This window comes from Castor canadensis, chromosome 6 (genome assembly GCF_047511655.1).
Source record: "Castor canadensis chromosome 6, mCasCan1.hap1v2, whole genome shotgun sequence".
Lineage (NCBI taxonomy): Eukaryota > Metazoa > Chordata > Mammalia > Rodentia > Castoridae > Castor > Castor canadensis.
In genome coordinates, this window is record NC_133391.1 from 96,723,337 (window position 1) to 97,011,694 (window position 288,358).

Here is a 288,358-nt window from a genome sequence, read left to right on the forward strand (position 1 = left end):
TGCCTCATTTGCACTGTGAATAAATACAATTCATCATGCAAACCATGGCTGGGGAAAAGTGGGCTTCACTGGGTCACTTGATCCTATCTGTCCTTTGTATCAAAGAGGTTGTTTCATTTCTCCCAGTTCTTGACATTTGTCCATCGGTACACACTTCTAACTAGAGATAAGTACACAAGGCATTAGTACTGACTTTTAGAATGATTTTTTAAACTCCGTAGTACACATATTATTAATATGTGAATTAATTATACTCTGTGTTGGTCTCTCATAACCAGATTTCCTCCTAACGCATTTCTACTATATCTAGATCCTATTCTCCCTCACTTCCTGCCCACAAGTTGTTCCAAACTAGAGCAGAGAGCAAGCAAATAGCCTCTTTCTAAGATTTGACAGCCACAGTCCTTGTCAAAGAACACCAGTCAGTCCTTTCTTCCTCAGTGGACTGCCAAAACTTAAGACTGATTTGCTCTTGTTTCCACAGAGCCTCTGGCTTTTATCCTTTATCTGTCTAACTTTGTAGCTGTTGACTTAATGAATAAGTACAAACAATACAGTCCAGTCTCCCTATCTCGCCCCTTGAATGAATCAAAGAGCATAGTTTTTAGCCAGTCAGGGGGAAATGTTTCAATAAAATTTCTCTAGAAAAATCAAATTTAAAGACATCTACAGTCTACTGTATATCATTCTACCTCATTGTAGGTAGAGCACATTCATATTTTTTTACAATGGATGAGTCACAAGTTAAGATAATTTAAAACAGTTTAGCCAAGAAAGTTCTTGTAGCACATGCAGAAGTAAGATTAAATTTAAGGCAATAAGAATTCCCTGTCAGGAGAAAATGAATATACTCATCAAAGTATTTCATTTGAAGAGTAACTGAATTATCATTTCTATTCTTGTTACCATCTACACATTGTAATCCTAAATTAAAAACTATGGGATTGTAAGATAGATTTTTCAAGACTATTTTGTCAGACTAACTTCATATGGAAACTAAGTTGTTCTTTCAAAAGTAGAGAAGCATTAAGTTTATGAAAATATAATACTATTCTCATTGTAGTTAAATAGGGGTATCATATCCTGTCCTTAATTTTAGTGAGAGAATCCTGAAAATGGTAGTTTTCTTTAACATTTCTACCTTTAGAAATTCAGGAAATTTTCAGTCAAAGTAGGGTTTTATTAAACAGTTGTAGGCCTCTCTCTTTCCCACAGTGCTTATGTACTATCCAGAAGTAGTGAGTTGGTTTTATGCTGCACACATCATGGGAGAGGTGAGGCAGGATCTGGTCCACAGTCAAAATTCACCCTTGCTGGCATCTCTTCTTAAAAAACAATATTAGTCATCCATATTGTCCCTGCCATATTTCAAGTTCCTGATCATAGAGTTCCAGAGAATTGTGGTGACTGTGCTTGTTGCAGCAGATCTGGGTATCTAACTGCCTTGGTCTATTGTAGTAGAAGTGAAGTGACAGGTCCTGTCTAGGGGTTGATACCAGTGGAAGAGGGGAGAACATAAAGAAAGGGTGCAAGAGGGAGAATATGGTGGAAATATTGTGTACCCATGTATGTAAATGGAAAAATGAGAGCTGCTGAAGCTATTCCAGGAATGAGAGAAGGGGGGTGGGGAATGATGGAAGGGAATGAATTCAACTATGATATATTATAAGAACTTTTGCAAATGTTACAATGTACTCCTAGTATAATAATAATATGATAATTTTTAAAAGTCAAAAAAAAAGGGGGAGTGAATTAGGGTGAGACTTCCCCCACAGACAGAATGAGTGAATGCCTCCATTGCTACAGTTTTAAGGTCCACTATCCACATAAGAGACCTGTTCTAAGCTTATTTGTCCCTTGTTCTCTCTTCCTCCACTGTCAGAATACCTGCTGTGTGCTTTCCACACCACCATGTGTAATCCATGCTGCCCTTGCCATCAGTCTCCTTTACTCTTCCAGTCTTTTTTCTTGTTTCATGTTTCTTGAGGCTCTTGTCCCTTTTCCTATGTGTCTCAGCTTTGCTCTATTTCCATTTCCAGCTAGATTTATCATATCCTCATACTGTCCCAGTATACAGTACAGAATTGTGTTCTTTGGATCCTTTCAATTGTGCATCTGTTATTCTAATACTAGAGTGACCTGCTGTGGTAATTTCTCCAGTTCCACATCTCAAGAAGCAGATTGCAAGAAAATAGAAATCCTCACCATCCTGTATTGAACATATAACACAAAATCAATGTTTGTGTGCAGGTTTGCTACACTATGCCTGTAGGTTGTTTGGACACAATTCCATCTGACCCAGGTTGGGAAAAGAAAGAAAACAAAGGAAAGCAGCTTCAGAAGATGTTTGACAGAATGAATTAGTCAAGCAGTCTGGTTTAAATATAGAAGTAAACCATGTGGAATACTGATTTGTTTCCCAAGTTTTCAGAGGGCTCTAGATTTTTATTTCCCTCAGAGCTAATGTTATAGTTAATTTGAAAACTCTGATGTCCCTGCTTATTCTTCCTCAGTGAAAGGAGATCCAGGATGTAAAGTATGGTGCAGCTCAAGGAACCCACTTTTCAAACTAATGTTTCAACAGGAAAGGATTATTTCATAGAAAATAGCTTTTAGGTAATCAACTATCAAATGCATGCTTTCAATTAGAAGAAAAGTTCCTATAATTACTATAAGGCACTAATTAAATGTAGACTATAGTTTAATTATCCTTGGATTTCAATTAACTGAAACTATTTCTTATCAGAAACAATTTGCATGGATGCTATTTATATGCAAGAATAGATATTTTGGGGGGAGCAGAAAGTAGAGTGAAAAAAATTGAGCAAACTGAAATGTTCTTGACTCTCCCAACCTCTACTTTTAGGTCTATGACTCTAGAGCAGCATTTTACAAGTGTGCCCTGAGATGTTAAGGAATGGAGAGGTGGCAAGGAGAATATAAGGGACTCTGTAGAATAACAGATTGTGAAAGCAGCAGCCTAGACAGGGTTGAGAAGTTTAATTTTTATTTTTTGCAAGTCACTTTAATAATAGAGTCTTTAGAGCCAACAAGAAGTAAATATCTCCAAGAGAAAGGAATGTATGCAATATTTCCTCATGTTATTTGAACAAAATGGTAGAAGACCTCACTGACCTAGATAATAATAAGAGTTATTATCTGGACACAGTTCAAAAAAGAAGGCTAAAACTTGCTAACAGAGTGACACAAAACATAAGGAGCTGCATTGATCAATTATACTTTGTACACTTCACTAGAATTCACTTACACCTCTATCAGTCTTGTCAGTGTTTTTATGTGCTAAACTAAATATACAAAGCACATTTAGCAGAAAATTAAATGAGCTTTTTAAAATAAGAAACATTTATTGGAACTCAATCTTGTAAAGTTTTTTATTGTTAGATCAAGTAAACGCTTGATTAAACAGATTGAGGGAACATCTATCTCAATGTTACAATATGCTATATGTTGAATATGGCTTATCTCCACCAAAACTCATGTTGAGGCTTAATTTCTCAAAGTTGAGAGGTAAAGCCTGGTAGGAGATGTTGGATATTGGTGACAGAGCCCTCAAGATTGCTCTTAATGTTGTCTTACAGGAGTGAGTTCTCCCTCACAGGTACTAAATTCTTCCATGACAGTAGGTTCTTACAAAGCAAGCTCAGTTTCCTGAGCTTCCTTTTGCTTCCTGTCTCACATGTGATTCCTCTGCAGGAGCTACCTGGCCCTCTGCCAAGAATCCTTCACCATTAGCCCAGTAAATGCTGCACCATGCTCTAATGCTTCCTAGTTTCCAGAACCCTGAGCCAAGATAAACCTTGCTTCTTTTATAAATTCTCTCAGATATTCTGTTACAACAAATGGACTAGGACCCAATTGATCATAGGTACAAAATTAAAGAGTTCAGAGGGCTCTTTTCCCAAAATATGAGTTAATTATAGTAGGATAGCATCATTCAGTAAAAGTTCTCATAATCAGTAGGTTAGCATTTGCTTGTTTCCTTCAACTCTTCTTATGTACAAACATTGGCTGTCAGGGTATCCTTTGTTCAGCACAAATTTCTAAAACTCTATTTGTCTCATTCAGACTTAACTTCTACATGGCATTTTTTGGATTCGTTATACTGTACCAATGGCCAATTAATTACAATATCCAAATAGAATCTTCAGTTCATCATTTGTTCCAGCTTTAAATTTCTTTATATTATCAGTAACACTCTTAAAATTAATTACTCGTTTGTTAACCATGGAGTATCTCTCTCTCTCTCTCTCTCTCTCTCTCTCTCTCTCTCTCTCTCTCTCTCTCTGAGTTTTTTTTTTTATTTACCTCTTGGGTGGATGGATGGGCAAAAAATGTTGGGACTTTGGAAAAGTAACAAGATATAAAGTTGTCTCATAACTGAGTACTCTTGCTCATTCCCAGCCCAGCAGCAACAACACCTCCTGGGAGCTTATTAGAAATCCAGAATCTCTTGCCCCTGTCCCAGCCCTGCTAATCAGAATGTACATATCAGTGAGATCCCTAAGAAATGCGTGGGCACATTAAAGCTTAAGAAGCACTGTGAAGGATGCCAGTTTCTAATTGTGGTGACATGAGAGAACCACCTCAGGAGTTATAAAAAGGACTGAGTCTGGCTTCTCATCCCAGAGATTCCAATTAAATTGCTATGGAGTATGGTGTAGGCATCTGTATTTTAAAAAGCTTTCTAGGAGACTCTAATGTGCATAAAACTTTAAGAACCACTAACCAAGGAGAGTGAAAGAATGAATAGATTAAAATGGCGATTTGCAAATTCTGCTATGGATCACTGCCAAATAAAGTAATGTGAGGCTGTTGAGTAAGAGAGGTCCTGGACCTCTGAATGTACCAAGCTCTTCAGTTGATTCTGAAACCACAACATTTAAGGATCACTGGGCTAGGGAAATGTAGACACTGAGAAGCTTTCAGAACTTAGGAGTTCCTGAAGACCACTCATGGGTTCTGCTTTTATGCTTGAGTTAGGACACTGATACAAGTTTCAGGGTCTTCCCTTCTATTTCTTTCTTATTTTATTCTCTAGTATGTGTCAAAAACTGATTTTTGTAAGGATTAAATTATGCCCTGTTTATATGATAGACTAGTACTAGTAAGAATAGTTTTTCTATAGGTGACATTCAATGAAAAAAGCACTTCAAGATTTTAATTCATATATTTGTATATATACCCCTCTCTTTTCTCAGAATATACATGAAAATTTGCACATACAAGTAGTTTAGACTTACAGAACTGTTCAAACTTGAATAGATGTTAGAGAATCTAATTTAACTATCCTTTTCAGTTGAGGAAAAGGAGAACCAGAAGGGATGAGTGAGTGCTCTGCACTCACACAGGGAATGGCAGAAAATGAGCCATAGTTCTGGTTATTTTTACTTTCATTATTTCATTCATTTTCTTCACCCTTTTCTAATTATACACTGACAAATTACAGTTGTTTATATTTATGGGACACAAAGTGATGCTATGATTTATGAATAAAATGTGAAATAATTAAATCAAGCTAATTAACATACCTATCTTTTCAAATACTTAATTTTTTTGTGGTGAGAACAATTGAAACTTAATCTCTTAGCAATTTTGAAATGTAAAATAAAACATGCTGCATAGTAGATTTCAAAAACAAAACATGATTCATTCCTCCTACCTGAGGTTCTGAACCCTCTGACTATCATCTCTCCCTCTTCCCAGTCCCCAGCCTCTGCTCATCACAATTCTACCTCTCTGTTCTGTGTGTTTGATTATTTTAGATCCCACATATAATGAGAACAGGCAGTACTTGTCTTTCTTTTCATGGCTTATTCCACTTAGCAGAATGTTGTCTAATCTACCCATTTTTGTCAGAAATGACAGAATTTCCTTCTTAAAGCAGAATACTATTTTATTATATATATGCACCACATTTTCTTTATCCATTCATCTGTTGATGGATACTTAGGTTGCTCCCATAATTTGGCTATTGTGAACAGTGCTGTAATGCATGTGGGAGTGCAGACAGCTCTTCAGTATACTAATTTTTGTTATATACCCAGAAAATGGGATTGCTGAGTCATATGGTAATTTTATTTTTAATTTTTAGAGGAACCTTCATAAAGCTTTCTACAGTGGCTCTAATATTTACTTTCCCACCACCAGTGTCTTGGATTCCCTGTTGCGACTTTTCTTCTCAACTTTCTTTGAAAGCTTGAGGGGCCAAACATCAGCCTGAACAATGCAGGATAAGTACTTTTATAGTATTTGATAAGTTAGTCAAATGAAAAAGCCAAGCTTATAGGCAATACATTGAGTAATATGCAGATAATTAACAAGTTGCAACATAATTGAGCCCAAATAGTGAGGAGTTCAAATAAATGATTGCAACTGGTGTTTCTTTTATACTAATGCTTGTATTTTTTAAAATCAATCATTCTATTCCCAGTCTCACTATTGTAATTAGCACTAAAACTTTATTTCTCTCCATTAACAAACATAGTTTGTCATACTACATATACACATCATTCTGCATATGATTTTGTAAACTTTAAGAAATATAATGCTTTATCTGGAAAAGTGGATCAGACATGAACTTTCTTACCCCATTTCTTACCCCTGACTCTTCTACTTCTCTTCCATACTCCTCAGTGCTTCAATCTCTCCCTTTCTTTAAAGAAAGTGCTTGAAAATAAACATAGCTTCCATAGTGTTTGGATCAGTAGCTCTTTTGAAAAGTTTAAGCAATTCTCTCCAAAGGAGTTAGAGATGTCAGAAACCATGCTGTGCTGAAGGCTGAAAATAAGATTTATTCTTGTCATTCTCTTGTTCACTGAAGGCCCCTCTCTCTCAGTATCTCCTTACTAGTCACACTGCCTCAATCTATCATCCAGTTGCTCAGGAATCCCACAATGGAACACTTCTATCAGCCCTTCTTTCTATCTTGTTGAGGGGCAGGGTGTGAGTGCCAGGGCACCAACCTAGTACATTGTGCATGCTAAGAACGTGCAATACCACTGAACTGTATACCCAGCCCTAAAATTTTTTCTTACTTCTCTCAAGGACTTACTAGGTTATTTGTTTGAGCAAATGATAAACCTACTCAAACTAAAGTTGATCATATTCTTAGATTATAGCTTAATATTTATGAAGGACAATGGCTGTTTGTGGGGACCTGTCCAGGGAATTTCAGAAAGGTGTACTACTTAGCTCTGGGGAAATGCAGTAAACAGGGCAAGAAGTATTCTTGAATTTTATGTGAAGAAGGCTGACACCAAGGTGGCTCAGCTCCTTTTAGGTACTAGAGCTGGCTCATGGAAACTTGGAGGAACTGACTCTTAAGTGCTTGAGAGTTTTGCAAAATAAATGGTATCACATTAGTGGCTTAAAGTTGGACATGATTTATTCATACTAAGGAAACTGGCAAATAATACAAAAAGCATCACCACCATACTATTGTTTTCAGAGTTTTAGGGCAAGATCCCCAGCTCCAATAGTCCCAATAGCTAGGTTCAGCCACCCATCCCAACACGATAATTAGATAGTAGTGGTAAAAGGCAGAGAAGGGAGATTTATTTGAATACAGTCATCTTGAGAAAAACAGGTAAAGAAAGGGATTCAGTGCCCCCCAAGTTCATCTTTAGGGTACTGACATGAACTTCCAGATTATATAACAAAAGTATGTGGTAGGGGGCAAGAAGCATCCACAGCTAATCAGTTTTGGGGAAACTGTGGTCTGGTTGATAATTATCTCAGGATTGGTCAGGCAATGTTTTGTCACAATAAGAAAGTCATTGCTGAGGGGGTGGAGGAGGGTAGATTTGACTCTTATCATGAAGATTTTTATTGATTAGTTTGTCATTCCTGGAATCCAAGGTGACTGCAGGAGAGACTCAGGAGGAAAAAATTGAAGAGGCAAAAACAGACCCCAGAAAGTGACAAAATAGAGTTAGGCCAGTGTCTAGTGCCCTCCTTCAAATCCACATGATGAAGTCATCATTCTATTTCGGGGGGAGGGGAGATTAGAGGCCAAATGTCATCTTTTTTATTAACTACTTCCTGACAATAGGGGCATCACATGAATCTTGGAATGGTCTTGTGAACATTTTTTCCTGGTCTGGAGCCATAGTCCTCTGGATTTACACCTTTCGAGTAGCTAGGATTGCTGGCTTGAGTCACCATGCTCAGACCTAGAATTAGTGATTTTTAAATCAACTAAGAGCAAGTGATGTGATTTTGCCCTGGCAGATCATTTGCATCTTCCATTGATTTGGGGGTCAGAAAACTTTGTTTCCTATGCCTTCATCTTGAAGTAGAATGAGGTAGGTTAGATAACACTGGTTTCAGACAGATCCTCCTTGAGTGATTAACATGCCTATGTGTAGAATTAAGCACATGTCTGACTCAAAGTTTTAAGCCAAAGGAAACAGATGCAAAATGAAGGTAGGGAATGCCAGGCCTTTATGCTACTTTTAGTTGCCTTGTGAGCCCAAGTAAGGAGTCAGTGCTTTGTAGCAAAAGCAGTTTCTAAGTTCCTGCTATGCTATCTCTCATCTACAACTTTGTGGTAAACATCAAATTCTAAAGAGAGATTATCTGAAAGACTCATTTCTGGCGTCCACTTCAATGTTGGCTATGTGTGCAAGCAAGACAGTTATACTGTAGAGACATAACCAACCCAGGATATTAGAAGGGTCCTCAGGGAAGGGGATTTGCATGATCTGGGAAACCACCCAAAAGCGTTCTGCTCAGTCACTAGTCTATTTCAGATAAAATACTTGGATCTTAAACAGGGCTATACAATTAGGAAGTTAGGAGAATAGTATGTGCTCTTGCTGGGAATGAATTTATATGTCCCCCATGACTGATTAATGCTTCAGCTACTCTGGTGGGTCAGAATATTCTGATTACCTAGGATCTTTAAAAAAGAAACCAATTCCTGGGTCTTATCAGACAGAGATTCCACTACAATAGAGCTCAGTACATTTTTAAAAGCACCGTCAGGTAATTCTAATATGTGACTAGGATTGAGAACAACAGAAATTATAGATTGATCTGATATTTTTACATCTTTGTCACCTGTTGTCAAGCTTTGAGAAACATAATGTCTTCGTAGCTCAGCTTATGTGGGAGGTGGGATCAGACATAATTTTCCTTACCTGATAGTTCTTGGAACTATTACCTATATTCTTTTAGACTACCACTTATTACAGAGTTATGTTATGGACACTAAATTGAAAATTGATTTATGGGGGAAAAGGGATAAAATAAAGCAATTGACATGTCTCCAGGGTCAGGGACAAACTCACTCTTTAGGGAGCATAACTTGGGGATTGCTAACTTGTACTAATGTGTCGGGCACCCTTTAGGAGTTAATAAGTCACATAGTTCCTATTTATAAATCTTTAAAACTTGAGGGTAGATGTGACATCATGCCACATGTCTGTACCTAGCACTTAAGAGGCAGAGGAAGAGGATCATGGCTTCCAGACGAGCCTGAGCTACATATCAAAACCCTGCTTCATAAAAACAAAGAAGAAAAATGTTTTGAGACAGATAGTACAAATCCAGGAAATTTTTACTATTAGAAAGATGAGGGTTTTATGAAGGCTTAAACAGTATTTACTTATTGATTCCATTCTTTCTTTCATCCAACAATTATTTATTAAGAAAGTGTTAATGCAAAGCATTGTGCTAGGCTCTGGTAATATAGTACCTGATTTTATTGAATCTACATTCTGTCAGAGGAGACAAGCAAAAAGACTTCATTATAAATTTAATCATTTAATTACCAATATAAATTGTGCTATGAAGTACAAATTTTGTGAGACTAGTCAACTGGAAGACTTGAGACCTAAGACCTACTCTAGGAGGTCAGATGAGGCTGAAAGACTTTTGGAAGTAATGTGTAATATGTGAGCTAAGATATGAATATTTATATGATTTATTAAGAAAAGTTGAAGGTAGAGATTGCTTTGTGAATAAAATGTCATATGAAAAGGGCCATTTGAAAGGAAGGAGGGTAATATCTTTGAGGAACTGAAAGAAGTCCACAGTATCTGTTGGGAAAGGAGTGAAGGGGGAAATCAGATTGGTAAAGAAGTTGTAAAAATGATCCCGATGGGCCAAGTAGAAATGTTGCTATATATCCTAAGGGTGATGAGACACAATGAAGACATTTTGAAGACAGTATTGTATAATAAATAATTTGCTTGATCTTTCTTCCTGTTTCCTGGGAAGTAACCTCTGAATCCTTGAACTTTCCTGAGCAATAGGAGTATCTTAGTTGTTCATGGTGGGACCTTTGGGCCACACTTGACTTTATGCTAGTAAGATAACTCCAGAGGCAGCTGGTCAAACCAGAAAGATCAACCAATCATGTGATTAGAGATTTCAGTCATTGAGCCCACATAATATCAGCCTGACCTCTGGGGCCATGATTCAACCAAAAACTCTTAAATAATGAAGCTCCAGGAAAACTGTAGATGCCTCAAGCTCAGGAGAACTCTCTGGTTGGTGACATGTGATGATGTATCCCTAGTTGATATGTGCTCAGGACACAGAAGGTTACTGCTTTGATCCGCTCAGAATTTTTGTTCTCTGCATCTCTTCATTGGACTGTTTCTGAGTTTGTATTCTTCTGGTGTCTAAAGTGAGGGCAATCATGTAGGAGCCTTAACCTGCAAAGGCTACGCTAATTCCAGCTATAGCATCTGAATTGCACTGCAAAGTGGAGTGTGTATATGTGTGTCTTGTAGTGAGTGATTTACTCAGTTCTTCCATGTTGTACTTCAGGGCTCAAACTTAGCTCTGTAACTTCCTCTGCAACTTATGTGGCTGCTTACGTGACTTTATGCTCTTGTCATATCTGGACTTTAGGAGGAAATCTATGGAAAGAAGTAATAAAACTGGACAAAATTATCTTAGTTATTGTTAAGATTATCTTAATTTTTATTAAGAATTAAAGTTGCCAGATGAGTACTCTTTTTTTACAGTAATACTGGGGTTTGAATTCAGGGCTTCATGCCTTCTAGGCAGGTGCTGTTACCATTTGAACCACTCTATCAGCCCTCTTTTTGTGTGTGTGCGATGGGTTTTTTTCGAGATAGGGTATCACAAAACTTATTTACCCAGGGCTGTCTTCGAACCTTGATCCTCCTATCGCTGCCTCCTGAGTAGCTAGGATTATAGGCATGAGCCACTGGTGCCCAGCTAGATGAGTACTATTCTATTACTAATACACAGAAATATAGATAGATGGATAGATAGATAGATAGATAGATAGATAGATAGATAGATGATAGATAAATCCACACCATGTTTTCAGAAAACCTAGCTCAAAATGTACTTCTCAAATCAGTTCTTGGACTACTGGGACCAGAATTCCCCTGAGAGCTGCTCTGATCCCTCTCAGGAATCAAGTTTGTCTCAGAGCTTCTCTGTTGAAAGCGCTGGCTGGACTAAGTCCTAGATATCAGCCGTCTTGATAACCCTTTTAAAAGCCCAGCCATTTGCAGATAATGTAACTGCTGACCTACCAGTATAGGTCTGTTTGTGGCTGTGCTCTTAAAATAATTTTGAAAAATTATGTACCCTCCCACCCAACACTTAAAAATTTTAATTATAAATCTAGATTTCACATATCTAAAATTTTATAATTGTAATAGTTGTAAATGATATAATTTCTGGAATATTGTAACTATCAACACTTAAAACTCTTATAATGCATTTTAAAACATGACCAGTGAAATGTATCATAAAGATTCAATATCTACCTTTCTATACTAAAAAGAACATCTTTTTTTAACAGTAAGAGATTAATTCCTCCTCCCCACTTAATTTTTTCCCCAGAATTTTGACCTAATATATTTTATGACTGAACATCTATGCCATCATGATTTTCTGAAACAAAATTATGCATATAAATCAAAATATAAATGAAATTTGACCTTCTGTGAGTACAAAGCATAACTATTTTAAAGGTCTTCTGTTTTGTATTATCATTAAAATTATTATCGGTACCAATTGATCAAAACAGGATAAATACATTATAAATCTTGAGAATTAAATTATCTAACATTATGCATCTTTTAAGGAGATGAATGAGTCTTGCTTTTCAATTAACATAGCTGTGTGTGATAACTGCTACAATGCATTAGGATTCAGCATCAATTTTATTCATACTCTAAGTGCTGAGGAATTTTGTTCACATGAGTTAGTATTTGGAACTATAATGAGTTTTGTTCTAGCAATGTCATTCAGTTTTTGTATATGCCAAAAATTACATGGTGACCTATCATTGAAAAGTACTTTAAATGATCTAGTAGTTAGGTCTTCCTTTAATTTTATTGAAAGCAAAGATTTGGAAACCACCTGAAATGTAAAAGGACTTGTTATTTAATCATCACTACCAACAACAGCACTTTGCCTTTCTCTTTATTGGAATCATGAGGTTTCTCATCCCAGAAATAATGTCATAGTAACAGTAACCATGGAGCAAGATTGACCTTTCTTTGTCACGTAAAAGCAAAGGAGGAGAAGAGAGCTCTATGACATTTAAATCACAGGAGTGTTTCCAGATCACATTCAGATATGGTACACATGAAGCTGAGTTTCTGGAGACCAATCTCCTGTCACATGCACCTGTCTGCTTGTGTGTCTCTTAGGAAATCTCTGTGGGATCCCAGAGTTCTGATTGCTCCTCTTGAAGACCTTGACCAAACATGAGATTTGTGGTAACTAATAAGTAGGATAGGCTTCCTGACTTGTGAGCCCTGGTACCTCTGGATTTTTGAAGGATTCATTCAGGTTTTCATACCCATGAATTTAATTTTCACAGTGCTATATAAAGCATGATTAGATAGGGCTGGAGGTATGACTCAAGCGGGATAGGGCTTACCTAGCAAGGCTCTGAGTTCATACCCCAATATTGCCAAAACTGCAAAAAAAAAAAATGGTTAGGGAAAAAGCAAACTATCAACTTTATTTTTTGCCTCTTTCAATGGGTAATGTCAAAATTTTACTTCAAGTCATATACAATGTCATGAGATTATATTTTTGACTCTTATCAAAGCAAACTTCTCAACTGTAATATTCTTTGAATAGCTCCTTAGTATTCCTTAAGGTCAGGGAGAGTTCAGAACACAGATATTACTAGCAGCCCTTATCTTGGTGCTTCTAAGCTGGCTGCATAAGATTCATGTGGGTGCTTTTTAAAAATGCAATCAGATCTTGAGTCAGTACTTTTGAAAAATTGCCTATTAGTAGGTAAGTATCATCTAGTGTTTCTTTGTGTTGTCAGCATTTATATCTTACAACAACAACAAAAAAGAGACAAGCCTCATTAGATGATTTATACAGTCTGTGTAAAGCACAATGCAGCAATGATTTAGTAATAACAGTGAAATAGAAAAGTTATTCCTTCACATACCATCAAATACTTCCCACGATCACATTCTCAGGTCTTTTCTTTATTTCTTTATTGAGGAAAAATCAGCAAATTACAGCTACCATTGATTTGGATTGATTTTATTTTGAATACATTTCTATGTCTGTGCATTCTTCTTTAGGAGGTTCATTTTTGTGTGAATGAATTCAAATGCAAGTTTTTGTCTCAGTGTAACTTTACATACATAAAACCCAGGACTCCACTTACACCAAAATTTGGCAACTAATTAAAAATTCCTCAGATTGAACATGGTCTAACAACTGCTGAAATCATGCAAACAACCAACATTTATGATAGTTTTTGTATAAGCATCATATTCTTTATGGTTAGGGTTATTATTTCCATACTAAAAATTAGGAAATTGGGGCTAGAAAGCTTGATGAACTCTCACAGATAGAAAGTGGCAGAGCTAGAGGAGGAACATCCTCTGTTGAATTCAGACTTGAGTTAAGAATGTTGATGATGGCCAGGCACGGTGCCTCAAGCCTGCAATCTTAGTTACATCAGGAAGATTGTGGTTTGAGGCCAACTGAGGCAAACAGTTCACAAGACTCCCCCATTTCAACCAGTGGATGAGCATAGTGGCACATGCCTTTCACCCCAGCTACATGGGGAAGCAAAAATAGGAGAATTGCAGTACAGGCCATCCTAGGCATAAAATGAGACTTGATCTCAAAAATAACCAACACGAAAAGGGCTGGCAGAGTGGTTCAAGTGATAACCACCTATGTAGCAGGGCCGAGGCCCTGAGTTCAATCTCCAGTACCACAAAAAAAAGTTAACATATATTTATGTTAAGAAAAATTAATATATATATGTCATATATGTATCTTCGAAGTTTTACATATATATATATATATATATATATATATCTTGAAAAAAATTAATTCATTCTACTTTTTGTGGAATTTGTCCTCCTGTGTAAGGAAGTTTACTCTCCCTGCACCCCACTCCAACTGTTCAGCGTATTCAGACCCTCTCAGTGGAGGCAGCTCTTTCCCACATTTTGGATAAAATCACAGGCAGGCTCCAAAGTTTCTTCTAATTATTTACATGACAAAGGCTTACTTCTTTTCCAAAACACTGTCACTTCAGTAGTTAATATGTCCAGTTTACTATAATAATAAAAAGTGTGCCTCAGTTGAAGTTAAAGTTCACCTCAAGCCCTGCTTGCTCTCATTCTAGGAAGGAAGTTGCAGGGCAAAAAGGAGGTGAGCATGGGTTAGCTTCTTCTCTACCTCCCCATGTTTCACATCCACCTCTGTAAGTTGGGTTCTGGAGGAAGCGATAGTGACATATCTCTGGCCATATGAATGTTACTCTAAGAACTGATGGTAGATTAGTTATATCTAATCAAAGTGATTTAAGAGAGGCTATATATACATTTCCACTTTGGGATGGGACTCTAGAGGACTGAATGTAGTTGAAATCTGGAGGGAAGGAAGCCCTTGCACAAACTGCAAACTTGTGATCAATAAAAGGAACATATTGTTTACCTTTCCAAAGTGAATTGGTGTGCCTAGGATATAATTCAGGGGATCAAAGAATGGTTGTCTCTAGAGAGAACAGGACAAATATGGTTAAAATTCCCTAGCTGTAGTTTAGTGGTAAAGTACTTGCCTAGCATGCACAAGGTTCTGGGTTCAATCTGATCCTGAGCCCTACAAAGAAAAAACAAAACAAAAACTTACTGTATGTACTTCCCTCCCCTCCAGAGTCAACCAGGACCCTGAATTTTCTATTTGGTGTTCCCTTGCTTTTAACTTTGACTACACATGTATATATTTCTAAACAACAAATTTTTCTTTTGCTTTTTTGGAATTCTGTGTTAAGGGCATCACACTACAATGATCTTCTGCTACATGTATCTTTGTGTGCTGAAATTATATTTGTAAAATTTATCCATATTGTTACATACAGAAATAGTCCATTCATTTTTACTGTTCTGTCATGTTCAATTTTGTATTACATCTTGTTGATGAAAATTTGGGTTGTTTCCAGCAATCATTATATTATAATGACTAACTTTGTGCATGTCTTCAACCTTGTTAGAGACAGTTTAGGCCTAGGGTGATGTTATTTTCTTCCAGAGAAGATTTTTCATCCCATTCTAAGATGTGCCTGGAGGCAGCAGCCATCAAGAACTGTCATCCAATTTCTGGAACTCCTGGAGGATCTCAGGCTGGTCTGTAAGCTACTTTCCTTCTAGGATTATCCTTACTCCAGAGACGTACTGAGATGGGCTTTACCAGGGTCCCTGCCTTGGGCAGACCTGGACTCCAACTCTTCTGAAATTTCTTTGAAAGTAATTCCAATTGTCTTCCTTTGACATCTTATTAGCTATTTGATGCATTTGATATGATTACTTAAATTCTTTCAAGCTTTTTCTCATTGTTGTCAGTGAGAAAATTGGTTCAGTTTACCTAGTCAATCATTACCAGAAGTGGAACTTCCACACTTTCAACCTTAATAGCTAATATCAGTTTGTTGTGTATGCCTGCCAGCTGTGAGTAGCATTTCCTATAATGAAAGATATTTACTTTCCTGTGCATATCCTTTTGTGCACTTGGCCTTTTGTGTTCTGGGCATTAATATTATGTATTTTAAAATGCATCCAAAAATCATTAAAAATAAAAAATTACTTATAATTAATTTGAGGGCAGTTTGCCCTCAAGAAACAACATCATATGTTGTAATTGCTTTAGTCTGCTTCCTTATGCTCTCTCTCATTCAATATTGAGCTGATGGTTATGTCAGTTTAGCAATGTTTTTATTAATGATGATGTCTGTATTTGCAGATTCTGAAATGGTTAGCGTCATCGGATTAGAAGGATCAAAGATGACAGCAGAGGGGAAGAATTCAATCAGGAAGTTGTAATGTAGATTATGGAAATTATTAGTTCATGTGTTGCTGTAGGGAAATGATGTTTTCAATTTCTTCCCCACTAAGGGCATTCTTGATTTAGAAAGGTTTAGGTCAGGCCAGCATGCCAGTAGTACTAATGTTGTTTGGATGCAATCTTATAAATAATTTTATATTGAATTTTGGAAATCCATTGAATATTATTTAGCATATGAAAAAAACAAGGAATGTCTTGTTAGGTCAATATTGCCTGTATGCATGTGTAAGTCATTTCTACGGACCTTAGGAGACTGCAGTTTATTTAGTAATGAAAAATAAAAATTAAAGTATCACAAAGAAGAATACTGCTCATTTGATTTTGATTGCTGGTAAGTAATTTGTTGAAATCTAGATTTTTTTTTCTAAAGCTTATTGGCCTTGCCTAGTACCCACCTCACAAATGTCTAGGATTGTTGAAATGTACCACATTCAAAACAGATTCTCATTCATTCAGGATGGTGTCAGTATTGCAGTCCTCTCATGTAGAAAGACGACCCTGAACTTGCTCTTTACCCTGGTGGTTCTGAAATTATGATCCAAGTGTCTCCTTTCCAAAAGGTGGGAGTGCCACTGAATTGGATGTGGCACAACAGATTTATTGATGTATCTGTTCTAAAAAATGAAATACATTTTAAAAGATTAATTGATGTCATCAATTCTCATTATTTGTTTTATTTTTCCCCTTAACACGTATTAAACAAGTAATATTTATAGTCAAGAATTAACTATTTGAAAGGTAGACACCTAATAAATGCCTAATTAGAGTTATTATAGTAATCCCTCCTTATCTATAAGGGATATGTTCCAAGATTCCATCCCTACCTCGTGGATGCCTAAAAGCATGGTTATACTGAAATCTTATATACGATATGCTTTTTCTATACATACGTGCCTATGATAGCTTAATTTATAAATTAAGCACAGTAGTAGATTACCAACAATAACTACTAATAAAATAGAAAATTGTAACACTCTACTGTAATAAAAGTTAGATAAAAGTAGTCTCTTAAAGTATTGTTACTTTCAAAAAAACTGCTACTTCTTTCACCTTCACACTTAAAGGAAGCACTTTGTCATTTCTCTTTGGCATCACTGTGATGCTTTGGTCAGCACCACTATGATGACTGCCAGCATCACTACTCTTGTGCTTTGGGGCATGTTAAATAAAATGAGAGTTTCTTGTCTGCAAGCATCACAATACTGCTGCAGTTGATCTGATACCTAGATGGCTATAAGTGAAGAAGGTGTGGACAATGTATAAGAGTGGGTACACTAGGCAGAAAGATTGCATTCCAGGTGGGACAAAGCAAGACAAAGATTTTATCACACTACTCAGAATGGCAATTAATATAAATTTATGAATTATTTATTTCTGGAATTTTGCATTTAATATTTTCAGATGATGACTGACTATAACTGAAACCATGGAAAGCAAAGCCAAAGATAAAGGGAGAGGGTCAACTGAATTATCACTTTTACTCATATCTATTTACATTGAGTGTGGAGCCTTCTATATTCTTAGTAACAATTTACATCCTACAGTTGGGTTACAAACTTTTCAAAATATCTCAGTCTTTGTTTTGCAGGCATAATTAAAATGTAATGACCCTTAAAAGACATATGAATTAAAGGCTTGCTCTTGTAATAGAAGATAAGAAGGCATTTGGAATGAGAGAACACAAAATCTGCAGAGATGGCATCTATGTTTTCAGTGATTCTGTTCTTTGTTCACTTATTAGAAAATTTTTAACTTTCAGGTAAGTGCTAGGAGAATTTCCAACTAAAAATTTAAAAATTTACAAGACAAGAGTGGTTCTTTTCTAACAGGCCTAGTTCACCACAGTAGCCTTTAATAGTTTATTCTGTGAATTAGAAGTCTTAGACAACAATAACGAAACCGAATAACTTTGACTTTAAATTGACCCAGTAAAAACACACAATGGTGAATGTTTCTAAATTCATTTATCTTCTATTACCCACATGAAGTGTGAACTAACATAGAGGTCTCAGTGTTCTTCAGATAAGAATTAGGAAACTTTAATTTCTTCCTCAGACAGGTGGATAGTATGTGAGGAGAGAAGGCAGGGGAAAAGGTGAGACAGAGGAGAAAAGTGAAATGGAAACTACTAAAATATTCAAAGGAGCTCTTTCCAGAAAATATTTCTATATTTTAATTTTAAACAGAAGGGAGTATTTAAGTTATCTTTAACTTTTTAATTACTTGTCTACTTTCTCCTGACTTTAAAAAAGTAGACAAGAACATCTGTCCCTGTGAGTTGAAGGAACTGTTAAACCTGTCTGTCTTTGCTATCTCACCTAACACTGACTCTCCTTTGCCTTTGCTTTACTAAAATTAAAATAAAAACACAGGCAAGATCTGTTTGGACAGATGTGTGTTAGATTAGAGGTGTCTCAGATTTCAAAATTCTTGATACGATTTTAAATGTTAATGTTGTGACTTTTAAAAAATTCTGTTTGCCTTTTCCAATACTGTCTCAAAAATGCCACAAATATTTGATCCTGTGGGAATAGAGACAAATTATTTTTTATAGCTATTCTTCGCACCAGTAAATATATCTAATAAACATTTCTATAACTAGTTTATTTCAACTTTATTGTATGGTTTCCCCTCCAGCTAGAGAAAATGATACATTTCTAATGGCCAATTAATTTCAAAATGAGAGTAACAAAATTAAGGAAACATGGTGAGTTTGAGTTTCTCCTAGAGAGGAACAGTTAAAACATTCAAGAACAGGGCTCACAAATTCAAATGCTTTGAAGGGTCTAGCAGGTAAGTGGGAATATATGAATCTTCCGGTTAGAGAATGATGTTCTGGCTGACAGGAGAATATTTGGACAGTTCACACATTGAAAACAATGACATGCTAGCTGCTGCTGCTAAATTCACTCACCATGACACTACTTGGGATCCCTCTTTCAAAGAGTCCTATAGCAAAATGATAAGATGAGATAGGGCTTATTTGACTGAGATTAAGATCTCTAAGAGTTTCACTTTCCTCTTTTTTCTAAAATTAGACCCCTAAGGAGCTGGGGATGTAGCTCAGTGGTAAAGTGCTTGCCTAGAATGAACAATGCCTTAGGTCTGATCCCAAGCAACACACACACACACACACACACACACACACACAAAACATAAAATAATAAAGCTTAGGGAAATCCCCATGCAATGAACAGGCAGTTGTAATTAATAATTTATTTGAAGATTCCCAAATTTCTCTCTGCCGAAATTCTCTTCTTCTGGTTTGCCACACCACCAAAACCTACAATGAAAAAGTCAGTAAGATCAATGCAATTGCATTGAGAGGATGAGAACATTGTGGGGGATTGATCAATTTATCATAAGGGCTTCAAGAGTACACACATGAATCTGGCAGATTATTTGGGCTGTATCTGACAGTTTATGACAAGGTTATGAGAAAAAGTGAAAAAGAATCAGATTTTCAAGGAGCAAAAGCATTTCAAAAGAAATTAAAATCTCTGGCCTGTCAGGAACACCAAAAGCATTAGAGTAAGGTGAGAGGTGTCAGGGCTGGGGATCAAGGAAAGTCACAGGACTTGTGTTGAAGAATGAGCAACAACTCAAATAACTAAACTAAACCAACATTATTGAGCATCCATGCTGCATGCTATGCTGTACTTGATGCTAGAGATTACAAGATAAATAGGCCTAGATCTCTACAGCAGGTAAGACAAATTACAGTTCCTCACAACAATACTTAATCAGCTCTCTCTCTCTTTCTCTCGTCTCTCTTTCTCTCTTGTCTTTCTCTTCTCTTCTTTCTTCTCCTCTTCTTGTTTCTCTCTCTCTCTCTCTCTCTCTGTCTCCTCTTCTTTTTTCTCTCTCTTCCTCTCACACATGCTGGAGATTGAACTCAGACCTTAAGTATGCTAGTCAAGTGCTCCACCACTAAACTACATCCCCACCCCTCAAGTTTTTTCTTATGTAAATATCTTTGAAATTGATAGCATGCCATGATTTTATTTAAAGTATTTCTTTTTCCTTGTATATGGGTTTGTAAAATAATTGTATGTATTACACCAAAAGAAATACAGAAAAGATATTGTGAAATATTACTGACAAGCAGGAGGAACAGCAGTTAAAATGTATTGTAGTGAACTACTGAGAGAAAGCTTTTATTTGGAGAATAACAAATGATATTTCTGTATCCATTCCTCTCTCTTGTTTGCTCTCCCTCCTTTTATTCAATAAATAATTATGGAGCACATTCTATAGGCCAAATTCTGATTAGATCCTGGAAATGCAAGAGGTGAAAAAGAAAGACATAATCATCAATCAACTAGATTTAATTGACATTTATAGAATACTTCATCCAAGAACAAAAGAAAACATATTCTTTTCTAGTTCACTTACAACATCTGCCAAGATAGACCATATTCTGGGCCATAAAACACATCTTGTCAAATTAAAAAAATATATAGCTCTTATACAAAGTACGATCACAGACCAGTTAAACCAGAAATAATAAGAGAATAGTAGCTGGGAAATATTAAAATATTTGAAGACTAAACAACACACTTTCTAAATAACATGTGGTTCAAATAAGATGTTTCAAGAAATAAAAAATTATTTTGAACTAAGTGAAAATGAAAATGCAATCTAACCAATTTGTGGAATTCAGAGAAAGTAGTTATTTGGGAAAAGAGAGACGCAGGTTCTTGCCTTATGGAATATATAAAGGAATAAAATATATGATTAGAACTGTATAAAATAATCAAGGCATGTGATCACTTTTTGATAAAATGGCCAAGGGAGGTGACATTTAGGCTGAAATCTGATTGTTTGCAGGAAGGAAATTTGTCCAGGCTGAGAAAACAGCATGTGTGAGGCAGAAATCTGTTTACTATGCTTGTGGAATTGAAAGAAGGTTAGTATACTAGGGACAGGAAAGAGAAGAAAGATACAGGATGTTTGAAAGGGTAGACATGAGTAGATCACATTAGACATTATAAACCTCAGAAACAGTCAACAGAAGCCATTTAGGGGGTCTTAATCAGGATGACAAGATCCATTTTATGTATGGAGACAAAAATTTGGGGCCAGCTGGAGAGATATTTGAATTCTGATTAGGCTTTACCAAGAACTCCAATAGGGACAGGATCCTGAACTCCCAAGACAGGAGGCCAGTGGATTGGCTGAGAAATTTAGTTTTTGAATTAATTTGTGAATATAGTAAGTTAATTTTTAAATGTAACTCGGGAGGCTAGAAAGACTATCTGCAGTTACATAGCCATGGCAGACACTGGTATAGGGGACACTAGCTGATCAAATTTCCTTATTTAGAACTCTCAGCAAGTTTGAACAATAGCAAAGTTTGGTGCCACACTAACAAGCTCTACCTGACTGAACTCAACACCCTTCAACTGCTAAAGCTTGTCAAGGTATGGAAGGAGAAAGACATGATGTTTGCCCCATCACGCAAAAGGATCCAGTCAAGATGTGTCAATTTTAATAATTTCAGCCATGGGTCTGTTTCTTTAGATAGAAAAAGACTTACAACAGCAATACTGACTGCTGTTGTGCTAGATTTTAGATTTCAAGGTGGAAGGTAGAAGCACCCTTCTGTGAGTCACCAGAGAACTGGATACCAAGGAGAGGACTTTTCAGAATACACTAAATAGGTTTATTAATCTCCTGTTGGAGCAAAAGTGATCAACTAAGGTCAACAGGATATTAGAGTCACAAGAGTAGAAATAGAATTGCTCAAAGTCAAGGACAAAACAAATCCAAGCTAACCAATAAAGGAAGTGCCAAGAAACAGTGAAAAATACAAGATAACCATGAAGAGGATTGTCAAGGAATTGTGGGAAATCCAAAACAGCCAATGAGAAGAGTGCAAAGAAATTGTGAGAAAGGTGGACATTTTATTATAGACTATATTACATTGAAAAAAAATCATCAATTAAATGCTGGCTCAAAGGTATATTACATATTTTTCAAATATTTCATGGTAATGTTTCTTCTATGAAAAGTGGAACCTTCTCCTAATAATGGAAAATTACTAAAGGATACTTTAGTTAGGGATTGATCTCAAAAAATCACTGAGTATCAGAAAGTAGAGCTACTCTGGTTTCTCAGAGTGCTAGCCTCAGTTGCTAGACTATAACCCCTCTTGCTGTCAGAGAGATAAATCAAGGACATTTGAGTTGAGACTTAGATGAACAGGATAAGTTAAGGAAAGTAGGGACTGGGAAGGATTGAAGCAGCTAGATTTGACTGTAATAAGGTTGTGGAGCCAGAAGAGTCATGGAGCAATTGAAAAATTAAGATGCCAGTGGGACTGTCAGGCACAGAGGATGGTAAAAAATGAGATTCTTGAAGTATGAAGGGTGGGAACAGATCATAGTAAGTCTTTTCTAGTAGGACAGAAAAAGAAGCAGAAGAGATTTACAATTTATATAGCAACCACTCTCCCGCTTTATTCCTTAATGTGAGCTACCTACTAATTTGTGTGTGTGTGTGTGTGTGTGTGTGTGTGTGTGTGTGTGTGTGTGTGTGTAGTATCGAGGACAAGAGAGTTTAGACATTGGTGAAAATTAAGGTTGGAAGATGAGCCCATATTTGTAGCCTCATTGGGGAAAGGCAAGATTCATTTGAGGCTTACTGGATTTAAGAGTTGCTGTGTCATGCCAGATGCCTTGGAGCCAATGCAAGATAGAATCTCTTCAAGAGGAAAGTTTTTAAGAAGAGGGTGGGTAGATGGAGAAGTTTACCTAGTACTTATACTCTCCTGCCAGGCCCTGGGGAGTTCAGGAAAAGAAGTACCCCACATCCAGGTATTGCTTTATATATGGAGTTCATGCCCACAGCAAGCCACTTCTAAGAAGTTAGGAAAGGGGGGAAGTTATGGTACAAGAGATAGAATCTTTTAGCATGGAAAAATTGGGACTTTAGCTCACAAGCAGAAGGAAACATGCACTAGTCAAAGAAGTGACAAGTTTGCTCACTGAACAAAGGAAGAGGCAAAGATTTTATTGATTTGTTTGGTTAGGTTAACCTGGCAACTTTCCATAGGTCATGGGCATGGTTTCAAAAGATGTTTTCCTTCTTGTGCATAAACATTCTGACCTTGAGGTTTGCAGGCTAATGGGCAGTTGACTTAAGCCAGGAACGGCTGAATTCCTACTGTTGTTGGCACCATCAACTTGTATAAATGTCCTGGCCTTATGGTTTGGTCGGGGCCTTATGATTAAGCTGAAGGAATTTCAGTACTCAGGCTGTTGAAGAGGCACAAGGGTAGGGTACAGAAACACACACCAGCTCCAAAGGGCACCGTGTTTACCCTGTAGTATAGTCTTGAACAAGACATTTTCATGATCACCATGTATACATTCAGAGCTGAGTAGATTCACTCTCAAAGGTTGAGGCAAAAAAGGGGAAAAACAACATGAAAACATTTTAGTCATCCATCAGATATCTGCAGGCCAAAGAGAAGGGTCAGTGACTTCAGCAAAAGTGGCCCTCAAGTTTCTGCAAGGTAACCTAGGCAACTGTTATAACCCACGTGTCAGAGGTATTATCGATAGCGAACTTAGTGAGAAATGAATAATGTATTGCCTAGCTATGTGATCTCCAGAATTAGTGATTTCTTTTCAGTATTAGGGGTTGAACTCAGGGCCTAGGGCTTGCAAGGCACGCACACTCTACCCCTTGAGCCACCCCACATCCCTTATGCATTGGTTATTTTTGAGACAGGTTTTGCTTTATGCCTGGGCTGACCTGGATCTCAATCCTCCTATTTGTGCTTTCCCACATAGCCAAGATGACAGGTATATACCACTGCACCCAGCCAATTGGTTGAGATAGGATCTTGCAAATGTTTTTTCCTGGCCCAGAACCATGATCTTCTTGATATCTGCCTCTGGAGTAGCTAGGATTACAGGCTTGAGCCACTGTTTCTTGACCTAGAATTAGTGATTTTTTAAATCAACTAAGAGCAAGCGATATGATTTTTCCCTGACAGATCATTTGAAATCTCTGTTGATTTGGGGGTCATACTGAGGACATTTTGTGGGACAAGATTTTTTTCCTTGGTAACAATTTCCCCTTTGTCTTTGTTTACTAGTCCATCTTGAGGGATTTAGGATCTATGAGAGGTAATTTTTGTAGGCATTTCAAACCATACAAGGTTTAGATGGTCTAGTCATAAGGGACATCTAGTCCATAAACATTCTGGCCTCGTGGCCTAAACTAGTGTTTTCTGATGAAATATTAGTCTATTAGGATGCTGTGCTGAGTGTACAGGGTATGTGGAAAGGTATGCAGCAAACCTGAGAACCCGCTCTACTGTGGCTGTTTTGTATGTTACCAGATGCTGAACTGATCTGGAACATTAGTGTTTGAAGAAAAACCTAGGAAAAAAATTTGTCTTTTCAAATTAAGCTTAGAAGAAGCCTCAAGGCAAGTAAAAGAAATACACCTGGGTGTCATTGGTAGAAAAAGTTTTAAAAAAATAAATGGTGACCTGAAAATAGAAGAGGGACAAATAGGGAAGGGGAAAGTGATCCAGGAGAGGGAAAGAGAGAGTTTGTAGGGGGAGTGGATTTGAACAAAACACAATATATGTATGTATGGAGATGTCAAATAGAAACTCAGTAATTATACAATTAATATGAGTCAACAATTATAATTTTATGTCTTGTTTCTTCTCTCTCTGTATCTCTCTCTCTCTCTCTTTCTCTTTCTCTCTCTCTTTAGCCTGCCCTATGGAGCTACAAGCTCTCCTCCTTTCCTTTCTCACTGTAAGTTTTCATTGATTTTTCCCTACTACCAGTGCAATATGTGGGCTCACCAGATTTCACAGGTGATGATTATTTGTGGAGTGAAAATATGCTGATTATGCTGCAGCTCTTGCCAGAGTCTTTTAAAAATTGATTACTTTGTGAACACTTATCTAAAAGTATTATAAAAATAAGTTAAATCGAAATGAGTGATTAAAGCATAGTTAAAACAAAAACCAACAAATGGTGGTGAGGATCCAAGGAAAAGGAACCCTTATACATGGTTGATAGGAATATAAATTAGTCCCGCCACTATGGAAATCAATAGGATTTTCCTCAAAAAACTAAAAATGCAAATCACATGATCCAGCTAAACCATTCTTGAGTATACATGCAAGGGAATTGAATCTCACTATAGAGAGACCTGCATACCTATGTTTGTTGCAGCACTACTCACAATAGCCAAGTTATGGAATCAGCTTCAGTTCCAATCAACAGAATGTTAAAGAAAATGTGAGATATATGCCTGATGGAGCATTATTCAGCCACGAAGAAGAAAACCATGTAGCTTATAGGAAAATAGATGGAGTGGAAATCATCAAGTTAAATGAAATAAGCCAGATTCACAAAGACAAATATTGCCTGTTTTCTCTCATATGTGGAATCTAAAAAAGACAGGAAAGTAGAAGAGAAGGTGGAAGAGCAGAAAGGAAGTGGTGGTCCAAAGTTGGTAATGGAGGAGTGAACATGACAAGTACACATTACATACATGCATAAAAACATAATGAAACCCATTATTTTGTGCACCTTATGTATGCTAATAAGAATTTTAAAAATCAGTTCAAGTTTAGGCTTTCAGGTTAGCCTCAAACAATGCATGAGAAAAAAATGGAAAAAATAAATTTAACTTTTCCCATGGGATACAAAAGGACACCCTCTTCCTTCAAGTGTATAGTGAAGTAGTAAGTTACAAAATTAAAGCTCCAATTTGTCATGACTTTTAAAATTGAATTCTACTGATCTTCAACTCAATCAGACTATCTTAATCCAAAATGGAGTATTAGAGGGATGCTAGATGGCTCACAGAATTTAAGAAATAGATGGAGGAAGGTAGTAGCTCCAGGCATTAAGGGTGAATTCAGAAAATCTGCAAAGGAAATTGTAAGGAGTCTCTCAAGTGTCCTCGCTTCATTCTTCTTTGGTGTTCTCTTCCTTTTGGCCATTGCTCCTAGTGGGAAATTGGCCATTAAATCTGTGGCTATATTTTTCCAGTATTTGGGCCATAAAGGAAAAAAATGGTACTTTCCTATTGGCTTTAGCCAGAACAGTCTTGGCAAAGACTCTGATTGGCTTGGCTTTGGTCATGTGTCACACTTGGTCCAATTACTGTGGCCAACCTCTTGCAGAATTCCTCCCAGCACTGCACTGTTGAGTCTGTAATGCAAGCACTTTATATTCTAGCCTCTTTGCTCCTAGGTTCTAGATGTGCTTTTGACTCTGTTAAACAGAAGCAGTGGTAGGTGACTTGAATTTGGGACTGGCCTCACTGGGGAGAAAGACAGGACTTGAGGTGTTCGTTTTGCTGTGGTATATTGCAGTACATGTGATGTGGTTCTGGAGTCATAGATTTTAGTAGCAGCTGCCCAATTTAGTAGATGGCTTCTGGATCATGGTAAAAGACACAACTTCATTAGTGGCCAAATTCTACATTGTAGCTTTGGAATTTGATTCTGTAAACTCAGTCTAATATGTTTTTTAAGTCTTCCCAGTTATTACATAAGTCATGTAATAGCCTGTCATAAATCTTTTTCTGATTGAATAGCCTGAATGGATTACATTCTCTGCAGTTGAACCCTGACTAATACAAACTAGGAATTGATTTTTAACATATCATTGGCTTTTGCAATTTTTAAAATTTGCTCCCTTCTTTGTAATTGCACAGACACAGAATGTAAAGTGGAACTGGCAGTTTGTTGCCTTCAATGAGCAGGTGAATTAGGAAGCTATCACAATTCTTTACTGATATGTGGTCAGTCAGGTTCATAAAACACCTGCTGTTGCTCAGTCCTCCTGGGCTGGGGTTTTCCTTTTGCCTTCCAGATCCATTCTCTACCCTTCTTTCTCCTGCTCAGTGGCCTGGAAATGAGCAGTAGTAATGACCTTCCTTGCTCTTAGGTTAGCCTATTTTATTGATCAAGTGTTTGGTCAACTGATTACTTCAACTTCAAATTATTTTACACACTCAGTTTTTCAATGATGTCTTGAAAGGTGACAACTTCACTTAAAAATTTTAGAATACTGTGGGGAGACCTGATTTATGCAGGTTGTCTGTACCTCCATTGCCCCATTAGGTTGGCATTCACTTTCTCTTTCAAAAGTATTAACAGTTGATGCATTATTCCTGTCTTGTGTCTTCTTATCAAAGTTGTTACTTTCTAAACAGTTAACCCTTATGAATTCCTTTTTGTACCATATAGCTCCTCACTTTTATTACCTGAAAATTTAAGATCAATAGTCACAAATGGGATGACCCCTCTGGTGCATTCTCAGCACTATGTACCCATGTTTTAATATCCAAGCTTACAATTATCAGCTCTGACTTGGCTAATGAAGAAAACATAGGGGAACAACCAAAATTGTTGTCAACAACCTGAGCCCACTTCAGAATTTGTCTGCTTCCCTTCTCTCCTCTTCTGCATCACTCCAGTAGTTCTTTTAGGATTCAGATGTGAGCTCATGCTGCCCAATTTTGAGGACTGACCCTTAGAGTTCATTACTTCTCTTATGTTTCCTGCCTAAACTGTGGAAAACCTTTTTTGCCCTTAGTGTAGTGGTGTAAAATGAAGATTCTTTTTAAAGAAGCTTATATGTGCCCTGAAGTTTATCATCTATCTATCTACCTATCTGTCTATCTATCTACCTATCCATCTCCATATCTACATGTGTATATACCTCAAGACCTATAGCATCAGACATCTGCAAATAAGTTATTGATTACAAATTTTTAAACAAAGAAGAAAATTTTGAGTATTCCATGTAGCAGTGCATTTGAGAGATGAAATGCATATAAATTTTTGCTTTATTGTGATTTTGCTATTTTCATCCTTTAGAACTGCTAAACTAACACAGATTCTATAAAATTTAGCAATTTACCAAGGAGGAAAACAGATATAATGCAATACTGAAGAAGCAGAAAACCCCAGAATTCTCTCTAATTTAACTGAAATTTAAGTGTGACATCTTTACTGATTCAGCATCTAAGTCTTGGTCTCTTTTCCTCCTGGATTGGGAAATGGATAGTGGATATGAACCAAAGATTCTCACATTTCTACCCTTAGATAGACTTGGGTTGGTCTTGCTTCCAGAACTTGTCAGTACTTTGTGTCTCTATACAATCTCTGGTGTTAGACCCTGATGACTTACAGTGAGCAGCTGCCCTGGCCTTCACTGACCCCCAGACTTAAGGACTCCTGTTCCTTTGTCTCACTTCTGAAATTATCTTTGACTTTGGGCTTCAGGTGGGCCCATATTATGATCTCTATCCTGTGAGGGATCTTTTCTATTTTTAATCATTTTCTTTACCAAGTGTCTAAATCCTGTTGTTATGCCCTGGTCTCTTTAGTGGACATGATATCAGACACCATGTTCCTCATGGGTGTGGCATCAGTTCTTCTGTAGACCAGAAGCTAGCTAATTTTTCATAAGTAAAAGTTTTCAGCTAGCACTAATTGCTCATACATCTCATTTAGGAGACATTCCCATTTTAAATTCAATTAAGTAATTGTATCTTTCTAGTTTCTAAAGTCTATCTCCTTCTCTCTTGTTTTTTTTGCCACTTCTGTAATTTCTTCCCAAATATTCATCCACCAGTTATTTTACTTATAAATGTCTCCTTCTCCATCTCAAAGAGACAGGTTATCCAAACCCTACAATTTTATTTTACCTAGGTAGTTTATTGAGGTACACTCAAATCTGTTCGGGAGGAAGCAAAGGTGAATGGATTTGAAGTAGGCTAAAAGTATTTGCTACTGTAGTCATCTAGTTAAATGAAGTCTCTGCTTGGAAAAACATAATTTATAGACAAACTCTTGGATCTTTCAGCCTAGGATTAACTACTTCAGATATTTTTCTAACCCTCTTGAATTATTATTAGTTTTGAGTATCTTGTTTCTTCTCATTTTTATTCCTAAGTAATTTCCCTTCTCTCCAGCTTTATAGTTCAGTACATTTTTTGGACAGATTTATCTGATTTATTTATCCTTTGAACATCTTTGTAAGTAAATAAAAAGTAAAGGGTCCCTCCTACAGTCTAGATAGTTGCTTGGGGACAGAGAAGGCCAAAATTCCTGACCACCAGGATAGTCAGGGGAATTACTGCAGTTCAAGGCTAGCCTGAGCAAATGTTGGTAAGACTCTATCTCAAAAAGAAGTTGGGAGTAATGGTGTACACCTGTGGTTCCAGCTACTAAGGAGGTGGAGGTAAAAGGATTGAGGTCTGAGTCTAGCCCCAACAAAATTAGCATGTGACCTAACTGAAAAATAAAGCTAAAAAACAAGAAGACTGAGATGTAGCTCATGTACAGCAAATACGTGAGGCCCTGAGTTCAATCCCTACAAAATAAGTAAATAAATAAAGAAATATGTAAATAAAATTTTAAAAGACAAATTGACATGATTCATTTAGAACATTTATGGGTTTCCTTTGAAACAGCAGGGCCTATGATATTTCCTATTTTTAATAAAATTCATTGCTCTTTTCTGTGTGTTAAAGTTAATTTTTATATCACCTAATACCAATTGTCCCATAGATAAATGGGCACAAAAATAAAATTCTCAAAAGAAGAAACAAAAAGCAAATGCATCTAATCAACATATATTCAGTTTCACTAGCGATGAAAGAAATGCAAATTTAGAAAACATGTACAATGGTGATTTACCTCCTTGCTGAAATGAGCAAAAGGAAAACATAGCAAGAATACAAAACGCTGGCTAGAGAGAAGGACTTGAAGGTAGATTCCCTGTGTTCTGCAAGGCTATATATAAGAAGACACATCCAGGTAACCTTACTAGCAGGAGTTTATGGAATAAGTGCATGAGGAGGTAGGGAAAATGGCAAACATAATCAGATCTCATAGCACCTAGAATGTTTTTCAGGATGCAGCAGCTCTGAAAGTCCAACAGCAGTTTTGGTGCTTTAATGAGAACTGTAGTGATTTCTGACAGACATTCATTGCTCTCTCCTGTGGTGCTCTGTCTAGATGACTCAGGGATGGCTCCAACTGGTTGAATCAAAAAAGGAATGTATTCTGTCTTGGCTGGAAAGTCCAAAGGTAGAACCTACTCAGGACAGCTGGATCTGAATGTGTGTAGTCAGAATTTTCATCCCTGTGACAAAATACCCAAGGAAATAATTTAAGGGAGAAAGGATTTATTTTGCTTGGTTTCAGAGGATTTATTCCATCATGGTGGGGAGAGTATGGCAGAGTAGAGCAGCTCACATCATGACAGCCAGGAAGCAAAGAGAGAGAAAAGTCTGCACTCTCCCTCTCTCTCCTTTTCCCCTCTTAATCAATCTAGGCTTTCACCCTACACAATGGTGTTGCCCATTTTCAGGGCAGGACTCCCCCTTAGCTAATCCTCCCTATGAATACCTTCACAGACATACCCAGGGATCTGTCTTACTAATCTCCTAGGCTTGTCTCAGTACAATTAAGTTGACAGTCAAGATAAACCACCACAGAGGGTCTCAAAGAGTTTATTTGCTCTGATATCCCTGCTTTCTTTGAATTGACTTCATTTGAAAGCAAGTTCTCTCACATGATCGTCCCTGGTAGGTCCCCTTCCATCTCAAACCCTCAGTTTCTCATGCTAGAAATACATAGCTTGAAACTACCTGCACAAGTACATGGTGAAGGTTCAGTGATCTACACCACTTGTGAGTGCTTTCAAACTGCAGCTTATCAGAGGATTTTACTAGTTGTTAGGAGCTCAGTGGCCTGAGCTCATAATTAAAGACTTTGGAATAGTCTTTAATTTGGCATCTTCTTCTTTATTTCTGGTTATAAATAAAATGTTACAGATTTTCTTTAGCAGGCCTGCCCTACAATTTTGCTCATAACGATGAAAGTGTCATCCTCTCCATCAAAGGATATCAAGACTGGAGGACATTGCTATTTCCTCCTAAATTAATTCTTAAAAAATTGAATTCTGGGTCGTAGCAGTGTGTGGAGGTGTCTCAGGGACCACAGTGTGTGCGTGTGTGTGTGTGTGTGTGTGTACAGCAAGCAGCAGCAGGCAAGGGCTGAATGGTGGAGCGGTCCCTTTTAACCAGAGAAGCTCTGCTTTTGCCTTTTACGTTGAAAAGGGTAGTAACAGTTTGTTTAAAATAGCAGCAACTTTGGTAACCAAACACAAGAAATGAGCCAAACATTGACATTCATTGACTAGAGCTAATGCAGAAGTGACTCAATCAATTAGAGTGAAATTAACTAGCACTTGATAATACTTAGAATCCAGTATTTTTTAAAAAATCGATCAGTCATAGCCCAGTATGTTCTGACAGCTTAAACCTGAGGAGGACCTTCCTCCTTCCCCTAGCTCACACCTGGGACTAAGGCTATTCTGACAACTGAAATGGATGAGCTCATATGGCCTTCTTACATTCTCTGGTAGACAGTGTTTATCAACCCCTCTTTGTTCTGGCCAAAGGAATTTAAGGGGGAGTGGTGTGTGTCATTCAGCGCTGAGATGGTAAAAAACCTGATGCGTGATTCTTTGACTTTGTTTCCTGCCACAAGGATCCAGAAGGTCAGAGCTTCAGATGGTGCACAAAGATGAGGAGCCTGTGGCCCCAAGTGCTGGGTGGCTGTGTACAGTGAATGAGAAACAATGTTTTGTGTGCTTGAACTATGAATATTTTACAGTTAGCTTTTACAACAGCAAAATCTAACACCATCACCACTGAATGGAAGTCCAGAGACGCTAGAAAGAGTTTCAGGATGAGCAATTCATAGGGACTAGTTGGAGAAGAAAAGCTAGAAGCACTGAAGTGAGGAGGAGGAGGAGGGAGTAAATAACAACTAGTTGAGGAAACTATGCGATTTGGTGGAAAAAATATGGCCCAAATAGGTTTCACACTATTTTTTTTTTTGTATGTAACCAAAAAACCTTGGTGCCTTTTCTGTTCTCTTCCCTCTAACCATTTCTAAACTTAGTAGTTTGCTAAGTTTTGACTTCACAGAACCTACCATTGGATTCCTTAACATTTAAAGTCCTTACTCCAAGGCCGGCATCTTCTATTTGTAGTGCACATGGACTGAAGAGGAAATCATGGCTAGTGTAACTGGGTCTAAAGTCTGAGCCAGAGCGAGCCTGTGGGGTACAGTCAAAGGGGGTAACACTGTCTGCCCTCTCCTTACCTTCAGGCCTTTCTGCCCAGGATCCAGTAGAGGCACTGACCTCTTCCTGCCTTCTCAGCTGTCTTTTATGTCAGCCTCTAGTCTGTTTGGTTCATTCACTCCTGTCCTCCTGACCTTCATGAAATATTTTTAGAATTGGCTAGGGATATAATTACATAGTAGAACAATTTCTTAGCACACACAAGCCTGGGGTCTATCACAGCACTGCAAATATATATATACATATATATAATATATTGATATATTTGTTTGCATATTAAACAAAAAGGGAAACTATCACATTAAAAATTTATAAATATAAAAGCAAAGATATACATAGATTCTGGACAAGAAGTTCTAATCCGGAGTAACTGGGAGCACACAGGTGTTTGGAGACCTCAGAGGCTAGAGCTATGGATTGATACCTTCTGCCATTTTCTAACCAAGCAGAAGTAGCCAGATCCCAAAGTCCCATTTCTTGTTGAATTTGAATGGAAATTTTCCCTTCATCCCTCTCTGTGTTAATTGGAACAATGTTAACTTTTATGTTACAAATGTCCCTAGTTGGAAAGAGTAGGCAGAATTAAATATAATTTTCAAAAGGAGGCACAAGCTTTTAAAAAATGTTGAGAAATACCGTTCCAGTGACTTGGAATCCCAAAGGGAAGGAGGGTACGAAGGAGCTGGAGAGGAAAGTTTGAGAATAGTATGACAAGGATTGTGCCTCCACGGGGCCAGAATCCACCCTCCTATTTGTGACCTTTAGTGAGTTGGATGTTTATATTTTCCTGGCTTGTTACCTCGTTTATCCCCAACTGTTAGAGATGGGCTTTTTGGACATTTTACCCAGTCTCGGTGTCTTTAAGAGGACTGAAGAAAATGTCATGTGCTTTGAAAAAAGAGGGAATCTTATAATGGGGAAACAGCCAATCCTTGGGAATAGTGTCCCTTGTTAGTGGCGAGGAAGTTCTGGAGATCATCTACTTGTGTACCCACACCACACGCAAACCCCAGTGGGCTCAGAGTTCTTTAATAACAAAATACTTGCAGGTTCTTGTTTCTTTCAGAGGCGGGCCAAGAGCTCTCAGCCCATTTGCGGAGGCGAGATGATCGACATCCTCTGAGTCCAATAGGCGTCAAGCCCATCCAAACCTAGGGATTTCAGAGACTTTAGTCCTTATTGGGACACCGGCCTTCGGCACACCGAGTGCCCACTCCAGTAATGGGTGACCAGTGAAACAAACAACCTCAAAAGACACACACACAAAAGAACCGGAGTTCAGAAAGGGTGCTCCTCCTCACCCGATGCCTGCTGCCAACTCCGCAGCACGCATTCACAAGTGTGGGCCCTGGGGGCCGTGGTCTCCCTGCAGACCCCACTCCCGAGGTCCCCGAACTCAGCTCCCTTCCCAGCCAGGGGATCCCCGCGCCTGCCGGTGGGTCCCGGGCGACGCGCCCTCCACGCCTGCCCGCGCTCCCCGGGTTCCACTTTCACTTTCGGTCCCGGGCCGGCGAGGCAGGCGGCCGCGGCGAGAAGGGGAGCCGGGCCTCGGACCCCCAGGTACGGCACGCGGGGCCCACGTCAGCCCGCAGGGAGGGCGCGAGGCCGGAGGAGGGTGCGGCCGGACTTCCCGCACCGCCTGGAGGCTGGAGGCCTGGGCGCCGGGAGGCGGCTGCGAGGCAGGGAGAGAGGTGCGGCAGGCTGGGCTGGGCCGGGGTCTGCAGGGATCGCTGGGTCCGGCCCGCCCCGCCCCGCCCCCGTCCTTTGCCACTGGCGGAGGTCGGGGGCGCACGGCCCACGCGCCAGCTCCGCGCGCTCCCCTGCCGCGCGGGCCCCACTCGCACGGCGCGCACCGCCCTGCTGCTGGAGCCCTGCCAGCCGCACTGGCCACCTACAGAGGGGACAGAGCAGGGACTGGAGGACCTCCGGGTTAGTTAGGCCAAGGAGGGCAGCTTGAGGGGGTTGCCCGAGAACCTAACGTGACTTTGCGCTAACTACAAGGGAGGGGATGGGTGTTGTGAGATCTGCGGGCCATGTGTTCCGTAGAAGCCTGTCCTCCCTGCCCTCCTGTTCTTCTTGTAGCAGTTCTCTCTCCCCACTTCTCTTTGATTCCACCCGGGTTTTATTCATGTAAAGCGCTCCAATTTGAGCAAATTTAAGTTTCTTGTCTGGGCGCCTCACTCATAAGGTAAGCCGCTCAGGTTAATTTCAGGAGAGGAAGGGCAAAGCGCACACTTCCTCCTGGACTGAGGCTCTTCGCGTGGATCCCGTTCAGGAAGAAATGCTGTGTTTTCTGTTACATACCCAGAGTATTACTCTCAGCTCAAGAGGTGGTTAACAGTTGCAAAAAACAAACAAAAAAACTTAAAAATAGTTGTTCAGAGTTGGTACCCTCCTTCCTCCCATCCCCCAATTTGGAAATGTATCGAGAAGTGGCACATTTTTCAAGTAGGCCTAAAGAGAAGTTCCAGTATGTTTTTAAAAATGCAGATTAATTCAACGTTTAAATAATTTGCTGATAGTGGCAAACTATTTTCAGTGCTTGTTAACGTCTTTGTTCAGAAAATTTTGGAAAACAGTACATTGCTACTTTATGGTCTATTTTTTCATTCTGTAATGTCTCATTAAAAAGAAGCAGGAAATAACTGGACCAGTTGCTCCTGACTTCCTTGGTGAGTGGGCAAATTAGAATCACCAAAGGAAGACCAGATAAGATTCCTAAAATATCAGACTTCCTGGCTTGAAGTAAAGATAGGTGACAGAGCCTGCTGTCCTGTCCTTTTATGGAGGATGTTGACTATGAAGGATGTCTTAGTTTCATCAGATGCCAAAGGAAAACACTTTGGCACTTTAATACAGTGAAGTACAGGAGAGTCCTTTGAAACTCTATCTCTGGGTTCAATTTGCCTGCTTGAAATTTGCTCTTGTGTATCTCATAGACCTCATCAATTAACATCTTGAAAAAAATCAACCCAAGATTCCTTCTCAAATTTGTTCTGCTTCCAATTTTCTTTGTCTCAATAAAAGGCACCCATGGCTACCAGGGGTCATTCTACAAACACAGCAACCATCTAGGACAACTGTTCTCTCTTTCACCCCCCACTTCTAGTCCAACCTAAATTTAGATGATGAAATCATGGCTCTCCCTTTGGAATAAGTCTCTTGGCCTTCACTCTTGCTACTTTGTACTTTCCATACAGCACCATATAGACCACGGGGATTGTATTAACATGTGAATTGGATCCCCAAACCACCTACTTCTAATCTCTTCCAGTGGCTTCTCATTGTACTTAGGACACATCTCTATCCTTAACATGTCTGTAGGACTGTGCCATGGTCTGGCCTTTGCCCACCTCTCCAGGGACATCTGCCCCTACTGTGTCCTGTGTTTCAAGTTTGCTGACCTTCCTAACCCATGCTTTCTACAGCCTCCCTGTAAATATGCTTGCTGGTTCCTCTGTCTGGAATACTTTCCTTCTCTCTCTTTTCTTAGTTTGTATTTGTCCTATAAATCTCAGCTAAAATGTTTTCAAAGTACCCCCTCCACAATGTGAATTAGCCTACTGTTATTGCTTTTAAATGTATATGTGTGTGTATACATGTATTCCTTTATAGACCTAATAATGGTTAGTAACCACACACACACACACACACACACACACACACACACACACACACACACACACACATTTGTGTAAGCTTATTAACCCCCTCCCACTGTGCACTTTTTTTAGGTCAGGGACCATATTGTCTAGTATCACTAGTACTCAGCAAAAGTAACAAAATAGGCTATCAATAAATATTTGTGGAATGAATGAAAAAAAATCTTAGCTTATTTAATCTTTACAACAATTCTATGAGGAAGTATTGTTGCTATCTGTGAGATAGCATATATACATAAAGAAAATGAAACCAGGATAAAAAAAAAACCTGTCCAAGGTCACATAGTAGGTGCTGGGGCAAGAATGCAAAGCCAGATTTTCACTCTTGGTTGTAATATAATTATATGCATGTAATTATATATGTATGTACATATGCACCTGTGTCTGTGTATCAACATTTATAGAAAAAAACCCAAAATACTGTTTGAAGTTCTTGTATAAAACAATGTGTACTGTAAGTCTTGATAATATTCAAAGGAAGAATTCTTCTAGTATCACGTGGGAAATCAGAAAGTAAAAGCACAAAGGTGTAGAGAACTGGATGAAGTTCGAAAAGCAGTTTATAATTATAGACTTGGATTGCATTCCAACCAGTGTGAACGTGGCTGTTATATGAATGTTTCTTTGCTCCACTTTCCCCACCTCAAAATGGGAATTATAGGCTCTTAGGAGAGGCAACATGTGTAAATTGCATGATACTTTGTCTGAGGTCAGTAAATGTTAATTCTTTTTCTCCTTGGCTTTCTTATCTCCTTTTAACCATTAGTGCAATTTAATTTAACTTCAAGAATTATACTTTTTTTGTGGCAAGAGACTGCATATATTGAATGGACTCCAATTTTTGAGAGCTTTTTTTTAATCTGTGTTTGAGAATTGTTAATAAAACCTGACTCCGGGAGATAAGCCAGCACTATGGAATGCTGTGTTTCAAACTGAATACTTACTATCAGAAGTGAAGCCAGACAAGAAGAGTTAGTTTTTCAAGGAAAGATCTGAACACACTGGAACATGACCATAGGTTGTTAGGGATCAGCAAGAGAATTTCGTTAGTGAAATACCTTATTCACTGCACAGAGGTTTTTATTTGTTTGTTTTGTCAAGCTCCTTTCCTGCAAGATGCAGTTCTTGGTGCTATTGGAAACACATTGTTGTTTTCAAGTGGTTTACAGTGTGGTAGGGAAGAAACTACAAGTGCATCCAGTAGTGGAATTATGAGGCAGGGTGTAGTAAGATGGCATGAGATAACACAGAAAGAATTTTTAAATGAGTTTCAGAGGAAGGAGAAGTCATTTTTGTCTGATATATTCAAGGAAGGGTTCTTGGGGGCTGCCCCATTTGAGTTGGACCTTGAAACATGGGAGAAAGTTGTTGAGGTGGAGGGAATCCTTGAGTAGAGAGATATGTAGAGAAAACTACTGAGTACATTTTGGGAACAACCAAAGTTCATAGTGGATTCCAGGATATATAGGGTTATTTTAATGAAAGGCTTGCAACTTGGTTCCCAGACTGTTGGACGTAGTAGGTCTGGTTGCCTGGCTAAGCAGTCTAAGAGGGGGGAGATGCCTTTGAAGAGCTAAGTTGTAGGGAAATTACTCAGTCTGGTGCCTTAGGAGAGGAGATTGCATCTCAAACATTCAGTGAATCCCTGTGATGTACCAGTCAATAAGACATGATCTCTGTCTTGGGGATCTTATAATTTAGTAAAGAGAAACAGACATGTAAAAAACTGAGTTCACTAAAATGTTACAGATTCTAAGAGAGAATTTTGCCCTGCCTCAACAGAACATAAAATGTAGTGGCTTTTAATGATTATGGCTAATTGTAAACTTCCTAGTTCAATCAAGAACACAAGGTAGGTGATCTTCCTTTTAGGAAAGACCTAGTACTTATGAAGGTTTGCATTATTTCTCCATGGACTGCCAGTGAGTAAATGGTGACATTTGTGCTGTCTGTGTTACATCCCATTTTGGTTTTCTGGCCTTGAAACCTTCTAGTCATGTTCTTTTTGGCCCCACTGTGGACTTGACCGCATAAAGCCTTTCATGAGAGATCCTACTGCCAACCCTTCAGTAGCCCAGGAGCCTTTCCATCAACTTAGAGCCAGCTAGGATATTGAAAGTCCTCTGTGGACTTTCAGAGTGTTTGCGTGCTTGAACTTGTGGGCACTGTTACCCCCTTCTGAGAGAAAATGTCCACCTTTTAAAGGGAATTCAGGGGTTCAGCTTGACTGTGTGACCAGATACATGTTTTTCATGGCTGCTGGCCTTGATCTCCAGGTGTTGGGCACCACTTCTCTGAAGCTGTTTGTCTTGGCTGGCAGGTTTACTGCTCTGGTGGTCAGTAAGAGAAAAGTGGTGGAGAGCTGCTTGGCCTAATTGGAGAGCAAAGGAAGTTAATCTTCATTATGGGGTTTTCTAGCATTTAAAAGAAGAGGGAAAGAAAGTTAATCAACAGAGTCAACTGGTCAGTAGGCAAGCTGGCTATACAAAGTTTTTTTTTTCTTTTGTGGTCGCTCTTATAATACCATTCTATTCTTCCCAACACTATCTTTTATTATTGTTCTTAAAACACTCCTACTTTCTATAGTGCACTTTATTATTTGTGCCTGGGTGTTTTCTGTCCTTCCAGATTTTTAAGTCCTTGAGGGTGGAGGTCTATGTCTGTGTTTTATTATATTCCACACAATACTTAACGCATAGACTCATGTGTAGCAGATTTTCAGTACACATTTGTTTGATGATTGTAAGAGAGAATCCTGGTGATTGATACGTGTCTCACAAATTATTGTGAAAGTCATCATGAATTCTTTAACTGATTCGTGACTAAATGTTAAATTAACTTTTCGCATGACAATTTGACCAAGCTACCCATGTGGTTAAAGGCCACTGTTATGGATACTTGAAATCCCCTTCACTGCTCAACATTTAAGTCTCCTGCTTAAGCTTCCTCTGTTTTAGGAACTCTCTGCCTGTGATCCTTGCTGGGGAGCAAGGCCTGCCTCCCATTTCAGAAGCTAAGCAGTCTAGATTCTTGCCTTTTCTGCTCTCATGCTTGGCAATGTGGACACCTCATCTCAGTTCAGACAATTGGACTTCAAAGCTAAGACTTTGAAGCTGAAACAAGTAACCAAGGTTGCAGGGGCAGCAGGAACCTCATTCTGGTGGTAGCTACAGCAGCACCAGCTTCTGACTTCCAGGATGGTAGATCAATTTCTTGTGATGGTCAGTGTTGGCAAGGAGATGTACCTTGATCAGCTGCTTCTCTGTTGGTTCTGGATGTCCATATTTACCTGTTTTAGGAGTCTAGATTCCCAAATATCCTACAATACTGGGACCCATCTACTGAGCTACTTGGGATCCTCTGATAATTGCTTTTCTGCCTACATCAGCCAGAGCTTGTTCTATTGCTTTCAACCATAGATTTAAGTTTTGAAAGCCAAATGATGCTTTCTGGTAGGTATTAAGATAGCTACTAACCATGAATTTCTGTCTTCTGTGAATCAGTAACAAAGCAAAGGTAATTTTACTTTAGGAAAATACCTAATACTTTTGGAAGTTTCTATCTGTTAATGCTGAGTAGATGAATTCTGTTATTATGCTGTGTTGATAACATTTTAATGATGTTTTATTTTGCTTTCATACATTTATGCCTGTACAGAATTTGAACAAGAAGATGGTGCCTCTGCCCCTCAGATGGCCACTTGCAAGCATGTCGTTTCTACTTTTCTCACTACTGATTCTCTTAGCTGTATCAACCCCTTCATGGTGTCAGGGCACTGAAGCTACATCTCCAAAAGCTAGTAATGGGGCACCATTTCCTTGGAATAAATTGAGACTTCCTGAGCATGTCATCCCAGTTCACTATGACCTCACGATCCATGCAAACCTCAGCACACTGACTTTGTGGGGAAACACAGAAATAGAAGTCACCACCAGCCAGCCTACTAGTACCATCATCTTGCATAGTCACCTCCTACAAATATCTAGGGCCACCCTCAGGAAAGGAGCTGGAGAGAAGCTGACAGAAGAACCACTGAGGGTCCTGGAATATCCCCCCCATGAACAAGTCGCACTTCTGGCTCCGGAGCCACTTCTTGTTGGGGTCCCATACACAGTTGTCATCAACTACGCTGGCAATCTCTCTGAGCACTTCCACGGATTTTATAAAAGCACCTACAGAACCAAAGAAGGAGAAGTGAGGTAATTTAAAATGTATTAAGCTTCAAATGTTGCCCACACTAAGTTTATTATTTCTGATTGATTGTCTTTTAAAACTCCTTTTATTGTTGCACTCTCTTCAGTTTTGTTGTTGCTTCTTCTTTATAGTGTTAAAAATGGCTGTTTTTTCTTTTTTTTTTAATCTCATTTTTCTCAATTTTAACCAATTTTCCTCCAGCTCTAGCAGAGTTAACATCTGTTGTTTATTTAATTAGATTTCTGAGACATAATACACGTTTTAATTCTTCCGACTATGTATTAGTTTCCTTGTGCTATCATTGAAACGTACTAGACTAGTGCCTTCAAAAATCGACATTTACTTCTCAGTTTTGGAGGCTAAAAGTGTGAAATTGAGGTGTCAGCAGGCCTATGGTCTCTCTGACTCAGATACTGTTCTTCCTTGTCTCTTCCTAGCATCTGGTGGTGGCAGTGGTCATTGATTCTTGGCATTCCTTTCCTTAAAGATTCATCGTTGTTCTATTGTCCATTCCCCCTGTGTCCCTATGTCCAAGCTTCCATCATCTAATCAAAATACCAGTCATATTAGATTAGGGAGCAGCCCTGTAGCCTCACCTTAACTTTATTACATTTGCAAAGCCCTTATTTCCAAATAAGGTCACATTCACAGATACTGGGGGTAGAGCTTAGAATTTCAACATGTTGTTTAAAGGAACACAATTCAACCAATAGCAGCCCATTGTAGGAAAATTTTTGTAGAGATCTTAATGACTTGCTTTGGTGCTGTTTTTAAGGAAAAGATTTATTTGGGATCTTATGCTAAATTTTAAAATCAAATTTTCTTTATTAGTAGATTATACTGTTTCTATATTATTTTATCAATGTAAAAATACAGGTGCTGGGCACCCTCTCATAGGACCCCCCCCAACTCTGGGGGCTCCTCTTTTCCACTTTGTACTTTTCTATCCCTTTTTTTTTAAAGACGCTACCAAAAATATTTTGTTAAAGTAAAATTTATCCCAAACATAGCTCCCCAGAAAAAACTTCTTGAAATAGACTTTGAGACTTCTCTTTTGATATGCGCATATATTATGTTATGTAAGTGAAATTTTATTTTATATTTTACAATTTTAATATGGTTGAAAATGTTTTATATCAATGACTATCACTGTGGATCATTTTAATAACTTTATTAAAATATGTATATTAATTTATTTATCTCCCATATATGAAGATTAAATGATTTTTCAACTTATCAGTGCCAGAAACACTTTGATGTACATTTTATAAATCATTTCTTTAGAACAGATGCCTGAAAATAAAATTTGTCAAATATTCTGCAAACTTCTGATGTCCCTTGCTATCTTTCCTCACAATATTGGGCATTAGCAATCCTTTTAATGAACAAAAGGCCAGGAAATGTTATCTCCTTTAACTTACATTATTCTAATTGTTGAAAGATTTTTTAGTGATTTGTAGGCTCTTCTTTTCTGAATTTCCTGTTTATGATCTTTGCCTGAGATTCTATCTGGTCATTGGAAATTTTCTTACCACTTTTTAAGGGTTCACTATCTTTTAAGCTATTAACTCTTCCTCAGATATTTCCCCAGCTTTTTAAAACCTGTCTTTGGGTTTATAAAAGCATTTATCATGTGAAGTGTTTTCCTTTTCTTTTTTTTAAATATTCATTTAGTAGTGAAATCCATGGATCCTAAGTTAACTTAATTAACAAAGAAGCAAACAAAGAGCTGTTTTGGAGGGCCTGATGTGTCATGTTCAATTTCACTTCACTTGCTGTGATTTTAGGGTACTTGCATCAACACAGTTTGAACCGACTGCAGCTCGAATGGCTTTTCCCTGCTTTGATGAACCTGCTTTGAAAGCGAGTTTCTCAGTTAAAATCAGAAGGGAGCCAAGGCACCTGGCCATCTCCAACATGCCGTTGGTGAGTCTGAATGGTGTTTTCGCTCTCTGGAAAGTGGCCGATTCTCTGTGACTGCACTACCCCAGTACCAGTCAACATCTGACGCACTGATTCCCCTTTATTTCCTGACAGTTGCTAACTTTTCTTGTTCATTTCCAAACTCTGCTTTGGTCTTAAACCACAGTTTATTTGTAGTCAGACATAATTGACCCCTCAAAAAATTTAAGTGTTCAGTAAGAATGACATTCCAGGTTATGAATGCAATAGGAGGGGAACTGTAAGGAATTTAACTGAGATTTAAATGATAGGATGCTTCACAAAGCACTTTCACTCTCATTTTCTCATCTTTGAGATCATGTGAGAAATGCTTTGTCACATAAGGCCATATTTATAGGATTTTAAAAATAATTTCCATTTACTCTATAATAATATTAACTCCACAATTTATAATAATTTATAATTTTTTTTTTGCAAAATCAGGTGGGCAGGAAAACAGAAGAAAATTAGTATTTTCAGAATACTGTGGTGCTGAAGGTGGATAATAATAGATAGACTAACTCCCTTAACAGAAGCCATTGTCCTCCACTTTCAAAGCAGACAGCATTCCCTCTTTTAAAAGTGGTGAGAAGTGGTGACCATGCCAAGGGAATAATCCTACCCATTAAATGTCATTTTTTGACAACTTACACAAGTATCCGCTGGGCTGTCCTGCAGTTGGCATATACCAGTATAGTTTTTTTTTACTCAGAAACATTATGATGGATGAGACTCAGGGTAGAATAGGCTTTGTCCAGAGTCCTAAAGTGTGTCAGCTTCATCCCTACAATGGCCAGTGAAGCATGAAGGGACACTTAGCACCACAAACCAACTTCTCAATCTTAAAACTATACACCTGTGTTTGAGTATCTTAAGGATCCCTTCCTCGGGCAAAATTCTGCCCACCCTAAAGTGCTGTTCTCTATAAAAAGTACTTTCTGCAAACCCTTACCAGACAACTTTTTCCCTGCTTCCACCATTGTATATGAAAAAGCAAGAAACAATTATGTCACTTTCCTAATATAAATTTGAGATAAGGAATATGTTTCTTTCAAATTCTAATTTTCTCCCAAATGCAATATTATAGCATTGTTCCCAGGCACAAGAGTGCTTTCTCTACTTAGAGTATTACAGCTCTAGGAGAATAAAGGTACAGGAATGGGATGGCTGAGACCTGCTAGACCCCAAAGAACCAAGCAGAATTAGTAGAGAAATCCATAGACTTGCAGAGAGAAGACTCAGTGCTCTGGAGACTCCATTGAAGATACTGGAACCTAAGTCATGGATAACCAGGACCAACTTGCCCAGGACGGGAAAGTCTCTAATGCAATCTTGCCCCATGGACAGAAAAGCCTTCCACTGGCAAATTCTAATAGGAGTGGCCTGACCTCTGACTGTAGTTGTGGGGCCCAGGGGAAGGACAATGGGATATTTTTGGAGGCTGGAAAGTCAAATAGGGCACAGAAATGGGGCTTTGGAATTATAGGAAACCTGTCTGTTTACATGATTTTCCCTAGCTACTGGTTCATTCTCCAAGATCTCACCTCAGTGCCTGCTTTTGCTGAGGTATTAGAATTTCTCTCTTGAGAGAAGACCTCTTAGACTGCACCCTTACCAACCCCACCCACATCTGCAAGACTCCTCTCTGATTCCACCTAAAAGCTGACTCCAATGAGCAAAGCTGAGTTTGGAAGAGGCTTTGCATATCAAGCACAGACATAGGGTACTTTCAGTTGTACAGAAAAACAGATGCTGGTAGAACATTGTTATGTATTTGCCCAGTGTAGAGTATACTAAACATTGCATTTCCAGATAATTCTAAAACATGCATTTAAGGAAAAACCAAGCAAAGTCACTTTTGCTTTGTCTTATCCATGTTATCAATCTACCTGTTCCAAATGTAAGTCAGTTTGCAATCTTCAGGATTATTAAAAGAAATTAAGTGTTGATGGTTGCACAAAAATACTCTAACCCTCACTAGATTGTGTACTGCAAATAGGTGAATTTTCTGGTGTGTGAATTATATCTCAATAAACAAAGAACTGAGTCAAATGGTCTGATGTTAATATCTAAATTAAATTAGATATTAAAATTAGGTATTAGAGAACTAAGTAATTATAAAAACATCATGACAGACTTTCAATATTCTGTCTGGTACTTAGGGAGAATGCTCTTTATCATGTGCAATGTATTGAATAATTGGCTTACTTGGTAATTTGAGTTATTCTGATTTTAGGTGAAATCTGTCACTATTGCTGAAGGACTCATTGAAGACCATTTTGATGTCACTGTGAAGATGAGCACCTATTTGGTGGCCTTCATTATTTCAGATTTTAAGTCTGTCAGCAAGCTGACCAAGAGTGGAGTCAAGGTGAACGTGATTGACTTACAGGGTGATCAACTTGTCCTGGTCATCCTGGTTTTAAAACTGGAAGCCCTACATTCTGGGACCTCCTCAAACTTAAGCAAAACAGGATAGCAGGTGGCCCTTATTATCAAAGATACTAATTTTTACAGTAAGATTCTAATAACAAAAATATGGGGAGAGCTTGGCCTAACCTGGTCATGATTCACCTGGCTCTACTACTAACTGGCTCTCTGACCTTAGCCCTATTCCCTCTCAAACTTAGGCTTCTATAAAATGTGTAAGTAGGACTCCATCCTGCAGTGGTCTCTAAGCTTGCATCTCGTTATAACTTTCTGCATTTTGGAAGGAAATGTTACTGAACGTGGGAAGAAAGTAAAATAAAGCCGCTGGCTTGGAGTAACGCGGCTTTGGGGAGAGCATTTGGGCTGTGGAATACTGGAGGAAAAGCTCTTGCTTCAAGGATCACTTGCCTCTCTCTGTTTAGTACCGCTGTGTACTGGGCAACCTGTCTACCTGTATGTCATGTCCCAGAATGGAAACAGGTGTTCTTGAGCGGAGGAAAGGACTTCTTACGTAAAAATACTTCATATAATTGTGCTGGTTTTCACCAAGTTATGAGTAGCTGGAGCTTCTCTGTTAAATTACCTTTACTCCTCTAGTGCTGTGGCTTCTTGTCCTTGTGGAGTTATTACTACTTACCTGGCAGTTTGAAAGAGGGATTTGAGGCTTAGGTGAAGGGAACACTGTAAAGGTAACAGCGCAATTATCCGCAAAAATAGCAGCTTGTTACTTTGCCTGCTTTTCTGAATCTTTTAGAAATGATTGTTTTTATAGTGTCTAATCCATACTCATATTTTTTATTTATTCTTTTGTTTCTTAAACCATATTGAACACACATATTTTATGTCTTGGGTTTGGTAACTGTCGCATCTGAAGTTCTTATGTATTTGGTTGTGTGGTTGCTTGTTTCTACTGATTTTTGTTTATGGTATCTTGTTTCTCTGTACATATTGTGAGTTACATCTCTGAGGTTATGCTGCCTGAGTCAAAAGTGAATTCTTCCAGATGATTTCTGTTTGCCCTTGCTTGGTGACTTGCAGTACCTACCATTCCAAGGGACACTTCAAGTGAGATTATTGGCTTCAGTACTTTGGGTTGCCTCGTTATTTTGAGTCTAGCTATGAAACTCCACTTTTAGCTACAAATTCTCTAAGGGGATTTCCCTGTTGTCCTCTGTATAGTACCAAATTTTGAATAAAATTTTTTTAACTTGTGGTTTTCTTGTAAGAAGGGTGGTTATTCTAGCCTACCTTTACACAAAGGTCATGACCTATGGATTTGTTGCAGGGCTTGTATATTTTCTGTTAGTCTTCCTGCCTTGGCCAGCCTGTGGATGTCCCTTCTTGTCTCCTCAGTCCTTCAATGCCATGAGAACCAATGTTTCACCTATTTTGGGCTGTCCCCCACAGGGCAAAAGCTGACAGCAGTGCTCTGCTGACTTTGGCGGGCCTGTTGCTCCACTTTGGGCCTGAAGTCTTCCTTTCTTTACTACCACCTTATGAAAACATTTAGGAAGACATTTAAAAAGTATATTTGCAGCTGTTTTCAGAAATGAGGTTGGTTAGGAACAGTCAGTATTAACATAGGACATGGAATTCCTATTTGTCTTATGTAATATTGACAGCTGTATCCCACAACTTGAAGCTATTGTCAGTCTTCTCTCTAGTTGTGCAGAGAAACCACTATGCAATTTGAATATCCTTCTATGCCTTCGTTTTTAGGTTTCTGTGTATGCTGTGCCAGACAAGATATATCAAGCAGATTATGCCCTGGATGCCGCAGTAACCCTTCTGGAATTTTATGAGGATTATTTCAGCATTCCATACCCTTTACCCAAGCAAGGTAAAACATTTTTGCAAGTGTTACAAAGTGGCGTTTGATGACCCCAGTGATATATTTTTCTCCTTATAATTGGTGAAACCCCAAGGTTCTCTGAGAAGCCCCTCATGTCATAAGAACCACAGCAAGTGTCAAATGTCAGGTTGATCCTTCTCCTTCTCCTCACTGCTCATCTACAGTGAGCTTCTAATGATGTCAAAGACAGATCTTGATACACATAACATGGAGGGTTATTTTGCCTTCTGGTACAGTTAATGGGAAGACAGCGGAGGGTAGAGCTGCATTTTATTCATTATGGGCACATGCTGGTTAGGGACCACAGAGGTTGCTCAATAAAAATTTTTTGAATGAATAAATGTATACAGTATAAGAAAATCTGCATTTTGTTTCTTACATGAACCCTTAAAATTATTGTATGTTTGAGTTTTTAGGTGTATGTGGGTTTTGGGCATCTAAAATAGAGTGGATTGTTGAGGTAATTGTTCAGATTATTCAGTTCCCAACACATGGTTAAAGAGTTAGAAATTTAGCTAAAAGGCCCAAAATACAAGTCTGGCATGGTTACATTAGTTCCAGAATGACTAAGTCACTGAGCCCCTTTTTCTTTATGAGGAAAGCTTCTTCCCCTCTGGAGCTCCATAATTCTGCAGGACAGAATGTGTGGTCCTAGCGCCACCTGTTTTGATGTTTAGAGTGTTTAGGGAAATGTGTAGCTTTGAGATTGGCAGTCTGCTGTCTTGCTTCCTTCCCAAGATCTTGCTGCAATTCCTGACTTTCAGTCGGAAGCTATGGAAAACTGGGGCCTGACCACATACAGGGAATCCTCTCTGTTGTTTGATGCAGAAAAGTCTTCAGCATCCAGCAAACTTGGCATCACAATGACTGTGTCCCACGAACTTGCACACCAGGTATGCAAATTCAGTCATACTTTTAAAAACATGGCTAGTGGAACACATCTGTAATGCCAGCACTCAAGGAGGCTGAGGCAGGAGGGTCATGATTTCCAGACCAGCCTCGGCTACATAGCCAGACCTTACCTCAAAAAACAAAACACAAAATCAGAACAAAAAGTATGCTTAAACTTTCATATTGATTTTGTAGGATATATGGGGCTATTCATATATTTATCGTTTTTTATTTTTCTTCTCATAGGAAAATTATTTCTTTAAAGTATTAAGTGTCATGTTTTGCAATACATATTAAAAACTTTTCATTTTTACTTAGACAAAATATTCATTGTATAAATATATGTTTACATTCTTATACTGATGAGAGGCATTTTGCATGTTTCTTTGGCTGCCATTACAGGTGATACATTATTTAATCTCTCTAGCAATGCGTCAATAAACAGTCATGTTTTCCTTTCAGTGGTTCGGGAACCTTGTCACTATGGAATGGTGGAATGACCTTTGGCTTAATGAGGGATTTGCCAAGTTTATGGAGTTTGTGTCTGTCAGTGTGACCCATCCGGAACTGAAAGTTGTAAGTTGTTGTTTATGTTTTTACATTTTAGGTTAAACTATTTTTTTGTTCAGTGTTGCTGGAAAATATTTACTCATTTTTAACTGTAGAATTGATAGAATTAGTTCACTGATAACTTCATTGGGAGCTTAGAGATGATTTGTGTTTCAAAGATGCTAGCAAACTTTCAAGATATATCACAAAGACTTATTTCCAGAATTAAGTATGAATCTATGAAATTTAACTTACATTGTATCTTCTCTTAATATCAAAGAATAGCAATCATGATGGCCTATATGTTCTGTCTCATTTCCCAGGGCTGCTCATTGCAGAAGTGTTAGGTACAGATTGCTATTATCTCAATAAAACCCAACTTGACAAACCACATGAATCATGCTTGAAGTTACTGCACGTTACGTTGTGCATCAGCTTACACTCATGGTTCATAGTGTTTTAGAACTCATATATATTTATTTACAAATCATGTGTTGACCATCAGAAAATCCCATACAGTGAAATTTAAAATAAACTTATGCTAAAGAAACACCCATCCTTTTACTCTATTATGGCAATTCTTTTCCACTTAAGCATAATTATTTTCCATTTTCACCTGCCTGTACTCACAATTTATTTATACATATAGTTATAATTATAAAATACTTATAGGACTGGAGGTGTGGCTCAAGCACTAGAGTGCCTGCCTAGCAGGCAGGAAGCCCTGAGTTCAAATCCCAGTATCACCAAAAAAAAAAAGCATATATATAGCCTTATTATACAATGAATAATAAATGTTTTCCTGTTTCTACATAATCTTTAATAATAAAAATGACTATGGATACATATTATTGAAATAATATAACCAAATAAATAACCAAATAGAGAAAGTTAAGTCTGGAATTTGTTCTTCATTTTTTCCCTTTTATTACATGGTTTCAGAGTTAAATATCTCTACTTTGAACCTGTATATTTTAGTGTCCTGTTCTGTTGCTGTATGGGTATAGGCATAACGGTTTTGTTTTTAGGTTAATATGAAATTTTCTTTATTCTAAAATGATAAGTATTCAAGATGAATCAAATCCAAAATGCTTACCTAAATTCATTGTTTCTTGGATGCTCTTTAAAAGCATAGCAATTCTGCTTTATGTCATAAATATTAGAATATGGAAGAGGTTGGTACAGAAATTGAAAGTATAGATCTATTACTCCAGATCAGATCTTCCTCTGTTCGTGTTTTTATTTATTGATTGATGGATTGATTGTGCATCATGGGTGATGTTTTCTTGTTTCTTTTCTTGTCTCAATAGGAAGATTATTTCCTTGGCAAGTGTTTTAATGCGATGGAGGTTGATGCATTAAATTCCTCACACCCTGTGTCCACACCTGTGGAGAATCCTGCTCAGATTCGAGAGATGTTTGATGATGTTTCTTATGAAAAGGTAAAAGTGGATTGTAAGGGTACAGTTAGGCACTACATGTATCAATACTGGGACAGAGAAGTAATAAGAGGGCAACCCAGATTGAATGTCTTCTATCCTGACTGTGCTGGTTGCTGTAAACTCCTTTAGGTTGAATGTGTAATTTGGTTCATATCCTAAAGATTATTTTATGGTCAATTCTTTATGCTCTCTTTGGTTGAAAATTTTTAAAAAATTTAAATGCATCTGCAGTAAAAAAATCATTGCAAAATAAAAGGTGTGACTTAAGTAGAGATAACAATGATTTCTATTGACTTTTCAGGGAGCTTGTATTCTGCATATGTTAAGAGATTATCTGACTGCTGATACATTTAAAAGTGGAATTGTGCACTATCTCCATAAGTATAGCTATAAAAACACAAAAAATGAGGACCTCTGGAATAGTATGGCAACTGTGAGTATCTTCTTGTGATCTCTACATTTGGGATTGACAGGCTTATTTTCTACTTTTGTCTTGTTTTTCCTATATCATTTAATTCCCTCTGAGAAGAATCATTGCTATTTTCTGTAGAAATGAGAATGATGTGCTTATTTTTGATTTTTAGATTTGTCCCACAGATAGTACACAAGGGACGGATGGCTTTTGCTCTAGAAGTCAACACTTGTCTTCAACCTCAGTAAGTCTCGCCATCTGTTCTTTATTTGCTATCCTTGTTTTTTTTGTTTTTTTGCAATACTGGAGTTTGAACTTAGGGTCTTCACCTTGAGCCACTCCACCAGCCCTTTTTGTGAAAGGTTTTTCGAGATAGGTTCTTAAGAACTATTTGCTTGGGCTGGCTTTGAACCACAATTCTCCTGATCTCCACTTTCTGAGTAGCTAGGATTATAGGTGTGAGCCACCAGTGCTCAGCCTTGATATCCTTTGAAGAGTAACTTTGTGCCAAGCTTTTTGAGGTCCCAGGTGATCTCACTCCCATTTCAGATAAGAGTGCAAACTATACCTTTTTGAATTTTTCTTTAAAAGAGTCTATACAAGAGGGTGCACAGCCTTCTGTGGTAATACTTCTCACTGATGATTCCTTCCACTTCACTCTCTCTACAGTAGTGGACTTATGATATGTTTCTCTAGTAGATTAGGGTGGCATTGTGTCAGTCAGGAAGATATGTCGATCATTTCCAGAGCCCTGCATTTGTGAAAAAGCAAATGATGGTGACAAGCATTCTTAAACACTCACTACCTATCACACATGTGCTAAGCACTTATGTGTATTTTCTTTTTTACTCTTCACAACAAACCTGTGAGCCAGGGACTGTTCCCTCCTGGAATTTATACATGGGGATATGAAATCCAAAGGTCAGTGAGTGGATGTGAGGGTGATCTGGCTGCGACATCTGTCACCCCATTGATCGCCAGGGTTGATTCGGCTGATCTGGCTGGCTAGGCGGGTGTCCCCTTCCTCCCTCACCGCTCCATGTGCGTCCCTCCCGAAGCTGCGCGCTCGGTCAAAGAGGACGACCATCCCCGATAGAGGAGGACCGTTCTTCGGTCAAGGGTATACGAGTAGCTGCGCTCCCCTGCTAGAACCTCCAAACAAGCTCTCAAAGGTCAGTGAGTTGCAGAGCAGCAATTTGCACTTAGATCCAATCCATGTATTTAACTGCTAAGTGGCACAGTATTCATAACATCTGATTGCTAAATCGTCTGATTCTCTGTTTATCTGACCTGTAGGATATTTTCATAGACAGCTATGGGTGAACCTGGAAAATCAGCAGAATTTTATCTACCATGTTTTTATTTTCATGCACACTGCTTTATCAAGAGTTTCTAGATCTATTCTGTAGCAAATTTTATCTTTTTATTAGCTTTTAAGTCTTTTCTTAAAATCTTCTGTAGTATCAGTGAATGTAACCCCTTTTAAGTACAGGCCTTTAAGTATAGGCCATCTCTGTGTTACCACTTTAGAAGCACATGCTCTTGATCAAATTTTTTTTTCTCACTCTGCTTGTCTGAGAGCCAGTATAGCTACAGAGGTATTGAAAGCCCAGTCACTTTCTCTCCCCTCATTCCACATGCACATGCCTGCTAGGTGCCCAGTGCTATGTCAACCCCAGGGTGTGCCCAGCACATCTTGTCTACCAGCTAGAACACATGTGTAGCCAAGATTGAAATAAAATCAGAGACCAGGAGGGTAGAATTAGTCCTGTCTGGGGCAGGGGTGGAAGGGTGGTGGGGAAAGGGGGTAAGAGAGTAAATATGGTGCACAAAAATGTGTACACATGTATGTAAATGCAAAAATGATACCTTTTGAAACTACTCCAGGAATGGAAGGAGAGGGGGTGGAGGGGGTGAATTCATGCATGGTATATTTGATACATTGTAAGAACCTGTGTAAATGCCACAATGTATTCCCACCCTGCAGACAATAAAGAAAAAAAAAGGAAGGTGAACAGTTGATGCTCTAATGAGATTTAATGCCAGGGAACAGCACAGGAAGGGAGCTAGGACCGGAGGAGACTGGAGAGCAAGAGATGGGATCAGGATGCTCTGCACAGGAGACTGTCAACTGGCAGTGGCCCTTTGAGCACAGGCAGACTTCTCTCTTGGAGCTGGGTGTAAGTGGGTGATGCATCTGCCTTTTTATGTATAAACCAGCACTGGCATCAGGAAGGTGTGGATGTGAAAACCATGATGAACACCTGGACGCTGCAGAAGGGCTTTCCCCTGATCACCATCACAGTAAGAGGGAGGAACGTACACATGAAGCAAGAACACTACATGAAAGGGTCTGACAACGCCCCAGAAACTGGGTAATGGTCAAAGTCAAAGTTACTTTATTGCCTAGTAACATCTACCTGATAGGATAAAATCTTAGCGACCTCACCTCGATCACAAGAATATTTTAATTGAATCTGTATGTTCTATGAAGTTTACTCATACCCTCTATCTTCCCAAAGAGGCTTTGTATCATGGATAATCTTGGGAAAGCTGATGACACAGAACTATTAACATTCCCATGTTTTTGTAGTTTAATAGGAATGTAATTTCTAGTGACTGGCTTAAAATTAGCTCTGCTCTAAGCAACTGCCAGTAAATTACAGTAATGTCTGGCATTTAGGTTGGAGCTGACAAAAGAATTCAGGTGATTTCTAGGAATTATGAGAGGCTCAGTTCTCTTTGGAATGCTGAGTTAGACCCTGGAAACTGTTAGCTTGAGACCACCGAAGGATATTATCAGAAATAGGATTCTGCATCTTGATTGACCCTGTTGGGACATTTTGTAAAACTGTTTGTTTTACCTTGAAATAGTTTCAGACTTTTGAAGAAGTTGCAAGAATAGTATAAGAATTTCTATATAGGACTGGCTGAGTGTCTCAAGTGGTAGAGTGGCTTGCCTAGCAAGTGTGAGGCCCTGAGTTCAAACCCCAGTACTGCCAAAAAAAAAAAAAAAGGATTTCCAAATATACTTTACCCAGATATGTGTTAACTCTATATCTCTATACACTTGCTTTATCTCTTTCTCTCTAAATATAGAATGTACATAATATGCACAAGTATATACATATTACATATGAGAGGGAGGGAGAAAGAGAGAGAGAGAGAGAGATTGGGGACATGATGCCCCTTTGTCACTAAATACTTGTGTGGCATTTCCTAAAAAAAAAGAACACTTACTTACATAATCACAGTTGATTATCAAAATTAGTAAATTATCAAAATTGACACAATACCATTATTTAATCTATAAACTCCATTCAACTTCTCCAGTTGTCTTAAAAATATCTTTATATCGAAAGTGAAAAAAGAAGCTGCTTCAGTATTCAGTTCAGCATAACATCATGTTTAGTTTACATATCATTTTGTTCTCTTTTTTTTCTGATGTAATCCTTAGTTTTTCTTTGTTTCCTAACATTTTTGAAGAGTTTAGGCAAGTTATTTTTTGGAGCATCCTTCAATTTGTGTTTTCTCCTGCTGTTTGTGATCAGATTAAGATTGTGCATCACAGGAGGAAGTCCATAGAAGTGACATATCCTCCTCAGTACATGATTTAGGAGGCACGTGATGTCCATCTGTGCCATTACTAGTGGTCACTGTTTGGAATTAGGTCTGTGATCCCTAATCACCAGTCAGTTGAGCCCAAATTCCTAGCTCTACTCAAATTGTCCAGGAAGGCTAAATAATGCTGCATAAGTTTTGAGATCTTGGTTATACACAGTTTGATACCATCCAGTTCTAAATTAGCCAGTGTGTGGCACATGATAGGTATTGTGGTAGCTGGTTATTGAATGAATAAAAAAAAAAGAACAATCCGTCTTTCCTTTCTTTTAGGCACCTATGGCATGTTCCATTGACATTCATTACCAGCAAATCAGACTCTGTCCAGAGATTTTTGCTGAAGACAAAGACAGGTAATTTGTTGTGGAAATAACGAGTTTGACTCAAGCAGGAAGTATGAAATGTGTAGGTGTTAAATACTGAACTTTCTTTGCTATGTATCTTGGTTAAATCAAAAGAGACTAGATGGAAAATATTGCTTAGTTTTTTGAAAAAAATGGCCAATATAATGCCAGATAGAAATTAAAACATTTGAGTTATATAATGCTAAAAAATAAAAGGGGTGGGGGGTGATTACCAATGAAAATTCCCATTACTTTGTTAACATTGCTAGGGAATGCTGTATGTATGGCCAGAAATGTGGTTGCACTCTTTTCATAGATTTATAAACCTCACGAAACTGGCATCTAAAGCTAGTGTTGCCTTTTGCCCATTGGGTTGCTGTTGTTTCGTTTCTAAAAGAAACAAGTGGTTTCAATTTGTTGAGTGTTAAAGTCTTCCCTAGCTTTCTTGTCCAGTCTCTGATCAGAAAAGCTTTTGTCAGCCAAGAGAGTTAATGGATCTGTAATTTATTTTATTTACTCTAGATGTGCTCATCCTTCCTGAAGCAGTGGAATGGATCAAATTTAATGTGGGAATGAATGGCTATTACATCGTGCATTATGAGGATGATGGATGGGATTCTTTGACTGGCCTTTTGAAAGGAACACATACAGCAATCAGCAGTAATGATCGGGCGAGTCTCATTAACAATGCATTTCAGCTTGTCAGGTAATGCAAGCTGTGCAAAGTGTGGTTTATTTCTGAAAGCAGCTGTTATCGTTCAAATGCTTGATTTCTAAAGATGAAAGTGATTGACTGGTTGCTAATGAGAAGTTGAAAGGCGTTTCCCTTAGTTCTTCTAACGAAGCAAGGTTGCTTTTAAGCCTTGTGATTAGCTTCCTGTCTTTGACTGCTAGGTAACTTAAGTATGGAATCTGTATTTTAATTTTTCTCATGAGCAACTCAGATCACACTGAGGCAAATGTGTAGAAAACCAGGAAGCTTTCTTCTACCCCTGCTACAGCAGATTTTCCCATGCTTGGTTTTTAATCATCTTGAAGCCTTCCTAGAAGACTAATTCTTCGCATTACATCTTTATGTTAAAGAGAGATTGTGGGGGGAGGGGAGAGAACAAACAGATATCTGAACTTGACAGCATCTTTATGGAGTACAGCCTATGAAATCTGGCCCAACCGAATGATCTTTGAGTGGCTGAGGATACAGTCAACACTTTTCATGTTTTTCTTCCATTACAATGGTTTTTAAGATATAATTCCTAAGGCTAAAACTTAAATTTCAATATTTAGGCAGAACTGAAGTCCTAAGAGAACTATCCAGGTGGGAAGGGGTAGATATCCTAGTATCCCATGTCCTTCTACCATGAATGTTGAATTCTGGTTCTTCTACCACCACACTGGAACTTCCAAGGTGAAAGAAAACAAAACAAAAAAAACAATGGGAGAGGGAAAAGTTTCCCTTTGTGGCCTACTGTTGTTTGAATCTTAAAAGGTTTTGTGTTTACTTATGTAAGTACAAACCTACCACTGAGCCTTTTAACAATGCTCTATCATAAAGGATCCCCCCCATCCCCACTCCCATCTCCCCGCGGTACTGGGGCTTGAACTCAGAGCCTTCATCTCCTGGGCTGGCTTCAAATTGTGATCCTCCTGATCTCTGCCTCCTGAGTACCTAGGATTACAGGTGTGAGCCACCAGCACCTGGCTGTAAAGGGTTTCTTGGTATATTCAGGGTCTTTTTGAAACAGAGAAAACATGCTTACTTCAGGGACTCATATTTCTGCTGAATGGAAGTCTCTCAACCGGGCTTCCTCAAGGATCTTTAATGAAAATCCTTTTCTTACTCTGGAAGTTCTGCACACAGTCCAGTGTATCCTAGAGAACCGACAGTGACATGCTCCATTTCATCTTGACCACAAACTAGCCCTCACTGTTACTTCAGAAAGTTCTTCCCCAGTGTAATCTTGGCAGATGTTGTGTAACAGAAGAGATACTAATGTAAAGGTTATTATTTAGGGGATACTTTAACTGTTTTGTTGGAAAATTGTTACAATATATGTTGAAGACAAAAGTTGATTTCCTGGATTTTCCTTTAAACCTTGAACCATGGTGTCTCTTCCTCAGCATTGGAAAGCTATCAATTGAAAAAGCCTTGGATTTAATCCTGTACTTGAAACAGGAAACTGAAATTATGCCTGTGTTTCAAGGACTGAATGAGCTGATACCTATGTATAAATTAATGGAGAAGAGAGAGATGAATGAAGTAGAAACTCAATTCAAGGTAAAAGCCTAAGATAAATAGAACAGTTACATAATTATGGTTTGCTTCTCCTGTGTGTGAAAAACAGTGCTTACCATTATGTATATATGTCTTCATATATATTAAGGAAAAGCAAATAAAAATTCAATGTTTGGATTAGCAAAGACTTTGGTTTTATTTGGCATTAAAATAGGAATGGCAATGTTAGATTCTGCACTTAATTTTCATGGATTTGTTATTTCCTTCCTTTCATAAGTCTTTTTTTTGTCTTATTTGACTTCTCTATTATGTTGGCTAATATTAATATTTTCAAGTACTTTTATTGGGACTTGATGAAGAGATGCAAAATTGTTATTCTTGACAAAATGTCAGGAAGTTTTGTTGCACAATTTGCTCACAAAATTCAGTCATATAAACTGTCTCTTATAATTTAGGATAGTTAGAAAAGATTGTGTAAATAAGAAAATCATTATTTCTTGGTTTTGACCCTTTTTGTAATTAAGCACAAAGCCACGAGGCTTAGAAAGAGTTAGATTAAGCTTCAAAAAAATCAGTCCCCATCACCTGAAAGAGTACTGGATAATATAAACATAGTGATCTGTGATGACAATACTCATGACACATGTCACTGTTTCCTGTCCTATACTCCCAGGCCTTCCTCCTCAGGCTGCTGAGGGACCTCATTGATAAGCAGACATGGGCGGACCAAGGCTCAGTCTCAGAGAGAGTGCTGCGGAGCCAGCTCCTCCTTCTTGCCTGTGTGCGCAAGTATCAGCCCTGTGTGCAGAAGGCAGAAGACTATTTCAAAAAGTGGAAGGAATCCAATGGAAATATGAGGTCAGTCCCTCAAGAGCATCATCTCTGTTTCTCATTATTGGTGCTAACCACTGGGAAAAGCAAGAAGTAAAACAAGCCAACCCTGCTGCACTTTTTGGAAAATGAATTGGTTTTTAATATTTACCTATGTATTTCTCGGCCTTCTATTTTAAGAAATGCTAGGAGATAACTTCTATGCTTAAAAGTCAAATATCTGGGGAGTCTGGGATTACATTGATTCCTATTTTGTATAGCCAATACAAAAGGTTATTGGGCTGTGATGACCACATCAAACTGAAGCCCAGGCAGTGCACTTTACGGTAGCTTCGTTAGTAATGGCTGACACTGTAAAGCAAGGCGGGAGCTGGAAATCTCTATTCCTGCTATACTTCTGTCCTTTTGTATTTGAAGCTTAATTGCCCTCCGAGAAGCATTTATGCTAATAACCTAGATGCTTCCATTTAAGAAATGCTTACAAATCATGATTGTTTTGAATTCCTGACTTATGTTCATGGAGTAAATTCTAAGCCTCATTTGACTTGGCTTTTTGGTTTGACATATAGTTATTCAACATTATTAAAATACATTAGATATGTAGGTATTTATAAGAATGACACCATTATGTTTTTGAGCAGGCTCCTTAAAGCCTAATTTTAGATATTTCCTCTTATTCTTCATAAAATGTAACTAAGGGAGAGCAGTAATTATTATTTTCAGGCATGCTTCTCTGTGGACGGGGCCAGTTTATAATTGGCCACTATTATACATATCAGTGTACTTTCTCCATTGTACTTGCTCATGGATATATTTTTTCCCACAGCCTGCCTGTTGATGTGACCTTGGCAGTATTTTCTGTGGGGGCCCAGAACACTGAAGGCTGGGATTTTCTTTATAGTAAATATCAGTCTTCTTTGTCCAGTACCGAGAAAAGCCAAATTGAATTTGCCCTCTGTACGAGCCAAAATAAGGAAAAGCTTCAATGGTGAGTCATTTATTCAAGCTCATGTGGCCAAGGAAAACTGAATTACACCAGACTGTTTTGGCACCTGTTTTTGTCTCTTGGCCAGAAATTGTCTATTTTGCTGGGAACATTTGTTCAGTGGGCACACATCTAATGAAAATGACAAATAATTAGGGAGGACCAGGTGTTAGGAAAAGTATATTGTGAATCTTTAAAGCAACAACATATTTTAAGTATTTACTAGAGATACACTTCTTAACTGTTCTTTTGAGCAAATGAGAGAATACATGAGAATAGTTATTATAAATACTATATGAATGTTAGTTTTTATTATTGTGCAGCTATAGTGGGTTTATCTGGACTCTGGCTACCAGTTTGCCTTTTTGGCCTTTGTTATTAGTAAACTGTTTTTTTTATCTTATACTGCAGGTTTTTATAACTTTCATTGCTAACATTTCTTCTCTTAATCATTACAGGCTACTAGATCAAAGTTTTAAGGGAGATATAATAAAAACTCAAGAGTTTCCATATATTCTTACACTCATTGGCAAAAACCCAGTGGGATATCCTTTGGCCTGGCAGTTTCTGAAGGAAAATTGGAATAAACTTGTACAAAAGTAAGTAAGGTCAAAACTGCTGGTACCACACAGGTTCTTAACCTGGCTGTGTTTTAGCTTTTCTCTTTGTAAAAGAATAGTAACAATCTAAAGACAGTCTAAAGGGATTTTTACATTGAAGTTAGGAAGCAGAGGTATTTAAAATAGCCTTATAAAATACTGAGCCCTAATTCAGCACTAACTAATGAGTCTAGATAGTAAGGTTTTCTGTTCCCTCTGGAATGACCCCTTTCCACATCCCCTTGCTGGTTTGAGGTCTTCACATCTTCCCAGGCTGGCCCAACTCATTCTCTTGCTATTGGCTCTGCCTTTGTCAAACTCTTGTAGCAATGCCTGCTGCTATCATTTCTTTCGAATTCTTAATCTTCTATTCAGCTGTTGGATGGATTACATGTTATAACTAGATATTAACCCTAATAATAGAATGAGATCGTATTTTATAAGTATAAAGTATGAGAAAGATTTTTCATGCCTAATCAGTTTTAAATGCTGTTACATATATAAGGCACTCAAAATATATGTTAGATGAACATTTCACAATGCATTTTGACAATTTCCATTTCTAGATTTGAACTTGGCTCAGCTACCATAGCCCACATGGTAACGGGAACAACAAATCAATTCTCCACCCAAACACGTCTTGAAGAGGTAAAAGAAAAAGACATTTTCTTTTAAGCTTAAGTGACAATTAGCTACTAAATATGGGGCAGACAAAATATTTTAAACGTGTGATGAGTTAGAAATGGATTTTGTCATTTAGAAGCTATTTCTGGATTCTGAGATTGATGTAAACCAAAATCAGTTGCAAATAAACTAGAGGAAACTGTCTCTTCTCAAACATGTTAAGAAGTTTTGCTCTGTCAGAAACTTTAGGACTTAAAAATTACTTGGGACAATTAGTCCTTGCTAAGCATGTTGAAAGTGAGCCCTGGAGATACAAATGATTGGTGTGATCATTCAGCTGTTGTGAAAGAGGCAGGGCTGGAGTCTCGGTTCTTCCCTACCCAAATTCATGGTTTTCCTATTCTCTACTTACAGAATTAGGCATCTTATAAAATCTGTCTATAATAAAAGGCTGCCTAGTAGACAGGAGGTAACTATATGAGGGACTTACACTGAAGATACTCAGTGCAATAGTATCCTAAATTATCTCAGAACTTCCTAGCAGTCAAGAAAAAGGATGGAACATGAAACATATTCTACAAAAGTAGACTTTCCTCCAATCCTAAGCTACTTATTAAACAGGAAATGTTCTCAGAGAGGCAGGTTTGGATCAAATACTCAGTTGAGATGCTGCATTTCTGAGGCAGATGAGGACAGAAAAAACAGTTTGGGGGTCAAGAAAAGAGTTTACAGCTGGCTTTGCTAAAGCTTGGGTAGAGATCTGTTTTCTAGTGGTACTATAAAGATGAACTCCTTCAGGATTGATTAATTAAGTATTTTGACCAATTAGTGAAAGTGTTGATGTGGTTCAACTGTTTGAGTGTGCAAGATGATTTTTAATTGACAGGGAATTGATTTCGGACTCTGGAGTATAAGCAGTAGGATGAGCACAAGATGGGTTGGAGGCAGAGGAAAGAAGAGGTGTTTTCTAGATTGATCCAGCAGGAGGCCATGCATTCAGCTCATTGAGAAGTTATACTAAGATGTAATTTAAAAAAAAAAAAAACTCTGCATCACTTCAACTTGCAATTTGATCTTCTAAAGACTATTCTTAATCCCACCCTACTCCCAAACTCATAATAGAATATTTGAACATTGACTCTTAAGGAATTAGCTTCTGGAATTCATGCTGAATCAACAATGCATCTTGGCCTGTACTTGCTTCCTGACTACATTATAAAAATTGATGGATTAATGCTGTGAAAATCTATGGGAAAAGGCTAAAAACTCTTTAAGGTGAAACAAAATAGCAAAGTGTTCAGTGCTATAACAACACTAGCATATCCTTCATGGGAGCTTAAGAGGTTCTGATACCTGAAGATGAAACAAGAACAAAGATATCTCTGAGAGATAGCCAAGAGTTTCTTTTCTCTTTAAAACCATGGGGAACTTTCTGTAGATTTTATCTGGAGGGAACAATACATGAATTGTGGATTAGGAATAAAAAAAACTGGCAAGGGTTGGGGTTTCACCACTGTAACTTGCTAAGAACCCCATTCCCTACAGTGTTTCTATAATAACATACAAGGCCAGGCCTGTGGAGAAAGACTGCATTAATGTGGTTGAAACTGTTTTGCTTGGCAAAGAATATACTCTGTACATTCTGCTGCTTAGATATCATGTTTAAAAAATTAAGATTTCATCTGTGTATATAGAAGAAAATACACATTAAGTAGACACACTCAATTAAACCTTAATTATAAAATGGTAAACAGTGAAGCCTTTTAAAGTCTGGCAACTGTAAATAAATAAAAGAGTTACAGAGAAAAAACATAAGACCTGACATCATGAGGCATGAGCTCATTTTATATAGCTTAAGCTTAAGTGTACATAATCATATCCAGATACCCGGGGCTGCCTTCTATAAAGAAATTTGACAAATGCTGGAATTTTGACTTCGGTTTCCTTTTAACTAGCCTGAAGTTCCTTTTGCTCAATGTAACAAAATTAAAATTTAAAAATCTGTTTTTTCCTCACAAGGTAAAAGGATTCTTCAGCTCTTTGAAAGAAAATGGTTCTCAGCTCCGCTGTGTTCAACAAACAATTGAAACCATTGAAGAAAACATACGTTGGATGGATAAGAATTTTGATAAAATCAGACTGTGGCTGCAAAGTGAAAAGCTTGCACTGCTGTAATAATTTGTTTCTTGCCAAGTTCCTATGATCTATAACATCCAGAATTTTGTTCAATGTGAATATTTCCAAACCAGAGATAGTTGTTTTGGCTCTAGCTGGAGATACTTCCATTTATTCATTTGACCATATCTGAATGATTTAGAAATTTCTAAGTTTTTTTTTTTTCTTGCTGGAGATTGAACCCATGGCCCATACAAAGCAGACACTTCACCACTCTGAGCTACATCCCTAGCCCTTTCATTTGACCATTTATGTGAAAGGTTGGCTATTAGTTTTTGCATAAATGGCTATTGCTGCCATGTATTTCATTGGCAGCATTGCCCTGCAATGTGAATTCAAGTAGTGGGTTCCCTGTTACAGAGAAGTATCTTATTCTTCTCAAACCCCTGTGCTACTTGTGTCATTCATAAACTGCTTCATCAATATCTCTGTAAGACTCTCAGTAGTGAATAATATTGAACAATGAACACTGGAACAATAACTAAGATGGAAAGTGGCTCCCTCTGATGTCTCCAGAGCTGCATCCATCCTCTCTTTCTGGCTTCATGTCTAGGTGCTGATTTACAGGGTCCATCATCAAGCTTCCTTTATGGGCTGGTGGAGTGGTGCAAGCAGTTGAGTACCTGCTTAGTAAGTGTGAGGCCCTGAGTTCAAACCCCAGTGCCACAAAAAAAAAACAAAAAAACAAAAAAAAACCTTGACTATCAAGCTTCCTTTATGTCTGGATTTTGGTTCAGAGACAGAGGAGTTTGGAACTGGGGTTGGAGGAGGAAGTAGGAAGTATTTATTTCCTTGTTCCCTTGCAGGTTGCCTCACACTCGTCTCTACCAAAGTTCTTAGCTCCTGAGAGGAGGCCCTTTTTCTCACATAGTCTTTTCCATCTCTGGGCTGGGTTAACTGCTTCCTCCTCTCATTCCTTCAGGACTAAGCCACAGTGGGAGCCTAGGGGAACTAGTCCTGACGGCACTCGTGATCTTCATATGCCTTGCCTGCACCTTTGTAAAAAAATTCTTGCATAGTGCCTTCCTTCGATAAATGTGTCACATTTCCTCAGGGGCCCTGACTGACAGAGTCCCTTCTGAAAAGCATCAGCTGTTCAGGTTTATATAGTAAAAACCTTTCATCTAAAGTTGTATTGGAGAGGTATTGATCTTTAAGTTAGGCAGGTGATGTTTTCTTTCTTGGCTCCTCATTCGGCCTAATTTTTAGTTAGTAACTCATTATTGGCACTCATTGGCAATCAATCATTGCAGAGTCACTAATAAATGGTATTATGAAATGTTATAATTTATTATCCTTGTATTATGCTAAGTGATACTTTGTTTTCAATTGAAGTCTTATATATGAATTGTTGAATATTTGGCATAACTTTCAAGATAAAGGAAAATGATTAATATGGAAAATGTCAAAATGTATTGCTTTAATTCTGTACAGAATAGTCTCACTTTTTGGACATAAATGTTGTGCTAGTAAGCCTTTCATTGCTGTGACAAAATACTTGAGAAAACTGAGTTAAAGAGGAAATACTTATTTTGGCTCAAGGTTTCATAAGTTTCAGTCTCAGGTGGGCTGGCTCCATTGTTATGGGCTTGTGGTGAGGCAGAACATCATGACTGTGGGAGCACATGACAGAGGAGGCAGCCCAACTCATGGTGGATGGGAAGCAGAGAGAGAGAAAGAGATTAAAGTCACACCCCCAATGATCCACTTTCTCTAAGACCTACCCCATCAGTTACGAACTCATCAGTGGATCAGTCCATCAAGGCTAGTGCTCACGATTCAATCGCCTCTCCATGCCTCCGCCAACTGCAAACGGAGCCTTCAACACACGAGCCTTTGGGGCACGTCATATCCAAGCCATGACAAATGCTTCTACAGTTCTGGTTTTATTCCTGTTACATGGCTGATGGTTTGATAATGAAAACCAATTACTGGTAATTTCTTCCCCAGGATACTTTACTTCTTTAAAAAAAGCACACACAGAGCCAAGATTTTAATGGAAAATATTTTGCTTTAATTGTATCTTATATCTTGATTAATGAAATACAGAAACATTGATTTTCAGTTTTGGTCACCTATCTTCATTACTTTTGGAAAAGCCCATGTTCTAGACACATACAATATTATAATGTGCATAACTCTTTGGTAATAAAAATTGTCTTTACTTTTAAGCAGATATTTGTGTTATTTTCTCCTGACTAGTTTTTTTTTTAAAGGACTCTAGATCCTGTAGCTTACTCAAGTCATTTTGAGTTACTTGCAAACATCCAAGTCTTGAAGATATTTCTAATAAGAGGCATATTCCAAGTACCTTAAATGAATGAGGCATTCTTAAATCTCTCAGTTTTTAAGAGTACTTCTCTGTATGCATGGAACTTAGAACTGCAGCTACACCCTTGCAAATACATCTGTCAGCATCAAAGGTATCAGTACTGTTACAAACAAAACAAAAAGGGCAAATCCCCATCCTGCCCAAATAGGAAGATGAAATATATAACTAAAATCCCTCAGGAAACGTGGTTTTTCTTTTCTTGTTAGTGCCTTAAAGATAGAATAATGATTGTCTCCTTGATGGGACAGAGACTTAGTATTTTAAGGTAGAATTTGAAACCTAGTAAGTATGTGCCTGACTTGTAGACAGCATTTTAGGGATGATTAACAAAATTTGATGCCTACCATAAGCAGTATTATTATTTTTGCTTGCCTTTACCACATGCCTGGCCTTACACAGTACTGGTGCTACTACTCATGTTTAGTGAAATTAGTTATGTCCTAACAAAAGCTCTAAACTGATGCAAGGGAAGGCTGTGCTCTCTGGAAACAAGAAATTTCAAATCTCTTTTATGCTATGTACCTGACATCTTTTCCCACATATACTGCCTGGAAATACAGATGAAATTAATTATTTATCAAAATTTCATCAATGATACCAGTTCAATGCTCATAAACTATTTATTCAGAAAGATCTAAGAAACCACTCAAAGTTAGAGGACCATCAGAACCCAGTTCTTAAATTGCTGTGGGGGAAAAGTAGACTTTAAATTTTTATATATATATACATGTATATATATGAGTATATACACACACATATATACATATGTGCATATATATATATATATATGCACACACAGATATATATTATTTTTAAAGCAAAAGCATTTTTGTATTTTGTAAACTTAACTTCCATAAAGCCAGATGCTATACAGTGCAAAGATGAGCGTGGCAAATGGCTCGATGCAACAATTGCTATCCAGGTTTTGTGTACTGAGAATGGAAACCACAGTCCTATAATGTGGTAAGCCAACAGAGTTCAAGCCATATGGATATGCGAAGAATTAAATGTTTTACTCTTGAGATTTGCTATCCAGTGACTTCTCTAGACTGCCTGCGGCTCTTCTGCTGACTTAACTCAAGTCTCGTTGTGTTCTGTCTGATATAAGGTGCAGAAGTCCTAACCCCTGGCAAAGAAGAGCTCAAGCTAAAAAGGAGCTTCCTGGTTTTTCCAGGTTATCTATTATTAATTTATTATTAGCAGCTCAAGAGGAGATGTGTGGCTAATGTATAATATTTTATGTTTGACTTATGAGCATTAACCAAAGTAACATCAAATACAGTTTAAAAGCTCAAAAGGAAAGGGGGTAATAAAAAATCAGACACAAATGTTTAAAGCATTATTTTCCAAATGCTTAAAAAAATGTAAGTGCAAACTGAAAATACTAATGAGATTTACAGGCACTGTGTGTAGAAAGTGCAAAGGTTTGCAGAGTTTTTCCTTTCTATTTTTGGTGTTGCTTTAAGAAACTTTATCAAATATATTTCTTACGAATATAAAGCTTTCTCTCCCAACTGAAGGAAAAATTTAAAAATTCAAAGTTTATCAATACACAATAACACAGGTGAAACAGACAGATTCATTTTCTTTCTGGAAAAGAATAACAAACCATATTTAAGATGTCAAAAGACAATACCACCGACAAGAAGCCACCCAGAAAAATTGTCTGTTGCCAAAGTCTTTTGTTCTTCAAAAGTCACCATCCACCAGGTGAAGATTTTATATGCAGACACCTTAAAAATTTCAAATAAAAAAATCTAGTGAACCATTTGATATATAGTTTTCATGTTACAAGTATAGAAAATATTCTACTTAGCAAAAGGCACTATATAATAGACAAGGAGGAATTTCTTATAAGGAGATATGAGAGTGGGTTATTAGTACAGATTTTTCACTAAATTTTGAGGAAAATCTTAGAGCATTTCTAATCAGGTATGTCCCCCTCTTTAAAATAAAACCCCATCATGGTGAGAGAGCTGAACCTGATTTAACACACATTTTGATTGCTTTTAGGCTTTGATCAGTAAATAGTTTAATGCTTTTATGGCTGAGAGTAAAACCTTCTGTCTCTGAAGATTTCAATAAGGAGCATCTCTCAAGATGGATCCCAGAGACTCCTTCACTTACTGGATTTCTTCAGTCACCATGAATTAGAGTCAAATAGTACTTTTATTTTCCAAAATTGAGACAAATAAAGGTGGTAAATCTTTACCTTTGTCTTTGTTCCAACACCCTGTAATTTCTACCAGACTCTAAAGGGTACTTCTTTCTACACTGCCATGCATTGGCATTTTGGGTAAATATTAAGGACACTTCACTATAAATTGTAATAAGCTGATTTTGCTTTACCACCATCATCTGTAGCCATGAGTATGTGCACTTCAAAAATTCAACTAGGTTCAGATTGACATTTTCTTTTAGAGTTTGGCCTAATATTTTAAAGCGCTCTTAGTCATAAAATTAATGTTTTTAAGCATTCTAGTAGCACAACCATCCCACTTAGTGCTTTGCAGAAATGATTCTGGATTTCACAATGTACATTTTATAACAACAATATTTAAAAAAAAAAAACATGAAATTCTTAAGAGGTGGACTTCGATTTCCTCCCATAGCAAGGTTGGTAAAAGGTGTGGTAGTCTTTATTTACAATGAACGCTCAACTTACTGAATAGGGTAGACTTTAACTTGTATTTCTTTCATCATCTTTTGGCTTGGAGGCTTCCTCCATTTTCTACAAGGGAAAGCAAAGACATCAGTAATGGCTTTTCTGGATTAAGTGTCAGAGGTTTATGAGGAAATAATCTCCTCGTGACTAAAGGGATAGAAGATGCCAGTTAGTGGGGGAAAATAAGATGATCCTTTCTAAGTTCCTCTTCCTCCCTTGACCCAAACACTGTGTGCTCCTCTCCCTCAAGTTCATAAGCTAAAAATAATCTTAAGTAACTCTAAACTTCTCACTCATAGCTTACTTTTTTAAGAGATCCCCTGCAGATAAACTTTTAAAAATGCACAAGTGTCCTTGTGCATTTCTACAACGATCCATCCTTTTCCTGTATTTGGGGGCATGGCGGGCCAGCCAATGTACTCACCACATAGGGTTATTGTGTTTTCTATTTTTTGTTAAGGGGTTGATCAAGTACTTTATATAATTAAAATTAAATAACAAGAAAGTAAGAATTTAATCTATTTGAGACATAATGGCACAAATAACTGTCAATTATTAACCCTTTTCCCGTGTCCTCTACTGAACTCAATTATCAGAAAATTCCATTATTTTGTTCTTATGAGTTATGATGCAACTATAGTGTTTAAGGCAGTACCAACAGCCTCTAATTATAGTCTGAAGATGCCATGCCATTTGAGCCACATGTTCTTGGAACTGGAAGGGACCCAGAAATTGTCTAGTCTAATGTCCATTCCTGACCACAGCTGGATAATTTTCATAACAGGAAGCTCCATTAATGGCCAACTCTGAGACTTAAACTTGACCCTATAACTTCCATTCCTTTGTTTCCATTCTGTTTTGTAAAGCAACATAAAAATCATGTACTGCTATAGTGTGGATGTCGAATGTTCCCCCAAGGTGTAAAAACCTTGGTCCCCAGGGTGGCACTGTTGGGTGGCCCTGTTGGGGGATGCTATGGAGGTGGAGCCTTATGGGAGGCCCTTAAGCCACTTGGGGTGTGCCCTTAAAGGGACTTGTGGCACCCCATCTTTTCTTATTTCTCCTTGTTTCCTGGCTCACGAGGTAAGCAGTTTAGTCACACACTCCCATTGTGATGTGCTGCCTGAGCAGAGGACCAAAGCAATGGGGCCAATCAGTCACGGGCTAGAGCTTCCAAAGCTATGACTCAAGATAAACCTTTCCTCTTTGTAAGTTAACAGCCTCAATGATTTCACTATAATAACAGAAAGCTAATAATACATGAATTAATAGTCCCATTATTTACTAATCTCCCTTTCAGTGCTGTCTAATGTTGTATCACAGAAACTCTATTGTCTTTTCCTGATTTTATATACTACCTTCAGTGTTCTAATAAATCACATATTCAAGTGGTACTATAATAAGGACAGGAATAGGCAACTTGAATTGTATTAAGAATATTCATTTGGATTTTTAAAGGACCTGCTACTTAGAAAAAAATACACACACATATGCATATGCGTCTTTAAAATTTCATTTTTAGTAAATCATGTGAGGGGATTGATAGTGCTTAAAATCTTTTAGTCTAAATAGCATACAATAAGAAAATAAATTACTAATAGGACAAATCCCACTTTCATGTAATTGCTAGACTAATTTCAGTATATTACTGTCTCATGGTTACCTTTGTTGGATCCTTTGCTTTATCTTCATTCTTGGGTGCTTTGGAACTGGAAGCAGTCTTGCTGTTATCCTAAATCAAGAAGATGTAATGAGGCCATTGCTATTGTCAGCCCATCTAGCAATTAACTTACTGGCTATAATCAAATTAATCCAGACTACTTTTTCTAGTAGCCTGTAGATCTCCAATTTAATTAAATAATAATGGGTGTGATTTTTTTTGACAAGGGTGAATGTACTCAAAAGTATTTAAGACAGGAGGCAAAAAGAATAAAAATCGGAAGGGGAATGTGGATCACACTGGTGCCCTGCTAACTTCCATGGTACATGTCTGACCCAAATTTTGTTCTTTGTACCAGAAAGTAGCTTGTCTGTCACCCTAAAGACAAGAGATAACAAGCAATGGTCACTGTGGAGAAAAGAAATCCTAGTGTACAGCTGGTGGGAATGTAAATTGGTACATCTATTATGGACACATTATGTAAGTTCCTAAAGAAACTGAAAATAAAACCATATAACCCAGCAGTCCCTCTTCTGGGTATATACACAAAGGAAATGAAACCAATACCTCATTAAAGATACCCACATTCATCTGATCATTGCAGTATTTTTCAAAATAGCCAAGATATGGAAACAAACTAAATAAACTTATATGAATGAATGGATAAAGAAAATGGAATACTATTCAGCGTTATAAAAGAAGACATTGCTATTTGCCACAACATGGATGCACCTGGAAGACATCATGCTAAGTGAACTACACCAGACAGAAGAAAAATACTGCATTATTCCACTTACAAACAAAATAAAGAGCTCAAACATGCAGAGTCAGAGAATAAAAATGGTTACCATGGGCAGAGAGGAGCTGGGCAGGGTGAGGAAATGGGAGATGTAAGCCAAAATATACAAAATAAGTAAGTAGGATGAACAAGTCTAGATAGATATTGCATATTATGAAGATCAAAGTTAATAAAACTATATTGTATCAGAGATTTTTATTAAATAAGTATATTTCAGCTGTTCTTGTCACAAGAAAGTATGAGATGACAAATACATTACTCTGCTGTACTGTATTAACTACTTTACTATCTATGTGTATCTCACTACTTCATGTTGTAAATTTTAAATATACAAAAATTGCTTTTAAAATCAAGTGTTTAAAAAAAACAAACAAATCAGAGCTGTCTCTATGGGGATTGACTTTTATGTGCCAATAAAGTAAAACCAAGCCACTGTTTTCTGTTTTCAGCTTTTGTGGTGGAGAAATGTAACAATGGAAAGAAATGCAGAGAGCTGGAGTAGGTTACATGCAAAAATAAAGTCCATCTACCAAAAACAGGTCTTCTTTAGGAATTTCCAGGAGTGAGAAGTAGGACACTATGTGCCCAGTGAGTTGCCCAGTGTGAAGGGTTCAGTAATTGGGAGCTTTGCTTAAAAACAGCCAAAACAATGGCAAACTGAGATCTGCCCAGTTTATTCTGAAAATGACAAGGGTATTCATTCACATTTCTTTCTGTTTTCTTTATGAGAGGATGCAGCTTATAGGAAAATGCCCCATGCTTGTTGAATTACACATTAGTTTTTCATTCATCTTTAATCATATGTTTAGAGCATCTTCTAAGTACCAAGTATTTGGCTATTGCTAGGCATAAAGGTCAAAGACCCATCACTACTGTATAAAGCATTCAGCTCAGTGGTGCGATATACATGCCAGACAGGTAACCAGAGTGCAGGGAGAGTGGGGGTGAGAGGCTGTCAAGTGTGCCCTGGGAAGGGAGGAAGATGTGGATGCAAGATGTACTCTGGAGGAGCCAATGCTTGGACTGAGCCCTGCGGGGTGAGGAAGAGTCAACCAGCTGGGCACAGAGGGAGGAAACTCCAGCAGGATAGGGCCTCGGAACTTAGGGACTTTGTCATTGCAAATGAACACAGACACAGCATTACTGTCACACCACAACACAGTGAGGCAATCAGAAATGATAGCTTTGGGAAAAGCAACATGGAAAACACTGATGGAATGATAGTGAGCAATGTAATTTAAATGGAGACAAATATAACTTTGTAAAAGATGTGTATAGAAAAAGACAAAGCAAATATGCCAAATAATAGTGCTTGTGGGGTTGTGGAATTATTATTTCTTTTCTTTATTTTCAGGTTCTCTCTAGCATCACCAAATTCATTCTACAGTTTACAGATTACACGTATGTACACATGTGGACATATGCATATATAAATCTATATGACTATATAGATTTATATTTCAAAGGAAGTCCATATGAAAAGGCACAGTACCTTTTCTGTGTTCTGTGAGGCTTTTGGAGTTGAGGGACAGTTGTCCAAATCTCCTGAGAGAGCATCAATGGGGTCTTGGTCATCATCAGGGGTCTGTGACATTAACAGGAACAGCCATCAACAAAAAAGCACAGGGCGAATGCTGTGTGTGGCATTTTCTCACATCAGTTAAAGATAGAAAAGTTAACTACAAATAAACTTGCTGACACTCATTTCCTAGCAATGACATATTGTACAGAAGATGGTAAAACATAAAAATCTTGATACTCTATTTTGTTTTCTCACCTGAAAACAGTACTATCTTTAAAAAAGAGTTTCTGTGAGGAATAAGTAAGAGATAAACCACATATACTTATATATATACCTTGGCATAGGACAAAGCCCAGGAAAGGCATTCAATTAATTTTAGTTTGTTTTTAAATCAAAATAAAGCTATAACTAGAATTAAAAAATCAATGGAAACATAACTACTATGGTATTTACCTTTAATTCCTTCGATTTCTTTGGAGGTGGCTTCACTGGCTTGTCCTCAAAAACAAGGAAGATTTCTGGTTAAACACAGATCTTCATAATGGTTTACTTAGGTATAGTCAGCATTTATACATTTACATTGAATTACAAATTCAATTTATACATTTACATTGAATTACATTGAATTTGTAATTCAATGACTTGATTTGGGTAAAATGCAGTATAGATTTGTAGTAACTGGTAAACTAGGGTCCCAACTGTTTATCTACCAACTTTTCTTTACATTTGTAATCATGTCAGTGGCCTTGGGAGAAATGTAAGAGTCTGGTCCTAAAAGTGACACAAATACTATGTAGGAACTTTATGCCATCAAGTGTTAAAATTCTATGATTGTTAAAATGTTACAAAAGATGGTTTGTGTTTTTATGTCATACTAAAGCCTACTGTTCTTTGAATGGATTTGAAGATTATCTTCACACAGGATTACAAATACAACTAAAGTAATAGGGATTTTCTCCATCTTCAAAGGCAAGGGTATTAAGTAATACACTTCCTAAAGATTTCAAGCAGGGTGATGTGGCAATATCAATCTGGGGAGGAGTCTAGCAAAATGCAGAATTTCTATCTCTATGAATACTCAGCACAAGCAAGGAGAATTGTTTCCACCAAGTGAATCAGTATAGAAAGAGAAGGATAGAACTCAGTCTTCCTTGTTTTTAACTGATTGGCAGGCCTGGAAAGGGTTATATATCCTCGGACTCTAAAGTAGGAGCCAAATAGGAAAGTAGGGGTATGAGCGGAACAGGTCAATGTAAGAAAAACTGGCTTCTAGTTACAAAAAAAAGGCCGGCACTTCTTGACAGCAAAACAGGACTTGTGATTGTGAAGTGGTTTTGCATGTCCTTGTACTCACCCGTGCTCGTGGTGGTATAGAAGAAAGGGAGACCAAGTCTTGGAGTTGGGAGATGTCTTATTTATTTCTCCTCTAGGCAGGTGTCTACCACTTAAGCAATATCCCACTCAGTGCTGCTAACTGAGCCACACCTCCAGCCATTCATTATTCTAACACTAGCTTCTTCTGAAATCCCATTGCTCTAGTCACTTTTATAGTCTTTTCCTGACAAAATTCTTCTTTGTATGTTTCTTGGAGTTCTTGTTAAGCATCAGTAAGTGAATATTATTTAACTCCTTATACCACAGGGCCCAAAATATGAATATCTAATGATGTTGGTTCAAATAAATATTAACAGAATTCTAGACAACCTGCTTGTTACCTCTGGAGGCACATTAAAATCATTTAGTCACAATATATTTTTATGCTATTACAAAAGTACAGCTTCTCTTCATTTCAAGAGAGGTTTTAATTTAAAAGGCCGTGGAATATAAATTCAATGTAGCTATTTGCCTCAGTTTACCTGCCCATCATTGTCCAGGAGATGTCTATACTCAGGTGGGATGGTGTCATCTCTTTCTCCCAGCTTGTTTCTATGTTCTGCTTTAGCTTTTTCCTATAAACATTGAACAGATATAATGACTATCCATTTTCTCCTTCACTTAGAAAATACATTCTAAAACACAGCACACAGCACTTACTGTACTTTTCTGAGGCAAAACATATGGTCTGTTTTTATTTCTTAAGCTATAGAACAATAAACATATGACAACAGACAGCTGGTGAAAAAATGTAAACCTACATGTGTCTGTACGTCAGCTCATATCTGTGAATTTTCTATCTGCATTTTAAATTGAAATAAAAGATTAAATAATTACCCTCAGAAACCACACTTAGGGATAAAAAATTCAAGGTATAAAATACGTTTATTTTTGTTTGAATTTCACTTTTCAAATTAAAAATCATATCACCAGACCTTGGCATATAGGGAGGTAATATTTACAACTTTGACTATTTTTAAGCAGCCCTGAGACAGGAAAGGAGCAAATCCAAATGGAAATGCTGACCCTTGCGATGCAGCTGAGGAAACACCAGCCGGTGAGCAGGCTGTACCTGCCCTGGCATCACCAGGCTCCGCTGATCTCTATCACAGAGTCTGTGACCCTCCTCCCAGTGGAGTACAGATTAAGTTTTTATGCATCACTACAATTTTATTTTTAAAATATAGGTTCAATTCAATCAATATTCCTTTGATAATGACATAATGACAATGACATTGTCTTTGGGACATTATTTTGGCTGGCCAGTTACTTACTTCTTGGTTCTAAGCTATGATCATGACAGTGAAATGGACTGTAAGTATTGCATATTGTATAAAATGTGCAGCATTAACTAGTTGATCCTTCTGGACACACCTCTGCATAGTGCTGACCTCCTAGCCCAAGACTCTCTCAGCTAGCGTTTGAACTCAGACTTAAGTATGCCAGCAAAAAAGATTGCTGGTGTCATCTCTATCTAACGTGACCTCTGTCACCACAAGCACAGAATATGTCCACTTTAAAAATGCACATGTATGGGTATAACATGTATGGTGTCCTTATTCCAAGAAAAAAAACAGGAGAAGAATAAAATGAACCAAACGTAACTGTGTAGTTGCACCAAAACAAAGTCTGGTCTCACGAAAAGGGCATTTGCCTATAAAGGAATCTACCTGAGCGTAATTCCTTGGTGAGGAATAAAGAGGTGCAACACAGACCATGGAGCAGAGGAAAATGAGACAAGTTATCCAACTATGCTGACCACACATAATGTCAGAAGCTTGACATTTCACAAATGTGTGACTCTTTTACCTTTACTTTATCTTCCATTGGTTTGTCGTCCTCTGGGTCAGGTTGCCTTTGCCCAAGACTGTCAGAAAGTTTATCCAAGGCATCATCAAGTTCTTTATCATTTTGCTAAAAAGTAATAAATCTGAATTAGTCACGGGGTTGTCCAAACTGTATCAGAGAAGCCAGCCCAGGAACCCCATATTTTCAGGAGTGAACCTCTTTTCTTGAAGACAAAGATGTTCAGTGGTGGAGCAAGGGAGAAAAAGCAACAACATCTGTCAACCTAAGATTGGCGGATTAATACCATCTGCCCACCCTGCGAAAATCCTACCAGCCTAAGGAAGTCTTAGGGCACTTATCAGGGGCCACACCAAACCAGGTAACCTAGAAGTCACCTAGACAATTAAAAACCATACGAATCTATCACTTCGCTTGCATTTAGAAATGAAACATGATTTTTAAAAAAACTGGATATGACAACCACTGATGTCAGATGATTAGCAAGCAGGACTTTGAACTCAGGATGAGGGACTCTTTGGTTTTGTGGGTACACTTGAAGATCAGATCCAGAAGAGTACATTTTTTTTTCACAAAGTAGAGCAGGACCAAAGGCAGGTTGTGGGAAGCTGTAGAATCCAGCACTGCCACCTGATTCTTCCTAGAGTACAAAACCCCATAGACAATCTGGTGTCTGTCACAAGAGTGAGGAGGGCTTCTGTGCCTCATTTGGGGTGAGAGACATAAAGGAATCTCTCTTTACCTTCAGGAAGCCCCTGAAAATTAAATTGCAGAAATGAGTTGGAGCTGGTGTTGTAGGAGGGTGGAAATTATGGCCAGAAGAACAATAGAAAATTAACTAAAATAATTTATTTCTTTTAACGTTTGTTTATTGTATGATTCAAGCACGGGATCTGACCTCTCTGAACCTCAATTTTCTCAGCTTTGAAATGCAAATAATAAGAACATCTATACTCCTAAGTTGCTGAGAAGATTCTACAATGGCCCACAATAACACATTATTATTAATAATATTATATAGTGAAACACTAAGTTTTTTTTCAGCACAGTGTATTCAAAGTGTTAAACATGCATGTCTAGATGAATTCACTTTGTATGTACATAAAGTCAATTTCAAATGCACTTCATATCTAGCAGCACATATCTGCTAGGCTTTGTCCTACACTAAGCAGAACTTTCATTGCTTCCAAAGTGTTTCATGTGCTTTGCCCAGTTTTAGCTGATGGCCTATCAGGGTAGAGCAGCAGGATTTTTTGGAGGAAGAAGGCAAACTCAGGGAAGCTAAGTCAACTGCCTGTAGACATACTGCTAACCAGGGAAAGAAACCCAGGTTTTGGGGCTGATAACATATAGAGCTTTCCTTTGTTTTGCTCAGTCATATCCAGGATCTTCCATGTCCTTCTGAAGAAAATTTTCCTGCTGGGGTGATTTTATTATACAGCTCATTGACAGACACCTCAAGACATTTTATGTGTATGTAACTTCTGGTGAAGAGTCTAATATCCTCGGCAAAGAAAATTCACATGAATTATGATGGTTTAGTTGACTCTTTTTACCTAGCTTTAGTGTCATCCTCAAATAAGATGTTGACTAAAACTAGTCTCTTTAACGGGAAAGGTGCATCTTTGAAATGTCATTGTGAAAGGTGGAGGCTTGTGTTTGCTAAGGCTTTCTAGCAGCCTCAGTCAGGGTGAGACCTCTGGTTTGAATGTGTGATTAAGAACTGAATGCAGACTGCAGCCTGGATTACTACTTATTCTTTCTGCTGCACTGGGACTTTCATCATTGGGTGTGTAACAATCTCTCTCCCACACACACACATGGCATTTCCTGGTTTTAAGTGCTTCATTAGAGCCCAGGATTATAGCTGGTAATGGTGGAGCTACCCATGGTTGGGTTCTGTCATCTATGCCTCTGGATATTTTCATATGATCTTGAACTGACCCAACAGGATGCAAATCCAACAGAATCTGATCGTACCACACTAATTAAGCTTTCCTGCTACATCAAAAGGAAAGGAAGCATAGCTGACTTCACTAAAGAAACTGCATCTAGTAAATGAAGTACTGTTCTCAACAACAGAAAATGAGGATCAACCATAGAAAATAGGGCAACCCCTTTATCTTTTGATGTGCCATGGATAATATATAGTTTGGCACTGCACAGATAATTAAGGAAGTCTGGAAAAGCTTTGGTCCCACAATCTTGCCTCAAAATATGTAAATAATTAAAACAATATTGATGCCAAGGTTTTTCTATTGCTAGCATGAAAATGACAAATTTTTACTAGTGTGAATGGGAGGAAAACAATGCTATTCCATGATATGTCTGTAAGAAAGTTTTTGAAGAAGCTCAAACACTGAGCAATTCCATAAAATAAACTTGAGGTTAAACACTGGGTGGTAAATGTGTCAGGGAAAATACAAAGGAAAAAATCAATTATCAGGAAAGCTGAATTTTTCAAATATAGTAATTAAAATGTACATACACTCCACCTCACTGCATTTATAATTCTGATGATAAAGTGACAATAATTTCCTTGACTGTGAGTAAAATATTATTTCACTTAATCATTTTACAGGTATTCTCTGCCTTCTTGCTAAATCATCAATCCTAAAGCTCTTCTGAAATGAAAGGTGCCTGATCTTGCTAAGAATTTTGTCTATTTTCATTTGCTCCAAAGCAGGTATTCTACTTTCTTTATATTGCTACTGCTAGAATGATTATATATCTCCCAAATAAGACATGTTGCTTACCGCAGTGTTGGGGGGCAGGGCTGCAGCACTGGTGGTAGAAGCAGGGGTTTGGGAAACCACTTCAGAGATAGCAGCAGAAAGTTTAGCATCTTCGAATTTCTTTGATTAAAAATAACAGTTTCATCATTAACATGTTGAATATAAAATTATACCCACAATGTCATCACTTTAAATACAGCTTTTAAGTACTTTATGACTACTTATTTTCTTGATTCAAATACATGTGCAGTAACACAATCTTAAAAGCAATTTTCCTACTTTCATTTCAATAGTATGATTTTATATGATTTCCTATTTCTAGTTTATGTTTATTATTTTAAATTTGTTCAGTAATCTAATGGTTTCCAGTTCTTTGTTTTGTTTACACATTCAGCTTGTTTAAAGTTTTTCAAGTATTTTGTAATCAATTGCTCTACATAAATTCTACATGTAGGTCTTTTTTTTTTCTTTTTTTACAGTGTTGGCTGTATTCTGCCAGACTGCCCTCTCAGAAGTAGCTAGGAGTTCATACTGCTAAAAATATGAATGGGTACACCTGTTTTCCTGTGGCCTTGCTTGCCAGAATTAAATTTTTCTCACATATTTTTATTTCTGATGATATAAAAGGTGCAAAATGATGTACTATTTTTGCTTAAATACTGTGGTATATGGTGTGAGATTTTATTTGTATTATTTTTCTCAATGTTGTATAATAAATTATTCCAGAAACTTTCTGACATAATGATTTATTCTCACTCTTTTCAAAAACACACTAAATCTATTGCTTACATCTACTTCTCAATTTTCCAGTGGCCTACATTACAAGTTTACTCTCTGAATTCGGACTGTTGTGCTTATTTATATTATTATATGATATATATTGATGTTTAGTTGGGCCAGTATTTCCTAAAAACACTTTTGTTTTTCATATTTATACACTTACTTCTCAAGTGTATTTTAGAATAATTTTATTGAGTTATATAAGGTACCATATTGCTAGTTTAATAACAAAATTAATAAGCTTATAAAATGACTTGAGGAAATCATCATTCTTTTAGGACAGTTAAGCTGTCTTATTACAGTTTTCTATCTCTGCATGTCTTTACTTCTTTATTCATTTCTTCTTTTGTAGCATTCTTTACATAAATATGACATCTCACATTAATTATATTTACTAATCTGCCAATAACATATGTAGCATACATAATGTCATATACAAATGTGTAATCCACAAATAATCATATCTATAAGTATATATGCAAGTATTCCTTTTCAATGTTTGCCATTTCCTTTCCATATAACATCAAGCAGAAATGACAATAAGGTCAACTTTTCAGTTTTTGTTTTTAAGGAAAATGTTTTTAGTTTGATATTAAATATTTGACTCTTGAAATTAATACTCTTTTTTTTTTATTATTCATATATGCATAAAAGGCTTGGGCCATTTCTCCCCCCTGCCCCCACCCCCCTCCCTTACCACCCACTCCACCCCCTCCCTCTCCCCCCCACCCCCTCAATACCCAGCAGAAACTATTTTGCCCTTATTTCTAATTTTGTTGTAGAGAAAGTATAAGCTATAATAGGAAGGAACAAGGGTTTTTGCTGGTTGAGATAAGGATAGCTACACAGGGAGTTGACTCACATTAATTTCCTGTGTGTGTGTGTTACCTTCTAGGTTAATTCTTTTTGATCTAACCTTTTCTCTAGTTCCTGGTCCCCTTTTCTTATTGGCCTCAGTTGCTTTTAAGGTATCTGCTTTAGTTTCTCTGCATTAAGGGCAACAAATGCTAGCTAATTTTTTAGGTGTCTTACCTATCCTCACCCCTCCCTTGTGTGCTAAAGCTTTTATCATGTGCTCAAAGTCCAATCCCATTGTTGTGTTTGCCCTTGATCTAATGTCCACATATGAGGGAGAACATACGATTTTTGGTCTTTTGGGCCAGGCTAACCTCACTCAGAATGATGTTCTCCAATTCCATCCATTTACCAGCGAATGATAACATTTCGTTCTTCTTCATGGCTGCATAAAATTCCATTGTGTATAGATACCACATTTTCTTAATCCATTCATCAGTGGTGGGACATCTTGGCTGTTTCCATAACTTGGCTATTGTGAATAGTGCCGCAATAAACATGGGTGTGCAGGTGCCTCTGGAATAACCTGTGTCACAGTCTTTTGGGTATATCCCCAAGAGTGGTATTGCTGGATCAAATGGTAGATCAATGTCTAGCTTTTTAAGTAGCCTCCAAATTTTTTTCCAGAGTGGTTGTACTAGTTTACATTCCCACCAACAGTGTAAGAGGGTTCCTTTTTCCCGGCATCCTCGCCAACACCTGTTGTTGATGGTGTTGCTAATGATGGCTATTCTAACAGGGGTGAGGTGGAATCTTAGCATGGTTTTAATTTGCATTTCCTTTATTGCTAGGGATGGTGAGCATTTTTTCATGTGTTTTTTGGCCATTTGAATGAAATTAATACTCTTTATCACATCAAAGGGTTAACTACCCTTCCAAGGTTTTTACTTAAAACACGAATATAGGTAAAAGAACAAATATATATCATATAGGACTAATTAACATAATTGTTACTTAATTATTTACTAATTAACTTAATTATTCACATTTGGTGAATGTTTATGATACTGAGAAGCAACTACTGAAATACCTTCTTATAGTCTATTTCAGCATTTTTTTTACAACTATAGATTTAAGTGACTTTGTTGATATTGCTACATTCAGCAAGATTTTAATATTTACACCATAATTATTTGTAATGAGCAACTATGTAGAACACTATCTTTTTCATAACATATTTATGTTACACAGAAACTGAGTGTTAAAAATTTAAAATAATTATTTAGTCAGTCATGTAGTATATTCCTATAATTCCAGTATATGGGAGGCTGAAGAAGGAGGATCATGAGTTCAAGGCCAACCTGGGTTACTCAGGAAGTTTGAGGTGAGCCTGGGCAACTTAGCTGTCCCAAAAAAAAAAAAAAAAAGAATTATGTTTAAAATTATGATGGAAGGAAAGTTTGAGGACAGTTCCAACTTCTTCTTCAGTTTTCCTTTGTTTAGATTTTACAAATTGTACTGTTTTGCATTTTTGCTTAAAATTTCATAGAAAATTATTGGACAGTGTTTCCTAATAATTTATCTATTGTACTTCCTGCTATATCTTTTTATTTTTACATTAAAAATTTTACTTTATTTATAAGATGGTTTCTTTTTATATCTGCCAGTGCTTTATAAAATGTTATACATTCATAAACATCACTGATTGGTTTTGAAGTATCAGTAATTATGTTGATGTCTTGTACTAATTGTGCTCTCATTTTAAAATTTTATCTTATTTGTAAGATTTTTTTTTCCCTCTTACATTTGCCAGTATTTTACAAAGTGTTGGTTTTTTTCATAAGAAACAACTGTTGGGTGCCATTTTCTTCTCTTGGTATGCTTAGGGCTATGCTTCATATGGTCCTAGGCTGCTCTTCTTTTGGGTGGTTACTTTACTACAGCTTTTAGAAAACTGAAGATTCAATAAACACTTGGTTTATCAAGTTTTGCTTTCTATTACTGATAAAGGCATATGATAAATACATCTGATGAGTATTGCTTTAGCTGCTTCTCAAAGATTTTAATTTGTAATGTTTTCTTGATTTTAAAAATAGTTTATTCTGAATTTATTTATTGACTTCAGTATTAGGGAGATATTTTAAATTTCTATTTCAATAGAATATTTGTTCTATTTTATTATGATTAAAGACCATGGTATACAGTTGTCACTCTGGCACATTTGAATATTATGAGCCAATATATGATACTTTCTCCCCAAAGTTCTTGGGATTATTCTCCAATTATTTTCTAGTTGGTCTATTTGATTTTTATCACATTCAGTTATTTCTAGTTTACTCCTTATACTGTTGACACTAGTGATTTTTTTCATTTGCTATATTGTTAATTTTTCAGTGTAGGATTTTTTAAAAGTAGTTTATTTACTTTAAGTCATTTCTCTGCTTACACACCATCTTGGGTAGTGGCCAATATAGATTCAATGTTACAATTTCCAAATCTTTAAATTTCTAAAATAGAAAGAACTCTGACTATGGTAATAATAAACATGGCAATCAGGATGAGAAGGAATTAGGCCTTGTTTCCCCACAATTGGCTCATATGTTCTACATTATTGTAATAAGATGATTTTATGTTCCTGGAACACTACCCATGTTGTATCTTTCCCTGTATCTTATGATTTATGACTGTTTCCCTTTCTGTGATATGTTCTGCGTGTGTGGAGGAGGACGAGAGGAATGTCATAGGATAGGGTCACTTTGTGGTACAGTGTTTTTAAAGGGGTGCAGTGAGGAGCATGCACAGATTAAGTTACCCCTTCTTAGAGGGCTAGTGCTTTAGCAAGAGAAACACTTGAGACAACACCAAGGAATCATTATTTCTTCTCATTCTATTTCCCAAATGATATATTTTCCATGTCACAACTGCCATCAAAACATTCATTCAGTGGCTTAGACACTGGATTCTCTGTAAATAGATTACCCATATACCTTAGTATATAAGTTTGGGAACTCCAATAAATATGTGCTTGTGTATAAGAAGCCATGAATGGTCTACAGTAGAGAAACCCACATGTTCCAACATTTTCAAAACTTTCCAGCAACAGAATTCCCTTTGAGAGATTATCTATTCAAAGAGGAGCTAAGTTTCCTTAGAGGCAATTTGGGAAGTAATTTTGGATAAAGTCAAATTTAAATTCTCTTTTCATAAAGGTACTTGATAAAGTTCTTGGTCTTATCAGTTAGACTATTGGAAGTAGCTGCTATTCTGGAACAATATTTCACTGTATAGCATATTTTTAGCAGCTACCATTAATTTTGTGATTTTTCCCCCTCAGCTTACAGGTTATAGTCTAAGTTACAAGTTTTCATTTATTTCTACTAAAAACAAACCAGAAGTTTCAGACTTACAAGAACAGAAGCATCTGAGGTGCTGGAGAAGTCCTCAGACAATGCATCAAGAAGGAAGTCATCACTCATGGGCTGCAAGGAGTGGGAAGTCTGTCAACAAAACATCACTGATATGTCCCCTCTTCAAAATGCTGTTGCTATTACATGCTGATTAACTCACTAAAAGTAAAGCTATCCCCTCCCAAATTATCAATCAGGGCCAAAAGGAGACAGACACACTGAAAGAAAATTGGTTTGCTTACTAGAAGCTGTTCCTTGGGCACTTTTGGTAGGAGTGGTTTACCATCTTTATCCTATTTGGGAGAAAAACATGGCAATGAATCATTTTACACTTTATTCTAATGTGTCCACATTACAAAGACTCAATAGGCTAAACCTCCTATTATACATTTCAAAGTAGATTCAGCATATCATGAAACAAATTCTCGTAGCAGAGAATACACTTTCATTAGTTCAGGTCAACAGTCATTTCACACGCACCAGTCCTTCCGAAAACAAGAGGCCTGCATACTAGATTACCTTTGGCTTGTGACTCCAGAAACCCAGACACTAGCCCAGGGGGAAAAAAATGTGAACAATCACTGTAATGTGGTACATGGTGTCGTGACAGAGATTTGCAGGACAGTGTAGGACCAGCCCCTCACCTTCCTGGCACTGGGTTTCTCAGAGGTTGCCTAGGAAATGCTGGTTAACATTGTAAATCATTCATCCAACTCACATGGATTGATTATGTATCAAGCCCTGATCTAAAGATTAGAAATACAATTAAAAAAAAGAAAACAGCATGTCTTGTGAGTGGGATGCTCTGAAACCAAAGGCTCAGACTGTGCTGTTTTAAATGACTCTAAGAGCCCCATGTGAGTAACAGGACAAAACTAATTAAGCATTGGGGCTCTTTAGTAAAAGAAGATCTATACATTAATGGTAAATTCCATTTATCTACACACACAAAATAAGTAGGATATATATGAAGATTTCTCCTGAGAAATTATTCAAGGTAGGGTTTTCTTTGTTTTGTGTATTTAATATATGAGATGCAGTGATTTAGAGATATAACCTGCTTCTCTTGCGAATAACAAATTCCTTTACCCCTTTCCATGTTCTCTGAGTTCATGTGCATTTTCTGATCCATTTTCCATCAGGAAAGAAAGAAGAACCTGAGCTTGTTCTCCACTATCCCTTAGTTGCAGAGGCAGTTAATGTCCAAGTGATGAATGGGACTCTGGGGCTCTTTTACTGCACACTGAAATTGAAATACATCTTCGGTCACCTCACCATAACGTCTGGAAGGGGAAGCTTGAGGTCTGCTCTCAGGGAGCTGACTCTCACTGACCTCAGAGGCCTTATATGAGCATAGCTGCTGAGTAACAATATGGCATTTAAACAAGACATCAAGCCAATGCCCGGAAATGCCAGAAAGCAAATGTTACAGGCAAATAATCGTGTGTGAGATAAGTTTAGAAGAGAAAGAAACTATCATTGAACGAATGAGTCAAGGAAAGCTAATCTCTGAAATACTGTTACTAAAATTCAGTCAAGGTAGAGTTAACTGCAACTTCTACTGAACAGGGTTCAGTGGAGACAGGTATGGAGCCCTGAAGACACTCTCTAAGAATCTGCAAAGCAATACAAAAATAAGCCTAAATTAATAGAAATTCCATGGTTTTGAGTTGCATTGGGAAATGCTGAAAGGAAGTTGAATAAAGGTGTCAAGATAGTAAGTTTTTAATCAGGAGTAATTCAGTAAAGTTCTGAGTTGCCAAATAAATGGACTAGTGCATATGGGTGAGTTAGGACTACAAATGTGAATTTCTTGTAATTGCTAATAAGATTTAACTAGTGACATGCATTGAAGATGATTGAAATTTGTTCACTTGTCCATACATCTGCCCCTTTAAATAACTGTACTTAAAATTATGAGATTTGTAATGGACTGTTTCCCTAGGTCACTTGTTCTGTACAACCAGCACTTTCAACACTGAGGAAATGGGTCAACTTCTTACTGTACTAAATCTGAAGCAGGCTCTCATTTTTTTAAACTTATACCTAATAGCTGCAAAGTTTTCCTCACAGGAAATAATTGTTCCTCATTTTGGTTTTCCTATCTGTCTAAGGCATTCTCATGTTTCTGTTAGTGTAACAACAAACCATGTTTTGAAGAGAAAACATCAGGTATAAGGATGGAAAGGCCACTTAGAAATATTGTTACCTTCATACCTGGTACTCTAACAAGATATTTGTGAACAGATACTATTTAATGTATGAAACATTAAGCAACAAGAGCTTCATATTCTAGGTCTGTTCCCCCATCCCTTCTTTATATATATGAAATTCAGTGCGAATTAAAACAAAACATGAAAATAGTCTGTTTACCTTGGCCCCTTCTAATCTGTAATCAGGAGGAATCGTTTCCTCTTTTTCACCAAGCTTTTCTCTGTCTTCTTCTTTGGACTTCTCCTGAATAAAAGTCATATCATTTTCATTATCAGTACATCTTTTTCCTATAAAATGAATTCTGAGTGTGTAAGTTCAAGGTAACCTTGAACACACATATGGCTACATTTTTAACACTGTTTCCAAGTTTTGTAGGCTCAGATACTATGTAGCAGATGAGACTAAAAAGACTGAAAGAGCAGTAGTATCTGCCACTTCTCTCAACGTCCTCAGCAATGGAACACTGGTGGACAAAGGTAAGATTCAGAGAACTTAGACATGTGCCTTCTAGATAGCACCCACTGTGATGGTTAAACACTGGGGCTTCTTCAGCTTTAGCTATTAAATATGACATGCACAGAAACAGAGAAAATCAGGTGATGCTTTTTGGAGAATATTAAAACAGAAAAAACCAAATGATTAACTTATTGGAAGGAAGGGGATGATCAATGATAGTCATTTTCTGGAAGTCCCTGAGCTGCCATTACCTTGACTTTATCCACTGCAGGTTTTCCATCTTCTGGATCTGCTTCCCGTTTCCCCAGGCTACCAGCCAAGGCTTCTACAGCATCATCTGGCATCTTGCCCTTCTGAAAGGATACATGCTGATATGCTAAGTAGGTGCTTACTCCCTCCTTTAGAATAGTCCGTATCAATTCAGAAATGCATGTACTTAAGAAGCATACGTTATCATTTAATAATTTGGGTTATCAATTGAATTAGAATTGATGTTTAGAAAACTTTAAATGTCAAAAATTAAAACAAGTTTCTTGTAATAAACATTAAGTATGTGAAATTTCTATATTCATGCTAAAAAACTTAACAAGATCTTGTCAGAGTTTGGGTCCAGAAACAAGGAAGATAAGGAAAGAAAGCAAAGCTAAAAACAGAAACAAGACAGAAAAGTGGTCTTTATGGAGGTTGTTTCACAAACAATACAGGAAAGATTTTCAGAAAGTCCAGGAGAGAACCTGCATTCCTATTTTCTATCAGGCCGCCTGGCCAGTCTCAGGGGAGAGGCATGCTTTTTTTCTCTGGGGCTTCTCTTGGTCATAGTGAATCACATATAGTTCAGGTGACCTTGCCTGTGACCAACTACCCTAAGGGTGCAATGAGCACCATCTACCTGGTCCAGTTGTTCAAAGTGAAATGAACTCTTATGATAGGAGCTCTGGCCACACTGGTATTCAAAATAAACAGATGAGCACAGAGCGTAAATGATGGGAAAGGAAAATAAAGAAGGACCCATGTTCAGACTAAAAGATGGGATGAGCTCTGGTTTTTCCAAACTGGGTTATGATCCATACGTTAGTGGCTTAGAAAAATCAATTGAATGGTTCATGGCTAGGACCGGTTCTGAAATGAGTCAGACGGAAGTGTAATGCAGATGTTACATTGCATTACATGGTTAAGCACCATTCATTAAACTGCATTCTCTGTTATGTGGGCACTGAGTTTCAATATACAGACTTTTCTACTATTGATCTTGGTCAAACAAAAGCATAAAAGTCCAAGTCTCATCATGAAAATTTCTGACCTCATATTGAAGATTTACTGGAATTTTACCAAAAAAGTTTCTTTCTGATTTATATATTTTAGCCATCATCATTCCAAGTAAGAACAACGCTTTTTCTGGTAAAATGTGCTTACAAAAGCAAGAATAACCAGAGGAAAGTAATTTGCTGCCACCTAGTGGCTGGAAACTGCACAGATTTTTTTATTACCAGAATCAACAACAAAAATCCCTGCTCTCGGTAAATGGATGGAACTAGAGAACATCATTCTGAGTGAGGTCAGCCAAGCTCAGAAGACCAAAAATCGTATGTTCTCCCTCATATGTAGACTTTAGATCTAGGGCAAATGCAGCAATGTGGTTGGACTTGGATCACAAGATAAGGGGAAAGCGTATTTCAGTGATATAGAAATAGATAGAAAACCCAAAACATGAAAGCGTTTGATGTCCCCACTCCAGAGGAACTAACACAGAAACCTTAAAGCAACGGAGGTTATCATGAGAAGGGGATCAGTAACCAGGGTAAAGATCAATTAGAGATGAATCAACATGGGTCATAACATGTGTACATGAAAGCAATGCTAGGAATATTTCTGTATAGCTACCCTCAACTCAACTAGCAAAACCACTTTGTCTTCCTTATTAGGCTTGCCTCTTTTCTTCAACAAAACTAGTGATAAAGGCAGAACAGGACCTGCCTGGAACTGAGGGGGGAGGGGGAGACGGTGGGGGAGGGGAACAAGGGGGAGAAATGACCAAAATAATGTATGCACATGTGAATAATAATTTAAAAAAATACCTGCTCTCTAACTGTTTTGGGAATTGTATCTAACTTGCAAGAGTTGCACTGATACCCAAGTCTCATCCAGGCACTCTGAGTTTCTACCTTCTCCAAGACACTCTCCCAATTTCTGGAACCTTTGGAAACCATTGCTTTCCAAACCTTTTGCCAACCTCTGGTTTAAGAAATTACAGAAGGAATTAAAGAAAAAAAAGAAGAGCTAGGAGAAGCAGTATTCAGAACTAAGGAACCTAGAGAAAGATTATAGCCTACAAATTTCATTTCTGTATTGTTTCATCTTGTCAAACTCAGAAGTAGAACTCAGGCTTCTGCTATACACACAAGAACCACCCTGGGCGCGCATTGTCTCCTTCCTCTTGTCAGTTTCCCTTTACTCACTAATACTCATGCTTTCTTGAGGCTGCCAATCTTTATCAGACTCTACCACTTTTCTTTCTGGCTCCCAAGGATGTCACAATTCCCCCAAAATGCCAATTGCCTCAGTGACAGTAACCTTGGCAACTGTGGCCTGAGTTGGTGGGGCAGAGGCCCAGGAAAGGCAGCCAAGAAGGAAGGGGAAAACAAGTGCTCTTTTTTTTGTCCGCTAAAACTCAAATGCTCACTTCTCTACAGCAGGGTAAGGGAACTAACTGAGTCCTCTAAGGCCTTCCGTGGCACTTATACTTGGCATAAGAGGTAGATGGCACAAGGTTTAGTCCAGAGTCCAGAGCTCTGTCCTGGAAAACTGGCTAGTGTATTCTATTGTAATCAATTTATTTAGTTACTTATTTTTTGACAATACTGGGGTTTGAGCTCAGGGCTTTGCAGTTGTGAGATGGTATGCTACTACTTGAGTCATGCCTCCAGTCATTTTTTGCTCTGGTTTTTTTGGAGCTAGGAACTCGATTTTTGCCCTGGCAAGCCTAGACCTTGATCCTACTATTTTAAGCTTCCCACCATCACCGGGATGACAGGTGCCCACCTGTCTCACAAACTGTTTTGCCTGGGCTGGCCTGGAATCACAATCCTTCTGATCTCAGCTTCCAGCACAGCTTGGGATAACAAGCATGTGCTACTATTCCAAGCAAGTGCTTGAGATGCCTAACCTGGTCTCCAACCAGAAGCCTCCTGATCTCAGCCTTCCAGGTAGCTACGATTAGAGGCGTGAGCCACCTGCTGGCTATTGTCTTTTTGATTACAGTGCTATCTTTGCTTCCATAGCTGGTTACTGAACTTTCCTAGATCCCTCCTTCTGAAGGAGGTCTGTGGCCTGACTTTCACAATGTAAAAGTTTCTAGAAACGTCAAAAAAAAAGTCCTAAACCAGATATGGTGTGCACATCTGTAATCCCAGCACTTGGGAGGCTGAGACAAGAAGACCACAGTTGAGAGAGCCAGAGATACACAGTTAGACCAGTCTTAAAAAAAAAAAAAAAAACCCATGTTTATGGAAAGAGGTAGCTCTTGGAGTCAAGATTTGCAGTTAGCAGGAAGCATTTTTCTGGCAGGAGGCAGCCACTTCACAACACTCAAGACACTTGTACTCAATCTTCCCAGGCCCCCGTTTTCTCAAACACCTTTCCAAGCACATGAAGTGCTTTGCATTTCTGTGCTGGTCTGATCTGCCTCATCCATTTCTCTGGAAAATGGTGCTATTCCCATTTGTCAATGCGATCCTGTCCTCTGTAAAGGCCTGGAGAGTGGGGTTCCTTCACCCACTCTCTCTGCTTGTTTTTCACATAGAAATGTTAGAAGGTTGCTAAGATTAGGGGCCATATTTCTCATCACAACTGAGGCTCTGAAATGTTAGGTGGGTTGTTTGAGGTCAATAATTTTCCTTATTCTCTCATAGTTAGATGATTAGAACAACCTTGTAAAAATTGAATGCAAAGATATCGCAACATCATTGTGGTGATGAAAGTTAGCTATTCAGAGTAGATTTACTGAGTGTGTAGTAATGATTCTCTGTGTCACATTATATCATCAGATAAAGGAAACAAAACCCACTGAAAAAGGGAACAAGAGTTGTTCCAAATAACTGAATATCATACTTTATACAAAAGAAATAAAGAAGGAGGTGCTTAGCCTTTCTAAGACCCTTCCCACACAGGAGGCTTTTCTTCTCTTTTCCTTTTTGCTTAATAAACCTCTGTTCTTCACTAGAAAAAAGAAAGGAAGGAAGGAAGAAAGGAAAGATGGAAAGAAAGCAGGCAAGAATGAAGGAAAGGAGAAGGAACTGAGTCAATCTGTATTTTGGAAAGTGGGGAGGAGTTCTCTTGATTTTGGTATAAATAATTCTATCAGGAGAGTCAGTAAGAAAAGTAGCATTGGGCTACATGTTAAAGTCCAAATAGGTCTGAAAGATGCAAGAAAGAGAAAATGCAGGTTTATTGACAATAGCTGAGGAACTAGAAAGAATTTCAAAAGATGAAATAAAAACACATCTTGTAGCAATTTAGTTAGAAATTTAAGTGTAGCCTAAGTTTCTAGCATATACATGCCTCTGAAGCCCAAATAACAATAATATAACTATATCAGATTTTTTTATTTTCTCAGAATAAAATAATATGATGGCAATACACAACAGGAAGTAAAGGGAGGAAGAAGAGAACTTTTTCAACACTTGCCAATGCCCAAGGAGTCACTCACCAGGGAAGTTGGCTTGGGTGGTGCTGACTGTATACTACACATGGAGGTCTGAGACACAACCTCTGCTACAGGAGCTGGGACAGTGGCCTTAGATTTCTGGGAAAAGAAATAAGTACTATGAATAACTTTAGAAATGTCTGGTTAATAAAAATGAACAATGATGGACAAACAAAACACTCTGAGATACAGGTTGTAAGCATGATTATTTTGAATGCTTAAAGACTGTTGAGTAGTGTATATGTCAAGGCATGTTAAAATTCTTCAGTGACCATTATTTCCACTTAATGATTCAGTCTCCCCATCTGTGAAAGGAGAACAGTGGTAGTATCTACATTTTAAGGGTTGATAGGAGCGTAAATGAGATAACACGAGAAGTGCTGTGCACAGTACCCAAGAATACATTAAACTCAATAAACTTGAGAAACTACTGCTGTTATTATTATTATTTATTGTAATAATAATTATATATAATATAATATATTAAATATATTATAATATAAATATTATTTATTGCCATATAATATTTAAGTATAAAATATACCTATGATATAATAGGACATAATAAAATGATGTATTTATATAAGTCTAAGAGCATACTGCAAATTATAAATAGCTATGTTCAAGTGCAAGTGAGTGACACTGGACCACTCAAGTAACCTGCCCCACCAGGGACCCTTTTGGGAATGCAGATTCTTGGGTCCTCACCCAAATGTATTGACTCAGTAATTCTGTGGGTGGAGCCCAGTAATCTGTGTTTTAAAAAAATGTTCCTGGTGATTCTAATGTACACTAATGTTTTAGAACCACTGAATTACCTTATCACAAGAATAAAATTTCCAATTGTTTTTAATCCAGACATTTACCAAAGCCCTTCCTATACGAAAGGTACTCAGTAGAAGATCATAAATAGAGCATGCTCACTTCTTTCAGGGAACTTACTACTTGTTTAAAACTACATACACATGAGTTGAAGAAGAACAAAGACAGCTACAAATGTGCTTGTTATAAATGCTTTAAAAGGGACATAGAAAAAAAAAGAACTATAGACTCTCTGCTGTGTGTTTTCCTCTTAATAAAGTTGGAAGAGTAGTATGGTTAAGGGAGGGAAAGTCAGGAGATAAAGAGGGCTGCATGTTAGCAGAGCCTTCAAAGGATGAATGAGACTTTATGTTCTAGAATTAGAAGGAAAGACTGTCCAGGCAGAAATGTCTGAATGAGAAAAGCCATTGGACAGACCTTTGCAGGAAAGGAAGCTGGGGCTAGAATACACTAGTTGTAACTTTTCTTTTTTAGGGAATAGGAAGCTCCTGCACTGGAGCAGGGGACTTATGCAACTATAAACATACTTCAGAAAGAACAGTTCTGGTGGAAATAAAAGATAGGTGGGCAGGAGACTGAAGAAAAGCCATTGAGATCAGAGGTGACAGGTGATGGCAACTTAACTCCATCAGTTACAAAAGCAGGAACAGAAAGGAAAGCATGGATTTGAGAGCTTTCCTGAAGGAATGATCACAGGACTTAAGTTGTGAGAGTATCAGGGTTAGCTTGGGGAAAGAAAAAACATCTAGGGGAAGGCAAGACAAAAACTACTTGTTAAAAAGGTAAAATAATGGACATTAAAAAAAATCAACTCCTTCATGCTAAAATAGTTTTGATTTCACATATTTTAATATTAAAAAAACATAAAAACTCTTCAAATGCAGAGATTTATATTTGCAGAAACATACTTCTGTTTTTTCAGTTGGCTTGGAATGTTTTTCTTTACATTCAGACTGATTGAAATCTTTCGAAAGTTCATCAATGAGCTCTGATTCACTCAGGGGCTGTAACATAAGAAACACTGTGTATTATGAAATAACTACTTGAAATATACAGAAGTTTTCATAGGGCAATGTTTTTCTTTTCTTGGTTAACACATATTAGGACATATTTTAGAATCTAAAACCAAAAGCTAACATACAGGAGATTTTTACATTTATCAGTGTAAGATAAAAACAAGGAATTATAAATGTCTCAGTATTACAAAAGTATTGAGCCTTTCATTTAATCAAGAGCCTTCTGATACTTCAATTTCAGAAGACTTTTATCCAAAGAGAGAAAAGTGATTATGGTTTTTCTATTTCAGATATCTTCCTTTAGAAAACACAAATCATACATTCCTATGTCTATAGGAAAGAAAAAAGGGTTTCTGAAAGGAAAGTTCTGTATCCCCAGTTCTTTCAGGGGAGGTGGTGTTACTAGGTTAGGGCATGTAGATATTTTCATTAATAAAAATAATCTATGATGGACAGGCACATAATTTACAAGCTGGGCCCCAGCAGTGATAGCCTGAGTTCTGGGTGCTAGACTTGCTATTTTCTAGCTGTGTGATATTGAATTATTTATATTAGCTCTCTGTATCTCAGCTTCCTCACTGTAAAATGGGAATACCATAATACCGCCTTTCTCATTCAGTGAGGACTCAGATAAGTAGGAAAAGCATTTGATGCAGTGTTGAGCACCCAGTAATTGATTAATTAATGTTACTGATAGGCAACCAATGTTTTTATCAACTTAAGAAACACAGAATTTTTAGAGTATTTCTAGTATGTCCTGACTAGATCAAACTCTAAATTAAATGCTAACATAATCTAATTTAAAAGCCCTCTTGGCATCAGCTACTAATGTTCAGTGAATGTGTCTTAGAAATTTAGTATTTAGTAGTAATAATCACTAAAATATAGGAAAAAGAGTCACGTATCAGCCAACAGCTAACCATTAGAAGTCCCCCCTCCTTAATACCAAGTTGGCACATAAGTCTACACACTGAAATTTGGCCTTCTAAAATTATTTAAGTTTATACTTGATATTTTTGATGTTTTTTAAGTATCGGGGAAAAAAAGCTTATTTTCCAACCTTGGATTTTTCTTCAGGCTCTGGGAACAGTGGTTTTCCATCTTTATCCTATAAATGAAGTTGAAAATTCATCTTAAAAAAAAGTTTGCTTTCATGTCCCATTACATTTGTTTTGGGAGATTCCACGATATTTTTTCTAATATGAATGAATTTGTGTTTTAAATTTATTTTTTATTAAAAAGTATCAGAACAAGGAGTTGGTCTACAGAACAAATATTTCTAAGTATGATATACATTTACTTTTCATTAAAAATTACTGAAAAATTTTTTTACTACCTGTTAGGGCAATAGAATAAGGAAAAAAAAAGGTCTTTGGCAAAAAAGGTGAAACTATGTCAATGAAAGATTTTTTTTTTTAAAGTCCTAATTCTCTAGCCTAGGATAAAGAGGTAGATATCACTCTTGCAATAATAGGAATCACAGAGATTTTCTATAATTTGTATGGATGATTTCCAAAAATAAATTACAAATATAATTATAGGATCCATCATCCTCACCATAAATCAAATGCAACTACCTTAATATTGAAATACTGCTAAAGAGTTTAACATTTATATCAACCATCTAGAAGATGTATGATAATTTAATCCATAGAGAAAAAATTATTTCCAAATTGCTCCTTCTGCTTTAAGGTTAAGAATCTATGTCAAGCATTGTTAGTAGTTAAAACATCTATCTAGGTAGGATTTTTCATTAGCATATATTATTGTACAAACTAGTGAGTCTACTATGACATTTTCAAACATATATATAATGCACTGTGACCCTACTCCTGGTCCTCTTCCTCTCTCCAAATACTCTTAATTGGTAAGATTTTTTTTTTTCCAAGTTCTACGGACTGAACTCAGGGCTGAGCTATGCCTCCAGTCCTTTTGGTTTTGATTTGTTTTTCAGGTAGCATCTTGTGCTAACTTTGCCCAGTTGGCCTGGAACCATGGTCCTCCTCTCTCTGCTTCCCAAGTAGCTATGATCACTGGCATATGCCACCATATGCAGTCCTAGATTGGTGGGAATTCTAATGACCACCTAGTCACTACTTTGGTAGGCAAGGACAAACCCCCTATTAAGGGGTCTTCACTGCAGAAAGCAGAGGAGGAAGGGTCCAGTTTTCAAAGTTAATATCTGAAGTTGGGCAGATGCGTCCTTAGTGTCAAGGGCACTGACACAACAAAAATGATGTGACGGCAAGATGAGGGTACTGCTGTAGCTCTGCAGCAAAAAAAATGTACCGTGACTGGTTTTAGTCTGTACTCCGATGGAATTGTTTCTTCATCCTCACCACACTTCTCTAGATTTTCTTCTTTAGCTTTTGGCTGATGAAAACAGAGAGAGAGAGAGAAGCAGCTGGATAATGCATATAAAATGAAATGATACCACTTTCTGTACATACTTCATGAGAACATCGAGTCAGATAAAAGTCACAGGAAGAGCTCTATAAACTATGAAGCATGAGACCATGGTGAGGGAAATCACAGCTAGCGTCTTGGGGTGCCTTGCTCTGCTCTCAGGTTCCTCTGAGCTTAGGAAGCCACCCAGCCTTTCTTTGTTTTGCTTTCTTCAGCTGTAAAATGTAAGCCCATAATAATCCTTACTTAGCTCACTGACTTGTAAGGCTCACCAAAGAAAAGTAAATAAAAGGTCCTGAAAGGATGAAAAGCACAATTCAGAAGTTAGTTGCAATTATTTTAATAGCTTTCATCTGTCTCAGCCAATGAGCCAGTTATCTGAGGAGAGAAGAGGGAACACAACCAATTTTCTTACCCAGTTCAGAAATGGGAGAAGCATCTGATCACAAATGCTGGCTTATCCAAGGATAACTGGTTTTAACTTTTTGAAAAAGGACTCCCTTCGATAACACCAGGACTTCACTGAACTATGAACAACTAATTGTGTTAGAAATAAGGTGTAGTTGTATTGTAGGCCATTAGTTCCCAGTATATAACATTTGTAATCTAATGTACTGGTAAATAGTATGAGTATAATTTATAATCTACTAGTAAGTAGTTACAAAAGTAGGGGAAAAACGTTCTTTGGCCAGAATTTTAGTTTACTGTTGCTCAAAGGTTTTCTAGAGGAAATTGAATACATTCACATAAGTCCCCATGCTAGTTACTCACACTGCTTTTCAAGTTATTTCTACGTCATTTTTTTTTTTGCCTCTACTTAGCTGATTGTACTCACTCTAATACTCTTTTTGTTCTAGGTTTGTATCCTATTTATAACTTCTCTTCCCACATTTATTGTCTTCACTCTAGTTATCTGTAAAAAACCTGAGGCAAAAGTGAAATTCACTCCTGGCCAAGCAGTCCTCAGGTAGAAACTCAACGTGGTCTCCTGATGGCCCCCAGGCTTTGGCTAAGAACAACCTCTCCTTGCCATAGCATGGCTCCTGACTGGCTGCTCCAAGAAATGTACGTCTCAGATAGCACTGTAATCAAAGTTCCCTTCCTTCCCAGTACATTACTTGGTCATGGGCGACAGGGAGTCTTTCTCCTGATCCTTTGTGTTCATCATCAAAAAACTTGTCATGCAAAATTGTGGTTGGTGAGCCCTCCAAGAAAGTTGAAGATAAAAATTGGCCCATCTTGGACCTGGGCCAACTCAGACTAAGAGTTCCCGGAAGTCAAGGAGATTCCTTTTTGTTGACAACTCAGAACAGGAAGTGACAACAGAGACAGGGGCATTGTGACAGGAACCTTGCCAACTCCCCTTCCCTGAGCTGATAGGGTACCCTCCCCGCCCTTAGGATTCCAGGCATGGTTGTCTTGCGGAGACCAAGTCACTCTCTTCTTTCTCTTCCCCAGATAACCAAATTGAAAACGTCTATAAAAATTATGATACCACATGACAAGGGGAGAGAGGACATACGGGAGATACAGGAATAGGTAGCAAACTCAAAACATGAAAGCGTTTGATGTACCCACCAGAGAGGAGCTAATACAAAAACCTTAAAGTGACAGAGGTTATCATGAGAAGGGGATCAGTAACCAGGGTAAAGATCAGTTAGAGAGGAATTAACATGGGTCATAACACCTGTGTACACGAAAGCAATGCTAGGAATATTTCTGTATAGCTATCCTCAACTAGCAAAAACACTTTGTCTTCCTTACTATGCTTGTGTCTTTTCTTCAACAAGATTAATGATAAAGGCAGAACAGGACCTGCCTGGAACTGGAGGAGGAAGGGGGTAGAGGGTGGGAGAGGGGGGCAGGGGGAAGAAATGACCCAAACAATGTATGTACATGTGAATAAATGAATAATAAAAAAAATTATGATTTAACATAATGAAACCCACAATTCTATAAAATTAATAACAAAGAAGAAGAAAAGGAGGGAGAAGAAAGATAAAACCAAGTTGTTTGTTATCCAATCATAAAACAATTATTTGATGATAGAGCTCTGATTTTAATATAATAAAGATTAAAGTGGGATTGTTACTGAAAAACTACATTCCCATTTATTTATATAACCAGATATTCTCAGTGTTGAAATGTGAAAATAGCATAGGAATAGATATGATTCCCTGACTTATTCTAGTAACATTAATTTAAAAAGTTCTTCTATACCAGGTAAAAGCTTTCTTTGGCTCAGAAGGCTTATTAAGTCCTGGAGGTTGATGAGCTGAATACTCATCAGCACCATGCTCTAAATGTTCATGAGCTCCAGATACCCAGTAATTGTTGTTCCCTTTCATTCAAGCTTGATACAAATTTTTCAACCTCTTTCCCCATAGTTTAAGAAAGATCCTTCCATCTTCCGTGGCCCTCCACAAGAGCAAACAAAGCTTACTCTTTCTCACCAGCCCACTGTCACCTGTTATCTTGTTTAGTCAAGTGCCATATAAGCTTTGGCAAAGGAGATTAGTGTTAATTTTGAATATTAAAATTATAGGTTTTTTACAAGAACACTCAAATATCCCTCTTGGTTGCTAACTGCCCAGCAACAAATAACTACATTAACCAGACTCTGAAAATAAGGAACAATGACGAATAGTTCAATCTCCAATAAAGTAAAAGCTAGGCAAGAATTCTAAATGTGGCAGGCATTCTGCTTGTCAAGCTGCAGACTAACACGCTTTGTATATGAACTCCAAGGTCAGTACCTCATCGGCTTCCTTAATGGAGCTGAGGTCGATCTCAGGGTCTGATTTCCGGGTACCCAGTGAAGCTGACAAAGCCTCAAGTGCTTGATCACTCATGGCATCCTGTTAAAAAAGAAAAATTCTGTGCACGAAAAAGCAGAGCAACTTCAGAGCTCAGAGAATCCATTTGCTTCTTTGTAAAATACATGTTTTAAATATATAAGATGAATTGTCGATTAAGGGAGTACTTTAGGTAGGCAATTCTATTTGAAAACTAAGTAAAGGAGAAAAAGGAAAAAGGACTTACCAGTCAATGAAAATTTGAGCTAAGACACGTTCCTATAGTAACAGCACTCTCTGGGGCACAGTTCACCCCCTTATTTTGCAAGTGAAAAGTGTAACTACAATAATTATTATAAAATACTCTTATGAAAATAACAGCCACAAGAAAGTAAATTTTTACCACCCTGACTTTCTTTTTCTAAAACTATGTCTCCAAAAATGGAGGCTAACAGCCCTATCCTTCAGCAAAACAGTAAATTCAGGAAGCCCAGAAACTTGAAGCAGCCTCGCTGCCTTTTCTGAAGGCACAAAGGCTCATGGTTGTGGAACTCCTACTCTTAGGGTGTGGTGCTCACCACTGTTCTCTCAGGCTGGCAGATAAAAATAAACTGTCCATTCCAGCAGGGGAGAGGCAGAAGCTGCTCTGATAGAAACTATCCTCAGCATTATCTAGACTATTTGCTCATGGCACATGTTCTCTCACCCAGCCCAGCACTGCAGGATCGCCTTTCAGAATTTACGAGAATTAGATCATAAATGATTGTGGTTAAGAGAGGTAAACAGAAACAACTACAATGACATCCCTCTACTGATCCACAAGGCTCAAACTCCTTTAGGATATCAACTTAAGATTTTTATATTCCTCTGGTTTCTGCCCTCTGTGTGTGATGGTGAGATGCTCTTAGAAGACTGTGCTAAAAGCACATAATTCATAAGGATGCTTGCCTGGAGATGATCAATATAGCCTTCAATGGCTTCAGGAAAGCGACTGCCTTCCTGATTATTTTCAAAGGAGTCATTATTGGTACCTCTTCCACCTTTCTTTTCTTCTCCTGGGGTGGAGCAGTACTTCTGATTACCCTAGCTGACTCAGCTTTTAAGACTTCTGAAGATTTCTGAAAAATAAAATATAAAGGTAATATTTACAGATGATCGAAATTTAATTGTAATAACTAGATTTATAAAGTTGCTGTTCTTCTCAGGGTCAAGATAGTTTCTAACAAGTTATCCTTAATAGCATTAAAAGCAATACCTCTTTCTCAGTTTTCTTTCCACCAGTGGTAGGAGAACTACAGGTAAAGTCAGATGACAAGGCATCGATGGCATCGTCTGGCCCCATGGATTTCTAAAGAAACAAGCACAAAGATGATAACACAAGGGAGCCATACGAGTGAAAGAAAGGATTACAAACTCCGTAGAGGAAGAACAGATTTTTGCATTCCTTTGCTACCAAATGAGATACATTAATGAAATAATTCAGATGAAAGCCTGTGTTTGAAAGGGGGTAAGTTCTCAGTAAGAATTATATTTCTCCTGTTTTCTAAAGGAGTTAGTCATGTGGTAAGATGTGCTCACATTATTGTTATTAACATTTATTTCATCCTTATATGTTCTTGGTTCCATTGTCTTTCCCCTCAAAAAATACACATGAGACCAAGAAGCAATGAGACAACCTCATACCCATCATTTTTCTTTGAATAGATAAAACTATGAAGACTTATGATTCCCCAAAAAAGAACTGTTAGTCATATTCCCCCAACCAGAAGTTGATTTACATCTTAGAAAACATTTATGCAAACTCACCGAAGAGTCTGGAGGAGGCCCTGTGGTTCCTTCCTTTTTCTGAAACAAATATTAATTTGATGAGGTTGAGAAGGCAAAATTAATTTCCTGATTAGCAAAAAGTATTCTCAGTGTATAATGAATTGAAATGTGTCCTCCTCTAAATTCATTTGCTGAATTCCTAACCTTTAGTACTTCATAATGAGACCTTAGCTGGACATAGGGTCTTTTGGGAAATAATCAAGTAAAACTGAGCTCATTAGGATTGGTCTGAATCCAATGTAACTTAGTGTCCTTCTGGAAAGGGCAAATTTGGACCCAGAGAAATGCATAGAGGGGAGATGATGTGAACAGACACAAGAGGAAGACAGTCACCTTATAAGCCAAGCACAAAGGCCTAGAAGAGAGCTCTCCTTCATAGCCCTCAGAAGGAACCAACCCTGGTGACACCTCAATTGTAGACCTCCAGTCTCCAGAACCATGAGACTATAGTAAATTTCTGTAACCAGCAGTTACAGAACAATGGTACCAAAAATTGTTACCACCAGCCTGGGGTACTTTGTTAGGGCAGCCCTAGCAAATATAAACAGTGAATTTCTTAGAAATGACAATTTCATATGTGCATTATATTTCCTGAATTTTAAAAATTATGAAGGTATTGATATAAAATTATGTTCCAAGAAGGAAACAATGAAATAAAAGTGAACAGTTACTTACAGCCAATAGTTCTCTATATTTTGGAGGAATTGTGACTTCTCTTTTGCCCAATTCCTCAATGTAGGTAGAACTCATTGGATCCTGGAAGAAAATCACAGACAAGGATATTATGTAACTAATCAGCTGAAATGTAATGTGAAAACAAAGTAATATTCCTTTATTAATTTATGGAACCACTGACATGCAATATAAATCATCAAGAAGCTAAAACTTTATAAAACTATGAAGTTCTAAGTTTACACAAACACCCATATTTAATTGACTGAACTCACATGTAATGCTAGAAAATATTCAAAATATTATGCTAAAATGTATTTTCTATTAAAAATACATTCCGTCTTCAATATCTAACGTTTCTAACATATACAAAAATAAGTTAGTGACATAGCAGATTTCCATACGACCCAATACACAAGTTTATCAGATTTATAGTTATTTCTAATGTAATACCTAGAAAACAAATAGGCAGTATCCCAGTGTCAGTCTTAGCACAGACAATCAAATATTTGCTGATCCAACATAACTGTACAGCTATCATAGAACAAACCCATTTCATCCTAACACCAGCTTTTACTTGCTGTTTTAGATACTGATACCATCCTGCTTCTATCAAGCAACAGAACTTCTTGTACTTCATGGTCTTATGGCTTCACTACTCATTGACCATAAATTTCGACAGAGGGCAGGTCACATACCGAAACCACTGGTCCCGTATACGTTGTATTCTCTTCATTAGTTTCTTCAGGTCCTCCTAAAGTGTCTATCAAGTCATCCAAAGCAGAATCCATGCCTGACTGGAAATGAAAGAGCAGGTATAAATGTTATTTGTTAAACATATTTCACTTTTAATTTTGTAAATACCAGGAAAACCAAACATTATACATTTTCCAAATTTGTAAATAGGTAATTGTGTCTAACTTTATTATTGAAGCTTCAGAATACACAATCTGGTGGGGAAGATAAAAAGCCATATTTGGGTAAGAATCTCAATTTCAACAAGTCCAGAGTCATCAATTACGTGAATGAGTATGTGAGTTCATTAAAGTTGCCAATTGGATGTCCTGCCAGTTAAAGAGGAAAAAGAAAAAGAAATACAAAGAATTATTACCTTGTTGCTACAGCAATGTAGTAATTGATACACATTGCTTTTCATAGTTTTCCAGAGTTCTGTGCAAAGAACCCCATCACAATTTCTAGACAACACCTGTTGCAAAAAGAATCTATTTCTAAAACGTATTTCCTTGAACACTTTCATTCATTTGTTAGGGGCTTTTTTTGTTGCTGTTGTTGTTCACTTGCTTGCCCAATTATGTCTATAAAACAGAAATTACCTGGGATTGATGTTTAAGTTATAGGAATTGACAATTTATTCTGTCCATGTGAGCTTAAGTCAGCATAATGAACGGGAGAGTGCTGCCACCTTATCTTTGAGGTTAATTAAGAATGACTAATTGTGAACAAAATCTGTAATTGAAGGGGAATCCACAATCTAGGGAAAGACCCTTCACTATTTAACTCAGATTATAAAGGATTGCTTACAATGTTTGCCCTTTTTTTACACAACTACCACATTCCCACTACTTTAGGACTCAATCACAGATAAGTGTCAAGGAATTTCAGAATGCAGAAGTACCTTATACTCTTTAGTAACACATCTGGTTTAAGAAAGTATAACTGCAGGAGAGAAATTCGAATGTAAACTCCATGAGATGAAGATGGAGTTTTCAAAACAGACAGTTACAAAATGTTACAAACATTTTATACATGTGAATGTCACAGTTTCAACCCAGTCATATCTTCTTAAAATAATGATTCATTAAAATGATGTTTTAATGAATCTCATATTGTTTGCCAAAAGATGTCAGACAGACAGAAATACAGAGCAGAGAACACTATCTTATGCAGGAGAGCACTGAGACTTTCATACCTTCCCAGATGGTTTGTCCGGTTTGGCTGCAACGGGCACAGCTGGAGTTAACGATTTCTTTTCTTTTTTCTGGTGGGGAGTTTAGAAAGACATAAAAACTCCTTTCACATACCTTTATGAAACTCAACACCATCGTGTATTTTAAGATAAATTCACTGTAATTTTAGTAGCATTGATCATTACTGAACATCTGCTCTGCATATGTTGTATGTGTCGCATCCTTTGTCAAAATTGCTAAGTAATATTAATTCCATTAGCACTGGGGAAAACAAATCTTGGGGAAATTAAGTAACTTGTCTCAGGCTGCACAGTACAGAACAAGATTTGAATCTGGAGCTTTCTGCCTTGTGTTCACCATGCTTCTCCGCAGCCCACTACCACTGCTCGCACACAAATGAATTCTCTCTGTAGGCTGCAACTTCCAGCTGCTGCTGCCTGGGTCTCTGCCCTTATATATCAAGACTGCCATATCCCTTGCTTTGGTTTCTCATTACTCACTTTCCTAATTCCCCTAAAAAGAGTTTCTCTTCCTCTCGCCATTGCAGTCATTCCTCTATCAAAGATTGCTAGTATTTGGGCATGATGACTCAGGCCTATAATCCCAGCTCCTCAGGAGGTGGAGATTGGGAGATTTGAGGTCAGTCCAGGCAAAATGCTAGTGAGACCCCATCTCAACAAATCAATTGGGTGTGATGGCACATACTTACAGTCTCAACTACATGGGAGGCTGTAGGTAGGAGGATCTGGGCATAAAAAATATGAGACTCTACCTGAAAAGTAATTAAATTTAAAAAATGGGGGGCTGGGGGTGGGGCTCATGTGGTAGAGTGTCTACCTAGCAGGTGTGAAGCCCTGAGTTCAAACCCCAATACCATTTTAAAAAAGATTGCTAGTAACTTTCAGTCTGCAAACTCCATGCCTTTATTCAGACACAGTCTCTGAAGTTTGACCCTTGGGGAGCAGCCTGTTTCTTGCAGGGGCCTCAGCCCAGCACCATCTTGATTTTACTCTGATGTTTGTGCCTTTACTCTCTGTCACTTCTGGCATCTCTTCTGCATTTGTTCTGCAAGGTCCTGCTCTGTGCTGACAGTCCTATCCAAAATCATTCTCCAGGGCCAGGGGCCACTGTCAGGTAGGAACGGAATGGGAAATGTTTTTGAGTGTAAGATAATAGGTGATCATGTCTCATTTGAATGTTTTCAAATCTGGTCAGCAGCACACACCCTGAAAGCCTGAGTTTGCACACGAGTGGTGACATGCATGACTGCTTGAGACTTGGCAGGGCACTTCTCCTTGCGCACCTTGGTTTCATAGTGTGTGAAGTGGGGTAACCTATGGGGGTTATGAGGCTTAGAGAAATCAATGTACATAAGTATGAAAACCAGTGTTTGGCACTTGATAAGGATTGTGCAGGTACTTGTTATATAATTAAGGGCTAAATAGATGATTGGTGTGGTTGTGAAACTGATACCACACCAGGACATGTAGCTGAGTGTGGGCAACTGACACCACTTCCAGGATTCGATTCAACTAATACCCTAACACATATGCATGTGTCACTCCTACTCTCCCCACAATCCTACTTATTCTTCTCTCTCTCTCTCTCTCCCTCTCTCTTCCTCCTCTTCTTTCCTCCCATCTCTTCTACTGTTTTGTGCCCCCCAAAATAATATTTTAATTGCCTTGCTACATATCTTTCTTTGGATCCATCAAACAGGTCCAAAGAAACCTGTCCAAAATCAGAGACATCAGTTTTCCTCCTTCAAACAATTCCTCTTCTGACTTCAATCCACCTTTCAAAGGTAACTGGAAGGTCAGGGATAGGACTGCAAGGTGCCCACTCCCGGTTAACGAGGTACTCATTCTCAGGTGCTGAACTTTGCACTTGTACAAGTCTGACAGTGTCTTTAAATTTTGTGTCCTGGGCACTTCTCTTGCCTTACCTTAGAGTTACCAACCTACTTCAACCAGATTCCAGAGCCCCAGGCTGTCTTCAATTTTTTCTTCCCTTTGCTCACTTTGGTCAATCCTTTCTGAAAACCTGAAGATTTGACCTCTATAATGCCCTCACGTAACTTCCCACTGTCTTATTCTATCACAGCTCTAATTGTGGCTTCATTATGACTTACCAGGATGACTGAGACGGCCCAGCCCAACCTACCTCCTTCCTACCTCTACCTACAACCTCACCTTAGCACTCTCCACAGCAGCCTTAACCTGTCTGTCTGGTCTAAAAGCCCACAGGAATGCACTCTGTGATCAGAACACATCTGAAACTTTCGAACACCTTGAAGTGTTTCCAAGCTTGCAATCCTAGATCTCCTTCCGTGCCTAACTCAAATTAGAACTACTCTCTCAAAGCCCTTGCCAGAGTCCCTGAGTCAAATGTTTTCTCACCAAACACCTCCCTGTAGAGAACCAGCTCTATCTAGATGGGCCAGCCTGTAGTGTGTCCTGCAGAGTTGACCATAGTGCTTTAAACTCACAACATTCTAAAATAAGAAGGCAGGAGGAAATCTGATCAATCCTATTTACTGTGAAAAGTTCCAGCAAAAGCCAATGCACAACAGAATTCCACAGAAACCTCTCCGATCATGCAGTTTTCACTGATCAGTCTGGCTAATTTATAGCTAGCATAAAACTTCAAATGTTGACTGCCTTTTTTGGGGGGAGGCAGTGGTACTGGGAGTCGAACTCAGGGCCTTATACTTGCTTGGAAGGCACTCTTCTACTCGAGTCACTGCCAACCCTCGTTGTGCTGGCTATTTTTGAGCTAGGACCTAGCTTTATGACCAGGCACCATGACCCTTCTGTTTGTGCCTCGCTGCATAGCTGGGATGACAGGTGGCTGAGATGGGGTTTCTTGAACTTTGCCATGGCTGGCTTCAAATTGCAACCTTCCCAATCTCTGCCTCCTAAGTATCGAGGATTACAGGATTACTGGTAATTGCCTGGCCAATTGCATTTTAAAGTTTACCTTAACATATCGAGTCCTCTGCCCTATATCTATTGATTTTTACATCATTTCATTTAGCTACCCCTCATTAGCCCAGGACAGTAACATGTATCTCTGGGGTGAGTGTGAGGGTCTGAAGGACGTGTAACAGTGATCTATCACAAAGGAAAAGTATTTAAGCTGAGAATTTTTATTCAGAAGTGTTTGCAAATTTTGCCTTTATTCCACAGAAGAACTGCATGAGTTTGAATAAAAACAATGGGCCCTGTCTCCTAAAATCTGAGAAAGGATACATTTCAGGGTGATGTGCCATACTTTTCTCCAATGAATTTCCTTACTGTCTAGCTGACATCTTTTCCATTTTCAAAAGTAGGAATGTAAAATATCCAAACAACTTGTTTCTGTTTTCACCTACCTCTTCTCATTGCTGCTTCAATTTCTTACTTATGGCTTCAAACTGACTACATGTCCTCCAAATGGTCAGCTAACTCTGTGCTGCTATGGGTAGAAAAGGGAGACCACTTCTCTTCTCACATCTGAGGCTCTTCCAAGGCTCCAAGGAAGACTTGCTGGGGACTAGGCAGCACAACACATATACTTGCTCTTGAGGGGACTGATGAGGTCTCCTTTAGAAACCTCCCACATCAACTCAGGCTGATGTGAATGTGTGTGATTTACTAGCATCAAGATAGCTGGTGGGAACATTCAAAGCCAAGAGTAATGCTTGCTTAAATGCTCATAGAAATTTCATGTACTTTATTTCATACCTATAAATCTGGAAGGCAGGTCTGAGTCAACTCACATTTTAATTTCCTTTGTGTTGATACCAGGCCCTATAGATGGCAGATGCTTACATATTCATTGAATATGTGAATTTAAACATCATTTTTAGCAATCTTTATATCCTTTCAATATAGGTTCTCCACAAAATTTCACAAGTAAAAGCATTCAGTTTTACCAAGTGATAAGTTATTTGAGCATATATTTCTTATAATAGAAACCTGATAAGAATGAAGGCTCCTTCTTCTACATGTGCTCACCTTGCCATCTGGTTTGTCAGATATTGCAGCTACACCAGCAATGACACTTTCTCCACTGGCAGAAGTAGTGTCTTGTGATTTAGTCTGAGAGTGGGATAAAAGATTGACAGAACTAAGTATCTTTGACCACTACCAAGATCATGGGTTTCAAACGTAGCTTCCATCTGCCAGTTTGTCCACATGGACATCATGGCACAGGAAGGTTTATTAGCTTTTACTGCACATGCTGCAATGCTGGGTATGGTATAAACCTGGACTTAATAGCCTACAGAGTCGTTCAGTCACACAAATAGGCAGACAGCATCACACCTGGTTTACGTGCTTCAGTGCACTGTGGTAAACTGGAGCCCATTGGACCAGGTGTTATGGCTCTAGTCAACTGTTGCCCTATGAGCCCATTTTTGCCAGATAGTCTGATTTTTTAAGAGAAGTTAGAAATTAGTATTTTATATGAAATGTCCTGACTTTGTTTGCTGGCAACTAATTAAAAATAATTTTAAACAACACTATAAAACAAATAAATATCCATGTGGTTGCATTTAACTGGGGAGTCACAAATTTGTGATCACTGATACATACTATATTGTGAAGCAGGCCTAGTTGTCACCGTCCAAGTACACTCAATCAAAAAGTTCTTCTTAGAGATTTATTTTATATGCGTCATTTTCTGATATTGGGCTGTATAAGTTCAACCCCTCTACAACAAGACTGTAAAAATGCTTCAAGCCTTTCATTTAAAAAAGCTGATAATGTTGAGCATGGTACTGCATATCTGTAAGACTCCATGAGAGGGAAGGAGAGGGGAGGGAAGGGGAAGGAAGGAGAGGGGAAAGAAGAGAAGAGAATGGGAAGGCAGGGAGGAGAAGAGGGCTTCAATTAAAAATTTTCCAATTGGGAGATACCCAAACCTGTTGCCTTGTAGTCATGCTGGTCACTTCTGGATGGTAGGAGATGGCTGAACAGAACATTTCCCTAAACTTTTCTGATGCCTTTGCTTTCTCAGATCTCCCATGAGCCCAAGTCCCTACAATGCTTTTGTAAAACCAATGAAATAATAGCACCAAATCATTACAATACAAAATATGTTCAGCATAGTCCTATCAACTCAACTACACACCCCGATGTGATCTGGGGAACCATGGCTTATTAGCTAGTTGATGTTAGTGCTTTCATGTCTATCAACCTGCTTTGTTTACCTTTGGCTCTGTTGTTTTCTCTGATGTCAGCTGCTCATTTGATCTGGAAACTGCTTTTTCATTTTGAGCATGTTTGCTTCTTGTATCTGGTGCATGCCTGGGGAGCCTCTTTGACTGAAAGCACACATGTACATGCACACACACAAACAAAAACATTGTTAGCACAATGGTGGTTTTAAACAACATTTTGACACTTTTCTTCATAGAATAAAAGCCATTCATAACAGTTGTGCTATTTCAAGGTTTGAATTATGTGAGTCTGAATTAGTATGATGCAAATATGGTAAAATTTCACTTCAGGTACAAAATTTGAAATAGGGCTAATCCTTTGCTCTAAATCAGCAAGAATCACTTAAGTAACTGTAAACACTACTATTGCCACATGGTGGCACCATTTTAACTGAAAAAAAAACATTCAGCCATCCATGGTTGGAACAAATGTCAAATGAGGAGAGATTTTAAAAGTATACTTCACCAAAACACATAACTTTATAATATCAAATCCTAGTGGTAATCACTTACCTCTGTGTGCTCCTTTGGCTTTCCTTCTTGGGATTTTTTCTCATGAACCACTGGGGGCTGTTAATTTCAAATAATTAAAAACTCAATTATATTAGAATCCATTGTTTTCACATGTCCAAATAAGCTCAAGAATAAAATTTCAATTAAATCATTCTGTCTCAGGAAAAACTCACTTTAGCCAAGTTCTTTGGAATCAACATAGACATGTGATGTCTGGTCAACAGTAACCCTACCACACCTCCAGTAGTAGTGATTATCAGAAAAACAGTGAAAATTGAATATTTCACCTAAAAAGATGTTTTCAAATATATATATTTCTGCTTTTCACAATCAAGATAAATTAGTAACTGCAAGTCTATCTACAGAAACATCAAATGAACAAGGTGAACACTGAGTCACCTGTTGAACAGCAATTCCACTCTAGAAATTAAGTTTTTAGCTTTCTTTCATAGGAGACGAAGAATTCTGTAATATCAATTAATTGATTTTTCAAAGTTTTTTCTTTATTATAATTAGAGAAGATCATATCACCAGAGACCTAATTCTCTTGAAATTTGATAGATAACCAAAAACATTTAGATGTAGAATAGAAGACAACTTCTATCTAGCTGCTATATTCTTCACTCTAGAATTCACAATGCAACTGCCATCTACAGGAGCCCTCAAAAATCAAGTAAGTCTCACCTTTCCCTCCATGATCTCACTCTCACCTATACTTAAAGTACTTTGCCTAAGCATCTCTGTGCCTTCCCGCATAAAATCTTGTGGTCTTATCCCACTCAAGTGTTTGAAAAAATAAAGTACAGCACTTTATTGATGAGAAAGATTTGCACTGGTGCAGACACCCTGGGACTCACCTCCATGTGGAGGCAGAAGAGCTTTCAGTCTGGACAGCCATGAGTCAGAATGGAAGAGAAGCCACTCCCAAGGGAAAGGCTCCTGAGTAACTAAAAACCAGCTCAACCAACACAGGTAAGACTGCCAAGATTAACTGGCCCAACTCTCATTCTTAAATTATCTCCATGCCATGTTCACAGACACATTATTCCTGATGTCTCATTGAAACTATAATTGGATACTACCATTTGTCTTTTCTATTTTGTTCCTGTTGTTTTATTTTTTGAGTAGTTATTTCATTTAAAAATATATTTTTGAATTAATTGCCTTCTGAAACATACTGTTTGTCTATAAAATATTTACATATTCTTTAAAAATTATATGGATTTAATGCTGTAAATATTTTATGTATAACCTATAATCATTTATGTAGGGTATATTTTGAAAGTGATAAATAAATATATATTTAATTAGAGATAAGGGCAAAATAGTTTCTGCCAGGTATCAAGGGGGTGGGGGGGAGAGGGAGGGGGTAGGGTGGATGGTAAGGAAGGGGGTGGGGGGAGGGGGGAGAAATTACCCAAACATTGTATGCAGATATGAATAAAATAAATAAATATATATATATATTTAATTAACTTCATATATAATTTGTTATTCATTATTGTAAAAAAGATTCTGAATAACTCACTAGCAAACTTATGCCATTTACCTTAGCTGATTGTGGCTTCTTCTCAGGCTCTGTTTTCACAGCCTAAATACAGAAGAATGAAAGGAAAAAAAAAGAGAAAGACAGGGAGGGAGGGGGGAGAGAGGGAGAAGAAAGAGATAAAGACAAAGAAAAAAGAAAAACAGAGAAAGAAAGAGGAAGACAGAGAAAGAAACAGACAGAAAGAACAAAAAGAAAAAGAGAAAGAACAAAAAAAGGGAGAGAAAGAAAGAGGGAGGGAGAGAGGGAAAGAGGGAAAAGGGAAGAAATAGAAATGGACATAGTTTATCAAGATTATAATAGATGCTCTTTAACTAAGTAAGTTCAAAAATGATTTTGAGGTTATAAATATAAAATTTATTATTAAATTTATTATACTCTTCTTGAAACTGTAACTCTTTAGATAACCACTTAACCACACTAAATAATATTCTGTTCTTATGATTCACATGATAATTTACATCTTATTTCTTACTATTTATATCAAAGATATGTAAAGGTTACTACTAACATTGTAGCAAATACATAAGCAGAATAAAATAAAACTCTTCATCTTTCAAAGCTAAGGATACCATTTTTCAAAGTCACTTACCTTATCTTTTTACCAATGAAATACTTACCACAGGTTTTGGTTAAAAGTGTGAAACGACGGCGTAATGAAAGACTTGGGGGCACAGAAAGCAGTGGATTATTTTTAGTGCTGTAAGTGACTGATGGGTAGTTAGGCTTAGAGAAAGATGGTGATGGAGTCAGAGCATCGCAGGAGATTATGACCTGGAATTGTTAGCATGTGCTGAGCGACTGAAGTGACCGTTAGTAAACAGTGATGCCTCTGTGCAAGGAACTATTTCACCTGTTTTTTGTGTCTTTTCTTGTGAGGAGGATGGGGTCCTTCCATCTTTTTGCTGATTGGAATTGCCTAATATAAGAGCACAGCCCCAAGTCTAATTTAATTTTATCTGACAGTCAAATAAGTACATTTATACAAAGGGCTTAAAATGTTCATATCAATATCCATTCTACTTATCTAACACATCTACTCACTGCATGCATATAGATATAGATCTCAAAGAAGATTTGGACATATGAACTCTAAGATCCCAAGCCAATATTTCAGTTTGCATTTGTATTTTGTAGTGAAGACTTCCATTAGTAAAGGTCATTCCTAATTCTTTTCATTTCCTTTCCTTCTCTGTGTAAAGGCTGTCTGAGCAATATTTTTTCTGTCGTTATTTCCAGTGTTTGTCTACGATCAAATAAGTAGTCATAGGTATTGTCATAAGTTTTCTGAAGTTCTGTCAACATATTTTAAATAATTTGTAAATACTTGTGCATGGGTCTTTATTGTACCTGTCATGGTCCTATATGTCGAGATTTAATCTAATGTTCTAATATTGTTCTGGAATAACTGTTGCAATTTAGGCACCTTTAGTGTGGTGTTTGTTTCATAGATTTTTTAAAGGTTACTTGTAGAAAAAAAGATAACTCAATAAATACATTCATCCATTTTTGATGGAGGTAAGATATGAAATTTGATTAATGTTTTATTAACTTTTCAAAGAGATTACAAATGGGTCTAATGTTTCCTGCTATTTCTCCTCTTGACTATTTGATGGCATCACTGGAAAGGTCTGTTTTTTATTTTATTATCTGAAGAAACTAAAGTCAAATATCTCCTAAATTTATCTTATCTTCAGTACTGAAAGTATATGCTTCCTTACACAATGACCTTGGGTTGTACCAATACACTTATTGCTTGGGGAAGAAATCAAAGTTCATGATCAAAGAAATGTTTTTAAAGAAATTTTAAATTTGGGATCCTTTCACAATGCATCCTTGCTAATGCAGTTCTGCTTATACAACTCAGTTTAAGCATCCTTTTTTTAAAAATTTATACAAATGTAATTTATTAAATGATTAACAAAGAAAATAAGCCAGTTGGTATTGTAGTGATTTGAATCTATTAATAGCTTCCAGTTTGTCATTTAGTGATCAAGACTTTGTATGGGAGAATTCGGCAGTACAGTTAAGAATGTATAGTCATAGATATAGGAGCTTATAATGCAATGTGCATTTAAATCAGTAATCATGAGTTTATTGCTGGTAGTGGTGATGCTGAACATAATAGCAACCGTGATAAATAATTTCAGTGTTTATCAATCATTTCCAGGTACCAGGGCATGCGCTCTAAGCCTTTACCTATGTCAACTCACTTCGTACTTATAATAACCTGATGAGACAGGTATTTTCATTCTACCTATTTTTCAGATGGGGAATTGAGGTTAAAGAAGTTAAATAACCCCCAAGGACACCTGAGATGGAGCTGGACTTGTATCCTCTCAGTCACAACGCTGCACTGCTCTCCTGTATTGGCCAACAGTTAACTCATGCTGGGCATTAGCTAGTGGACAGGCATTGTTCAATATATGCTTCTTTCCTTTTGCAGTCTTCTCAAATGGGCACTATTACCATTTTCCTTCAGATTGTGCAAATAAACCAAAGCAAAGAGAGGTTGTCTAATATCACATCTGGTGGAGAAACAGGCTTCCGAGCCATGCCACCTGGCTCCAGTGACCATGTTACACAATCTCTCAAGGATTTCATCCTGATTAGAAATGGTTTGACCCCTATACTCAACAGTGTGAACACCAATTCTAACGTGCCAAGGGCAAGAGATAAAGAACATAGACCTAGTCATATCATCCCTCTTCAGACATAGACTGAGTTTTTTAAAGATGTAGAATAAGACAAGGATTTAGTGTAAGTATTTTCTTGAATGAGCACTTTTACTCTAAAAGTTCAAAGTATTTGGAGACAGAAACTTATCAAGTTCAATCTGACAAACATCTCCAAGAGGAGGCTGGTGCAACTGCCATGAGTCAAACACCAGAAGCATATGAAGATAAGACAATTAGTGAGCATAGTGTCATTGAAATACACCAAGGAAGCTGAGGCCAAAGTGGTCCCAAGGCAGTGGTGGCACTTCATTGTTGCATCTTGTTTTTGTCTCTCCCTGTCTTCTGACATCTACTCTCCTCCCTTCCCCCACTTTCATTAGACTACCAAGGATTCTCAAGATTTAATGTTTCATGATGCCTGAAGTTTGCTGACACATGCTCCAGAAAATAGGGCACACTTGAAATAAACACTGGCTCTCTGAGACACAGGGGATTAGAATCAGGCAGTAGCTTACAAGTGAAGTAATACAAAGAAAAGTAAATCCTGTACTTATGGCTCTCCTTTCTTCCTCCTTTCTTTAGTTTTTATGGATTGTAAATTTGATGAGAATTTTTTAGATGCTTCTCCTTTAGTATTTTAAGATTATTTTAAGATTGATAGGATTTGGGAGTGGGAGGCATGGGGCCCTAGCACCAATCACAAATTTTTTAAAAAAAATTTTAAGTTAAGCTTGCTATAAGTAGAAGTGAGAGCTTAATAGGTTACTCACAGATCATATAATGTATATTTTAATATAAGTAAGAAACCAATCTAAGTGTAAAATATTAAAGTCTAGATTAAATATGCTTAAAAAATAAAATGAATGCTAAATGGCATTTAAAGATCTTACATAAATACAGGCAGATATTTGCAATGCTTTAGTTCAAGATAAGACCACAGCATCCCTGGTGGCACTAACTCATGCTGCCACATCCCCTGGGATAGGAAACAACTGAGACAGCACAGTAATATGGAAGACAGAAAGTCAACAAGGCAATTTACTGACAATGGATCTGGAGTAGCTCTCATAAGAATGAGTTGTGAGCAGTTTGAAAATGTCCCCTCTTGAACCCTCACTGGTATATTCTAGGAAACAGCATGAGACACAGTAACTAAGGGACAGGACTATGGTAACTTTAGGCAATTCTCAGAAACAGGCTTACCCTATGTAACAACTGCACTGGACAACATTCTTTTATTTCTAATTCTGAAATTCCAAGAAATAATTATAAGAATAAATTACAAATAGAGCTCAGCAAAGGTTTGTCAATAGGAAATATTCGCCATGACTCAAGTTTCAGAAAATAATTGAAGTAACCAGTACCTGTTTCCTTTGTTTCTATGTCACTTAATGTAACCTTTCTCATTTTAAAATGCACATCAAAATATCAGAACCATTTTTAGTAGGATGTTTAGAATCTATATTCGTATTTAGGTCCAGAGAAATGTATTTGGAGAAATTATCTTCATTTCAAAAACTTAATCACAAAAACAAAAGCAAAAACAAACAAACAAAAGGAAACTCCAGGTAACTCCTTTTTCTAGATATTCTAGAACAATGTCTATATATGAGTTCAAGGTAAATATTAGAAGAACTGAATTTCCAAAGGCCTCTTTAAGTTAGGAAGAAAGTGTTTACTTCCATAATGTAATCTTCCTAAGACATAACTTGTCTGTCAACAATTATTTTGCCTTTGATTTGCTCACAAATCAAACTACAATATAACTGATTTAAAGTGGCATTCACCCAACTTGACTCTTAAGGTCCTTTGTACCTTGGTTCCTGTGGTATTCATACTAGAAGACTTGCCAGTTGCACCAGAGGAGGCAGACACCTATAGAGGAAAGAAAAGAAAGTTTGATTCGATTCAACCTACAATCTGAATTATCCCCAGCTCCTCTCAACCACATTGTCCATAACTCTTTACTTTGATTTCTACCTAGTTTGCAACATCATACCCATAAAACTACAGTAGGTGGTGTTGCCCAGAAGGTAAAAGTCTTTATACACAGATGAAATGGGTTCAAATTTTGGGTCTGTTTATTTACCAAATAATATTGGCAACTTACTTTCCTTGTCTCTAGTTTCCTATCCTCAATTTTACTTCAATAGATAACAGCTACCTTATAAGTTTATTGTAATAATTACTGTTCTGTGGTACAGAACACAGTTATAATATGGTAAACCATATTATAACTACACTTAATATTATTTCTAGAAAGAACATGGACTTTGAAACTTGAAAGAACTTTGTTCAAATCCCAGCTGTGTCACCTGGATCTGTGGCTTTAAACATTACATAATATAAAATGGGCTAATGCTGTCTATTTTGCAGGTTTGTAAACATTTCCAATGATTGTAAAATCTCTGACATATCATAAATGTTCACATTTACTAACACATTATTCCTAATATATTATGGAAAATAAAAGGAACAAGAACAGTACTTGGATACATGGAAATCATCCTTTCTGTATTATGTAATAAAGAGAAGATGGCAGGTAGGATTGCTGAGAGAATTTTGCTGAATTACCCTTCTCACCTAGGCCTTCCTCAGAAGGTACGAGGTAGAAATGGCAGCTGAAGTACTCAAGAAACATCCTTTTTAAGGATGTATCTTGGTAGAGGAGCCCTGCAAGCAAATCACCTAAGTAGTGAGTGACACCTGAGCAGGCGGATACATGCTTGGTTTTGAGTACTATTCTAGTACTGAGCTTGTATTACACTGGTTAATATTAAATAGGTAATCATCATCTTGGCAAATTCCAACCCAGGCTCACTTGAACCTCCTGAACATTTGAGTCCGTCAGGCTCTAGAGCCCAGGGATTCCATCTGGCACAAGCTGCTTCTTAAGCAACTGGCTGTCAGTAAACAGCTGTTGCCCTGCCAGCAATATTTGGGAAAGTCTATAATTCAAACTTTACTCTGTCTCTAATGCCTAGTCATGAACTGCTTCAGAGGCTGAGTCAGGCAGCATGAGCCTGTCCCTGCTCCTCCCTTACCTTCTCCCACCCTCAACATAAACCACTCGATAATAGTATGAACCCACTGTAACCTACAGCCCATGACCAAAATCACCTTCCCATCAGACCTCGAGTAAAATTTGTGGGGGGTAAAAGTGCCCATACTTATATAATTCTGGTTTTTGTACATAATTAGAATTGGTTGTACAAATTTCCATTCAAGTTCATGAAGTTCCATTTTGCTGCATCTCATTCCCTCAATAATTTTCCTCAACCACATAAAACTACCCTAGGAACCAAACAGCTCATAAGGAAGTGCTTTTTAAGGTGAAAATCTTTAGGCAAATATTTATTTTTTAAACATCCAGTTTATTAAAAACATTCAAAACACACATAACCTTGAATTATTCAACCTGCCTTACTACTTTATTAAATAATATCTGGAAGTGAGCTCAAATCCTTGAAAAGAGAGGACTTTCAAAGGCTCACCAAGAATAGTAAAATCTCTACATGGATCAGCTAGAAAAAAGCATGGAGCAGGCTAGCATAGGAATTTAGCAAAAGGCCTTGGCCCCACCTGCTCTCAGCATAGATTCCTCCATGACAGTTACATCCCTTCACTAAAAAGCATGAAGTGTCTTGAAATTGAAATATGGAAGCTGGTCCATGGGGACTGGAAACAAGGGAAATGACCCCATCCCATTGTTAACCGATTCAACTCTGGATTATTGTAGCTCATTCAATTTTATTCTGTAGGTGCAGACAAGTAGTTTTTAATATCTATTGCACTGGGTGAAGGACTGGATATATTTTAAATTCTATTGTACTGTTTGAATTGCTATCATGGGTGTGAATAACTATTATAATAAAAATTGTGAAAAGTTAATCCAAAGATCTTTGAAGAGAAAGAACGTCTTCAGTAACATTGTTAATGGCTAATATACAGGTTTTAAACAGATAAGGAAACTGGAATCTAATGTACAGGGTCCACCACAGTCCACTGGCTTCCTCAAGTGTTTATCCAGAATACTGTTTGTGCCAGGTACAGTGTTAAGTGCTGGGGACACTGGTGAAACCAACAGACATGTTCCTGCCCTTGCGAAAGTTACAGCCTAAATAATCCCTTCAACAATTACTTGCTACAAAAGGAAATCACAGAGTCCCATGAGAACTCAGACTAGGAACTAAAGCTGGCTCAGGGGACAGCTGAGACAGGGGATGCTGAGGATGTGACAAGCTGTGTGGTGACTAAGGACAAGGGGGCATCACCTAGGCAAAAGGCTGGGAGGAGCATTCCACGCATGAGGATCCTCTGAGTGGACAGCACTAGAACCAAGGCCAACCTGATTTCCAAACCAGTGGCCCTCTATTGCAGTGCCTATTGCTCAGATAGTCCTAAGGACATCAAGGGACTGCCACTTTTTAACACACAACCATCTATGCTCAGATAGACCAAAATACCTCTATGGGAATAACACTATAGGTAGCACCAAAGTGCAGCTACGATACTTTCCTTTCCAAATGGTCCTTACAAATTTCTTTCTTTCTTTCTTTCTTTTTTTTTTTTTGGTGGTACTGGTTTGAACCCAGGGCCTTATGTTTTCTAGGCAGGCACTCTACCACTTGAGCCACTCTACCAGCCCCAACAAATTTCTTAATATTCAGAGTTACAGCAATCATTTACAAATTTGAATTAAGGGATAAATTAGAATAACAAGAAGCAGAGAAATATTTCCTTAATAAAAATCATTCTCCACTCATCCATTCAACAGTCATCTAAAAAGTATGAGGTAGAATTTGAGGGCACACAATGAATATACAAGATACAACCATGGCCTTGGAAGAGTTGAGTCCTGTGAGATAAACAGACATCAAGTAGTTTACATTACAATTTAAGTGCTCTAGCCATGTGAAGAGGTCTCCCACATGACAAAATAAATGTTTTAGTTCTAACTTAGTTTCAGGCCCATCTCAAACAATCTTCCTATACTTCCAAGTTGCATTAAAATAAACCAATACTGAGAAGAACTTAGTTGCAGTCTAGAAAAAAATGAACATTTAATCTTATGCTTAACCAATGATACCTTATGTTCTGGCATTATTCAACAAAATCTCTTCAGATATGCTTACTCACTACTGTAAGAATTTTAGTCCACCACAATGAAGAATTGGAGATATAAGAGGAAGATGACCTGCTGTCAAGATCCTTGGAAAATAGAAATGGTTTTCTTTTCTTTCTTTTTTTTCAGCACTGAGGTTTGAACTCAGGGCTTCATGCTTGGTAGGCAGGTGCTCTTACCTCTTGAGCCATTCCACCAGCCTCTTTCTGTGATGGCTTTTTTTGAGACAGGGTCTCTCAAACTGTTTGCCCAGGGCTGGCTTTGAACCATGATCCTCTTGATTTCTGCCTCCTCACTAGCCAGGATTACAGGCATGAGCCACCAGTGCCTAATGGAAATGGCTTTCTTTTTTTTGGCACATATTTCCCTCAGGACTCCCAGACTCCAGACTTAGCTCTCTTATCCATTCTGGCTGGATAATTCTTATTTCTTGCGCTCTTAGACACATATCTCCCCCTTAAGTAGAACAGCAATTGCTGCTGCTGCCTACACAGAAAACACAGAAATCCTCGTATCGTTAAAGTCTCTTTCATAAATTTCAACCTCATCTCCCAACGCATTGGAACCTCTATTCCAGACAGACAGATAACTCATCCAACCCCAGACACAGCGCACTTGCCTCTCCCTTTATACTTTTCCTATGATTGTTACTGTTGGTGTGCTTCTCTCCCAAAATATCCAAATCCTATGTATCTTTTCTTTAAAGTGTATCTTTCTGGCTCCCAGTTGTGGCATTGTAACTTCTGCACCATTGCAGTCAGTCTCACTGTGCATCCTCCTTTTCCTATCCCAGTTCACTTCCCTGTAACACCATGTAGAGGAGGTGATAATATAATTGTGCTATGAATGAGCTCCTCCACCAGACCGGACCCTGTTAAAGAGAGCTGACTGGTGGGTGCACTAAGGAACATGCTAACCTCCGTTCTTACCCACCACATCTCTATCCAGGGCTTTACCTTGATCATGTGGGTGTCTAGTGAGGCTGCATGAGAAGAAAAGCAAGACCTAGAACCATCCTTAACTACCCTGCAAAACTGCATTGGAGTTGAGATGGTTCTGAGCTCTCTCGAAGGTCCTGGTAAATGTGTCCAGGTGTGTGGGGGGTGGTTTGGGCTTCTGTAGCCAGGGTGGGTTCCTAGAACATTTACTCATCTGTCCTACTGCCGTTAAATCCAGATGATTGAAAAATCATTCCCTCAGCTCCTTATTTCTCTGTCTACCACAGAATATAGTCCCTTCTCTTCTTGTGTGGCTCCCAAAAGGCTCAGCTTTTTCCAGGCATTTCCCGATGGCTTATGGGCACCTCACTACCTCCCCTCCAGCCATTCAGCCTCACCTTGATCTCAACCCTTGTCCTCAGCTAGCTTGGTTGAGGAAGTGCACACAGAGAGGAGAACAGCAGATGTGTCAAGTTTTTTTCTCCTAATGCCAAACCTTGCTTCCTTTCCCCGTGCCACCACTGGCAACATTTCCATATCCTCCCACACATACTAATCACCCTTATGCACCTGGATCTGTCTGTTTATTGAGGGTTACTAAGAACATCAGGCTTCAAGCATCTGCTCTCTTTATCCACTTGCTAGTCCATCACAGCTTCACTGTGAATCAGTGACCATTCTCTATTTGGCTGTTCTCAATAGGAGCCTCATACTTCTGATCTGCTTCCTTCTGGAAGCTTCTTTACCTACCTCATTCTTCTTTGTGATCTTTAATATTCACCCATAAGCCTTTTCAGTCACCCTGCCTTTTCTCTTATATTATTGCTTCCTCAGAATATTGATTTCTTGTCATAACTTTATCTTTTATTGTGTGCAGAGTTCTTTATACCTTATCAACAACCCAGGTTTATTATGAGACTACTTTAAAAAGAACAAACTAAGAAAGATCCTGGCCCATATCCCTGTTTTAGTAATTATTCATCCAAATTAATTACCTCTCCATTCCCTCATCTGTAAAATAGGGATAGTACCACCTGGCTCTGGACTTCTGTAAGGAACTCACCTAGCCCTGACTCACCTGGATTCAGGAGCATGCTGGTTTTAATGCATTTCACCATTTCGTTCCTTTCATTTCTACTGCCACACCCACTCCTGGTCTAGTCACCTATCACCCACACCTGGATAACATCCAGATCCTTCCAATAGTTTCTGGGCTATGTTCTCTCCTACCCCCACCCGTGCTCCAATTTATCTCAGTCCTTTCAGTCTATGGCTGCCTAACCAATCCTTCTAAAGTAAATGTGTACCGTATTTCCACACTGATGAAAGATCAATGCCTTCTTCCTGATTATTTGATCATTTTTATTCAACTACTTCTCTCACCAAGGTGTCATATCACATCTCCCCTCCAGTCAGGATGGGGTCCTTACCATCTCATCAATACCTCATCAAGTGTCATTATGCACTAGTTAAGAATGTGAGAGGTAAGAGGAGACTATGGCTTTAACTTAAGACAGCTAGTGAAATGCAGTTGACGTTTAATGCACGTACAACCTCAAGCAAGTTACTTATTACCCTGTGCTGTTTCCTCGTTTGTAAAATGGGAATAATAATTTCTTACATTGTTAAATTGTTTTGGGAATTTGGTTTAAGGGTGTTTTAAGGATAACTTAAGTGAGTATATGTGAGACAATTGTAACAATGCTTGGCAGATGGTCAAGTGTTTGGCAAATGCTAGCTCTTGTTATTTCCACTGTCACTATCACGTTCCCCTTCACCTCTCAGCCTTTCACTTCATCATTCCCACTGCCTAGGAAGCTCCTGCCCTGCCCAACTCCTACCTGTCCCTACCTTTGCAGATCTGTTTTAAGAAACAGTACCTTGATCTGCTATAGCTCATATTATCTTCTCAACTGTTGTAAAATTTGCACCTCTCACTTGAACGCTAAATCATATCTTCTGCATGGGAGGGTTACTGATCTCTTTTCTAAGTACATGTCATGTCTTGTCAATGAAGCTACAGTGTTATCAAGGGGACATCAGGGGACATTTCTACTCCCTCCAGTACCTATAGTGGTAGCAGAGAGGAGCTAAAAAACCTCACTGTTGATTCTAATTTTGTTTCCATTTTAACTGTCCATTGAAGTTCATTTAAGCAAAGAATGAAATGTAATTTAATACCTCGGTGTTTTTTTTTTATTTTTAACCTAGAATTGAAGATATAATTAATAAGTCAGAGGACTTAAGTTTCCATCCTGATGGCTTCTAAGTGCCGTGATTTGTACAGAAGGTGGATTAAGCCTGCTGAGCATCCAGTTTCTCATCACAGGAATAAGAGGTACTTCACAGGATTGCAGTGAGAGTAAATTTAGATAACAAATCTTAGGGCGATTTGGAAAAAAAAAAAACAGAAAAATATTTTCTGAGTTAAGAAAATCTGAAAAATCAAAACAATTCTTAACTTCTACTTAGCTACATTATATATACAAGAGAAAAGTAATTTGTTTCTGAACCATGACCAGGTTCTTATTTAATAACATCTCACATAATGAAAGAAAAGAAATCATGGTTGTGCAAAAAGCCCTATGAAACACAATGTGATGTGAAATACATGAGAGAAGGGGCCAGACATGGCCCAGTTGCTTCATATCTTCATCCCCAGAGTCTGCTGCACAGTAGGTGCTGAACATGTATTTGCATGAATTTCGTGTATGAATAAACACAAGAATATTATTTAATAGTCCAAATGCAACATTGTAGGAGTTTTACTACATAATCACCAGAAATTTTACCCACAGTAGAGGTTAAAAAAAAAAACCAAGAAAGATAACATATTTTAAACTCTCATCTCTTACATCATTATTGTCATTAACTGGGAATTGAACAACTTTAAAAAAATGTATGTAAGAAAGTTCCCAAACTGCTTCCTGGAAGACATGTGCAACAAACAATAGACAGTGGATGAGGGACTTTTCTAAAGAAACCACTGCCATCTTTACAAACACTACTTATGGACCTAGTGAGCTACGTTTCTTTCCATTATGATGACTTATTCACTTCAGGAAATGAATATTCAGATGTTCAAGTTTGTCTTTTGTGTGCCATGATGTCATACCATATTATACACCCTTGCAACACTTTTAATGAGAGCTGCAATACAGGCATCTTACAAAGTATAGAGTTTAGTCATAATAGAAAACATGAATCAGATGAGAGATAAACAATAGATTGTCTATGGATGAGGTGAATCAAGTCATCTCTTTCCAGGAGAATACGGCACTGTAGTAGCTGATGTAGTTAGTGTACCAATTTATACCTTGGAAGATAGTAGAGGTCACCCACAGAATGGGAGAAAATCTTTGACAGCTGTACATCAGACAAGGGACTGATAGCTAGAATATACAGGGACCTCAAAAAACTAAACTCCCTAAAAATCAATGCCCCAATAAAGAAATGGGCAAATGAACTGAACACAGCTTTTCAAAGGATGAAGTCCAAATGGCTAAAAAACATGAAAATATGCTCACCATCCCTGGTCATAAAGGAAATTCAAATAAAAAAACCATATTAAGATTCTACCTCAGTCCTGTTAGAATAGCTACCATGAAGAACACCACCATCAACAAGTGTTCGTGAGGACGCGGGAAAAAAGGAACCCTTATACACTGCTGGTGGGAATGTAAGTTAGTAAACTGCTATGGAAAACAGTATGGAGGCTCCTTTAAAAAACAAAAATAGACCTGCCATAGGATCCAGCAATACCACTCCTAGGGATATACCTGAAGGAAAATGAGTCAGCTTGCAACAAAGGCACCTGCACACCCATGTTTATTGCAGCACTATTCACAATAGCTAAGCTATGGAAACAGCCAAGGTGTCCCACTACTGATGAATGAATTAAGAAAATGTGGTATTTATGTACAATGGAATCTTACAAAGAAGAATGAAATTTTGCCATTCACAGGTAAATGGATGGAACTGGAGAATATCATCTTAAGTGAAGTTAGCCAGACTGAGAAGGCCAAAAGCTGCATGCTCTCTCTCATATGTGAAATACAGACCTAATACAAATACAGCAATATTGTGAAATACTGGTCACACTAAGGGGAGGTCACATATGAGAGGGAGAGAGTAAAACAAGAAAACTAAGAAGATGAATATGGTTGATATGCTGTCTATATAAAAATGAATTCTTAAACCAGCTGAAACCACTATAAGAAAGGGACTAAGGTAGAATGAAGAAAAATAGAGGAGATGAACCAGTTGGGGTTATATACATATATAAGTGAAAATATCACAAGGAAACTCCCTATGTAGCTACATTTATCTCAAATAAGCAAAAATGTCATTTTTTTTCTTTTTCTTTTTTCCTCTACAAAATCAGAGAACAAGAGGCTGGAACAAGTCCTGCAAGGGGGATGAGGGTGGCGAATTGGTTCCAGTGGAGGGGGGCGGGGAAAGGGGGCAGGAGGGTGAATATGGTGCAAATACCGTGTACACACGTATGTACATTAAAAAATGATACCTGTTGAAACTATTGCAGGAGTCAGGGGGGACAGGGGAACAAAGGAAAGCAGTGGAGGGGATGAATTCAAGTATGATATATTTGATACATTGTAAGAACCTGTGTAAATGCCAGAATGTACCCCACCCAACACAACAAAGGAAAAAAGTTTGAGTGTGATATCAACAAAAGTACAATCTAATAGGTGATCAGAGAGAAGGTCTGTATTTCTGAAGTGTGGGTGCAGAAGATGGTTAGGAAAGGCTGCATAGAGGAGGTGGGGACTATTTATTATTTATTGTGGTGTGACCAAGAGAGAGATAGGGAATTACAGACTCTTCCATTTATCAGGAACTAGGACAAGTGATCTACATATCTGATTTCAATATATCTTATAAAATCCTAGGAGGTAAACATTATTATCTTTTTTATAAGTGAGAAAACTGAGGCTTAGAAAAATTGTATAACTTATCTAAGATTACACAGTTAAGGAACAGTGGAGCTTAGGCTGAAACATAAGCACAACAGCTATGCCCATGAACATTTTGCTATAACATGTTGAATTCCTTTATTTCAAAAATGAAAGAAAAATATTTAGGGTTTATTAAAAAATGCAGATGCATGCTGGAATGGGGTAGCATTCCACGTAAGCAAAATAGCATAAGCAAGACTTGCAGGTTAGGAAAGTCCTGCAGACATTTAGTCTAGAGTACAATAGATCAAAGCTACAGAATGAGGCACTCTGAACATCACTACAGAGAAACTGAAGATGATTACAGCTCATCTGAGTAGGTTGTTTGTTCATGAGCTCCCTCAAAAGGGACACATAGATTTAAGATAAAAACCCTGTGCCGGAACTCAGTTTGCTCTGGGAAGTGGAATGTACATGAAACTTTGGCCTCTGAAGCAATGTGTGGACAGACCTCAAAATAAACATCCAAATGTTGCCTGGAAACTGGGAAAATAGTCACAGCAGGTGTGTGATCCAAATCTAAGCTAGGAGGACTGTAGATCGTTTGCCCACATGCTTAGAAGATTTCACAGTTAAATCATGAAGTCAAGCTTCTGGTTCTGCAAGGTAACTGCTTCGTTTTCATTGCTTTGCAAACTCCAGTTTTTCAGTATTTTTTTTTCTCCCCTAGGATAACAAAAATTATTTTGTAGGCAAGGAGAAGAGTGTACTACACAGCCTGGTTTAGAAAAGCAGCTTTTTTTCCCTGAAAGTCTATTTATGCTTTAGAAATCCCAGCTGCTTTTCATGATGCATGCAATAATTCCAACTATGTCTGACCTTTGTTTGCTCAAGAGAAGTCAGACCTGGAAAAGAAGTCTACTTTCTTCATTTGGTCTCTCCCCTAGAGAAGGTTTGTCAGGCAAGGATTTGCTTTAGCTTGTGAGTCAATTCTAGAATGGCAGGACACTACCACTGCTTTGACAAGTTACACACTAGTCTTGACTAACTTTCTCAAAGAAAAAAATGTAGTGAATTTGACATTACGGCATTTTGTTTAAGTGGAAATGCATGATTGGTTCAGGTCCATGTTCTAGTCAAATAAAGAGAAATCTTTGTAGCAAAAGCACAAATCTGAACAAATTCTAACAGACTTTGAGCTAATCTAAATTATACATGAGTATTGATGGTATGGTTATTAAATTAGAATAAAAAATTGTAAACTCTGCTAGCAACCACTTCAGAAGCCCTTTACACTTGGCTTCCCCTGTGTGTTCATTCCTTAGGTACAGACCTAAGTAACAAAAGGTGAGAGAAACAAGAGAAGGTTTATGGGTTCTCCTGCTCTAAACCAAATTGCCAGCCTTAATCTTTAAGGGAGTGAAGACTCAAAATGTCTCTAACAGAAAGTGAGAAGGAACTTAGGAAGAAATTTTGAGACAGAGAAGGTTGCATGGAGGCTGAGAAGTGGATCTGCCATGTAACCATTCTTAAGTCTACTTGTCATGAAAACATGTTCTTCACAAGAAAGCTTAAATAACAGAAATTATAACAGGGTTCTCTTACCCAAGCTGACTTTCAAGTGACCAAATTTAAAATGGGAAACAAGATAAAATATCATTGTGGAAATTCGTAAATATATACTGACGGCAATTACAATGATTAAAGAAGCAGGGATATAGTAGTCAGAATGCTCATGGTCCAGGCCCTTGTGTTTGAATCCCAGCTCCACTTCTGGCTGTTTGATCCTGAGAAAGTCCTGCTTGTTCTATGCCTATTTAATATAATGATGCCTTTCACTTCATTACATCCCACTTTCCCCCCAGATAAAAATTCAGTGGAATAGAAAAGATATAAAAATACAATTGGTTTGAAATCAATGCAAAAATACTAGCATTGCTGTGTATACTTCAATCTAAGTAATAGTTTTGTATTTCCCACACAATAAGGGAGTTTTCAGTTGTGGACTGCCATTAAAAATTTCACTACATTCAAAGATGGCTAATTTATTCCTTTATTACTATCTACATAAATTGTCTAAAGAAGCTGACAACTAAACCATTATCTGGTAATTCCAAACAATATGCAATATTCTCTTTCAGAGAAACCTCATTTATCAAAAAATTTCAACAACATTAACATATCAAGCATTAACAATAAGTGAGCATAATATTGACTTTTATTATTTATTTTAATTTAGATACAAATTCCCCTCTTAGTTATTAATGTTACCTAGACATAAACTACTAAGTACAGGATTTTTTTGTTGTTGTGCTGGGGGTACATTGTGGCATTTACAAAATTCTTACAATATGTCAAATATATCACACTTGAAATTACTCCCTCCATCATTCTCCTTCATCCCCCCTCCCTGCATTCCTGAAATAGTTTCAACAGATTTCACTTTTCCATTTACATACAGGGGTACATAGTACTTGCACCATATTCACCTTCCTACACCCTTTCCCCACAATCTCTTCCCTCTCCCCCGCCCGCTCCAGACAGGATTTGTAAGACCAGTCCATGTAAAGTAACTACAGAATCAAATGGAATCTTGTTATCTATATGACACAGAGGTAAGTTATTTAAATTCTCTCATTTATAAAGGCATCATAACATCTTCTTACCTTGTTGTAAATATGCAAATATTAAGAGAATAAGTGAATTTGTATAAATAATTTAGCCTAGTAGTTGTGCAAGTCCTCCAGTGAGTACAGTTGTAGATGAATAGCTCATGAAACAGATATAGCAACTTGGAACTGCTGGAAACTGAGAACTAAATACCTTAATGTGAAAGGAGTCCCGCCTGCAGGCTGAGTTACTGACATAAAGCCAGGAGGTACAAAGAACAGATGGTCCACAAGCATATGCCTTGAAAGTTGCCCACCTACATACCCAAAGTGATGGCAACATAGTTTTCTTTTGCTTGGAGCCACAAGTTTAAAAACACACTATGGGAGCTGGGCGCCAGTGGCTCAAGCCTGTAATCCTAGCTATGCAGGAAATTGGGAGGATCAAGTTTCAAGTCCAGCCTGGGCAAAAAAGCTCAGGAGACTCAACTTGACCAATGGCTGTGTGTAGAGGCTCACACCTGTATCCCATCTGCACAGGGAAGTACAAATGGAGGATCATGGTCCAGAATGACCTGTGCATAGCATGACCCTATCTCAAAAATAACCAACACAAAAAAAGTGCCGGCAGAGGCCTCAAGTGATAGAGCTTCTGCCTAGCAAGTATGAAACCTTGAGTTCAAACCCCAGTACCACCAAAAGAAAACCACTATGAGAAAGGAATTTCAAATCTGTGCCACTGAGCATTGAGAATTCAAATTCATTCTACGTGGAACAAGGTTCCAATTTTCTCTGATAAAATCTGAATAATCTCAGGCAAAACCGTATTAAAAATTAACTGGCGGGGACAGTTCTACAACATAGAAGAAAGGAGACTCATGGAAAACAATCCTCACTGAAGATGAGTCTCCACACACGTTTCAAACATCATTAGGAAGTAAAACACCATTAAGGAAGAGTCAGCAGTTGCAAATCTGAGATAAACTTCTCTTCAGGCACTGAAGATAACAGAAATATCTGAAGAAGACTTTGAATATATTATAAAATTCAGAGACAAAGGAAGGAATAAAAACATGTCATGCCTAAATGAAAATATGAACTACATGTATCTGAACAGAGACTTAAGTGACTGGAAGACAGATCTGAGGACATCACTCTGAGCATGGCAGAGAAATATGAAGAGAGATGGGGAATGAGAAAAAGAAGTTATAAATTCTGGAAGATAAAAATTCTGCCCACTAGCTTTGTTTTCCTGATCCAAACCCAGACTTGTGAATCAGCTACACCTTTGTAAACAGAATATTATAAAAAGATGCATGTCTGCAAGTACATATGTGAGGCACTGTTTTAAGTATGTTGCTAGCACGAAACTATAGTAAGGAACTGTGATGACTACTAATCACAGAAGTTGAGTTATATAAATGAGTTTTATTTGCTTTATTCATAAGGAGGACATAGAAAAGCATATGTAACCGAACAATGTACAAATAATTCTATTCTCTGTTCCTTTCTCTGGCCACCATGTTAGCATTATTTATAAAGAAGCAGCAGCAGGAACTGAGCTTTTTTTCTCCCAAGAAAGTAGACTTTCCCCAACAATTCTATTTTGTGGTTGATCTAGGACTTTGATACTTAAGTCATGCATATGTTGGACTCCATAATATGTCCCTTACAGAGTTCAGAAAGTCTGCTTACGGTGGGAGCATTATCTTTTATCCAACTTTCGGTGACATGTAAGTAGTCCAGGCTCTTGCTCAGGCTCTAAACAGAGACCTAAACCTCAATCAGGTCAGTTGACAGGACACCTTCAGTATGATGGCTAGCACTCTTATCAAGACTTCGCTGCAGCAGACTACTTGCAGAGGGCTCTTTAGAGGCCAATTCACTTTGTAGAGCAGTGGCCATGAAACTTTAACAGGTGTAAGGCTAATCAAGCCAGAGATCGCACAGTGATTCTGCTTGGGTGGGTCTGAGGTGGGGATTGAGACATTTCTCTTTTTTAAAAAAAGTATCCCAGGTGAATAGGATGCAGACGCTCTCCAGACCACACTTGGTGAAATGCTGTCTTCAAGGCATCCAGGTCTTGGGAGAGCATCAGGGCCATGGGTTAGTCTAGAGTCACTCTATTGTCCTGTACTCTCTGTTTGAAGGCCACGAACCTCTCTTTTCTAAAAATACCCCAACGGCTATAGCACAACTCTCTGCAATTAAGGAGACCTTGGCAAGACCACAACCACATTCATCATTCTTCAGATATCCATCAATGAATTTCACTGGTTAGACTCCAAACACTGTCACCTTCACCATTCACCCAGTCGTGGTGACCAATACGTAATGACCATGGAGCATATAGAACTGAAGTAAATTATATGAAATTAACTTGATAAACTCAATGAAAGCAAACCTAAATCTTCTTTTTAACATGTAAGAATTCCTCCCCAAATAAAGGTAACTCTCAGTTGCTGTTTTTACAAAGGGATCTATAGGAAAACACAGAACCATAATCAACAATGTAGGTTTGAAACCAAGGCATGCAAACCATTCCTGTTAAGGGAATCAAGGAAATGATAAAATGTGAATAAAACATTCGATTTTCTGAAGCTTTACCTCAGGCCCCTGCCATTTTGCTTTTATAGCACCTTGATAGCAGTGCTACTTAGCACTTGTCACTTTGTCTGGTTATATTTCTTGCCACTTTGGTATGCCTAGCATCATGTCTGGCCCATTTGAGAAGTTTAAGGAAAAGAAATGAGAAGGGAAAGGACGGGAAGTGAAGAGAAAAGAAAAGAAAAAGGGCCTATTTCTATTTTTTAAAAATCTAATCTCTAGTCAAAAAACAAGTAGGTATTAAATTTCAAAAACTGTAGATTCAAATCCTAGAGAATAAAAATTAATATTATTTTACTTAAGATGCAGTAGCATCTTAAGTCTCTACTCATATTAAAATAAAACTAATCTGTTTTTATAATCTAAAAGTATTCATTGAGAAATTGCTATGGGGAAGGCACCACAGTACATGCTATCAGGGTACAAAAATTCTGTCTTCAGGAGACTCACAGTATATAAAAAGCTTGCATTCTGAGAACAGAAGTACCTGTAGCCAAATGAGACTTTTATGTGTGATAATTTTTCATACACTAAAGCTCAATTTTTAGAAAGCATTTTACGGAGAGCTGTTAAATACATCCCAAAAAAAGTAAAATGTGGGGGGTATTATTATTTTTGAGACAGGGTCTTGCTGTGTAGAGACCCTGACCCACCCTGAGACAGGGTGGCCACAAGCCTAAATCTTCTGCCTCAGCCTTCTCAGGGCTGGGATTATAGGTGTGTACCATCACACCTGGCTCCATACTATTTTTAATCAGTAAAATGGGTACAACAAGAGTACTTCATAGCTGCATTATCATTCCAGCATGCTAAGTGTTCATATATGCCAAAGCATAGAGTAAATGTATCTACAAATCTGTTAGAACACAGATTATGCAGACCTATTCTTTTTACTAAAACCTATTAGAGTCACTTGTAATAACTCATTATTGTTTAGACAATGAGTACTAGAGGGCATGGGTGAAACAATGTTACTTTGCTACTGGTAATGATTAAACACAGCTTCACCCAAATCCAATGTCCATATAAACAGACTTACTCAGAAGCTAGCAAGTATTAGGAAATGTTGTAAAGTATCTTTAAAAATCCTAGAAATAATTGGAAATTGGAAATAATAGGACAATTCAGAATTGTCACCCAAAATGCCAAGAGTATGCTTGTTGAGGACCACTGGCTAGCTGACATGTTAATTAGAGCTACCTATTCACAATGAACAAACAAAGTGCAACTGTTTGTGAAGAATCATTGTACTTTTCCAGTACATATAAAATCAATGTATCAGAAAGACTATAGGATAAAACATGTTCCTCTTAAAAGACTCATATCATCTCCAAAATGATGGACTGGTAAGCTTATATGAAGAGAGAAGAAACAAAGATATATATGTATACAAGAGTTCAAGGGCTGTGAGTTTTTGTTTAAAAGGACTGACTAAATAGATAGCTCTTATTTTGAGGAAAAGTAAATAGTTCCACCTAAGGATTTGTGATAACTTAAAGATATAACCATTATTATAAACCAGGAATAGAAACAAAGACTTGGCCAATTTTAGGCAGTTAATTCAAATTAACTCATGTTTTTTTCTGACAGCTTTCTTTTCTTTTTGGTTTCATTCTTCCAAATTATTATTTTATGTGATACCTGTTAAATTTTCGTTGTGGGAGAGGCATTAAACTCAGCCAGTTCCATCAGAGAACAATCAAGGGACTGAAACTCACCACTAATTCTATACAGGCAACTCCCTTCATGCATTCTAGAATCCCCTCTCAAAACACAAGAACTGTACCACAGATGAACGACATTTACACTCACATGTGCTGCTTCATAAACACTGTCTCACAGTTTACAAAGCACACTTGTTTGTAACAGACACCAAGAGTCCAGTTGTACTAACGAGAGTTCCTCTTCAGCCTCATTGATATTGGCCATCTGTTTCATCTCCATCACTCTACGGGTGTGGCCTTTCCTAGTCTGGTATAATTTCACTAACTTCATTTTAATCCTTTATGTTTCCTAGAGCCCAAGCAGCACTACTCACATCTCCAAGCAACTCAATCAGTATTCCTTTAAGATGCTGAAACTCAGTGCGTAAAGTCGAATTCATGCCTAAAAGCAAACAGTGGGGCAGAGGCTCTTCACGGTTAATCATTAGGAAATAAACTCCCCCCCTTGTTGAGCTTCCCTGCAATGCAGAGATTCTTCCTCTAGAAACATCTCAAAGTTCAGTAACATTCCAGAGCTACAGGCTCCAAGATCCCACCCCTTGGGTAGCTGTGTAAACTGTATGCCTCATTTTCTCAAGCTGTAAAATGGGAATGATGAACTTGCTTCTTGCCCGTTTTTAACCAGAGAATACGGCGGCCCAAACAGGAATGGAAAACATCCTTAAACCTTTTTGAAAACACTTTGTATTCTCCAAAGAGATATCTATCAGTGATGTTATCCTATAACAGTCCTAGGCTGTGTTCAAGGGAATGGGACAGAAACATGTCAGAACACTTGCCACGACACACCCAGCATGTGTCAGGTATGCAGAAAGGTCAGACACAGTGAGCTCATTCTCTAAAACAGAGGTCATGGGGAGAAGGGGCGGGGTTGGGACTTGGAGACTGGGGTCTAATTCTAGAGATCAAAGTGCCAAACCAAATCGACACAGCTGCTGCTTTTCTTCCTTCGGTATTCGGCCGAGTCACACAAACCCTGTGCTTTGTAACCCCTCATGTCCAGTCACCGGATACAGTCCCAGCTAAAGGGGCAGTAACAGTGTTCTGGACAGGAAGGATCCACGAGAAACACTGTGAAACTTAGAACCCATCCGGAAAGCAGTGCTACGTTCAGCGTCATGAACATAGCCGGAGTACACGTCCCCAGCCCGGGGAGCCAGCTGGGGGGTCCAGGCCCCGGGGACGTGCGGGGCCGGGCGCGGGGGCAGGGCAGCTTTGAAGCAAAGCCAGAGAAATCAGTACTCACTCTGCGCGACTCCAGAACCGGCTGACCTCAGCGGGGATTTCCGGATGTTTGCATTCCAGGTTCAGCTCCGTCCCAGCTCTGCCCCAAGGTTTCACCTCCCAGCCCAGCACAGCCGGCACAGTGACGCGGCGGGGCGGTCTCCAGGCGGTGACGAGGTGGTTCCCCGCCTCCCTCCCCGGCGCTCCACCCGCTCCGCCCTGCGCCCCGCTTGCTCCCAACCCCCGAACTCGGGAGCTCGGACGCGCGGTGGGGAGGAGAGCAGGGAGGGCCCAGCTCCACTCGTCCCCAAGTGCCTGGCATCCCGGCGCTGGCGCGCAGGCCACGGGCCCCCAGTGCTGTACACGCCAGCGAGGACAAAGTTAATGCACAATGACCATCATCAGGAGTTTTTTTAAAGAGCAGTTTAACAGGATCAGAATTCTACTGAGTCACATACCATTATACATCTCAGGATTAAAATGTTCAAAATAGTAAGAATAGATCTGAAACCACTGAGGAAAATACGAATTCGTGAGTCTATACTGTCACCATAAATTAGTGAAGTAAATGCGGAAAAGAAAACACTCTCATAGAAGAAGATCAACTAATAAATATAGAGTGAGTGATGGAGTTAAAGAGTTATTAAATTTTAAAGGAAATATGGAAAGCCAACTTTCCCAGGGCCATAAACCAACCAGAATAAAGACGCTGAATCCTGAGCCAGTAGGGGAGGTGGCAGTAGCCAGTGTTTGGGGAACAGAGCTCAGGCCCAGCTAATGACAGCTGAGCAATGACTCAGTCCTGCATTCAGCCAAGACAGAAGTGATGGCCAGTGGCCATTTAAAAACTGGGGCACCCATTGCATAATTTTACGCCCACACCCCACAAGCAGTCAAAGCAGGTGGGTCCCCTGATTTGTCCTTCAAGGTGTTCCCCACACCCACCTTACTTATTTTCATTTTATTTTATATCTGTTAAGTAAAGCTGGTAAAGTATGAGGTTTCTAACTCTAGTATTTTACATTTACCTGAAAGGGCCTGCTATACTTCTTGATAAAAATATAACTTAAAATGCACTTTTTGGGGAGAGCTAAACTTCATATCATTGACTGATAATTATTTCTCCTGTGACAAAAAGCAGCATAGGATGACTTCTTTAGGACTCACCCCAAGCAGGAATGAGCCCTGGACCCCACAGCCCTCGGTGTTAGGCAACTATATCTTCCACAATGGGGGCGAGTGTTTTTCTGCTCCTGAAGAGCCCAGGTGAGTAGTCACACAGCTATAAAACAAACTTTTCACAGATTCTTATGCTGTAGCCTAAGTAGAAAGGGGCTCCCCTCCCCCTTGGGGATGAAGGGAATGAGTCTGCATCTCTGAGGGAGATGCTGCAGTTATCATGGTCCCTGAGGGTCATCCTTTCCCCTAGTGTGGCTTTCAGATAATCTGTTTCTCATATACCCAAGGTATGTGTTACATATATAAATCCTAGGCTTTGCTCCACCCTGATGAATCGGTTTCTTGGCTTGGAACCTGAGAATCTGCATTTTGGGCACTACACACATCCTGCACAATTCAGCCTCCTTGATACCCATGGTGCTGGTTGCCAGGCCAGCGGCATCAGATAACCAGAAAGCTTATTAGAAAATCAAGGCTGAAAAGAAAAATGAAAAAAAAAAAAAGAAAATCAAGGCTGTAAGCCTCATCCCAGATTTCCTGTGCCAGAATCTTCATTTTAATAAAAACCCCACAGATTCAATATGCACCCAACAAATATAAGAATTACTGATTGGATCCTATTTCTGAAACTTTGGTAATTTGTACATTACCTACATAATATTTTAATGTGCTGTAACTGTATTATGTTTACTTAATTAAAACCTTTAATTTAGCCTTCTCTGAAGCAAAAGTATCCATGGGATTATAAGTTTTATATGCTACTTTACTGTTTATGGCAGAACAGGACCCAAAGGCACAAAGTAGTTCCCTGATAGCTGCTCATTCTTTTGTAGCTCTTCTCCCCTCTAGGCTGGGGAAAGTTGGTTAAATACCCAATGCTGCTGAGCAACCTGCCACCAATGATTTTCCTCTTTTTAGTTAGATCTTCTAGTTTTCCATCTGTTCTAGATAGTTACCATTTAGCAGCTGGCCACACATTCAGACTTCTTCACCACATATTGCTAATTTCTCACTTAATCAGTATGCGTCTCCCCAAAGTAGAATCTAAAAAACTTACAACCCTAGATTCTGTGGTAGCATGATTGAGGCATGTGACTTATTTTAATCTATTAGAAATACACACAAGAATGAGATTAGAGCCAGGTGCAGTGGCTCAAGCCTGTAAACCTAGCTACTCAGGAGGCAAAAAGCAAGACCCTATCTCAAAAATAACTGAAGCACAAAGGGCTGGAAGCATGGTTCAAATGGTAGAGTGCCTCCCTAGCAAGCGTGAGGCACTGAGTTCAAACCAAAGTACCACAAAAAAAAAAAAAAAAAAAAAAAAAAAGATAAAAAAGAATGAGATTGGAGGTGAGCAATGTGAGGAGGCCACTGCCCACAGGGAAAGCAGTGTTGTAAAAAGGCTTTTGGACTTTAGAGGTTTGGCTGTGGCACAGGTTCTGGCAGCTGGTCCTAAATGTGCTAGATGCTGATGGTGGGGCAGCAGGGTTTAGCAAGAGAAATTCCCAGGTGTTGCTATGCACTGTTCCTTGCTATGAGGCTCTGGATTCCTTTTGCTGAACCCTCCTAGATTTCCCATGAGCTACTCACTATCCCTCAAGAAATTTCTTTTTCTTTCCCTTTAATTGGTCAGAGTGGAATCTAATTGAAACTAACAAATTTAACTAATAAATGTATGTTTTCTTTCCCCTTTTCATTTCCCTTTCTCTCCACCTGACCCCTTTCCCTTTCCTTTCCTTTTCTGGTACTGGGAATTGAGCACAGGGCCTCATGAATGTAGGGAAGAGCTCCACCACTTGAGCCATGCCCCCTATTCTACCACAACATCTTAATAGCATAGAATTCTACACAGACATTGTAAATGAAATCTGAACATTGGTTTCTAAGTAAGCTATTTTGATTATCAAAACAGAGGCTGTCTGAGAACTCTTCCAGCAATAAAACTGCATAACTAATTATGAATCACAGCTACGTTCATAGTGACTTTAACAGGAGTCTATATAATTTCTACAGTCTCATTAGTCTGCATTATTAATTTACCAATAATTGAATTTGAAGTACTAAGCATTTTGCAGTAACTATTTTGAATTAGAAATATCTATACAACTTTAGAGCCTTGGATCTTCTTTTTATGGGGTTTGAACTCAGAGGTTTGTGCTTAAGTACTTACCACTTGAGTTATGCCCCCACCCCTTTTTTGCTTTATTTTTCACACAAGGTGTTGCTTTTTCCCAGGGCTAGCCCAGAATGCAACCCTACCTTTGCTTTCCTCATATCTGGAATTACAGGTGTGCACCACCACACCTGGCCCAAGAGCTTTGGATCATTTACGCCTAGAACTGCATGGTATAAGGGATAGTATATCTAGGCATGATTACTCATTTTGTTAGCATTCTCATGAACCAGTCCTGCAATAAGTGGAAACCATTCTATAATACACAGCTTGCACATAAGCTTCAAATAAAATATTTATTTTTAAACATAGACTTAAGATTTTCATAATTATAAAAGTATTACTTATTTTAACTTTCAGGTTGAATGTATCCAGAATCAAGAAAACCAGGACTACCTCTCACTGCTAATTACAATGTGGTCATAACTTTTCTGACTGTTTTGAGATGGTATTGTTTTGCTTGTGTGTGATGTAGTAATTGTATCATAAAATGTTGCAAGTTACCATTCATGCCAATACCTCTAGCTTTTCACAATGAGGCCAAGGAATGATTACTTTTAAAGCAATACTGACACTAAGTTATAACCCTTCCAATCTGGAATGAAAAGAAAAAAGCAAGCATCTACAGTTTTTCTTTTGGAACTCTGTAAAGACTTAAAAACATGAAGAAGGTGTGAGGGAAGAATTAAACCCTGGGAAATCTATTATTCAGGAAACTGGTACAGTAAAGTGAGTCAGGAAAACAGAAAGAGAAACAAGAAAGATAAGATGAGAGGAGGGAAAGAACAGTGTTTCAGAAGCCAAGGAAAGAATTCCAAGTTTGCCTTTAAACAATAAAACAATAAAGATATGGCAAAAATGTCTCCACTTCCCAGCTAAGCCACCTCCCTCTACTTCCCAGCTAAGCCACCTCCCTCCACTGCTTATGACAGACCAGGGTTTGAGGAGAGAGGACTACATTTTTCACAACCGTCCCACCTCAGAAAGATTAGATGAGAACTTCCCATAGAGAAAATCTGATGGAAAAGGGTGTAATTCTTAGGCCTTTCAGATAGTGAGTCTTTTCAAGAAAAAACTAGATGTGGTTTTCCACAACATATTGACCTCCAAAAGTTTAAATACTAAAACAATTCTGGAAACTATTTACAAATGATTTCATTAAATATTAGTCTGTGGGTTTTTAGAAGCATAATTTAGATGTAAGGCACTGTTTGCCTTCTCTGTGGGCCCCACCCACTGATGATACCCCTGTAAGTGGGAGAAGAAGGGTCTTCTTGTGTTTGGGCAATGACTGACCTTTGTGGCTGGTGCTGTCCCATCAGCATGGGCTCTGGAGGGCTGACTGCTCCCAAGACTTGCTGCTTTTTTCTTGAAAACAGAAAATATGATTTCAATGAAGGAAAGTACTTCAACCATGTAAAGTACCAATTTTTACATCAATATATACATATCTTCTCAAACAAAAATCAGACTAATATTCTAAACACACCCAAAGCAAACATGTTTTTAATTTTTCATAACTATGCCTGAAGAGTATAAAAATAATGAGAAGGAAGGTTAAGTTGCATAAGTTCCAGTTGGTCACTATTCAGTGATTTTGAAGAATGCAAAAATCCTCCTCTGAGCAGTTGTCATTTCCCACCAAAGCGTTTTCAGAAATGTCATTCACTGTGGAGCATCTGCCTTGTCTCTTCTGGTTCTATGGAGTGTGTGCAATGGTACAGCCACGATGGAGGGTTATTTAACAATATATATCAAAGATGCAATTCTACTTGTAAAAATTTAAGTGAAATGTTAAGAAAAGAACAAAAGCATTTTTATTCACAGACTTTCATTAAATACTGTAACATCAAAAGTTGAAAATGATAGATGTAGTAATTATGAATATTTGAGTATTTATGATGTGCTAGGTAATCATTCTATTAGAATAACAGAATTATAATTTTCTAATAATAAAATTTATTAGAACATTATTCTAAGTGATTAAAGTGTTTTAAGTGTCATGTATAATTACTTTTTCAATCTTTGCATTAGCTGATGTAAAGCTGCTACTATCATTTTCTCTACTTTAAAAGTGAGGAGACTGAGGAAGTATGGAATGAACAAATAACACTGGTGCCCTGGTCACAGCAAGTGAAAGGCAGGATGAGTGCTTCAGAGCCTGTTCCCTTACATATCTATCCTCCCATAAAAGGGGCTTATGTTATGACATAGTGATAGGGTGAAATATCATGTGGTTATTAAAATCATGTTATAAAAGTGTATTTCATTAAATGAAAACATATTATTCAGATTATATTAAAAAGTCAGATTATAAAATAGTTATGTATGTATAATTCCTGAGGCTCACATGAAGTTATTTTCTAATGGTGGGGTCAAACTAGATTGAAAAAAAAAGAAATTCTCCTTGAGCTTTTAAAATGGCTTACTCAAAATTCAACTGAGGATGTCTTTCAACTCAACTTTCCTGTCAATATGATCTGCCATCCTGAAGCTTGCCCCCAGAACTGCCTAGATTACTCGGTCTATAAGGAACCAATTTAGTTTAGCTGGAATAAGAGTGGAATTCCTAAAAATGATCTCAAATTAAATAATTAAAAATATTAAGTTTTTTACTATGTGCCCAGGTTGGTCTCAAACTTGTGATTCTCCTCCCTCAGCTTCCCTTGTAGTTGCAACTACAGGTGTGTGCCACCATGTCCAGATAACTACATTTTTATTTAACAAGTATTTCTTAAGTCCTTTGTCAGTGTCACTTGCTTAAAACCTAATACAAAAGCTTAGGAGTACACTCATGCATGGAACACAGACTCGCTATTCTTAAATTAGTAACTAATGTTTAATGGCAGAGTGCTTTGGCTGGTGTGTAAGACCTGGCTCCACTTCTTTAATTATGTCTGACTTCATTCATTCATTTTCTGATTCTTTAAACAAGCTATGAGCCAGGTACCATTCTTGGCAGTGGAGATCTGCTGACAAATTAACCAGAAAAGGCTTCTGCTGTGCTTGCATTCCAGTAGGACTCAGCCTCTAAATAAGTCAACAAACAGGATGATATCAGAGGGGGACAAAGGCTGAGCAGACTGTAAAGCAGGGTAATGTAACAGGGAGTGGCTGAGCTGAGCCCTGCTTCAGACAGGATGAATAAAGATGTGGCATTTGATTGAGACCCGACTGTTATGAAGCAACCAATTGTATAAATATGGGAGGGGGGAAGAGAAGGCATCTGGGTGTATAGAACAGCACATGCAAAGACCTGTAGATAGGAACTGGAGGAAGAGAAAGAAGCCAGTGTAGGAGAACCATGGAGAATACAAGCATATATGTTATGAGAGAAAACAGAATGGAGGGCAAATGTATTTAATCTGAAGTGGTGTGGGCTCAACATGGCTCTACTGTCAGCTGTGTCTGGAATTATCCATTTCTTACAGATTCTGGCCTACTTCCTGGTCTTTGGGTATTGGCCCAGGTGAGTTGTCATTTGCCTCTAGGTGCAAAGTTCTCTGAGTTTTCTGGCTTCACGTTACCTTGTGCTTAGCTGCATAGCAGTCTTCTCCACTTAAATATCCCTTACCATCAGCGTCAGTCCTCAAAAATCTGCCCTAGACTGGACGCATCTCTCAGCAGGCTAGTTCTCCATATTCACTAACTAGTGATAGGGCTGTCTCTACCATGGTAGAACAGGATTCATCTATCCAAATTAAGTGGAAACTCAAAATAAACTCATTCTGTCCTAACCGCAGGTATGTTCTAGTCACTAAAACAAAAGAGTAAGAAGGTAGATGAGAATACCAGAACTGTGAGAAATTCAATTTTTGAGTTAAATTATTTTTCATGTCCATAAATGCATGACAAAAAGCCATCCCTAACCAATATGCACCTCTTTGTTGAGTAACAGAAGGTAAACTGTCAGGAACATTCTGCCCTTTGTCCCTGAACATCTATTCTCAGGCCCGACTGAGTCATTCCTTCCTTGCAGTTCAGCATGTCGCAGCGACTCAATCCTCATGCCTGAAAGGAACAGCGCCCTGTTCGCCTCTGATGGATCCAAACTCCAAGACACCAAGTCTGGTCCCTTTGCAGAGGATTTGTGTGATCTATCCTGTTCATTAGCAAACTCCTGACTGTACAAGGCCCATGTCCATGGACTAAGAATCCAGACCACTGGAAGCAGCTCCCCCACCTCCAAAAGCAGTTCAGGGTTTGCCAGCTGAGAGAACAGCAAAGCAGACAGCTCATGCTTGGGCAGAGGAGCTCAATAAACATTGTGCAGATTAGATCGATTGTACCTGGGGTGGGGAGGAAGCACTGCGGGAATTAATTGCATAACCATTTTATATACATAACATAGTTCATACTAAAATTTTCTACCACCTGATTCAGAGCTCAAGTCTTAAAAAAATAACAGTGGAGTGTTATTTGAACCAAAGAGCCAAAGAGCTGCTGTGTCACTACTTTCTAAATTCTCAGTAACAGTCCTTAAGTGAAGCCTCCTGTTATCCTGAGCTTGTGAACATTTTATCTTTTCTTTTCCTTTTTAAAATTATTTATTGATTGTTTTTTCAATCTCAGACTCTGGGACTAAACCCGGGGTCTCCTGCATGGTAGATAAATGTTCTACAACTTGAGTCATGTCCCCTGTCCTTTTGTTTTTAAGATGCAGTCTTGCTACCTTTTTGTCCAGGCTGGCTTCAAACTGCCTGCCTCTGCCTCCCCAGTAGTTGGGGTTACAGGTGTGTACCACCATGCCCAGCAGGTTTATGAACATTTCTAAACACAAGTTTTCTTATTTGAGTAATGTGAATAACTACTCAAATCACAAGGGTAAATTTGAGGGTCTAATGAGATAAGTCCTGAGATATGCTGCTGTAAAGAAAGAGGCCCAAAGTCCTTGAACAGATAGCAATGGAACAGACTGACTACCCAGGGCAACTACAGTAGGTCTAGTTAGTTTTAACCTTGAAGAAGACTTATGAACTTTTATCACTTATACTATCAAAAGAAAAACTTTTTCACTGGATAGAAAAAGAGATTTTTTTTTAGGACTAGTCCATGATTCTAACAGTGGGACATAGTTAAGTTAGTTGGAAACAGTTTAGTGCTTTGAAATTTGCTTTTGTGATAGGTTCTAACAGAACAGCCTTTAGAATATGTGATATTGTGATATATTCAGAAAAAATATTTGGTCTCTGACCTGGGTTCCTATCATGAAGCTCAAAAAAAACCTTGCAATTTTCTGTAGCTGTAGGGGTGCTACAAGCAAGATCTTTTGTTCTATCTCATATTTCGACTTTGACCCTGGCACAGATATCCCAAATCTTTTGAAATTCCTGGGTGATGGGAGCATCTTTTGTTGTTATGAGGTAACTCTGGAGGTTCCTTGATGGGGGCCAGTCACCAGAAAGACCATGTCCCGTCCCCCAGTCTCTAGAAGGGAAAGGGGTTGGGAATGGAGTATTAGCCAATCATGCCTATGTGAGGAAGCCCTCATAAAAGTCCCAACAGCACAGTGTTTGGAGAGCTTTCAGGGTGGTGAACACATCTGTGTTCTGGAGGGACACCCAGCTTCACAGGCTGAAAAACTTCTGGACCCTGGATCCAACCAGAACTTGCTCTATGAACTTCTCCATCTGGCTATTAATCTGCATCCTTTATCATATCCAAATGGTTAATGTGTTTCCCAGAGATCTGTGATCACTCTAGCAAATTATGAAATACAAAGTGCAGCAGGGGTGGTGGGGGCGGGGGGCGGTTATGTGAACCTGTTTTATAGCTGCTTGGTCAGAAACATAGTGACTGGAACTTGTGATTGTCATCTGGGACTTGGGGGAGGGGAGACTTGTTACATGGAATGCTTAGTCTGTGGAATCTGCACTATCTCTGGCTATTGTCAAAACTGAATGATCTATAGAACACTCTGATGCTGTCTACTGAGAAATAAAGTGTGGCTTGGTGCGGGAGAAATCTCTAGATATTTTGGTAAACAGAAGTGTGTATGTTGAGAATGAGAGAATAGTAGGAGAAAGGAAGTTGTCTTACTATACAAGTAGCACTAATTGTTTTCACCACTGAACTGGTAATCTTTGGAGTACTCTCTGCAGCTATTCTGAGTGGTGGGAACATTGCTATTCTTGGTTCTGTGTTAACTCTGTTTACATAAAACCATGTGATGCATCTAGCCCACAGCCAAACATTCTATGATTGCTCACAAATGATAGCTAAGGAGAGCCCAGGACCATCTGCAGGGTTAACACTGGAAAGCCTACAGCAGGTTCTGGTATTCCTGCACCAAATGTCAATGATGTGGGCCCCTCTGGACCATGCTCTGCTGGGCCCCACAGATACCTACATCATCATACAGGTGTGTGTGTGTGTGTGTGTGTGTGTGTGGGTATGGGCACCTCAAGGTTATCAAAACCTGTAGTGATAGGCATGATCTCAGTGGGTTCCCTGAGAATCGCCAGAATCCCTTGAGGTGTCACATGGTTTTAGGTCAAGATACTGCACAGGTGATTCCAACAGATCCCCTTGTACTTTTAAGCATCATCAGAATATTGGAGAACATCTAACCTCAGTATATAAACAAAGAAGCAAGGCAGTATTCAGACTTCTGAATGGGAAAGATTTAACAACTCAACTCCAAAACTGCTCCAGCACCTTCATAGTAAATGAGTGAACTTAAGTTTGTAAACTGGGCCATACCCTTTGTTCAGCAACAAGAGGTTTTACTCTTATGGAAATTCAGATTCAGAAGTGAGGGGTGGTCCTACCCTAAATAACTTTTTAAATCATAGTTCATAGATATTGGACAACAGACAGTCTAGGCAGCATGTTTGAGAGGAAAACAAAGGCCGTGAGTGAGCCCTGCAATGTCACAGCTTAGTATCTGGTGTTTTCAGGCTGCAGGGAGGAGGGTCTGGAAGAGGGGCTTCTGTCTCTCTGGGTTGAGGAGATGGAGCTGGGAGTTCTACTGGTCATGGAGGCTCCAGTTACCAGGGGAAACATCAAAGACCAGAGGGCTGCAAAAGAGAGCTCCCAAGGGCTGCTTTACACACCTCTGAGAAAACCCCAAGTCTGGGGAAAGGACACTAGAGAGAGAGAGGAACAATCCCTGGGACTCCTCTGGGCCAGGGACAGCAGTGTTCCCACCAGTCAAAATCACTGAGTACAGGCCTCAGTATGTCAGTATTGAAGAATTAAACCCTGTCTATAGGCTGCTTTGGCCTAATCAAGCAAAGCTTAAAAGCAAATCTCAAAGGGATCAAATAAGGGACCATTCCATGCTATATTTGTAACTTTCCATGAATATATAAATATTTTGAAATAATTTTTTTTAAATTATTAGGGAGAGACATGAAAGACATTAAAAAAGATCTGAACCAAACTTCTACAAATATAATGTCTGAGATAAAAATACACTGAGTAGAATTAAGAACTGATTAGATGATGCAGAAGAAGAGAAGTTGGAGCAACTACAGGCATAAGATGTCAAACAAAATGACACACAGAAAGAAAAGAGACTAGGGGAAACTAAAAAGAGTATTGGTGAGCTGTGTGGCAATTTTACACAGCTAATTTGTATGTAATTGCAGACTCCAAGGACAGGTGAGCAATAAGAAAAACAATATCAAAGAAAAAGTACCAAAACATTTCCAAATTTGATAAAAACTATAAGCCTACAAATCCAAGAATCTCAACAAATCCCAAGTAAGGGTTGACTATGAAGAAGAGCAATTTGGGCTTTTAGCTTTACATTCCCCAAAGATGTCCGATGATGATCCCATCCCCCGTGGGGGTGAGAGCTGCCTCTCCCATTCTAGTTAAGAAACTGTGCCTTTCCCTGACATGAACATGGCATAAAAGGTGGCTGCAACCCAATGATTCTCTTCTGCACAGCAAAGTGCTGTAAAGTTGAATGCATGACTGAACTAGTCCACCTTCCCAACAAAGAAATGGCAAATATTTCCTGGAAGTCTTCAAAGAGAACAGATGGGGTGACTTTCTACCTTGCGATGATCTATAAGTAACAGATCTGTAGGTATATGTGATAATTTTCAAACACACAATTGCACAAACTTGCACCTAATTGAGTGCCGAAACCTTCAAAGGTTTAACTTGGCAGCTGGCATGCTCAAATAACTGTTCAACATATTTTTGGAACATTGTTTGTTGAACCATCTTAAGAAATGGCAACACATTATTTGAACAGCCTCAAAGGTAAAAAAAAATATGTATCCTCTGAATGCAAATTTAAGAATTTGAATGCAAATTCATATCTAGGTAAATATAGGAGTCAGCAAATTAGCTGATATTGATTTTAGTGAAGTAAGTTAAGAGAAGATATAAATTTTTGTGTTCTAAAGATAAAAACGTAAATAGTTTTTGAATTACATGAACAATGGAAAGCATCTTAACTATATAAATTTTTAGTTTGTACTGCCCTTTACTGATTTGAAGTCACCATTTTCTTTACCATTTCATATCTCTTTCATAAAAAGGCACCTTAAAATCAATATAAAACATCTTTGGTCAGAGTTTAATAGTTTCATTTTGTGTTTTGCTTTCTTAGCATTTTTAACCAGTGTATTTTTACTATTTTTACTAATATACTATTAGACTTGACAAAGTGTAGTATTTTCAGAATTAAAGCCTCTCATTAAAATATGTAAGTTTTGATATATTTGTTAATTGATCAATACCGTTACTTAAAAGTCACTCTATAAGATGTCAAGATGTATTGTGTTTCCACATGAAAACACACACTCCATTTGCAGACAGCATCTAGAAAATGATTATCATTCTTAAAAAAAGTCAGTCAGATTCCCCAACACTGGTAATTATAAAACCTTGATTTTTATTTATAAATCTTCTTTTGCACCATAGTTCAAGCAGTCTGCAATTAAGTACAGGTTTCTTTTATTATAAAAAGAAGTACAATTGTGTACTGCTAAAAACACAAAGCAGTAAATAGGATATGTTGACTGTGGGAAGTACTGATAACTAAGTCATAATGAATAATATTTATCATTAACTCCCATCATTACATAAATATTAACTTAGTGAGGAAATGCCCCATTTAATGGCCTTAATGGCACACATTATGGTGAGTGCTCACCATGGAGTGTTTTGTTTGTTTGTGAAAGTCCTCAAGGTGATCCAGCTCAAGCCTTCTAAATTACTTTGACTTGCTTCCCTCCTACTTACAAAGAGGAAAGAGCTATAACTATGTTAAAGGAACTGGAATGAAAAGATTGCAACACAAAGAAGAGGAAAACTAAGGTAGAGAAGTGAATTATGAAAACTGACAACAGTAGTAAAAAGTCTATGGAGTTTTCTCTATGTTTTAAGATAGAATTCTTAACATAGGTGATTTTTAAAAACCAGTATCAGACACTGGCTGAAAGCACAGCTTCTGGAAGTTAGTTCAATTTCTGGCTCTATTAATAAATACTGTGTGTCTTTAGACAGCTTATTTAATCAAGTTGAGCCTCCACTTCTTCATCAGGAGAATGAGTTGCTGAAGGGCCACGTGTGTGCACATGTGCATGCTGCCTATGTAAGTGTAATCTATTATAAATGAATGACATCTAGCTCTCTACTACCTTTATCAAATCTAGTGCTCATACAATTCTCTTCACTGCCTCTCAAACGAATTTTCACTAAGGCATTAATAATTAATATATTACCCCTGTAGGATTATCTACAATTCAAAACAATACCTTGGGAAGGCTTACTTTGAAAGTTAAGGAAATTGCTAATGATGGAATTCCAGACATTAGTAAGCCAACTAGGAAAATACTAGTTGATGATACTTCCTAAATATAGCTGCTTGGTAAGATTGGCCCTGCAGGGCTGGGGATGGTACCTATCTATAAACCTCTTTAAGCTGTAAATTACAATCTAGTGAAGTAATTTTATATTTATATATGCATATGGTTTTCAGAGAAAGGATCACAGTTTTCATCAGATTCCAAAAAGACCATGAACTAAAAATATTTAAAAATTCTTTTCTCTGGGCTGGAGGAGTGGCTCAAGTGGCAGAGTACCTGCCTAGTAAGTCCTGAGTTCAAACCCCAGTACCACAAAAGAAAAAAATTCTTCTCCTCTAAGCTGTCATTAGGCTTAAGTTCTTATCCTTTATCCAATCTAAGATATTCATCTAAAACAACACATGTTTGTGTGCCTCCCACAAGAACACAACACAACACACACACACTCCACAGCAGCAGCGGATTTCCTCTGGAAGTACCTCTTATGGGCCCCACAGTAAAAAGGCTTACATGAACAGCACTTCTTTCATTAAGATCTAATCAGACAGATGTACAGATTTAGTTCTGATCACTATTAAAACACTCTCCTACCTAGGGTTTTTTTTTTTTTTTTTTTTTTGAGGCTATCGTGAATGGGATTATTTTCTTGATTGCTTTCTCAACTGTTCATTATTGGTATATAGAAAAGCTACTGATTTTTGTATGTCGATTTATATTCTGCTACATTGCTAAAAATGTTCATCAGATATAGGAGTTTCTTGGTGGAATCTTTGGGCTCTTTTAAGCATATAATCATATCATCTGCAAATAGGGATAATTTGACTCCTGCCTTTCCTCTTTGTATTCCTTTTATTTCTTTCTCTTGCCTTTTTGCTCTAGCTAGGAATTTTGGTACTATATAAATGAAAGTAAGGAGAGTGGACACCCTTGTCTCATTCCTGATTTTAGAGGAAACAGTTTCAGTTTTACCCATTTAATATGATGTTGTCTACAGGCTTGTCATATACAGCTTTTATTATGTTGAGGTACATTCCTTCTATTCCTAGTTCCTTCAGAACTTTTACATGAAAAGAATGTTGAATTTTGTCAAAGGTTTTTTTCTACATCAATCGAGATGATCATATGTTTTTTGTCCTTGGTTCTGTTTATATGCTGTATAATATTTATTGATTTATATATACTGAACCATCCTTGCATACCTGAAATGGAACCAAATTGATAATGGTGTATGAGCTTTTAAATGTGTTGTTGAGCTCAGTTGGCAAGTATTTTAGTGAAGATTTTTGCGTCTATGTTCATTAAAGAGATTGGTCCATAATTCTCCAGTTGTTTTGTCCTTTTTTTGGAATGAGTGTAATACTGGCTTCATGGAATGAGTTTGGTAGTGTTCCTTCCCTTTTTTTTTCCTAGAATAATTTGAAAAGTATTGGTGTTATTTTTTTAAAGGTCTGGTAAAATTCAGCAGTGAGTTCATTGGGTCCTGGGCTTTTCTTTGTCAGGTGATTATTTCAGCATTAATCTCATTGCTTTTTATAGTTCTGTTTAAGTGGTTTATATCCTCTTTTTCAATTTTGGTAGATCAAATGCATATAGAAATTTATTCATTTACTCTAAATTTTTCAGTTTGTTTAATTAATAAGTTTTCAAAGCATCCCTTCATTATCCTCTGGATTTAATTGATATTAATATATCAATATTATATATTAATATACCAATATTGAATATTATTGTAATATTCCCTTTTCATCTGTATTTTTATTGATTTGGGTCTTTTCCCTTCTCCTTTTAGTCAGATTGACTAAGGGTTTATCAACCTTATTTATATTTTCAAAGAACCAACATTTTTGTTTCATTGACTCTTTGTATAGTTTTTTTGGAATTTCTGCCCTAATCTTTATCATTCTGCATTTGGATTTTTCTTGTTTTTCTAGCAGATTCAGGTACAACATTAGGCTATTATTTGAGATCTTTCTGTTTTTCTGATGTATGTGCTCATAGCTATAAACTTAACCAAGGAGTTGAAAGTCCTCTAAAGGAAAACTATAAAACCTTGAAGAAGACACCAGAAGATGGAAAGATTACCTGTTCATGGATTGGCAGAATTAATATCATTAAAATGACTATGCTACCAAAAGCAATCTACAGATTCAATATAATGACCATCAATATCCCAATATCATTCTTGGCAGAAATAGAAAAATCAATAGTAAAATTCATATGGAAGAATAAAAGACCCTGAATATCAAAAGCAATCCTGAGCAAAAAAGAGCAATGCTGGAGGTATCACAACACCAGATTTCAAATTATACTACAGAGCCACAGTAACAAAAACAGGATGTTACTGGCAGAAAAAACAGACTCAAAGAACAGAATAAAGACCCAGAAATAAAACCACACAACTACAGTCATCTGATCTTTGACAAAGGAGCCAAAGATGTACACTGGAGAAAAGATAGCTTCTTCAGCAAATGGTGCTGAGAAAACTGTCTATCTGCATGTAGAAGACTGAAACTAGAGTCCATCTCTCACCTGTACAAAAATTAGCTCTAAATGGATCAAAGATCTAAATGTAAGACCTGAAACATTGAAACTACAAAAGGAAAAACTTTGGAAGATCACGGCATAGGTAATTATTTTTTTAATAGGATTGCAATTGCCCAGGAAATAAAGAGTAAGAATTGACAAATGGAACTGCATCAAATTAGAAAGATCTGCACATCAAAAGAAACAGTTACCAGAATCAAAAGACAACCCACAGAATGGAAGAAAATGTTTGCCAGCTATTCAACAGATAAGGGATTAATATTCAGAATATGCAAAGAACTAAAAAAACTAAATAGAAAAAATAATTCAATTAATAAATGGGCAAATGAATTGAATAGACAGTTCTTAGAAGGAAAAATACTAGTGGCTAATAAATACATGAAGCAATGTTCAACATCCTTTGCTATAAGGGAAATACAGATCAAAACTACACTAAAATGCCATCAGTCAGATTGGCAATCATCAAGAAAACAAACAACAAATGCTGGTGAGTATATAGGGAAAAAAGAACCCTCATACACTACTAGTGGAAATGTAAACTAATGCAATCACTATGGAAATCAGTATGGAAGCTCCTCAAAAAACTAAAAATAGACATACCCTATAACCTCACCATACCACTCTTAGCTATATATCCAAAGGAACGTAAATCAATATACAAGAGATAACTGCATACCCATGTTCATTACAGCTTTCTTCACAATAGCCAACAGTGGAGTCAAACAAGGTACCCAACAACTGATGAATGGATAAGGAATATATATACATATATATAATATAATATGGATATTATATATATATAATAGAATATTACTTAACCATTAAGAAAAATGAAATTGTCATTTGCAGGAAAATTGATGGAACTAGAAATCATTACGCTGAGCAAGAAAACTAAGCTCAAAAGACCAACTATCATATGTTCTCACTCATTTGTGGAACAGGCCTAAAATGATGACTGTGATGATAATAATAACAGTAAGAATAACAGTGGGACATGAATCTATCTGGGGAACTGTCTGGGGGATCGGAAGGAGGGAGGAGGGAGAAAGGATACTGAAGAGTGAAGAGAATAGAACAGCACTACATGTATACATATGAAGACAGTGTAATAAAACCCAGCAAAAGCCGATTGAAAGAGGGGGAAGTTCAGATAGCACTGAACTTGTTCAAGGTACACTGTATGCATGCATGGAATTATCACAATGAAATGCCCTTATATTATTAAAGTATGATAAATAAAAATAAATAAAAACACTTTTACATTGCTCTTTTATTATCTATGCTACTTATTGTTCCTTTTCCTCTTATTTCAAAAATATATTTAGAATAAGGAAAAATGTAGAAAGAAAATAAATCAGTTAAAATTCTACCAATCAAGACAACTACTTTGGGTATTCATTAATACAAAAATAAGCACAACATATGACAGGTATATTACATAAACGGGATTTAGGTCTTTCACCTTTTTTTTTTTAACAACATAAACATTTTCCTCTGTCATTAAATGTTCTTCAGAGCTTGGTGTTAAAGATTCGTTAGTCACTATGCCCATGCCTTAATTTCACCAAATCATTACTTGTGTACATGAGTTTCCCCATTAGTTTGTCTTTATTATCAATAAAGTTCTGATAAATATGCTTGTATATAAGCCATTGAGTACTCTTCTGATTTCGGAACAAATTCCTAGAATTGGAATTTTTAAGTTAAAAAATCAACTGTTTTTCTCATTGTGGAGCAGTCATTTATTTTGTTTCTAAATATCATTTATGTTCCTAACTGAAGGATAAGTTCACTCACATTTCTAACATTTCCGATCTCATAACTTGTAAGTTTTCAAGTATTCAGGAAAATTTATCTATGAAGTCAAAATCAAACTTCTTTTTGTGTGTGTTTGTTTCCTGCAGTACTAGGGATCAAATCCAGAGCCTCACACATTTTAGATGAGTGCTTTACCATTGAGCAACAGGTTCAGCCCTCCAAACCTCTTCTTAGCAGACACATCCTAAATCTATGTTCATTCAGAAAGACATCAGCAATGTGTTATCACTGCTGAGGCAAGAAATATTTTATTCCATAAGTTTTTGAACACTATACCACTGTGAGGAATTACCTACTTTTCACCACTGGGTGTCCCCTGAATAATATCATATCTAACAACTATTTCAGCAACATGTCTGCTTTGCAGTGAGGAACAAAAATCCTAATTATCTTTTAAATTCACTAGTCGTTTCCCTTTCTACTTCATTATTCAGAGAAATAAACACACGGTCTCAGACTGTATTGAATCCACTTGCTACATTAAAGTGAGCAGGAAAAAGTGAGTGACAAAATTGTATTCAGAGCACCAATTTTCATAACAAGTACTGAGTGAAACAGAGAGTGAAATGCAAACATGAGATCATTTCAGCTCTCAATTTCCTATAAGGAAGTAATTTTTTTCTTCAATACTGTATTTTCAGATTGCAAATTGTGTGATGCATTCCTGAAATTTACTGAAGTCCAAAAATTTACTGAGTTGAAATTAGACCACTGAGGAATCAGAGCTTGGCTTGCAAAAGAGGAAGACCAGGATGCCAACCTTAATGTAAATGACCAACCAGGAGGTCTGAAGTCCTATTGATTAATGTAAATGTATTTTTAGAATTCACCATGAGCTCTTTCCAAACAATGCCTTTCTTGCTTGACATTGTTTAATTACTAAATGAACTCAACTACTTATAAACAACTGGCAGAGAATAGTACAAAACAATCCAAGAAATCTGTGCAAAGAGTCTCAGTCACACTGACAGTCTCTCCTTGATCGAACTCTAGTTAAGCTGCTCTGACCTTGTTTTCAACTAGGCCTCAGAACATCTCTGTTGAACTCTGCATTGTCCACTTTAATAAGAATCATGCTAAGTCACTTTAGCCAGAATTCTCATCCTTAATATCTTATCACCTTTGATACCTGATTAGGTTCCCTTCATGCTCCACTATCCCCAAGGTGATGTTTGGTCACCTTGGCCTGCTTTCAACAGGAATCCTGTTACGGAGATTTAGTCAGAATCCTCCTTATTCCTGTTTCCTCTTCACAAGTTTCCATGTACCAACCTCCAATCCTGCTCTTTAGCTTTTAAATTCTTACTTTTCCTTATTGCATTCAGAGTTGAGTTCAATTTCTTTCTCCTGCTGCAAAATCCCACTGTAGTGATCCCTACGCCCACAGTGATGGTCTTAATAAGGCCCATGCCGCCATTCCTTAGAAGCATAATCAGTAATTTTTTCTTCAACAGTTATGGTACTGGTCCTTGAATAGGATCAGATTCATCATTTTTTCCCTGACCTTTCACCTATGATCACAAGTAGATACCTTTGAAGCCTTTGCCTTAAGTCCTGGCTGACCCACTGGTGAGTCAGGGAACTCTTGAACAACTGTTCTGTACTAAATGTCCACTGAAACTGGTGAGGACAGATTTTTATTCCTAAAATTCTGACTATATTCTCTGAAACTGGGTTAGAGTTCCAGGCTTGTTTAGAAAGGTACCTCTGGGATAGAAAATCTTTCTCCTGGCTCTTTGCTTGGAGTAATTCCCTAACCCCCGGGTCTGGCTCTGGGATAAAAACTTCTCCCTGTTCCTGTTTCTAGTGGGGATCTGCTTCCTAATTCCTGGGCTAGAAGATATTGTCCTGGCAATCTGTTTCCAGTGGGAACCCACTCCCTAACTTCGGGGATGAGGAAATTATTTCCCTGGCTCTCTGTTCTTTCTATTTGATTCTGTCTCTCTTATTGACTGAAACCCCTCTTATCAGACCCCTACTGACTGTATGCTCCACCAACTCAGTCTATCTCTTTCTTGATACATTTTAGGAAGGATAATTTGAAACTTCCATGTCTATTTTAGGAAACTTAAGATTTCCCCAAACTGGCTCTTCTAAGACCTCTTCCTACCCATCAGGTTTCTCCTCCTTCTCTTCTTACCACTTTCAATCTTCCCTTCAGCTTCCTTAAATTCTTAGATTCCTTTAAACGCCTGCCTCCTCCATTCCTCTGTCCATTCCTGCCAGACTTTCTCTTGTACTTCAGGCCCTTAGCTCCTTATAATCACTTTAAATTTAGGCCTTTACTACACTGAGGGGATCTCAAGGGACTTGGGGACACCCAAAGCAACTATCTGAGGATGAAAAGCATCTTTTAAAAACTTTACCCAGACTTGACATTTTATCCACTCATATGAGGATTTGAGCATATCCAGAGAGCGGCTCATTTCTCCTCAGACACTCAATAAAGCTTAGTCCACATCCTCCATAGCAGAACATATCAAGGCAATGAGAATCTAAACATCTTACAAAGCATTAACCTTCACATGGAGTAGGTAACATTAACATGCTCCATCTGTCAGAAACACAATACAGATAAAATAATAAAGAGGAGAGTCAGTTCCTTTATATACACCAATGGGTTTTGTATCGCTGTCATTACCTGATTAATAATTACAATTATAGAATGAAAGTTCTATATGTTTGCATCTATTGATGTGTCCATGAATATATGTTTGTGTATGCATATAAGTAACATATGTGATATTTTCCTACCTCCAGATGGTATTACTAAATTAACTTATAAACCCCAAAAAGAAATTCTACTTAAATTGGCTTAGAGATAAATGAGCACTTAAATAAATTAAATATTCCTAAAACTCCAAGAAATATAAAAACACAAATAATTTTCAAGTTCATGACTGGAATAAATCTTTGGTAAATAAGATTAGTTTAATATTGCTAATTTAATTAAACTTGCATCTATGTCTTCTTACAATTTTATTCTAGTCAAATAAATTTTCTTAGTTTAAATAAATTTTAAAATAGTTAACTGGAAAATATCCTGGGTGATGGCTAGTTTTGTATTATGCTAAAATAGATCTTCCTAAAAATAATTACCAAAACTGTTCGATAACTTGCGACCTTTGATTTATGGGGCTGGAAGTAGTAGAACACTTGCCTAGCATATGTGAGGTCCTGGGTTCAAACCCTAGTACCACAAAAGTAAACAAACAAGAAACAACCTTAGATATATGTTAAGCTAAGTAATAGACATTCATTAAATATATTACCATTCCTAAATAAAACAAATGACTGAAACATTAACTACTGAACATAAGCTTAAGTATTTTGGGCATCTTCCTTTTTATTTGTTATAGAAAGGATAAATACAATTGAGTCTGTTAAGCACTTTTTGCAACATGAAAAATTGTATTATGAAACAGCATGTAAAGAGTTCTGGTGTGATGTTGTACAACATGGTAAAGTAGATAATAATGTACCATCCATTTCAAAAAGCTATAAGAAAAGATTTGTGAAAGTTTTTACTATAAATGACAAACATTTGAGGAAAACGGTATGTTTAACTTAATTTAAATACTACATGATATGTATATTATAAAACATCGTGTTGCTCCATTAATAAGCACAATATTTATGGGTTTGTTTTTTATTTTGGTGATACTGGAGTTTGAACTCAGGGTTTCATATTTGTTAGACAGGCACTTTTCTGCTTGAGCCACACCTCTAGTCAATTTTACTCTGGTTATTTTGGAGATAGGGTCTTGCTCTATGCTCAGCAGGCCTGGACTGTGATTCTATTTTACACTTCCCACCATAGCTGAGATGACACATACATGCCACCATGTCTGGATTTTCCTGTTGAGATGGTGTCGCACAAATTTTTTTGCTCAGGCTGGCCTAAAATTACAAGCTTCTCCATTTCAGCCTACCAAGTAGTTAGGATTATAGGCATTGAGCCATCAGTGCCCAGCTAATTTTTTTGTTTTTATGTACCAGTTACAATAAATTTAATTAAAAAAAGAAACAGCACATACCTATAAAATTGTGAGATGGCAAACTCATAACATATACAATGTTGGGATATGAGATAGTTCACTACTGTCTACAGTTTTACAATAAGAAATGAAACTTACATTGTTCGAAAGAAAAAAGTGTCTTCATTTCTTGAATAAGAGGGAAATTCACAAAGATGATCCCCATAACCAAACTCCAGTCAGGCTCCTCGGACCTCTTTTTCAACTAAGCCTTCATTTAAACTTCTCTGTTTGCCTTTGCATTTTCCAGTTTTAGCAAGAATCCTGCTAAGTCACTTTAGCTAAATTCTCCCTTGATATCTCATCACCATAGATAACTGACCAAGTTCCTCATCCTCCAACATCCCCCAAGCAATGTCTGATTTCCTGGTCTTCCTTCAGCAAGAATCCTGTTAGGTCAGTTTAGCCAGAGTCCTTCTTACCCCATCCACTGATCTCCTACCCTGCTCCTTGGCTATAAATCCCTATTTTTCTTGATTGAATTGGGAGTTGAGTCCAACCTCTCTTCTCTCTGCAAGACACCATTGCAGTTGCCCTTACACTTATGCCAATGGTCCTGATTAAAGCCTGGCTTCCTGTTCTTTAACAAGCATCATGAATAATTTTCTGATAGCACTATCCCTTACTGTATAAAGAAACACTGATTTCAGCTACTTCCTCCTCCTCCCCTTCCTCTTCTCCTTCTGCTTTATCCACTGTTGTTTGCATACACCTATGTATATTGGAAGAAAAGTCATCTATGCGCAATCTCATTTAGCACCCCCTGCAACATAACCATGATGAAATGGATACCTCTATCACTCCATAGAAACACCTCAGAAGAATACTGACGTCCTTCTAGTCTCCAGGCAAGGGCCTTGGCTCAGACCCGGCTTGGATTGTCCCTGCTGACTCTCTACTCCTTTTCCTCTATAAAGGATGCTGCAGGAGCCAGCTTCCCCCATCTCTTTTGGCTTCACCTGTTTCTCCTTCCTACATCCTACATTTATTGACCTGTGATTTTAGTTTCTCTCTATTCACTCTATTTTTAAGAAAATAATTTCAACCAAGAATTTTTGCAATGACTGGTTTGGGAGTTGGCTCTTCAAAGCATATATACCAGATGAAACAGAAGCTCTCACTGTGCTATCAGAATGGCTTAGGGTTTTTATCCTGAATTTTGTAAACTTTCAAAATTTCCCTCAGAATTCTACTTGACTTTGTGTCCCAGGCTAAAACTATTATTTTAATGTCTATATAATAGTAACGTTTTTATGAACTTCATTTCATGCAATACTCATGAAGACTTACAAGTTCCACAGAAGAAAACAATTCTAATACCAACATAAACAAGTTTCACTCATAAAAAAGACAAGTAGTGACCTAAATTATTTCATAATAACTAACACATAGAAACAGGCAAATATAGCAGACTCCACAAAGAGAAATACCGAAAAAAAAAAAAAGGTATGTGTGGGGAGACAGGAAATGCCCCGTGAAGGTTAATCATCTCCAAACTTGTAAACTTCAACACTGTTATAGTTTCACTTTAAAAATGTCCTCCAAACCTCAGTTGCCAGCTGATGGGTTTTGAGAGGTGTTGAATCATGAGGTCTCTAACCTCGTTAGTGGATTAATCCCTTGAGGCATTCATAATTTATGGCATATTGAGAGGTAGTATAAACTAAGAGGTGGGATCTGGTTGGAGGAAGTAGGTCACTGGTGGAATGACTTTAAGGGGTATATCTTGTCTCTGGACCCTTTTTCAATGGCTCTCTGCTTCCTGTCTGCATGAGATAAGCTGCTTTGTTCTACCACACATTTCTGCCACAATGGTCTGCTTCACCACAGGCCCAGAAGCAACGAAGCCAAGTGACCATGGACTGAAATCTCTGAAATTGTGAGGCAAAATAAATGTTTCCTCCTTCTAAGTTGTTTACATCAGGTATTTTGTCATAGCAATGAAAGGCTTACTAACACAAAGACCCTCTGTTGAAATTCATAAGGACTTACACATAACTAATAAGCCAAAAAATGTTAAAATGAACACACATCTGGGAATGCAAACAAGAGGGTAGAGTTGAGCTTGATTGATAAAGCTAAACACTGCTATTATTGATAAAGCTAAACACTGCTATTATTGATAAAGCTAAACACTGCTATTATTGATAAAGCTAAACACTGCTATTATGAGACCATCCTCATTCCTGCACAAAATAGTCTCTCTAACACTTTCTATTTTCTCATCTTTTCACAGAGGAGGACTGAACTTTACTAAACATTAAAGAAAGTCAATGAAATGACAAAATCCAGGCAAAATTTCCATTCCGCCTATGGTGTAGGAGGATGGGGATGCAGGGAGGGTGTAGCAGCAGCATACCACAACCTGGGGGAAACTGTCCTAAGTGAAATGGTCTTCATGGGACAGAGGTAAGCATGACTCCATTAGCAGTGCATGCTAAGGAACGAAGTTCCTCCCTGCATTTCATTTCATACACGTGATGTTCTAAACTGAATGAAAGCCTATTTGACAATAGAGTTTATACAACAGCTCAGTTCTGAGAAGATTCAACTCACAGACATGGATAACAGCAGGGCTGAGGAAGCGTCCCTGAGCTCCAGAAAGAAAGGGAAGGAAGGAAGGAAGGAAAGAAGGAAGGAAGGAAGGAAGGAAGGAAGGAAGGAAGGAAGGAAAGAAGGAAGGAAGGAAGGAAGGAAGGAAAGAAGGAAGAAGGAAGGAAAGAAGGAAAGAAGACACCACAGAAAATGGAACAGAGCATCATTATCTTGAAGAATTGAAGACTAAATATCTCATAAAATGATATAAAAGAAAAGAATTCAGAAAAAAGTATGCAACTTTGATAGGAAACATAATGGTTTTACCTCAATGAAACCAGAATAGAAAACTATAGATTAAAATGGAAAGATAACAGAATGAGATAAAAGGAGGGAGAGGTAAGAAAAAGACAAGGCCACAAAGAAACAAAAATCAAAATACAAAATTTAAAACTGTTTTGGAAGTTTCAAAGAACAGAATTAAGAAATAAAAAAGGGGGGACAAACCAGAAATTCTCTCACAACACAAAGATAAACATCAAAGAAAGAAGACTATGACACAGATGATGAAAAAATGTCTAATCTCAGAATTAAATATATGCTTAGAAAAAAACAAGAGAAACTAAAGAGCAAAAATAAAGAAATAAGATACATCCTACAAAAATTAATTTAAGAACACATAAATAGGTGCATTTCACAAATTGTTTTAAATTGTTAAGAACAAAGTTTAAAATTCTTAAAAGCACTAAGGCAAGAAAAACAAGCTTTCAACAAATAAATAAGAATTAGACTGCTTTAGTTGTCTTCTCTACAGAACAAAAGGCCAGAAAACCATGAGCAACGGGTAGAGAATTATCAGGGGACGGAGCTGTCACCCAAGAATGCTGTACTACAGTTTTATACTAATTGACTTTCCTGAATGAAGCCAATGGAAAAACATGCTTAGATCCACACAACTGTGCTCCTCCTCCCTCAGCCCCCTGAAAAATTTACTTTAAAAAAAAAAAAAACAGTGAATGCTAGACAAAATTTTAGAACTAAAAACGGGGACACTATAATCCAAAAGAATTGTGGAACTTCCCCAATTCAGAGAGATTTCGTGTTGGCCACTAGAGTCTGGATCCCAGGGTGAGCCAGATGGAACAGGCCTTGCCATAGCTCTGTCTTGTCTTTCTTGGTACTGGGACATGACCTCACAGTCATATAAATTCTCTAGCAATGACCTATAATCCCTTAAAACAATATTTGCTGCCTTCCAGGATTTGCTAAAAATGATGGCTACATCACTTGCTTATGGAAATACTGTCCCTAATGTCTTTTTTGAACAAGAAATAAGTTTTTCCCCTCAAAAACAGAGCAAGCACAAAACACTAAACAGGTTAAATGTCATATTAAATGCCAAAGTACTTGAATAAAGAGCTTCTTTGTATTTAAAAAAATCCTGCATACTGATGACTCTTTTGTAATTGGAAAAGAATTATCTATCTCAAAGCATATTATTTACCATTTTCAATCTAGTAGGCCCGGTTAATGATATTTCTTTGTTATCTTTGCTTAAAAACTGCAATATGTGGTATTTCACTAACATAACGTACAGTCAGCCCTCCGAATCTGTGGGCTCCACATCTATGGATTCAGGCAGCCTCAGATAAAAATATTTGGGAAAAAATTGCATCTGTACTGAATATATGTAGAACTTTTTACGTTGCCATTATTCTCTAAACAATACAACAACTATTCACATACCATTTACTTAGTATTAAATTTTATAAGAAATCTAGAGATGATTTAAAGTATACAGGAGGATTTAGGTTATATGGAAATACTACATCACTTTTTATAAGCAGCTTGAGCATTTGCAGATTTTGGTATACATGTTGGATTATGGAAAGAGTTCCCCGTGAATACTGAGAGATGACTATAAATAGAAAAAAAGGCATAAGGATATGCACCAAGATGTAAATAGTGGCTATCTTTCTAGGCCATTTTTTCTTTAAATTCTAGATTTTTTACAAATGATCTTGTTTTAGTTGTATGATATCTAAATAGTTACTAAAATCAGTATATATAAAGTTATGAATACATGACACATTCATTTAAGAATACATAAAAAATTTGTGGCAGTGGATACAATACCTAACTGTTGAAAATCTGGGTAATATTATTTGTTTTCCCAAGTACACAATTTTATGATTTAAAAAGACTAATCTCATTAAAAGAAAAATGTCAGAAAAAATAACTTAAGTCATTCAATGTTGATTTATGCATTTTAGAAGAAGAAAAGTAAATAATGAGAGAAAGAATGCCACCCAAGCCATTAGGGTAAGGAAAATTTCCTTTAAAGCACAGTTTCTATTCTCTTCTACTTATATCTCCCTTTCTTTAGTCATAAAAATATATACATTATTAAATTTGAAGCTTTTAAAATAGACTCTGAAAGATCACACTTAATTTATGTTTTAAATTTCATTCTCCATGACCTCACTAAAATAAGTTGCTAAAATGCTCATACTCCTCCAGTGGGACCAGATGTGTCAGTTAAATACTTTAAATAGATTTGATTGCAGGTTTTGAAAGACTTCTTTGTTCCACGATATTTAAAGATGTTGATGTTAAATGTTTTCATGTTTATTTATCCTGCTCTCTCCTCATTCTATCTTGGACTTATGAGACTATGTACCTTTTTGTCTTACAATTCCTCTATATCTGAGAAGGACTTGATGAATTCATAACAATTAGTATAAACCAACAAACTTTCATAGGCATTTACCATACTCCATCTTTAACCATTTGTACTTCAAAAGCAACATGATAAATGATAGTTTCATTGCAATTAAAATTACTACAGGTATCTTCAGATCACTCAGTGGCAGCAGAGATCACATGCCAAAAAAGCAGAAACTACAGGCAATAGCAGGCAATGCCAAAAAAGCAGAAACTACAGGCAATAGCAAATGAGAAAGACCTGAAATCTGCACGGTATAATGGTGGTTCTCCCTTAACCCTTAACATTTTCTTCCTCTGGTTATATCCCATCAAATTCTCCTCTGGGCCTTTTTCTTACGCATCTAAGTGAAATACAGGAAAGTAATAAAGAAAGAAGAAAAACTATGAAGAAGCCCCTAAACATAGAAAGCAGATTTCAAATTGACTTTGTCTTAAAGGCCTTACCAATACATTTGTATATTTTTGGGAATAATTATAATTTTTTGTGGTGCATACTAGCTTGGAAATGGATTGTCAACCCCTCCCCCCAAAAAAAGTTTCTGAGTTTTTTGTTTTGTTTGTGTTTGAAATAGGGTCTCACTATATGGCCCAGGTTGGCCTTGAACTTGGGATCATCCTGCCTCAGTCTCCTCAGTAGCTGGAATTATAGACATGTGACACGACACCTGGCTCAAACTTTTAAAATCTCACTTTTTATTCAGTAGAATAGTAGAAGAAAAATTTGGAAGAAAGAATCAGGAGTGAATTTTATTAAAGTACATTATATGTACATTATGAATATGAATACATTCTAATAAATTTTTAAATAAATAATTCGTTTCAGGAAAGCTATTTCTAGTAATTTTGAGAAGAAATGACAACTGACCATGGATGGTGAGTAGGACAGATAACAAGTCCAGATTGCACATGGTTTTATAATCCTGAACATAAAGTCTAACTAAAATAATAACTAATGTAGGACAGTTTCCTTGAACTATCTCTCACCAATGGCTTATTCATACATAATAACTAATTAGAGACACTTTGGGAAGAGATCATTCTGGAAACACATCTTAGCTATCAAATGTCCACTTCCCATCTTGTCTACCCTGGCAAATAGGCGTGGGCAGAATCTGATGAGTGTGGACCACTAAAACTCTTCAGGTTTTGAGTGCTGTTTGATTCATGAATCATTCTTTGTTCAAACAAACTCCGTTGAATTTGTTTTGTCTAAAGCAATAATTTATACCCTAAGAGCAGGGCAGACTCTCTCCTCTTTTTATTTCTGCTTGAAACAGAGAAGAACAGACTGATAACACCCAGGCTCTAGCACAAGGGCAGGAGTTATAAATGTGAATTTCCCAGGGAAGTTACAAAACAATGTCAGAATTGTTTGAATTGCTAATAGAACAAAATTCCATCTTCCTTCTTTTGAGGTAAACACTCACCCATCCAGTTTCAAAATCAAAATACCGTCTGCCTCTGTGGACACAGAAACCTTCAGTTCTGCCTTGATGGTGTTTGCAATAGGGCTTCTTCACAGTGCTTTCCAAGCCTTTTTATCAGTATGAGAATGAAGGGCTTATTTTCCAGATATCATAAAAAAAACAACTCTGCACTAGTAGTTGTGCCTGAATCAATAATGCTTATACATTCAAGTTAAAATTAACCAGAAAACTGGTTTATTATTCACTGAACTACATAAGAAAAGATTTCCTTTTCTTTGTGCAAATAATTTAATATTAATTAATATTAACAGAGAATAACATCCAAAAACATATTTCCTAGTCTGGAGAATAAAGAAATCTAAAGTTTCAAACAGGAAATGCTTGCTATTTGTCTAAATAATTAGTTTGATAGCCAACTTACCTGATAGTACAGTTAAAGAGTAGAGTCAATAAAGGGACTAAGTGACGTCAGATAGATTTTCTTGATAGAAAAAGAAGAAAATGTGGGGGGTTTGTAAGTAAATATATTTCTTTAATAATTTTTAAAAAGAAACAGGATGAAATCTTATTTTTATTTTTTAATTTTTTAAAAAGCATTTTCTTTCCATGGGAACAAAAATTCAACACAAATTTCTATGAGAAGAAACAGTCTATACTATGCACAATTCAATATGCACCAATAAAAAATTAAAAAGAAAATGTCTAAATTACATTTGCACGGGCACCAGTAATGGAAACAACAGAAAAGTGATGAGTAAACAGCACAGAACACATAGCAGGTTCTAGCCACCACCGCCTCCATTGAATGTTTGGGAACTGCAGAAAACAAGCAAGAAGAGGACCTAAATTTCTAAAAACACCTGCTCAATACTGATAATGTAAAGACAAAAATAAAATGATCACCTTATGTTCTTTAAGTGTCCATGTCTTTCAGGATCTGGCTATCTGGCCTTAAAAGTGAGAATGACATGATGTCTACTGAATGAAGGTGAATAGATCTACTGAGCTCTACTGAGTATCTTCCAAGATACCAGAACACAAGGTTGAAGTCTTTCCCTAGTAGTTCTTTGTATAAACAAAGCAATGAATCACATTCATGAATCTAGATTCTTCCCCCAAAGAAACAGGCATGGATTAGGGAATGTGAACTACTGAAAAGCAGGGAAAGGGAGGCAAATCCAGCATTCTTGAAGGACAGAACTTTCACATGACCCTTCCATAGCGAAGTAGGTCAGTGCTGACACACACATAATGGTGCATCATTCAGTGAAAGGAGAAATTCACAGGTGTAAAGAAAACCCACTTCAAATGGAGAGATTTGGTTTTACTAGTATTTCCACATTATCGATGCAATGAAAATAGTTCTCTCTTCCTTTTGTCTCCAAACCTGAATGACTGGTTCATCTAGGCCATCACTGCCCTCCTCAGGGTGCACTCTCAGAAAAATACTTTCTTTCATACCACAGCATTTGGCTTCTCTTCTACATCTGCCATGTTCACAAACAAACCAACAAAAAGATAACAATTCTATACAGAAAACACTTTAAAACCTGAGTTCTACTTCTAAATTGAAACTATAATGGTTCTTTTCTGAGAATTGCTTTTTAAAATGTTATTTTTTATGATTTCTACTTACAGTATTGAATCAAATCTTAGTTAAAAATTTGCCAATATTCTCAGAAGAACTCTTTATTATATCATTATTTAATATGTTAAGACAGATTTACAATTTAAAACCAAGAGAAAATATTAACCAGTAATGTGGAAATTACCTCATCTGATCCTTTCTTTTCTCCTGGTTTGGAAGATGAGCCACTGTTTTTTTCACTGACATGCTATAAAAATATAAAAGAAAAAAACACAATAATATTTAGTAGAGGAAGGTGATACAAGATAATAGTGCCTTTAATCAGAAAGGCTAAATGCATAGACTTTAAAACTAAACAGCCCTTTAATCTACATTGGTATAGGAGGTTTCCTAAATCAAGGGATCGTTAAGGCATTCATTTGGAACCCAGGAAGTCAGTCTGTAATTAACCAGATGCAGAGCTGATGGTGGCACAATGCGGCATCTTGTCTCCTACAAAATGCCTCCTGGATATTTGAATCCTAAATTGCTAGTATGAGAGACATCTGGCCCATTATCTTTGCGATAAGATCTCTTAAGGACCATGTTATATCTGAAGCTATACTTAAGCCTTAGCTCAGCATGGACACATGGGTCCACCAAAGCCTTCCAAGTCACTCATCATTTCCAACAATTCTTGGAAACTTCTCGAGTTCTTCCATTTGAAGATTCACCAGTGCAGAATGATAAAACGTGATGGGGAAAGAGTACATGAGCAGTTTCTCTTATTTATTATGGTTTTAAAATTTCATTGTGTCTAGGAGCAGAATTATTATTTTACTAGGACATAAGGAGTGAATTTAAGTATTTTTACATGGCCCATAAAAGGATCAAAAAGCTTATACACTTATTTGTTTTGGTGACAAGATAAAATAAAACAAAGTTTACTAATTTTTTTGAGAAATGAAAAATATCTGTATGTTCCTTAAAAGGTTATACAAAGAATTATTTCATTTCTTGCACGCTGTGATATGTGTAAGAGAGTGGGAAAAAGGAGCCAAATATAAGAATATAAAAGCTCACTATAGAATTTAATCATGATCATTGTTAGTGACACCAAATTATCAAGTACTGTGATGTGCCCTATAGCAGAATCACAACATAGATATGCAGAAAGACTATTTAATTATTAATAACTTAATAATTAATTATTTAAATTAAGAAAAGTGATAAGAATAGTAATAGTAATATTTTACATCATTCTATATTATTTACAAGGCATTTTCATATACATTTTTATTTGATAACAATAAAGGTGGGTCATGTGGTTTTATGAATAAGAAAAGTAGCAATCTGGTATTTTTCAGAAGGACACATATGTAGTAAATTGGAAAAGGTCACAAAGCAAGTTTCTTTACTTCAAATCTGTTGTTTGCCACTTTTTCATACTAAGTAGAATTAGATAATATGCTAGTGAAAAAAAAAGAAATGGGCAAGATACCAGAACACAAGGCTGAAGTCTTTCCTTAGCAGTTCTTTGAATGAAAAACTAGCAATGAATCACTTTCATGAATGCACAATTCTTCCCTCCAAAAAGCACTCTCAAGGATTAATGAACGGAATCCACTGAGAAGGAGCCAGGCAAGTAGAACTCCCCACAGGGCTTGTTTTACCTATATGACCTAGTCAACGGTGTATTTGTCCATAGTTGAGAGCAATCAGCATTGACTAATTAATAATTCTAGAAAAAAATGCAAAAACTACACAGGTATAAACTAGGCAAGACATCCGCAGTCACAGCTGCTTCAAAGGCTGAGCTGGGATGAATCCACAAGTTTGAAACCAGCCTGGGTAACATATGGAGACTGGTTCTCAAAATATAACTAAGTAAATAAATAAACAAATAAATATCCACATATATAACAGAACTAGACAATAAGTAATAAGGCATCAGAAGAACTGTTAAGGAAAAGACTTGGGAAGACTGGGGGTTAGGAAAATCCTCTTCTCAGTTAAAGCAGGAAGCCATTAGCGTAACACTGTCTCTGTACCTGCAGTCCTTACAGAAGCCAACTGAGACAGAACTGGGAGGCAGCTCAGTTTTAAACTTTTTTTTCCAAAAAGTAATTGACTTTTTAAAAGCCTCAAACAATCACAAAGATTGTCAATTGGTTACACTAAGTAGGAAGGGCAGCACATACCCATTGAAGGCAAATGCCCAGGGGCAGCCAATCAAGGCATTTCTTTACTTCTCTGTTCAGCCTATAAAAGCTGTCTGTCCATGCCGCTCCCAAGATGCTACCCAATTCCTCAATTGTCTCATTGCTCAGATAAACTCAGTTAAATCTACTTTGTCTCAAGTTTTTCTTTAAAAATCTCTAAAAGAATCATTCAATTTTTGCAGATAGTATTTGATAAGGACAAATTACAATGACAGACATTTACTAGATCTGTCTCCTTTCAGAGCTAGTAATTTTAGAAGCATGATTTCACATTCATTATCTACAATTTCATATCTATTTCAGATTAGGTAAAGAAGGAAAAACCAACAATATCCTGTGCTTTACTGTTTCGGGTGCCTCGCTTACTTGCCAGGAGGTGTTACTATTTCGTTCTGCAAATGAGAAAACTTGTGCAATGGGAGACTCCATGCCCACTCTGCTTCCTGCTCATATGACAAATGTACTTCACAGTTTCCTCTCCCCTGTAAGTGTGCATTCGTAGCACTATCCACCTTAATATACAGGTATGCTGATTTATTTAAACATTCTCTAAAAATTGTTTCCTTTGGAGATTCAAAGAGATTCCATTTTAGTCTTCTCCATTAACCAACATCATTTCTTAGTTGCTCCTATTGAAATGCTCAAAAGCTGCATTATTTTGTAAGTCCAAATAATAGCTCGAGAGAGTTACAGGTAATTAACCCCTCTTAAAATGTTGAGATTTGGGAGATGAAAGAGAACAGTGAAGGGGGTGAATTCAAGTATGATATATTTAATACATTTTAAATATATCATTATATATATAGTACATTGTAAACACTAAGTATTTCCTTACATTGGGCATGTTTTCCCATATAAACCCAATACTATGATCACCCAAAGAGAATTAACAGGAATTCCTAATATCATCCAATTTCCAGTAAATAGCAACTTTATAAATTAACCATTGCTTTAATCATTTTTTGGCTTATTTAATATTCAACAGACTCTTAATAATGTAAAATCAGTTACAACTTTTCAAAGAGAGAGATTCAAAGTGTCCAGTGTTTTATTCAAAGAATAATTAAGCATTATTCTCATAATTAAGCTGGTGGAATGAAGTATTTCAGAATACTTGTAGCTGGCAGGGTGGGAGAGGTGAGAGAGGCATGGAGCAGGGAAACAGTGATAGATTGGAAAAGAGAACTTGGCCACACAAATAACAAATCATGTATGAGAGAAAGGAAACCAGCATCAGTGCTAGGCATTTCCCTGTAGTCTCTTTTGCTCTGCATAGTAACTCTGGGGACTACACACTGTCACCGCATTTATGAATAAGGGAACTGAGGATCTGAAGATTGAATACACCACTCAGGATTATAGTCTGCCCAAAGATTGGGCTACTCTAGATCTGGTTCAAAGCAAGCTATGATCTTACAATTTGCATCAAGAAAGCTTTTAGCTATAGTGCTCTAAAATGAAAACAAAATAAGCAAAAAGCCCATTTAAAAAAAAAACAAGAAAAACTCCTCTTATTCTAAAATTGTTTTGCTTTATAAAATTAATCAAATACTCAATACTTATGGATTCTGTCCAATATTAGCACCTGAGGAGAGGGTCAAAGTCAGAAAGAGCAGGACAAGATGCCAGTCAGTAAGCAGTAAAGAACTTCACTGCAGGGATAAAGCCACAGAAGACAGGAAACACACAAGATTAAGATGAAGGATAGAGCTGGTATGTACTACAGAAGCTCAGAATCAGGGAGAAAATATCAGATAAAGGCTTTCCTTTCTTCCATCAAGAAGGAATGATTTTCAAAATTGTTTTCCTCCTGCCACTGGCAAATATTTGGCAAGTCTACCTGTGCTTTTTCCTCATCTTAGGAAACAGTTTTTATATGCTCAAAATCCTCTGCCACAGCAAACCCATAAACCTGTGACCAGAGTTGGCCCAACCAAGGCATGAAGCCTGAACTCTCACTCAGCTAAGAGTTTTCTAGTGGTGTGCTTCCGCTTTGCCTTCCCTAATGTTACACAGATACACAAGTACACACACAGACAAGGGTACATGTCACACAAAATGGGATAAAAATCAAACAACCTTCTACACTTATAAAAGAAGAGAAAAAGAAGACAGAAAAACAGTTGCGGCAATTCTGAGTCCAGCTGTGAGAAGTGTCAAATGCTAGTGTGCTTCTAAAATTAGAAAAAATAAAAAAGATACAGAATTTCTTTTAGAAGGAGATAGAAACATTCTACGTTACTGAATATACTGAAAAAATACTGATCATACAGTTTAATGGTTAAATTATATGGCTTCCGAATTACATCTGAATAAACTTGTTTTAAAAATCAGTAAAGGATATTGGAAGACTTGAAAATTGTTCCTCTTCACCTTGAAGATAGGCCACTAACATCAATATGTATGTGTCCATAGACAGCTGTAGCAAGACCATGAAGTAATAAAAACATTATCTTGGTGTCCTCTGGGCTTTCCCAGTACAGGTAGCTTAACTTTCACTTTGCCGCTGCAAATACTGAAGAAGGCTTGTTTCAGGGTCCTCCTGAGGATAGGAAGCCTTCCAGTTAGGTCAGCAGTGGGTCCCATCCTTCAGTAATGTCACAAAGACTGAGGAGTTTTAGTAAACACAGGTGCTAGAGAGCAGTGGCTTAGATTTTGTTTGAATGACATGGGACCTGAGCATCTATATATTTTCCCAGAATTCCACAGCTAATTCTAATATGCAGCCAGAATTGGGAACCACTGGTTTTAAGAGATGATCTGTGGGCACCATGACAGGAAGTGGAAGTTTCTGCTCCTCAAACCACTCCACTGAGTCGGTAACCATGGGAAGGTTTCCAGGGACAGGCAGGCTGGGGCAGCTCCAGGCTCACTGTGGGTAAACTGATCTCTCAATGAAGGAGCACAATGCCCTGAGTTCACATCAGCATTGCCTGTCCAATTCTGAGCCTTGCCCCACTAGTGGAGCATCATATCTTATATCTGCATGATAGTCTCTATTTTCTTAGTAGAGCAAATAAATAAGTACTTTATTGTATATGCTCTTGCCGACTGATTATTTCATAAATGTATATCTTGCCTTCCCAACCAGATGGTTCGTTACCTTCTTTTTTTTTTCCCTAGGCACAGGGTGGGACCATGACAAACAATTCTTGATTAGATAACTGCATTTCCACACACCTATAAACATTTCCTGAGACGTACTTTACTTGTCAGTAAACTAGATAAAGGAGAAAGGAGGAGAAAATAGTTGGAAAAATTAAGAGACAATGTAAAAACTGGCATTTCCTGCAAAATCCCATAAAAATCTATTCTTTTGTATATATTCTACTTGTTAAAACAAGATTACCCAGCAAAGAGGTACACTAAGATGGAAAGCGGCTTTGCTTCAACACGGTCCCCTGAGGGCAGATCCCAGTCTGTGTACCTTCAGGTGGGTTCCCTGACCCACCTATGTTCTCTTGGTGTCCCTGGAGATCCTGTGCTGGCTGTGGTCGCTAAGTGGATCACCTCAAGTTGAGTTTGGCAAATGAGAGGCAATGGCAGGTAATGGGCTGGTGAGAAATTGGAGGTGGTTAGATTTTCCTCCTTCTCTTCCTCTGGAGACCTCCAATACACAATGTGTCCTACAGGCCAAGCTAACTGTCACTCTAGTCTCAGCAAGGTGACCCTGCACCTTCCTCTGTCCATTGAGCCTAGGGTTGGTATCAGCTTCCTATAATTTCTAATCTCTGGGTTGCCTCGCCCTTCCCTGCTGGTTTCCCACCTAGGTAAACAACTCCCTGCATTACATTCCCTTTTTCTTAAATACTTAGAATCATTTTTGCTTTTTAGTTGACTATCACAAACTCTGATAGCTGACTATCATATCATAAGCTCTGGATTTGGAAGACTATTTGACCTTGGGCAAATAATTTAATCTTTTAGTTTCTCCTTGTAAAATGAGGCTAATAGTAACTATCCCAGGGGCTGGAATATTTACGAAAAGATCTGATGTGAAAGAGGGGACTGGGGACTGGTGGAACGGCATGTGTGATAGAGGGCCAGCAGTCATGAGGCCCTGAATTCAAACCCCAGTACTGCCAAAAAAAAAGAAGAAAAAAAAAAAAAAAAAACCACAAAGAGGAGTCTGTCCCAATGCCCCATTCATTTTAACAATGCTACCAGTCAGAAGAAACAGGTGTGGCGTGAACATGGGGAAGCAAAAGAAAGCAAGGAAGTATGCAACCATGAAGCGAATGCTTAGTCTCAGAGATGAGAGTCTTAAAAAGAATAGATTAAAGCCCAAAAAGAAAAAAAAGGAAGATTCCAGTGCACTTAAGGAAAGAGAAGCACCCCCCGCCAACATCCTTCCTGTTTCTTCTTCTAATATAATGCTCGGCTGGGCCCACCTTACTAACTTTATCATTTTTTAATCAATTTTTCCATTAAAGTCAAACTGGACTTAGTACAGTCAATGATGGACTGTTTGTATGCCAAGTGTATCCTTGTATAACTAAGTGCATAATGGCCGAATTGAGAAGTTAGGGCAGAAGTACCTAGTGGCTCTAAGGATCACCAAGGATCCATGATTTGAATGATTACCATGTACACATAAAGGAACCTACACAGAAGACTGCTTAGTACAAAGAGTAACTCAGCACAAGTGTTACATTATAGCCACAGTTGACACTGACCGTCAGTGAAGAATCTGAAAGATCCCTGGAGTTCCTATCATGTACATTACTAACCACAGATACAATATGGAGCAGATGCCAGGGGATTATGGAAACTCTCGTTTCCAATTCTTACAAGATAAAGTTCCTCTGCCTTCCTTGGACCAATGTTCTCTGTTGCCAGTTCATTAAATATGCTATAGCATGAATTATTATTCTATCCATGCATTTGCTCTATTATAAGCTAAGTATGGTCAAATACATTTATACTTTTTGATGCTTAAAAAAAAAAAAGAATGCCACCAAAGTTATTCTACTCCCTTCTTTTTCCCTGGCATCAATCTGATTGTGGTAAATTATAAGACAGTGAAATGAATATAAGAAGTAAGTAAAGATCTGGTCTCATTTTCTAAGGATCAAAGAATTTACTTTTAAAAAATGTTTTATTAGCATATATTAATTTTACAAAAGGATTTCACCATGGAGTTTACATACATGTATACACTGTACTTTGATCAGATTAACTCCCTCTATTGCTCTTTCTTTTTCCCCATCCCTCTCCCCGAGTTATTAACAGTTTTTAGTGCCATCTTCATACATGGATATAGTATTTTCATTTGTTTGTTTTGCTGATACTGGGATTTGAACTCAGAGCCTTGTGCTTGCTAGGAAAGTGCTCTACTACATGAGTCACACCCTCAGTCAAGAATAAAGTTTTTTACTGTCCCTAAAATACAAAGAATCTAGGTTCACCTGATAAGTTTTTGTTTGGTGCTTTGCCTATCCCATGACTGTGTATTATATTAGCCTCACACTTTCATATTATACCAGAGGAAATAAACTATATGGGGGTCAGCAAATTCATTTTCTCAATAATCTACAACAAATTAGTTACAGGAATAAAACTTCGATTTGTAATTCCTGTGCTTTAAAATACTTCAGGATAGCATATATAGGTATGGTAAACCCCATATAGATAAAACAAGATTGGCAAAATGTTGATAATTATGGATCCAGTTGATTTGTATATGAGGAACTCATTACATTATTTTCTTCTGTGTATATGTACAATTTTTTGTAATATAATTAACTTTCTGGGAAGAATCAAGGCTGATTAAAGAACATCATCAGGTGCTACTCTTACTTTAAAAGGCATGGAAAGCAAGCTATTCCAGGCTTTCCAGCCAAAAGAAGAAATTCATACTTGACCTCTTCTTTGTCACTACCCTAACATCAGTACCCTTTTTTGTAGACCCTATAATTTGCTTTCTTATTTCTACAATTCATTGCTGCCAAGTGGTCTGCTCTGCACCGGAAGGCTTGCAACACTCTTCCCAGACTGCATGCAATGATGGGGCCTCCCAAATGACAGGGCTCCTTTATTATGCTGTCACTTTATTATGGGTCTAATTAGGCTAGAAACACCTTTAATTAGCATGGGCTAATAAAATCAACTTATGACTCAGAGATATGATTACTGGTGTAACCCACATTTGCTCCTCTTCATCATCATTATCATGCTCATCAGATGTTCTTCAAATGCAGCTTTTTAAAGTTTTGTGAGGTTTTTTTTATTATAATCACAAAATTCTTCAGAAGATCAATAGTACTGATAGTATTGTGAAATATAGAAGGTAATGCTTCACTGGCCAGCTTTACAGGTAGCATACCCTTAAGTGAGCACATCTTATTTCATTCTCATATGTATGTTATATATATATATTTATGTATGTATATGTTGGTGGTACTAGGGTTTGAACTCAGGACCTTGCACTTACTAAGCAGGCATTCTCCCAGTTGAACCACACCCCTAGCCCTTTTTGCTTTATTTTTGAAATAGTATTGTGTTTTTGTGGGGTTTTTTGCTCAGGCCAACCCAGTGATCCTCCTACTTACACTTCCTGCATACCGGGATTACAGGTGTGCACTACTATGTTGTTGTTGAGAGAGGTCTTGTTGATTTTTTGCCTGGGATGACCTCAAATCTTGATCTCTCTAATCTCCATCTCATGCATTACAGGCATAAACCACCTTGCCTGGCTTATTCTGCCTTAATTTTGAAAATTAGGTCATTCACAACCTTTTAAAAAATATGTAAATGATCCCACTGAAGATATTTTAATTATAGAATTTGATAGAAGCATTCTGAGATGCATGTGTGTACACTCAACCCTTGATATCTATGGGGGATTGGTCCCAGGATGCCCTAGAATTCCAAAATCTGCAGATGCTGAAGTCCCAAACATAATCTTCATAGTATTTGCATATAACTTATATACATCCCCCCACATACTTTAAATAATCTTTGGATTACTTATGACACCTAATGTAACGTACAGGCCATGTACCTAGTTGTTATATTACATTGTTTGGGGAATAACAAGAAAGAAGTTTATACATGTTCAGTACAGACACAATTTTTTTGCAAATACTTTTGAATATGTGGATATGGAAAGTTTGCCATATATATATATATATATATATATATATATATATATATATATATATACACAGAAGTCTTCATATACATATTATATATACTGTGCACATCATATATGTAAATATAAATGTATATATGTTATAAATTGGTTCCATGAATCTTTGTGGGATTTGTGGACAGGCTTTTGGGAAATCTCTGAAGTCCCTGAAGCTATATAGAAAATTGTGTCATTTGTACCTCTGTGTGTATTTTTGTGATAGAAAAATAATGCATGACTTCCATTTGATTCTCAACATGGTCCATGATCACCCACCCAATGTCAAAATCGAAAACAAGGAGCCCATGCTATAGAAGCTTGACTGTCCAGTACCATAGACACTAGCTATTTGTGGCTACAGAATGGCCTGAAAAGCGGTAATGTGAGTTGAGTTGTGCTAGAAGTATAAAATAACCACACTGGATTTTCAAAAATGAATCAAAGAATTTCTATGAAAGATAGAATGCAAATTACCTCAAGGGTTAGCACTTTGATTACATGCTAACTATTATCTGGAATATGAGTTAGCTAAAATATGTTATTAGCATTAGTTTAATCTGCTTCTTTTTGCTGTTGCTAATGTGGTTAGTAGAAAAGTTAAGATTCCCTATCTGGCTCACACTATATTTCTACTGGGTAGCAGTGGTTTGGGATGTTGAAGCTTGCCCACAGACAAGCTGATTCTAGGAGGCTCCTACTAGCAAAAAGTTTTTATAATAGTTCTAATGGAGGTTTTAGCAAAAATCTCAAGCTATGTCTAATCTAATGCAATAATGGTGCTAAAAGCATAAATTTAAGCTATTTTTATTCAAGTAGTCCAGCATAATTTCCCTTAGAGAATCATGAATTTGGAAGGGAAAGTTTGATGTCAACTCTATATCAGACTTGTCACCCATACTTCCAAATAATTTACGTGCTGTATTTTGATAAGAATCTTGGGTCAAGGATAACGCAAAGCAAATTTTCCTCTTAGCACATCAATACAATGGTCCCTAAATTTAAAAATCACAATGTAATGGAAATATTCATGAAGAAATACCTAAAAGGAAATTGTAATTCCCAATGATTGATAGTATATGCACATGGCATCTTTATTTATAAATCTATTTATTTCTTACCAATCATTAATATAGTTCCTATCACCCCTATTTTACAGATGTGGAGACAGGGTCAAAATGATTGACTCATTACCATTTGAGAAGAACTCTGTGTTGTTCTCCACTGCGTACTTGAAGGCTGGCACAAAGCAGATGCTCAGTAAATGCGCCTTTCCTGATGAGCAGCTTCCTGCCTCCAACACAAGGTTCCCAGCTCCAAACAGTACCAGATCACCACAGCTAGGCTTCTTACAATACCGCAACCTGAGAGAGCTGTACCTAATCAATTTTTTGAAATTCTCACCATAAGTCGCTAAGTTATAAATACTTTTCCTCTTTGTCAACAAAACTTTTGTGCTTTTTTTGGAAAGCAATCTAATGTTAAATCATGCTTCCTGGTTGCAAAACATTACATGTGCCAGCTTGACTGGAAATCACAACTATGTGATTAGGACACTCAAATGCACTTAACAAATGGAACATGTTTGTCCCTCATCAGCGACACCTCTCCGCCTCCACCCCCCCTCAAAGGTTTTGATCTCTGATAATTCTTGGGTTTCTTGGTGTTCCGGCTTTCTTCTTGCCAGCCCCCTTTCTCCTCCCTTGCATTTGATATTGCACGTCCCACAACCTCGGTAAAGTTTTGAGCTTTATTGAGGTGTTGAATACAAACTTTCGATCTGGGCTCTGGTGCCTTGCATCCGAGTTCCTCCAGGAACCCGCCTTTAGGGCCGGCATTCCTCCAGCCACACTTGCCGTTGCATTCAGCCAGCGAGCGCGAGCTGGGTTTGGTGCATCTGCTAGCGCGGACTCGCTCCCGGGGCGCGCTCGCATACCACAGGAGGGTGAGCCTCCGGCCTCTCCCCGAGCCCAACCTGGTCAGCGAGGAGGTCGCACCGCTCCCCACCCCTGCCCCACCAAACCTCCGGCAGTATTTCGTCGCACGCTCAGAAGTGCAAAACAAACACACTCCCTTCCCAGTCCTGCCCAGGCTCCACCGCGTCTAATTACCGTCTTATACCACCAGCTTGCGAATGCCATGGCGACACCGACTTGTTCCGAGCCGCGAGGCGATGGACCCGGCGAGGACGCGGGGAGCGGTGCTAGAGGACGCGGGGACCACAGGCTGTCTGGCTGGGACCTGAGGGCACTGAGCTCTGGGGAGCCACAGCTGCCAGGTGGGCGGCACCGGGGGAGGGGCCTTAGGCCCCGCCCCCACCCGCCGGGCCCCGCCCCCGGGTTTGGCCGCCAGCTAGTTAGGGAAGAGGTGTTCTGCAGGCAGCCACGCCCTACGGCCCCGGACCCACACGGAAGACCCGCGGTCCTGGGCAATGAACCCCTCACTCTGGGGCTTGGGGGGCGGGGAGCGCAGAGTGACCTGTATTCTTCTTCCACGCTTATCCACCTTGTACCCCTGTCTCACCGGCCAGCTTTTCTTCACGCACCCCTCCACCCTGCCCGCGCCACGACCAACGCACTTGAGCCAAGCGCAGGAATCCCCAGCCACCCTCTGCCTGCGAGGGCCCTGAGCCCCCTTCCGCGACGGGGGAGTGGGGGGCGTCTAGGGGGGCAGGCCCGGCAACTCCCAAGGAAGGAGGCCCGCCCCTGCACGTCCGGGATCCCTCCATCGCCCAGCTCCGCGGCTCGCTCCGGAGCGCCACTCACCTCCTGGGTGTGGCGGGCTGCCGCCGCGCGCCGGGGCCGAGGAGAGGCTGCGGGCTTCTGGCCCGGCTGGGACATGGCGAGGCCGCTGCGGGTGCAGCCTCCGAGAAAGCGCAGCGGAGACTGCTAGGGAGGCTCGGGCGGGGAGCTGGGCAGGGAAGGGGAGGAGGGAGCGGGGCCCAGTGAGGCAGCTTTTCCGACCCAGCCCGGAGCCCGCGCCCCACTCCCCCTTTGCCCCGCTGGGCCCTCCCCTTCCTGCCCGTTGCAGGCTGTAGCCTCGCTGTAGCTGCCCTGGGCTCTGGGCCTGAAGTTTAACACCCTCCGCCCGGATCGATCGGCACCCACCCCGGGTCCCAGGATTGCTCGGATCCTCCTGGTCAGAAAGAGGGGGAGCTGGAGGTTTCAGGGTTCTTTGGACTTCTTAATGGTACCACCGAAGAGCTGGATCCGGGCGTGGCCCGCCTATGCTTCCACCCTCCCTCCGCCCTAAGAATCTGGAGAATTAGACACTTTTTCTGCAGTCTACCCTGTTTTAACTGATTTAGTTTACTAACTCAAATCTGACCCAGGCTTGAACAGTCTAGATGAGGAAGCAGAAGATAAAAACAAGTTGGTCTGTGTGTGTCTGTGTGTGCATGTGCCTATATATGTTTTAGGTCCTTTTACTTTATTGTTTTGGCTGGTTTGAAAGTTTAGTAATGCTTTTTGGGCAGGAGGCCAGTAGGTTCCACTCTAATCCCAAGAATCGTCCCAGATTTAAGCCCGTTTATCATTTCTTGGGTCTGGTGGTTTTTGTTTCTGAGACTGGATTGCTTTTGTCTTAGGCTCATCTGAGACAGCACTTCCTGGTTTGGGATTGGAAGTGAAATTTGACAAGACTTACTGGAAATGCTCATCTGGAGAGGCTGTCAGCCTGTTGTTGCTGGTGCATGATCAGACAAGACAGAAAAACCTGTTGCCCTGCAATCAATAGCTTTGTCATTTGGGGTCATGGCTTTGTGAGTGTTTTACACAGTTGAAGACTGAGAAGATTGAATTGTAGGGAAAGATTTGCCATGCTATCTGGTTTGACCTTATCCCCTCAATTGTAGAAATTCTGACTTCCCTTTCAATTGTAGAAATTCTGACTTCCCTTTCCTCAGAAATAAGCTGGCAGCATTCTTAATTGGAGGTGGGTAGATTTACTACATTTGTCCTTAAATGTTCTACTTAAAATCTATGTGTCTAGCATGACAACAAACAGGCTGCCATGCAGGAATATATACATAAAAATGGGGGAAAAACTTGGATGAAAAGTGTGTTATTGTCCATTTAGGCAAAATTGATTGGTAGCATCAGTTACATTAAGAATAGGGAAAATATCTCATTAGATTGAAAAGACTGTCCTATGATTCTGACCAAACTACTGCAGTAATTTTAAAAACAGAAAAGTGCCAACTATGGTGGATCATTTCTGTAATCCCAGCTATGCAAGGGGCAGAGATCTGGAGGACAAAGGCTCCAGGCCAGCCAAGACAAAAAGTTAGCAACACTCCCATCTCGACAAACAAGCCAGGCATGGTGGTGCACCTCTTTTATCCCAGCTACGTGAGAGATGCAAGTGCAAGGATCTTAGTCAGAGGTCAGCTCCTGGCAAAAAATGGAAGACCCTACTTGAAAATAAAAGAGCTTGGGGCATGGCTCAAGTGGTATAGCACTTGAGGCCCTGAATTTAAACCCCAGTACCACCAAAAAACAAAACAAAATAACAAACAAAAATTATTGGGTTGAAGAGGGTGGTAGACAGTTTTTCCTCCCAGCCTCCACCTCTAGAACTTAAACAATTTTCTTACTAGGGAGCTTAGGCATCCCAGAATCAAGATTTTAGAACCCTAAAGTACATTATTCTAATTCTGGAAAAAGAGTGATTCCCATTAACTTGGTGATATTAAAATGTGAAGTGTTTTTCAACAGAGTATTTAAAATTGAATTTAAATTTGTTTGTATCTTGAGCGTCTTCTATGTAAAGCAATGTGAAAGGAGTAGTAGATGGAGAAAGGTAAAGAATAAAAAAGAGGCAGTCTTGGTCTTCCAGGGACTTGCAGGTTACCTGCACTCATACGGCATTTGTAACACATGATTGCTTGGGTGACACTGAAAAACGTACAGTTTTATGTGACTAAGTGCTCAGAAGTTTGGGGTTCCATGGGTGTTGTTGATTATAGGATGGAAAAGGAGAATTGAGCAGAGTGGCTGGCTGGTGGGATATGAACAGAAGAAGGGGTGAGTGCCCTCGGGAGATAAAGAGGAACCCACACCTGGCCAAGGATCTTTGTTCAGAATCAACCAGTCCCTTTGTCTACCCATTATTTGCTGAGTAGATACATTCTTCCATGTGATACACTGGATAAAAAAGTCTGTAAGAACAATTCTAGCCCTCAGGTTTGGCTTCTGGTTCTGACTCTTACAGAGTCAGAACTCGTATAAGCGTAATGTTTGCTGACAGTGCATTAATGACTGTGATGAATAAAGAAGAATCTCAAGTTGAAGAAGTGAAGTTATTGGAAACTTGACACCATGGACTAGCATTTGGGAGTCTTAGGGAAGCTCCTTTTAAATAAGATAGATGATAGACAGACAGATAGATTTTGCTACATTTATGTCTGCACACATTGTAAACATTTATTCTTAAAAAAAAAAAAAAAAACCTCAGTAACAGTTTCCTGTTATGAGGAGGTATCAGAGACCTCCCATGCCCAAGTATTTTATAGTCCAGTAAGAAAAACAAAAAAATACATCTACAATCACCTTCACCTGCTCATAGTATAAGGGCAAAGGCATCAGAGGTATTTGGAGAGTAGTGTAAGATCTGATAAGAGGCTTCTTACTTTCATAGATGGAGGGGTGGGCTGTGTGGGAATGGGACTCAGAGAATGATTCCTACCCCATGTTTGACTGAATGTGTTGAAATCCCCTCCTAGTAATCTTCACATTTTACCTCTCTTCATCCCCAGTGCTTCTGATCATGTTCAGAAACTCATCGGTTCTCATCAACAAATGTGTAAAATGAGCAAAAGAAAGACAGAATGGAGCCCAGAAGAGGAGAGACCAGTAGAGCCTAAAAAGAAGCTGCAGGGGGCAGAAGGAAATTGGCAGAAAAGTAGGTGCCAGAGGCCAAGGGAAGAAGGCCTTCTAAAAGAAAGGGCTGTTCACAATATGGACCATATACTCATAAAAAAAATGTAACCTAAAGGTTGAATCAGACAGCATAGGAAGAATGTCCATTCAGTTTGACAGCTGAGAGTTGTATGATTATTCAAACAGTAGGAAAATTTGAGAAAGATTTTTTCTGAGGTGCCCACAGTTGCTGGGGAAGGGCAGTCCCTTCCACTTTGGGAAGTACTTATTTCAACATCATCATACATCCCAGGAAGAGAATCTCTCCTAGAAAATCTGAACCTTCTAGCTGACATCCAGTGCCCTCCAATTTCACTGAAACGTACCTGCTCTATTTGCCATCTTTCAGCCGATTTTGGTTCACTCCATCGCCATTTTTCCCTAAACAGACCAGGAAAAGGCAGAATCTTTTTAAATAGGGAAAGGCTAGTTCCCAAAGTAAGCAAAGCTCTCACCTCCCCTCCCCCCACACACAGTTTTTTTGCCCTGTGCAACATGCATGGAACTAAATAGGAGCTTCATACTTCTGACAGTTGAATTACTCAAAAGCATGGCTTCAGTGGTGAATTTTGTGCATGAAGACATGCCTTTGTTGGAGAGTACGCTTAGGCCATAGGGCTCTTGTGGTACTTCTCAGATCACACGAAGCTTGTGCATGGATGCAGGTGTGGTCAAGAAAGGGGGAAGAACTGAGATGGGCTGATAGAGGAACAAAGGAAGAAGAGAAGAAAGAGGGACCAAATAGCATATGAAGTTATTTTTAATTTGCACTGCTGCCAAGCAAGAACTTGAGTCATGCACCTACCTATAGCTAATCCCTCGAGATTTTATTGCTTGTAATTTATGCCCAATTTCCCTTAAGATAGTAAAAGACCAGCAAAATACCATCACACCCTACATTTCCTGCTTCTTATCTCTAGAACCAGAGGACCAAGATTGCATCTCCTTTTCGGGAGTGTACCTGTGGAAGGGAAGGGAAAGAAGGCGAAGCAATGGGAGAAGTTGAGCTAGAATGCAGATCCATGTGATGCCTCAGACAACCTTGCAGGGAGCTGTAATGAGACAGTTGGGAAGAAAACTCTGGGCCTTTATATGCCTGTGCCAACCAGTCATTGGATATGGTTTGGGGTTGGAGGGTGGGAAGAGCATAATCTTAGCAGAAGAAGGTCACTCTCTGAAGCTGTAGCAATCAGCAAAAGGGGTCTGACAGATGAGGTCTGTCTGCTGATGGCACTCTTGGGAGCAAGGGAAAGGACTCTTATTGCTGAAGGGGATCAGGGTGGTTTACTGTATCTGTTATACTACTCAGTGCTGTATAACACCATAAAACTTTGCAAATAGAACAGAGGAGGGAGTGAACATTGCAAAAGCATGCTGTCAAACTGCTACATAACAGGACATTAAAACTGAAAGTATTACCCATTTAATTAAATTTCTTCCCACTTTGCAATAATGCTTGCCTTCAAGAGGGCTCACTGAAGAATAATTTGATACATAGAGCAGCCATGCTGTTAATATAACTGTCTAGAGATACAGAAACAACAACTTTACAAAAGTGAATTGCTAAAAATGATTATAAAGAAAATTATGTAAATATAATTTTCATTTTCCTAATTTTGTCTAGGGATGGTAAAACAAAATAAAGAATGCCCCTTATGACAGGGAAGCTTAGGGTACCTCCTGCTTACCAGAAAGCCATAAGGGCCTTCTCCCTATCTTCTGCCTGCTCTTAATTTTCCTGAGGCTTGGTTTTCCATCCTCCGTGGTATGGGGTTTGCTTGGGAGAATTCATCTCTCAACAGTCTGTATCCTTTGCTGGGTCAGCTACTAAATCCTTTGCTGGGTCAGCTACTAACTAACACTGTGTAGACCATCCTGCTTCGTTGTTTAAAGGACTGATGGGTCCCAGGTGCCAACAGAGTGAAGTTTAGACACCTCACTATGGCCTCCCAGAGCTGTGGGATCTGACTTATGCAGCCTGATCTAGTCTTATGACTTCCTGCTATTGTGTTCCAGCCATGCCCTCCTACCTTGGGATCCTGGAACATACTGGTTTCTCCCTGCTTCCTGCCTTTGCTTATTTCCCTTCTCCTGGAATACTTTTCCCTTCCCATTGCAGCTTCTTCATCTTCTTAGAGTGAGGAAAAATGAAACCCTCTCACGGCTCTGTTCTCCATTCCCACAGTGTCAACAATACCCTGTAGGTTTCAGTATATTGTATTTGTTAATTAAATCCATCCAGACTCCAAAGGCATTTGTTGTCCAAGATCACAAACTGAGGGTGACTTGTTATTCAAATTTACACAGCACAGTTTCAAGGGAAAAAATAACCTCCTTATAAAAAAAAACTTCTGTGCTTTGTGAAACTGTTTTTGCTTTATGAGGATTTTTATTCATATAAACCTTGGATTAATTATGTCACTTTTTGCAGTTATAGCCAATATCAATTTTTAATGTTTAGATCAGTTTTCTTTTTTGAAGTGATACAGATAGCTATATCCATATGTCTAAGAAGATATTTTGGAGTCTTAACCTGGTACCTCAGATTGCCACCATACTTGGAGATGGAATTTTTTACAGAATTTATCAAGTTAAGATGAGGTCATTAAGGTGAGACCTAATCCAATAAGACAGGTGCTCTTATAAAAAGGAGAAATTGGGGCACAGGCACACATGCAGGGGAATGCCATGCATAGAGTGGAGTTTTACTGCCACAAGCCAAGAGACCTCTAGAAATTAGGAGAGAGGCCTGGGGAACATCCTTTCCGTGCTCCAGGAGTATGGTCCTGCCAACACTTTGATATTGAACATACAAGTCCAGGACTGTGAGAGAATGAATGCATTTCCATTGTCCTAACTCACCCAGTTTGTAGTTCTTTGTTACAGCAGCCCAAGATGGAGAATGCTTGAACGCAAGCATAAAATATCCCAGTTCAAAATGAGTTTAATTTCTCCTGTGTTTTTCTCTACTTGGAAATGCCTCTTGTGGACGCTAATTCTGATTTTGGTGTTTAATCTAGAAAGAGTGACATAGGTTGTGTTCCCACACAGTCCTAAGAAGAGAGGCTGTAGTTGTCACGTATCTCTGTGTAGACTGATCTGTACTCTGGTTATATTTCAATGAGGCTTAGCATGACTTTCCTCCTTTTCCTACTAAACTGTGTGCCTTCCTTCCTTTCAAAACTCACCTTCAAAATGTATCTGACAACTCACGTCCTTATTAGTCTTCTTAGACTGACGTTTCAGTACAGAATCTCTCAGCAACACCCATGAATGCTTTGGGGCATTAAGTTTACACCCCTGTTCTAATAAACTTTTATTTCTCTCTGTGTGTGTTTGACTTTCAGCACTTGAGTTAATATATTTATATATTACTTTCCTTACTTAAACTGTAAAATCTTTGAAGGGAAAATTATTTCAGCAGTGGCAATAAATATAATAGTTACAATTTATAAGAGCATGTGCTCTGTTCCTTTGTAATATGAACCAGAGACAGGTTCTACATTTACAGGTTGAGCATCCCTAATCCAAAAATCCAAAATGCTCCAAGATTCAAAAAATTTTGCATGCCAATATGAGGCTACAAGTGACCTTGCTCATGTGACAGGTCACAATCAAAATGCATATACACTAAAATATTGTATAAAATTACCTTCAGGCTATGCGTACAAGTGTAGCAGGGAGGAGGATCAGAAGAAAACACACTAGGCCTGAGTCCTGAGAAAGTAGCAGGGATGTAGGGATGGCATACTAGAGAGATCAAACCTGAGAAAGCTGAACATGAGGAAGGTCACTTAGCACCAGGGAGGGGAAAGTCACGTAGCACTAGGATAAAGTAGCCAATAAAATTAAATATAACCATATATGGATTAGACTTTGCTTTTTGATTCTGTAACCTGCTTGCAAGGGTGTATAAGGTGAGACCCCTTTGTTCTCGGGGCTCAGCCTTTGGACATGAGTCTACTGAGTCTATGCTGCACAATAAAATGTTGTTTCCTGCAAATTGCCTCAAGAGTCCCGTATCTCAGCTAGCAACCGCCTGCAAAACAAGGTGTATAGAACACATAAGTGAATGTTGTCTTTGTGCTTGGATCCCATCTCCAAGATATGTCCATATGTGTATGAAAATTTCCAAGAAATTCTCTCTCTCTCTCTTTTTCTCAGTCTCTCTCTCTCTCTCTGTATATACACATACTCTGTATAGCATATGTGATATATTATTAATATATTTTATTGTATGTATTTATAAATAATATACTAATATATGTATAATATTCAAATTATATACACATATATAGTAGCATATATACAAATATATTTTATATGAGATATGTAACCTCCCTGTGTATATATATGTAATATGACACTTACTCATGTTCACGCAGTGATGCAGTGGCAGAGCCTGGAATTCATCACAGATTGATTGACTCTACATCCATGAATCTGAGACTTATCCTGAGTACAGATGGCTCGTTAAACCAATTCTGCCTAACAGAGTAGATACTTCATCTGTTTTGCTCATTGATCTGTTTCCATGGCTTAGAATAGAATCTGGTACATGAGACATACACAATCCATACTGTCATTGCATACTCTGTAGACTGTAGCATGTGACTATGTTAATAGTAACAAAAGCAATCATAGAGAAAAAACCCTTTTTATTCCAAATATTAGGTTGGAATATTTTTAATTGCTTATATTCAAAGCTTTTGACATACAGAGATGGCAATTTTATATAGTTCAGTCTTACAAAATTGCTGATAGTATTTAAAAGTTGACAAAAGATTTGGTTAGATTTTGCTAAACAAAAAAATTTTGTTTTTAGTTAAAAATTTTTTTTTCACGTTATTAGTCTTCAGATTCCCATTGCAGCCTTGGTTTCTCACAAGGAAGTGCACCACTGTGTTTTGGTCACATGCACATGTGTTCCTGACCTTAACATCTTCCCAACATTGCAGACATTTTGTCTCAATAGTTATGGCTGATGTTTTCTCCCATTACAGGCACTGGTGGTACTTGGTAGTGGAAACATAACCTCTCCCAGGATCTGCTGCCTGTCATTTTTTTATTAAATGTTTGAAGCCAAGGGACCTGATAAAATGTTACTCAAATGTAAAATGTTCCTCATAGCCATGCACCTAATCTTGAAGTCACAGAGGCAGCAGAGACATAGCAAGTTTGTTAATGATGATGGTGATATAATAGCTAACTCACTGAGAACTTTATCTATGACAGATATTGTGCTAGACAATTGAATATGCTCTTGAGATACTTCTAGCAACCTTAAAATTTAGACACTATTACCATCTCTATTTTATAGTTGAAGAAACTGATTCACAGAGAAGTTAAATGAATTACACAGTGAGTAAGTGGCAGAGCTAGACTTTGTGCCCATGATTCAACCTGTGGTAGAGACATATAATGCTCACTAAATATCCATGTGCTCCTCTCTCATCCAAGACTCCCTTTTAATTAAATTGGGGCCTTGGGGCCAGTCTGGTCAATGGGTTGAAAGTGTAAGTGATGCAGCTCACTTTCAGGATGATGCATAAAACAGAGCTTGAGTTCTCCACATATTGTCCCTTCCCTTGTTGTAGGCCTCAGGTTGAAATGATGAGGTTAAAGATGAAAACAGGACGGGTCACTGGAAACAAGCTGCCTCGGGGAGCCAGTGGGCCTGCAGGAGACTTTACGTGGCGAAGAAATGCACTTTTCTATGATCAGCCATCGAGGTTTCAGGGTTGGTGGTTACTATCTAATTGTAGACTAGCCTACTCTAACATAACCAATATACTGCCTATTGAAGAAACTATTATCATATTTTTAATTTGCATACATAAATTATAAACTGTACCTTGGAATCGTACCTTTGAAACTCAATATTAACAGCCAGACAATTTTCCTCTAACATGCTTCCACCTCAAAAACTTCCATGCAGAGTTACTTTATGCAATTTGCGGGGTTCTCCCCCCAACTTTTTTCTACCCATCTGCTAAGGTATACTTTCCATGTAAATACTTTGTCTCCCTACCCCTTATGTACTTAATCGCGTGTGTGTGTGTCATATGCATATGTATAGTATGTCCTTGTGCCACAGAATAGGTTAGGGAAAGAAAAAAAGATTAACCAAAACTGTCTTTTCTGCCTCCCAAATTTATAAGATACCTTTAAAGGTGGACATACAGAAGTTTAGGAAAGAAGTTTTCAAGAGAGTTAAACATATATTTGTTGGAGTTGTGTTTGCAAATTTATTTTTTGGTCTCTACATTGAAGTACTGATGTATTATGATTCTGCTTTTTTACTATTTTCTCACAGCTGAATTTGGATGACAACGTAGGTAGACAATCTCTAAAAAAATGTTCTAAAAAGTTTTTTTTTAAGGGGGAGAGTAGTTCTGAGGGGTTTGAACTGAGGGCCTTATGCTTTCTAGGCAAGCACTCTACCATTTGAGTCACTCCCCCACAATTTTTGCTTTATTTTATTTTTCATGTAGGTCTCGCTTTTTCCCTGGGCTGGCCTTGAACCACAATCTGCCCAATTCCACTGCCAAAATAGCTGAGATACAGGCATGTCCAACCATGCCTGGTCCGTGGAAATATTTTTGAATGATAAAACATAGATCTGAATCAGACTAGAAATAAATGTGATTTTAGCAAAGCGATGATGCTGATTCAATTCTACTCATGCCAATTATCTGAGTCAGATAGTTGTGCCCGCGATCCTCAACAACAATGCATTGTCTACTTAGGAAGCAGCCAGAAACGTGGTGAGGTGAGTGCTTTGGTTTCTCTGGAACATTTAGCAAAGGATGTGCTTTGACCCAGCATTTGACTTGGGAAAGATCAACAGTGCTGTGCCTGGGGGAGTGTGTGTGTGTGTGTGTGTATGTGTGTGTGTGTACTAGCATCAACAAGTTTTGATTTTTTAAATGTCATCACTGGATTATATCTTCTCTACTTTTTCCGTTGTCTCCTTTAGAACTTCTGCTGGGCAAACATTGTATGTCCTGAGCAGATCCTCATTTTCTTATCCTCTCTCCTCTGCTTTTTTCTTTGTGAATCTCATTTTCTTTGAAGTTGGGAAGTGTTAGTTGCCTTGCTGTGGGATGGAAGAAAGTGTCTGAGATACTAACTGCAATCTGTAAAGATTTTCACCACTTGCCGTGTCCCACCTCCACACCCGGGGCCTTCAAACAGGCATTCAGTCTGGCTCACTCTGTCAGGATCCCCTCTGCAGGCTGTCAGCATACAGCTTTCTTCACTCTGTACAAGTCAGTTTTTCCACTCCCACTTTCCATTCTACAAGGATGTGTTGATATCTCATGTCTGTAACTGTCTCCTGCCCTACTTTCCTTTGTGTTTTAAATTTATTTTCTCTGTTTAGTGAGTTTTCAGGGAAAGAAAGGGATGAAAGGATGTGCTCAAACTGTGTATTAAATCACAGTTTCCCTGTGATGTATGAGGGATGGATTGGCAGGCTCATTTTATAGAAAATAAATGATACTAGGCCTCAGGGAACCTCAGTAAGTTGCCTGAGCACTCACAGCTAAGTCCTAGAGTTGTGATTCAAACATGTATTTAACTGAGGGCAAAGCCCATGCTCTCTGCCAGTATAGAATCCCACCTTCAGTGGCAACCTGGGGCAGGGATCAGAAGACCGTTCTCAGATATGTGTCTAGAAAGACATACCATTCAGGTCAAACAAGGTCTAGACCAACCCCAAGTCTCTTCCAACCCTGATTGTAATATTAGCCTTTGCTTTGCAAATAATTACAAATGGTTTCTTACATGGAGTCTATAATTAGACTATTCATGGTATAAGAATAACACACTTTAGGCAGGAATATAGAGTCAATGGGTCACAGGGATATTTTTAAGCAAAGAAAATTCATGTTACTTCATTTTAGCCTACGCACTAAATAGTGCTCAATTAAAATCATGAGGGAGGGACAAAAAATGAATTGAGTAATCTATGCACCTAATTATAAATGTTGATACAGATATAATCAGCTGATAGCATACCCTCAAAGAGGAAACCCTGTGGTAAGATGACTCCTCTGTGAAGCCTCCACTTAAATGTCCTATTTCCTGGTGAGTCCTAATACACAGCATTCAGCCAAACCTACACAAGGAATAAGACACGTACCTTTGTTGGAATTTCCCCTTGAAATGAGCTCTTTACACATGTGCTCATCTTACCCATATGAAAATAATGTAATGGAAAATATGAGATGCTATGAGTGAAGGGTCCCAGAAAAGAAAAGCTGGTGACAAAAATAGTGGTCTGACTGTTGCATACTTAGGAAAGGGGTACCCAATGCCAGGGAGCCAAGAGATTTAGGGGGGTAATTAGGCAACAGCTGAAAGCACTCACTTATTCCTCATGAGATGCTGCTTTGGCTCCAGCCCAGTGCTCAAGGAGCATCTCCCAGGAGACCCAGAGAGTCTCCCTCTGGCTACCTTGGCCATTATCTCTCAGAACAAAGGCAGAGTGCCCACACTTCAGTGATTGCCTTGCATATGTTCTCCCAAGGCTCCAAGGAGATATATATACTCTGTGCCACAGCTGCCCTGTATTTCCTGGGTGGGGTCAGACCTCCTGTGAGTCTCTAGATCTGAGTAGATTTCAGTCCAACCAGTCCAGATCTATTGCCTCAGGGCAGAGCCAGGCCCAACCTGGAACAGAGTTGTTCATCATGAACTTTTTCTCAAAAGCTGACTGTAGGCTTCTGCTCTTTGAGTGTAGGGGTAGGCAGTGTCTGTAGGTATGGCTGTGTGTGAATGGGCTAGAGGGAAAAAATAGCTCCTGAATAAATATTGTGTTGTTTAGAGAATTCTGGGAAACCTAGAAAAAGTAGTTAAAGGAACAATGAAAGTAAGGCAACAATTTGGAGATGAAGGGTAATTAGTAGACCGAGCTTTGGAGCCTGGTCTACCACTTTCAACTGTGGGACAGATTCTGAATCAGCCATTTTCTTCTCTATAAAATAGGAGCACCAAGAAAAACTCAGAACATTGCTGTGAGGATTTATACAATGCACATAAAATTGTAGTTTAGAATAAGCAAAAAGTAAATTATATATTAAACCTAAGTGATTTAAAAACTTTTCTTTTCCTTATATTCTCTCAGACTTTATTTTGTGTTTTGAAGCAATATTTAGAAAACTAAGGAACATTTTATTTTTCCTTTGTTAGGGAGAGAGGAAGAAAGGATTTGAGAAACAAAAATAACTATCTTTAAATATTCAAAAGACTTTAGTAACAAATAAATAAAAACAGGCATTAATAAATAACCAACCGAACAAACAACTGTTAGTCTTATTCATTATTCTTACTCTTTTTGTAGAGGTAGCTTTGGTCTAATATTCATTGTTTTCCTATAAAAGTCCTCGCTCACGTTTCCTTTTTCAATTCCTGTCATTTCACTATCTTTTTCCTTCTTCTCCTTTTCTATTCTCTTTTCTGTGTGCCTCTTTTTTCTTTATCATTCATTCTCTTATTTAAATTTTCTCTTATTTTTCTTTCACTTTCTCTACTTTTCTACTTTTTCCTTTCTATATCTTTGCCTTAAGAAAATTCAGTTGTGAGAATGTAGTGTAAGCAAACTCAGGTGTCTAGTTTCTTTAGTTACCCTATGTTATCAGTTTCACAAATTAATCATTTTCTTTTCTTGAAGCCATGTGTTAATCCGGGAAGCAATATTTTATCTACCATACAAAGCTTTCAGTGGTTCAAAGGAAGCAAAATGTTCCACAAATACCTTCAAGACATAAACAGCATAAGATTTTATTTGACTTTATTCAGATACTATCAAGACTAAGTTAATCAATTAATATCTCACTAGTATATCAGAATTTGGGGAACAGAAAGATGAGCAGAGGAAAAAGCAAACAAAGCAGAATATGAATTTTTCAAGAAAATTGCAATATATTTCTAAGTGTAAGCTGACTTGAATAAATGAGCAGAGAACAATTCAAGACCATATTAGTTTGTGTCAAATTTGGAGAGGATTCAAATTCTGGGAGTCCTTAAAAGTCATATCAAGGAATTTAGACTTTTCCTTTTACTATTTTTTATTCTACACTATGTATTTGTTGTAGATATAATTAAGAAAACATAAATTGAAATAGAATTGCCCGAAATGCTAGTAAACAGTTCATTTTTTATATATAGCTCTGTCTTAAATCTATAACATATATGCTATTTTGTAAATGCATTCTTCTTCTGGCATAGGTTCCTGAACATTTGTCTATGTCAATACATAAGAAGTAGAGATGCCTCAAGGCCTGTACAAGATCAGAAAAGGAAAAGAAAGATGTGGGACAGAGAGATGGGCAAGGCCTCATGGTGGGTGAGCTCATGTTGGGACTTGAGGAGTGAGCAGGACTTAGATAATCAGTTATGGGGTAGACTTGATAAGCTGGAATCTGTGAAGAAGGTAGAGCAAGAGTGGCCCAGGCAAGGGGAAGATGTAAGGCACCTTTTCTTTATCTTCTGTGAGAGTCAAACAGGGAGAAGTGGGTTTGAATGGCAGCCCATGGTCAAATGGGAATGCCTTTCCCTAGAAAAAGAAGTGTTAAAAATGACATGCAGTACTGAGAAAAAAAAAAAAAGTGGGATTCCCTGTGAATTTTAGCTTTAAAAATGAGAGCTACAGGAGCTCAAGCAAGGATAATTCTGTGGTTACTTGCAATGCATTTGCTTTTTCTTAGCTGTCCTTATTGGAAGTCAATTAATGATATATTCTTACCCATTATTTTTCAAACCATGAGTGCAGTCAGTTTGCTGTGAAGTTTAGTAGATTATCATCAGTAATTTTAAAAAGAGATTAGAACAAATTAGAAGATCAGGTATAAGAATGTTCTACCAGTGGTCGCATTCTCAAGAACCTATTCGTGTGAACCAAGCTTTCAACCTTGAGTCAATTAAAAACAAAGGAAAGAAGTCCCATTTTTCCATTTATATACATGAGTACATAATATTCCCACTACATTCACCCTTCTAGACCCTTTCCACTAGTACCTACCCCCTGTTGAATCTATTCCAGGAATGGGGGCAGGGAGGATAAAGGAAAATGATGGAGGGGGTGAAATCAACTATGATATATTGTAAAAACTTTTGTTTACCCCCAGAAAAAATTAAATGTTCATGAGGTTTGAAAAAACAGAACAGACAAAAAAATGAAGGAAATAAATCAGGCTCAATATTACATCAGAAACGCAAGTAGAAACCTTCTCGTGTTCTAGACTGACTCAAAGATGTGAACAGACAAGCACAGCTGTGGAAAGATTAAATAATATCTTTCCTAATTTTTTATTGTCCGTTTTATATTTACTCCCATTTTATGCTTATACATTAACAGAATATAACAATTCACATTATTATGTTTTTATTTGACCATATGTAATAAAAGCAAGAATCATTTCACACAAAAAATTTCGTGCCCTAATTATTTACATGAATTTATAAGGACTGGTTGCAATATAAAATGTTTTTCTTACTGATGTCTATGAGGAAGAAAAGTTTGAAAAATTACTGTAATTTCAGCATTTTATCCCAAAACAATTTGCATCCTTTATGTATATTCTGGTTATTCTCTGAATTTGTTGAGACTCTTTTGGCTAAGTAACAGAAAAACCAATTTGTACTAATTCAAACGAAAATGAGGGGAGATTACTTTCAGGAATATGCAGTTCCTCCCAGAACCAAAGACTTTTGAATGCAACTGGGCCTTAGTAGGCTTGAGCTCATAGCCATGCTGAGGGCTACAAGGAAGCTTGGGCTGTTTTGTCTGCATCTCTCATCTCTGCTCCCTCTCTTTCTTCTTGTAAGGGCTGGCTTTTTGGTCATCAATTCTCATACTGAAGCCCTAGTCGGCATATTTCACGTCAGAGTTCTTGCCACATATAGTTTTTCTCTCAGTCTCCATGTTAATTTCTTTACCTAGTCCTAACCTTCTACTAAAGAAAGCAAACCTGTTTGGGTAAGTCTACCTTAGTATCATCAACTGTAAGCTGTGGAAGACACTGGGATGGAGTGGTGGAGCTAAGTGGAGTTCTTTCCAGAGAACGAGGAGCTGAGGTGAATTGAGCAGACATTCCAAATGGTCCCTGGTGCATGCTTTCACCACGCCTCTCTAAAAATTAACGAATTCTTATAAATTCAGTTAGAGAAATCAAGATTACATATGTGCCCAACTGATCTTGAGTATTATCTCCAAAGAGACTTTTTCTCAATAAAGGCTCTAGCTTGCAAGCAGTTGAAGAGCCTCTTAGAAGTGGAACATTATCCTCCTTCAATAATCTGAACCTGGAAAAGAAATGCAGGGAAAGAAACAAAAATAAAAACAAGCCCAAGGATTTGGGATGTAGCCCTGTGGTAGAATGAGTGCAAGGCTCTGGGTTCAATATGCAACACCACAAAAAAAAAGGGCAACAACAAAACCATTATATGTATGATATATGTGATCTGAAATAAGAAATCTGACACCTGAAACACAGGTTTGCCCTACACACCGGGTTAGATTTAACCAGACCTTTTACAGTCTTTTGTGGTTTGGGTGTGGTGATGGAAGCCTTGGATGAGTCACGTTGATGACCAATACGGCTTTCTTTTTCTTTACAATGAAGAAATGTGGTTTACTCAGCATATCATCCTATTCTTAACACCTAGATATGCTACAAGAAATAGTTATTAAGCTATTTGTGGTGGTACCTGTCTGTAATCCCAACACTTGGGAGGCTGAGGAAGGAGGATCACAAGTTTGAGGCCAGCCTGGGTTACATAAAAAAGACCCTGGGTCTCAAAAGAAAAGAAAAAGAAAGAAAGAAATAGTTATTAACAGATTAAAGGCCTGCTAAAAGAGGAAGTGAGGGTTAGTCTAGGGAAATGTCTTCTGCTGAAAGACATTTTAGAGTGGGAGGTGTGGACTTAATATAGATAATAGAAAGGATGAGATCATTAATTTGAAACATAGCATAAGAATATAATTTTTATAATAAAAGTTGATTCCTGTGGACCACTTTGTCTTGGTAAATTCTATTCTTTTTTTTGGAGGGACTGGGGTTTGAACTGTCTTGGTAATTTCTAGAGAAAAACATCACATTAGAGAATTCATCTAGTTTGTTTAAATTTTGAAAGCAAGTGATTTGCTATGGAGATTGGGCTGCTGAAGACTTTGTACAGGAAATTAACTCAACAAAATATTGTTTGTGAGTGGGAGAAGAATGGAAGTTATAGTCAGGTTTCAAGAACACAAGTTAATTGTCAGACTGAGCAGCGATTGTGTGACTGTTTTCTGAGTTATACCTAGCTATCCTAGGACAGAGACACTACAAGACTTTGGGTTTGATGTATTCATTACTAGGTACACATTATCCCAGACTTGTTTCCTTTGCTGCCTAACAAATACGGAGTTGTTTCACACAGACTCAACCAAACAAACTTCTCAATCAAGTTCATATTTCTTTAGGAAATGGAAAAAGCCCCAATTCAAGGCCTTATACTTGCTAGGTAGGTGCTTATTTTTCAAATAGGGCCTTATGTTCATGTCCCAGCAGGCCTGGATTATGACCCTTCTATTGAGGCTTCCCATGTAGCTGGGATGACAGGCATGCACCACCTCATCTAGCTTTTATTAGTTAAGATGGAATCTCATGAACTTTTTGCCTGGGCTAGAACCTCAATACTCCTGAGCTCTGCCTCCCAAGTAGCCAGGATTACAAAGCTCCCATGCCAGGCCCATAGCTGGCATTTATTGCACAACTATCATACATGAGACAGTGTGCTAAGTACATCAACATATCATCTCATTTAGTCTTCAGAATAACCCTAGGAAGAAAGTCATCAGTTTTATTATCCATAGGTAATAGGTAAGGGAACTGAAGGTCAAAGTACATAACTTGTTCAAAGATATGCAGTCACTAAATGGAAACCTGGAATGTGAACCCAGTTTGTGTGGACTTACAGATACCCACAGCACTGAATTGACAAAACACAGCAGCCTCCAGCAAATGTGAAGCCATTTTAACCTGGACATTTACTTGGTTCTGTTCTTTATTTTTCTATGGGACTACTCTTTCAAATATATATTGGTAAGCAAACCAACTTCTAGTTCTTTTTTCAAATTAAAATTTTAATTTTAGAATAGCTTTAGATTTAGCTAAAAGTTGCAAGTATATGCAGAGTTCCCATATATCCTGCATGGACTTTTCCCAAATATTAACCTTGTCTATTACCACGGTACATTAATCACAACTAATGGACCAACACAGATGTATTACTACTAAATAAACTCCATACTTTATTTTAATTTCTTTAGTTTTTTTCCTAATACCCTTTTACTGTTCCAGGAACCCATATGTAACATCTATTTGTCATGTCTCATTAGGCTTCTATAACAGTTTCTCAGGTATAATCTTGGTTTTGATGACCTTGAAAGGTTGTTTTTTTTTCTTGTGGTACTGGAGTTTAAACTCAGGGTGTTCACCTTGAGCCACTCCACCAGCCCTATTTTTGTGATAGTGTTTTTTGATATAGGGTCTCATAGACTATTTGCCCAGCCTGGCTTCAAACCATGATTCTCCTGATCTCTGCTTCCTGAGTAGCTAAGGTTACAGGCATGAGCCGCCAGCAGTGACCTTGAAATTTTTGAGGAATACTGGTCAGGTATTTTATAGAACATTCCTTAATTTTGGCTTGTCTGGTGTTTTTTCTAGGAGCTACAGATATTTGTGAGTAACACCTCAGAAGTACAAGGTCATTCTCACTGCATCACATCCATGGCACTGAGTGTGATGATGCTAAACCTGACTACCTGTAGCATTTGTCAAGCATCTCCACCATAAAGATGCTTTTCCATGTTCTTTGGAAGCAGACCACTCAACACTGCTTACATTTAGTGGAGAAGGAGTAGCACCATAAATTAATTGGAGTTCGTATACAAGTCTCTTCTCTACTTATTTATTCAATTATTCATTATCAGTATGAGTTTATGGGTAATTATTTCATAATTAGGATTCAAATTAGTTCGTTTAAACTGCTGTAAGAAAACATGAACATGATAAGCTGAGTGGCTTATTTATTTCTCACATTTCTTGAGGCTGGAAAGTATTAAATTAAGTACTAGATATCAGTTGGTATCTGATAAGATCCTGCATCTTTACACAGCTGTCTTCTTATTGTAACTTCAGGTGGTGGAAGGGGTAAGGAATCTCTCTGGGGTCTCTTTTACAACTGCAGTAATGTCACTGAAGAGGGCTCTGTTCTCATATGACCTACTCATCTCCCAAATGTTCAGTGCTTAATATCACTGGGGAATTAGAATTTTAACATATGGTTTTTGGAGGACATAAGCATTTAGCACTTGCAGGGCTATAATCTAAATGCACACTATTATGATTATTTATTTTGTTTCTCAAATTATTTCAGCCATTGTAGCTCTTTTAGGTTGTTTCCCTTTATATCTTTTATATTAGCATATGTTGATAGTACAGAACAACGGCTTCCAGTATGACATGTTCACACACGGACATGAGGTACTTGGATCATATTCCTCTCTATCACTATTTCTTTTTCCTCCTCCCCTCCATGGCTGTTCCCCTTTCCTTTCCCAAACAGTCCCCCTTCCTGTCTTTTTGTCAAAAATCTAGATCCTGCATATGAGAGAAAACGTATAATATTTGTCCTTCTGTGTCTGGCTTATTTTGCTTAACATGATGGTCTCCAGTTCCATCTATTTTCCTGCAAACAATGTGATATTTTTCTTCTTTATGTCTGAATAATACTACATTGTGGATATATTCCACATTTTCTTTATCCGTTCATCAGTTGGTAGACACCTGAGCTGATTCTGTAACTTGACTATGTGATTAGTGCTGTGATAAACGCGAGCAGGCAGTACCTCTTGTATGCTGACTTTGACTCCTTTAGGTATATAACCAGGAGTAGTACGGTAGGATCATTGGTAGCTCTATTTTTAGTTTTTTGAGGTTCTTCTTACTGAGTTCCATAGTCCTATTTCTCTTTAATATGCCCTCATCATTTTGGTTTTTAATTGCTTCCTTACTTTTGATTCCTCAGGATCACCTTGCATGTTCTCTGCCAAGCCTTAGAATCAGTCATTTTTCCAGGGAGAGATAGTTCCTTTTATCAGAGAATGGTATTAGGAATATGATCCAAGTACCTCATGTCCATGTGTACTTTTATCAGAGAACGGTATCAGAGAACGGGGTGCTGGGCGTGTTCATTGCTACTGAGGTGTCACTGCTTCTAGGCTCTGTCAGTGTACAGAGCCAGGAAATATATGCATGTGTAATAAGCCATGTTTACACACATATCTGTAATTATTACTGAATCTGTCCCCCTGTTTGTATAGCAAATGTAACATGACTTCATACCAATGTCTCTAACTCTAATTAGATTCACAGGGCTCATTCTATACTTCTCTCTTCCTTATCTATAACTTCCCATTCCAAAAGTTAGAAATCTTGATCTCACCAGCTACTACCCCTCTGTTCAATTCCAACATAGATGTACAGCAGTTTTAGTAGTTTTCATGTTTCTCCATGAAAAAGAAATTTATCATGTGTGGTTCAGTGCTTTTGTGAAGTTCTTTTATTTTCAGCCTTACAAGATCTAGTCAAAACTGTGCCTTTAAAGTTACCTACTTCTTTTTGAACATTATTTCTTATTATGAAAATAAGATAGTTTTATTGAAAACTTAGAAAAGAGAACAAATTTTTAAAATCTTCTATAATACTATATTTCAGCTGTCTCTCTATACATTTTCTATAGATGTATATCAACATAGGCATTCTGTAAATTTAACTCTATCTATATCTTTATATGTATACTTATGTGTATGTATATATGTATCTCCAAAGGAACAGGGTTGTTAACGGTGACTCTAAATAAGCTCTATAAACAATTCTACAGTCAGTTACTGAGGTGGTCACTGACAAAATCCAGGAGCATGGATGAGAATGCTGGTTCATTTCTGTGTGGTGATCTTATAGCAATAGAATTTATGTGCTTTAAGTTGTCTAGATGGTAGACTGTACTCTTTGATATTGACAGATTATCAGTCTATCAAGACTGATCTCTCCAGAGAGATAGTCCTGCTTTGTTGACTAAAAAGAATCCCCAAAGATCAGGCATCAGGGTAGTAGTCTTCCATGAGTATTTTGGCTCCAGTTAGTATATACTTGCACTCAGGTGAGGACAATTCACCTAAAGAGGTTAATTGCAGAAGAAACTCCAAGAAAAGCTTACTTTTTATATCAAATGTGGTTTTATATGTTTGTTAAAACATAATGCATGCTTGATTGAGACTGCACTTCTATTACATAGAGGAAAGAAGAGGGTACTGTGGCCTAAATAGTTTTAGGGATGGTTCCTAGTGCTTAACTACCTTGAATGCATAAATGGGACCTTATAGTTCAAGCTTCATGATAAATTCCTTTCTGCTCACATAGCAGCATGGACTTAGGGTGACTTTCATTTTTCCAGATAATAAGTCCAGAAATTGGAGTTACTTAATTTGTCATATGATTCACTGACACTGGACCTATTGATACTGAATGGGACCAAGAACCAAGACATGGGCTGATTATCAAAAGATGGGAGAGCTCACAAGAAGACAGGAGGGGTAAAGACCTTAGAGGCAGTTTATACCTCTTTGGTAATAATTTCTTAGGCTAGGCTGTGGAAGAGAGAAGAAGATGAAACTGAAAAGTGTAGAGAAACTCCTCAGTGCTTAAAAAAAATGTGTGCAAAAAACAGACATGAAGACCAGTGGAACAGAATAGAGGACCCAGATATGAATCCACACAACTATATCCACCTCATTTTTGACAAAGGTGCCAAAAATATACAATGGAGAAAAGACAGCTTCTTCAACAAATGTTGTTGGGAAAAGTTTCTGCAAGAAACTGAAACTAGATCCATGTCTATCACCCTGTGATAATATCACCTCAAAATGGATCAAGGACCTTAATATCAGACCCCAAACTCTGAAGTCAGTAAAGGAAGAAGCAGGAAACACTCTGGAACTAATAGGTATAGACAAGAACTTCCTCAGCTCAGCAACTAAGAGAAAGAAGGATGGACAAATCTGACTTCATAAAATTAAAAAGCTTCTGCACAACAAAAGAAATGGTCTCTAAACTGAAGAGACTACCCACAGAGTGGGAGAAACTATTTGCCAGCTGTACATCAGACAAAGGACTGATAACCAGATTATACAGGGAACTTAATAAACTAAACTCTCCTAAAATCAATGAACCAATTAAGAAATGGGCAACTGAACTAAACAGAACTTTTTCAAAAGAATTTCAAATGGCCAAAAAAAAACATGAATAAATGCTCCCCATGTCTAGCCATAAAGGAAATGCAAATCAAAACCACACTAAAATTCCACCTCACCTCTGTTAGAATAGCCATCATCAAAAATACCACTGACAATATGTACTGGCAAGGCTGTGGGAAAAAAGGAACCCTCATACACTGCTGGTGGGAATGCAAGCAGGTGCAACTACTCTAGAAAAAAATTTGGAGGCTTCTTAAAAATCTAAACATAGATCTGCCATATGATCCAGTAATCCCCCTCTTGGGATATACCCAAAGGAATGCAACACAGCTTACTCCAAAGGCATCTGCACACCCATGTTTATTGCAGTACTATTCACAATAGCCAAGTTATGGAAACAACCAAGATGCCCCATTACTGATGAATGGATCAAGAAAACGTGATATTTATACACAATGGAATTTTACTTAGCCATGAAGAAGAATGAAACCTTATCATTTGCAAGTAAATGGATGGAACTGGAGAACATCATTGTGAGCGAGGTTAGCCAGGCTCAGAAGACCAAAAATCGTATGTTCTCCCTCATATGCAGACTTTAGATCTAGGGCAAATGCAGCAATGTGGTTGGACTTAGATCACATGACAAGGGGAGAACACATATGGGAGAAATGGGAACAGGCAGAAAACCCAAAACATGAAAGTGTTTGATGTCCCCACTCCAGAGGAACTAATACAGAAACTTTAAAGTGACAGAGGTCAACATGAGAAGGGGATCAGGAACCAGTGTAAAGATTAGAGATGAATCAGCTTGGGTTGTAACACATTTGTACATGGAAGAAATCTCTCTGTATAGCTGTCCTTATCTCAACTAGCAAAAATGCTTTGCCTTCCTTATTATGCTTATGTCTTCTCTTAAACAAAATTAGAGATAAAGGCAGAACAGGTTCTGCCTGGAAGCGAGGTGGGGAGGGGGGAACAGGGTGAGGAAGGGGGGCAGAGAGGAGAAATGACCCAAACAATGTACACACATGTGAATAAATGAATGATAAAAAAAGTGCAACTTAATAATGCTTCATTTAGAAAGGAAGTCTTAAAATCAGATGTATCTGATATAAAATATTGAGACTCAAGAATTTTGAACGTTTCCTTAGTGTTGATAATGGCCTGGAACAGGTTCGTTGTGAGGGGTTGTAGAAACTCATACTGTACTTACTGGGTCTATAAAAACAAAGGTACTTGAGCCCAGTGATTTTAAATGAGAAGGAGGAAACTTCAGCTTCTTGACATGGTCTAGCCAAAATGCCCTACACATCTGAGGAGATTTAGGGATATGTTCTGAAGGGTATCAAAGGCTTTTCCAATGGAAAAGAAGCAATTGGAATATAGGATCACTCTTAGAACTGTGCTTTGGACAGTACATAAAAGCACCCAGATAAGGGATCCCCCACTCTGCCTTGCCAAACCATATGTCTTGCTGAGCACTTCATCCAGTCAGAGACAGTGGCTTTTCCCAGTTGGTCTACCCAGGGTGATGCTTTTCTAAAATTTTCATGAAGGCTTTCCAAAAGATAGTGTGGTTCAGGGGTCCAGGTATCTCTCTCCAATGCCCAGTCATACTTAATCTCCAACTGTGAACTCACTATCTAAAGCCAGTCTTTGAATTTATTAAGATGGACAGAATATTATAGATTTCTTACATTACAGTATTTTACTTAAATGATAAAATGTATTCATATTGGGAAGACATTGTTTTGTGAAAAAGAATGTAGCGATTTAAAAGTAAAGATATGTATTGGGAAGAGAAAATGAGTTATTTTGCTTTGATTGGGTTAGATTTATGTTGCTATCCTGGAGAGATATTTTTCCTCTAACTCTGACAGATCGACAATATGGCAAAAATAACATTTCTAAAGTTTCAGTGAGCCAGGCCAATCTTCATCTGTTTAATATTATGTTAGGGTCGTAAAATTCCTTTGATTACTGACCCAAAAATAGATTATCAGAGGAAAATTATTTGCAAAATGTATTTCAAGAAACAGAAGTCATTTATTGATAGACTGGAACTATTTAAAATGGATCACCTGAAGACTGGAAAGCCAAATTCCAGAAAGGACTATAAATTTGTGGTTACACAGGGTGCTTTGGAGTCAAAATTCTCTGAGTAGCTGGGTGAAGATACTAGCTAAGTCCATTTGGACAAGCTACCTGACCTTCTTCCCCTGCCCCTTAATTTCTCAGTTGTGAAGTGGAACTAATCTTATATGATTGCTATGAAATTAATTGAGAAAACAAATTTAAAATGTTTGGGCTTATACCTGGCACCCAGTAAACATAATAACTCCGTTAGTATTAACACAACTGATGGTGGACTGACCTAAGACACAACTGGTCTAATGTCAGAACTGCCATATTGGTTGTGCCCCTAAAACTGAGCCTGCAACACTTTCATAGTCCCGGTAATGCCTTGCACACATGCAGAGGCAGTATGGTGGGAAATCCCAGAGCAGCACTTCCAGGGTCTCACTGAAGCCCAGCTCCTATGAGTGAGGTGTTGTTGAGTGCTCAGGTCCATCAGCTCCTGAGTGGAGCAGAACATCTTTTCTCCCACACTTGTGCAAATAGCTTATGGGGGATTCCAGCAGCCATATTTGTGCTCCTCCTACCAGCCACAGCCACTGCTGACTACTTTTCCTTATAAATTTACATTTGAAAGCACTTTCAAACTGGTACCAGTGGCTCATTCCTGTAAACCTAGCTACTTGGGAGGCTGCAATGAAATAATTTTCTTTAGTACAGTCTAAGAGTGGGCCTGCCATTGTGAATACAAGATTTTTCCCATTAGTAATGACTCTGTTCACTAAGTGCTGCATGTAAAAGAAACTTAATAACCTGTGAGACAGGCCTAATTATACTCATTGTCAAATAAGGAAACAGAAAAGTTAAATCACCAGCAAGCTATTATGGGGCAAAGCTTTATTTAGTGAAAGATAACTACTGTACAGTGCTTGCTATGTGCCAGACTGAGTAGGGGGTACTTTTAGAATTTCCAGACAGCAAATTTCTGAGTGTGGTCCTATTATCTTTATCCTTTTTGCAGATAGGAGACTGAGTCATAGGGCAAATTGGAATCTAAGCTTGTTTGATTCTCAAACTCATGCTCCGTCCACAATGCTGCGTTTCTTCATGAAATGAAAACAGATTTCCAAGATTAAACATTAGTAACTGAGGGAAACCAAGATTTTTTAGGAAGCAATAGGGAAGAGAAATTAATGAGAGGGAAAAGTAGAGGGAATTAAGCCATTTAAGTATGTTATGAGAGTTTTTGAATAATCTTTAAAATAACCTGAAGCAAAGAATTTTTAAATTAAGCACAGATGATAGTCATTTTCAAATTTCAAAGAAACATCTGAATGGAAATGGCACAGTCTTATAGCAGCTAATGGAATTGACTGTGAGCTTTGCCTGTTTTTAATTTCTACTATGAAATGAACACACAGGGTTTAGGTCACAATGAGAGATATTTCAGTACACTAAGGCAGCATTCAGATTTGGAAAGTTACCCAAGAGATTACTGTCTCTATATCTCAAAACTTATAGCTGTAAGTAAGTCCAGGTGGGCATATATTATAACCTGTCTCAGCCTGGAGAGATGGAGTTCAACCATTTAAGATTCCATCTAAGTTTTGATTCTATAAAAAATCCCCAATTCCTAATTGACTCAAAGAGTTAGTGATCTAGACTCACCTTCACAACAGAATTTGTTCTTTCTAGTCTTTCTCAATTTCCTCCCTCAAAAAAAAAAAAGATAGTTTGAATTTGGAAATAAAGAACAGCAAAACCTATGTGGTTCCACTTCTTAATATTTTCCCATAATGTTCAACAGAAATGCCTCCCTCAGGTAAAGAAATTTTACATTTCCTCACCCTGCTTAACATCAACATCTATTTTTAAACCAGGAACAGTAGCACATGCTTGTAATCACAGTATTCAGAAAGCTGAGGCAGGAGGATAACAAGTGAAACACTGTTTCCCCTGTCTGAGATGCTCTTTCTCCTAGAAAATCCACCCTTCTGTGTCATAGTCCATCAGTCTTCAAGATCTTTTAGAACCTCTGTGATACAGCTTACTGCTGATTTACACTGTGGTTCTTCAGCATTGTGCTGTATCTTTCCAACCAGAGTATGAATTCCGTAAGTAAAGAAACCTGTCCGATGGACTTCTGAGTCCCCCAGGTTGCTGGATAGATAATCAGAATGCAAATATTTGTTTTTGCTTTTAGTCATAGATCATTCTGTAGGCTTATTTCAGTCTTGAGGTTTAGCGAGCTGAAAAACATTTTAGTCCTCATAGAACATATTAACATTTCCCCCCAAATGCAAACATGTTGGGCACAACAGGTCGATCATTTCAGAGTGGGTACCATCCTTCTAGTGCTTTTTAACTGATGTGATTTGGAATGGAGACACTCTTGACACTTACAGGTAGGTGAGCCAGGGGAGATTAAAAAAATGATGCTGCTCCTGTCTTTTGAAGCCCAGCTCATTGGTTCCCTGTTTCAAGAAAACAGCCCATTCTCCTGCTTCTGAGATTTAAGTGTGGAAAATGTTAAAATGAAGAAAGAGAAGGAAAACTTACATTTGTGAATGTTAATTTGTCAAGAACTTTATATATATATAATTGTACCTGATGCTCACAGCAATCCTGATTTTAGAACCTGAATTTCACAGATTAGACAATGTTCCTAGGTCAATGAATAAAATAACAAGTATTTTAACCCCTTTTAAGACAAATATTAAGCCAGTTGAAAAATATAGTGAAAAGCAAAATGAGATAGGCACATCACTAAAGAAAATTTGCACAGTCTTCTCAAATCCTTGTTTTATATCCTAACAGAAAACAAGGGAGTACATTATGAAGTCAGTCATCACAACTACAGTACACATAATTTAAATTTTGATTTTCTTGGGAATTTATATGCTAGGCTAGACAGAACTCACAAACATACCAGAGAAATAAAGAAATCATTTCTAGCTATTTTCAAAACTATTTTGGGGAATTTGGTTGAGTTATGAGTTATTTTAGTTGGTTGGAAAATTACAGAAGGGATGTGCACTGGCTTTGATTAAAAGAAGAAGAATGGGTTTTAATAAAGGTACTTTCTCCCCAAATAACAACCATACAGTATGTTTCTGAGTGAAGTTGAGCCTTTCACTAAAATTACCAGGAAGACATCACTGTCACCATCCTTTCCTTCAAATTAACTTCATTCCTGAGCTTAACTGTTTCTGTCCACATTCTGTCCTGGTAGGAGGCATTGGAAGATGGAGGTGAACAAAGTACTCTGCCCACAAGTAAGGGAAATTGCTATTACACAGATCTGGGCATTTTTGTAGTAATTATGATGCAGGTATGTGCCAGGAACAGAGAAGACATTGAATGGAGTTAACAGATTTCTTTTTTTTTTAATTGGTGAGAATGGGTTTCGAATTTGAGGCTTTGTGCTCACAAAGCAGGAGCTCTACCACACGAGCCATACCTCCAGTCCATGTTAATAACTTTCATTTGAAGGAAGTGAAGGTCAGGGTAAATTTTACAGAAGAGAAGACGCTAAAGCTGGGGGGCATGGCTGAAACAGTGTGGCACTTGCCTAGAAAACCCCGAGGCTCTGAGTTCAAACCCTGGTACTGCCAAAAAAACAAAACAAAACTTAAAAAGATGCTAGTCTGAAAATTTAATTAATATAACTATTCAATTCACAATAGCACCAAGAATTAAAAACTTAGGAAAAAATTAATCAAATGTCTGTAAGTCTTATACATTGGGAACTACAAAACATATTGAAGAAATTAAACAAGATCTAAATAATTAGGAAAACATTCTGTGTTGATGGATTGAAAGATTTACTACTATTATTCTGACAATACTATCCAAATTAATCTAGAGTCAATGAATTTCCTATCAAATTTCCAACTCCCAGGGAAATAAAATAACCAGAATATTCATTAAACAGAACAACTTTGAGGAGTTCACTTCCCAACTTAAAACTTACTATCAAGACAATATGGCACTAGCATACAAATAGAAATACAGGCCAATGAAATGGAATTGATAATCCAGAAATAAACTGTACACTTATACTGAATTGATTTTGACAAGGGTGCTAGAAAGATTCAGTGAGGGGGAGGAATCACTTCATATCCACTAGGATGAGATAACAATAACAATTAAGAAAAGGACAGTAACAAGTACTATTGGGACCATGGAGAGTTTAGGAAGTTTATACACCATTGGTTGGAATGGAAAACGGTGAATTCTCTGAAGAACAGCGTGGTAGTCCTCAAAATGTTAAACACGAAATTACCATAGGCCCCAGCAATTCCTCTCCTAAATGTATACCTGAGGAGGTTGAAAATAATTGTTCACAGAAATAGGTGTTGTTCAGAAATGTTCATAGCAGCGTTCTTCACAATAGCCAAAAAGAGGAAACAACCCAGATGTCCACCAAATTGTGAGCAAATAAAAGTGAAGATACCTATACATATGAGAAAATACAAATCTGAAAATTGAATTAAGAAAAACAATTTCACGTGTAAGAGAAAACATGTGGTCTTTGTCTTTCTGAGCCTGGCTTACTTCTATTAGCATGATATCTTCCAATTTCATCCATTTACCTTCAAACCACATGTCATTATTCCTTATATACCACAATTTCTTGATCCATTCATCAGTTGTAGGGCGTCTGGGTTGTTTCCATAGCTTGGGTATTGTGAATAGTGCTGTGAAGAACATTGGTGTACAGGTGTCTCTAGTGTATCCTGACTTACTTTTCTTTGGGTGTATGCCCAGGAGTGGTATCACTGGATCATATGGCAGTTCTATCCTTAGCTTTTTGAGGAATCTCCATACTGCTTTCCATAGTGGTTGTACGAATTTGCATTCCCATCTATAGTGTATAAGGGTTCCTGTTTCACCACATTCTCACCAGCATTTGTTTTTATTCTCCTTGATCCAAAAGATAAACATATACACACAAAAAAAACATGATTTATTCAAACTCGTGTGTAGTACATGTTTGTAACAGTGGAACTACTCTATGGAACTCAGGGAAAGAGGACAAGGAAAAGAGAATGATAGCGTATCAGTAATATCGTAAAACACATCTGTGAAGGTAGAGGATATAAGAATATGTATTGAAAGCTGTTGAAAAAGGGGGATAGGAGAGTAATGGGAGGGGTTGCACTGACCAAAGTAAAGTATACTCACAGCAGGGATACATTGAGAAACTCCTTTGAATATCGACTTAAATAGTAATAACTAAACACAGGACTGTAAAATAGGTACAGTGTGTATGGGGGAGTCCTTGAGGTGGGGAGGGTGAACAAAGAAGATTAAGGTGAGGGTACATGGTTGATGAACTTCATATACTTCCATGAAATAGAACAAAGAAACCTCTTGCAATTGCTTTAAAAGGGGTGGGGGGTGAGGAGGAAAGACGGTGGAAGCGGTCTAACAAATTACAATGTAAGCCTATTTGGAATTGTCACAATGAATCCCTCCTGTATAGCAAATATATCCTAATAAAATAAAATAAAGAAAAACAATTTCATTTACAATTGCACAAAAAAATTATAAAAGTCTTAGAAAAACTTTAACCAAATAACTGTAAGGCTTATATACTGAAAATTACAAAACCTCATTAAAATAAAATAAATTCAACAAGGTCCAAATAAATGGAAAGAATACTATGCTAGAATCCTGCTAGGCAATTAAGTTCGTCTGCTTATTTGTTGGGTTTTCGTCATTGATACTAGACAGTAAACTCTAAGGGCAGGGCACCTGATTGTTTTATTCACTGATATGTCCTTACTACCTAGGACAGTGTTCCTCAAATGCTAGTTAAATGAAACTGAGGTAGGGGAAGCTATGAGAAGATCGGTCAGTGGAATATTATTTAGCCATCAAGAGAACTGAAGTACTGATACATGTAACATGAATGAATCTTGAATTCATTATACTAAATGAAAAAGACAGATGCATGTTGTATGATTCCACTTATGCACTGTTTAAAACAGCCAAAACCATAAAGGCAGAAAGTACCATAAATTATTAATTGTCTGAGAATGAGTGTGGATAAGAATTGTTAGTGCCTGCTAATGGGTACCAGAGTTCTTTTGGGGTGATGAAATGTTCTGGAATTAGATAGTAGGGTTGGTTGCACAACACGGTGAACTTACAAAAAAAAAAAAAACCAACTGAAATAGATGCTTTAAAATGGTGAATTTTGTGTCATGCTAAATTTATTCCAATTTTTTAAAAATAAGAAGACATTTAAAGTAAGTCTTTCAGAAAAGCAAGGAAGGGCCCTGTGACTGGAAGGTGTACATACTAGGCAAAGGATATCAAGCATCCAAAAGCACAGAGCCTCAACCAGTGTATCAGGCCAGGACTCTGCAGGAGAGTATTGTTGTTACTATAAGGATGAAGTAGGTAAGCACTCTACCATTGAGGTACATCCCCACGCCAGGATTGTTTTTTAAAGTTAAAAACATACAAGCATCAGTTACAGATTATAACAAAACAAAAATCTCTTTCTTTTTAGTGAACCTGAATCTTCATTTTCTTGATTAGAAGATGATTTTCTTCCTGCCTGTATTTTGTTCATCAAGTTAGAAACAATTTAACTGGTCAATACACAAATGATGGCTTCATGTAGTCCCTCTTCCTTCTGTCTCCCACAGCTCATCCCTTCTTGTCTCTCAGGCCTTTTTCTAGAGAGGTCTTTCCTGACCCCTAAGTAGAGTCTCACTTGTCACCTTTATTTTCCAACACTGTACTCTGTTCCTATACTGCACAGGTATAGGTATTTGCTTGTTTGTTGGAGTTTGTCTTTAACTCTGCAGATGAAACACCTGATCCTTTTATTCCTTGATGCATCCTCAGTGCCTAGCAGTATATCATAGGTGTTAGTTGAAGAAATGACTAACTGAGAGGTAGGGAAAGCTGTGAGGAGGTAGATCAAGCCTCCTCAGGTTATAGGCCCAGAAACAGCCTGGAATGGCCTTGTTCTTCTGAATCCTGTTAAGTCTAGTCCCCAATACCCCAGGCTCAGCTGCTCTAGGGCTTGGCTGTGGTTTAAATCTGTGTTTGCAAAATTCATTGCACTTATAATAAAAGACCTTTACTCTGCCAAAATAAACACAAAGTAAGTTCTGGGACACATCGCTCAGCCTGACTAGTCAGGAGTTAGCAGAGAGCATGGGAGAGGCATTTCTTTAAAGCAGTATAGCAGTGGGTTTTAAAGATGGGAAGTAAACAAACCCAAGACATGGAAGACTCATGGGAGGAGTGTCAGAGAATGAGGCTGGAAAGACAGGTTGAGATATAAATAAGAGTTTGAAGTTGGGTTGTCGTGTCTAGCACAGTCTTCTTGTTCAGCAGTATGTTAACTGCCTGAGAGAAACTGCCACCTTCAATCCACCATCCCGTTAAGTTGCTCCTGAATTCCATACCAAGTACACCCGAGTGAGCGTTATCTAGCCATCTAAACCCCTATTGGTTTTACTAATGCTGTGAGTGCTCATAAGGAGCCTGCACCACGCTCCTTGCAAGGTGCCGACATTCACATGTATCATCTCAGTTGACCTCACCATAACCCTTCAGGGTAAGTATTTTTGTGTTATTCCCATTTTAAGGGGATGAAAAGTCAGTCTTGGGATGGCAAAGCAACTCGTCCAAGATCCCACCACCATAGTGGCAGATCCAGAATTTGAATGGGGACCCTTGGGCTTTCATCTTCCTCACTGTGCAACACTGGCTCCTGGAATACTGTTTCAGTTGTTTCCTGTGGCTTTGAACCTTGGCTATAGTTGTTTGTTTCCCCTGAGCTGGCCTTGGAACAAGGTCTGTGTGATTATTTATACTCCCCCCAAATAAAGTACTCTTGGGAAAAGTATTAGAAAGCAATATAGAATTTACTGAAAAGTGTGTAGCAGAAAAGTTGAGAGTTTATATCACACACTCAGTGTCAACACCTGCAAGGCGTTTATTACTTTAACAAAATGCTGGAGTTCCTGCTGCACACAGGCACTATTGCTGAATTCCAGAGCTGGAGGGATAGAGTTCCGGATAACATGGAGTTTCCATGTTAGTTTAAACTTACTGAGAGGTGACAACAATCCAGATAGTACAGGAGAAGAAAAGAATTGTTGTGAAAGAAGTAAAATGGTAACATTTAGGAATAGCTGGAGGCAAGGGGCTTGATGGAAAATAGTAAGGGGAACCCCATCTTGTGGTAGTGAAATGAAATCTGGGCTCTAACTCTGATGCCAAGCAGCTCAGTCAGGGGAAGTAGATCCTGGTGACAAGAAACAGGACAGGAGGTGTGCTCTGTCCCTGAGGAGGGAGCACTTTGATGCCTTTGAGGAAGGCAAAGAAGGCCCCCGTGAGAAAGGGGCAGAATAGGAAGAAATGAGGCTGGAGAAGAAAGGAAAGTTTCCTGACTAACAGGGTTGTGTAGATCATTATGAATTCAGTTTATATTCTAAGAGCAATGGGAAGCTGTAGGTTGTAGAAGACGTTGCCTAACTTCATGTTTGGTTTTAATTATTGTAGGGGTAAGAAAGGGAGCAGAGAACTTAGGTAATCATTGTAGAAAACTATGCAGGACTGGCCTTTGTTGGTAGCAGTGGGAAAGGAGCAGCCTGATTGGTCCTCTAAATGCTTCCATCTCCCAGGCACTAGAACAAACTCAGGGTGTCACCTGGCTCTCTTTCCCACCCACCCCACCCCTCCGCCCTAGTGTTCTAGTCATTATCTGAGAAGCATATGTCAGGATGGGATTAGGCAGGAGATTTACTAGGGGAAGTGCCTGTGGAGGATGAAGGGGAAAGGCAGGGAGAGGCAGGGAGACTTCAGAGTGCAGTGCAGGCCTTGACCCTGCACAGGACAGAAGGACTTCTCAGCTTGGCTGAAGGGAATTCCAGAAGGTGAGGTTGCCCTGAAAGTGTCCTACATAGGGCAGAAGTGGACCTCCTAATACCTCCACCACACTCAGCAAGTGACTGGCAGCAGACAGCAGAGTGTGGCTTCAGCACTAACAATGGAACACCCCAACATGCAGCAGCTGGGACCACTGGTCACCTGTGCTGCCTCAGGAGGCCCTCCAGGTCTCTTCCACTTTGAGCTGATCAACCCTCAAAGCTCTAGGCTCCAGCCCTCCAGAGAGGCCCAGTCTGCAGCATGCCTGTTAGATCTCTCAATTCCAGGGCTAATTAAGAAGCCAAACCACTTTCTCTTTCTCTGACCCTCTACCCTCTTCCTTTGGGATGGTAAGAGGGAGCTTCCTTAACTCAGCTTCAAACTTTAAAATGTGGAAGGAGATAACAACAATTTGGAATGCAGCCCAAGATTCCCTAGGGATTCAATAAGAAACCAGAACAGAAAATAAGTAAAACAAAAATGCAGATTTGGATTAGGTCCCTTTTATTTCCAAAACATTTTCTGTACAATAAGCTTTGCTTAGGATTGTTTTGGGCTTTCACTCTGCTTTCTTAGTAGTTTTCCTTCCCTTTATTAGCTTAGATTATTTTACTGATGAGATACTGAAAACACTGAGAGAATGGCGAAATTGACCAAGATTGCAGATTCAGTGGCAAAACTGGGACCATAATTCTGCCTCTGGATTTTGCTGCTAGCTTCCGGTATTAGGATAGCATCACAAGGAAAGATTGTGAGCAAAAAAAATTTTGTCTACCCCATTCTAGTAAAGATATAGGGGAAAATGCTATTGTTACAGAGAGAGAGAGAGAGAGAGAGAGAGAGAGAGAGAGACAGGAAGAGAGAAATCCTGAAGTAGAAACACCATTGATGTCACACTCTATACTGACTAGTAGTGTTTAAAGTGTTTTTGTTTTGTGATCCTTTCCTGTCTGGAGGGTTGGTACCAATGAGAGGGAGGAGGAGGTGGGGAAAGGGTGTGGGAGAGTGAATATAGTGCAAATGCTGTGTACACATGCATATAAATGGAAAAATGAGACCTGTTGAAACTATTCCAGGAATGGGGGGAAGGGAGGATAATGGAGAATGATAAAGGTGGCGAGTTCAAGTATGATATATTTGATATATTGTAAGCATTTTTGTAAGTGCCAACACAACAATAAAAAAAAAAGAATAAAAGAAAAGGAACCCAGATTTTAAAAAAAGAGAGAGGTAGGATAAGTGCTGGCTATGGGGGGAAGAAAATACAATCTAAGTGACTTACATACGTGTCATAATGAAACCCACTAATTTGTACAATCACACATTAATAAAAAAGGAAAAACAAGCAAAAGTAATTATCATGAAAAACATGATATTTTTCGTGAACTGGTACTCTTTGCTCACAGAATTATGGATATTAATAAGAGTTTTGAGGCCAGAATTATACCTCACTCCTTCTTCAAATATTTACAACAAAATGAGGCAGTCTCACAGGGAATTAACCTCTTTACCTCAGAAGGACCATGTGCCAGTAAAAATTGCACACAACAAATAGCACTTCCTCAAATCTATGTGTTGCCATGGAAATAGATAAGCAAAACTATGCTATGATTCTTTATATCTATAAACAGTCCTTGCACAAAGAAAACACAAACATGAAGACATACAAAGGTAATGAGAGTAGCTGCTTATTAGTGATTCACAGTGATTAACCCCATGGAAAATCTTTGACTTTGTTGTTTTATTGAGACCAGTTTATCCCTCTAGCTAATGTCATAGCATAGAGGTATCAAAGATCTTCATAGTAATGTCTGCATTCGTGAACAGGAGATGGCTGTGACATTAAGAGATTTCATTTCTGCCCCAGTCACCCATTTCTTGCTTTGAGACTTCTCATACCAATTAAAAACATCCTTTTGGGGGGCATTATATTAGTGATGCCTATTAATTTGGACATTTAAAAAGAACTAATAAGAAAACAAGAAGTCACTTGGAATCCTAGCATTCAGAGGTAAGCTCTGTAACAATGCTGCCACAATTCCTTCCAGACCACTACACAAATATAAAACAAATTAGACATGTATTCTTTCTCAGACTCTTCTAAACTTCTTCAATGTCATGTTTCCTCACTGAGCTGAAACATTCCATTGTCTAAGAATACTTGCCTCTTTTGTGAAGAAACATGTGTCCAAAAGAAAGAAAAAAAATTTTAAGGGGAAGTTGTAAATAAAAAATAAAATTTAAAAATTTAAAAACCCACAGTACAGTGTGAGTCAGAACATAACTCCCTTAAAACCTGTGATTATTTTGTCCTTATACCTACAATCATCTTAGAGAACCTTGGTATAGCACACAGGTAAAATGTCAAATTATAATATAGAAAAATATGCAAAAAGTTTTAGGTGTTATTTAAATCTGGACAAAATACCATGACTTAGGTTTTTTTTAAATTTAACAAAATTATTATAATCTAAAAAGAAAAGAGAGAGTGACACTCTCTAATATTTGTCTCTATTTCTTCCAAGGAGGTAATAAAATAATGTCAGAGGAGAAAGGAATTAAATCTGCCTGAGCGTGGATTTGGTTTCAGGAAGGCTCAGATTTAAATAATGACACTGCATTAGATATCAGCAAGCCTGTGAGCCTACTGCCCTCTTCTGAAAGATGGGGATGTAAATGTACTTTACAGCATGGCAGAGAGAATTAAATGAGAATATAAATGCAAAGTTATTTGGAGAGTGGTTGCTGTTGTTTATTATTATTATTATTATTGTTGTTGTTGACTTTTGAAAGCATTAACTCAAGGACTCCATGCTGACATTCATGTACTGTACTATGAATTTAACAGTGCCAGTTAGTTTTATTTATTTATTTATTTATTTTCTTCTTTTTTAAAAAATTTTTATTTTATTCATATGTGCATACAATGTTTGGGTCATTTCTCCCCCCTTACCCTCACCCCCTCCCTTCCCCCCCCACCCTCACTCTCCACCCCACTCCCTCCCTTACTCCCTCCCTTACTCCCCCTTACCCCTCACTACCCAGCAGAAACTATTTTGTCCTTATCTCTAATTTTGTTGAAGAGAGAGTATAAGCAATAATAGAAAGGACCAAGGGCTTTTGCTAGTTGAGATAAGAATAGCTATACAGGGAGTTGACCCACATTGCTTTCCTGTACATGTGTGTTACCTTCTAAATTAATTCTTCTTGAACTAACCTTTTCTCTAGTCCCCTTCTCCTATTGGCCTCAGTTGCTTTAAAGTATCTGCTTTAGTTTCTCTGTGTTGAGGGCAACAAATGCTATTTGGTGTTTTAGGTGTCTTACCTGTCCTCATACCTCCCTTGTGTGCTCTCGCTTTATCATGTGATCAAAGTCCAATCACCTTGTTGTGTTTGCCCTTGAGCTAATGTCCACATATGAGGGAGAACATATTTTTGGTCTTTTGGGCCAGGCTAACCTCACTCAGAATGATGTTCTCCAGTTCCATCCATTTACCAGCGAATGATAACATTTCGTTCTTCTTCATGGCTGCATAAAATTCCATTGTGTATAAATACCACATTTTCTTAATCCATTCGTTGGTGGTGGGGCATTTGGCTGTTTCCATAACTTGGCTATTGTGAATAGTGCCGCAATAAACATGGGTGTGCAGGTGCCTCTGGAGTAACCTGTGTCACAGTCTTTTGGATATATCCCCAAGAGTGGTATTGCTGGATCAAATGGTAGATCAATGTCTAGCTTTTTAAGTAGCCTCCAAATTGTTTTCCAGAGTGCTTGTACTAGTCTACATTCCCACCAGCAGTGTAAGAGGGTTCCTTTTTCCCCACATCCTCGCCAACACCTGTTGTTAGTGGTGTTGCTAATGATGGCTATTCTAACAGGGGTGAGGTGGAATCTTAGTGTGGTTTTAATTTGTATTTCCTTTATTGCTAGAGATGGTGAGCATTTTTTCATGTGTTTTTTGGCCATTTGAATTTCTTCTTTTGAGAAAGTTCTGTTTAGTTCACTTGCCCATTTCTTTATTGGTTCATTAATTTTGGGAGAATTTAGTTTTCTAAGTTCCCTATATATTCTGGTTATCAGTCCTTTGTCTGATGTGTAGCTGGCAAATATTTTCTCCCACTTTGTGGGTGGTCTCTTCAGTTTAGAGACCATCGCTTTTGTTGAGCAGAAGCTATTTAGTTTTATGAAGTCCCATTTATCTATGCTATCTCTTAGTTGCTGTGCTGCTGGGGTTCCATTGAGAAAATTCTTACCTATACCTACTAACTCCAGAGTATTTCCTACTCTTTCCTGTATCAACTTTAGAGTTTGGGGTCTGATATTAAGATCCTTGATCCATTTTGAGTTAATATTGGTATAGGGTGATATACATGGATCTAGTTTCAGTTTTTTGCAGACTGCTAACCAGCTTTCCCAGCAGTTTTTGTTGAAGAGGCTGCTATTTCTCCATGGTATATTTTTAGCACCTTTGTCAAAGACAAGTTGGTTATAGTTGTGTGGCTTCATATCTGGGTCCTCTATTCTGTTCCATTGGTCTTCATGTCTGTTTTTGTGCCAGTACCATGCTGTTTTTATTGCTTTTGCTTTGTAATATACTTTGAAGTCGGGTATCGTGATACCTCCAGCATTGTTCTTTTGACTGAGCATTATGTTGGCTATTTGTGGCCTCTTGTGTTTCCATATAAATTCCAATGAATGTCATTGGAATTTTGATGGGAATTGCATTAAACATGTAGATTACTTTTGGGAGTATAGACATTTTTACTATGTTAATTCTACCAATCCATGAGCATGGGAGATCTCTCCACTTTCTATAGTCTTCCTCAATTTCTTTCTTCAGAAGTTTATAGTTTTCCTTGTAGAGGTCATTCACATCTTTTGTTAGGTTTACACCTAGGTATTTGACTTTTTTGAAGCTATTGTAAATGGAATTGTTTTCATACATTCTTTCTCACTTTGTTCATTATTAGTGTATAGAAGTGCTAATGATTTTTTCTATGTTGATTTTATATCCTGCTACCTTGCTATAGCTATTGATGGTGTCTAGGATCTTTTCAGTAGAGTTTTTTGGGTCTTTAAGGTATAGGATCATGTCGTCTGCAACTAGGGATATTTTGACAGTTTCTTTACCTTTTTGTATTCCTTTTATTCCTTCTTCTTGCCTAATTGCTTTGGCTAGGAATTCCAGTACTATGTTGAATAGGAGTGGAGATAGTGGGCATCCTTGTGTAGTTCCTGATTTTAGAGGGAATGGTTTCAGTTTTTCTCTGTTAAGTATAATGCTGGCTGTAGGTTTGTCATATGTAGCTTTTATAGTGTTGAGGTAATTTCCTTCTATTCCTAGTTTTCTTAGAGCCTTTATCATGAAATGGTGTTGGATCTCATCAAAGGCTTTTTCTGCATCTATTGAGATGATCAAGTGGTTTTTGTGTTTGCTTCTGTTAATGTGGTTTATTACATTTATAGATTTGTATATGTTGAACCACCCCTGCATTCCTGAGATGAAACCTACTTGGTTGTGGTGAGTGATCTTTTTGATGTGTTGTTGAATTTGGTTTGCCATTATTTTATTGAGGATTTTTGCATCAATGTTCATTAAGGAGATTGGCCTATAGTTCTCCTTTTTGGAGGTATCTTTGCCTGGTTTTGGGATAAGTGTAATACTGGCTTCATAAAATGTGTTAGGCAGTTTTCCTTCCCTTTCTATTTCATGGAACAGTTTAAAGAGGGTTGGTGTCAGTTCTTCTTTAAAGGTCTGATAGAATTCAGCAGAGAATCCATCAGGTCCTGGACTTTTCTTTTTGGGGAGACTCTTGATTGCTGCTTCAATTTCATTTTGTGTTATAGGTCTATTCAGTTTATTAATACCTCTTGGTTCAGTTTTGGATGATCATATGTATCTAGAAATCTGTCCATTTCTTTAAGATTTTCAAATTTATTTGAATATAAGTTCTCGAAGTAGTCTCTGATGATTTCCTGGACTTCGATGGTGTTTGTTGTTATCTCCCCTGTTGCATTCCTGATTCCACTAATTTGGGTTTTTTTTCCTCTTCATTTTAGTCATGTTTGCCAGGGGTCTGTCGATCTTGTTTATTTTTTCAAAGAACCAACTTTTTGTTTCATTAATTCTTTGTATGGTTTTTTTGGTTTCTATTTCATTGGTTTCAGCTCTTATTTTTATTATTTCTCTCCTTCTATTTGTTTTGGGATTTGCTTGTTCTTGCTTTTCTAGGAGTTTGAGATGTATCATTAGGTCATTGACTTGGGATCTTTCAGTCTTTTTAATATATGCATTCATGGCTATAAACTTTCCTTTGAGGACTGCCTTTGCTGTGTCCCATAGGTTCCGGTAGGTTGTGTTTTCATTTTCATTGACTTCCAGGAACTTTTTAATTTCCTGTTTTATTTCATCAATGACCCATTGTTCATTAAGCAATGAGTTATTCAGTTTCCAGCTGTTTGCATGTTTTTTGTCTTTATTTTTGTTGTTGAGTTCTAGTTTTATTGCATTGTGATCAGATAGAATGCATATATAATTTCTATTTTCTTATATTTGCTGAAGCTTGCTTTGTGCCAGTTAGTTTTAAAGTTATGAAAATTGTTATTATTGTACTTCAGATTCTGTGACTTGCCAGCAAGATGCAATCATGGCAGAGGACAAGGAAAAGCAACAGCATTATAAAAATTACTGAGGTAGTTAGTGCAGTACTGCATCCCTGTAGTCCCAGCTACTTAGAAGGCTAACGTGGGAGGATCACTTGAGTCCAGGAGTTCTAAGCCAGCCTTGGCAACATAGAGAGACCCATCTCAAAAAATACCCCAAAAAACAAAACTGAGGTACATTGTATATGATTTAATTTATGAAACACCAGCAAGATTATCTCTTTGTGGAGGAAAAATAATTTCTATTCCTCATGAGGCATTCTACTCAGAGACACAATTGGACAGACATGATTGCTTTGAATCCAGAAAATAGCTGGCACCAAGCCCTGTTTCTCCACCAGGGATAATGTACGTTAGCCCTCCAGTTGCTGTTGCCCGTGAATCATCTCCTTCCAGAGGCTTCCAAAAGATGAGTCAGCAAATGGCAGTAGCTAGTTCATTTCAAAATTTACTTTTTCTCTTAAGAGGATGGCCTGCCTATTCTTGTTTCCAGTTTAAAATGACTGTTTGCCATGGTTAACTTTGTTTTCAATGTTTCCTTAAATGGGTAGGATGCTCTGCAGGGCATTTACTGTTTCCTACTCTCGAGTCAATGAGACTCAGTGGATGCTTTCATCATGTATCTTAGCTGTGGTGTTTGTGCAGTAACTCGGGCATTTACTTGTCATTGCTATTTTTAACTAGAAGCATGCTTCAGTTTATTGGCTACACTTCCAAGATTAAAGCCGAATGTTGGAGAGAATCATGTGTTCATAGGAAAAGAATCAGGGCAGTCTATTTGGCATTAGGCTCCATATTGTGTGCATTGTACCCATTTGGTGACTTTTTAGTAATATTAGCTGAGAAATCCCTGCCTCTGTTTGCATATAGCAACCAATCTGAATGACTTACTCTTTCATGGACAAATTGTCCCATAAGATTTTTGCTGCCCTCAACAATCAGCCACCACTATAATATGCATTCTAAATCATGAGCTAAAGTTTCATTGGTCATTCTGAATTTCCTATGTGAGTCATGATCGATAAATGTTGGAAAAGAAATAGCTTCTGTTCTTAAGAGTTCCTGGCTGCTTTCAGACATTAATTTCATTACACAATTGAGGAACAGCTAAGAAACCATAAATAGAATCTCAAGAGGATATAAGAATCCTTAAGTCCCCAGATATGTTAAAAGTCTGAACTGTAAGGTTGTAAAGTCCTGAGACAAACCATCCCTTGAAGTCTGACCCAGTGACTAAACCCTTCCAATATGAGTATAGTTCCCTTCATTCTTTTATTGGTCACCAAGGAGTGCCTAAATTTGGGGTGGTCAGACACCTGTAGCTACAATGATCCTGGTCACATGTCACTTATTAACCAGCCACCAGGGCAAACTACAGAAGGTTTCAGCAAAGCAGGCTTCCACTTGGGAGTGTTTTCTAGGTACATCCTCCCCTTTTTCCTAGTATGGGAACCCAGATTTTATGTAAGGTTGCAGACCACCCAGAGAAGAGTGTATTTCTAAATATCTTTTACAACTAGCGGTGACCATGAAATTAATTTCTAGCCAGTGAGATATAAACCTAAAAGCTGCATAGGACTTTGGGGAAAATTGATTAAAGGGAAGGAGCTCAATCATCCTCTACCTGTTACCTTACCTAACCTCAGAAAACCACCTCTACCCTGTTACCTCACCTGGCCCTAAATGATCTGTTACCGTTGGAGTTCCATCAGCCTCTGGGATCAGTAAGTGACCTCTTGGAAAGAAATGAGTCCGAGGATGGAAGCAAACAAAGTCAGAAGATAAAGGGTCCATGATGATTTGTTTATATGTGATAGAGAAATACACCTCTATTTTGCTTAAATGTCTATAATTTTACATTTTCTTATATGGGCAGCTAAACTTAACTGAACTGATATAACCATCAAAAGATAAGACTTTCTGCTATGTAAAGACACTTTAATAGGAGACAAAGCTCTTGGATATATGAGACAAGAGACTTAAAATAAAAACAATGTACAGGTGACTGTTAGCAACTCCTTTCTGAGGACATCCTTTGATGTGGAAGACTGAGACTTTGAGGTGCCTGTGGGGAGTTTGGAGGAAGACTGGGGAGAAGAAAAAGATTCAGAAGGGGAGAGTTAAGAACCAGCTTTGCTTGTATCACATTTTAATCTTGGGGGTGTCCTTCTGACTCCTGATGGCTAATTGCTGATTTGGGGCCTGGTCACTGTTGTCCTAGATGGCCAATAGGGTGAGGGAAGAAGGGATTGCATTTATGTTAGTAACCCTGAACCACCCCACTGCAGAGTCTGGCCTTCACATCTTAACAACAGCAGCAATAATGCACTGCTGTCTATCTAGTTCCTGCCTGCCAGGTACTGGGCATTTAACATGTATCACCTCTAATGTAACCTTAACAAAGCCCTGAGATATGTAGGCATTATCTTCCATTACAGAAGCAGAAACGGAGGCTATGAGATTAAATATTCTGTCTAGTGTCACACAAATAGTGAGGTAAAGAACTGCTATTCACATAGGAAGACCAACTGTTGCTATCGGCCCCAATGGAGAGGTTTTCTGAGGTGCAGGAAATTTAGTGCTAAAACTGAGAGAATACCAGCTAACTAATATGGATGGCCACCCTAGCCTGACTACAAAGCTCTGTTAGAGAAGCACAGAGCTCAGACAGATTTCCCAGGAGGGTAAAATTCTCTCCAGAGCTGGCTCTGGCGTCCTATTGCTCCATGTTCATATTCAGTGTGGAAATAATGCTCTCCTTTCTACAGGCAGGTCCTGGAGCAGTCTCCCCATCCTATACCAAGACCAGTCCTCCCCTCCCCTTGGCTATATCCTTAAACAACTGAGTCCGGTATAGAGAGCAGAGCTGTATCTGCTAAGGGGGAGAGCCCTGGACATTGTCCAGCTGTGAAAATGCTATTCGTTCTGGCTGAAGTGCTCTTTAAATCCTCCTCATTCTTTTAGACACCTGATAGAATGAGTCAAACTATTATAACCTTTATACTTTCACCTTCAAATACTTTTTAAAAATTTAATGTACTGTTTTTGACACCTGCCTAAAGGTATAAAAGGTGAATAATGTCCAAGTTCTGTCCCTTCCTATCTTAGCTTGTCTCTGTAAATAGGCCTGATAGCATTTGGTAGTTGTTCCCCATTTAAATATACTCAAAGAATGCCATTTGGGGTTATGGTTCTCACCTGGGGCTTCTCTGTAGGTCTCAGGGGCCACGCATGAACTTCCCTGAAGTAGTTGTGGATCCCGATGTGTTTGTGTGCGTGTGGCTTATTTATAGGGAGAGGATGGATAGCTTTCAATAGATTCTCAGAGGGTCGGTGATCTAAAGATTGTTCAGAGTCATGGGTGTAGAACTAATACTAATCAACATGGAAGAATAACTTTTAAATAAAAGGTATCATTGTTTTACAGTGATTCATAGTAGCAACCTATCCCAATGTATTAGCCTATGACTCAAGCTGTGGCCTTGGTGCATCAGAGGAATAAGGCAGAGAGCCATAGGAAGGTGTGGTCAAGGCAGTCAGGAAGTACAGTTGAAAGCTCCATGGGCAGGCCAGATAGGGGAATGGAGGTGGGGGCACCACGCCCTGGGGAGTGGTGAGTACCGGAGTCCACAGACTCAGAGAAAAAAGTCATGGGGTTCAGAGTGGAATGCCAAAGACTTCCTCATTATTTTGGCTAGTAGCCTGTCTCTAGAGGATTGATTTCTTATTTCTCATGTTTTCTTACACAGCATAACTTCCCTAATAAATAACCTAATATGCACTTATTAAATATTGTATTTTGGTGCTTACAAGCTCATGCATTGGAGTCTGGACTTCAGTATGAGTTCATATCCCAACTCCACACTTTGTGGCCACATGATTTTAGAAGTGGCCTAACCTCCCTAAGCTGCTGTTTTCTTGTCTGTAAAGTGGAAGAGGGAATACTGTTTACCTGACAGAATGGAAGGGAGAACCAAATGCAATGATACACACAAGTCCATTAGCAGCACGGGGTCCATGCTGCATCAACACTGATGGAGCCATGTGTGTGTGTGTGCATGTGTGTGGTGACACTATAAAAGACCAGAGTTCCTAATCTCTGGAAACTTCCCATTGTGAGCAAGGCACCTGCCTGGTTGCTTTCTGTCTTCTTTGACAAGACTGGATAGATAAAACAGAAGTAGGGTTAGGGAGGAGCTCACTTAGGACACTACCTCATGGAGTGTTACTTTCAGGCTAGAACAAACACCTTCTAAAGCTACAGATGAGGACTTAATATCTTGAGGCTGAATGGGAAATTTGACACCTGCCCTAGAAGAAGTCACTAAGTCTCAGTGACATAGACACTGTCCTCTGTCCCTCTTTCCTAGCAGACACTTGAAGCAGAAACCCTTAAATTACAGAGCTGCTGCTGATCTCTTGGTTGTCTATACAGTTGGCCCCTCTCAGGGCCTGACTATCTGGGCTCTAAGTGGAGCTGGGTTCGCTCTCCCTCAGTGTTAGCTTCAGCAAGAACTGCCCACGCCATCCCTTTCTGTGTCACTCTCCTGATGCCATTGCTTGATGGATGAAGCAATCAGATAAACTGTGTGAATGCTCTCTGTGAGATGGTCCTGTGGTGCACCACCAATGGGAGAGATATTACTTCAGGATCAGGGCGAGGAAGAGGTGAGACTTCCTCAGTACTGCAGCATGTCACTAAGCACACAGAAAGCCAGTGCTGGGGTGTATGTGTCAGGTTTGTGTAGGTGAGTAGCAAAAGATAAAGTATAATGAAATCAATATCCTTACTAATGAGGCTGGGATGTTTTCACCTTACCAAGCTCAGCGGGGGAAGATTAATTGGTGATTGATTACTTTTTATAATTTAAAAAATATCTTTTTTTTATTTCAAAAGAAAAAAGAATTAGGGGAGTGGGATAAACTGGTGCCCATGGGGGCCACCTGGTCCTGAGCCCTGGGTAAAGCTAATGGTCCTCTGATATCATGCCTAGGTTTCCCTGGATATTTGGACTGTGTTTCGGGTTTCTCTGCCTGAACAGTATTCCCTTCTCCCATAGTGAATGAATCATTTCCTCTTCTCATCGCCTGCCAAACATTTCAAATCATACCTCCCTTTCTTTGTTATGTGCTTAGGTGAACCTCACTATGATGACAAAGTAACCCATGGAAAACATAACTCTTCTCATTTACAAGCCTCTTGTCATAAGGTTTCTGGGAAAAGGTACGGGCATGATACCCGGTCCCAGCTGGATACTTTTGATAAGAACCCATTGTCAACACAAGTGCTGTTGTGAGTGGGTTTGCCATGGAGCAGCAGGTTAGAGCTCTGGTCCATGTCCCTGGAATACTCACAAGTCAGGCACTGGCCAATAGCCAACATTTCATTCAGAGGGAAGTGGAAATTCATTCGAGATAAAATAATGAGCTTTTACTGCCACCTGGTGGATTTTTCACCATTAATAATTGTTAATTAAAGGGTCACTTCCCAGGAGTAGTTGTTCTTGAAGTGAGTTTCTTAGATCAGTGGCATTGTTGTTATCTGCTGACTTACTACTGATATTATTTATTTTGTACCATAGTTCACTTAGTTGTAAAGCAGGCATATAATTTCTAATTTATAAGGTTGTGGAGAATTAAACAGAAAATATAGGCAACGTGAATGGTAATAATAAATAACATCAAGTGCCTATTATTAAATGTAACAAAAATGTGCAATTATGAAAAAACTTAAAAATTTAATTGATATGCACTTGAGAATACCTACATGTTCTCAGGCTCCTCCCCAGACCTATGGGATTAAGATGTATATTCTAATAGGATGCCCAGGTTATTTGGGTAAACAGTGAAGTTTGAGAGGTACTGTACCCAATGTTCGCATAGGGAGATAAATGCATGTTACTATTGTTCTTTTGTACCTTTGAACATCCTTAAGTTGTTACATTTAAAAATGCTGTCATTGAAGGCTGTCACCCCAAGACAGAGTATGGATTGCAAGTTAAAGACACTGGATTTGGTGTCAGACAAATGTTTTGTATCCCATCCCCTTGACTAATTATTGATGATTTAATCTTTTTGAACCCTAGTTTCATTATTTATAAAATGGACATGAAAATATCTAACTCCCAGGGCTGTATTTAAACACAAAATGTAGATAGTATAAAAGTGATAAAAAATAAGATGCCTGGCATTAAGTCTAACCATAGATGTGTCTTTCATCGAAAGACTTTTGAAAATACCTAAATGAAAGGAGAGATGAAACCACATTCAAGCATAAGAAGACTGAATATTGTAAAGCTGTCATTTATCTTCAAATTAATCTCTTTTAATGCAATTCAAATTACAACTTCAGTTGGGTTTTTTTGTTGAACTTGACAAGCTGATTTTTAAGATTTGAATGGAAGAGCTAAGAATAGCTTAGACAGTTCTGAAGGAGAACAAGATGGGGGGTGTTACTCTACCAGATATCAGGATGTACTATAAAACTATAATGGGTAAGGTAGTGTGGTTTTGCACAAGGATAGAAAACTGAGCAGTGGAATAGAATAGAAGGTCGATGCCCATACATACTTATGAATTTGATATATGACAGTAGTGACATTACAAACCAATAGAAAATGCATTAACCAATTGCTAAAAGACCATATGATAATTGGCTATGTGCAGTGAGAAATTGAAAATATATTTATACATATATATATCCACGTATATATGTGTATATTTGCATGTGTATTTAGATCTCTTTATGTCATAGACAAAGATAGCTTATTTTCAATTTGATTAAAGATGTAAAGGTATAAATCAAGACTGAAAGAATTTTAGAGAAAATACAGAATTTCTTCATGATCTCAGTGTAAGGAAAAATATGGTAAACACAACCGTGTATGCCAAAATTGTAAACAATTTTGATATGTTGGTTAGATTAGTGTTCCATGCATGAAAAGACACCAGAAATCAAGTGAAAAGAAAAGATCCAGACTGGAGGAAGATTTTATATCCAATAATTGACAAAGATTTCATATCAGAATATTTAAAGTGCTCCAATAAATGAAGAAGAAAAGGCAGCTCATTCGAAAAACAGACAAAAGACAGGAACATGGTTTTCATAAAAGCAGAAATACCAATACCAATGACCAAGACACAAAAATCACTCAGCCTTAACTTTGTAGTGCAAATTTTAAAATGAGATTCTATTTCAAAGCAACCAGCATGAATCTATGATATCAAGTGAGGAAGCAATAGGAAATTTCCTTGACTATTGGTGGCAGTTAGAATTCAGTCCAGTACCTCTGGAGGACAGTTTGGTACAACCTAATAAAATTAACACACATCTTGTAAAGCCAACAATCCCATTCCTATGCATTTGTCCTGGAAACACTTTAGCACATACACTTAGCACATATTTATAAGAAACTTGTTGCAGTTCTCCTTTTAAAAGGAAAAAAATAGAAACAACTAACTTAAATAAGCAGAATGGATAAATATATTTTCTTATAGTATCGAACACTAAATAGATGTTAAAATGAATGCACTAGAACTACACAGAATGCATATCTCAGAAGCATAACATTAAGCAAAAATGGGGGGCAATAATAAAAATATATGAAAACTATAACACCGCTTATAAAACTTTTCAACTGTGCTTCTGTTAGCAGCATATTTACTAAAATTGGAACGATGCAGAAGAGATTAGCATGGTTCTTGCACACAGATGACAAGCAAACTCATGAAGCAGTCCATATTTTTAAAAATTAAAAAATAAAATAAAAACTTTTAACCTAAAAATACTATTAAAAGAGTTTCTAGAGTCTAATAGTCAATCCCTAAGGTATATAATATTTTTTTGTGTTCTTTCCCTGTAAAAATAAGAAAAGTATGATACACACACACACACACACACACATTCTATTCAGCCATAGAATCTATATATGTTGACGTATACAATTGGGAGAGTTTCTGGGAAAATAAGCTGAGTTTAAAAAAAGGCTAATCTTAGAAAGTTACATAGTATATGTTCTCTGAACTGAATGTTTATGTCCCTTCATTGATTTGCTGAAATCTTAATCCCCAATGTGGCAAAACTTGGAGGTGTGGGCCTTTCGGATGCCGTGAGGTCGTGAGGGTGATCCCTCATGATGGGATTAGTGCCCTTGTAAGAAGAGACATGAGAGAGCTTGCTTTCTCTCTCTGCTCTCCATCATGAGAGGACATGGAAGGAGATGGTCATGTGCAAAACAAGCAAAGGGCCCACACCAGAAACTGACCCTACTGGCACCCTGACTTCAGACTTCTCAGCTTCCAGAACTGGAGGAAATTTATTTCTACTGTTTAAATCAAAAAGCCCCAAAGTGTTTGTGTGTGAGTGTGTGTGTTTGTGTGTGTGTGTGTGTGTGTGTGTGTGTGTGTGCGTGCGATGTGTCTATCTAGTAAAAGTTAAGATATACAAGTAAATAATAAGCATGAATTTAGGATAATTACTTCTGAAGAAAGAGAAATAGTGACATTCCAGTGATGATATACAGAGGGTTTCAATGAAGTCTGTAATGTTTAATAATTCATGGTCAATGCTGGATACATTTTAAAAATAGTATTATATGGAATTCAATATTACATGCTTTAAATAGATTGGAAAGAAAACTATCATGAAGTCAATAATACATATAAGCTCTGACTGTTATTAATAAACCGGTTAAAATCCATTTAAAGAAGAGATTCCTTCTAAATAAGTGATTTAACTCATGTTAGTTTCTATAGGAAAACATTAAAAATTACTATTTCATCATAAAAGAATTTATGTACCAACTTAAATTTATTATATCAACATGTCTGGAGATTGAATTAATCAACCAATACCTTTTTTCTAGGCACCAAACAAGGGCTTGGCAGAAAGTCATTTACAGAGAGGAGATTCAAGAGGAAGAATATCTAGCCTCTAATGTAGCTGAACTGGGGAAGAAGACAAATCAGGAGGAGGAAGAGAAACATAAAAAGGAAAACAGAAAGGACAAGGGAGCAGAATTATTCCAGACAACAGGATAAAGCCAACCTGAATAATATTATGACACTGCTCTTTTAACAGACAAGTATTTCATATATAAAAACAAAACTTATGACCTTCAACGTTGCCCCTCATGACTTGTAACAATTACCCTGGAGATACAACTAGTTTTTAAAAAGTTTTGGAACTCCACTTAGAATTATGTTTAGAGTATATTATTCTCAATTTTCTATAGTAAGGAAATAATCTGGGAGATAAAGTTGATTCTGGAAGGTGCCAAGAATAATGAACAAGTCAGATAATATGACTTTTGGTCAGTAGCTAGGTATAATAGTTTTCTATTCAGCAGTACTTCCCTTGTTTTCCATAGGATCATATTGTGTGGCATACTAGCATAAGACAGAAACTATTTATGACCAGCTCTGACTGCCCTAGGGGTTCAGCTGCCATAATCTGTTCCCAGTCATCCTGACAGCTAAGAGGTATAGGATTTCTGCATGCCCATAACTAACCATTGCACACTCTTTGCTTCAGATAGCTTTCAGATTGAAAGACTCTAAATAGTACAGCTGATCTTCCTGTGTACCTGTAAGATTTCTCTGAATGTGTAGCAGAACCTGACTGGATGCTTCTCAGTATCATTTCCTCTGTCTGGGCAGATAGATTTGCTGGATCCTACCTGCAGTTAGTTTGGGCTCACATGACTGGGTTTTGACCAGTGGAATGTGGGAGCCCTGCCCTGCTCATAGCTCTTTTCTGCAACCGTCCATGCTCTTCCTGCTCAGCCTGCAGTAAAGCATCTAAATGTCAGAATTACACAATGGAAGGAACCTTAATTTCTGAGTCACTATTTGGAGTAGAGTCTCTAGGAAAGTCCCTTGACCTGTATTGGAATACGATGTAAATGAAAAAGAAAACTCTTTTAGCATTAGCCTAATGACATTTTGTAATATTTTTGTCATGAAACATAGCTAGTGCATGCTGACTAATAGTGAGGCGATTCCAAAAACAAGTTCTGAAACGGCTCCAAGCAATGACAGTAACATCATAATAAACTCATAATCTCTTAAAACGGCACTGAAGGACAATATTCAGTGTCAGGTATGTTGATGTTGGTGGGTTTATTTAATATGCAGCGTTGCTACTTTAAAGACATGTTGTGGTGTGGTGTGACAAAGCACGTGCATGCCAAGAGCTATAGTCCTGCTGAGAGCTATAGTCCTCCCGAAAGAGATGGACCTTCATGTCAGTTTAGGATTCGAGTAGTTAAAAGGAGAAGAGAGTACATTTCAGGTAGGAAGTAAGTGTAAGCACATTTAGAAAGACCTTCTGATTGGGAAAAAATAAGCAACTCATTAAAAGAAAAAAGAAAAGATACTCCCTCCTCCCTTTCACACCCAAGCAAAGCAATTAAGGATAGCTACATCTGAGCAACTCTCAACTCTTGGTTTTGAAAGATACAGATTCTACTTCATGCCAACCTATTGCAAAAATCTGCAAGTATTTCAAATTATCATTAAAAGCAAAGAGATTCTGAACATCACAAAACCAATGGCTAATGTTTAGTGAGCATATTAACATGTTCCAAGACATGAGCTCAGTGCCTCCAGCCCATGCTGAGTGCATCCAGGTCCCTGGGAGCCTACACAAAATGCAGTATCTAGACCAATATCTGGACCTTACAAGATCCTTGGTGATTTGTGTATGTATCAAGGTTGGAAAAGTTCCATCTTACTTTATCTCAAGTTCCATGGTAATCTTATAATTCCACTTTATATCTTCTTACTTTAAAATCTGCAAGTATAGGGCTGAGGGCATGGCTCAAGTGGAAGAGCACCTGCTTAGCAAGTGTATGACCCTGAGTTCAAGCCCCAGTACTGACAAAAAACGATCTCCAAATATTTCATATAATAATCATAAATAAAAAGACTTCTGGAAGCCCTAATAATAATAGCTAATATTTAACATATTCCACAAAAATCTTATGAAGTATGCCCAAGTATTATTATTAGCTCCATTTTTATAGACAAGTAAACAAGGCTTTCAGAGATTGTCATTTGCATAAGGACACAGCTGGTAAATAGCAGGGATGGGATTAAACAGTAAGTAAGTGAATGGACTCTGAATGAAAGCCCTTACCTCGCACACTGGTGTCTTCTTATACTATAAAGAGATTCGCAGCCAGAACAATGGGCTTAAAGAACAAATTTGGGAAAACCAGCAGAGTACACAGATGTTTTGAAAGGTGATTATGAAAAGAAACTCTTATGAGGGAGAATAAAAACATATGAAAGAACACATTCATATAAAAATGTAATTTTAAGTGTTGTGGGAGCAAGTGATAATCTAAGGTATGATATTTCATTCTGTTCTGAAGGAGAATTCAATTATTTATATATTATATCATTTATTAAACTTATTAAGCCTAAGATAAGAATTAGGAATGTATTTAACATGACACAATAGTGAATGAAATGACAAGTGCGCTGGAGTTTGTTTATTGCTAACCATTTACATCTAACCATTTACTTTTAAAGCTGAGACATCTGCTCAGCTGATGTCTGAAATGTTAGCATGCTTTAAATTCATCTGGGGGCCTTAAAAATATAGGTTGTTGCTCCCCATCCCCAGAGTTTCTGATCTAGTAGTTCTGAAGAGAGGCCCAATGACTTTTCATTTTTAACATATTTCTAATAAATTTCTAAGATGTTCATGCTGCTGGTGGTGATTACACCTTGAGAACCACTAAGACAGCACCATGTCCTAGAGTAAGCCTTAAATTCCAAGGGTTTGGGCCTCAGTTTGTGCAAAGGTGGTACAAATTTTCCATGGTCAAAGTAAATAAAGATGATAGGGAGCAACCAGGTTTTCTACATTGCAAATCTTCCGCAGGATAAAATTTCTCCTTTCTTTGCTTTAGGTTGAATTTTAAGAAAAATATTAGAATGATGAATGGACTTTTGTATGGCTGAGACAGGCCTAAGTTTGCTTAGTGGTTCTGTTTTTCTGCCTCTTTTCTCTGCCCCAGCTTCTTTTCCTCTTCTAGGCTTTTTCTTTTGTCTAAAACCCTCGTGCTGGCTCTCAATCATTCCATCAAAACTTATTGCATTGGGCACTGGGCTGAGTGCTTTGTGTATATTTTCCCAAATCCTCAAGATAACTCCATGAAGTAGGTTGTTACTTGTGATAAGATGAAAAATGAGACTTGGAAAAGTAAAGTGATTTACCAAACATAACAAACCCAGTAAGTAAGGTTCAAATTATCTGCCTCCCAGGCTCTATCCCATTTCTCTACACTGTCCATGTTGGGGAGATGGCTGTCATGTTGGCTGCCTATTAGGGCCATTCTGCCTGGACCCCACCCACATCCATTAAATCTAAATCTCAAGGTGGGGTCTAGGCAGTGGTACTTTTAAAAAATCTCCTCACTGACTCAAATGTGCTTTCAGGGCTAAGAACCACTGCTTGTGGTATTGGTGTGACTCTACTAGGGATTTTAAAACATGATACAGCCCCTAAATCTTCTGAGATCAACTGGACAGAATGGTAGAATGAACTCTGTATTTGATATTTGTGGAAAAATTTTAAATCTCACAAGCAAGACAGTTTTGTCTGAGACTTTCCAAGCTTTTTGAAAATACAGTTGCCACAGCTGGGCTGACAGGTGGGAAGACTATAATCTTGAAATACCAAAATTTTCCAACACAGTAGCTAGATATAATAGCAAAATCAGAGGCTCAAACTGTCTATACATAGTCCACTATGTGTAGTGATGATAATTATTAAACTTCCTGTGAATAACAGCTCCTTACTAATAAAACATCTGCTTTACCTTGTTGGTGCTTTACCTTTGTAAGCTCCAGCTCACAATGGTGTCCTGATTGTTTGGAGTCTCCACCCTCAGGATCATTCAGTTGTGTGCTTCTGGGCATGAGATATACCAAGTATTCTTATCTCTCCTCCTACCTTAGCTAAGGATGAAGTGAGTGACTATAAAAATTTTGTTGTCAGTCTGAGAATGATTTTACACACCTACTTAATGCAGGCTGAATTGTCCTTTATGACATAGGGAGAAATTCTGCAAGAGCAGAAGAAAGCAAAATATACTAGAAAATATGAAGCCTTTAGAATCAGGCAAAACCAAATTCTGGCTGTCTGTTACTAGCTGTGTGAACCTGGGCAAGTTTAATGTTGCTGTATTCTTATTAATTCTGATCTTAAAAGTGTAGCTATTGATGTCTGCCTCTGTCAGCTGTTACGAAGCTTAGCATACTATATATAGCAGGAAGCCTATGAAGGGCAGCTGCCAGCATGTCAATAAATTGATAGGGGACTTAGACTTTTAATTAAAGGCTGGACAGCTCTACCTAAACGTTTCCTTGGAATTTCATACTCACTGATTTGGAAATTTGAATGTGTCCTTCTTTTCAGTTTTCTATCTCAGTGTGTGTCATCACCATCCCTTATCCCTAAAAGACCATGAGAGGTCTTGGAGTCAACCTCAGTGCCCTCCTGTTCTCCCTTCCTCTCGCCATCACAGAACATTGTCAGCTCTCTGTCTTTTGGGTCTCTTAAACCCATCTTTTCTCCTGTGCTTCCACAAGCACCAGTATAAGCCAGGTTCTCCTGATCTTTTGCCTGGATAAGTGGGAAGGTAGCATCTAGGAGACACATTTTCCTCTAGCCTTCCTGCCTCTTGCCTCCTGTCCTATTAACTGCCAAGAAAGGTATTTTTAAAATAGCACACACTTTAATGCATTGTTATTGACTCAGAATAAAATTTAAATCCTATGCATGGAAAATTTAAAAGTGGTCTACATTTTAACTTCTATGACTTTTAGCCTAATTATGTATCAATCCCACATTCTCTGTCCTACCACCATACCAACGGACTCTGTAATTCAGTCCTATAAAATTATTTCACATCACCTCAACAAATCCTTTACCATTCTACTCAGTCCTTTTATGTCTGTCCCTTGTGCCTAGAATTTCTTTTCCTCCTTCATCTATTCAAGTCCTACAAAGGCTAGATCCACTATGATAGCCTCATGATCTCTTCCCATGTCTTTCCATCAAGATAAACTGCTTCCTCAACATGACTATGCCATATTGTTTTCAAATTGCTATATAGTATTGAACATGATTATGTGTACACATGTACAGTCATATCTAACAGCCTGTCACAGACAGAGGTCTCTGACATCCCAAAGAGTTTGAAGCCATACTCTGGATGAGTGGATCATTTACTGCAGTTTTTTGTTAAGACACTAGGTGGCAGTTGACTATGCCCTGGGATAAATACAAGAGTACTTGTCAAATGCTGGGTATCTTCTCTGTTGGCATTAAATATGCATGGATTGCAAACTTTTGACAGGATGACAAAAGTTACTTAGGCCTTGGTCTTCAAAGAGCAAAGTGTATTCTGAAACTTTACCTTCGGATTCACAAAGGAAATTCACTACATGGAACATTAAAAACTAATCTGGTAAAAAGATTAATGTCAGTTTCAAGGTACCACCGAGCCAGAGATCTTTATATAATGAAGCTGAAATCACTATTTTCACTGCACTAACAGCTTTGTACCTTTTGGATTAGTAATCTAATTTAGTAAATAATTGATTGCATCTTTCCTTTCTCTTCTCAGCTTACAAAAACACCAGGAGATTTTTTTTTAAAGTCTTTTAAAATATAAACCGATTAGAAAATCTATTGTTTCCCTAGTAACATTATATGCTGTATGCATAGTCTTGGGGGTAGAGAGCCTTTATTTTCTGCCAATATCCAGGAGAAAACAATCAATTAATGGATGCATGCAAAACCAGTATAGGTATTTTCTTCTATTCTAAAAAGAAAAGTGAAATGCTTTTCATATATGGTTAAATATAATAGGTCACAAATGTGATGAACACAATAAATTCTAATGAATATATTTCCTTTCCATTTTGTAGTCTTTAAACAGTGGTCATAAGGCTAGTAATGGGAGGTGTGGAGGCACCCAGGAAAGGAAAAGAGGGTTAGAGGAAAAGTAGGGGAGGAGACACACTGAAGGTAGTAGGAGAGAGATGTTTACACAAGAAAGACCAGAGACAGAAAGGGAATGGAGAAGCAGGGAGAAACAAGGGGCTCACATGAGAGACAGATGGTAGAGGGAGAGATGGAAGGTAGGTACATAAAAGAGAAGAAAAGCAGAAGAAACCAGGGAAACCAAACTCCAGAGAAGGGGAGGCTATTTCTTTAGGATTGCTTAATCTTCAACTTTCAAAACAAAAGGTTGAACATTCCTGTTATCTGAATGTTAGTTAATGAGGGAATTACTCTTTACTGTTATTCCACGATGGTTGCCTTAGAAGTTTCTCCTTAAATGTGAGTGAACCTTTTTCCAGGTTTCAAGGAAGGGAGAGAGAGGTTTATTCAGAGAATTCAAGTGTGTAGAAAGGATATGCAGATGAAGAAGAAAACAGGAACCACCAATAGGAAGCCCATTCAGAATGATAAGCTTTGGAAGATCTTTAGGTGAGAACACAATTATAACCATCAGGTATCTTGTCACTAGGTCAGCAGGAGGCATCTGTTCTTTGTTTGGTTTTCCTTCATTCCCATCACTTCTCTTTAGATTTCTGCTGCTGTGCTTTTCCTGTTATCAGTGGTTTTCTTTCTATCTCTAAGTTCAAACATCTGAAGATGGAGGATACACACGTGATGAGTCATTATCTGTATAGTATGCCTTTCCCAGGTAGAACTCTTGCCTGAGGCTGCATTACAGACTGGTTAACCAAATGGCTCTGATTAGAGTGAAAGGACCATATGTGAACCTTCTGTATTACACTGTGTCTTTACAGGAAGGGAGAGAGTAAAACTAAGAGGTACCTTGGTTGGTGAGACCAAGCAGGCATACCATACTTTTTATTCTTACACATAGGGCTTCAATAAAGCCTATGCAACCTAATTAAAGCAGTACATATCTATTTACCAACTCAAAGTAAAGTCTAGTCAATATGTTCAGAAGAAATGATAGAAAATACTTCCAACTAACTTTTTGCCTTTTGTTTTTGAGCCCAAGTCTAGTGAAGCGATAATGTGGGTAGGGAGGAAAGGAAAATTGAGTAAGTTCTTTGTGAGAAAGAGAAAGGAAAGGAAAGGATTTCCCTATGGTAAGAAAGAGAGAATGATCTGTGGGCTGTGAGTGTACCAGGACCCAGCTCTGTGCTTCAAGTGGTGGCAATATATCAAATGAATGGTGGCTGGGCACCTAAGGAGAAAAAATTTCCAGCTTCTGCAAAGCTGTACCAGCAATGTAATGACCTGACTTCAGCTATTAGGGTGTAAGGGACCACTGTGGTTAAGCAATGTATTTGTAGAGGTATCCATGATGGCCTGAAGAATGGAGACCCTGGAAAGGCTGATGGAGGATAATGCTGTTTTCTGGAATTACACAAGATTTCCAGATCCTTATCAGATTCAATAGGGAACCAGCCCTGACATACTTAAGATGAACTTCCAATTTACAACTTTTTAAACGTACACTAGAATTCATATTCCATCTGACTTAGAGAAAATAAAGGACAATTCTTTAATCTCTGAGTTTATTGACTAAAAATCACACTACTTGCATTGATTTGAGCACTGGGGACCAACAGTAAATGAAATCAGTCTGAGGGCAGATTGGTACACTAGTCCTCTCTTTTTTCAGCCCCTAAATTAAGGTAGACCTTGGCCAAATGATAGTTCTTATATTGTGAATTTGTTTGATAACTTGACATTTTTTCTATAAGCATAATCATACCCTGAAAGTCTCACAAAAATTGTTATTATGTTAGTCAGGGGTCTCCAGAGAAACAGAATTTTAAAAACATCGTCAGTTAGTGATTTACTGAATCTATAGATATCAAACTCATGGATAAGGAAAGGCAGATATCTCGATATAGAAAGATGATAGATAGATAGATAGATAGATAGATACACAGAGAAAGAGGTGGGAGAGGAGACAGAGATGTTCACTATTAGGGGTTGGTTCATGTGGTTGTGAAGGCTGGCAGATCCATGCTCAGAAGCCAAGGAGAATCAATGGTATATTTCTAGTTAGGGTTCAAAACCTGAGATTCAGGAGAGCCCAAGGTGTAGTTCTAGTCAGAATGCTGGTAAGCTCAAGACCTAGGAAAAAACAATGTTTAAGCTTGAGTCCAAAGGCAGGAAAAAAAAACCCAATCCCTCAGCTTAAGACAGTCACACAGGAAGTGCTCCATCCTACAGCCTTCTTATTCTCTTCAGGCCTACATCCGATTGAATGCAGGTCACCTAGTCTACTGACTCCACTGTTCCAATCTAGAAATACCCTCATAGATACACCCAGAATGTTTGACCAACTATCTGGGCATTTCATGGCCCAGTCAGGTTAACCATCACAGTTATCATCTTTGATTTTTTCTCATAGAAAAACTGTAGCACTACTATGTGTACTGGTTTGTCCTACAGCATCCAGTCCCTGTGGCCCAACAGAGGCCTCAGAGAGGAAAAACGGAAGTATAGCTAAGCCACTGCATGTCTTCCCAAAGAAATCAAGGCTGTATCCTAGAGACAGGGCAGCTAGGGAAGGAGCTTGTTTCCTCAGTGAGTGGTGAATGACAGTTCTTCTTTGTCCTGGTTATGGCTGATGCTGGCTATAGGGAAATGCTTGGCCTATGGGTAGACTTGGGGTCTTGTTCCAACTTGGATGAAGACAAGTTTATGGAAGAAAGGTTTTTAAAAAAGAGATTCTTTTTATGCATTGGGGAGAACAAAAAATTGACAGCAAAGATGGAGTGTGTTTTCCTTTAGGCTGACTGTAAGATTTCATTAGGCGTAGGAGCTAGAGCCTATTTATAGAGCAGCACTACAGCTTTGTTATGTCTGGGCAACAAATCCAGCCAATTCTCATCAAGTAGGTTGTACAAGTTCCTATTACAATGAAGTGCCATAAAATCAGTCTCTAGGCATAGAACCTCTGGGGAATGTGAAGGGCCATACTGACCTTGAGAAGGGCAGAAGTAGGGCTCAGAAAACTTTAGTGCTGCTGTCCCCTCACTCTTGCAAGCTTTTCCCCTCTCCCCTGCTTCCCCATCCCTCTCTCCAGATGCCTGGTGGGTGACTCAACATTGGTACTGAGCCATATAGCTACTTGATCCTACTTCAGCCATCTAGAGGAAGGATATTTACTTAGCAGGATTACAAAGAGTCCTGAATAAAATAGCACATATAAATTTCCATGCACAGAGGAAACACTCAATAATTATTTGGTAGGAAATAAGAAAGCAGTCAGTGGCTTACGTGCTACCTGGTACAAGAAAAGATAAATCACTGGATGGAAAGTTTATCTGGGGGTAGGATGTGAGGAGGGTGAGTCAGAGCAAACTAATGAAGAAGTGTGATGTTGGAAGGTGCAAGATGTCTCTGCTGCTGCTGCTGACGTTATTTGAGAGAGATCTAAGACCAAACCTCTAGCAGGTGGTAATTAAAGGAGCTCCCTAGGCGGTTTATGAAACTAGGATGGTAGCCTTCATGCCTTGCCTGAGACCAATTGCTGTTTGTATAGTTACATCCTGACAGCAGGTCCCCAGGTACATTTTTAATACAAAATAATATTTTTTTCCATTGTATTTTCTGCAATTAGTATTTCACATAGGTAAGTGAGGAAAAGGCCACAGGGTACAATCTAGCCTCGTTTTTTTTCCTAGAGCAGATTGATGATTCCTGGGTAAATTGTGGCTTTAAGAAAGTCTTGAGAACACATGAAAAATTTAAAAAGTGTTCTGGAAATGTTTTTCACAATGCTTCCTGATATGGTCTTTATAAGAATGGTATATATGAAGTCATGAATCCTGAAAGTACAGGCTGGTGCCATCTTGATTGTCACCATCTGTTATGGAATAAATTGTGTCCCCTTCCCAAATTCATATGTTCAAGTCATAACCCCTAATATAACTGTATTTGGAAATAATGTCTTTAAAGAGGTTAATTGACGTCATAAAGGCAGGGCTCTAATTGGATAGGAGTGGTGTCCACATAGGAAAAGGAAGACAACAGAGATCTGTCTCTCCTTTAATGCAGAGAGGAAAGGCCATGTGAGGGCACAGTGTCAAAGTGAAGGTCTACAAGCCAGGAACAGAGCCCTTCCCAGAAACCACTTCACTAGCACCTGCACCTTGTATTCCCAGAACTGGAAGAAAAAGCCTGCTGGCACCTGAGATCTCTCCACCATGGTGCAGTGTGGTGCTGAGTTCAGCTGAGCCTACATTCTCCAGGGCTTGTCTTGGGGTATCCTGCCATGATCCATAATGAACACAGATGGAAGCATCTCACAGCAAATTCCTACTTGGCTATGTTTGTTTTTTTTGATACAATAAAATCACTGTGACCACACGCAGCTCTAGTTCTCAGTCTGCTTTCTTACCACCTCGATGAGTTGCCTACTGCTGTGTAACAAAGCATACTCAGCGGCTCAGAGCAACACTGAGTTTATTTTCTCTTTTGTTGGGGAGGCCAGAAATACAGAATCAGTCTGACTAGGCTAAAAGTCAAGATGTTGGTGGGGTTATTCCACCTGGAGTTTCCAAGGGAAGAACCTGTTTCCTCTGTTCAGTTTTTAGCAATTGCCTGCATCCCTCGGTTTGTAGCTTCTCACACTTCAGTTTCTGCTTCTATCATCTCATTGTCTTCTCCTGTGACTCTCACTCTTCTTGTCTCCCTCTTATAAGGACCACCATGATTACATGGGTCTACCTGGATAATCCATCCATCTTAGTCACTCTAGATCTCATTTGCATAGTTCCTTTTCCTAAATAAGAAGAGTTTCATAGCTTCTGGGAATTAGAGCATGGATTATAGAAGGGGTGTATTATTCAGCCTGTCACAATGCCTTCTGTATCCCACACTCCGAGGCACAAAGTCTTTTAGGAGATCCCCTTCATTTGCAGCTCTCTTTGGGCTCATTATATTCCTTGTAAGTGGACTGAGTATTCCTTGAACATCCTGGACTTACGCTACTTTCTCCAGGAAGCCTTTTCTCATTTCTCCAATGCATTCTGGTTTTTCATATTCAAAAAAGAAACTCTGCTATTTGGCTCTAATATGGTATGTAGAATTCAACTTTACTTTGTACCACAAAAATTTGCCTGCTTTCTCTAACTGAACTATAAGTTTCCTATCTAAGCTTTGCACATTTGCCCTATATTCTTCTTCCCCAGACCGTTGAAACCATTTCTTTGGATGTAGGAAGGAGAAAATGCTGGAGGACCTGTGTGCACCAGGAACTGTGTTCAAGTGAAGTCTCCCAGTCTGTGCTCCCTGGCTTTGGTGCTCCAGCCTAAAGGCAACAGTTGTTCCCATAGTTTTCTTGGAGCCCCCTATCTCCCCCATCTGCTGCTCTGAGAGTATCTGATTGGTTGTGGTATTATTTCTACCAGGAGTGAATTTGCCCTCTAGCTTATTTGGTTCCAACCTTGGATATAGGCTTCTTTTCCTCTGGGCTCAAGGTCAGAGAGGTCATGCTCCCATTTCCCCTCTGACTCACAACAATTGACAACGGACTCCTGCTGTCATGTTTTCATCATGGTTTACCCTCAGTAGGAAACCCTGGAGGAGTTGAAGCCCTTCGAGGAGCTGATCCACAAGATAAAAGGCAACACCTGCATATGTTTCCTATTGTGCTGGATAATGACAAGAGCAGTAAGGTCCCAGGAGCTGACTTTGAAGAATGGTACTGCCTACTCTCAGGAATGGAATTGTGCCTTGACCTTGGAGACCTTGGCCAAGGTGGATGCCACAGTGCAGGAGCTGTTCCACATGCTGATGAACCATTAAGAAAAGCCTACCACCCACCTCCAGGGACCCCAGGGGTCCAAGACTGCCCAGCACCTGCTTAAAAGTACATTGTCATGTGAACCCTGAGTAACTTATAAGCAGAAAACATGGACCAAGCCCAGTGTGACGTGTCATCTGCAAATGACAGATTTTTGAGCTGTAATCTGGACTGTAATAACTACATATCAATAAATGTACACAAGTTAAGTTGCATTTTTCCCAGGTAAGAGAATTCAAATTGTTAAAGCATTGGCATCTGAGGAGGAGAGTTAAAAATAAAGGTGTACCATGTATTTAAAATAAGACCTTTATTAAGAAATTAAATAAAACCATGTTCTTAAAAGAATAAACTACTAAAATTAATTGAAAGACCCCATGGGCATTCTTATAATACTATTGTGTATTATTGTCAAATATTTCAAGTCTTATAAATGCCTAATCAAATCTTAGTATTGTATATTTAATCACTAAGATGTGTGTTTTCACCACAAAATCCTTGACAAATTGTTGTGAGACAGAAATACTAAAGAAGATAAAAAACACAATCTTCTTACCTGCACTATCCTTTTGCATGTCTGTGTCATTAGTCCACTGAGTGCCTGAACCCATTAATCCTTGCTTGTATTTCCCCTCCTCATTCTACCCTCATTCAGCCTTTCTTCCTGCTCTAGTCCTTTCCAGAACAAGTTCCCAGAACAAGACCCATGAGGTCAACCATGGCTGTCCATGAGTGTGGTCCTGCCTGCCTCTTGGGTTGCCCTTGCCTGGGGCCTTGAGTTCTACCACTGATTGCCAGATTATCTGTTGAAATGAGGCCCAGGTTTTTGTACTTAATTTCTTTAGACCATTTCTATTTGATAGCACTCTGGGGATTCAGGTCACTGTCTAGGCTTGTGCTGGTTCCACTACATGAGTTAGAAGCCTCTCACCTCACCTTGAGCTACTGGAATTGTCAGGGGGGAAGTCACGCCTTTGTCTGCCTTGATGGGCATTTACTTCAGGAGCCGAGTCAAATCTTCCAGCACATGTTATGCCTCAATGTGCATGTCTATGGCTAGGCCTAAGCCCTGCTTTTTTTCACCTGTGTTTTTGTGAGTATGCAGCTATGCCTTAGTAATGACTCCCAGATACAAATGCAAATCCCCACAATGTATAACACAGACCAAGTAGGTATTTAAAACCAGTGCCAATAGATTGGGAATTACTTGTATTTACCAATCTCCATACTGGGCTTAATCAAGACAAAATCGACTTTGTTACAGACACATCATGGAAGGCTGCTTCCCTTCTTTTCTTTCTGGAAACTTTAAAATTAATTGCAGTTGCCTTTGAAATTCATTTTTTGAGAGATTGCTAGATATAATCGCTAGGAATAGGTGAAAAACAATCTTCGCCTTTAAACATTAAACCCCTAAGCCAATGTGCTACACAGACATCTAAAACAGAAATTGTAATCATAGCTAACCACACAGTTTGGGGGGTTTTGTACAATAGTAAATATGAGATCTCTTATTAAAGAAAAAAGCAGAAAAAAATCCTGGAGGTGTAAGTCACTGTTAGAGCATTTACCTAGTATACACAAGCCCTGGTTTTGATTCCTAGCAATGCAAAATAAGTAAATAAATAAGTTAGTTAGTAAGTAAATAAATAAATATCTGGACCTAGCAGACATTTTTATTAATGTCATTCTGAGGGAAGAGAAATAAAAATTTAAATTATTAGTGTGAATTTTTATCATGTATCTTTATATTGTACAATACCCATTTTAAACTCAAACATGATCGAATTTTTCCCTCATGCAGAATCATTGGAATTACATTACTGTAGCATTTTCTTTTTACTAGGAACAGTAGAAATGTCACCCAAAGCTAACTTGCCGGCTTCTACTTTACTTCTTGATATGTATGCCTTCTGCTAGCACACTTTACCTTTAGCTTACTGTTGAGTGAGGAAAGCTGAAGGTAAAGCAACTGTGGTTGCCGTGTCTTTCCTTGTCTTCTGTGCCATTTTCAGTATGAGTGCCTGGCTAATGCAGGGAAATAATAGAACAGGAAAGGGTGAGAGGCTTTCTTGTTTACTTGTGTTTCTTACAACATCACTGCCTTCATTCTGACTTCAAAGAAAGGTCTAGTTGGAGTGAAAAGCATGGTCTCTTTGAGTTGTTAAGTGCCTCTGCTTACTTGATAGTGGATGTAACACACTTATCTTTTACTCATTTTGAGTCTTGTGTAACGTCCACACATCATGGGTCAGCTGGAATCCTGTGCTCTTTGGAATTGCAGGTGTTTTATGTAAATGGATCACTATGCCAATGGTTGGCATGCATTTTCTTAGCTTGGCAACTGGAACAAAGTACTATAGACAGGGTGGATTATAAACAACTGAAATACAGTTTTCACAATTCTGGAGAATAGAAGTATAAGATGAGGGTAACCAGTATGGTCAAGCTTGCACGATGGCCTCTGGCTGTCTTCTCATTGGAGTCTCACAGGGCAGAAAGAGGACAAGAGAGCTCTGGTGTCCTATTTGTAGGGATGCGGATCCCATTCATGAGATCTCTACCTTCATGATTAATTTCCTCCCAGTGTCTCAATGGTGTGAGGGTTTTATCACATGCAGTTTGCACACATAATAAACATAGCTCCTCTGCTCGTGTGCATGCTTCAACATCCTGCTGGACTTCACTAACAAAACACAAATTCAAAGATAAAATCGTTAAGAATTTCACAATGTTGACAGCAGAGCATTAAGTAAAATGCAAAACTCTTCATAGTATGTAGAGCTCAGTGTGTGTGACAGGCTGCATACGATGAAGCTGGTCCTGAGGAGCAGACCCTGAGAGAAATTCCATACAAAAGGTCTGCTCAGGGCTCTATGGGAACCCCTAAGCTGGAAGGGTCAAAAGAGGTGGCCTTTCTACGGGAGGCAACAATGGAGCTGAAGTTCAAAGATGAGAAAGATTTTGCCAAGTAAATGAGAAGAGCATTTTGGTGACAGCAGAAGCAAAAACACAGAGGAACCTCAAAGCATTGAAGGTTGGGGGACCTCAGCAGTTTGATGTGGTGAAATGCAGATGGGTGCGAGGCAGAAAAGGAAACTGATACTTAAGAAATCCTAAAGGAATGTAAGTGCCAAATGAAGGAACTTAAACTCTTCAAAATGCTATGACATGTCATTGGAACAACCTAAGAAGGAAAAGATTTGTGTTCTCCATGGACCTTGCTGATAATTAGGTGGATGATGGGCTTCAAAGAGCAAGACTAGAACAAGAGGAGCCAATGTGATGCCATTGCTATGCTCTGACAGAAGCTAATGGTGTGAGGATCCTTTCATTTTCTCCTTTAAAAATGTTAACTGAGAAAGGCAAAAGTGTATAAATGAGTGCGAGTTAAAATACTAATTGAAAACTACAGCACAATGTCACTTACTGCAATGACAATTGCTACAGAACTAGCTTTTTATACCAACTTCTGAGCCATTTTCTTCAAAATACTGGTCAAACGTGTTGACAAATATGACTGAGAGAAATGTCTTTTCTAATTTGATCTGTGTTCTATTATTATCCTGGTATTTGGGTTTGGTGATTTTCTTCTTCTGGATTCTACTCTGCTTCTGTCCTACACCCATCTGCGTAGAACAACTGGCTTCTTTGTTGTGGCCTTTAATACAAGTTCAAGTGACCATCCAGGATTTTGCTAAGATAATTCTCCCAAAATTCACAGAATTCTTATCAAAAGTATTGCATTTCTGCAATGTCCTTCATAAAATATATGCTACCAATTGCCACCTTACTTTGATGTTTTTCTATTTCATAGAAACAGAAATGCTCTGGCTCTGTGTTTTCTTTCCTCTTGACCATTCTTGCTTCTCCTCTTCCTTTTCTCCTGATGGTTCTCCTCTTTCTCCATTTCTTCTTTCTCCTCCTTCTTTTCATCTTACCTAAACACACACACACACACACACACACACACACACACACACCAGGGACAACAGGTCTCTTCTGGTGCTTTTTTCTGAGAAAGAGGAACACACCATGCTCCTGTGATAATGGGAGAAAACTGGTAGGTCCCTTGCTGTGCAGCACAGGGACTGTTCCATATGCAGGTAACATTGTCAAGTAATTTTTCTGTTGACATTCCCAAAGGCTTAACTGCTGCATAATTTTACACATCCTCTTGACTATGCTAGGTTGTCTTATAAGTTTTTATTTATTTATATATTTATATTTATAAATATTACTTTAATTAACAAATCTTAAATCGAGTCTTGGAAAACCTGCCAGTGGGGAACTACTCCTTTTTTATTTGGTAGCACTGGGGTTTGAACTCAGGACCTCATGCTTGTGAAGTAGGTACTCTGCTTGAGCCACTCCACCAGCCCAGAAACTATTTCTAATGTCATTTGGTTGTTGTGTAAGTCTTATTTAACTTTGCAAGAAGTCAAAGACATGAGACAAATTTCCAATCTCACACTAACTTCCTCACTTTGAATTTGTCTGTGCCCAAGAGATAGATTGCTTACTTATATCAACTTTTTCCCTCTGGTCTTGACTGTCTACTTATTCCTCCAATGTATGGGATTCATCAGAGCACTGGTTTTCTACTTTTTTCATGTGGGAAGCAGAAAATGTGGACGACGTAGAAAATGATGAGGTGTGCCTGACATGCTAGGATTAGAGGCCAAGGCCTTTTGCAGCTGTGGGATGCTGCTCTGGGTTCTCCACCCAGTCTCCATCCGTCTGCTCTGCAGGCCGAGGGAGTGGTGAGGTGCGGGCACCTGCAGCCAGGTTGCAGCACAGGAAGCCTTCACACAGAGTGAGGAACTCTGTGATGGAGAATCTTCCAAACATCGATGTTAATTACATCAATGCTTATTAAACTTTAATATGCTTATGCACTGCCTGGGGAGGCCTCACTTAAAATCCATACTCTGATTCAGTCTCTCTGAGTGTCCGCATTTCTAACAGGCTCCCGGATGATGCAAGTGTGGTTCACAGCCATACTTTGTGTAATAAGGAACTGGATGATTCATTAATTCAACTATGAAAGGGTCCAAGTCATAGAAAATGTCCTCGCTTTACAAGTAGTTACTAGAAGCAGTATAAAACAGACTCTTTCGGATGGTCAGCAAATCTAACACAGCTGTCTTTTTTTATTGTTTGGTGGTACTCGGTTTGAACTGAGGGCCTTGCTCTTGCTAGGCAAGTGTTCTACCACTTGAGCCATGCCTTCAGTCCTTTTTATTTTATTTATTTTTTGAATAGGATCTTGTATTTTTTGCCTGGGGCAAGCCTCAGACTGCAGTCCTCCTTCCTCTACCTCCCACATAGCTGGGATTAGGTGCATGTACCACAATGTCTAATTTGTTCTTTGAGGTAGGGTCTTAGCCGTTTTTTTTTTTTTTTTGCCAAGGCTGGCCTCAAACCTTGATTCTCCTATCTCTGCCTCTGAGTAGCTGGGAGAAGCATGAGCCAGCATGCCTGGCAAGTCTAACACTCTTATTTAAACCTGCCTTTGCTTGTCTTTACTCATCGAATCTATTAGAAACTTCTAATTATTGCTCTGGAAAGCCCTGTAAAGTCTATTTTAAAGGGATTATAAGTGACAGTGCTCTTATAAGGAACACTTGCTGGAGTGCAGGGAACTACTAAATCTGATTTTCTTGTAATCCAAGAAAGCCCCTCATGGAAGAGAGGTGGCACCTGATTATGTAGCATGGTTTTTGTGCTAGATGGAACCTACTCAAAGAAAGTCATCATTACATTAAATTATTATATTTTCAAGTCTTTGATGTAGAGAGGTCGTGCTATTAAACATAATGACCCTAGACAAAATATCAATTTCTCTTCAAATTGGGATAAAATTTTTTTTTCTCTAGAAACTCACTAAATGTTGGCAAGTGCAGACCCAGGGGCAAAGGCAGGAGTAAAAATGCCTTTGATAAGGCTGAAAGTGGAATTATAATTTCTTTGAAAGAGGAAATGAATTCCCAAGATTCAAAACTTTTCATTTTATAATAAACCAGTTTTGGAAGAAGAGAAAGTATCAATATGCTATGAGATTGGAAATAAATGTACCTCTACTTAAATTCAAATTGTGCAAGTTTTGGACATTTTACAAAAATGTTTATAAAATGTCAAATATCAGCTATTTATAAAATATCAAACAAAATATGCATACTTTATATTTGTAAAAATGAATCTTTTTGAAAAGTTTGTTGAACATTTGACAATATATCCTACCAATCCTTACAATGTTGGTATCAGTTAAGACTTTTGAATAAAATTAAATAACAGGGAGTGCATTTGGTGTTATTAAGAAATCTATTAGTCTTTGGTGGGGGAGTACTGGGGCATGAACCCAGGGCCTTGCACGTGCTTGACAGGCATTCTACTATTTAAGTCATGACCCCAGTTCTTTTTCGATTTAGTTATTTTTCAGATAGGGCCTTGTGTTTTCACCTGGGGCTAACCTCAAACCCCAGTCCTCCTACCTGTGACTCCTGCCTATATGGGATTACAGGTATGAGCCATCATGTCCTGCTTCTTTGTTAAGATGGAGTCTCACTAACTTTTTGCCTAGGCTGGCCTCAAACCATGATCTTCCAGATCTCTGCCTCCAGAGTCACTGGGATTATAGGCATGAACCACTATAGTCAGTCCCCTGTTACTTTTAAAATAATATAAATGAAATGGTTTTATTTCCTGTATGAAAATGTCTTTAGAAGAAAGGGTAGATGCAGTAGTAAGTTTGAAAAATTGGAAATGAAAATGTTGACTAACTTTATAACCCAAGGAAGAAAAAAAAAGAAATGGACAAAGATAAGTGAATGACTCTGAAAGTGTCACACAGTAGCAGGATTTGAACGAAATCAACTATAAAAGTTAACTGCAGAATTCCAAATTACAGCAGCCTCCCTCCTAAGCAGAGCAGAAGCAAGCAGGTGCAACTTTTCCCTATGTGAAGTAAATAGTTCATCAATGTCACATCGAGCCTTCCTTTGACAATTGCATAGAGAAGTCACGGAGCAAAACTGAGTAAGGATGAGTATTTTTATGGTCAGTAACTTGTAGAGCGTGGTGTTTTGGAGTGAGGAAAGAGGCACTTACATTTCATATCTCAGGGTGTAAATTGACTACTCTCTTGAAGTCTAATCATAAATCATTTTCCTGTAATTTTAGACAATCGGTTGAAAAAAAAAGCAATGTTAAAAAAATATGAACTTAAAGAATTAAACTTAGATTTCTAGTTATCAGAGGACACAGTCTGGTGAACTGATATTTTTATGAAGAATATATAAATTTAACATGGGTGATAACATCCAGTTTAATGGCATAGGTTTTTGGTTTATAAAGGAAATAAAACTCCGAAAGCTATTATTTCCTTTAACGTGGCTGCAGTCCACATAATTACGTGGCTGGATTGTGGGACAAACGCCAAGCCAGCGAGCGTCCTCCAAGGACTCTGAACCATTTTCTGGGCACTTTGTGCACACGATCCCAGAGGAATGATTATTTGTAAGAACATCTACTTTCTTACAAAAAGCTCCTCAAAGTAGGAGCTTTCTAAAACAGCTAGGCAGAGCTTCCAGAGTATTCCTTATCTAAATACCATCATAATTGGAACAAAAATAAAGAATAGTCATCTTCAGAGTATAAAGAATTTGTCAATCTTGAATGTTTCGCAGCCAGCATTTCCTCCCCGCTTGATGTAACTTAGCATTTCTTGAAGTTAAAACTCCTGGAATGCATGCACAGAGCTGAGATTGGCAAAGTGTCACCAATTATCATGAATTACGTTCAATGCTTTGATTAGCTAGCCACTTGCTACCGGTCTTCCTGCTTAGAAACATTGTCCTTCCATGCCCCAACCACTCTCTTCTCTCAAAGACCCTGTTAGAAACATTGTCCCACTTGCATTAGTAGCAAGCCATCAAACACCCCAGGAGTCCAACACGCCCGCTCTGCACAGCCAGGAAATGTCCGCCGTTCTCCAGGCCTGCAGGCCTGCTCTTTACTCCTGGAATCACAGATCACACTGATGTGAGACCGGTGGTACACGCCTGTAATCCTAGCAACTCAGGAGGCAGAAATCAGGAGGATCACAGATCAAAGCCAGCCTGGGGAAATAGTTTGTGAGACCCTATCTTGGAAAAAATAAAACATCACAAAAGAAAAAGGCTGGTGGAGTGGCTCAAGCTGGTGGAGTGCCTAGCAAACGTGAGGCCCTGAGTTCAAATCCAGGGACAATGGCCCCAGTAGCCATAATGGGCTGCTGTTAAAGTCAATTTTACTTTTTGTCACAAAGAGCCACCATACAACCTTTCCAAGTGATGTAGTAAACTGAGAATGAGGGCTACTGTTTTCTGGAAACCAAACCCTATTATTTAAATAACAAGAGCAACTAGAGAAGCAAGACTCTATGTTCAGCAGCAGCTGAGTCAGGGTAAAGCTGGAGAAAGAGCGTAGGTTTTAAACTCTAAGAAATATGGGTTTAAAAGTGCTTCTACTTCAGTGATCTCAAGCATGTTATTCAGTCTAATTTACCACTATTGCTCATCTGTAATATAGAAATAAAAATACTCCATGGGGCTTATTGGAAGGGTAAGTGAGATTACAACTATAGAGGATTTAACAGGGTGACTAGCTGTCACCTAGGCGCTGCCTGGTAAGTAGTAGCTATTATAGTTCCTATCAGACCTTTCCTGATGGCCTTTGATCACTCATGGTTGGTGTGCGCTGCACACTGGAACACCACTTTTCAGGAGCAGTCATTTACTTTAGTCTTGGTTATAGGATCAGATCTATCATGGATGAGTTTGCCTTTGAGAAGTGGTTGCTTCTGTGAATTTCAGTGTTCTTTCAAATGGTTTCCAGACTCCCAGCCTTGTTTCTGACTCTGCTGAGTTCCTGCATTCTAATGGGCATTAAACTCCAGGACAGGACATGTGGCTACTTTTTTTCTCCAATCAAAGCAAAATTATGTTCATCTAAAGCATAGTATTTCTTATCAACTACTAAATTTAATTCCCCTACCATTGCTATATTTTAGTCTGATACAACTCATTGAAAAGATTCTTTTTCTGGTTCCTTATAACCCATTTAAACAAAAGGAACTTTAAAACCAGATATAAAAAGTTAGACCTAGTCGCAGAGAAAAACAAAGTCTTTCTCAGAAAGTTACTGATCTTTTCACCTATTGTCCCTCACAGAGCTGGTATACACGGGAGCTGTGTGATCTTGTGCAGAACAATTAACTTCATAAAGTCTCAGTTTCCTCATCTGTAAAATGGGATAAAAGTATTTACTTTATAGGAAGCTGGTAAGAAATAAATAAGATAATGTATGTAAAGTGCCTGACATGTATGTAATTTCAATATATGTTAGCTATTTTTATTTTTGAAAAGATTTTTCGTCATTGATAGAGTATCACAATAGTATAAAAATATTGTATTAATGGAAATTCCCAGTTGTTTCTCAACTTCACAGCTAAGGAAGTTAATAGTGATGCAGTACTTGGGCAATGAACATTTCCTGTGTTTTCAAGAAACATAGCTTAAACATTATTTATATTTCTGAAATATTAATTACCCAAAGTTTCAAAAGATGTGCATTTCTAAGTAATTTCTATCCTTTGACAGATTTTTATGGGGTACGTGGAAGAGTGGCTAGTTCTCTAAACATTCTTTCTCTTATGCTTTTGAAGGTCATCATAGACCTGGTTGATTGTGGCTTTTCTTGCATTCCATATACATTTTGCTTTTCTGCAGCTCCAGCTTCCAGTCTATTCCAGCCTTAGTGTGGTGAAATATTAGAAAGGTTGTGTTAAAGAGTTTGAATTGAGCAGTGTTAGTACAGATGGAATCTGAAGTAGGGAGTGGGGAGAATGGAGGGAAGAGAGGTAGCTCAAATTCCACTCATGGGAGTTTGAGGGTTATTCTGTAGTTATAAGAAGTTATTTAAGAGCTTTTAGTAGTGGAGTAATACAGATTCTTCTGTTAGCAGGTAGAATGGTCTGGAGATAGTTAAACTGAAGTTGGGGAAAAATTTGGGACTAACCCAAGAAAGCCATGATAAGGTCTAATCTGGGGCAGTGAGAGAGGGAATGAGAAGGGCTGAGGGGGCTGAGATAATACATAAAAAAAAACAATAAATCAGGACATAAGGCTAATTAGATATAATGGAGTTCAGGACATGCCTTATAAAAATAATAGTTTCTCCCCTGTGCATTAACCTTACATATTACTCTGCCATAACAGTAGGTTCATACTTCTGTTCTGGTTATTAAGCTATTTTTTCTCAGTGCCAAACCCACCTGTGATGTTGGAACTGAGACTCTGCAAACCACGGTTCTGCTTTGCCCAGTGGTTTCATACTAGGTTCTGCAATAGGAGGCGCTAGAGGAAAACAGAGAACCCTGAAAAGGGAGAAGGACCAGGTCCTTCCTTTTAGCTTCCTGTCTCTGCTGCATCACTCTAGCGAAACATCCTCACCTTGGCAGCCCAAGCTGATCCAGTTTCCGGTTGTTCTTCTCCCTTGCAGAAGCAGCCTCCTCAGACATCTCAGAAATACCACCAGCAGACTGACCAGCACCTCCTCCCGGGAGGTTCAAGTCTGGATCCAAGAGGTTTCTCCAAGCTTCTGGGTTCTAGTGACCCCAACTTCTTTTCTTTGTTACCTCAGATCCAGAAGTGAAGGCTGCTTCCTGTTCTTACTCTGTATTACCCCAGGGATCTTTAGCCGCGTTTCAGTCCTCCAATATCCATTTAGCTATTTCTTATGGGACATTTTGTCTGTTCAAATAACCAGAGTGTTTTTGTTTTGTGTTCCTGACTGTTAAAATGTCTTTATGGAATCCTTTACTGCTCTGCTACACCCAGTTTCAGCTTTGCTTATTGTCTTACATATTTACAATATGTGAGAGGACATCAGAATTCATGTCAAAAATAATGAAGAAAATAGAATTTGTAGCCCATTATTAATTTTAATAGCCCTGCCTTTCCACTACGATATAAGGAACATCATAAATAGTCAGAAAGATTACCAGACTCAGAGGCAAAATCCTTCCTTTCTTCCACTCCCTCTCCCACCATGGCCTGCTCAGAAGATCTGCCAAAGAATTGAATAATGCAGAATTCTCTGGACATGTATATGGCATAAGTGTTTGCACATGATGTGTTCCGTTTCCCTTTTAGCTTTCTTTATTTTTTGTTTGTCACTTGCAGTTCTCATAGTAGGTTTGGGTAGAAAATTGCCTAAGAAATAACAATAAAAGTGGCACTAACAATTGTGAAATGTTTATCATGTGCTAGACACAATGCTGAGCATTTTACTTATATTGTTGTCTTTGTTTCTTGCCAGAACCCTCTGGTTTCAATATCAGTATTATCACCATCTTACAGAAAGGGGAAGTGAAGCAGAACTTAGGAAGTGTGTTCACGTGAAGTCTTACCTTAAAGATGGTGGTCCTAGAATTTGAGCCCATGTGCTCAAATCCAGACTCTGTGCTGGAACATTCTCAAGTTCATTTGTTTTCTCAAAATATGTTTGCAATAGAAAAAAAAATTGTTTTGAGAGCCCTCTCATTTGAATGGAAACTATCAAGCAAGTCATCACATTAAACCTTATCATCAAAAATTAAAGTCAATCCAACTCTTAATGCCAATACCCACCCCCCAGAAAAAAAGGCAGTTAAAAAAAAAAAAGAACGTAGGAGGAACATTATCAGAGTTTCACAAAAACAAAGTGGATTTAAATGTTAAGAAGTTGAAGGAATGGAGTGTTCTGAAGGATACAAGAGATTTTGCAAAGTTGTAGACTAAACGGTCTAGTAGCAATTTCTCACAGTGTTGATTTTCTTCTGTTAATTTTACCCTTGATCAGTCTGCTGTCCTTCCCTGATTTGAGGACAGTGACTATCAAACATTTTAGCAAAATTTCCATTTTCCAAATGAAATCACAAATAATTAAATCATGAATCACAAAACAGCTAAAACAATATTTTCTGTACATACTTATTTTTCACACTGCTCTTTATAATATTTACTAAACAGCCAATCAATGAAAATGTATATTAATGTTTTGCTGGTTTCTACTGTGTTAAAATTTGTCATATATTACATTTAAATGCATCCTCTGGTGAGTTTTTGTTTTTAAAATAGTTATTTAACCATATTTTAAACACTTGCAACAAATGCTTGCTGACACCCAGAAGCACCTCTGGGAAGTGTCACAGTGTGCAAACCACTAATGGAGAGAAATGCAGGCTTCCAGCAGCTCACCCCACTCCAGTACATAATCACCATTCTCTCTTTCCTGAGTACATTTATGCTGGCCCACGCTCCTGGAAAAGGAGCAGGCGTCAGGCTCCATCGATCTTAGACACACAGAGAGTCATTTATCCATATGCTCAGTGTTTGGCGCTGTGTCCCTGCCCAGTCACAAATTAGTCACTTTCTGTTAGTGACTGCGAATATAAAGGAGGCATTTTCTGAAATATGGATCTTGTTTGGACAATTAGGGATAGAGAAACCAATAACCATTTTCCCTCATTCATTATGTATCTAAATGAAATAGCTTCAGTCTGTGGTCTCTATACACGCCAATAAAAATATTCCACTCCCTAAGACTTCTCCCAAACACTGATTCTAAAATGATGAGAGAAGATAAAAATAGAGGAAAGCTTGCCTCCTTTCCTCTTTTTCCTTTCCTTCAGGATCGCTGTGCCTAATTTATAGAATAATAGAAAGAAACTTAGGCTGATGTTTTGCCTTTACAAGAATTCCCCAAATAGCATTTCTTATGGCCTCTGATTGAACAGTCTAGTACATTCCTTCTCTTGGAAGGCAGGAATTTATAAAGGTTCCACCATATATCACAAGCCCACAATTTAGTTGAGCAGTAGCTGGTGGGCATCCAGGTTGTTTCCAAGCTTCTATCACAACAAACGATGTTGCAGTAAACCGCTTTGTAAGTATATTCATAATTCTGGTTTATTTTATTAGGGAAGATTTCTGTGAATGAGATTAATGAGTTAAAGGACACATCTGCATTTTTACAAACTTAATCAAAACTACTGGATGACTTTTCAAAAAAGTCACCTTTTGACTTTTTCAAAAGGACAGGAATTGTTATTCATGTCCCACCAAAAATGTTTGAATGTACCTGTTTTCCCATTATATTTTAAAGTTTTTATAGTGCACTGGCTGAAAAATGGTGTTTCATTGTAGTTTTAATTTGCATGCCATAAAGTGCTGCTGGGCTTAAACAAACTTTACAGATGTTCTGCTTGTTGTCTGTTTGGTCTTCTGTGGTTTTGTTGTTAAATCATTTGCTCATTTGTCCTTAGATAGTTTATATTATCAATTTGAAAGTTGATTAGAGGTTGACTTTTCTACCATTACTCATGGAACTTCATTTCTGTATTAGTCCATTTGGGAAGATATAACAAAATACCCTAAATTGGGTGGCTTTTACATAAACAACATATTTTTATTTCTCACCTAAGATCAACGTGCCAGCAGACTCCATGTGTGGTAAGGACCTACTTTCTCCTAGAAGGTGTTTTCTCTTATGCCTTCTCATTAAGAAGGGACAATAATAATCTCATTCCTAAGGTCTCCACCATCATGACCTAATTATCTTTTAAAAGGCTCCACCATTTCTCAATGATTTTCTTAAATGTCAAGCTTACTCATAAGTGAATATGTCATCCCAGAAGTGATCAGCACAGGTCAGAGCCTTGCTACTCAAAGCGTGTTCCATTGACCTATGGAACCAAAACTAAGTAGAGGTTGTTAGACTGTAGGATTTCAAGCAATACTCCAGAACTGCTGAGTCAGAATCTTAAATTTTACAAGATGCCCAGGTCACCTACATGTACATTAAAATTTTACAAGTCCTGAGGTAGAACATAAGGATCTTTAAATCTTGCAGTTGGCTTCAATATTTGTATTAAGCATATCAAAACTTTTAGATCATAATAACTAAGTATTCTGTTTTTAAAAATAAATTTTTAAAATGTTTCTCCAAGTTATTAATGAACATTTTTACCTGAATACAATATTTCACCACTATCCTCATTACATTTAATTATATTTATTTCAATTCATAATTTGATCCATGGTACACTTTTCAAATACTAAAACTAATCTAAAACTTGAATAAAGAGGTGTGGCAATGCCCCAGGAAAATTCCTTTATACTCAAACTTTTCTTTGTCTGGTGGACATATTAAATTCAATGAAGATGAATTTTAAGATAAGCTTTAATGAGCAAGAGAGGGAAGGAGATATATGTACAATGTTTACAGAAGGTATTTTTGTATGTGGTGATACTTGAGTGACTTTGTTCCTGCTTTCAAAACAATCACCTATTGATCCCTTATCCTCACCTGGATCTGCTTGTGTGACAGATCCAAAATCAGGAGAAATGCATGACTATGCTATTGTCCCAAAAAAGCAATACCTTGGGATCATTACTGCAATCACTATGGCCCTCCAATGACTAAACGCCCTCAGCAGGTATCTGAGAACCTAAGACATGCTCTTTAAAACTAACCCAACTCACAGTCTGGAAATGCTGGTGTAGGCTTCTTTTTCCTCACTAATCCCCATTAACTGCAATTAATTATAAACTCTATGAATTATGCAAGAGATGACCAAATAAGGATACTGAAAGGAGGTAAGAGTGACCCTCGACAGGAAGAGCAGCACAGTGATAGGGCATTTTGCAAACCTTACCAATGAGAAGAAGGAAACATAGACTTCATTTCCTAGCAGAAGACAGTCCAGGTAGGCCCATCCACCCCCTGATCATAAGGGAGTCCCTCTGAAAACATCTCTCTGAAACCAGCCTGAAACTACAGAAAAAAGCAATAGAAGTGGAACCTCTGATAATGGTAAGTGCCCAAGAAGCACTCTCATCCTGACAGATAGAGACCACCATCCTTTGCTGATAAATACCAAGGTTAGTGGGAGGAACTGGTTAGCAGGAGGCAGTCCTAACAAGTCACTCATCCAGGAAGCCTCTTTGACCTCATGAGCCCTTCTTAGGAACACCACAGCAGTGCTGGGGGGCGCCTGTCTGGCTAGGAAGCTATCCATCTCCAGATGCCTGAGATTCCTTTTCCTCGCTGGGAGACACTGGGGTAGGCAGCCAGAATTAACAAAAACAACTCAGCCACATAAATGGCGTGGGTCATGAGGCTCTTTGTCTCTGGGACCTGAGCTCTTCCCCCTACCATAGACAGACACCAGCAACCTTGTTGGCAATAATGGTGCCGATAGGTTTCAGTTCTTACTGCACCCTTAAGCTCCTGTTTTTCAGGGTCACAGTCCTGCCTCAAGTCTAGCTTGAATCCTCCTTCTGCCCCAACCTCCAATCAGCATGAACCATAAGATCCTAACCAATCAGATCATGCTGAGCCTCACTGAGGGGTATTTAAGCCCCTGCCCCTCCCTCTCTTTTTCTCTCTTGGCTCTCTGCTCTCTCCCTCTCCCACCCGGCAATAAAGAATCTCTTGGCCAGATCATTCCTCTCCACGTGGTCACCTTTGGGGCCCATATTTCCTTACAAACCTTGTCTAGGGAAAACCCTTCCATCTTCCTCAGGCAGTACAAGAGCAGAGACCAATGGACACTGCAGTGGTACCAGGTAAGTTGAGCAAACCAAAAAACGACACAAAGGCTCTGAAAATTAAACTGCCATTGGCAACACAGCTTACAAAAGTAGGCTGAATGTGTATGCCAAAACTAAACAGGATAACTAGACGCTGAAATAGGAGATCAAAATAAGACTCAAAGACTCTTAATGTCTAAGATGCAATAAAAAATTATCCATTATACCAAGAACTAAGACAACCACAATTTTGATGGGAAAAGCCAACACTTAGATGATATTTGAATGATCCAACATGGATTTTAAAATAGCTGTCATAAAAATGCTTCATAACTACAAATTCTCTTCAAACAAATAAGTAAACAGAAAATGTTAGCAAATAAATAAATAAACAAAGATATAATTAAACTTTTCATTTCTAAGGTAACTCACTAAAGGCAAAAAAATGATAATCAGAAGAAGAAAAGCTAGAGGAAACAAATATAAACAAATGATAAAATGGAAGCTTTAAATGTTAATGTCAATCCCTTAAATATACATAGTCTAAATATACCAATCAAAAGCAGAGACCATCAGAGTGGATTTTAAAAACTACATTTAAGCTATGTGCTGCTCACAAGAAGCTCCTTTCAAATTTAGTGGCCCCAAAATATTAACAACAAAAACAGGATTAGCTATATCACATACGTCAGAAAGAAGAAAATTGCAAAAGACAAAAAGGGACATTGCAAAATGATAGAAGGCATACTCCACCAGGAGTATGTAATGATTCTAGACATTTGTATAGCCAGCAACAGAGCCTCAAAAACAATAAAGAGCTAATAAGAGAAGTGGACACACATGCACACAATTTTAGTTGGGGGCATCCACACCCTTCTCAGCACATGATAGGACTACTGAAATGATGTTTGCCAAAGATACAGAATATCTGAGCAAGACAACTGAGAAACAGGATCTAAAGTGATTCTGTCTGACAATAGAAGGGTACATATTCCTTTCAAGTGACCACAGAATATTTACCAAAATAGACTATATGCTGTACTCCAAAACAGATTTAAAAGAATTGAGCTCATACGGAGTATGTTCTCTGATCATAATGGGATCAAAAGACATGGAAATTAAACAAGATGTTTCTAAATAACCTATGGATCAAAGAGGGAGTCTCAAAGGAAACTAAAAATATACTGAACTGAATGAAAATGAAAGCCTATCAAAATATGTTGTGCTAAGAAAGAAATTTATAACACAAAATGCTTAAATGAAAACAAGAGAAAGACTCAATCAACAATTTGTTTGTACTTCAAGAAACTAGAAAAATTAGCGACTAGAAAACCATAGAAAAGCTGAAGCAAGAAAATAACAAAGATCAAGCAGAATTAAATGAAATTTTAAAGCAGCAAAACAATACAAAAAATTGATTAAGTGGCTAGGGGTGTAGCTGAAATGGTAGAGCACCTGCCTAGCAAACGTAAGGCCTTGAGTTCTGCCAGAAAAGGCCCAGTACTGCCAAAAAAAACAATGAGAAAATTGATTAAAAGAGCTACTTATCAATATTAGGACTAAAATAAGGTACATCATTAGAAAGTCTGTAATCACTAAAAGAAAATAATACTGTGTAGAACTTTATCAGCATAAATTTAACAACTTAGAAGAAAATAATCAGTTTCTTGAGAAACTAAAAATTACCAACATTCAATCAAGATGAAATAGGTAATATGAATAGACCTATAATGGCTAAAAAGTAAATTAATAATAAAAAGGATTATGAGAAAATAATTTTCAGATCCAGATGTTTAAGCTGGAGAATTTTTCTTAATTCATAAAGAATTAATCTCAATTTTATCTCACTTGTTCCAGAAAATAGAAGATGGAAACACACTTCCCTCCTTCTCAGGCCAGTATTACCATTAAAAACCAATCAATGTTATCCACCATATCACCATGGTAGGCAACAACCAAGAAACACTGTCTGGTCATATCAACTGACATAGGAAAATAATTTGAAAATATACAACATCCATTCAAAATAAAAATTTTCAGTAAGTTAGAAATAGAAAAGAGCTCCCTCACATTGATAAGCAGCATCATTTTAATTCAGCTAAAAATTTTACAGTTAGCATCATATGTAATGGTGAAGGACAGAATAATTGCCTCTTAGATTGGTAAAAAGACAAAAAAGTCCACTTTCACCACTCTTATTCATGCAGTACCACATAACTTTTAGTAATTTCAAGGAGATTAGAGAAAGAAATAAAAACTTAGAAATTAAAAAGTAAATAAAATTTTCTATTGTAGATGACATGGTTATCTATGAAGAAAATCCCAAGAAATATAAACTTAATAAGTGAGTTTGTTAAGGTCATAAAAGATCAACATGCAAAATGAATCAGAAAAAAAGAAAACTTTTGAGAATTTGGGGCCAGATCAAAAGTTCTTAGATTTAACACAGAAAGTATGATCTATTAAAGGAAAAATTGATACGTTGAACCTCATCACAGTGAAAACTATTGTTATGTGAAAGCTATGTTAAAAAGACAATCTGTGGAGAAAATATTTCCAAATGGCACATTCAAATAAGTGACTAGTGCCTAGAATGGAACTGTCAAAACCCAACAGGACAGACTGGGCATGCTGGCTCCTTCCACCTGTAATCCTGGCTACTTGGGAGTTAGATAGGGAGGATCATAGTTTGAGGCCAGACTGGGCAAAAAAGTTAGTGAGACTCCATTTCAATCAATACACTGGGCATGAAAACATGTGTCTGTGATCCCTGTTGCATGTGAGGCTGTAGGTAGAAGGATCATAATATGAATCCAGGCATGGGCAGAACAACAAGACTCTACCTGAAAAATAACTAAAGCTAAAAGGGGTTGGTGTCATGGCTCAAGTGTAGAGCACCTGTCTAGCAAGTGTGAGGCCCTGAGTTCAAAACCCCAGTACTACCAAAAACAAACAAGCAAAAATCCAACAGATCAGAACCAATCTGTTCAATTAGAAAATGGACAAAAATGTATAAAGTTTTGGAAATTATATTTTGTATGTTTATAAAGAAAAGCACTCAGTAATAAAAATGAATGAAATACTAAAAGCATAGGTAAGGGATATCCAAAAAGCATCATCACCATTGGAGAAGGCTAGAAACAAAGTGGAGACTATATGATTCCATTTATATGATATTCTAGAATAGGAAACAATACTCTATCATGGAAGCTAGAAGAGTGGCTGTGTGGGTGTGATTGCCTGGGAAGGGTGTATAATGGACCTTTCTAAGTTTATGCCAATATTTTCTGTTTTGTTTGCAGTGTGGGCTACGTGGGTATGAGCGTTTCTCAACATTTGCCAGATTGGGTAGTTATGATCTGCGCATGTCATTTTATGTAAGTTAATCCTTAATAAAATGCATAAAAACAAAACACAAAGAAAGAGAAATTAAACTTCAAGAAACTGAAGATGTCATAAAGCTCAAATTTTTGTCCTGAAGTGTACCATAAAGATATGGCAGAAACCATCTGGCTCTTCCCCAGTGGGTGAGTCATCCCACACAGTGCGCAGTCCAAGGGCACAAACCACAACAAGTCGAAAAGAATCACCTTATGGGCACAGCCACCACAGCAGTTCCTACATCACACATTGCTCCTCAGAGTCCTTCAGCATCACAGCTTTTGTCCTCTCCAATTAGTCATCAAATAACCTGTTCTTGTCAACACCCAACTTCCTGCCTTGTTGATTTCTATTTTGTCCTGAGTACATTTGTTATTAATTTACTTTTGTTTCTTTTTGTCTTACCAAGTCCCACCATGTTATGCATGAAGCGAGGCGCCATATCCCCCAGGATTACAGACCTCAGTAAATAAACACAGAGTTGCCCTCAGCTCTGGCAGTCTCAAGTTGTTGTTTTTCCCCATGCCTGAGGAAAGAGAAAGGCTGCCCAATGGATAAGGGCCAGTAGCAAACCAGCTTTACTTTCAGTCAAGAGACCCATGCAAGCCTTGTTTTGATGCATGAGTCAGATGTAATTGGAGGAGTTAGGAGAAAGGAAAGAAAAGTGGGAGATCCCACATCCAATATGACAGTATTATTGAATGGGTTCCCTTAAAACCTCTCTCTAGGGCTACAGCTTTGGAGGATATCAAAACATTCCTGACCTATACCTTTTGCACAGAGTGAAGTGTTATAAAACCAGCACAAGTTGTGTAACTAAAAATAACCAAGTTCAAATTTTAGATCTGCAATTTATGCATGTCTTTTGGGCAAATTAATTGATGTACAGAGGCTCTCTGAGCTTCGTTTTCTAAAACCTGTCAATCTAGAAAGCAATACTTACCTGAAGGGTTGACATTGGAGTTAAATGTTTATTTGTAAATCATTCATCTGCCATTTCTGGTAAAATATGTGTCCATTCACATGTTCACTTGTTTTATTCAATAATTCATTTATTAATTCACTCAATATTAATGTTATTCAACAATATGTGTTGAATGCTTAGTATACATTAGGCAGTTTTAGGATACTCCCTAAACAAACTTCCTGGATGTGTATCTTACATTCCTTTGGGGAGGCAAGCAGTAATCAAGCAAGCAGATAAGCATGTAACATGAGGACAGAAAACGACACAAGGTATAAAGGAAGGTAGGGTAGGGGCAGAGAAGGTGGCACCAGTGCTATTTGTCATCAAAAGTCCCCTCTTGGAAGTTGCAATTGAATACAGACCTGACTTATGTGAGGGAGTAATTACTGGAAATGCGAGGTTCTTTCCTCCTTTTTCCCCAGAATGATTATTGAAGCAAAACTTACCAAGCATCTGGTCCCATTCAGTGGGCTGCTCAGGTAACTATGACCGTGCTTAGGTGAGTGATGCACTTAGATCAGAATGTAGGTGTTTCTTTGTCAGCTATTTCTCCTATACTTTCATCAATAACGATATGGAATATTTTCAAAATGAATGGTATTGATAAGCTAAAACATTTTTAAAAACAAGTGGATGCCCAGTGAATGTGTGAAGTGAGGAGCAGTTCCCACCTTTGGTCTGGTTAGAGTGAAAAGACATTAATGAACGAGACAGCTCAGACTCCTGCAGTGTTTTTTTTAAATTATTTTTAACTGATGTTAAAAACATAAAAGTTGTACATATTAGTGGGATGCCACTTGTAATATATGGATGCACTGCAAAATGTTTAAATCAGGTTAAACATATTTATTTACTCAAACATTTGTCATTTCTATAAAGAAAAAACCCTCAAAAACTCTCTCTTCTAGCTTTTTGAAATACACAGAACATAATTATCTAGAATCACCCTTCTGTGTGTGCAGAAGCACACCAGAACTTTTTACTCTTAACTGTAATTTAGCACCAAATAACTGGCTATTTCTTCACAAGACCCCCGCCCCCCACCCCATCTCTCTGCTGAAGTGAAGAATCTGATGGAGGATGGAGCGAGAATTAAGTCCACGCATGAATACTTTAGAGGTGGCTTAGTTTGGAGCCATTACAGAAGACAGCTCTGGATTCCTGAACCACCTCTCCCTGCTACACTCAATATCAGAGGTGAAGAAAACTCTCACAATTGCCGGAATGAAGCTTTGTAGACTATACCCTGTTCTTCTGACCCTTTACCTGGCTTTGCCCAGTGTAATGTCATCATGCAAAAAGGCCTCAAATTCACAACATTGTTCAAATGTATGGGTGGTCACCAGACACTCCTAATAAAAAATCAGACATTCTTATAAAAGTCAATTGACATTGAATTTTTGAGTCTGACAGCTTTAGTCTGAGAGTCAACTAGATTCTTCCTACTGCTGAACCAGGAAATTATTCCTTTTGTCTGTAGGCCAAATAAACGTGGGTCACCTTGTGTTCAATTTCAACACTGTATTGCATTAAAAAGAAACACCCATTTAAGATTTCCCCCACAGTAATGAAAACTAATATCTTTATTGGAAAGCCAGTAGTGTGTGCCTGTATTACCAGCCCAAGGGGCTCTTGGGCTCAGGAGTTCAAAACCAGCCTGGACAATATAGCAAGAACCCTCCCCCATCTCGAACAAACAAAAACTAACTAAATCTTTATTGAAGTTACTTGAAGAACTGCTAAAAAAGGAGAAACTCATAGGATATACTACACATGCCTTAAGGCTCCAGTTTGACTTTGTTCTATATTCATTATATTAGTTATAGAAAGGGATCTGCTATAGTTTGGATTTTAAATGTCCCCCAAGTGTGAAAGCTAGTTTTTCAGAGTGGTACTGTTGGGAAGCAGTAGAAACTTTAGGAGGTTGGGCCTAGTAACAGGCCTCCTGGCCTTTGGGTGGTATGTACTGGAAGGGGACAGTGAGACCCTTCTCTTCTCTTTCCCTACTGTAAGGTAAGCAGTTTTGCAACATCACATACTCCCCACCACGATGGCTGCCTCTTCACAGGCCTCAAACAACGGGGCCAAATGATTAGGGCCTGAAACTTGAAACTGTGACTCAAAATAAACCCTCAGTACTCCCCAAAATAATAACAATAAAAATAAACCTTTTCTTTTCATCTATTTATTTCAGGTATTTGTCACAGTAATGGGAAGCTAGCTAACACAGCCTCCCCTTGAATATTCTTTTTTTCTTGTTTTCTTCCATTCCTTCCCTAGCTGGACCTTTCTTGGCTTTACTCTATCACTCCCTGTCTCTTCCTAATTTCACATTTGTAATTACTATGATTGTCTTCCTTGAAATTCCAGGCCATTCTAATGTAAACTAATCTTGACTTTTCCTGATTCTTCCAATTTAGCCACTCATCCCTTTACCTTGAACTTGGTAGTAACCTGAGCCAGCACTGCATGACCCATGAAGAACATTTCATTCTTCTTCACTGACTGGTATAGTGTGTGTGTGTGTGTGTGTGTGTGTGTGTGTGTGTGAATACACACAGGTGATTACTTTAATTACTTTTGAAATTCATTTCTTAAATCACTTTTGCCCCTTCTTTTCAGCGCCAAAATATACAGTGCCAAACAAGACACAATTCTCTTTCCAAGGAAATTAAGGATCAGTTAGTTATGTGAGGCAGACAGACAGGTTCACAAACTTGTAGTTCTCTACCACAGAGCTGTGTAACATCCACAAGTGAGGTACTGATTTTAGAACAGAATATGACTTTTTTTGTTTTATGTGAGGATATGACCTATCACTGTGATGTCAGTCAGATGGAATTAGACTGAAAAGTGTGGTTGAGAGTCAGATGCTCCCTGCTGTACGCAAATGAAACAGGTTAGACATAATGTCAACTCAGGGCCAAGACAGATGTCTACCTTGCTGACTCATGGGAGAAATTTTCTCTGTGCACATGTAAGAGGGTAGGCAGGCAGAATGCAGTGCTACCGAAACAGTTAAACAGTGCTGAGGGGTATCTAAATGAAGAATGAAGCAACCATGGGTGCTGTTATAGGCACCATAAGCCATTATACTAGAGCAGTGATTGTGCTGTCACTATGGATGACTTGTTTAGTGCTGTTTTGAGATTTTTAGTCCCTTCAAGTGAGACCTTCCTAAATTCTAGCATTCCTAAGTTGGCAGTAAAAAGTGAGAATGACAAAAGAGGAAATTGAAGACTGATATGCAAATTGACAGGATATAATGGGAGCTCAGGGGAAAGGGGACCTACAAAAAGTCTAGTATGTCTGGGATGAAGAATGCCAAGGTCAGTTGATGGAAAGACATGGGAGACCCAGGAAGCAGCATGGGATTGGCCTCTGGGTCTTAGAAATAGTACATTCAGTGAACTTTCATATAGACATAGATGTGTACACACAGTTTCTATTATTATTCTATCTTTAAATGATTAAACCAGTATTTGAACCCAAGTCTATTGACTCAAAAGCATGAATGCTTCTCATTGTGACAGAATACTTCTTGATTTCCATACACATCTTACTACACTTTTGGGGCAAAAACAGATCCATGAGTGGCGAGGTCTCTCACTGTTTCTGTTTATTCCAAGTGGTGAAACATTAAGAGTGTTCTTTGAATGTCTATTTCAGCAGGGAGCATTCCATAAAATTAAGTTTATTTCTATTGATTTGGCACCAAAAAACCCTCAGGAGTTTCTTCCACTCATTATCCTACAATGTGCAACAGCAACAGCTGAAAAGTGGCAGCAATGGGCCTGTGTTCCCGAAGTGGCAATGGGCAGAGGAGAGCTGGTCTGAACCAAGGGTAGCTGCTGCTTTGTGCCAACATACTCTTCTCTTTTTAGCTTTGGTAGAACAGCAAAGACCATTCCTCTGTTGATTTCTCACACATATGTTACTCTTCTTTCCATAAACTTCCCTGTCTCCTGTGCTCATTTTCTCTGACAATGCTCTGTTTAGGCATAGATTTAGTTATTATACCTGTTTGTAGAAAGCTGGTTATTTTGGTTGTCTTTTACTATTTCTTTAAATACTCTTTTGTCCAACAAGGTAAAGAAAATAAACATTCTCAAAAAAACAACAGAAATATGCACAGACAGAAGGAGGAAGTACCTTTATTTCTTGGTAATTGCAAGCAAATTTTAATGGAAGAATATTCCCAATCTCCCTCAATATTAATAGCAAACCAACAGATGAAAGAACATTTGTCAAGGATGTATAATGGTATCTGAGTCTCTGGAGGGTGAAACTCCTGACTTTCTGGTATGGATTAAGTCTCTACTCAGCATCAGATACATGCCTGCCCTTATCCACCTAAAAAATGTGAAAACCTCTTCTTCATTACCTAGGGAAGAGGTTCCAACCTTTATCCAGTCAAAAAATACACTTTCTGCAAAAGAAATTTTATCCCAAAGTTCTAGAAGTCTGATCCCATAATGCAGATAAAAGCAAAGCTGCTCTGATCAGGAAAAAGAATGTCACCTGTCTGCTCTGAGGTCCCCTCCCCCTCCATAGGACACTGAAGTTATAAAATAGCAGTATTTGATTAAAAGCCAGAATCTTTGGGTGACTCTGAAATGTCTACATTGTCTGTTTTTTCACTACCCTGCATGTATCATTTCCTCTCTACCTTCCTGAGACTACAAACTCTAAATGCCCACAAGAAGACTCGTATGGATCATTGCAACTTTCCTATCTTAATGTCCCATTGATGTTTATTGAGTTAATACATTTCTGCATAACTGACTGTAAATGAACTATGTGGTATGATGTGTAGACTGCTCTCAAGAGACAATTTAGCCAACTGAGAAAATAAGGGATTAGGAAGATGGTAACTAGTCAACTGAGTAGAAGGCTTTTTACAAAGGTAACAGCTTTCATAAACATCTTTATGGATTTGTCAAGTAGCATTTGTCTTTCTTCAAAAGATGACTTAAGATTGAGGAGGTAGCAAGAAGGCTGTTTCTGCTGGTGGGAAGAAGTGGAAATGAGAATTAGTAGTATCTTTTCATGGTCATGGAGGAGACAGTCTGGCCAGAATGAAGGGATGTATTGAGAGGAATGGAGGAGTGACATGCAGGGGCAAAACTGTGTGTGCTTTGCCAATCAGGCAGCAGAGTTAAGTGTGACTTTATTTGCAATGGGAAACAGTCACTTACTCCTGAGTAAGAGAGTGACTATTTACTCCTGAGTGAGAGAGTGGTCAAAGTAGCTGTGAAGTTCTTGAGAAGAATAACCTGATTCAAATCATATACTAAGAACATTAGACAGACAGTATTATGCTGATGAAAAAGAGTTGCTAGAAGGATGTTCTAATAGTGAATGCACTCTCTTCTTTCCTGCTGAGAAGGTGGTGTACATGCCTATAGTCAAATTAGGCAACTCCCAAATAATTTGTAGCAAATGCTGACACAACACTCGTGGCCCTTCTTATGCAGATGAAAGCAACTCAATACAGGGCTTAACACAAGTTCATATGTTTGCAAACAAGTACAGTATAGTACAAACTCAGTGATAGTATGTTAACTATCTTCAAACTCTTTTGTATACTCAAAATTGTGATCATTTTTAAAAATTAACTTCAGTTTTTAAAGCTTGTGTATAGTGTGTGTTTCTACACATTTCGTGGCAGTAGCAGGGGGTGTCATGTCATGTGTAGATTGTATGCATTTTTATGTTGCAAACCCACTTCAACCATCCATTAGCTTTACAACTTTTAATGACTTGAGAATGTTCTTTCTTTTTCTTTCTATTTATCTTTCATTTTTTTTATAATTGGAATTTATTAAAAGTTAGGGAAGGGAAATACAGAAAGGGAGCATGGTGGGGTCCAGGTGGAATCTGGAGGCAAAGAGAGTCGTGCTTCTCTTCTCCATTGCTTTTAAAACTTATGCTAACTTATTAAAAGGGAGGAACCAGGTTATTCCCATCCAATAATCAATGAGTGGGGAAGGGCATGGGTGGTCCCCAGACCAGGTAAGGTGGTTGATTCATCCCTGAGCTAGGCGTGGGCAACCTACACATACATACAATATGAAGTCATATATTTTTTCAGTCCCAACCTTCCCTAACTCTAGTCTGCCTCAACTTCCCTCTGAGAGACAAGATCCTAAAAAAATCTTTTTGAGGTTGCTGAGGGCCTGGAGTTCTCTTTTCTTTTGAATCTGCTCTAAGCTGACAAGGGGCAGCAGACCCTACCTCCGAGGGGAAATTGTTTGTCCTACTTTTTTCCCCTGGAGCTCCTTTGGACACAAGGTGTCTGAATTATTGTCCAGCACAGTCAAGGTTTCTCATGGAGAATAGGTTGTTCATGGAGATCTTAGAGAACGTTCTTTCTTTTTAACACCTCATAGTGCCTAGTACAGGGCTCCAAAAACAGTGGACAGTAAGTGAATATTGTGAGTCACAGAGCTCTCATACCTCATTTCCAGTATGTCTTTGCACCAACTCCTAACTTTCCTTCTTAATAGCCTTTGGTTTATTGTGCTTAATGAAGGGGCAGAAGCTGCTTCTGGTTGTTTTCTTCAATTTCACGTCATCAGTGATGGATTAGCATTACCATGTCTTTTCACTAATTTTTCCCTTTCCTGTTTTTCTGTTAGGCTCATCTGCTTCATTGCCATCTTAATTTGGAAAAGAAGGGACCACATTAAAGGAACAAAGGAATCAACAAGTCTAATATATGATTCAGACAAATTCCTAAAGTGCTTTTCTCCAAGGCAGAATTTGCACATAGAGATTCACATTCATTACACTAAAGGCAAAGCGTGTCAAGCCAGCTGCAGGTTTAATAGAGAGGTCAGAACCTTTTCTCTCTGTCATTCCTACTGAAGACATCATTAGAACTACAGTAAAATAGGAGAATGTCACAGAATGTCAGCCTAGTCATAGTGCAACTGTCCTTTTTTCATTAGTGACTCAGCTGGTTGCCATGGCAACCCCACTCTAGTTTCAGGGATATGGAGCTGATGCTTCTCCTCCTCTATTTTCAGTTAGGATAAATTGTGCTCCCACCTCATGGGCTCCCGCTGTGATATTTATATCTGGGTCACGATAATAATGTCTGTTGGAAAAATGTCTGTTGAAATTCTAGCCAGGGAAAGAGGCTTCCCACTAAAAGGGAGAGTGAACGTAGGATTTCTAGGTTGATTTGAACATCAATTATCCTGTGGGAGGACAGGTATTCCCTCCTGCTCTGTCCATGTCATGGGGAGATTGCAGTCCTCTCCCCAGGACTCTATAGCCTGGATGACTGGTTCCAGAAAGATAACACATTTTCAGTGTCCTTTGCTTGATCACCAGGGGGTCTACCTATTTAAATGCTTCCTCTGAGTAGGCTCAGTACCACTATATTTATTTACTCATTTAGTTGAAGAGTGATTAAAGTGGGCCACACATCATCTTGAATAGCACATTTCGCTGCTGGCTTGTACTTTAACCATTCACACCCTAACTTGGAGACGGATCCAATTCATATACCCCTTCTTTGAAGGAGGGAAGAAGTGGGCATGAATAAATGCTTACAATACCATGTAATATACTTTTTTGAATGGAAACCAGGGAATGAAACCCAGGACTTTGTAAGTGGTAGGCAGTCGCTATACTATTGAGCTCCACTCCCAACCCTATGAAATACATTTTTAAGTTTTTAAAAAATTATTAACTGACAAATAATAATTGTATATATTTGTGGAATACAATGTGATATTTTGGCAAATATATATATTGTAGAATGACCAAATTAGCTAACTAGCACATTTATCATCTCAATTATTCATCCTTGCCAGTTCTTCCTGTATGATGCATGCATGTTTTAATTGAGGTATAAGCATATTTTGAGTTCAGAAGAAGGCAGGGGAACTCCACCTGGGTAAGTTGGTAGATGTTTTTCAAGACAGCTGACATATAAGTTAGAGTCTTTGGTGGTATTGGGAACTGAACTTGGTGCCTCGTGCTTGCTAGGTAAGCACTCTACCACTTAAGCCATGCCCCCAGCCGCCCTAAGAGCCTCAACAAATATGTGTTCCTAGGTGAACACTTCAGTGATTTGGAGCTGGGGTTAATCTGAAGGACATTTTTTTTGATATATTTTAATCGGTTTCATTGTGACATTCTCCCTAAAGGAGTTTTGTTACAGTGTTATCTGGCTGAAAGTCTGTTTGCTCTTTAATGTGTATTAATCCTCTTTAATGCTGAACATTATTTTCTAGGAACCAGGATGCATTTCTGTCTAAAAAGTGGGGAAAAATCTGTAAAAGAAAATAAGAAGTTTGTTCTGGAAAATTGTTTCTTGAAACAGAGCTGGCCTAAGTGAAAAAGTCAAGTTAAAGATATTGTTACCAGTTAATCTTTTCCTTGGAATTGATATATTTTGGGAGGCATCCATTGTATCTCCAAAGCATGCAAACAAAAGATACTTCACAAAAGTGCTCTGTGTGCCTTACAGTTGGTGGGGCAGACAAAGATCCTTTACTGCCCCTATTCCCTATTTAAAACGAAAGGTACTTGGTAACTCCGAAGGATTAATAAAAGTGGATCTCTCTCCTGCATATCAACCACTGTTCAGAAGTAAAGGTAAAAGCCTATTGCAGTCATTAGGTGGAAGAGCAGGTTCTTTATAAAACGTATCATGAAACAGGCTCTCCTGAGGAAACCAAAGCTGTATTTACAATGGGCTGGGAAAGTACTTTGCTACTGAGCCCTTGGCACTGTATAGCTCAGACATTCAAGCAGCACCTTCTGAGATAAATGCTCTCCATAGCCTGCTGACAGCAGTCTTGCCAACATGGTTTTATATTTTTGTATAGGTAATGAATATAATATGGTATATATTTTTTAAGAAATCTAAAAGCACAAAATGGCAAGAATGTATCACTTCTAGTCAACAATTTATCTCCTTGGAGGAAACCATTACAAGTTTTTCCTGTCTCCTTCCAGGGAATTTCAAGGTTATAGATACCTGTAAACACTTATGGAAATGGTGGAATATTATGCAACCTTTATGCACCTTGATTTTGTCATTTAACATTATTTCTTGGACATGTAAGAGGGGAAAATATTTTTTCTTCTACCTATCTGAGGTTCATGACTGAGGCCTCCATGACAAAAGATGGACTAACAAGAATAATTTATACAATGGACTTAATATAAGCTTTATGTGGCATAGGAGCCTCCATAAGGAACTGAAGACCCAACTAATTTTAATTAACTTGGCTAACAGGGCCCTAATTATTCAGATTTTTCTTGGCTTCTCTGTGCCTTTGAAGATAAGGATGTTCCTTACCTTCTGGGTAGAGGTAAACACTTCACTTACCTGCTTCAGGAAAGAAGGGTAGGGGATGTCAAAGAGACCTTCCTGTTTCTGCTGTTTTCTCAAATCCCTTCAGTTTAAAATTTTATAGGGTAGTGTGTGCCCTGAACCCTGTCAGACATCTTTCTGCACTCTCAATGAACTCCTTCATTTTTGTCTTTAACAAGCCATATAGTACTTATTCCATGGCACAGAGACATCACAGACATTTAACTACTCCCTTTTTCATGGCCACCGAAAGCAGCTTGCACAAACAATAGAGCAGAACATCCTTGGTCATATGTCATTGTTCACCTCTGCAGGTAAACTTACAGTATAAGTTCTGAGTGGAAAAGCATGTGTACATATAATTTCAACAATTTTTCAAAATTGCTTATGATTAAGGTTGTATCATTTTTACTCCTACACAATATGGATGACATTTCTTGTTTCCCCACATTCTTATTATCACAATTTGCTATAAGTTTTTTTGCTCAATATCAGTTTGAGAGTCAAAGATATTTGCTTCATTGTACTTTTATTTTGTTTTCCCCTTGTTCTGAGTGAAATTGGGCATTTTCAATACATTAAAATTGTCTGGGAATGTTGGTCCATGCTTGTACTCCTAGCACTGAGGAGTCTGAAGCACGTAGATCACAAGTTCAGGCCAACCTGTGTCACATACCAAGAGCCTATCTCAAAAAAAGAGGCATTTGTAGTTTTTCCCATGAAATATCTGCTCATGTGATTTTGATAATAATTTCAGTTTATCTATCTCTTATTTGTGACATAAGTTGCAAATGTTTTTCTTAGTTGTTATTTCTTGGTTTTGACTTTTCATAATTTTACAACATGAATGTTTTTAGTGTAAGAAATATTTCATTGATGGCTTCTAAATTTTCAACTATTGTTAAAACAGGTTTCCACTCTGATACTTTATACATACATGTCACACATATGCACATATACATACATACTTCTTATGTGATTTTATATTTAAATTTTTAACATTTATTTATTTTGATCTACCCAGAATTTTAGTATCAGAAGTAAATTAAGTCCAGGCACAGTGGCTCACAATTGTAGGAGGTGGAAATTGGGAGATTGTAGTTTGAGGATAGCTCAACCAAAATGTTAGTGAGACCCCATCTTAACCAACAGCTGGGTGTGTGATGCATGCCTGTCATCCCAGCTAGAAAGGAAGCATAAATAGGAGGATGGAAGTCCAGGCTGGCTGAGGAAAAACACGAGACCCTATCCCAAAATACCTGAAGCAAAAAGGGCTAGAGACTTGGCTCAAATAGTACAGGCCCTAAGTTGAATCCGCAGCACCACCAAAGGAAAAATAAAGTAATAGTCTAACTCTATTTTTTTTTCAAATGTCTCTTCTGCTTTTTCAATACCAGTTTTGGAATAATCAATTTTCTTCCATGTATTTGAAATGATTTCTCATATGACAAATACCAGCAGGCACTTGGATCTAGGTGGCTGTTTTGGTCTGTTCAGTTGGACTTATGCATTCATGTGCTAGCACCATAGACTTTTATCATTTGTATCTGTGCCAGCTGATTAAAGCCAGCTGAGTGGCATCTCTAACTCTACCCTTCATGGTTCTGGAGCAATATTGGAGCAGGTTCCTCATAACCAGTAGATTCTCCCTTGCCAGTAGGGGGTGCTAGAATGTCACCACGGGAGGCAGGGGCTTCTTTTCCTGATTCCTTGCAATTTTCTTGCAGGTAGGGCAGCCAGTGATGCTCATCTTCAAGCTTGCCAGGCCTTACTTGTGCTTTCCTGCTGGCCAGCAAAACCAGACCAGCGCTGCCTCTTGCTTCCCTGTCCTGCCTCTTGCTTCTCTGTCCTGCCCTCCTCACTTTGCCTGCCAGCTGGGATGTCGGTCTGGCTGAGGGAAAACTTAGGTCCATTAAAGGACTGGAAATCAAAACAGCCAGTAGGTACCACTTTACTCCCACTAGAATGGAAAAACTCCAAAACCTGACAATACCAAAAACTGGTGAGGATGTGAAGGAACAGGAACTCTCATTCATCACCAGGGAAAATGCAACCAGCACAGTCATGTTGGAAGACAGTTTGATACTTTCTTACAAAGCTAGACATAGCTTTGCCTTAGCATGTAATCCAGCAATTGTACTCCTAGGTATTTACCCAAATGAATTTAAAACAGGTCCACGCAAAGACACACGATTCTTTATTTTTTAAAAATTTTTATTGTTTTCTTATTCATATGTGCATACAATGCTTGGGTCATTTCTCCCCCCGACACTCGATTCTTTATAACTTTATTCATAATTTCCTAAAAATAGAAGCAACAAAAACATCCCTCAGTAAATGAACAGACAAACTATGGTATATGCATACAAAGCAATATTATTCCATAATATAACTCGGAGATGACCTATCAAGCTATGAAATGACATAGAGGAAACTTAAATAATACTTCTACATGAAAGAAATCCATCTCTGAAATGGCTACATTCTGTGTGATTCCAATTATATGACATTCTGGAAGAGGCAAAACTATACAGGTGATAAAAACTCACTGGTTGCCATGGATTTGAGAGAGAAGAGAGGGGTAAGTAGGTAAAATATGATTTTTAAGACAGTGAAACTGTTGTGTGTAATACTGAAACAATGAACACATGACATTATGTATTTGTTAAAACCTATAGAACTTTACAATACAAAGATCAAACCTTAATACATGCAAATTAAAAAATCATTTAGGTCAGGGGATTCCAGGAAAAATGAAAACTATGACAAGACAATCTAAGTGCATTTGTGTATGTAACAACACTTCTCCTCTTGCTGAAATGAATAAAAGGAAAGGTGCTGATCTACCTTTGCAAATGAATGGAGTTTTTAAGACTAAAGACAAAAATGTTGTATTGGAATTAAAATAGGGAAAGATCCAGGCTTCTCACTTTTGGTGTGGAAATAGATCAGCAAGGGCAGAAGGCTAAAATGATCCAGTTGGCAATGAATTAGAGCTGGAATAAGAACTCATATTTAACTTTATATGGATACAGATCATTACAGAGAAGTATTTTAGATATGTGTATATACACATTATTATATAAACATATGTATTTGTTATGTCAGCTGAAAGGATATAAAAACGATATCCGATTAACAATGAGTACAACTTATACCTAGATCTGGTTTCTAATGTCATTTTCCAATAAAAGGCAACAGGGCTTCTTAGAGAAATGACAGGTTCTAGGTCTGGAAAAGAAAATATACAAGATGAGCAAAGAGTGTGCAGTCTAGAAGCTTGTAGTGCTAGAAATAATGAGGTGCTCAAAAATTTTAAAAAGGCACATTAATATATGTAAAAAGATACAGGCACCAATGAAAGAGTTCTTAGCAACCAAAGCTGGAGCAATCTGAGCAACAAAATAAAAACTAACTTGTATTACAATATAAAATATTCGTGACCTCATAATGATACCAATAAGTGACTTAATAAATTAATAAACTTGAAAAGAGGTAAATCTCTTAATACACATAATTCCAAGTAAATTATGAAGATTCTCTACCCTAAAAGAGATAGAACATAAGTGTCCACTCTGTACATTGTGACTTTCTGCCCAAGAGAAAGTATGGGAAAGGGGGAAAAAGTATAACCTCACAGTGGAGAAACCTGACAAGGATTTCTGTGAGTAAGTCAAGGTCAACATCATCAGTGATTGTTTATGCTTTTGCTAAGAAATGACAAAAGTGGCTTGTTTACCTCTGTGCTTTTTCTTCCAAAAGTCTATAGTCATAGTACAGTCATGAGAAAAATATCAGGCAATTTCTAGAGTGTTCTACAACATAACTGACAAATACTCTTCAAAATAGTCAAGGTTTTCAAAAACAAGGAAAGTCTGAAAAACTGTCCCTTCTAAAAGGAACCTATGGACCTCAGAGCCAAAAGTAATGTGGCATCCTGGATAGGATGAAGTAGAATATGGACATAATGTAAAAATGAAGGCAATCTGAGCTATAGATTTTACTTCACAATAGTGTATCAATATGGCTCATTAACTGTAACAAATGTACCATGCTCATGTTAACAATAGGTATAGTGTGTTCATGGGGGATAATTATGAACTGTATTTTTTCTTATAAATCTAAAACTACTTAAAAATAAAGTCATTGCCAGGCACTGGTGACTCATGCCTGCAATCCTAGCTATGTAGGAGGCAGAGATTAGGAGAATCACTGTCCTAAGCCAGCCCAGGCAAATAGTTCTTGAAATCCTATCTTGAAAAAATCCATCACAAGAAAGGGCTGGCAGAGTGGCTCAATTGGTAGAGTGCCTGCCTGGCAAGTGTGAGACCCCAAATTCAAACCCTAGTACCACACACACACACACACACACAGAGAGAGAGAGAAATCATTAATAAAAGTTACTGGTAGAAAAAATGAAGGTGAAATAAAATTTTAACTTTTTCAGATGTACAAAATCTGAAAGAATCTGTCAACAGGAGACATACACTATAAGAAATGTTAAAGCAGGGCCTTGAGGCAAGAGAATGATAGCAGATGGAAATCTAAATCTATGTATACAGATAATGAGCACCAGAAACAGGAACTATGTGGGTTGATGCTTTTTTCTTATAATTTAAATCTCTCTTAAAATTAATTGACTGTTTGAAGTAAAAACAATACACCATGAAGTTATATGTGTAAATAAATTTATGTTGGTAGTAGCGTAGATTTCAGGAAGGGAGAAATGGGAGTTTATTCTGGTAAGAATTTCATACTACACATAATCGAAGGTACACTGATAAGAAAAAGATCTACACTATAAATCCTAAGATAGGCATTAAAATAATAATAAAGTTTAGTCTTATAGGACAACAATAAAGAAAAAGTAAAATCACAAAAATACTCAGACTGATAAGGCAGGATAAAAAGGAACAAAGAACAGATAGGTCAAATAGAGAACAAGATAGTTGATTCAAATTTAGCCATGTCAATATTCAAATTAAGCATAAATGGTGTAAATACACCAATTAAAATCAGAGATTTCCAGATTAGACAAAACAGGAAGACCAAGGTTTGAGTCATCTATAAGATAACTCACTTTTATTATAAAGGTATAAATAAATTAAAAGGATGGAAAATAGTGAAAAACACAAATCAAAAGAAAACTGAATTAGTTAGGGATAGAGTTCACAGATAATATACCACCCATGATAACAAGTGTCAATTCATAATAATGAAGAGGTAGCTTAACGAAGAATATATATATTTCTAAACATTTGTGTATCTACTAACAGAATAGAAGCTGCCACCATCCACTTTTTCACTGTCAAATAGCTGGCATGACATAAGGTCACAGTGCCCATTAGAACAGGCTTTAAGTACATCGTTCCAAGACTTCTGACGTTTGAGTTTTGCTGTTTTTCTCAGCCACTCAATATATTACTCAGTTCTGAGAACCATGAGTCAGTATTGCTGAATTTTTAAAGGGTGATATTTTGACATTTGCTGTGATTGTCTTCATACATATTTTTATGAGAAACTACAAATAAGAGAGAAGAGAGTCTGGATTTGTTTTAACTGCAAATGTTAGATAATCTAGCAAAATCATAATAATTAAAGGTCGGTTGTCTTTTTCAGATAATATTCAGAATGATGTGCTATTACAATATTGACCAAATAGAAGGAGCTTCCTTTTGGGGAACATGAGAGCAGCAGAACCATTAAAAACAGTACTTTATGAGTCATTTGATACTGATTTTTGATTTTTTTTAATTCCAATGCAATAACCTGGTGTTTCTATATCCAATGGAATGATGCAGGGATAGTATCCCAGAAGTCATTCCATTTCTGGATGGAAGCATTACAAATGAGAGAGGTATGTAAGGTTATATGTATAACCAAGAACTCTGTGTTTGACTAAAATTAGAGAAATTGAAGACTGAGATTAGTCCAGAATGATTTTTAGTTATCTGAACATCTCCTAATTTCCCCATTGTTTCTGACTATATCATCAATTGAGAAAGTCAAGTGATGCTGTGATGTTTAATACTTATTGTCCAGTGCTTTTTAGGAAACTGGTCACTTACTTTACTGGACCAGTTTCTGTTATTATTAATCTACATGCTTTTAAATTATTTTCAAATTAAGTTGGTTTTCAAAAGACTTTTCAAACATTACCTTTCTAACTGATGAATAAGAATTCTGCTTCTATAAATAGACAGAATATTAGGCTCACGTGCATGTATCTGTATATAGTTTCATATTTATATGAATTGCCATTCACTGATCTCCTCTCTGAGATACTTCAAATAAACTGGTAATTTCATCTGTTTGAAAAGTTCCTCCCTAGAACTTGGTGTACTTGATAACCTCTGTGGTTGGTTGAAAACACTGGAAGTTTTGAAGGACACCAGGTGATTTAAGTTTGTCTAACAATTTTTCTTTTGCTAACTGTTTAATCTCTGCTTGCCTTGCGCATATTTTACATGACCTGAGGTTTTGTAAAATAGAGGCTAACTCCAACTTATTCCAAGTCCTTCTGGGTTTTCAGAAGGATAAAATAGAACAGAGAACCTATTTGCTATAGGGACTGAGAAGAGAGTTGACTGGGAGTGATATCTTGAAGACTGGACGTTATTGCAGGAAGATTTCTTATGGAAAGAGCTGAGGTAATCCACGTACGCATAAAATGCTTTTGTTACAAGATGTGCATGCAATCTCCTCTCAAGAAATTAGAAACATATGCTTTAGAAATCAACAGCTCAGAAAGGAGAAATGTGCAGAGATTGGCTTCAGGGAGAAAGAAGGATGACCCAAGGGACCCAGTGATAATCAGATTACTCCCAGCCACAGCACTTCCAAAACCAAGGAAGAAAAAATTGTTCACTTTGTACTTACTATTTCACTTTGTACTTTGCTGCTTCCAAGATGACAGAATCTATAGGTAACAGCAAGGAAAATGGAATAAGATGAAATTAACCTCTTTGGAAGGGAAATAGTGAGTCATTTTCCAGAAGAGTCAAAAACATAAGAAATTTTTTTCTACTGTTCCTGTGCTGCTTGTAGAAATATAATAACCATCCAAGGCTCATCCTACACATATGTGACTCCAGCAATACAAACCATAGCATGGCTGATGGGGAGCACAGAATATTTAGAAAACTTCGATGGAGGCAAGATGGCTCACATATTGTTTCAACTCAGTGAAAATGCATTTGGACATTTTGATAAGATCTGCTAAAGACAGGTGAGTTGGATTTATGTCTTTTGATAAAGACACCAGTCAAAATCCAGCTCTGAGTGAGAGGAGCTTTGGGGAAAGCGAAGTGTAGTAAACTGAGTTGGGTTAAGTTGTGCAGGACAGAGCTGCACAAGGATGCAGTCAGGAGAAAGCTGATGTTCTGGACACTATTCTCTTTTAGAAGCAGGCTCCATGTCTCAGTCACATTTATGTCTCTCCAAGACCAAATCCATATCCTGTTCTTAATTTGAGCACTGGGTAAATTTAAATCGCACGAAAGTTAGAATTCCAGGTGCTCACGGGAGAGGATAGATTGATTAAGTTCTATTTATCAATGAGAGTAGGACTGGAAATTTTTATCGTAGGCTTTTATCTGATTTAACTTGTATAGTAAATCAATATATTATATTACTCCTCAGTTCCTCCTTTCTATAAGGAATGTTCATATTGTTACAAACATCTCTCCATCAAAATGTCAGACTATTACCTACAGGAGGGGGACATTTTGGAGGGGGACATTTCCTGTGACATTTTCACAAATATTGTTAGAATAACATATCTATCATAATGCACAGATTAGAAATGACAGCTCAAAAAAACATATGCTTTGGGATATGACGATATAAAGAAAATGCATCACTTTTGAAATCCATGGATTTTCTTCAAATTTACACTTTACTTTCCTCTTTTTCACCTTTATTATTATCTTTCCTTCCTTCCTTTGTATTTGCTCATTAATTCATGAGAGTCTAGATTGCACTCCTATCACTTCACTAAAATTATTTGTGTCTGAGAGCTCCATGGGGCCAAATATAGTAAACACGTCTACAAGCTAAACTTCTTAACCCCTCAGGCTTTGGATACTGTTGATTTGTCCTCCTCCTCTTCCTTTTTAGAAACACCACCTTAAATATTTAACATAAGATTAAAAGGTAGAAACATACCAAAAGGCCCATCATAACAAAATAGTCCCTTTAGTTGTTAGGATTAACAAATGAAAATATAGAACACTCAGTCAAATTTGAATTTCAGATAGGCAATGAATGCTTTTTAAATGTAAGTATGTCCTCAATATCAAATGGGAATACTGAAAAGGTGCTCGCCACTTATCTGAAATTCAAATTTAGCTGGGTCTCCCATGTTTAATCTGACAATATGTGCTACCATGTCCAATGCCCTCTCCTCATTATCTGTGTAGGCAATACTCTCTGAATTTCAAAAGTCATTTGTTCAGTAGTCAGTTACACATTTCCAAGCAATTTCAAAAATTTCCTAACTTTTATCATTATCTCTTTGATTCTGTGATTTTAAGTAAGAATTTTGCTCCATTAAATTACTCCCACTCTTCCTTTTCCCATTCTCTCAATAGAATTACACTTCCTATGTTATTTCTATTTCCTTTTAATATTTAGTAAAATGCTAATACTTTTGTCTTCTTATTCTGTCAATTATAAGTCTGTCTTCTGACCTTTTCTAAGATGAGAGAACTAGCTCTCTTGACCTATGCTTTATCTCCTCTTCCCATTTCAACTGCAGTGTTTGCCTTATTGAATTGACAAGTACTAGCTGCCGTTTGTTATTCACTGGAGAGACAATAATATCCATTAAAATATATTTCTTTTCTTTTTGGAAAAAATTTATTAGCAAATATTAATTGTGCAAACCAAGAGGTTTTTCCATTCATGTATATAATGTACTTCTATCTTACTCACTCCTTTATCATCCTCTTTTTTCCCTCTCTTTCCCTCCTGGTGGATCCCCACTCCCCAATAGTCACCTTTTTATGTTCATGTCCTTTTTGTTTTAAATCTAGATTCCACATATGAGAGAAAATATGATAAATTAATTTTTTTGAGTCTGATTCTGGTCACAATGGCCAAGTTATGGAATCAGCCAAGTGTGCCCATCAATCAATGAACAGATTAAGATGTGGTATATATACACAATGGAATACTATTCAGACATAAAGAATGAGATTATGTCATTTGCAGGATAATGCATGGAACTAGAGATCAGCATGTTAAGTGAAACAGTTTTTTATACTTCACCAAAACAGTTTTCAAAAAGCTAATTTCAATGCAGAATCTGACATTGTATCATTGCCATTTTATACTTTACTCTACAAATCTAGCAGCCTATCTCACACTTTGAATAGATTTTTGCTTATATGACACATTTCATTTTATAACATTGAGAGAGAAAATTTGTTGATATCATCACTGATCTCATCAGAAAAGTCTTTAAGTAGTGGGAATCTGTCAGGATCGTAAAGGTGAATATGAGTTCCACATTCTAATTTCTGCTTGTATTTTATCATTAGCAATAGACACTGTCAGTTGTTTTTTTGTGGGGGAGGGTAGATTGGCTTACACCGGGTTGGCCTGGGTTATATTGCATGGCCTTGGGCTGCCCTGGATTGCGTTCCTTTCCTAGGGATCGCCTTAGAATGCCTTACATTGGGCTCACTGCATCTCCACTCTTGTACCTACTCCACGGCTCCTTTACTTTTTTTATTTTTTTTGAATGTTTGTCATTCTTTTTTTTCTTTTATTCATAAGTGCATAAAATGTTTGGGTCATTTCTCCCCCCTTCCCCCCGCCGTCTCCCTTACCTACCCCGCTCCCTCCCTTTCTCTCCCTACCCCCTTGCTACCAGGCAGAAACTATTTTGCCCTTTTCTCTAATTTTGTTGAAGAGAGAGTATAGGCAATAATAGGAAGGAACAAGGGTTTTTGCTGGTTGAGATAAGGATAGCTACACAGGGAGTTGACTCGCATTGATCTCCTGTGCGTGGGTGTTACCTTCTAGGTTAATTCTTTTTGATCTAACCTTTTCTCTAGTACCTGTTCCCCTTTTCCTATTGGCCTCAGTTGCTTTAAAGTATCTGCGTTAGTTTCTCTGCATTGAGGGCAACAAATGCTGTCTAGTTTTTTAGGTGTCTTACCTATCCTCATACCTCCCTTGTGTGCTCTCACCTTATCATGTGATCAAAGTCCAATCCCCTTGTTGTGTTTGCCCGTGATCTAATGTCCACATATGAGGGAGAACATACAATTTTTGGTCTTTTGGGCCAGGCTAACCTCACTCAGAGTGATGTTCTCCAGTTCCATCTATTTACTTGTGAATGATAACATTTTGTTCTTCTTCATGGCTGCATAAAATTCTTAATTTCTTAATCCATTCATTTGTGGTGGGGCATCTTGGCTGTTTCCATAACTTGGCTATTGTGAATAGTGCCGCAATAAACATGGGTGTACAGGTGCCTCTGGAGTAACCTGTGTCACATTCTTTTGGGTATATCCCCAAGTGGTATTGCTGAATCATATGGTAGATCTATGTTTAGATTTTTTAAAAGCCTCCAAATTTTTTTCCAGAGTGGTTGTACTAGTTTGCATTCCCACCAGCAGTGTAAAAGGATTCCTTTTTCCCTGCATTCTTGCCAACACCTGTTGTTAGTGGTGTTGCTAATGATGGCTATTCTAACAGGAGTGAGGTGGAATCTTAGTGTGGTTTTGATTTGCATTTCCTTATGGCTAGAGATGGTGAGTATTTTTTCATGTGCTTTTTGGCCATTTGAATTTCTTCTTTTGAGAAAGTTCTGTTTAGTTCACTTGCCCATTTCTTTATTGGTTCATTAATTTTGGGAGAATTTAGTTTTTTAAGTTCCCTATATATTCTGGTTATTAGTCCTTTGGTGTGTAGCTGGCAAATATTTTCTCCCACTCTGTGGGTGTTCTCCTCAGTTTAAAGACTATTTCTTTTTGTTGAGCAGAAGTTTTTAGTTTTATGAAGTTCCATTTATCTATGCTATCTCCTAGTTGCTGAGCTGCTGGAGATCCATTGAAAAGTCCTTGTCTATACCTATTCATTCCAAAGTATTTCCTACTCTTTCCTGTACCGGCTTTAGAGTTTGTGGTCTGATATTAAGATCCTTGATCCATTTTGAGTTAATCTTGGTATAGGGTGATATACATGGATCTAGTTTCAGTTTTTTGCAGACTGTTAACCAGTTTTCCCAGCAGTTTTTGTTGAAGAGGCTGTCTTTTCTCCATCATATATTTTTAGCATCTTTGTCAAAGATAAGTTGGTTATAGTTGTGTGGCTTCATATCCGGATCATCAATTCTGTCCCACTGGTCTTCATGTCTGTTTTTGTGCCAGTACCATGATGTTTTTATTGCTATTGCTTTGTAATATAGTTTGAAGTCAGGTATCATGATACCTCCAGCATTGTTCTTTTGACTGAGTATTGCCTTGGCTATTCATAGCCTCTTGTGTTTCCATATTAATTTAGTGGTAGATTTTTCAATCTCTTTAATGAATGTCATTGGCATTGATGGGAATTGCATTAAACATGTAGATTGCTTTTGGGAGTATAAACATTTTTACTATGTTGATTCTACCAATCCATGATCATGGGAGATCTCTCCACTTTCTATAGTCTTCCTCAATCTCTTTCTTTAGAAGCTTATAATTTTCCTTGTAGAGGTCGTTCACATCCTTTGTTAAGTTTATACCTAGGTATTTGATTTTTTTTGAGGCTATCATAAATGAAATTGTTTTCATATATTCTTTCTTAGTTTGTTTATTATTAGTGTATAGAAATGCTAATGATTTTTCTATATTGATTTTATATCCTGCTACCTTGCTATAGCTATTGATGGTGTGTAAGAGCTTTTGAGTAGAGTTTTTTGGGTCTTTAAGGTATAGGATCATGTCATCTACAAATAGGGATATTTTGACAGTTTCTTTACCTATTTGTATTCCTTTTATTCCTTCCTCTTGCCCAACTGCTCTGGCTAGGAATTCCAGTACTATGTTGAATAGGAGTGGAGATAGTGGGCATCCTTGTCTCGTTCCTGATTTTAGAGGGAATGGTTTCAGTTTTTCACTATTAAGTATAATGCTGGCTATAGGTTTGTCATATATAGCTTTTATAATGTTGAGGTACTTACTTTTTATTCCTAGTTTTCTTAGAGCTTTTATCATGAAATGGTGTTGGATTTTATCAAAGACTTTTCCTGCATCTATTCAGATGATCAAGTGGTTTTTGTCTTTGCTTCTGTTAATGTGGTTTATTACATTTATTGATTTGTGTATGTTGAACCACCCCTGCATTCCTGGCATGAAGCCTACTTGGTGGTGGTGAATGATCTTTTTGATGTGTTGTTGAATTCGGTTTGCCATTATTTTATTGAGGATTTTTGCATCAATGTTCATTAAGGAGATTGGCCTATAGTTCTCCTTTTTGGAGGTGTCTTTGCCTGGTATTGGGATAAGTGTAATACTGGCTTCATAAAATGTGTTAGGCAGTTTTCCTTCCTTTTCTATTTCATGGAACAGTTTAAGGAGGGTTGGTATCAGTTCTTCTTTAAAGGTCTGATAGAATTCAGCAGAGAATCCATCAGTTCCTGAGCTTTTCTTTTATGGGAGACTCTTGATTGCTGCTTCAATTTCATTTTCTGTTATAGATCTAGTCAGGTGATTAATGTCCTCTTGGTTCAGTTTTGGATGATCATATGTATCTAGAAATCTGTCCATTTCTTCAAGATTTTCAAATTTATTTGAATATAGGTTCTCGAAGTAGTCTCTGATGATTTCCTGGACTTTGATGGTATTTGTTGTTATCTCCCCTTTTGCATTCCTAATTTTACTGATTTGGGTTTTTTCTCTCCTCATTTTAGTCAAGTTTGCCAAAGGTCTATCAATCTTGTTTATTTTTTCAAAGAATCAACTTTTTGTTTCATTAATTCTTTGTATGGTTTTTTAGGTTTCTATTTCATTGATTTCAGCTCTTATGTTTATTATTTCTCTCTTTCTATTTGTTTTGGGATTTGCCTGTTCTAGTTTTTCTAGGAGTTTCAGATGTATCATTAGGTCATTGACTTGAGATCTTTCAGTCTTTTTAATATATGCATTCATGGCTATAAACTTTCCTCTCAGGGCTGCCTTTGCTGTGTCCCATAGCTTCCGGTAGGTTGTGTTTTCATTTTCATTGACTTCCAAGAACCTTTTAATTTCCTCTTTTATTTCATCAATGACCCATTGTTCATTAAGCAATGAGTTATTCAGTTTCCAGCCGTTTGCATGTTTTTCATCTTTATTTTTGTCATTGAGTTCTAGTTTTATTGCATTGTTATCAGATAGTATGCATAGTATAATTTCTATTTTCTTATATTTGCTGGGGCTTGCTTTGTGCCCTAAGATATGATCTATTTTGGAGAAGTTCCCGTGGGCTGCTGAGAAGAATGTATATTGTGTAGAAGTCAGATGAAATGTTCTGTAGACATCAGTTAGGTCCCTTTGATCTATGGTATGTTTTAGATCTAGGATTTCTTTATTGATTTTTTGTTTGGATGACCTATCTATTGATGATAATGGGGTGTTAAAGTCTCCCACGACCACTGTGTTGGAGTTTATATGCTTTTAGGTCCTTCAGGGTATGTTTGATGACATTGGGTACGTTGACGTTGGGTGCATATAGGTTGATAATTGTTATTTCCTTTTGGTTTATTTCCCCTTTTATTAGTATGGAATGTCCTTCTTTATCTCATTTGATCAATGTAGGTTTGAAGTCTACTTTGTCCAAGATAAGTATTGCCACTCCTGCCTGTTTTCAGGGGCCATTGGCTTGGTAAATCTTCTTCCAGCCTTTCATCCTAGTGCTATGCTTATATCAGTGAGATGGGTCTCCTGTAAGCAACAAATTGTTGGGTCTTCCTTTTTAATCCTGTTTGTCAGATGGTGCCTTTTGATGGGTGAATTAAGTCCATTAACATTAAGTGTTAGTATTGATAGGTATGTGGTGATTCCTGTCATTTAGTTGTCTTAGTTGTTTGAGGGTTTGATTGTGTGTAGCTAAATCTTGTTACTCTCTACTTTCTTGCTTTTTCTTTTCCTGTAGTTTGGTACTCCCTGCCCTTTCATGGTTATGTTGTATTTCACTTTTTGTGTGCAGAATTCTTTGAATAATCTTTTGTAGTAGTGGCTTTGTGGTCATATATTGTTTTAGTTTCTGCTTATCATGGAAGACTTTTATTGCTCCATCTATTTTGAATGATAGTTTTCCTGGGTAGAGTATCCTAGGGTTGAAGTTATTTTCATTCAGTGCCGGGAAGACCTCACCCCAAGCTCTTCTTGCTTTTAATGTTTCTGTTGAGAAGTTTGCTGTGATTTTGATGGATTTATCTTTGTATGTTATTTGTTTTTTGTCTCTTATAGCCTTTTATATTCTTTCTCTAGTCTCTGTACTTGTTGCTTTAATGATAATATATCGTGGGGTAGTTCTATTTTGGTCAGGTCTGTCTGGTGTTCTGGAGGCTTTCTGTGCCTGTATGGGTATAGTTTTTTCTAGATTTGGGAAATTGTCTTAGTATTTTGCTGAATATATTACTCATTCCTTTTGCTTGCACCTATTTCCTTCTTCAATGCCCATGATTCTCAGGTTTGGCCTTTGCTGGAGTGAGTGAGTCCTTGCATTTTCTTTTCACAGGACTTGAGTTTTTTAAGTAATAGTTCTTCAGTTTTTTCTTTAATTGCCATTTCATCTTCGAGTTCTGAGATTCTGTCTTCTGCTTGTTCTAGTCTGCTTGATTGGCCTTCCATTTTGTTTTGCATTTCTGTTTTGTTCTTTTTTCTGAGGTTTTCCATATCCTGAGTCACTTACTCTTTAATATTGTCTATTTTCATCCTGAGTTCATTTATCTCTTTATTTATCATGTTCATTGTTTCACTTTGGTGTTTATACAGTGCTTCTATAGTTTCTTTTATTTGTCTTGTGCTTTCTCAAATTCTCTATTTTTGTTGTCTTGGAATTTCTTGAGTGTCTCCTGTATATTTTGGTTGACCATATCCAGTATCATCTCTATAAAATTCTCATTGATTATTTGCAGGATTTTTTCTTTCAGGGTATTCTTATGGGCTTCATTGGGTTCTTTGGCATAGTTTATCTTTGTTTTGTTGGAATCTGAATCTTGGTATCTCTTTTGTTCATTTCCCTCTGGTTCCTGTACTAATTTATTATTTGGGGAAAATGTTTTCCCTCTTTTTTCCATCTTCCTATCATTGCTCTTGCTATTGTTACTGTCCCTGTACTGTGTGTAATTCAGTATTGTCTAGCTTGTAATATTAACAATGGTGATATCTAGAATGGAAGGGTGAGAGGAGAGGGAAAGCAAAGAAGGTAAAGAAAAAGGGAAAAAAACCCAAAACTAACAAACACACACACACACACACACACACACACACACACAAACAAAACAGAGCCAAAGAAATAAACAGGGAGAGATAGTGTACTAATCAACAGTAAGCTGAACAGACATTAGAGAGACAGAGAGAGGATAATAATAAAAAAATCCCCAAGTTCAAATGCAATAAATTTTCAGTCTTAATAATTTTGGTGTTAGTCCTTCAGCATCCTGTCTTGGTGTTGGTGTCTGAGAAGAATTTCTGTTGTTGTCTCATCAAAGGGGAAAAAACCAAAACCAAACCAAAACAAAACAAAAAAATCCCAAGTTCAAATGCAGTACGGTTTCAGTTAGCCCTTCAGCATTCAGTCCTAGTTCTGTCGTTGTCTCATCAAGGGAAGAGAAAAACAAAAAAAAAAGAGTCTGGAAACAGCTTTGTGAATGTGTACCTGAGGCTGTGGCTCACCTGCCTCCTACTGTCAGCCAGCTGCTGCTGCAGGCTTTGTTTATGCAGATCTCAGGAGTGAGTTTACACTCACCTAGCCATGCAGGCTTTGTTTATTGAGAGTTCTCCTGGACGCGTGCCCCTTCTGTTTCCTCCAGTATGCAGCCCTACCCGCCTGCTGCAATTGCAGTCTTTTTTTGTTGTTTAGAGTTTGCGTGGGGAGGTGGCCCTCTCCCACTCAGCCACCATTGGAAGCCTTCCCCTCTCCAAGCACACTGAGGAAAGTTGCACCACACCCGCCTTCTTTGGCTGGCTTGTTTATTTACAGTTCATGTGAGGGAGTGCTCCCCCCCGTGGAGCAGGCCACTCTTTAGCCGTTATTACAAGCTTCCCCTCTCCAACACCTGCTGGGCAGGTGTTGCTGCTCCTGCCTTCTCCCACCATCTTGTTTATTTGCAGTTTGAGTGGGGAGTGCTCCTCCCCACTCTCCGGAGCTCAGGGCACCCGACCCTCTTTGCTATGTGTCTTTTTTTTTTCAGCTGCTTGCTTATTATTCAGCTTGTTTTTTTCTCTTTTTTCCCTGGGTGGGGGTCAGTCTGTCCAGGGGGCTATGCTGATTTACCATGTGCTGCTTAGCTCACCTGGTGGTGTTTCTTCCAAGCAGGTTAGGTGCTGGTGTCTGTTGTCACAGGAGCCCTCCTGGTTTCTCCATTTAATGTGGAGTGGGGATGCTATGCATGGGCTGGGGGTGTGGTGGTGGTGGAGTTTTGCCTCTTCTTGGTGGTTTTTCCTGCAAGGTGTATCTCCAGCATCTCTCCAAGGTTTTACTTTAGGAAGCATGCTTTCTGCTTCCTTCCTTTAGTTGCCATCTTGGACTCTCCTCCTGTCAGTTGTTTTTGTTGAAGCAACAGCTCATTGGTTCATTTTAGGACATGTCTGCCAAAACTCCAAGTTTGAAAAACCACAGTTTGTCTATCAGGTGTGCAGTGAAGTAAAACTGTCATTCATAACAAAAGCATCTAATTCCACTCATAACTCAAGCAATCGCACAGCTACTTATCCCTGAGGATGGCTGTCTATTTGGGGAATCAGAGGCTTATGCACACTTCTTGTTTTGGCACATAAGATAGTACAAAGACATGTATGTGGGGGTCAAGATTAACAAAAATAACAATTTTTACTATGTCAGCAACATCATTCTTAAATGAAAGGTGCCATTTTATTTTTGAAAAATATTTTATTAACATAATATTAACTCTACAAATTGGGGATTTTCATTATGACATTTCTCTACATGTATATAATGTACTTTGTTCATGTTTACCCCTTTACTGCCCTTTCTCATCCTCCCCCTACCCTACCCACTCCCATTTAACTTTCTTGAAAATTTTTGTACATGGCTTTCATTATGGTCTTCTTATACATGCATACAGTGTATTTTGATTGTGTTTTACCCCCTCATCCTCTCTTTTCTGCATTCATGTTCTGTTTTTGGTTTTTGTTTCTTTTTAGTTCTACTTTCTGCATATGGGAGAAGACATGGTATTTATCTTTCTCCGTCTGGCTTATTTTACTCAACATGATATTCTCCAGTTCCATCTATTTTCTTGCAAATAACATAATTTCATTCTTCTTTATGATTGAATAGTGCTCCATTGTGTATGTATACCATATTTCTTTATCCATTTGTCTGTGGATAGACACCTAGACTGATCCCATAGTTTGGCTATTGTGAATAGTGCTGCAGAGAACATGCATGTTCAGGTGTCTCCATTGTATATTGACTTATATTCGTTCAGATATACGCCCAGGAGTCACATACCAGGATTATATGGTGTCATGGCCAGTGTGAGAGGGTCCATTGACCTGACTGAGAGTGACTGGGGATCAAGAAAAAGACACAAAGACAGACACAGAGAAAAGCTGGGATTGGGTGGGTCTAACCCTTCTGATGAGAGATGCTGGCAACCCCCTCTGCATCCAAGCATGTTTATCTATATGGTGCATATGTGGAAGTCAAGTTAGGTTCCCATGGGCCAAGTCACATAGTCAGCAGGAACAAGGACACTATGGTAAGTTGTTTTTCTATTCTGACTGTCCTGGTCTAAAGGTAAACATGCCCTGTTTCCCACACAAGGCAGCCATGCTGAACCTTGTCCACTTCCTTTAAGCTGGGGCCATGACTTCACAACTCAAAAGTTCTTGACATAGTCATGCTTATGTCAAGGTTTCTTCTTGGTCCATATAGTTACTGGTCTCCCCATCTCCTCCCTTTTATTTCTTAAATGTTCCCAGTGCAGACTGGTGCTTAGTCCAAGGAACTGTCTCTAGACTGCTTGGCATCTGATTGAAAAGGCACAAAAGCAGATTAGTAACAAGACTCTTATTCCTATGAGGTACCAGAAGGAATGTTTAAGGACATTAAATGGATTAAAACTTTGTAGGTCATCCAATATAATTTTTGCCATGTTAGCAGGAGACATGATTGATATGCTCTGCATTGCCAGTATCTGTTGCCTGAGGTGTTGTAAATTAAAAGTATCATTGCTGTTTTCCCAGGCTCCCATCACATGAACTTTAATGCTCTGCCAAGGATACTCCAACTCATTGTAAGGAACAGCAGTGATACAGATATGCTGGAAGTCCCCATGTTATAGGAGGTCCTGTCTGAATTTTATGGTTTATAGTTCATCCCCCACAGCAAGGAGAGCTGTCTCCAGGGTGTTTAAGTGAACATCATTTTTCTCATCTATAGACACTTGTTAAAGGGCATAAATGACATTCTGGGTGAGTGTGTTAACATAGTGGGCATTTTGTATGTTTGAGACAAAGCCACAGATGCTGTGACCATAGCAGTGATAGCAGTTATGATGGCCACTATCCTTGTTATAATGTCTACAACCCTCTTTTCTCTTACCAACAGGCCTTTTACTTCCTTTATAACCTGTAGGACTTTGTCATAGTACCAAGGACCTGTAAAATTAGTGGGTACCAGAAGATATGGTATATGTCTTACCACTAAGATCATCTTGCCCTTGCTGTAGGTGCTAGTACAGGCTGTTAGATTACAAGTTAGGCAATTTATCTTGTATATGGAGCCATTTTTTGTAATGTTTAGATTCCCCAAGACTAGAGCAAAAAGATGTTGTATACAGCTTGGAGGATTTTCTTATCTGCTTTACCACCTCCAAGGTCATCCAAAGACCAACTAGTCAAGTTGAGTAACTCTGTGGCTGCATGAGTTTCCATATATCTGTTTAGATGTTCCCTCCATCAGGGCCTACCATAGGGATGGTTCAACATCTGGTCACATTGGTTTCTTGGCTAGCATTTGTGGACCAATAGACAACAGTGACTATACTGAAATTTAAGAATGTACTATGAGGGAACAGCCATTGTTCCCATGGGGCCCCTTGCCAGGATGGTGCTGGGTCTGCCTGGTGCAACACTTGGGAAAGTGTGGCCGGTGTGTGGCATTTTACTGCTCAGTGGCATTGAAGCCCAGGAATTCTAATATTTCATCTATGTAATGAGTGCCATTCCATAGAAGGGTGCTCCTCCAGGTGGGCGCTGTTGTAAGGCACCATTGCAATGCATAATGGCTCTGAAGTGGATTGCTCTGTGAAATTATAGGGACTGAAGGTTGGAGTCATGTGCTGGTTAGAGTGGCCTCCTGCCAACCCTGAATCATTGATGTAAACTGGTATGTTTGGTCCTTTCATGTTGCTACTTGAAGCAGTGGTGGGTGAGGTATAAAGGTCCAGTGTTGTTGGGTTTGGGTCACTGAGCCACTTACTTGTAGGGTGATGATTGCCAGCATGGCCAAGAAAAAGGCCACTGGGCCCCTGCACCCCTGATGACATCACTTGCCATCCTTGTCAGGCACTTGATTTGTCCCCAGCTGGGTGGGTCCACTGTCTGCATCTGTCTCCCTGGTATTCATCTCCTCATTTGACTCTTGGGCTCAGTTTAGGAGGTGGGGTGGGCAGGAGAGCATTCCCACGGTGACAGCATGTGGCGGGAATGGGGCTGGGCCTGGCCAGGATTGAGCTCTTTCAGGAGGAGGGTCTGACTCCACAGCTCCGCCAGCACCCACCATGAGTTGGTCACTCACGGGCCCACCAGTTCTTGGCAGTGGCAGGGAGTCAAGTCGGATACCAAGGAGGAAAGTGTTTATGTGAGGGAGTGGGAACCAAACAATCTCTAGTCATGGACCACAAACCAAAAGTAAAAACTGGCAAACCATCTAGCCCCTCAGCTGTGTAGCCATCTCGTAGTTTTTCTCCCACCTTTTGCCAGGTCTCAAGGCTTACAGTGACCTTCTCTGGAAACCAAGGCCATGTATCCTGGACATAGTCTAAAAATTGTGCAAGCAGAAGTGACCTAACTTCTAGTCTTTAGTATTGCCTTTAGCATTTCTACATAGAGATCTCTTTGAACTGTTTTGTCCCATTATTTTACATCCGGCTCTATCTTTTTGTGCTCTCCCCCTTGCCTTAGTCTATGGCATGCAGCACTCAGAGAGCGTTCCCTCCTCTCAGTTGAGTTCCCCCATAGAAAGGTCCCTGTTCCGGTGCCACCTGTCATGGCCAGCATGAAAGGGTCCATTGACCTGACTGGGAGCGACTAGAAATTAAGAAAAGACACAAAGACAGACATAGAGAAAAGCTGGGATCTGGTGGGTCCAATGCTCCTGATGAGAGACACCAGTGACCTCTTCCACATCCAAGTGTGTTTATTTATACAGCACATATGCAGAAGTCGAGTTAGATTCTCATGGGCCAAGTCATGTAATCAGCAGGATCAAGGACACTATGGTGAGTTGTTTTTCTGTTCTGACTGTCCTTGTCTAAAGGTAAACATGTCCTGTTTCCTTTGCAAGACAGCTGTGCTGAACCTTGTCCAACTCCTTTAAGCTAGGGCCAGAGCCTTCACAACTCAAAGGTCCTTGACATGGCCATGCTTATGTCAAGGTTTCCTCTCTGTCTGTTCTTTTATTGGTCTCCCACAATATGACAATTCTATTTTTAGTTTTTTGAGGAGCCTCCATACTGATTTCACAGTGCTGCACTACTTTACATTCCTACCAACACTATATGAGGATTTCTTTTCCCCATATCCTCACCAGCATTTGTCTTTGTTTTCTTGATGCCATTCTGAATGGGATGCCATTTTGTTTTTTTCAAATACAGTGCATGGCAAAGACTCTTTCGTGTGCTATACTGCTTGGTCTGACCACACTGATTTATGCCAAAAGTCAACAATTTTAAACACTTTTGTTTATGCATTGTTAGTGAAAATATCAAAACACTGAAAAACCCATATTACATCATTAATCCAAAGTCTCACAGACTTTGTCAACACATAGATTTTACACTAAGGTGATTTTTAGGAAGGTAGACATTATTTATACTTGGAAATCTGTAGAGGTTGAGGACTATAGGCTTCCACTTTCCATAGAGGAAAAAACCATGGATGGTGTCTCTTCTCCTGGTAAGTTTGCTATTTGGATTTATACCTTTTTAAATAAATTTAATTTGCTATTATTTACTAGAGTCTTAATACAGAAAGGGGAAACCTACATATGTTCATCATTTCACATTCTAAGCCAATAATTTTCTTCCTTTCTTTGTCTATCTGATAAGACATTTCTCATGTTCCTCTTTATGGGCTGACTCCTTGGGCTCCTTCTTCTGCACTGACAATTTTTTTTTCTTTTATTATTCATATGTGCATACAAGGCTTGGGTCATTTCTCCCCCCCTGCCCCCACCTCCTCCCTTACCACCCACTCCGCCCCCTCCCTCTCCTCCCCACCCCCTCAATACCTGGCAGAAACTATTTTGCCCTTATTTCTAATTTTGTTGTAGAGAGAGTATAAGCAATAATAGGAAGGAACAAGGGTTTTTGCTGGTTGAGATAAGGATAGTTATACAGGGAGTTGACTCACATTAATTTCCTGTGTGTGTGTGTTACCTTCTAGGTTAATTCTTTTTGATCTAACCTTTTCTCTAGTTCCTGGTCCCCTTTTCTTATTGGCCTCAGTTGCTTTTAAGGTATCTGCTTTAGTTTCTCTGCATTAAGGGCAACACATGCTAGCTAATTTTTTAGGTGTCTTACCTATCCTCACCCCTCCCTTGTGTGCTCTCGCTTTTATCATGTGCTCATAGTCCAATCCCATTGTTGTGTTTGCCCTTGATCTAATGTCCACATATGAGGGAGAACATACGATTTTTGGTCTTTTGGGCCAGGCTAACCTCACTCAGAATGATGTTCTCCAATTCCATCCATTTACCAGCGAATGATAACATTTCGTTCTTCTTCATGGCTGCATAAAATTCCATTGTGTATAGATACCACACTTTCTTAATCTATTCATCAGTGGTGGGGCATCTTGGCTGTTTCTATAACTTGGCTATTGTGAATAGCTGCACTGACAATTTGTTGTCAGACTTTCTTTCTTTTCTAGATCCTATTCCTGGGCAGTCCTATCCCTGAATTTTTTTCCACTGTTTATTGACATTCTGACAGCACCTGACATTGTTTCTCTCTTGCTGACATTATTTCTAGATGCAAGACTCCTTATCTAACTGGCTTCTTTGAAATCTCTACTTCAGTGTTTCACAGATAATTTCAGATGTTAGTTTCCAGTATCAGGCCTCCAGTCTACATCCTCCACTCACATCTTCCTATCTAAGTGAAAGACTCTTTCCCTCTGCAAGTCCTTTCCATAGCCCACTTCCTCTTTCACAGATGCTTCTCATTCTCATAAACCTCCGGTTATAAGTCTGCTCCTCAGAAAAGCCTTCCATGATTATCCCACAGGAAGTTGCTCTCTCCTCCCCTTCCTTCCTTGTGTTATTCTTTCCTTAGCATGCTACTGTTAGTCCTCACAGAACTTTTCAAATTTGAAAGTTTTCATCATGTTTGTTTTTCTCTTGCTTCCTTATTAGATAATGAGACCTACTGCAGGTAAAGACTATGCCATTGTATGTATCACTGTTGTTCTGTTCCAACCTAGCCTAGTGCATGACACAGAGGTAGAACTGAAAAAGTACGCATAGAACAGATCAAGGCAGTTTAGGATGCATGTTGAGATCTCAAAAGCATTATTTGTAAACACTGGAAATTGCCTTAAATAGACTTCAAAAATACCATAATAACCTATTTTATTGCTTATTTAATTTTTTTATTTCACTGAAACCTGAAAACTTGGCTCCATTAAAACCTACAGTTTTTATTTGTCAATTATACCTTGAAAATCCAGTAAACAAATAAAAGCAAGCAAATAAACAAAAGAACCCTAGATATGTTTACAAAGACAGCTTAGGACAGAAAACAATGGGGGTGCCTTTTAATTGGCATATTTTATTACCTAAAAGACTCTTAACCATCTCTAGGCTTATTACTACAAATAAATTTTCTCTCAGACTTTTCTTGTATCCTTACTTGACCCAACTTTATAAAATTAATATGGCTTGTTTGATAAGGGCCACGAATATTCAGTTCAGAATGAATTATGAATCATGACACCATCTGAGAACACAGGAATAATAAAGAAGCAAGATTTTCCTGCTAAATCCAGACAGCCCTCTCTATATCATTCCTTTAAACATGCCAAGTAAAATGTCACCAAATAGATCAGATGGGGATTTGGAGGCTCTCACTGTCATGAAGAGCCACACTCATCAGGTAAATGCCAATTTTCCTGGCACAGATTCTTCCCTTGATTCCCAACATCCAACTCTTCAGGGAAGTAGCAGAGACATAAACTGGGCTATGCAGATAACTAAGACAGAATAAGATGTTATTAATGATGGTGGGCAAACCCTGTCTAATCATCTCCACAAATGTCTTCTCTCACCTCTTGTTATAGTAATAGTCACCCAGATCAACCTTACAAATGCTATCGGCTAATGTCTTATATGCTATAGTTCTTGATTTTAATGGGAAAAAAACCTTTAGGTTATCATTTTTACTTACCTTTGGAAATATTTGATGAAGTAATAAGAGATATTTTTATATTGTGATGAGACCTTATCTTATCAATCCAAAGGAAGTCAAGTGTTGGAGGAGAGCATCTGTCTTTGTCTCCCATAGCTAGTTAGACACTTGAAGCATTTTCACTTCTCCTGCAGGTTGCTCTTATCCTGTGGGGGTGTTATTCACAGGAAATCATACTTATCATGCTTTCCTTCTTCTTGATGGAAGTATAAATAAAAGTGGGAGGAGCCCTGTGGAAGCTGGGAGGGCAGTATCAGCCTGGAGAAGCTGTCCTAATAAATTGGATCTGACTCTGCAACTTGCTTGCCTTCTAAGCCCAGGGTGACACTTGTCTCCCTCAGTGAGCTCTGGGTAAACTATAAAACATTTTGATATGAGCTGAGGTCAGACCACCTAGATTCTGACACCAGCTTTGCCACTTGTAGCAGGGTGACTTTAACAAGTTATTTAACTACTCTGAATTTCAATTTTCTAATCTAAAAATTACATAAAATTAGAAACTTTCTCTGTTTGAATGTGACCTTTTGGTGAGAACCGAATGAAAAGATTCTTTAAACATAGTGGTAATATAAAATGAGAGCTAAATAAATATTATTTGCTAAGGACATTGTGGTTATCTTCCCATCATTCATCCCTTCTCTTGGAAGCTTCCTCATTCTTGTTTGTGTTTGAGTACCCATCCCCAGAAAGCTTTTATACTTTGGGCAAAGTTCTACATACCCTTAGCTAATATAACTCTGTTGCTAGCCATGGGCACCTAGCTTAGGTTTAAATTAATCAGCTTGGTCCCACTTCCTGGCCATGTTTACTGGCTCTAGTTAAATTTAGTCTATTGACAACAGAGGTGATTGTTGGAGACTTCTGGGAAAGAAGATTCCTTGCTTTTCTAAGAGGTTCCAAAGGAAGGTGGCATTGCTATTACTGCTATCACTATTATTATGATTGTGTATGACTACTTGAGGTTTTCTTATGAATGCAAACAGTTACATATTACCATCTGTGGACCTGCTTTAAGAGGGAGGACTCAGAGCTATACACAAAATAGACCAGGAATATTTACTGAACTTATCTGTGAGCAGAGGGGTAGGCTCTGCTCAGAATCTTCACAGGACTCCACAGGGTAGACCCCTTGAAGTCAGGGTCAAGGTACTGAGCAACTTGGGGTCCTCTGTTAGATCTCGAGACTTTTGAGAACAATTCCTCATCTGGAGGTGTGGCTCAGATGGTTTCCTAGCAAGCACAAGGCCCTGAGTTCAAACCCAATGCCACATACACACACACATACAAATTAAGAAGATGAAAACATTTCATTAAATATTAACTGCAAGACAACAGTAAGTTGTGTAACCAGAAGGATGCAGAGCATGTTACCTGAAATATGCCATTTTGGCATAGTAACTATTTGGAGCTGAAAGAAATTGAGAACCAACCAATGCAATAAAAGCTTTTTACCTTTCCCTCAAGTACCTAAAATATAAAGATTATCCTTTTTTATAAAGGAAATGCATATATAGAAAGGAAATTTTTATCACTAAAGATATCTGTACCAGGAAGAGAGCTACTGGGAGACAACTTTCACCACCTGAGACAGACTTCTAAGACTTTTTATATGCATAACAGGGCAGCCTTTATTCACCAAACATTTCCTTTCCATAATTCCCACCCCCATCCCAACTCCCTTTCCCTCTCTGTTGTGCAGGATGATCTATGTGTCAATCATGTAACTGCTTCCTGTATTCTCATATGGTTGTGTGTTCCCATGTATACCTATGCAATCAAAATTATTTTTCTTCTGTTAATCTGTTTTATGCCAGTTTAATTCCTAGACCAGCCAAATAGCCTAGAAGGGTAGGAAAATACATTTTTCCTTTCTTACATGACATTAACAATCTTGCAAAAGCAAGTTCTTGAAGATCCCTGTCTTTCTTCTAATAATATGATCATCACAGAGGGAAATATTCTAATGGCTTCCAGCTAGTTTCTAATGGCAAAAGCTATGGCATCTTTGAGAATATCGCAATTGCAAAACTTACTACTTGAGATGCAGTTATGAGGATACTAGCGCAGGCATCAGCAACCTATGGCATGTGGGCGAACATGGAGACAGATCAGTTTTTATTGTCAGAGCTATCAATTGCCTCTCCTTTCTCCCTTTTCCTCCACCCTGAATCCTTCTCTTTGAAAGAACTGTCATCAAGCAGAAGAAGCAGCAGCTGATGAATTTCTGCAGCCTCATGTTAGCAGTTAGTCTACACCTTTGGGAGAAAACCTGGCTTGCCAGTTTTCAGATTGGCAACCTGTGTAGCAAAGCACAGTAAAGCTAACTGACATTTTTGGTTTGTTTTGTTTTTCAGTTCTCTACAATGTTTATACTTTTCTTTAGCTTAACTCAATAGTAACCAGGTCCAACATTTATTTTTTGATTATCAGAAATACCAGATCACAACTCACTGGCAAAAGTGAAGACCTTTAAAGCCATTTAATCATCTAGATAACATTTAAATAGGGACAGAGACAGGATATAACAACATGATTTTTTCAACAGCCTTTTGGAAACTGCTTCATGAATTTTTAACTGCAAGAGGGCAGGAACTTGTCTTTATGACTCAGCTGAAGGATGGTTCTTCATAACCCACTGGTTTCATTTGAAGTTCAGGAAAAAAGAACATTATCTACTAAATCATCAGTATCATGGACTGTAACACTTTGGGCTTCCCTGGGAGATAAGGTTCTGGCATATGAATCTGTAATAAGCCTCAGATACAGGGAAAGAGCCATGGTGAGTGCCAGCAGACAATAATCCTCCCGTATATTCAACATTGATAAGAAAGAGCTCTTCTCTGGTCTGATTTCTGAGTAAACTCTACTCAAACAAAAAAATCCTGGCCAATGAATCTCAGCAGCCATGATGATCTGATAAAGGGACTATGAAATGACCAGTTCTTTGATAAACCTAGTATTCCTAGGGTCTGTGTCACAGAATAACCTGAGTACCCACCCTTAAGTAATTTATAGCCTCAAAAGTGGGGGCAGGGGGGAACAGGGGGAGAAATGACACAAACAATGTATGTGCATGTGAATAAATGAATAAAAAAAAGTGACTATGTAGTTAGTATTAAGTCTACATGGAAAACAGATGAAAAGATGAACCAAGGAAGAAAATGAAGAATTAAGATGAATCTCTCTTCAGTAATGAATCCTGTTCCCACTTACTTCTATCCTTGACTTTCAGAGATAATGAAACTACACAAAAATATCACATAAGGTCAATACCCAGAAGACCTGAGCTCTATTCTTAGCTCTACCCTTCAGGGCAGGAAAACTAGGAACCAACAACACATAAATTCAAAACACATTGTTTGAAAACTAAGATTCTCCTTAAGTTTATATCTGCCAGTGATGGTGGGAAACACATCCTTAGTCTCATTTTGGGAAGCCAACTCTACCTCTCCAGGGCTAAGTTACAATCTATATTAGGTAATAAACCAGAATATAGGGAAATAGGAGTGCATTTTAGGCTCACCTTGGTCATGCTCTCTGGGAAATAAGCAGTTTTGGTATAGAGAATATGCCCAAGGTTGGCAAGTGCTTCAGGGCCCATATCCAAAAGTCATAGAGACAAAGCATAGTTATTTCCACAAAGGATATGTATGGCCCAGCATGCCATGATAAACATGACCCTGATCCCCGATCCCTGCTAGATGGCCAAATCCCTGGCTTCTTTAACTCAAAAAGCAATAAAGCCCCTCTCCATCTCAAATTGATGCAATTCTACTTTCCCAAAACTTTGGATTCCCTTCGCCATTTTCAGACACTTTGCTGTCGTTGCTCTTATAAACTTATGCCTTGAAAATAAAAGTTGAGGCTAGGTTTAACTGTCAATTACTTGGCAATTTCTGCACAAGTAATGCATGGGAACAAAGGCTTAGTCACCTTTTCAATATGGAGAAGGGAAATGCATTAACCCAAATGTAGTGAGAATGAAGCATAAATTAAATCCTCCATACATTGTCCTGTCCCATATTGGTGTGGGGATGCAGCAATTCTATGATCTGTTTCTATTCCACATAGCAGAAACTCATAACTTTGTAGCAGTGAGTCCCAGCTATCTTCAGATATATATTCTTGATTTCTCCTCAGTAGTAGAACTGCTGGAAACTTGTGATGAAGACCACATTTCTCAGCTCTTTTGCAGCTAAATGAGGCATTGGTGTCAAGGTTTAGCCACTGGGAGGTAAGCAGAAATGTGTGTAAGTTCCAAGGTCTGCAAAGTGTTCTCAAGG

The 288,358-nt window shown here is 38.1% G+C and overlaps 2 protein-coding genes, 1 long non-coding RNA gene, 1 other non-coding gene and 1 pseudogene across 11 annotated transcripts; 4 read left to right on the forward strand and 1 right to left on the reverse strand.

Annotated features, from left to right (window-relative positions):
* Positions 1-33,707: 33,707 nt before the first annotated feature.
* On the forward strand, positions 33,708-63,466 carry Erap1 (endoplasmic reticulum aminopeptidase 1). Its single transcript, XM_020161237.2, has 19 exons — positions 33,708-34,070; positions 39,830-40,371; positions 42,154-42,292; positions 44,544-44,678; positions 46,457-46,577; positions 47,328-47,482; positions 47,943-48,056; positions 49,340-49,471; positions 49,773-49,904; positions 50,056-50,127; positions 52,104-52,258; positions 53,778-53,857; positions 54,371-54,554; positions 55,967-56,123; positions 56,755-56,939; positions 57,739-57,900; positions 58,356-58,496; positions 59,063-59,144; positions 61,140-63,466. The coding sequence occupies exons 2-19, from the start codon at positions 39,845-39,847 to the stop codon at positions 61,293-61,295; spliced, it is 2,829 nt and encodes a 942-aa protein (XP_020016826.2). The 5' UTR covers positions 33,708-34,070; positions 39,830-39,844; the 3' UTR covers positions 61,296-63,466.
* On the reverse strand, positions 63,287-171,125 carry Cast (calpastatin). Of its 7 annotated transcripts, none has more exons than XM_074077041.1 (32): positions 170,985-171,125; positions 159,074-159,136; positions 133,740-133,811; positions 111,764-111,823; positions 108,124-108,189; positions 107,274-107,315; positions 105,725-105,781; positions 105,203-105,316; positions 104,007-104,090; positions 100,011-100,079; positions 98,779-98,877; positions 98,084-98,164; positions 97,388-97,426; positions 96,837-96,929; positions 96,613-96,699; positions 95,543-95,644; positions 92,670-92,753; positions 91,441-91,488; positions 90,273-90,368; positions 88,546-88,641; positions 84,092-84,193; positions 83,544-83,627; positions 81,413-81,463; positions 81,171-81,242; positions 76,210-76,308; positions 73,457-73,561; positions 72,130-72,222; positions 70,727-70,771; positions 70,244-70,336; positions 67,956-68,024; positions 66,293-66,358; positions 63,287-65,360 (listed from the first exon to the last, which is right to left on the reverse strand). In XM_074077041.1, exons 1-31 carry the CDS (start codon positions 171,057-171,059, stop codon positions 66,308-66,310), a joined length of 2,391 nt encoding a protein of 796 aa, XP_073933142.1. In that variant the 5' UTR covers positions 171,060-171,125; the 3' UTR covers positions 63,287-65,360; positions 66,293-66,307. The 7 variants fall into 7 exon arrangements, with proteins under 7 accessions (XP_073933142.1, XP_073933141.1, XP_073933143.1 ...); XM_074077040.1 differs by having other exon boundaries at positions 81,171-81,260; XM_074077042.1 differs by lacking the exon at positions 170,985-171,125 and adding an exon at positions 170,331-170,488 and having other exon boundaries at positions 81,171-81,260.
* Positions 165,284-165,937, forward strand: LOC109684719 (rRNA-processing protein FCF1 homolog pseudogene; annotated as a pseudogene).
* A 110-nt stretch (positions 171,126-171,235) lies between the features above and the next one.
* On the forward strand, positions 171,236-178,253 carry LOC141424164 (uncharacterized). Of its 2 annotated transcripts, none has more exons than XR_012449093.1 (3): positions 171,236-171,357; positions 171,806-174,120; positions 175,058-178,253. It is a non-coding gene; the product is annotated as an uncharacterized lncRNA (long non-coding RNA). The 2 variants fall into 2 exon arrangements; XR_012449094.1 differs by having other exon boundaries at positions 171,806-172,152; positions 173,975-178,250.
* Positions 178,254-217,727: 39,474 nt separating this feature from the next.
* Positions 217,728-217,834, forward strand: LOC141424422 (U6 spliceosomal RNA). Its single transcript, XR_012449356.1, has one exon. It is a non-coding gene; the product is annotated as a U6 spliceosomal RNA (small nuclear RNA).
* Positions 217,835-288,358: the final 70,524 nt, after the last annotated feature.

What these genes read in the sequence shown, in the direction of transcription:
- Erap1 (XM_020161237.2), top strand. Translation starts at nt 39,845, where the DNA reads ATGGTGCCTCTGCCCCTCAGATGGCCACTTGCAAGCATGTCGTTTCTA. An exon ending in CCATCTCCAACATGCCGTTG is followed by an intron (nt 42,293 to 44,543) that starts GTGAGTCTGAAT and finishes TTCTGATTTTAG; the next exon opens with GTGAAATCTGTCACTATTGC. An exon ending in AAGTAGAAACTCAATTCAAG is followed by an intron (nt 56,124 to 56,754) that starts GTAAAAGCCTAA and finishes CTATACTCCCAG; the next exon opens with GCCTTCCTCCTCAGGCTGCT.
- Cast (XM_074077040.1), bottom strand. Translation starts at nt 171,059, where the DNA reads ATGTCCCAGCCGGGCCAGAAGCCCGCAGCCTCTCCTCGGCCCCGGCGC. An exon ending in AGAAAAGACACAAAAAACAG is followed by an intron (nt 107,316 to 108,123) that starts GTGAAATAGTTC and finishes TTCTGTATTTAG; the next exon opens with GCTGTGAAAACAGAGCCTGA. An exon ending in AGAAATCGAAGGAATTAAAG is followed by an intron (nt 70,337 to 70,726) that starts GTAAATACCATA and finishes TTAATGTCACAG; the next exon opens with ACCCCTGATGATGACCAAGA.